Source organism: Microplitis mediator, chromosome 7 (genome assembly GCF_029852145.1).
Source record: "Microplitis mediator isolate UGA2020A chromosome 7, iyMicMedi2.1, whole genome shotgun sequence".
Lineage (NCBI taxonomy): Eukaryota > Metazoa > Arthropoda > Insecta > Hymenoptera > Braconidae > Microplitis > Microplitis mediator.
In genome coordinates this window covers 2004207-2247999 of record NC_079975.1, presented here as the reverse complement: position 1 = coordinate 2247999, position 243793 = coordinate 2004207, and the positions used below count along the sequence as shown (strand labels likewise).

General features: G+C 32.6%; 23 protein-coding genes and 5 long non-coding RNA genes across 55 annotated transcripts in view; 15 read left to right on the top strand and 13 right to left on the bottom strand.

Annotated features, from left to right (window-relative positions):
- The first annotated feature begins 373 nt into the window (after positions 1-373).
- Positions 374-3305, top strand: LOC130671836 (gustatory receptor for sugar taste 43a-like). Its single transcript, XM_057475932.1, has 5 exons — positions 374-809; positions 1411-1844; positions 1919-2171; positions 2857-3015; positions 3079-3305. Exons 1-5 carry the CDS (start codon positions 510-512, stop codon positions 3133-3135), a joined length of 1203 nt encoding a protein of 400 aa, XP_057331915.1. The 5' UTR covers positions 374-509; the 3' UTR covers positions 3136-3305.
- A 146-nt stretch (positions 3306-3451) lies between these two features.
- LOC130671834 (putative gustatory receptor 28b) lies at positions 3452-7511 on the top strand. Of its 2 annotated transcripts, none has more exons than XM_057475930.1 (6): positions 3452-3825; positions 4773-5218; positions 5289-5541; positions 5618-5767; positions 5831-7144; positions 7250-7511. In XM_057475930.1, the coding sequence occupies exons 1-5, from the start codon at positions 3526-3528 to the stop codon at positions 5894-5896; spliced, it is 1215 nt and encodes a 404-aa protein (XP_057331913.1). In that variant the 5' UTR covers positions 3452-3525; the 3' UTR covers positions 5897-7144; positions 7250-7511. The 2 variants fall into 2 exon arrangements, with proteins under 2 accessions (XP_057331913.1, XP_057331912.1); XM_057475929.1 differs by having other exon boundaries at positions 5609-5767.
- Positions 7476-10461, bottom strand: LOC130671855 (uncharacterized). Its single transcript, XR_008990598.1, has 3 exons — positions 8775-10461; positions 7697-7813; positions 7476-7611 (listed from the first exon to the last, which is right to left on the bottom strand). It is a non-coding gene; the product is annotated as an uncharacterized LOC130671855 (long non-coding RNA).
- Positions 10462-11006: 545 nt separating this feature from the next.
- Positions 11007-15007, top strand: LOC130671854 (uncharacterized). The gene is made up of 2 exons (XR_008990597.1): positions 11007-11404; positions 14443-15007. It is a non-coding gene; the product is annotated as an uncharacterized LOC130671854 (long non-coding RNA).
- Positions 15008-19268: 4261 nt separating this feature from the next.
- LOC130671840 (arginine kinase) lies at positions 19269-20520 on the top strand. Its single transcript, XM_057475937.1, has 3 exons — positions 19269-19626; positions 19706-20080; positions 20151-20520. The coding sequence occupies exons 1-3, from the start codon at positions 19282-19284 to the stop codon at positions 20496-20498; spliced, it is 1068 nt and encodes a 355-aa protein (XP_057331920.1). The 5' UTR covers positions 19269-19281; the 3' UTR covers positions 20499-20520.
- Positions 20521-21075: 555 nt separating this feature from the next.
- LOC130671853 (uncharacterized) lies at positions 21076-25093 on the bottom strand. The gene is made up of 2 exons (XR_008990596.1): positions 24124-25093; positions 21076-21671 (listed from the first exon to the last, which is right to left on the bottom strand). It is a non-coding gene; the product is annotated as an uncharacterized LOC130671853 (long non-coding RNA).
- Positions 25094-25998: 905 nt separating this feature from the next.
- On the top strand, positions 25999-30607 carry LOC130671851 (ras-related protein Rap-2a). 3 transcript variants are annotated; one of them, XM_057475954.1, is made up of 2 exons: positions 25999-26133; positions 26279-30607. In XM_057475954.1, exon 2 carries the CDS (start codon positions 27100-27102, stop codon positions 27643-27645), a length of 546 nt encoding a protein of 181 aa, XP_057331937.1. In that variant the 5' UTR covers positions 25999-26133; positions 26279-27099; the 3' UTR covers positions 27646-30607. The 3 variants fall into 3 exon arrangements, with proteins under 3 accessions (XP_057331937.1, XP_057331936.1, XP_057331938.1); XM_057475953.1 differs by having other exon boundaries at positions 26056-26199; XM_057475955.1 differs by lacking the exon at positions 25999-26133 and having other exon boundaries at positions 26163-26891; positions 27060-30607.
- A 1105-nt stretch (positions 30608-31712) lies between these two features.
- Positions 31713-34935, bottom strand: LOC130671827 (uncharacterized). Its single transcript, XM_057475918.1, has 2 exons — positions 34858-34935; positions 31713-34655 (listed from the first exon to the last, which is right to left on the bottom strand). Exon 2 carries the CDS (start codon positions 34641-34643, stop codon positions 31830-31832), a length of 2814 nt encoding a protein of 937 aa, XP_057331901.1. The 5' UTR covers positions 34644-34655; positions 34858-34935; the 3' UTR covers positions 31713-31829.
- An 81-nt stretch (positions 34936-35016) lies between these two features.
- Positions 35017-38932, top strand: LOC130671842 (DDB1- and CUL4-associated factor 7). 2 transcript variants are annotated; one of them, XM_057475940.1, is made up of 4 exons: positions 35019-35090; positions 35150-35233; positions 35493-35781; positions 37943-38932. In XM_057475940.1, the coding sequence occupies exons 3-4, from the start codon at positions 35529-35531 to the stop codon at positions 38728-38730; spliced, it is 1041 nt and encodes a 346-aa protein (XP_057331923.1). In that variant the 5' UTR covers positions 35019-35090; positions 35150-35233; positions 35493-35528; the 3' UTR covers positions 38731-38932. The 2 variants fall into 2 exon arrangements, with proteins under 2 accessions (XP_057331922.1, XP_057331923.1); XM_057475939.1 differs by having other exon boundaries at positions 35017-35233.
- A 139-nt stretch (positions 38933-39071) lies between these two features.
- On the bottom strand, positions 39072-43888 carry LOC130671843 (transmembrane protein 205). The gene is made up of 4 exons (XM_057475942.1): positions 43333-43888; positions 41379-41572; positions 39720-39883; positions 39072-39623 (listed from the first exon to the last, which is right to left on the bottom strand). Exons 1-4 carry the CDS (start codon positions 43701-43703, stop codon positions 39333-39335), a joined length of 1020 nt encoding a protein of 339 aa, XP_057331925.1. The 5' UTR covers positions 43704-43888; the 3' UTR covers positions 39072-39332.
- Positions 43889-46033: 2145 nt separating this feature from the next.
- LOC130671825 (cullin-associated NEDD8-dissociated protein 1) lies at positions 46034-50831 on the bottom strand. The gene is made up of 6 exons (XM_057475915.1): positions 50671-50831; positions 50333-50502; positions 47283-50253; positions 46950-47193; positions 46726-46872; positions 46034-46300 (listed from the first exon to the last, which is right to left on the bottom strand). Exons 1-6 carry the CDS (start codon positions 50710-50712, stop codon positions 46167-46169), a joined length of 3708 nt encoding a protein of 1235 aa, XP_057331898.1. The 5' UTR covers positions 50713-50831; the 3' UTR covers positions 46034-46166.
- Positions 50832-51879: 1048 nt separating this feature from the next.
- LOC130672220 (histone demethylase UTY) lies at positions 51880-78249 on the top strand. Of its 4 annotated transcripts, none has more exons than XM_057476636.1 (10): positions 51880-52150; positions 52402-52664; positions 52743-52851; positions 65403-65581; positions 67133-67261; positions 68609-68792; positions 68872-69087; positions 69163-69318; positions 69423-72063; positions 72782-78249. In XM_057476636.1, the coding sequence occupies exons 1-10, from the start codon at positions 52077-52079 to the stop codon at positions 72998-73000; spliced, it is 4170 nt and encodes a 1389-aa protein (XP_057332619.1). In that variant the 5' UTR covers positions 51880-52076; the 3' UTR covers positions 73001-78249. The 4 variants fall into 4 exon arrangements, with proteins under 4 accessions (XP_057332619.1, XP_057332620.1, XP_057332618.1 ...); XM_057476637.1 differs by having other exon boundaries at positions 51883-52150; positions 69166-69318; positions 69420-72063; XM_057476635.1 differs by having other exon boundaries at positions 51884-52150; positions 69420-72063.
- On the bottom strand, positions 61861-65408 carry LOC130672223 (uncharacterized). Of its 2 annotated transcripts, none has more exons than XR_008990659.1 (5): positions 65269-65408; positions 63653-63786; positions 63398-63584; positions 62276-62608; positions 61861-62177 (listed from the first exon to the last, which is right to left on the bottom strand). It is a non-coding gene; the product is annotated as an uncharacterized LOC130672223 (long non-coding RNA). The 2 variants fall into 2 exon arrangements; XR_008990660.1 differs by having other exon boundaries at positions 62276-62579.
- A 131-nt stretch (positions 78250-78380) lies between the features above and the next one.
- On the bottom strand, positions 78381-87050 carry LOC130672222 (adenylyl cyclase 78C). Of its 6 annotated transcripts, none has more exons than XM_057476640.1 (13): positions 86946-87050; positions 86055-86369; positions 85700-85947; positions 85475-85632; positions 85226-85415; positions 84820-85004; positions 84509-84707; positions 83610-83768; positions 82940-83169; positions 82733-82869; positions 80687-82114; positions 80378-80615; positions 78381-79698 (listed from the first exon to the last, which is right to left on the bottom strand). In XM_057476640.1, exons 2-13 carry the CDS (start codon positions 86120-86122, stop codon positions 78997-78999), a joined length of 3942 nt encoding a protein of 1313 aa, XP_057332623.1. In that variant the 5' UTR covers positions 86123-86369; positions 86946-87050; the 3' UTR covers positions 78381-78996. The 6 variants fall into 6 exon arrangements, with proteins under 6 accessions (XP_057332623.1, XP_057332628.1, XP_057332627.1 ...); XM_057476645.1 differs by having other exon boundaries at positions 86064-86112; positions 86933-86977; XM_057476644.1 differs by having other exon boundaries at positions 86064-86112; positions 86946-86972.
- A 1204-nt stretch (positions 87051-88254) lies between these two features.
- On the bottom strand, positions 88255-93714 carry LOC130671138 (tudor domain-containing protein 7A-like). Of its 3 annotated transcripts, none has more exons than XM_057474857.1 (4): positions 93441-93710; positions 92894-92989; positions 89436-92808; positions 88255-89178 (listed from the first exon to the last, which is right to left on the bottom strand). In XM_057474857.1, exons 3-4 carry the CDS (start codon positions 92755-92757, stop codon positions 88976-88978), a joined length of 3525 nt encoding a protein of 1174 aa, XP_057330840.1. In that variant the 5' UTR covers positions 92758-92808; positions 92894-92989; positions 93441-93710; the 3' UTR covers positions 88255-88975. The 3 variants fall into 3 exon arrangements, with proteins under 3 accessions (XP_057330840.1, XP_057330841.1, XP_057330842.1); XM_057474858.1 differs by having other exon boundaries at positions 93513-93710; XM_057474859.1 differs by lacking the exon at positions 88255-89178 and having other exon boundaries at positions 89562-89730; positions 89793-92808; positions 93441-93714.
- Positions 93715-96924: 3210 nt separating this feature from the next.
- LOC130670770 (serrate RNA effector molecule homolog) lies at positions 96925-104604 on the top strand. 2 transcript variants are annotated; one of them, XM_057474271.1, is made up of 8 exons: positions 96925-97058; positions 97150-97432; positions 97522-97851; positions 98827-99021; positions 100271-100337; positions 100731-103240; positions 103315-103455; positions 104061-104604. In XM_057474271.1, the coding sequence occupies exons 2-8, from the start codon at positions 97281-97283 to the stop codon at positions 104140-104142; spliced, it is 3477 nt and encodes a 1158-aa protein (XP_057330254.1). In that variant the 5' UTR covers positions 96925-97058; positions 97150-97280; the 3' UTR covers positions 104143-104604. The 2 variants fall into 2 exon arrangements, with proteins under 2 accessions (XP_057330254.1, XP_057330255.1); XM_057474272.1 differs by having other exon boundaries at positions 103969-104604.
- A 735-nt stretch (positions 104605-105339) lies between these two features.
- Positions 105340-110806, top strand: LOC130670771 (putative uncharacterized protein DDB_G0289263). The gene is made up of 4 exons (XM_057474273.1): positions 105340-105498; positions 105572-105913; positions 108112-108455; positions 109349-110806. The coding sequence occupies exons 2-4, from the start codon at positions 105595-105597 to the stop codon at positions 110591-110593; spliced, it is 1908 nt and encodes a 635-aa protein (XP_057330256.1). The 5' UTR covers positions 105340-105498; positions 105572-105594; the 3' UTR covers positions 110594-110806.
- Positions 110807-119784: 8978 nt separating this feature from the next.
- Positions 119785-130329, bottom strand: LOC130672142 (protein argonaute-2). 5 transcript variants are annotated; one of them, XM_057476481.1, is made up of 10 exons: positions 130190-130329; positions 129942-130014; positions 128186-128431; positions 126688-126804; positions 123252-123389; positions 122223-123181; positions 121875-122138; positions 121294-121612; positions 120335-121220; positions 119785-119915 (listed from the first exon to the last, which is right to left on the bottom strand). In XM_057476481.1, the coding sequence occupies exons 4-10, from the start codon at positions 126797-126799 to the stop codon at positions 119807-119809; spliced, it is 2787 nt and encodes a 928-aa protein (XP_057332464.1). In that variant the 5' UTR covers positions 126800-126804; positions 128186-128431; positions 129942-130014; positions 130190-130329; the 3' UTR covers positions 119785-119806. The 5 variants fall into 5 exon arrangements, with proteins under 5 accessions (XP_057332464.1, XP_057332463.1, XP_057332465.1 ...); XM_057476480.1 differs by lacking the exon at positions 130190-130329 and having other exon boundaries at positions 129942-130089; XM_057476482.1 differs by lacking the exons at positions 129942-130014; positions 130190-130329 and adding an exon at positions 129511-129651.
- Positions 125030-127210, top strand: LOC130672144 (39S ribosomal protein L53, mitochondrial). Its single transcript, XM_057476488.1, has 3 exons — positions 125030-125175; positions 126844-126956; positions 127035-127210. Exons 1-3 carry the CDS (start codon positions 125030-125032, stop codon positions 127208-127210), a joined length of 435 nt encoding a protein of 144 aa, XP_057332471.1.
- Positions 127278-127563, top strand: LOC130672145 (uncharacterized). Its single transcript, XM_057476489.1, has one exon. The coding sequence runs from the start codon at positions 127278-127280 to the stop codon at positions 127455-127457; it is 180 nt and encodes a 59-aa protein (XP_057332472.1). The 3' UTR covers positions 127458-127563.
- A 1280-nt stretch (positions 130330-131609) lies between the features above and the next one.
- LOC130672143 (proteasomal ubiquitin receptor ADRM1) lies at positions 131610-134420 on the bottom strand. Of its 2 annotated transcripts, none has more exons than XM_057476485.1 (5): positions 134281-134420; positions 133907-134144; positions 133721-133837; positions 132821-133300; positions 131610-132243 (listed from the first exon to the last, which is right to left on the bottom strand). In XM_057476485.1, the coding sequence occupies exons 2-5, from the start codon at positions 134105-134107 to the stop codon at positions 131833-131835; spliced, it is 1209 nt and encodes a 402-aa protein (XP_057332468.1). In that variant the 5' UTR covers positions 134108-134144; positions 134281-134420; the 3' UTR covers positions 131610-131832. The 2 variants fall into 2 exon arrangements, with proteins under 2 accessions (XP_057332468.1, XP_057332470.1); XM_057476487.1 differs by having other exon boundaries at positions 131610-132075; positions 134281-134404.
- Positions 134421-134513: 93 nt separating this feature from the next.
- Positions 134514-171912, top strand: LOC130672146 (uncharacterized). Its single transcript, XR_008990642.1, has 3 exons — positions 134514-134652; positions 135869-136031; positions 171665-171912. It is a non-coding gene; the product is annotated as an uncharacterized LOC130672146 (long non-coding RNA).
- Positions 171913-175804: 3892 nt separating this feature from the next.
- LOC130670744 (uncharacterized) lies at positions 175805-193076 on the top strand. The gene is made up of 5 exons (XM_057474218.1): positions 175805-177533; positions 184810-185411; positions 185495-190347; positions 190434-190869; positions 191937-193076. Exons 2-5 carry the CDS (start codon positions 184827-184829, stop codon positions 192465-192467), a joined length of 6405 nt encoding a protein of 2134 aa, XP_057330201.1. The 5' UTR covers positions 175805-177533; positions 184810-184826; the 3' UTR covers positions 192468-193076.
- A 5337-nt stretch (positions 193077-198413) lies between these two features.
- LOC130671176 (F-box only protein 5-A-like) lies at positions 198414-217943 on the top strand. Its single transcript, XM_057474905.1, has 2 exons — positions 198414-200424; positions 214871-217943. The coding sequence occupies exons 1-2, from the start codon at positions 199081-199083 to the stop codon at positions 215123-215125; spliced, it is 1599 nt and encodes a 532-aa protein (XP_057330888.1). The 5' UTR covers positions 198414-199080; the 3' UTR covers positions 215126-217943.
- A 581-nt stretch (positions 217944-218524) lies between these two features.
- Positions 218525-220398, bottom strand: LOC130671718 (threonylcarbamoyladenosine tRNA methylthiotransferase). Its single transcript, XM_057475778.1, has 2 exons — positions 219835-220398; positions 218525-219767 (listed from the first exon to the last, which is right to left on the bottom strand). Exons 1-2 carry the CDS (start codon positions 220242-220244, stop codon positions 218540-218542), a joined length of 1638 nt encoding a protein of 545 aa, XP_057331761.1. The 5' UTR covers positions 220245-220398; the 3' UTR covers positions 218525-218539.
- Positions 220399-221595: 1197 nt separating this feature from the next.
- On the bottom strand, positions 221596-236195 carry LOC130670697 (sphingomyelin phosphodiesterase). Of its 5 annotated transcripts, none has more exons than XM_057474122.1 (8): positions 235967-236195; positions 227457-227569; positions 227164-227378; positions 226782-227078; positions 223618-224924; positions 223355-223540; positions 221830-221895; positions 221596-221751 (listed from the first exon to the last, which is right to left on the bottom strand). In XM_057474122.1, the coding sequence occupies exons 2-7, from the start codon at positions 227533-227535 to the stop codon at positions 221865-221867; spliced, it is 2115 nt and encodes a 704-aa protein (XP_057330105.1). In that variant the 5' UTR covers positions 227536-227569; positions 235967-236195; the 3' UTR covers positions 221596-221751; positions 221830-221864. The 5 variants fall into 5 exon arrangements, with proteins under 5 accessions (XP_057330105.1, XP_057330106.1, XP_057330102.1 ...); XM_057474123.1 differs by having other exon boundaries at positions 221834-221895; XM_057474119.1 differs by lacking the exon at positions 221830-221895.
- Positions 236196-236306: 111 nt separating this feature from the next.
- On the top strand, positions 236307-239399 carry LOC130670698 (COP9 signalosome complex subunit 6). 2 transcript variants are annotated; one of them, XM_057474124.1, is made up of 6 exons: positions 236307-236749; positions 236818-237101; positions 237172-237337; positions 238754-238947; positions 239020-239149; positions 239230-239399. In XM_057474124.1, exons 1-6 carry the CDS (start codon positions 236467-236469, stop codon positions 239298-239300), a joined length of 1128 nt encoding a protein of 375 aa, XP_057330107.1. In that variant the 5' UTR covers positions 236307-236466; the 3' UTR covers positions 239301-239399. The 2 variants fall into 2 exon arrangements, with proteins under 2 accessions (XP_057330107.1, XP_057330108.1); XM_057474125.1 differs by having other exon boundaries at positions 236308-236749; positions 239020-239399.
- The window catches only part of LOC130670696 (uncharacterized), an 8422-nt gene continuing 3755 nt past the window's right edge, over positions 239127-243793 (bottom strand). The window contains exons 7-13 of one of the 2 annotated variants that reach the window (XM_057474116.1): positions 243018-243783; positions 242392-242593; positions 241616-241803; positions 241263-241555; positions 240822-241154; positions 240352-240534; positions 239127-240286 (exon numbers count right to left, since the gene is read on the bottom strand). In XM_057474116.1, the coding sequence (XP_057330099.1) occupies positions 240128-240286; positions 240352-240534; positions 240822-241154; positions 241263-241555; positions 241616-241803; positions 242392-242593; positions 243018-243783 (2124 nt within the window). In that variant the 3' untranslated portion in view covers positions 239127-240127. The remainder of the gene's footprint in view (positions 240287-240351; positions 240535-240821; positions 241155-241262; positions 241556-241615; positions 241804-242391; positions 242594-243017; positions 243784-243793) is intronic. The other variant, XM_057474117.1, reaches the window with a different exon arrangement.

Below are 243793 nucleotides of genomic sequence, written 5' to 3'. Positions count from 1 at the left end.
ACAACCAAAACTGTGTAACTATAAAATATAAGTTTGTAAATTTAAAGAGAGTAATAAATATTTTATAAAAATTTTATTATTATAGTTTACAGACTCTGTAGACTCAATTTATTATGAAGATCAAAACAGCTTCAAATGAAAACATTTGATTATAAATTCCATACAATAATAATATTACTAAAGGAGCTATAAATAAAGCTCAATAATAATTTATCTGCTAAGAATTAAAAATAAAAGGCTATTTCATTAATGAATATATGCAGATATTTGTATCTATATATATGTATATAGATACGAACATGAAATATCGAACGACAATTATTCACTGTTCACTCGGGCTCGCACTAATGAATGAGTTAATGTTATAGCCTACTCCAGTTATATATAGACTAGAAGTGAAAAATAAGAAAAAAAATGTATAAAAGCATGAGTATTAAATAAAATGTAACAGTCATGCAATTGCATTGCTCGTCGTGAGTTTAAAAGTGCGTGTCTAGTCCAACAGTGTAATGTTTGAAACAATAAATAAACCGAGCAATTTAACTGAGGCATTATTACCTATTTTAATATGCAATTGGGCGTTCGGTCACCAAATGATACAATGTAACCAAAATAATTTTGTGGTGCTACAGAAATTTTTTTACTTTGCTTTCATAATAAGTATTTATATAATTACTTGGGGTTTGTCGATAGTATTTTCGGTGACTGCAGATAAGGCCACTTATCAGGAAAATATATACTGGATTGTTATTGGAGTGAACGCTTTGATATTTTGTATAAATATTATTTTGGGTTTGATTTTTCGAAATGTGAGAATTTTTTTTAATTTTCAATCAAACAAAGAAGGGGAACAGTGTGAAATAGTGACCGAGCTCCATTTGATGACCGGGTATCAAAATACCCTTGAAAATGGAAAAATTGGGGAATTTTGATTTTTGAAAAATTTAAAATATAATTAGTTATTTTTCATGTGATGAAGTTACAAATTTTTCGATTTTTTAAGGCATTCCCTTGTGGAAATCTTTCTCTGAAAAAGTGGAAATTATTATTACAAATTGAAACTAAAAGTTTTGAGAAATGATAAATTATTATCGAGTCAAAAAAATTATATAAAATCATGAGGTCAAGTATTTAGTCAAATTTTTTAGAAAAAGTTTGAAATTTTTTAGCAGAAACTTTTCTTGCTAATAAAAGAAGTTTTTCAGAGTTAATAAGAAAAATCTACGAAAATTAGGAATATTTTTGTTATATGAAACAAATTTTTCAAAAAAACAACTTTTTTGTTGCCATGAAAATTTTCTGCGTTTTCTGCTAAAGTTTCGGTACCCGGCCATCAAATGGAACTGGGTCAATATTTGGCACTGCTACTCTGTCATTTATTATTCAATACATTAATTTACTATTTGACAGAAAGCACGGATGATTCATATAAGATGCATGAAAGCCGATAAAAAACTTGAAGATTTAGGAGTTCCGGTAAACAACCAGCGGTCTTTTAGTTATTCGCTGATCACGACAGTAATTTGGGTAGTCACTGCAATTTTACTTAATCTTATGACAATTCTGTGGAATTGGGACATAGAAGATATAGTTGTCGATAACATTATCGTGTGCACTTTTCATCATCCAATATATATGAATTATTTGATCGATTTGACTTTTTGTCTGTTGGTACACAACATGGGTATGAGATTCAGGAAAATTAACAAGGCACTTTTGAAGTTCACGGTGCTACAGAGTAATGACTTAATATTGACTAAAAATAATAAGCTAATATTAGACAATCGTTCTGGTGTCTGTAATCAAACTCCATCACGTCTCAGTCATAGTCTTCACATACTCAAGTAAATTTGTTAAGTACTTTGTGTTATTAATTGAAAAAATTATCACATCATTAAAATTTTAAATTATTCTTCAGAAATATTCACTTAGAACTGACAACTTTGTGTGAAAAAATAACTAACATATTTGGAGTTCAAATAATAATGACCACGGTTTCGTCATTTACGTTAATTACTTCTGTCCTATATGACTTGTATTTGACAGTTAAGGATCCGAGACTTGAAAATAATGAAAAAATGTATGAAGGTTCCGTACTTTTGAGTTGGGTTGTAGTCAACATTATTAATTTTCAATTCATTAATTTTATTTCTGCTCAAACTGTGCAAGAGGTATACATATTTATATAAATATATGAGGATCCATATAAAAAACCGACTGATTATTGTTTAGTCAAAAATTAGCGTAATGGAAAATGTTTAGAAAGCGACCGGGAATTTCGAAATTTTCGTTTAAATATTAATATTGAAGCTTTATATTTTTTTATCATCGGATTACATAAGCATATGAATGCAAATATATGTACCGCCGAGGTCATATTCCGTTTCAGGGATAATTTAATTTTAAAATAAATTGTTTAATTTTATTGTTTTAGATCGCTGGTAATTTTTTTTCGCGAAAAAAAGTCGCAATTAAGTAAAGGCCCAATGATTGTATCGAAAAGTCACATATGAAAATATCCACCCTAGTGGAAATTTTTCGGAACTTTCTCTGAAAAACTCAGTTCTAAAGACTTTTTCAGAGTTTTTCAGAAAAAAGTCCGAAAAATTTCCACCAGGGTCATGCTCGGAAAATTTCAAAATTTTTAATATAAAAAACTTTAAAAAATTCCTATTTTAAAATGAAATTCTCTGAAGACACTTTAGTCTCCATGCAATATATTTTCTTTATGAGAAGAAAATTCTAAGAGTTCCAAAATTTTTGAGCGACGTCTAGAAAATTCATGTCGATTTTTTTGGATCACCTCGAAAGGTATAATTTAATTTAAAAATTAATAATAAAAATTTCTATTTCAAGTGGGATCGAACGAACAAAATAATTCACAAATTAGAATCGGAATCTCAGGATACCGAACTCTGTTCCACGATTCAAAAATTTGCGTTACAAATGTTGCAAAACCCATTGAAGTTTTCGCCATGCGGATTTATTGATCTCGGGTACCCGTTTGTTCGAGAAGTAAGTAAATTAATAAACATTAACATTTTTTTTTCTTTGAAATAATTATAAATATTTTTATAGTTTGCTGGAACAATAACGACATATCTGATTATATTAATCCAGATGCCGCCAAACTAGTAGAATGTAATCTAGTTTAAAATCATAATATAATCGTCACAAGTACACTGAAAATATATCATACATATCATTATTTGTTATTATTATTACAATCACTATTAAATATCTTAGTTTAATTAAAAAAATAAATAATTAATACGTTTATATATAGCGACAATAATCCACTGGGTACGTTTTTTAATAAATTATATTTATTCCGTATGGACATCAGATAACTTATCAGTTATCAATTATCATGACCGCTAATGTATTAACCACCTCAGTTACTAAGTATTTAATTAAAGTGAAAAAGTAATACATGATAGCTAGAGAATTAAATAAAATATAACAGAGTCCATTTGTTAATCAAGTGTACAGGTTCAGACACTTCACTTCAATCAGTACTCCGTCATGTTCAAATTAACGTACAAGCCGAAAAATTTAATCGAGTCGTTGCTACCCATTTTGGTCTTCAACTGGATCTTTGGGCATCAACTACTCCAATATCCTATAAAAGATTTTGAATTTTTCCAAACGTTTTTCTACTCTATACTAATTGTTACTTTTTTTTACTCTGCTTTGGGCTATACTATGTGGTATTGCTACAAGTTACCTTGGTTTAGTTATCAAGAAAATATATTTTTTATCACTGTTATTGTTAACATTCTGATATTATGTGTTAACTTTGTTCTCGGTTGGATTTTCAAAAACGTAAGTATGTTTTTATATGACTGATAAAAAAAAAGTCGTTTCATTGCAATGATATTTGAAAAGTATTCATTGAAGTTAGTAGGCAATAAACAATTTTTGGTTTTTTTTCCAACAAATCGTGGATATTTTTGGTGTGAATATTAAGATTCGTGGAGAATTTTTACGTGGATATTTAGTCCTGTCAGCCAACGAATCAATCACAAAAATAAAAAATATGCATATGTAAAAAATTAAAAAAAGTATACCCGGGTCACAAATAAAACTTGGTTCAAGATCGCTTCACCTTATTTTCTTTTGAAGTTATCGATTTGCCGATGATTTTTCGATAAGATCTCGACTTTTTCAACTTAGATTAAATTTTTTTAAACTTTTTGAACTTTTTTCATATTAGTTTCAACTTATTTCAACTTATTCGTATTTTTTGATCTTAGTATGATCTTATTCGTCTTTACTTCGAGCACGATAGTCATTCGCCATACTTTTGTCTTAATATATAAAAATTATTTTACCTTAGCTTTGACTTTTTCGCCTTATAATTCAAGTCGAATAAGTCTAAACCAAGTCAATTTCGACTTGATTTAAAATTTTTCGTCTTAAATCGTGACTAAGTAAGCTAGTTAAGTCTAAACCAAGGCGAAAAGTCAATGTATTTCATATCTCCGTAAAAAAAAGTCGAGTTTGTCTTGTGAAAAACGGCTCAAAATTTCAACTATGTAAACCAAGTCTAAATAAAGTATTATTTTTGACCCGGGTAGTGCAATTTTTAAAACAATTTTTTTTTTATAACTTATCGGTTTGCGAAAAAATAAAAAAATTATAAAACGTCGGCTAACTCCGGTATCATAAAGTTTTACCGCGTGAAAAAAAAAATATATTTTAAAAATATTTAGAGTTGTGTCATTCCGTACCTGTATAGTAATTTAATTAATTATGTTTGAATTAAAAAGCGATCAAGGATCATCAGCATGAGATGCTTGAGAGTCGATGAAAAACTGAGAGATTTAGGAATGACGATCAACAATCAACAGGCCTACAATTATTCCGCAAAGCTGACTATTTTTTGGATAATGAGTGTTTTTATACTCAATTTTATTTCTACTTTATGGAGTCATGACCGTTGGCATTATCTACAAAACCTTGCTGTGGTTTCTACGGTTCAACATGCGATTCACGCTAATTCTTTAGTTGACTTGAGCTTTTGTTCACTAATAAGACACATGGAACTTAGATTTAAAAATATAAACTCGGCACTTTTGAAGTTTCAAATTATACCTTTCGAAGTTTTATCAATGTCAACCAATCAGTTTAATCAGAACGAAAAAATTGTCGGCAATCGTGCAATTTTGTCGAGAAATACATTGAAAAATTTTAATTATGTTCTCCCGATTCTCAAGTAAATTATCACATACTTTTGTTTTAAAATCACAATAATATTATTTTATATGTATATGGATTACTTTCAGAAACAGTCACCTAGAATTGACTTCGCTATGTGGTGAAATAACACAAATATTTGGACTTCAACTAATAATGACGATAAGTTCATCATTTATTTTAATAACTACTATGCTCTACAATCTATACCTATTAATATTAAATACAGAATTTACAAACACAGACAAAATATATAGAGTCATGATTTTCGTAAGTTGGGTCATAAACAACGGGTTGAAAATTATATTCATCAATCATACTTGTTCCAAAACTATAAGTCAGGTATTAATCCCCTTATATATTTATTCGCACTTCAAATAAATAAAGTAAAAAAATTTTTATGAAAAAGTGGAAACAGGCTGGAAAAATAATTCATGAATGTGAAATAAAATCACAAGATGCTGACTTCTGTCGACAAATTCAACAGTTCTCAATTCAAATCTTGCAAAATCCTCTTTATTTTTCACCCTGCGGGTTAATAAGTCTCGGCTACACGTTAATGCGAGATGTAAGTATTCAAAAAAATTATTTTGCTGGATTTTTTTATTTAAAAATAATTATTCATTTACAGTTGTCTGGGTCAATAACAACTTACCTCGTTATTTTGATCCAAATGAGTAATTCGGATCAACATTAGAGTTAAATTTTTTTTAATAAATAGTAAAATCTTGACTTGCCTCGAGTTACAAGTCGCATTGAGTGAAGAAATTTATTTACTTGGCTCGAAAATATAGGGGAAGGGGGGGACAAAAAGGGGTAGGGTAGGCAAAACGGGGTACCCCCAAAATTTGATAAAAAAAAATTTTATATTTTAAATGATTTTTAAACATTCCAAAATCACTTCTGTAAATATAATTAAGCGTTACTTTGAATTTTTTTCGGTAAACTTTTTCAAAAATCAATTGTCAGTAGAAAAATATTAATGACGTTTGTTTTTTGATTAAAACTATTAAAAATTTTTTTTCTTCTTTTGTCTCCAATAAACATGTAAAATATAATTTTTCTTCATGTAAATTACTTACAAAAAAATTCAACTTAATCAAATTCGTTTAAAATCCAGAAATTTTTTTTTTTACCTTTTTTAGGGAGTACCCCACTTTGCCCGCGGAAATGAAAAATTTTTTTTTTCAACGGTAACTGAAAATTTCTTCTATTTACTTTGAGTATCATTAAAAAAAAAAAGATTTAGCGTATTTGAGTCCTCAAAAACTTGGTATTTCCTTAAGTACCCCCTTTTATTCCTCCCTCCCCTATCATCTTCTAAATCTTCTAAGAGTCGTATTTTCTTGAGCTGTCGAAATTTGTCGTCAGTTAAAGAAATACTTCTATCAGTGCATCGGTAAAAGAAATTATGTCTTGAAAAAAAATATATGCATATTTAAATATTTTTTTAAATTAAAATAATGACTCCACTGTTATTTAGCTCATCTCTGTAATTTACTTTTGTAAAAAAAACCCGTTATATATACATATATATATAAGTAATGTAATATACCGTCTTTATAAAAAGTAAGCAATAAAAAACTCTATTTAGTTTGATGGATTTGGATATATTTTTATTGGATTAGCCGTGCAAGTCCGATGGAACGTTAAATCGTCGATCGAGTACTCGTGAATTAGGAAACTACAATAGGGAAAGAATTGATGGGGTCAGAAGGGGCGACGATCCGTGAAGTTGGCCTCCGTAATCTCATTCTTTTTCACTTAACGATAGATGCGAGAGAAAGGAAAAAAACTATCGAAGCTTCAAGTAATCCTGAGGGAATCGGGAAATGCTGTTTTCGATACTAGGGACAGTCCAGATCCAGATGCCCCACTGATATAGATGATCATCATCACTTGAGTTTAAATCAATGAATTATAAACTATTTAATTGCTTTGATGTGTAAGTAGCAGACAACTTTATAATTTTATTTAACTGGTCGGAAATAAATTAAATTTTATATATTACATTTATAATAATTATAATAATACTTTTTTATGCTTCTAGTACGTGATTGAGGTACGCGATGTAGCAAATTGCCAGCCGAAGAATCTCAATCTTGGAAAGCTTTTTGTCGGGCGGCAAAGTCGGTAGTAATTTTCTCAGTTCAGCAAACGCAAGATTGAACGCTTCCACTCTCACTCTTTCCCTAATCAAATAATTTCTCTTAATGAGTGTCTGTTTATTTAGAATACGAATTATTATTATTATTATTTTTGAATTGTTACCGAGTTGCGTGGGCGGTTCGATATTTTTGAGTGGCTCGTCTTCGCCGTCGGCGTTCCTCTCGTGAAAGTGTACCCAGTGATCCCGTTGAATTAATTCCATTAGATCCACTATGACTTACGTTCATTGAATTTTCTCTTTCTCTGAAAAAATTTATTCTTTACACCAAAAAAAAATAAAATTAACCACGATCAGTTACAATTTATCTTGATGTCTTAATTTACACACCTGCGGGTACGAGACTGAACACTCAAATTGCAACACGTCGTTATTGGATGCAATGCTTCACGCTCCATTTTATTATTATAATTATTATAAATATTATTATTATTCATTAATTTTAATCTGGAAAATTTTATGTACATAAATATTTTGTTTGTGTTTATATTTATCTACGAAAAAGGGCTACAAGTTATTTGATTATCACACTGTCAATATTTTACCCCTTTGATTTCTTTCCCATAAGAATTGCCAAGTATTTGAACAAATAGTCGAATTGTGGGATTTTCAAATAATTATTTATAAAACTACAGACACATTTAGAAAAAATTTACTTTTAAAAAAACAATATTTTCTTAAGGAGTAAATCAATTAAAATTATTGCAGTATTTTTATATATAATTTGGAGAATAATTTAATTGATAGAAGAAAATCGAAATTTACACAGGAAAAAAAATTTTTTGCTTCTAGAAAATTTTTATTGCCAATTTATGATGCGAAAAATTTCTAGGGACAAGTGAAAATTTTTTTGAAGTGAATCAAAATTTTTTTTGATAAAAATCCTTTTTTTTATGAACCTGAAGTTAGCAGAGAATTAAAAATTTTTGAATTTTTTTTTTAACAATTTAATTTATAAAAAAAAAAAAATATGCACATGTAGAAAATTAAAAAAACTGCAGGTGCAATTTTTCAAAATATATTTTTTTTTTAAATTTATCATTTTTAAAAAACTCAAAAAATTATTAGACGTCGGCTAACTTCCGTATTTATCAAAAAAAGCGCAAATCTCATGCTGAGCAAAATTTCTTCGGTTAAGAAAATGATTTTGAATAAAATCTTCAAATTTTTCCACTAAAAATATATGAGATTTAAAATTTTCAATAGCATAATTTCTTGTCAGAAGAAAATACAGTATTTCTAAAAGTCATTTTTTCTCTCAGTGAACTAGAGAAGTAGTAAATCATAAAATCATGAGTTATGCAGGATCATTAAAAATTTATTTAAATCCCAGATATCAGTGGGGTAAAATATTTTGTCAATTTTTATGTTAAAACAGCCATTTAAATGGATTCGATTCCATACTTACTATAATATTCCATTTAATAGTTCCACCGGTGACGATATTTTTTATTTACGACACTTTTTATCCCACTGTTTCCAACGATACTTTTAATAATAAACTACCCCGAGATATTTATATTATTTACTTTAATAAATAATTTAATTAAACTAGCACTTGGTCACGGAAAAAAATAATTGCAATTAAAAAATATATGTATTAATTTCAAAAATAAATGAATCCACAAATTTGTAAAATAGGATTAAATTACACTAAGACTTTGTGTAAATTACTTGTCAAGTAGACAAGACAACGGGCATAAGATATCTGATAAGATTTAGATCTGGTCCATGGGACAACGCAGTGCGCGGTTGTTAAGGGTAAATTCCACCCTCAAAACAAGCCACACCCTCGAATTCAAGTATTTGTCGAGACCACCAATTGAGATTCAACCCGCGTGATTACCGACAACACGCCTACTATTTTTGCCTATGCCGCCATTTAGACTTTAATTTTTATAAAAAAAAATCATTCCAATCAATCAAATTTTTCCAATCGATTCTCCGCCTGATAATTGAAATAAAGAGGGAAAAAAAATATTCAAAAATTTCTGGTCGCTTGCTAATTTCTGCTACTGGTCAACTCTGTCGGGCTTAGAAATTTGTTTATTTTGAGGGTAAAAAAGTTAATAAGTATTTAAGTATTTTAAAAAATTTTAAACAAATCGATAGAAAGTGTGTTTGAGTATGTCTGGGTACACAGAAACAGAGCACGAGTTTTGCAGATGTGTCTCTTGCACCTGATCCTCGGAGAAAATCCATACTGTCTCGACTCCTCCCATCTTTGCAGTTTCATTTTTTACTGAGTCCTCTTTATTCTTAACCGTCTTTATATTTTCGACAGTTTTTAATTCATCTGAGGATATTTATATTTAAAATAAGTATATGCAGTAGTAGACTGTAATATTTGAAGTAAATAAGAGCAGTGACAAATTGATCTGCGGGAAAGTCACGTGTCGGCACGCGTCTTAGACATGACAATGCATTGACACCTTCCCTAAAAAACAAACATAAAACAACCCTATCATCATTGTCAGCCACCAGATTACACTCTTGGGAGTTTTAAATTTCTTATTGTTGATTAAAATTATACCTTTCGCCACTTGCTGTATTTTTACATCACGTGTCTGACAAATTGGTCACAAAAATTTTTAAAATAACAATTAAGTCATTTCATTATTTATAAAAAAAAAATATCATTGGGACGAAAAAAAAAATGATAAATATCGATAATGAAATTTTTTTTAAAAATATTAATTCCTGACAGCAATTGGAGTTTCAACGTAATTTTAATTTACATTTGGAGACAGCAAATTTACTGCAAAAAATTATGAGGTAGACGTAAATTTGCTCTTTAAATTTAGAGGTAACTTTTGTCGGTTCAGCAGATCATTGAAATGTTTAGTCTTATCATCACACTAGATAATTTATCGATAATTTAAGCGCGACCCCTAATAGCAATTTTGATCGCAAGGGGGAGGAAATCTGCAACAGAAATAAGATGTCAAGTTGGCTGCAAAAACTTGATCGTGCAAATAGTTGACGATAATTTGTTAGTAAAATTTTGATATTCGTTTTTAGATTAGTTGCAATCAAATTGACGACAACTTCAGCCTTCGTAACTGTTGACAACAAGTTGTTACAATCTACTGCTGCGACTTGTAGTCAACTTTCTGTTAAAATTGAAGGCAACTTTCCATCAACTTTTGCCACCAAGTTTCTCAGAAATTTGTCATCCAGTTGTCAACTTTTGGAAACGCTAATTTTTGCGTTCAACGGCGACAAATTGCCGTCAACTTGGCGGCTATTAGGGCAGTCTACACAATGCATCCTGCAGCTGCTCCAATATCTACGAGAGATTTTATTTATCCACTACTGATAACTTTACTAGTAATTAATATAAAAATATGACAATATAAATTCTCAATTATTAATAAAAAATTTAATTAATAAATTTTATAAATAAAAAACTAAAGTAAAATTAATTAATTAATTGAAGACAGTCAATTAAATAAAAATCAATTTATAATTAAAATAATTAATTATGATAAATTTCTAATTATTAAAATAATTTTGAAAAATTTATTAATAGTTTAGATTTAAAATAGAATGAAGTAAAAAAAATTGCAAGAAAAAAAAATTAATTGAAATATATATGAAGCAGCATTAGCTTCAGTAGATATAACTCGGCAGCTATGAAAATCGATAGCGTTTATTATTTTATCATGAATCGCTTACTATCCTCAATCAATTTCCTCGGCTCTATATATAAGTACACATATATAAAATTAAAAAATAAAGAGTAGTGACGACATGATAGGAGCGTTATTACATTCGCGGTTTCACACACGAGGCTGATCGATCGCTTGGCTGTATCCCTCGATTATTTTCTCGCTTCTAAATAATAATCATAACTGCAATACAAATACACATTTAGTAGTCTCATAAATTAATATAGTGTTTTTTAACCTTGCCAAAGATATAATTTAATTTTATAAATAAAATAAAATAAACAAAACCCGAAAAAAAATTATATAACATGAGGACGCGAATCACAAGACACTTAAATAAAATAAAATTAATTTTAGCGACAATGAGGTTTGTATTATTTATTACTAAGTAATTTATATTTATCCTCCATAAATTTTTTTTAACAATAAATAATAATTCAAAAAGTTAACCGATCATCCGTTCAAATTTTTAAATATCAAAATATTTTTTTTTTTATTTTTATAAATTTAAAACACCTGGTAGCTTTTTATATTTTTCAGACTAGGTTGAAGGCCTTTGGCACTTGCCAAGGTCTCAAAATAAAGACTTTGACGTTACGTTGTGTAGGCGTTTTTATATAAGACTAAATTTGTTTCATAATTACGGAAATACTTTGGTAACAATTACCATTACCTTGATAATTATTAACCGTTTTATTTATTTTAAATAATTTTATTTAATCAAATCTACACACTCTAAAAAAATGATTGTAAATGTACACGGAGAAAAAAATATTGTAAATTTTACTAAAAAATATGAGAATTATTTCTAAATTTGGATAGTAGTCTTGAAACGCTTATGATTTATTTGAAAAATTCATAAACAGATTAATGTATTTTACAAGTCGTTTAGTAAATTTTACTATCCCAGTTTAGTAAATTTTACTATCCCATTTAGTAAATTTTACTATCCCGTTTAGTAAATTTTACTATCCCGTTTAGTAAATTTTACTATACACAGAAAAAAAGAATTTCATGGCGCAAGAAATATTTTGTATTATGAATTGAAGACAAAAATTTTTCTTGGCTCAAGAATTTTTTTCTTGCCTAAAAAATTTTTTTCTTGTTCCAAGAAAATTTTTTCTTACCCCAAGATAAGTTTTATTTTCACTTTATAATACAAAAAATTTCTTGGGTCAAGTAAAAATTTTTTTAGAACAAGAAAAAATTTTTTGCGCCAAGAAATCCCTTTTTTCTGTGTATTAGAATGGAAAAAAATCAAATAAAATTTTGAATAGTTTTTCAACTTTTTATTATTATTATTATTATTATTATTATTATTATTATTATTATTATTATTATTATTATTATTATTATTATTATTATTTCTATCATCTGTATTGGTGTTGGTGTGGATTTTTGTTTTTTAAAAAATCACTTGATTCAACCGAGATTCGAACCCTGATCTCCCGCGCGCGAGTCCTTTCCAATGTTTTTTCTTTTTTTAAAAAAGTTAATTTGCCTTATTTTTTTTTTTTTTACATGTATTTAATACATGTATTACAATAAAAGAAAAATATCTTGTTTAATTAGCTGCAAATTACTTAAGAAATAGCGATTATTTGTATCTATGAAATATATGCGGGTTGTTGGGCTCTTTGAGAGCAGCTGACAATCCTTGAAATCGTGTTGTCCTTTCCAATGTCTGACGGCCCGATGTGTCCTTTGAACAAAGGTTTCAGAACCTGTAATACTTCTTTGCATATGATATCCCCACCAACTTTTAATTTTATCTATACATAATAGTAGAATTTACTACACAGATAGTAAAAAAATATAACCGTGTTAGCAAAAAATACACTGCGTATAGTAATTTTTAATATTTTGTATAGTAACAAATCCTATATTGTATTAGAAAATTTACTTTCTTAAATTTGTATTTTTTAATTGTACTTGATAGTAAAATTTACTATACAAATAGTAAAAAATATAATCGTCTTAGCAAAAAATACATTACGTATAGTAATTTTTTATATCTTATTATGTAATTATTACTAACTAGTAAATTTTACTAAACGTTTAGTAATAATTACAATACAGAATGTATTTTTTCATATCTGTTAGTAAATTTTACTATACTATTGTAATTTTTACTATACTTTTTTCTCCGTGTAGCAAAAGTACGAAAAATTTTTAATTACATATAAAAAAATTAAGTAATTAAAATAAACAAAATAAAAAAAATGCATGTACTGAATTTTGAATTCTCTAAACATGAATTTTTTTATTTTTATTTTATAAACATTTTAATTTATTATTTTAAAAGTTTAAAAAATTTTCAGATGTCCGCCAACTTACGATTATGAAGTTTGCCGACGTCTAGTAATTTTTTTATTTTTTTTAAACCGATAAATTATAAAAAAAAAAAATATTTTAAAAAATTGCACGTATAACTTTTTTATTTTTCTACATGCGCATTTTTTACTTTTATTTTTTTTCGTAATTGATTTTAAAAAAAAAAAATTAGAAAATTTTTAATTGTCTACTGACTTCAAAATCATCGTCAACTTTACTGTCATAGAAAAAAAAAAAACGAGAAAATCCAGGCAGAGTAAGTGTTAAAATTTGCGGTGTTAAAATAACACCACCGATGTAAATATACTTTACCGGTGTTAAAAAAATTTCCCAGTGTTAAAATATTTTACTGTGTGAATATTTTTACTTACTCTATCACTGTACAGTATTTTTATTAATTAATTACATTATTAATTAAATTTTTATATGTAATAAATTTTTTTTTCTAATTTCTATACGTAGAATTTTTTTTTACACCGATTTAACACCGCCTACACCAGTGCGATTTCATTTTAACACCGCTCTTTTTACAATGTAGTCAACAACTCAAACAAATATAGTTGTATATATATATATATACACACATATATAACAATTATTAATACATATATTATTGATTTAACTCATGTGACCCTCATTTTCCCACGGACCCGTTTGGATGTGAGATCAAGTTTGCCGAGCACAGAATATGTACATATATATATTAATAATACATATGTAGCATTTGTGAGAATAGACCTAGAAATAAAGTATATAGATAGAGGGTTGGCAAGCAGCTGCGCAAAGTAACAGGCCAAGTGATGCTGAGAAAAGGGTAGTGGGTAGTGGGTGGTGGAAAATTGTGTGGGACGATTGCTGCATGACCTAGAGCAACCGCGCATAACAGCTGATTTCGTAACATTCATACTTGGATTCTCCTCCCTACACATGTAGAAATCCTATGCCTTACATATATATATAGTATGATAAGTACATATGTATTATTTGTTGTCTCCGAGGCTTAATGCAATTAAACAATTTTGAAATCAGCTTACAGCAGCCAGATATATTTATTTATTTATATATTTATAGGCCTTGAACGTGTGAAATCCGATGAGAGCTTAGACATTGCATTGCAGTACAGTAGTTTGTTCAGGAAATTAGACATTATTGGTAATAATAATAATAATAATGAGTAATGCGGTGACAATAATAATGAACCGGAAATTTACGAACACTAAATTCAATGAGCGGTTCTGTTTAAGTGGGAGTTGAAGGCCAACGATTACGATGAAAGAAGGGCTGGAGAGTATAAATATGTGTTGGTATTTTTATATATATATATATATGATTGGGTGGTGTGAGTACTATGTATAGCCCCAGTAGGAATCGGTACTCGGCGGGGCGCAAGAATAAGCCATAGGTAGAGAGGGAGGGGGAGGGGGAGGTTTTGAGTAGAAGAGTGTAGAAGAGAGCCGAGAGTCCGAGTAGTCGAAGCTAAACTCAGAGAACGCATTTCGTTGCGATCCGTGTACCTAGTCGAACACATATATATTTTAATTATTTATAAATATAACATAACTTAAAAAGTTTCTATTCTCTTCTGCATCTCTGCATCTAAGCTTTTGTTCTGTATCTTTTTCATTAAGCTGCAAGGGTGAGTTTTATTTGTCTCTTTTTTATTTTTAAATTTCCACCTTTTGTTCTAGTTTAGCTTAATTACTTTTTTTTCGACCATTTTGCCTGGTTTTATTTTTGCAAAATCAAGTGCGCACTTTTCTAAGGCTGACGTGTTTTGTTTAACGGTTTTTTTTTATCATGTATATTTAATATTTGAAATCGATAGTCTACATCGCGTATGTAAATTTGTCTTTTGTTAATTAGATTAATTAGATGTAATAAATTTAAAAATAGTAGTATATCTTCGGTGGGTGCAGTCGTTACATAACTCGTCCAGTGGTGCTCTCTACCCCTTTGCTGAAAAAATTTAAAAAAAACTTTCTCTGGTTATTTTTGATGCTCACTCGAAAATAGACTAGATTTATAGGAATCGTTTAAACTGACGAGCAGACTAATAAATTTAAGTTTAGGTCAGTAAATCAATTGTGTATAGATGTTTATATATAGATGATGATAAAATATTTGGTTGCGATATATAATCAGATAAATTTGATCGCTCAACAAAGATATCTTGGTATGTTATTGACAATAGTGTCATATTTATTTTATAATAATAATAATAATTGCAGAAAAAAAATATTTTTATATGAGACTAAAGTTTGCCATGAGAGTGAATGTAGCAGACATAATTTTTTTAATTTTAAATAAATAAATTAATTAATTACAATAATGAAATTTTAAAAAATGCGCACTGATTTTTCATTTGTCTACATGCGCATTTTTTTTTATTTTTTTTCTACTTACATTTTATTTATTATTTCGAAATTTTAAAAAACTGTCAATTACATTCACACTCACAAATCCGCCGACATCTGATAATTTTTGGAATTTTTAGAAACGATGAATTGTAAAAAAAAAAAATATTTAAAAAAATGCACTTATAGATTTTTAAATTTTCTACATGTGCATTTTTTTAGTTTTTTTATTTTGTAATTTATTTGGTGAAAAAAAAAATCCGTAAATTTTTATTAATTGTCTGTTGACTAATGATCCAGAAATTAGCAGACAATTAAAAATTTTCAAATTTTTTTTCAACATATTAATTATAAAAAAAAACAAAAATCTAAAAAAATGCACATGTAGAAAATTTAATAAACTATAGGTGCAATTTTTTCAAAAATTTTTTTTATTATTATTTATCATTATAAAAAAAAATCAAAAATAATAAAACGTCGGCTAACTTCAGTATCGTGTTGATTATGCGTGTGAATGTAGCAGATAGACAAATTTAAAATTATCAATAAATAGAGTAAATAATTAATAAATAAAAATTTTTAAAAAATGCGCATTTAAAAAAATTTCAAACTAATACGTGCATTTTTTCGAAATTTTATTTTTTAAATTATTTACTCTATTAATTTATAATTTAAAATTTGTCTATCCGCTACATTCACACTCATTGTTAACTTCCATATCATATTTTAATTCTTAAGCCGTCCAATTATTATTATTAATTATAGACGATATAAAAAATTTTCTAAAATGATAAAATCAAAAAATTTTTACTGTATAATACAAGACAATTTAAAATGAGCACACATTATACGCCTGGTAATTTAAAACGGAAATTAATCATTTATGCGCGTCAAGTATGTACATGAGCATGAATAAGCTGAGAGTTTGTCATAGCAATTTCGGTGATCATCTCTTTACAACATAACTCCAGTGCAAACACATTTTGCCGGGTAGATTGCAATCATAAATTTTTTTTGCTCAACTCGCTAAATATTTCACATAAAATCCTCAAGTTTCGCAGATTAGATAGCAAAATTTTATGATCCTGCTAATTATTTTATGAGAAAAAGTCATTTTATCAATTTACGTAATTTAGTGATATAATTCAACTGTATATTTAAGTGAGTTACTTTACTTTGTAAGACGAAATGTTTTAAATGTAATAAAATACCAGTAGCGGAAGAGAGTACCAGTACCAGACCCTGGTACTCTATTCTCGTCACAAAGAGTCAAGTCCATCACAACCCCGGGAATCATTAGTCTCACACTCGAGACAAGTATGTAGCAGATACATGTGTAGCAGATTTTATTTTCCTAAAATAAATATTCAAGCAAACTACTATACGTCACTCCCATCTTGACGTTTACCCTCGAGCTCAACTCTGCATAAATATTTTACACGGTCTTGGGTTTCCTTTAAAATGACAATGCGCCCAAGAAACTTTTTCATATCGATATCAACATGAAATTCGATTTTAAAAATATAAATAAATCGTCCTTGGCGTGCATGTGTACTTAATATAGTATCTATCGGTTATTTAGTCGATATAAGAATGTAAAGACGAATGCAATTTAAATTGAAACACTCATGACATTTTTCACGGTCACGTTTTCCCAAGTCTTTAATATTCCTCAGCAATTAATTTATTGATTTTTATTATTTATATATTATATATGACATTAAGCGTTTAACTTGTAGTTTATCAAACATCTTTGTGCCTTATTAGAGATGATCAGAGATCTAATCTTATCAATCGTTATCACAGTCGTCAAAGTGAAATAACGAGATGATAAAAATAATTAAAAAATTGTATGTACAGTTTAGTTATATATTTAAAAAAATATATATGACAGGAATGCGCAAGCGTGACAGGTAGGCAGGGTAAAATTATTTTCACGGGTAAGGATGCGTCGTTCTATCGACCGTTACGTGACTCGGTGCAGGTATACTCGTGGTAGTCGGGTAGCTTAGTCATAGTCATATATATCAATATACAGCTCGATTTTCCGGCTCATTTTACCCCGGATTCCTTAAAGTTTGGATTAGACTCCGGTTCGGTCTCTGTCTCGGGTTTCCCAGCCACAAAGGATCCAGTTGCCCGGCAGTAGAGCCTTAAATCCAGGCAGCACATCAGCGCCACTTGCTGGATTACCATCACGGACATGGAGAGCAACAGACAGAGGGTGGTTTTGTGACCAGGCTGCGTGCCCCACCCTACTTGTACACTAGTATAGTACTAGAGCTAGAGAATCGTACGCCCGTTCATATTTGAATCGAGACTTTACGTGGGACTAGGATTTAAATATTGTGCTGCTAGATCTAGATCTAGACCTAGACCGTACCGGGGATAGACTTTTATTGCCGTACCAAGATAATTATCGAGTCCCAGTTCGATCAGTATTTTTCCTTCGTGATTTTATTATAATTACCCTGTTTTATATTGACATTTTATTACCGTACTTGTACTTGTGGAAATTATTTATAAAAAATACCACGCCCGCAAGTCGACGAGGATTTTTTAGACATATTTACAATTGTATTAAGATAATTTTACACTACGTAACTTTGAAAGTATATATTTGATTACGTATATATGAGACATTTTTTTAAAAAAATAATAATAATCTTTATCTCTGTTGGGATCTTTTGTACTTTGGTGAAGGATTTATTGTAAAAGTGTAGTGGTCTGATACGGGCTATTGGTTGCATTGTAGTGTACAGTTTATAATACACACATATATATTATATATAATATAATGTACAATAAAATAAAACGCCGCGACTCTTAAACGCACCGCACCCTCTTTACGCATTTGTACTTTTGTATTTTCTACTTTACTTGTATTAAAATTAACGCATATTAATATTTAATATTTATTATTACTTATTAATATAAATATATATATATTTAAAATCTTATAACAATTTCACTCAGTGCATTTTATTACGGTGTGACCACGGTGGGACCACTTGACAAACGTCAAGTATTTTTCTATTTAAATTTTTTAACAATCGACTTTTTTGTAATTTTAAATAAAACAAATATAAATTTAATTAAAATAAGTATAGATATTAATTGTGCACGTGAGTGGGAATTTTGAATTATTTTTTTTTATCAATCATGGGTGGATGCACGTCCAAGGATACAGCTCCGGCTGACGAGTACGTATCACTAGCGCACCCTTTTTTTATTTTAAATTCAAAAAATACATTTTTTTATCATATATTTAATATAAATTACATGCATGATGATGGGCCACTTTATTTTATTACTATATATATTTATCTTGTCATCGGGTATTAAGATTTAATGCCGGCTAATAAAAGATATGTGAGCGAATGCCATAAAATAAAAGACGGCCGCTGGTGGGGACAGTTGACTGTCGACATAAAAGTGCAGAGTGTACTTATATATATATAAAAATTCCATATATTTAGTACAATTTCTGGTATTGAAATTAATTATGAGCCGTAAAGTACAACAAGTACCTTGTAATTGCAGCAAAAAAAACGAGATGGTTGACCAGGCAGTATTGGACAAGTTGGAAGCTGGGTTCAACAAGCTCGCTGCATCTGACAGCAAGTCTCTGTTGAAGAAGTACCTCACCAAGGAAGTATTCGACGCCCTGAAGACCAAGAAAACCGGGTTCGGGTCGACTTTGCTGGATGTAATACAGTCCGGAGTCGAGAACCTGGACTCTGGTGTCGGGATCTACGCCCCAGACGCCGAATCCTACACTTTGTTCGGCGACCTCTTTGACCCCATCATCGACGACTACCACGGCGGATTCAAAAAGACTGACAAGCATCCACCAAAAGACTTCGGCGACGCTGATACTCTTGGAAACCTCGACCCGACTGTGAGTATTTTTACCCCAACCTTGACATTTGTTTTGTGTAAAAAATATCTGGTGGTTATTGAGTAAATTTATTGTCAAGGGTGAATACATCGTGTCAACTCGCGTAAGATGCGGTCGTTCTCTCGACGGCTACCCCTTCAACCCCTGCTTGACAGAGGCTCAGTACAAAGAGATGGAAGAGAAAGTCTCCAGCACCTTGGGCGGACTCGAGGGCGAACTCAAGGGAACTTTCTACCCGTTGACTGGAATGAGCAAAGACGTCCAGCAAAAGCTCATCGACGATCACTTCCTCTTCAAAGAGGGTGACCGGTTCCTCCAGGCTGCTAACGCCTGCCGATTCTGGCCAACAGGTCGCGGTATTTTCCACAACGACGCTAAAACTTTCCTCGTTTGGTGCAACGAAGAAGATCACTTGCGTATCATTTCAATGCAGATGGGTGGTGATCTTGGACAGGTAATTTTGTCATTCAAATTTAATTTTATTTACAAATAAAATAATAATATTTATTTAATTATTTGTTCAGGTCTACCGTCGTCTCGTAACAGCAGTAAACGACATTGAAAAACGATTGCCTTTCTCTCACAATGAACGTTTCGGTTTCTTGACATTCTGTCCAACGAATCTTGGAACAACAGTCCGCGCTTCAGTTCACATCAAGCTCCCGAAATTGGCCGCCAACAAGGCCAAGCTCGAAGAAGTCGCATCTAAATTCAATCTACAAGTACGTGGTACCCGCGGAGAGCACACCGAAGCCGAGGGTGGAATTTACGACATCTCAAACAAACGTCGTCTTGGTCTCACTGAATACCAGGCAGTCAAAGAAATGCACGACGGTATCGCCGAGCTCATTAAGATCGAGAAAGAGCTCTAAACCGCTTAATTAATATTTAATTTTTAAAAATAAAATAAACATTTTATTTATTCTTTTGTCTGAACACGCGAACACGCGGTCCAGTATTACCCCCATAAAAAATAATCAAACTACAATACCCATAATGGTCCCCTAGTGCAGTACGTACGATTAACTGTACAAATTAATTGCGTTATTTGTCAGTCAAATTAATATTAATAGCGACTGATTAATTAATCAATTTTAAATGTTTTAATTAAATAAATAAAAGTCGTTGATTAACACTAATTATTATTTGATTCAGGGAAAGTTTTCAAACCGGGTTTATTTTTAATCCGCGTTTTAATTATTACTGCTGGTATATCTATATATTATTGATATATATATATATAGATATACTATCGATAGTAATTTAAATCCGGATTAAATTAAACCCGGTGTGAAAAACTGACCCTCGGTGTTACAAATAGTTACCAAGCTTAGAAAAATTATAATTATTTAAAATGCTTACGCACAGTTTATTTAATTAGAAAATTTATTTATATTTAAATTATATGATTATTTTTAAATTATACGATATCTGTTAATGCAAGTCTAGTGTGCAGCTAAATATTTTAATTAATAAGTAACCGACGTTAAGCTTAAAAACTGATAAGTAAAATAAAAATAATTATTTTTTATTTTATACTGCACTTTATGCCGTTTATAATTAAAACTTAAAAAATCTATTTAGTTGCAGCAGTTAAATAAATAAATAAATAAACAAGCAGTTGTTCAAATCGCCATTGATGTTGATGTTAACTAGTCGCTTGCATTAGTAATTAATAACTAGCGGTGTTACTCTGTTATCTTGATAATCAAAAATAAGTAAAATAGAAGTGAAATATTATAATTTTTCTTCACTTGACTGGATAAAATAACAACACGAACACACATGAGTACCTTCTGCTAACGATAATTTAAAATATAAATCAAATAATTTAAAGTTTTAAAACAAACATCGATGTACTGAATGCTAAATTAAGAACAGAAATAAAAATTACACCTGATTAAAAAAATATATATATATTGTATATGTACATGTACTAGTTTTATTTTTATCAATGATTTATTCCCCCATTTATTAAGTAACGTCAACAGCTGTACGGAATACTGACTCTAGTTGATAAATCATACTCGGCATTAGCCAGCCATCTGGAAATTTTTATTTTAGTTATAAATTTTTATTTAATGTAATTTTTATTATTATGTATGCGGGAAACACGAATCATTAATGGCTATATATTTAAATTTGCAATATGTAACCATATGTAGTCATATATTGCTAATTTCTATGTATGACAATGTATGGCTATCGTCATATTGAACATATATTGCCACTTCCCATATATGATGATTAGGGTGAGCCAAAAAAACCAACCTATTGAATTTATGTCTTAAAAAGGACCTATATATCGAGAAAAAAATTCTCCCATTGGGCAAAATTTTTTGCTCAATTTTAAAAGGTGGCGGTAGCCATTTGAAATTTCCCATTTAAATACTATGCAGAAAAATTTTTTTTGATTAAAAATATTATAACTTTTAAACCATGTGAGACAAAAATTCGGCTCTAGAATATTCTTGTAGGGCATTAAATTTCTTAAAAGAAAGTCCTGGGAGTCGAATTTGTAAACTTGATATTTCGTATACTAACAGGCTACCAAAGTCTAGAGTAAACAGAATCATACAAATTTAAGGCTTGAATTGGATTTTCCAAATACTTTTCTTTTGCTGTGATCGATAACAAAATATTATTGGTTACAACGTGGATATTGTTGGTGATTTCATTGCACTACATGTAGAACAAATTTTCTCGTAGTATTGATATTTTTAATAATAAAGCCTTAAATTTGTATGATTCTGTTTACTCTAGACTTGGATGGCCTGTAAGTATACGAAATATCAAGTTTACAAATTCGACTCCCAGGACTTTTTTTAAAGAAATTTAATGCCATACAAGAATATTCTAGAGCCGAATTTTTATCTCACACGGTTCAAAAATTATAATATTTTTAATCAAAAAAAATTTTTTTGCATGTTATTTAAATGGGAAATTTCAAATGGCTACCGCCACCTTTTAAGATTGAGCTAAAAATTTTGCCCAATGGGAGAATTTTTTTCTCGATATATAGGTCCTTTTTAAGACGTAAATTCGATAGGTTGGTTTTTTTGGCTCACCCTAATGATGATATATAGCCGTGTATTGTCATATGCGGTCATATATTGCCAATTCTTATATGTAATGATATATATTAAGGTGGGTTGAAAAAAAACTTTTTTTTTGTTTTTCTTAGCATGGGGGTATAATTTGTACCTTACAAAAAACAAAAAATTTTTCAAAAAAAAAAAAAATTTTTTATTCAACATTTTGAGGTGGCCCACTCGTTTTTCAAATAAATAATTGATGAAACGGGATAGTTCCAACAAAAAAAATTTTTTTTTGTCCAAAATCGTGGAAAACATCTAATAATTGTCGAATGTGATTATTTTTTACTTCGCTTTCATTTTAATTCAAAAGAAAATGCTTTTCATTTTTGAATTTTTGACTTAAATTACAAAAATAATAGGAAAAAAATTTTTTAAACTCCTGACTTTCAATAAGCTTTCAAGGGGACACCCTACAGATTCTAGAACACCATGTAATTTTTTTCGTTGGGGCTACCCCGTTTGATCAATTACTTATTTCAAAAACGATTGGGCCACCTCAAAATGTTGAGTAAAAAAATTTTTTTTTTATAGGGTACAAATTCTACCCCCATGCTAAGAAAAACAAAAAAAAAGTTTTTTTTTAACCCACCCTAATAGTCATATATGTCATATATTGCGAACTTCAATATATGACAATGCATGACTATAATCATATAGACCATATAGTGCTGATTTCCATACATGGTCATATATGGGTCATATATTGCCAATTCCTATATATAATGATATATATATATATATATAGCCGTATATTGTCATATGCGGTCATAAATTGCTAATTTTCAAATATGACAGTATATGGTCGTATATAAGGAGTGTGAATGTAGCAGATAGACAAATTTTGAATAATTAATAAATAGAATAAATAATTAATAAAATAAAATTTTTTAAAAATGCGCATTAAAAAAATTTTGAAATTAATAATTTGCATTTTTTATAAATATTATTTTTTTAATTATTTACTCGATTTATTTATAATTTTAAATTTGATGTCTGCTACATTCACAATCATCACATATAGTCATATATAACCATGTATAGAATTTTTCAATAACTATATATATCCATATAAGGCTATATATGTTTTGACAAAATCATATAGTCATATATGGCCATTTATAAAATCTCTTGAAAATTGTATATGACCGTATGTGATCCTGAAGTTAACAGACAATTAAAAACTTACGGAATTTTTTTTCTCACAAATTAATTGCAGAAATAAAAATATGCACATATAGAAAATTAAGAAAACTATAAGTGCAATTTTTTAAAATATTTTTTTTTTCAATTTATCGTTTTGAAAAAATTTCAAAAATTATTAGATATTTGCTGACTTCAGTATCACCCGTATATGGTCATATATGATTCGTATTTCCCGGGATATATAAATAATTTGTACCTTTTTTCCTCATCAGTTAGAAACTTCGAGTATCCTTTTTTCTTTCTATATTTACTGGTAACTTCTCTTATCAAGTAAACAATTCGTCTTTTTAAAAATTGCAGTCTATTTTTCCAAGACGACTCCAAGTACTCGGACTCCATTATTCTCTCGGAGAAAGTTACAAATGAAAATTCATCACTGACCGACTGCATTATTATTTATCTATATTGTTTTATTATCATTTATGCATTTTTTTTTTTAATCAAATGTATTTTTAATTACATTAATGAGATTCACTGCACAGTAACAATATCTATATATATTTGTTTATTTTAAATATTTAATAACATTCGCGCTATCGAATTCCAATGAAAAAAAAAACTGATAAATTATAATCGGTTACCTTTGACCCATTCACTTAATTAGATTATTAATTAAACGTTAATTACTTTGAACGTTTATTAAACTAATGTTCAATTATTATCATAAATATATTTATTATATAAATATTTAGTGTTGTATATACGAGTGACTGGATAAATATGACAGCGAGTAGTTTATAAAACAAAAAAAAAATTAATTATATGAAATTATCACATATTTGTGGTATTTAGTATAAATGAAAAGATTAAGCAACCAACCCAGGGATTGTGACATTCTAAGTATAGTTTTTGAATAATAAGTAACCAAGTTAATAATAAGTGATGGGGATATCAAGGAATCTATTTGTATTTCAAAGATAAGATTATAATTCATTAGTGTGTATTGTTATTGTACTATTTACAAGTGATAATGATAAGTTAATGTCTTCCGAATAGCGAAAAAATATCTGTCATGTGACAGAAATTTAAATTTCGCGCGGGAAATTTCTTTACCAGCTGTCAGTTAGGGTTCGAAGCTGAGGAACCTGACAGAAGTTTGAACGAGAGCGCGGGAAATTCAAAATCTGAAAAGTGGGAACAGAACCAATGAGCGACCTGGATGTGGATTCGAGATTGGAGATGACACTCAATGCGACAGAATCAAGTAATTTATTAATTATTATTTGCGCGGTAAATTTAAATACTTAAAAATAAATTATTAAAAATTGGAGACAAATTAAAAATCAGTCAAAATAAAATGGCGGCTGAATATGATAGAAAAAATTTTAAATATTAAAAAAAAACACGCGAGTGTTTGAACAAACCTTGGCGGGGAAATAATATGCAGAAGGGTGTCCTAACACACTTGGAGATTTGAATTAAATTGCTCCAAGTGTATTCCAGCTAAAAAACGTCACTTAACTGCTATTTCCTTACCAGACGATGCCAGATGATTTTGCTCAGGAACTAGGAAGGTATCAGCATCTGCCATCAGCAACACTTTACACTAGCACTGAACACTCAACACTTAACGACACCACAGACACTTTGTATAATTTAAATTTAACAAACACTGCACATTTTAATTAAACAATAACTACGAGCAATAACTTTTATGGATAATTACACGACGCCACTGCAATACTGTCTCAGTTTAAACACAGAGAAAGATCTAGACTACTACTGCCATTGTCGATGATACTGACTGCTGCTATTGGACCGTCAGTTGATACAAACCAATCGATTTTACGACTCATTTTCCCTCCCCCACTTTAGCAACAATTTTAACGATTACAGCGACGCGCAGCAGTGACGCGCAGTAGCGCCAACTTGGCGCGAAATTTCAAAATTGAAATTTAATAAATTTATTTGTGAGTGCATTCGGAAATGCTCCAGCTCTAGAAACGCGTTGTCATATAGCGAGAGAGCATTTCCGAACGCATACCGAAGAACTGACAGGAGTTTGAACAGAGGGCGGGAGATTCAAATCCTGAAAAATGGGAACCAATGAACGAGCTGGAGGATTTTGATTCGAGATGACATTCAATGGACGACAGAATGAAATGAAGTTTAGAAGCCGAGCTGGCCTTAAGTTTAGTCGCCTGCTTTGCTTGAGCTCATGCTAAGTATTGGAGTGGAGTATGGCAGTGATTGCAAGTTCATATAGGTATATATTTATACATATGTATATATGTGTGTGTGTGTAGTTGAGTTCCATCCTGTGTGGCTGGTTGTGAGTAGTTGGTTTTAAAACTGTGTACATTATAGACATTTTGACCTGACGTTTATTATATTTTTGTTTTTTATTCTAGAGGTAGCTGGTGATGATAAATTTTGAGTAATAAGTAAATACATATAAATATATATCTAGTAAAGTCGGACTGGTCCTGAGTGGTCCAATTGTGGGCACAAAAGTCTTTGTATAATAGAGCGATAAAGGGAGAGAGAAAGAGAGAGTGAATAGAAGGAGAGGCCGAGGGAGATGATGATGTTGAAAATACATGCGTGAAAAATTGAAAGGAAGTGCGATAAAATGGCGTCAACATCATGCAACACGTCATGAAGATCGTGGAGGAAGTGAAGGGGGAAAAAGTGTGGACACGAAATAAAAGACGATAAATAAATATAATTATATTATAGGGATAATTGAGGGCTCGCTGTGTGACTGAGTGTCCAATAGGAGCGGCGTCGCTGCCAGACAGACATTTTTTAAAATACCACCATCTACTTGTTTCAAGTGTCACGATCATGTCTTGATCAACTTGTGCACCAGTGCGGCTCCTTATTTTCTTGTTTTATTTTTTATTTTATTTTTATTATTTGACATTGTCATCGGTCTAGATATTTTTATATCACTGGAACCTCGGTATCGTCACAGTGCTGATGCTGACATTGGAGGACTTTTTTATTGGCACCAGTTCCAAGGTACCAATAAATAAACGATAACAATTACGTTTGACTTGTGTCCTCGGTTTTTTTAAATTTCATTGACGTAAACTTTTATCACCAGCTACAGTTTCATTTTTTTTTACTTTATCGATATCTGCTACTACTACTACTACTACTATTATTATTTTTTTATTACTGTTACAGCTACATGATAGTTAAAGTAATAACACATAAACTTTAAATAATGCGTGAATTCAAAGTCGTGGTACTTGGTTCGGGTGGGGTGGGCAAAAGTGCTCTCACCGTGCAATTTGTATCCGGATGTTTTATGGAAAAATATGACCCGACAATCGAAGACTTTTATAGAAAAGAAATCGAAGTCGACAACTCCCCGTGTGTGCTCGAGATCCTGGACACCGCGGGAACGGAGCAGTTCGCGAGTATGCGGGACCTGTACATAAAAAACGGGCAGGGATTTGTGGTGGTCTACAGCCTGACGAACCACCAGACTTTCCAGGACATAAAGGCCATGAAGGAGCTGATCACGCGGGTGAAGGGGACCGAGCGGGTACCGGTGCTGCTGGTCGCCAACAAACTCGACCTCGAGCACCAGCGGGAGGTCGACACCGCCGAGGGAAATGCCCTCGCTGAACTCTGGGGATGTCCCTTCGTCGAGGCTTCTGCTAAAAACCGGACCAACGTCAACGAAGTGTTCGCTGAAATAGTAAGAGAGATGAACTTTAGTCCGGAAAAGGAAAAAAAAAGCTATTGCTGTTGCAGTGTCCTTTAATACTTAATCAAAAGCCTGTAATTATGGCCAGACTGATGATACTTTTAACTGCAAGGCTACCGTGGAGATGATTATGGTTATTAATTAATTTATAATTACTTATTAACGATTAATATTACAGTAACAGTAACGATAATTAATTTTATTTTACACTTATCGGCCGTAAAAAAACTTTTTCTCTCGCTGACAGGAAGTGCGCTGTGAAAAAAAATTTAAAAAACCAACAAAATTTATTATTATTCCTATTATTTTTATTTGAATTTTATTTTAAATATTAACTTGTAACTTTGAATGTTTATCGTTGACGACGAGGTTCGCCCGGGAGATAAAATTTAATTTTTTTATTCGACTAGATAAATTTAAATTTATAAAGTAAAATAAAGTGGAAACTGAGCCACTTGCTGAATATTTTAATAATTAAAATTATAGTATTACATGTAATTATCCCTGTAAATTTATTATTATAAGTGCTGATTTAAAACAAATGATAGTGAAAAAAATAATAATTAATTAACATGAGGGTTTAATGTTTATGAAGACGAGGACAGCTTATGATAATCAAGGACCAATGCACAGAACTTTTCAATTTAACCAACTGATAAACCGTAATTTCGTACGCGTGATAATTACATATATTTTTTTTTAAATATGCGGAAGTGGACTAAATTTGTTTTCGTTTTAATTTTGTTTCGCTCAAACGACTTTCGTTTTTAAATTTATTTAAATTTAAAAAACTTGTTTGCGAATTAAAAATACTTTTTTTATCTTCAATTAATTAATTCGTATTTATTTTTCATTAACTTGTAACACTTTTGTTTAAAAAGTATTAAATATTTTTCAATGAATTTTTTTGTGAATTTGTAATAATTCCTACTCCACAATGGATACGCCGACGAATTATATTATTATTATAATAATAATAAATATATATATTATACATATTTATAAATAAGGTGCTGATTAGATAATGAAGCAAGCTGGAGAAGCTACAGGCGATGAAGGATTTAGAGCTTTGTGTAAAAAGATTAACAACAAATAATATTAATATTATTATTATTAAATGTATGACGGACTTTTTATTACTTGACGTGTAAATAAGTGCTCTATTAAAAAAAAATACTGTTGTCCTTGTATGTTATCGAATCTTTTAGAGGAAACTTTTTTTATAACTTAAGATTGCGAATAAATTTATTATTTTATTTTTACCACGTAAACGTCAACAGTCAATGGATTTTTGTCCACTTGTATCTCTGTTTAGAATTAAGGACTAAGGAGTTAATTTTATTACCGATTATTAATTACAATAAAAAATATATATATGCATTTATATATATATATTGGATATTAAATAATAAATAGTATGCACCGAAATGGAGTCTGTACACAGAAAAAAAAAGGATTTCTTGAGGCAAGAAATTTTTGAATTATGAATTAAAAACAGAAATTGTTCTTAGGACTTAAAAAAAATTTTTGATACAAGAAATTTTTTGTTAACCCAGAAAATTTCTTGTAGTAAAAAAATTTGTCTAGTCCTAAGAAAATTTTTACTTCCATTCTTAATGCGAAAAATTTTCTTGGGGCGAGAAAAAAATTTGTCTACTTCTAAGAAAATTTTTGGCTTCAATTCTTGATGCAAAAAATTTATTAGGACAAAAAAAAATTTACTTGGGGCGAGAAAAAAATTTCTTGTATAAAAAAAAATTTGTCTACTCCTAAGAAAATTTTTGGTTTCAATTCTTGATGCAATAAATTTCTTGGAACGAAAAAAAATTCTCTTAGGGCGAGGAAAAAATTTCTTGAATCAAAAAAATTTGTCTACTCAATAAAATTTTTAATTCTCTTGGGGAGAGAAAAAATTTCTTGCATTAAAAAAAATTTGTCTACTCCTGAGAAAATTTTTGGTTTTAATTCTTGATGCAAAAAATTTTCTTGGAGGAGTAAAAATTTTTTGCACCAAGAAATTATTTTTTTGTGTAGTTTTGTAATACAAAATTATCAATGATAATTTAATTAATTGTTCTTAATGTTTATACGATTGTTTTAAGATTTGATAATAATAATAATAATAATATTTAATAAATAATGAACATTATGTCTTATTATTATTATCATTATTAATATTATTTAAAATAAAAATAATACATAAGGAACAGATATTAAATTATCTGTGTGCCTCTTGCATGTTGTATAAAACTGTACTTGTAAAGTCAATGAGTCATCGTTATAAAGTCCACATAATCTACGTTTCATGAACACTATGAAAAAAAAATAAGTAAACTAAATAATAAATAATAAACAATAAAAATTAAAAGGGAAAAGTAGTTCGTGTTATAGAAATTAAAATTTTTATAAATAACTTTTAATTGTATGTAAAAAAATCAATAACTTAAAAAAAATGTATGAGCTAAAGGAAGTATACAATATCCGCTTAATAATAAATTTTTTATTTGTTTTAATATCAACAAAAAAAAATGCACATTTTACAGACTTCTAGGATACTCAGCAATGAAAAAAAAAAATAAAAAAAAAATAGAAATAATAATAATTAAAAAAAAAATATATAAATAAGGGTATAGCAGTATGGGGATTTATATATTTCTACAATGAACTCATTAGATTTAAATAATCTGATTACCATTAATTTATATTATTAAATTCGAAAGGTAAAATAAAAAAAAAAATTTAATAATATTTTTCTAGCGACACCGCGAATTAATTGCGTGCAACAAATAGACGGAGTAAGTTTATGAAAAAAAAAAAATTAAATAAAATTATACTAGCATATCACGCGGTCGATGTTTATAATAATTAGTGATCAGGATTTTCCTACCTGCCAATTTTTAAATATATAAATATATATATCGACAACCAGTCGATAGTATGTGTGAATGTATTTGATACTTGTAACAAAATTGCGACTAATTGGAACAAACAAAGTTTAATAAAATGGAAATTAAGTTTATTGTGTTAACAATTATAATTATTTTTATTATTGTCATTGAAAATTAAATTAAAGAAAAATGCGACAACACCACGATTTGAATGTACATCGGCCTTTTTAGTGCTACCTGCGTATGGTATTGATGATTACGAAATATGTTATATTTTTTACAATGTGAAAAATAATTGTAAATATTATAATAGCATCAAGTTATATATGTAATAAAAAACCATTGATAATAACAATATAATTGCGCGATTATTTTTTTTTTAATTGTACTCACTCGCTGATTAATTTAATTCATTTAAATCCTTGCATAGAAATTTATTCAGTCATATTATTATTATTATTAATCATTACTATTAATTGTCTATTTTCTTTTTTTAATTGCGATACTAAAATATCAATTATTAAATCTTTAATTTTACTTTAATTAATAAGTAGATATCAATTAAATTTTATGATTATCAATTTATTTTCTTATACATCTTCTTATATATGTATATAATTTTGTAAAAGTAAATGCACATTTACATTAACAATTCTTCATTATTATCAATCAGCGAAATATTTTTTTTATCAGACTAATTTTATATAAATTTTTTTTCATACTTCTATTAAATTTTTCAGAATTTAATTTCTGTTACTAAAGTCCGTAAAAAATTATTTATTATTATTGTTATCAAATATTTTTCCGGTCTTATCAATTATATATATGTTGTATAGTTCTGTAGATTATAAAATTTAAAACTTGAAAAAAATTTGATTCAATTTTAAATTTCCCGCAATTTTTCAAATTTTGAATTCACTGATTTCTTGATTAAAATTTTTGTTATAAAGAATTAAATTTTTGAAAAATAGTAATTACACTTTTTAATGTAATTTCAAAAGTTGATCAGCCGAAATATTTATTTCCACATCTAAAAATTTAATTTTCTTTACTACACAGTAAATAATTTGAGCCGAGTTAAAAAAGCGATTACTGCAATCTGTCAGTAAACTTTATCTCTGAATATTCCAAAAACTTGTATAGGATTCACTGTAAAAAAATGTAGAATTAGATAAAAAAAAAAAAAAAGTAAAAATAGAAAGTATATTTTATGATAGTGACTCACGAGTCCACGAGTAGAATTAAAAATATATAACGGAGTCAGGATTTAAAATCAGTTAACGCATAATTACCATAATGATTCATTTATTTAATAAAAAAAATATATAAATTACTTATATTAAAATTTTTAAATTATTTTTCATCAGTATCAGGAGAATGCAAAGTATGGAGTTCATTTATCCCCTTGATAATGAGACTGGATATTTGGATTTCAAAGCGCAGGCAATTGTCGATGAACTCCTGAGCCAGCTGGAGCTTCATCAAGTCCATTGAAACCTCTCGGTCTTTGATATCAACGTTTATTTGTAGGCAATTGTTGCCAAAGCTTTCAAGACACTCAGCAATCTGTAGAATGGACTCGAAATTTTCTTCATCAGTCGGACGGTCCAAAGACTCAACAAGCTGCTGGTAAATCTCCTGGTATCCCGTATCTTTGAGGCTGCATGCCAGACTCTTGATGTTGTCTCTCAGACAATTTAAAATTCTTCCGTACTCCCACTCTTTGTCTTTAATCCGCATGATTAATTTTATGAACTTGGCAAGAGATCTAATTAAGCAGCCGAAAGTCTTTGGCTGCACGGCCCCCGGCAGCTCTAGAGAATAAGACCAAGCTCGTGATGTTAAGTCTACAAAATCTATCACCGCATCAATGACGTCCACTTCCTCTAGCTGGGGATCAAAGAAGTCGGGATGAATTACTGATGTTTCGGTGGCGATTCGAATAAACTCTTCCTCGGTGGTGGTCAAGATTAAGTGGAATTTGAAGTCTATCCAGAGCGACCTGATGTCGAGGTTCGGTGCTTCCGTGTCTTCGAAGACGCGTGCGATCGCCAGGGCGACCCGTCTCCCGTAGTCGCGAATTATGTCAGTGATGTCTGGGGGCTCAGAGTAACTCAGCAGTTCTTTGAAATAAATTTGATCGATTGGCAAAATAATTTTAATTACTTCATCTTTTGCTTTGAACTCGGGCTTCTCCAGCCGGTCTCTATTGTTCTCTATCAGCGTCCTGACGATTTTAATTATCAAGTCCAGTATTTCATTGCTGTCGCACTTTGAAATCTGTTTGTTTCTCCTCATAAGTTTCATTCTCGCCGCCAGGGCCACCAGCAGCCCGCCGAGATTCAGCTTTTCTGTGAACGAGAAAATTATTTTGTGAATGCAAACCATTATTGTCCTGATAGTCTCCACTGGAGTCGTTGTGTCTTCAATGAGAGGAACGAAAAGGACATTGGTGAGCTCGTCGGCAGTGAAAACGTCGTTGTCAATAAGCGTCTGGAGGAAATTAAAAAATTTAATAGACTTGAAGTCAGTTCTCTTGAGTCCGATGTTCTCCAGCAGGACACTCAGCACCAGCTTTGTGTTTTTTTCGTCCAAAATGCCCATTATCGGGGACAAAAGCAGCAAATCTTCGGCCGGGATCATCACGTTGGGGAACTCAGAACTCCCGATACTCATTTTAATTACCGTCATAAGAAATTTTCGCGGGTTTTTCATTATAAAAAATAGAAGAATACGCAATTTCATGGGGTCTTTGAAGTTCGTGTTGCAGGTAATGAAGCCATTGAACATTTCCTCAGTATTTACAGACTCGAGAATATTTTTCGCGTCGTGTTTCAAAATGTATTCAACAGCAACTTCATAGACTTCCGTGATCTCCAGTTTGAGCAGGACTTTGGTCGCCAGATTGTACACTCGCTGCTTGTGATCTTCGTTAGATTTGCTTGCAATTAAGTCCGTAAGATACTCAAGAAGATTTAGGAAGTCGTCTTTGTCGAATAATTCAAAATGAGGCTTCACTCGTTGGAAAATATAAGGATCCCACTTCTGGTACTGGCTCGTAAGCTGCCTCAGACATTCCTTCTTGCCCTCATCAACTCCGCGGCAAAGTTCCTCGAGGCTCAGGTCGCTCGGCTGCTTGGGCTTCGAAGCCAAATGTTCAAGACACTTGACCAGATCATCATCGAGTTTCAGCTGCTCGGACTTTTTCAAGGCTTCCATTAAATTGTAACAGTCGGCGCCGACTGACTGCTGCAGAGATTTCGATGGATCTTCGGGTGAGTCCAACTCAGCCCACTCGAGATAAGTGTCGATGTCTACTTCCTGCAGAATTGCTGATATCATTGACAGCAACTCCGCGTTAAAGTCACCCAGATGACGTTCGACAGCCTCCAGTTCAGGTTTCACGACAAACTCACGTCCAAAAGTTATCTTGTAGAGTTTTTCTTTGTCCACTTCCGGTACCAGGTCCTTCTGCTGGTACTCCAAGCACTCGAGGATCAACTTTGCGACGTCTTTTATAATAAATCCAAGTCGTTCTTTTTTCTTTTTTGTGTCATCATCCAGGCGCAGGAGTTTGTGTCCTCGTATTATGGAGACAAGTTCCTGGAACTGGACAGCAAATTTATTTAAACTCATGTCTAGTTCCGATGATTGAAGACTTTTGTTTTTCATGAGTAATAATTTTTTGTACGCGTTTAAAATAAAATGGAATATAAATTTCTTAGCGCATTCAAAGCTCATGATATTCAGGCATCTGGGAACTGTCTCCATTATCTCCACACACAATTCCAGCGGACAGTAGAGTATCAGTTCTGTTAAAAGTAACTCGTAATTAAATTTATAAGTTATAGTGATCAGCAAATAGGGAGACAGTGCCGGGCACATGTCCACTAGATGTCCGCTGATGATGTCCTCGGCCATTTGATCCTGGCAATTAAAATTGGTGTTAAAAATAAGGTATTGCAGGGCTTTCACGCACTTGTCATCTGTCTCAGAAGCATCTCCAATTGTTACTCCGCAATTATGAAAAGTTCTTGACAGCTCAGTCAGCAAATCATCAATCTGATCAGCACTTTCTTGAGTGATATTTGATGACAGACTTTTCAGTTCATACTCGTTGTTTTTTCTCATCAACAAGCCTTGAATTTTTTCGTAGAACTGATCCATGTTTTTATAAATCTGTGATTTTAAATACAGAAAATTTTAAATTTAAATATTAAGTAAATGACCCAATTACTGACACTTTTATTTACTGACAAAAAAAAATCTACCCGTTGATTTTACCAGCTGTCAAAAATTAGCAGGCATCCAATTTTTGTAAAAATAAAATTGTAATAAACTCAGTGCCAATAATTGAAACTTTTATTTTTAAAATACTTACAAATAATTGACTTTATTTTTGTTATTGAGGTTTGGTACCAAGTTCAAGACCCATGGACCGGTGTTGAATTAAAAAATTAAAATAACAATGACAAGTTGAATTATCACGTGACAGTTCCCGATTATCGTGACATCTAGAAGACAATTATTGAGTTTATTATAAAAATAAAGAAAATGGAGTAGACGCTTGCTTGTAAATTGGAGATCATATGTTCCTGTGTTACTTACAAAGCGGTTAGTTTTGATTTTATAAATAAATAAATACATAATAAATATATTTATAGATTATGTAGTAATTTTTTAGTGCAATAAATTTATCCTGTTTGAATAAAATTTTATTGAACAAATAAATAAACCAGGAGTTTGTTGTTTTATCGGTGAGTATTTTAACCTGAGTGTGAATTTAACTGACAATTATAAATTTTTAAATTTTTGAATAAATAAATAAAATCTAAGTGATGAAAATTTGAAGAGTTGCATTCAAATAATTTAAAAATTAGCGCGCGCATTTTTTAAAATTCCATTACTTTGATTAATTTATTTATTTATTCAAAATTTACAAGTTGTCTCATCTGCTACACGCACTCATTTTAACCTGGGTAATTTTAAAATAATGAATGAATTTTTGACTTGCAGACAATCTATTTAATTAAATAAACAGAGCAATTAATAATGGCGTTACACAACGTGCCGCCTAAGAGGAAAGAAATATATAAATATGAAGCACCATGGCCTTTGTACAGCATGAACTGGTCTGTGAGACCTGACAAGAGATTTCGGTTAGCGCTGGGTAGTTTTGTTGAAGAATACAACAATAAAGTTCAAATAGTGTCTCTTGATGAAGAAACATCCGAGTTTACTGCCAAGAGTACTTTTGATCATCCGTATCCTACTACTAAAATCATGTGGATCCCTGATAGCAAAGGTATTGATTGGTAATAAATAATTAGCCCTTTAAATTTATGAGTGTAAATGTAGCAGACATAACAAGGATTCGCACTTGTCTCTGTTACACTCAAGTCCACGAAGGGGGTTCACTGCGTTTTGGTCCCAAAACATTTCATCCCCGACAATTCATCCCCGCGACGATTCATGACAATGACAACTTACACTTAGACAAATAATACCCGATAATTTACCTGTTGGACAATTGATACTTCAATAAAAATATTAAATACAATAAACCAGCTATAAATATTGTTAATTATGAATGATCCTGAAGTTAGCCGACGATTTTATTTTAGACAGTAAATTATAAAAAAAAAAAAATTTGAAAAAATTGCACCTGTAGTTTTTTGAATTTTCTACATGTGCATTTTTCGATTTTTTTTTTTTTTGAAATTTAAATGTTCAAAATAAAATCCAAAAATTTTTAATTGTCTGCTAACTTCAGGGTCGTAATTATGAACATTTTATCAATATATTTTTAATACACACTTTCTCATAACCACATCATTTAGCACCATAGTACGTAATCGATCGTTAATAATTATATACTTTATATTAATAATAAAATATTATCTCTTAATTACTTATTAACATTAATTTTTAGCGATCAATATAGTTAACTAATTAGTATCACAATTGCCTAAGATACTTATACAAAACAACTGAATATACAAGACAACATAATATCCAGAAGTCGCGATACTTGACTACATTTAAATGATCTTTTAAATAATATCGTTATTATTATTGTAATTATTATTATTATTATTATTATTATTATTATTATTGTTGTTTCAATTAAATCATTGGGTTACTAAACTCAAAGTTACATAATATTCGGTTGATGGAAAAAAGTATAGATAATTTTTTTCATGGATTTGATGTGCTTGATAATAGTACAAATATTGATTATAATAAAAAATGATTAGAAATAATTATCAATATAAGGTAGATTGTCATGGTTAAGATGTCATAAGATGAACAGTCGTCGGGATGATTTATCTCGGGGATTAATTGTCCGAGGATGATTAGTCGTGCGGATAATGTGTCGGGGATGAAATGTTTTGGGACTAAAACGCGTGACACCCACGAAGGGTACAATCTTTGTTGCACTTGTGCAGTAAATGGAAACTTTGGCCGAGTTTTTCTCTTAAACAAACGAATATTATCAAATAATTGAAGCGCACTTGGCTAGATTAGACAGTAGTGCACCGATGTACAGTCTGTATTTTGTCTTTAGAGATTTTATTTACGAAAAAAAACTCAGCCAAAAATATTTGATAACCCTTGATAAGACAATTTTTAAATTCAATATAAAAAAATAAAACTTAAATTGATAAAATAAAAAAAAACTGCATGTACTGATTTTAAAATTTTCTAAAAGTCTATTTTTGAATTTTTTTTTAAAAACAATTTTTATTATTAATTTAAAATTTTAAAAGTTGTCAGATGTCCGCCGACTTTACTGTAATTTAAATTTTAGACACAGAATAAGTTGGAGCCAAAGTTCTTACATGTCACAGTATAAATAATTTTTTATGTCGCCTGCATTGCAATTGCGAGTTTAAATTCCTGGTCTTTTGGCCGAAAGAAGCCAATGAGATTTAGCAGATGGAAACTGAACAGTTTTTTCTCTGAGAAAAAATTCATTAGTTTCTGCCGACTAATTTAGTTACTGGTTTTATTTAATCTCGACTTCAGACTTCGGGTGATGTCAGCTATTATTTTAAATTAATAATTAGTACTATTGAGAGATTGTTTAAAAATAAATTGTTTTTGTAGTCACTAAAAAATAACAAACTAATAAGTAGTCGATAAAAAGTAAGCAGTGATAAGAAATTATTAATACTTGAGATTTATAAATTAAAAATAGTATGAAACCAAACTATTGACAGCATAATTATTTTTAATTGACATCAATAAAATCATAATTTATCAAGACGTTAAAATTTATGACAAAGTAATAAAAAAGTCTAGTTAAATTATTTTTTATTGATAGTTATTTTATCAATAACTTTGTTAGGTTCTTAAAATACCAGGATTTTAAAAAATTTCCAAAGTAAAATACTTGAAGTTCCTCTTATCTTACTTATTAATTAATAATAAATAATTACTACAACTGTTTTAATTTTTTTTAGGATTATTCCCTGACTTGCTAGCAACCTCAGGAGACTATTTGCGTGTCTGGCGAGCAGCTGAACCAGAAACACGACTCGAGTGCGTGCTAAATAACAATAAAAACTCGGATTTCTGTGCCCCATTGACGTCATTCGACTGGAATGAAGTCGATCCAAATTTAATAGGAACATCGAGTATCGACACGACTTGCACGATCTGGGGCCTGGAAACCGGACAAGTATTAGGTCGAGTCAATATGGTAACCGGTCACGTCAAAACCCAGCTGATTGCTCACGACAAAGAGGTCTACGACATCGCGTTCAGTCGCGCAGGCGGCGGCCGCGACATGTTCGCATCAGTGGGCGCTGACGGATCCGTCAGGATGTTCGACCTCCGGCATCTCGAGCACTCGACGATTATCTACGAGGACCCCCAGCACACGCCCCTGCTGAGACTCGCCTGGAACAAACAAGACCCCAATTATCTGGCCACTGTCGCCATGGACGCCTGCGAGGTCATAATCCTCGACGTCCGGGTTCCTTGTACCCCAGTTGCTCGGCTTAACAATCACCGGGCCAGCGTCAATGGCATCGCCTGGGCGCCTCACTCGTCCTGTCACATCTGCACAGCCGGAGATGATCACCAAGCTCTCATCTGGGACATCCAGCAGATGCCTCGCGCTATCGAGGACCCGATTCTCGCCTACACCGCCGCGGAAGGGGAAGTAAATCAGATCCAATGGGGCGCAACTCAGCCAGATTGGATCGCGATTTGCTACAACAAAGCCGCCGAAATCTTGCGTGTATAATTTTATCAAGACCTTATGTTATCTCTTACACTTATCATTAGTCATCATCACTAGTTATCATTTATCATCATTTTATTTAATAATTGCTAGCCTTAAGTTTATATTTATTAGACACTAATAATTACCACCTAATTATAATAATAATAATAATAATAAATAATTATAATTCGACGGGGTAATAAAATTATCAGTATACGTAAAGTTTATAAATCTGTATATACGTTTTTTATTATAAAATAACAAAGTGTTTTTTTGAATTATCTGTCATGTATAATGAAAAAAAATATTAAAAATGTATCCGAGATACTTGGTAGTTATAATTATATATAATATCAGTATTTTACTTGTATATGCATCGACCTATCAATAAAATTTATTAGAAAAAAAAAGAAATTTTTAAAATACTAATTACTATCAGTAATTGACTTATAACATTAGTCTATAAGTATGACATTGATTTATATCATTTAAAATAATTGATAGTTAATTGATTTTAGACGATAGCAGACCAGTGTCCTAAATAAGCTAGTCAGTCAAATCAATAAATTAGTCATATAAAATAAATCTATTTAATTAAATAATAATAATAATTATTATTAATACTAAATTAGAGCGCAGAATTTATTCGATAAATAGCAGAGATGAATGACAGAGCAGGCCATGGTGATGATGTTGCCCATAGCGATGCAGCCATGGGTTTTACGGAATGCGCGATGGATTATCAAATAATGCGGGCAGTCTTTCAATGCCCCCATGCTCTGGTATCCAGTCTCGGATCCAACTCCGGCTGCCTGCTCGATTCCTTTTTTTTCGGCGATCAAACGCAGAAGCGGAGGTGTGAAGTACAGGCGGATTAACAACTCGAGTATTAATGCCACTGACATTCCGGATACCTGTAAATTTAAATTGTTTAATTAATTGTATTAATAGATTATATTAATTGTTGAGTAAATAATTGATTTTGTATTTGAATGTTTATTGAAACTTACTTGGGTGGCTATTTCTGTATCCCACGTATGGAACGGATGGTGTTTAACGAAGATAACGAGTGTTATAAAGCTTAAACAAGCGTTTATCGTAAAATAACGAGGAAAGAGAACACGCTGTACGTCATTGAATGTATGCCTTGGTAATGCGAAGTACAGTGAAAGACCTGTTTTTAAAATAATTATTATTTTTAAGTATCTCATTATTTTATTGCTGTATAAATAATTACTGACGGATTGTTTGTAATTGTAATTATATAATAAATCGACTAAAAATAGTCGTGAGTTTAAAATAAAGTTAACAGGAAATCAATTAATTATTAATGTGGGTGAAATTTATGACATTAATTTAATCGTGTTCTGGAATAAATTTTAATTTTAATTTATAATTTTGACATTTTCACTACAACTTATATTTTTATTTTATTTAATAAATTAATGGGGAATTAATTGGATTTTAGTAATTCACTAGTCGATAAATTGGAAGATTTTCAACCGAGACCGGGATTCGAACCCGAGTACCTCAAGTTCCAGACCTGCGTCTTTTGTACTTCGCCATTCAACGTCAATTTTTGTCACAATTAATTTTTTTTATGTTTTAGCTCTTAGAAAATTCAAGTTATTGAATAACAAATAAGTAAATTATGTTTTTAAAATAATTATTACTTTTAAATATCTCATTATTTTACTGCTTTACAAATAATTACTGACGAATTGTTTGTAATTGTAATTATATAATAAATCAACTAAAAATAGTCGGGAGTTTAAATATAAAGTTAACAGGAAATCAATTAATTATTAATGTGGGTGAAATTTATGACATAAATTTAATCGTGTTCTGGAATAAATTTTAGTTTTAATTTATAATTTTGACATTTTCACTACAACTTATATTTTTATTTTATTTAATAAATTAATGGGGATTTAATTGGATTTTAGTAATTCACTAGTCGATAAATTGGAAGATTTTCAACCGAGGCCGGGATTCGAACCCGAGTACCTCAAGTACCAGACCTGCGTCTTTTGTACTTCGCCATTCAACGTCAATTTTTGTCACAGATGATTTTTTTTATCGTCTAGCTCTTGGAAAATTTAAGTTATAGACTAAAAATAAGTAAATGACGTTTTTAAAATAATTATCACTTTTAAATATCTGATTATTTTACTGCTTTACAAATAATTACTGACGGATTATTTATAATTATGATTAAATAATTGATCAACTAAAAATAGTTGTAAGTAAAAAAATAAATTTAAAAGGGAATTATTTAATCAGTAATTATTACTGTGGGTAAAATTTATGAACAATAAATTTTTTTTAATGACCTGAAGTAAATTTTAATTTTAATTTTAATTTCTAATTTCGACATTTTAATTTTCCCTACGACTTGTAATTTTTTTTTATTATTATCAACATAAATTTATTTTATTTATTAAATTAATGGAAAATTAATTGGATTCTATTAATTCATTATTCGAAAAGCCGGCAGAATTTCAACCGAGGCCGGGATTCGAACCCGAGTACTCCCAGTATCAGACCTGCGTCTTTTATACTTCGCCGTACGTAAGTTTTTATTTCATATGATTTTTTTTTATCTTTCAGCTCTCAGAAAATTTAAGTTACAGACTAAAAATAAGCAAATAAATAAATACTAAAATTACCTGATACAAAAGTCATCCAAATTTGAGCTCCAAAATGGAGAATAAAAGACGTAAGATAAATAAATGATGTCACTTTCGAGTGGGAACTATTCGAAATTTGTGTTTTGCTGGCAGATGGATTGATAATTGATAAAATATAGAGGACAACTGCAACCATAATTACGTGAGCCGGCTGAGATGTTGCGAACATTATTCTGTAATAAAAAACAAATATACAATTAATTAAGCAATTAATTGATTATCGTAATTGTTATTAAATTAAATTATATAAGGAATTTAACAGGAAACAGCATGTGGTATTTGTTTGCAATAATAAGTTATGAGAAATAAGAATGAGTTATTGAATAAAATAAAAATATGACGACAAAGTTGAATTAACAAGCGTTAAATAGATTGTTCATATTTGTTCAATTGCTAAAAATATTTTTATTGTAAAATAATAATTTGCATATCTGTTTGATTTATTGAACGGATTAAGATAAAGTATATATTTAAAGCTTATCAAAATCTAAGCAAATATTCATAAGTACTCATTATTAAGTAATTAAATTATTTTTGGGATGGGCTGTTGTTAAAAATAATTATTATCTCTACTCTGTAAATTTATTTTGCTTAAACCTTGAGCTGTAGATCAATAGACCAGATATCGCTAGACTAAATTGAGGATAATAAATCATCAATTAGACATGTCGTTAATCATTTAAACGTTAATTCATTTTTAATAACTAGTTTTAATTTGCCGTCACGTGTCATGTAGGGAGGGCACGTGATGGACAAATTTTTGGATGTAATTACTGTGCGTGAACAAGAGTAACAAAGGATACGTATTTTTGAGAGGATAATGAGTGTAATTAAATGAAATTGTAGGTACAGTTGATGGAATAATTGCGGCGGAGTTTAGAATTCAAAAATAAAAACCAAAATAATCCATCGAATTTTTACGATGCGTGTAATTGATAACAGGATAAATTATCATACGTGATGGCTATCGTGCAAAAGTTCACAAACTGCATGATAGTTATAAAGAAAAAAAAATTAACAGTATAATTTTTCGCGGCAAAAATTATTTTAATTGATATAAATTTTTTTTGAGGAAAAATTATCAGTAAATTAAAGACTAATTGGCTTTAGGTAATTTTTGTCAGAATGATTAATGTTTTATTTTTTATATAAATTTATTTACGTGAGATAAGAAGCGAAAATTTTATTTACTCAATAAAATTATTTTTTTTTAAAGAGATTTATTTTCTCAGTGTGATATTTTAACTGATTAAATTTATGTGAAATCATCTGTCCATTTATATTATTTCAGATAATTTTATAATTTTTTTTTTTTACTAACAAAATTTCGATTTTACACAAAAAAAACAATAATTTATTGGCACAATAAAATTTATGAGTGTGAGTGTAGCAGGCGCCAGACAAATTTTAAATTATTAATATATAAAGTAAATAATTAATAAAGCAAAAATTCACATTTAAAAAATTTTTAAATCAATAAGTGCATTTTTTATAAATATTATTTTTTAAATTTGTCTAATGTCTGCTACATTTACACTCATGAAAATTTTTCTAAGGCTTGAAAAAATTTACTGACTCAAGAAAATTTTTTCCGCCAAGAAATTTTTTTTTTCTGAGTACAATTTACGACATAATTGCGTTCGATTGCCCTATTGCCAATCAGATATAAACAAAAAAAAAAAGAAAAAATAACAAGAATGTGTAATTTGATCGTGACTATGCGGCTTAATGCGAGTAAAAAGTCTTATTCTTAAATTTTACATGACAGAACAGAATCCAACGGTTTCACTGCACATTTAATTATATAAACTTGAGTAACGACATGCTCTAATTTAAATGATAAATTGTCGGCGAACCTTGACTAAGAAACAAGTTTACTTTATTGTTAAGTCATGCATAAATTAACTAAAATTTTAATTCAAACAGAACTTACTTGAACAGCGGCGACTTCTCATTGATGTTGCAGTAGTAGCTGATGATCCTGCACACATTTCTGAAGCTACTGACCGTTTTTCCCAGGACATCAGTAGGACCATCCGAGCCCCCTTGAAAAATCTCACGATCTTTCTGCATTATGTCCTCGTACTTTTTAATAAATTTGTCTTTAGCTTTAAAAGTTTTTCTCTGAGCTTGAAACGGACACTGCATTATACCTTCCGACTTCGTCGAAAAAATTTCTGCGGCAATTACAGGCTCCATTGGACTGTCCTCAAAGGTACCTACTAACTGACTGTCTTCGACCTTTTCCGAAATAAACTCTTCAGCATTTTCCACTCCTTCGCCGGTGCACGTGCGAATACACATGATTCTAATGGATGCTCACTTCCTAAACTTCCTTCCGGTCTCAAAGGTAATTTTTTTAAAATTATTACGACACTTAACAGTTTGTCTTGAGTAAGTCTAGGAGATCAGTTACGTTCAACATGTGACTGTAAACTGGTACGTAGACTTGGAAGAGGGTCGTATTTATAGCCGCTGCTCGATTGCCAGTACCTATACACTCTGTATAAATTTTATTGCTGGTATATGTATATTTATATATATATATACATATATTTAGGAAGGGGAATAACTTGCTAGTGAACACGGATTAACGTTTTGCTCAATCTCATTACGAGTGGGAGACATACGCAGGTAGACCCAGTAATTAAGACCCAATAGAACCAAGGGATGGCTGGCTAATGTCCTCAGTAATTACTTTTGTTCATTAGAAAAGATAAATAAATTTTATGTTTCAAAATTGACAGCCGAACTTATCTTGATAGATGTCAATTTTGTTTATCTATTGTATTGTGCCGCCCAAATTTTCTAAGGTTTTTTTTAATTAATACTTATAAATGTCAGATTGTATAAGAGATAGTTCGTTAATTGTTTTATTGAAAATTATGAAATATGATAAATGTAATTAGACGTCAAGTGTATTTATAAATTTGTAGCGGGATAAAATTAAAAAAAAACATAGTTTACTAAAATAGAATGAAATGTTGAATTTTTGATTTAAATGAACCAACAGGTATTCCTAATATAATCCCGAGTTTATATATATATAGATATATATATTAATGAATCTGAAACCAGTTTAAGTCCTTGATTTTTGGTACATGCCCACTGCAGTAGGTCTACTGCAATAAAAAAAAATGAAAAAGAAATTTCTGAGAAATTGCATTTATCCTGTAAATCATAACTTTTATATCGAGTATAATAATTCGATAAATAATCGAATGAAAAAATTCAATGACGAATAATTTCTGTTTAATTTTAGATTATCATAATATTTTATTTTTGATAATTAAAATAATTAGTTACTGATAAATTTACGATCATCAAACCACGTCACTGATCAAAGAAAGCGTACGTGAAAATATAAGAATCGTTTATTTAGATTGAAAACTGACGTAGATAATTTAAAATAACGCCTGGCTACCGTCAGCTCACGCTTTTGTTATTTGTCTTATAATTAATATAATTAAATATTAAAGATAACATACTTAATAAATTGTTTTTTTTTTTAGTTAATTAAACAATTGGAGAGTGGGTCGCATCGCTGTAAATATTGTTTATGATAAATGTCATGCAAATTGGGGTAATAGCTGACATTGATATAAAATTGATGGGAAACTCGCGAGCTGATTTGAATATCATTCGAATGTGAGACTTAGCTCTGGGCATTTATCGCCGTAAAATTACTCAGAAGTGCGTACGTGACTATCCTTACGTTCTTTTCACTGTGCCAGTATAAACTAATACATACATCTAAATATATATATATATTTATGTATACTGAGGACGCAGACCATTGGCGCGATGCTCATAAAAAGTATGCTTATAACATTTATCATTGAAAAAATTATCTCCGGCTGTAACAATTGTATTTAAGTTTAATTTATTTCATATGACGCACATTCATTGTCTATATCAACAGCCAATAACTTATTTTTTTTAAATATTTGCACTACTTTTATGTTAATTCTCATATAAGTCATTATGTTCTACGGGCCCGAGTCTATTGGATTTATTGACTCAAAAATTAATGGGTATTTTGGTTCGCGGTATTGGAGGACGACAGGTCAATACTTACAAGGACTTCTAAATATTTTATTTGCAGTAACATTCAGAGGAGAGATTCCCCGGCTGAGTTTCTAACAGACAAATTTTGATGAGTCCTTGATAAGTCTCGTGTCTTTGTCAGTTTTTTGCTTTTGCTGAACGAGTATCTCATTGGGAAAATGAAAAAAAAATACTCGGGGTTAAAATAACCCAGACATAATTTTGTGATATCGACCGGAAAATATATCGGTCACGTAATGAAATTTATTGAGACTTTTTTTTATTTATTTATGTATGAGTATTTTTGGTTCGGGTTATTTTGGTAATGGACATTAGGAAAATAAACCGAGGATTTATCTATTGTTGCACTGATTGTTAAATAAAAAAATATATGATGAATTAATTATTACTTTTTAATTATATATTCTGTAGGGAATATAAAATTTTTAGATACACTGTTTACATTAAAAAAAAAATATATTTTTAAATTATAGTAATTTTTAAATTTAAGATTTTTTTTTAATCTTCAACTTTTAATTATAATGATAAAGAAATTTTTTTAGTATAAAAAAAAACGGATTGAAAAAAGTAAGAGAAACTGTAAGTAAATTTTCAGTAGGCGTTGAAATTCGCGAGCTGATTCGAGGTTTTAGAAAAATGTTTTTTTTTTTTTTTGTTTTTTTGTTTTTTAAATATATTATCACCCAGATGAGGTCTGACTTAACTCAGATCCATTGTATTGGCTTCATTAACGTTATTACCTGAACAGTCTTTCTGGATTGCGTCAAATGATGCTCGTAATTCTGGTGTACATTTAATTACATTCATGAAATCACTCAACGCTGGATTTTTATCTGTAATAATAATTTATACAGATAAGTAATAAAAAATATAAGAGAAGGAAGGAGGGGGGGGGGCTCTAATACGTTATTTTTTTATGATTTTCAAAGTGAATACAAAAAATTTTCAGTCGTTAAAAAAAGTTTTAATTTTTTGCGGGTAAAATTACCCCCCAAAAAGGGTGAAAAATTTCTGGAAATTTTCTTACAAGTAATTTACTTAAAGAAAAATTACATTTCATATAATTATCAGATGTAAAGAAAAAAAAATTTGAATAGTTTTTATCATAAAACAAAATTTTTTGAAAACATTAAAAAGAAAAAAGTCAAAATAATACTCAATAAAAAACCAACTTTTTTTATATAATTTTTGGGGTACCCCCCTCCCCTATGTCCATATATATATTTATAAGTGTTTTGAATAAAAAAAAGAAATTTACCAGCATCAGGAATTGTCCAAAGTGCCGCAACAGCTCTCAATGCAGATCGTTTCAGCTCATCTTGTTTTTCGTACTCCTGTTTTACTGAATTAGCTTTCACCTTCATTGTACATGTATTTTTTAATGGTTCAACTAGCCTATCTAATCCTGCATATTAAATAATAATAATTACTTGCATATTTATATTTATGATTAATAAATAAAATTTAAAAATAAATAATTACGTTGTAGTACAGCAGTAGGACAGAGTTGCGCCAGTCGTGCAACCATGAGATAAGTCAACATCTTAATGTCATAGTGATCTCTCAATCCGGTTTCGACGTGTTGAAGGAACTCAAAAATATCAAGTCTCTCAAGACAGGAATCTAATAGCGTGTACATGCACTCAAATGCGGCTTTCCTTAAATCTAGTCCATCGTCAACTGTGTGTTTAAATGGGCCCATTTCAACTTCTCTAATCAACTCTTTCTGCAAAATAAACATAACATTTTAAACTCCACTGATCTATAATTATTATTATATATATATATATATATTTATTTACAACTAATAGTTACCTTTGTTTTTGTTTCCGCGTAAAGCTTAGGAAGTACAGAGTCCAGTAGGTCTCGAATTAGCATCGGTTTGTTGTGTGCCGCCGAATTGAACGCAACGAGAGCAACTCGTCTGACATTTAGATCAGAGTCTTCAAGAGCAACAAGGAAACTGCCCATGCATTGTTTGAGCATCGCGTCAATCTGCTGAGGCTGATCGGAAATCGTGAATTTAACAGCAGTGACAGTCGTCGTTCTCATCAACGGAGACGGTGACTTCAATGACTCTTGAAGTCTTGGTAGCAGAGTTGTAGGGTCGATGAGCGTTAGTTTACCCAAACACTCAGCGACGACATTTCTCGTTCCCTCTTCAGTGCACTTGCAGTGTCGGTACAGCAACTGCCAGATCGAGGGTACGAAGTTCTGTAGATTTGACACTCCGGATGGGCTGCCGGACTGGCATGTTATTATTTCTTTCAGCGAATGAAGTACGAGGTACTGTCGCTTAGGCTGGGCTTCGATTTCTTCAAGAATGAACGGTAAATATTCTGGTAAATTACCAACAGCAATATTACCCAGTGTATAACTGGCAGCAGATTTGACTTCTTCGGATAGTGATGAGAATGAATGGAGAATTACGTGTTTCAATGGCGTAATACTGCTTAGATCAACGTGTTTACCGATCTCGCCAATAACGAGAAGCGCGAAAATATGCTGGGCATCATTTTGTGGATGCTGTACATTTTTAATAAATTGTTCGACTACTCCGTGAGCTTCCTGCTGCCACGTTATTGTCAGTGCAGCTGCGCACTTAGCTAATGAATGGTAGGCCTGTTTATGTAACACTGATTTATTAACTGGTTCAATTAGCATCGACAAGAGTTCTTGGTATCCAACTCCTGGTATATCGGCTTGCACAAGTGCTTGGAAAAATTCCAGCATCGCTGACAGCGCTGCTCCCTGTAGCAGCGGTGACTTAACCAGGACCAGAATTTCAGGAAGAATACTGTCGGTGATATGAGTGAGTGCTACTGGATGAAGTTTTGCTATTGTCGTTAGTAAAGTGAGAGTCAGCTGGGCAATATGAAGATCCGATTCATTCAGCAGAGCTGTCAGCTCTGTTGTCACTTTGTCCAGTAAATCGGTATTCAAACTTGACGAGTAACTGCGTACAAGAGTATCCAGAAGAGTGAGTGAACATAATTTCAATGCACGCTGGTTTTTGCGCAGAAAAGAACCGAGGATTGGAATCGCTTCTTCCATTATTGGCTCCAGATCAACGCGGAGAGGCGATGCCGCGATACAAGTCAGGGCTTTGACGGTTGTCAGTCGCGTTATTTCATTGCGAAGACGGTCAAGGAAAATTGGTAGACAAACGGGCAACTGATCGTTCAAAGTATCACTCAAGTGTGCTATTATTTGACCCATGCAGGCGATAGCGCGTTCCTTTACTTCTTGATCAATGTCAGCTGTCTTCAATCTCGCAAGTGTGCTGCGGTAAATTTCAGCAGACAGCGACGTAAACTCGGGATTTATTGGTCTATTGTGTGGTCTTATAACCTGGACAAGCTGTTGGAGTACCAAAAGTGCCTCAGCAGTTATTTTATAAAAAGGATCACTGACTGCGGCAATAATTGGTGGCGCCAGTACTGTCATGTACGCGTGAAATGCTTCTGGTTGATGAGTTATCAGCAGAGTGTGGACAAATGCAAGTGCGTCTATTTTCATATTTGACGATGAGTTTTTATCACCAAGAGAATATTGAATTCCGGGTATCAATGCTGGAATGTGATTAGTCAATGCACCAGGAAGGACAACAACAAGTTCTTTGAGCAGCGAGAAGCAATCCTGACGGGTTTTAATGCTTTTCTCTTTCATTTGACGGTGAATTGCTTTGACTATAAGCGGTACCTGCTGTTGCAAAAGAGAAATTGGATATTCTTCGTCTTCCATTGAATCGGGATCCATAGCAACACTTGATGTTGGTTTGGTTTGTCTCAGCAGAGCGATGTAGGCATGGAAAATATCAGACTTAACATTTTCTTCACGTTCTTTAAATCTCGCGATAATTGCCGGCGACACGTGTTTATATAATTCCGACAACAATTCACGTCTGCTTGAAACGACGGCTTCGAGACACTTGGCAGCAGCACGACGTACTTTCCAACTCATGTCATCGTCGTCCGAGTACTCATCCTCGCCGTCTTCTTCCCCGTCCTCTTCGGTTTCCATGATAATCCCCTCGCCGTCAGACTCATCGTTAACGTCATCGTCGTAATTGTAGTTGGGATCATAAGTGAGATACGTCAGACATATCTCGATTATTTTATTTATATGAGGAGTTATTTCTTTGGGGCAACGATAGACGAAGGACTCGAAAGCCTGGAGACAGTACTCCCTCAGCTCGTCGTCGTCTTCATTGCTGTACTGAACAATCAGCGGCATCACTCGTTCGATTTGTTCGCCGAACCTGTGTCCAGCTTGACGGCAAATCGACGCGATACATTGAATGTACGTGCGAATAACATTCTTTACTTTTTGCGAAGTCAATCCCTCGAGCAAGTGGTCCAGCAGTTTTTTGTACAGGAAACTGTTGCTGGAAGTTAGCAAATGACTCAAGGCAACGATCGTTCGTTTCCTCACAGCCTGCCGTGGAGATGACAGCTGCGGCAGCAGAGCATTTAAAATTGTCGGGTGGAAAGTCACCAGAAGTGAACCGAATCGCGACAATAAATCAGCAACGATATCCAAAGCCTCTAATTGAACTGAAACATCCTCTTGTTTCTCGATTGCGCTGCTGAGTTTACCAGTAATGCGCTTGCAGACGTTCTCTGCAAGATCGTTCGACCCGACAGGCAACTCTGATATCACTGTTTTCAAACCGATACTCGAAATATCTCGGAGTTGTTCCTTGTCGGATATCATGTTGCTGCAAAGAGCGTCGACAATTGTCTCTACTTGATATTCTTTTACTTTATTTACCAAAGGCCCCAAGCTAGAAAAATAAAACATACGGAAATTTATTTAAAAATTATTTACCACTGGGTAAAATACTGAGTAATTAAATAAACTACCATTTTACTGCCAAGTTTTGTACTTCTCCATTTTTATCTTCGAGTAATCGAAGCAGCATCTTAACGACTTTCCTCTCAGAGTCATCATCTAGCTTGATGTTATCTTTCTGTAACTCTGTCATCAAATCATTTGTCGCCATGAATCTAAAATCTTTGTCGCTGGAAGTCATCTATTGGATATAGAAAATTAAAAATAAATAAATGGAAACGTAATTTTGTAAAATGTAGAGGTTATGCCATAAAAATCTTTACAACCGAAATTGATAAATCATCGAACAAAAGAATGTCGAGATATATGTGAATATTTATTTAATTTAATTAAAATAAATAATAAATACCTTCTCCAGCAGATTTGCTATTTGATACGAAACACTAGCCATGATTTAATTATTTTAATTATCTTATTATCAGTTATTTGTTAAAAGTTTATCGTGATTGACCGGTTTTCCAAACTCTTTCCAAACTAATTCTCAACAACTCTTGCAGTCTCGGTTTTCAATGGAGTTTATTTTTTTTTTCAACTTGACTACCAACCACCAAAACACCACATTAAATATATCCAGGATCCAGTGCATCCAGACACACTTGTACCAACTAACAACCGCGAATTTTAAAAATTCCGGGATACTGAAGTCGGCTGACGGCCGATAATTTTTGGAATTCAAAACAATAGATCAGAAAAAAAAGTATTTTAAAAAATTACACTTAGAGATTTTTTTATTTTCTACATGTGCATTTTTTTAGTTTTTTTTTTTTTTCAATTGACTTGTCGAAAAAAAATTCAAAAGTTGCTAATTGTTTGTTAACTTCAGGACCACTAATATTTTTGGAATTTGGAATTTATTCAAAACGATAAAAAAAAAAAATTCAAAAAAATGAACTTATAGTTTTTTAAATTTTCTACATGTGTATTTTTTTTTTTTTTTTTAATTGAATTGTTGAAAAAAAATCCGAAAATTGTTTATTGTCAACTAAAACTTCAACATCATAAAATATGAGTGAGTGTAGCAGATATGAGACAATAATTTATAAATTCAAAATAAATATACAAATTAATTCAAATAACAAAATTTAAAAAAATGCACGTACTGATTGTTCTGTTCTCTAAATATGTATTTTTGAATTTTGATTCCCTTTACACTATTTATTTATTCAAAAATTTAAAAAATTCCCACCTGTCAATTCACTCATCCATAAAATTCAAACTTTTCGATTCCCATTTCCAAGAAACGTCAAATTTTAAATATGACAGATGATTGGCCGTCAAGAAAAACACGGCTTTTAATTGGCCAAGACTAATTTTACCACCAGAACAAATCCTAGATGTCGTCTCGATCGTTCGTCTATACTTTCTCCAGCCGGTGGCGCCCCCTGGGAGTCAGAGTGTCGTTGGGCAGGAAAATATACAAGCGGAGTAAAAATAAAATATGAGAAAGATAAAGAGGGGGGAAAAGAGAAAATCAGTGTATGTAATGCACCGAGAGTAGTATATTGTAATTGTATATATGTATATTTATACATATGTGTATTTTAAAATGATTTTATTGTAAAAATAATAAATCAGTGGAGTTTTTATAAATTTATAGTAAATTATTTTAATGGTTTATTTTTATAATATTTTGGTTTTTTTGTGCAATATTTATGTTGAAAAAAATAATGATAATAATGATATTGTAAACACTGTTATTTATTTTATACTTTCATTATTTTTTGGTTACTAATTGTTTATGTGTTGTGAATAATTATGAAAATGGCTCAAGAAATAATAGATATTAATCTAACTCACCAAGAATTACAAATTCTATCAGAGTTAGACAGGTAATTTATTTTAAATACTTGCTAGCATACATCATATTTGCATGGGTAAAAAAAAAAAAAAAACTTTACTCCTTTACTTTTTTTATTTTGGTCCACTTTTCCCGTCTAACCTCCTGACCCCTTTTCCCACCCAACAATTGGCCGTTTTATTTTTTTTAACACAAAATCTACAAGACTCCTATTGTTTATTATTAATTATTATTGTTAATTAGTTAATTAATTAATTTATTAATAATTGGCATTAATTTCAGCCGGCAGTTTGGTCTTTTGAAGTTGAACCTACCGGAGCATGCTAAGAAAAAAGCACTGGTTGTTAAAGCTATTAAATATCTGGAGAAGATGCTGATACAGGCCCAAGCTGAGAAAACTAAAAAACGCAGGAGGAAATTAGACAGCCTCGAAGATGACAATTTTCAAGATAAATTCGAGGATGAGGATAAAGGGATCAGTATAGATCCCAAAACTTATTGCAAGTTGGGACACTTTCATTTGCTGCTGGAAGATTACAGCAAAGGTAATTTTTAATGATTTTTTAATTATTTATTTAATTAATTAATGAATCAATTGATGGTAATATTGTTTTTAATTGCAGCGATGTCGGCGTATCAGAAGTTTTTTAATTTAAAAATTGATTATTGGAAGGACGCGTGTTTTCTTTTTGGCCAAGGACTTTGTTATTATCATTTTAATGCCTACCAATGGTGAGTCCTTTCTTTTGAACATTTATTTAATTTTTTAACAGTTCTTTGAGTGTAAGTTTATACAATTCAAGTGCGTCCGTATTAAATGTTCCCTAATAGCCACTTTAGCTTGAAATTGACAATAATTTGACAATTGGAGTTACCGAAATTTGCTGACAATTTAACAACAAAAGTTATAAAGAAAAATTTGCGGTTCAATTTTCCTCAATTTAGAAGTAACTTTTGTTATTAGAAAAAATTCTAATAAAAGTTTCCTTCAGTTTTTCGTCAAATGTCCATCAACTTTGGGCTTTTCCGTTTTTGACGACAATTTTTGTACAACTTTAAAGTGAATTTGCATTCTAATTCGGGCAATAAATTTTCGGCAAATTGTATAGCAAGTTGTATACAAATTGTCGCCAAAAATGGAAAAGCCCGAAGTTGACGGAGATTTGACGAAAAATTCAAGGAAACTTTTGTAAAGTAAACTTTGTTATTAGGGTAACTAATTGTTACTTGTGACAATTGTATGTCAGTGATATTTAAAAAGTATCATAAGTCAGGTAATTGCCAATTAATTTATCAGGTTTCAAATAATTTTTTAAATTTAAATTTAAATTTTAATTTTTTTCTTTAATTTATTGAATTATAAAATATATGATTTTTTTCCGCCAAAATTAAAATTCTCAGTTCCATAAAAATACATTTTTTTAGTATAAATGTTTTGACTCAATAACAAATCACTAAAAAAATATAAGTAAAATTGATGGTAATTTTTAAAAATTATAATTTTACTCCGAAACTGATGTGCAAAAAAACACCAAGTGATAGAAAGTTGTGTTGATGCCGATAAGAAAGACAACTTTCCAACTACGAGTAAATAACAAAAATTTTCAAAATTAAAATAACATATATTTTTGGTCAAGAACTCAACCGCTAGATGTCGGCAGTTTCGGAGATGTTGATTCTGGCCTGGCGTACGTGCAAAATAGTCGCCGCTGCATGGCCGCATGACAACCAAAGTAATCGAATGAATGACCTGACAATCGATTTACTCGACGGAAATATTACGCGACCGTAATAGAAAAGCAATTAGACTCATAAAGATAACCCCCTTTTCTAAGAATTTAATCACCCGATAACTAAAACAATTACTCTATTTTTATTAATCATGAGTACATTTAATTCTAAAAAAAGACTGCAGTAATTTTAAAAAACTCCAGTCAATGATCTTTGGGTTTTTAAATTATTCATTCTTTCTTTAGCCTCGGCTTCTCATTCTCATTCTGTTTCATATGTTTTAGCTCCTGGTCCCTCGTATTTTTTCATTCTTTTTATATATATATTTATACAGCGAACTGATGTACGTAAATAGAATTAAAAATCACCGCTGAAAGATTTAAACAAACCATTGAATATTTAAAAAAATTGGCGCGCTAAATATGTTGCAAGCATGTCATTAAAATCAGTAATAATGATTAAATAATTGCATAATAGCGTGTGAAAGAGACTAAACAAACGGAAGGGATGAGAAAAGGAAGCATTTACTGTGGATCTTTCGCCATGACTCGAGCGTGGTAGGTCACGTACACGGCGTTCGTGCCGAGGGAGCGCGAGCGAGAGGGCTAAAGAGTAAGCGAGTGAACCTTAGCCCCGATCGATCCTCTTGCAAACTCTCTTGGGTTTAATTCTAACTTTCGAGTCGAGATCTTTTTGCGACACCCTACGATCATTCTGACCTAAAATATCTCGCTTCAGAAAATCCACCCGCCGAACCATAAAAAATTACATGGCAACAAAAAAATTTACATTTTTACTCCAATACTCAAGTCTTCTATTCAGCGCAATCACTTATCGCGAACTCAGATGAATTGAACGTCAGCATCTGATGTTACTCAACTGAAAAAAATAGTAATAGTAATAATAATAATAATAATAATAATGAAGTCGACGTAATGTCGAGCGCTGTAATACGTCATCGCATAAGAGTGTTTTGTGACCTACATTTGCCGATCAATATTCTTTGACCTACATTAAGTTTTTTTTATTACACACATGTTTATTGTATTATTAATAACACACATGTGTCATTACATCTATAAAAAATCGGTCTGTCAGTTGACCCTGCGGGCCAGCCCCAAAACTTCCCGCTGTTTTCGAGCTCGCTGAGCTCGAAAACATTATTGTGAATATATTTTCGAGCTCTTCGAGCTCGCAAATACTTTTGTATGCCATTGTTTTGTAAAAAACCATTTTTTAGCATTTCTTTCTTCCACGATATCTCGCGAACGAATCAACCGATTTTGATGGTTGAGGTGGCAATCGACGCGTTTTATCAAGTTCTAAAGCTGGTCGAATTTTGAAATTGATTTACTCAGCCGTTTTTGAGAAATTTCAAAAAAACCAAGGAAAAATTTTTTTTTGAATTCTTTCGTCAACGGTTTCTCTTGAACGAATGAACCGATTTTGATGGTTGAGGTGGCATTCGACGCGGCTTATAGAGTTTTAGAGCTGATTAGATTTTGGAATCAATCCATCGAGCAAATTGGAAGTTATCCAAATAAAACATTTTTGAAAAAATTTTATTTTTGAAATATCTCTGAACGCACCCTACCGATTAAGTTCAAATTTCTACGGCCTCAAGACATTAACAAGCCGCGTCGAATGACACCTCAACGATCAAAATCGGTTCATCCGTTCAAGAGTTATGAATATTTACATACATACATACGTACGTACATACGTACGTACGTACGTACGTACGTACGTACGTACGTACACACATACATACACTCGGACATCATCGTGAAATTAGTCAGGATAGCTTCCTAGGACCTCGAAACGTCGACATCTAATGGAAATTCGATTTTCGTAAATCGGACCGAAACCAATAACTTCCCGAATTTTTGAAAATTTACAATTTTCTTAGCGGGAAGTTAAAAAATTTAACGCAGACGCAACTAGAACAGTCGGCTGTTACTTTCGATTATTCAATTTCACTTTCTTTTGGAGCGAATTTATTTAGAAAGTGATTAGCAGATTAAATTCCAAAGCGCGAGATACTTTTTAAATGATTATCTAAAGATATATATATTATACATATATATGTACATATATTGTTTGTCGAGGTCATGGTCAGTCGGTGTGCGGAAATTGAGAGTCAATAAACTCTATACTATCCCGACCTTTATACGCCTTTATTCAATGTTACATGTCTTCTCGTATATTTAAATTCTGGTGAATTTGTCTGGGCAGCTTCGGAGTACCCGCTGTCCCGTCTATCGAGTTAGCGGTTGTAATTAAATCGTAATTACAATTGCAATTACGCTACATGATGTAATAGAGTTACAGTACAAAGAGAAGTTGATAATTGTGCGGTCGTTGTAAATTGTTTGATAAAATTATATCAGAGGTTGCTGTCACCTGGATCCATTTACTCCACCTTGGAATGAGAGTGTGGGGGTTTCGTTGGCATAAAGTGTGTGCCTGTATCCGCGAATTTTCTCTAGTGTGACGTCACTGCATAGCGGATAAGTTTAAGATACGTATAGTAGAGTTGAAGGTAACGTGGGCGATCCCGAGAGTACGACATGACATATAACCAGTCGTAGTCATCATTACGTGACGTCACTTAAGCGTCCCGACGCACGTCGCGGTAAGATAACTAAATGCAAGTAAGAGAGACTGTGATATGAGGAAAAGGAAGGAGACAACAACATTATGCGATGAGAATACGAGGAGTCGAGAGCTGAGTCTGCACTGTAGTGCGGTGCTGTGCTCTGTCGTGTATACGTATTGCGGGTTCAATGACCTGACGTTCAGAGTTCAATACACCGCGTAGTCGTGATGCCTATACACTGTACACTTATACAGAATGCTCATGTTTACACTTGTTCGTGTCTCTCCTCTCCTCTCTTCTCTATCTCCATCATCACCGTCGTCATCATCATCATTTCCACGTCCATGGCAAGTATACTTTGCACTTGTTCAGGGTTTCATTTTCATTAGCCGGGTAGTTTCACCACTAGAACGTGTCTTTCATTTTATTAATAAACTTCTATTTATATATATACCAACTAAAGAATTTATCACATACATATGTATATACATATCCATATATGTGAGTATATTGTTGTCCTGTTTCGTAAGAATGTAGAGGGATTTAAATGTCTCTGTGGTCGGCGGTTTGCTGCGCAACAGAACCACCACCACCAGAAAGATGTACATGGATTCAACATCTAGATGCTGTACTGCTCCGAAATTAGTCAGCACCTAAAAAGACTATTGATCAAGTAAAAGTCAATGACTTGGATGATCAATGCTGCGCTTCGGCTTTTACTTATCAGCAATGCAAGCTGGCGGGAGGATTTAAATATAAAATACTGTGTGACCAGAACAAAGCGCGTTATGTTTAATTAGCAAACTGGAGCCGCTAATTAACAATAATGCCTGTAAATTAACTGTTAAAGTAAATAGGTGTGGGGTACGGTCTGAATCATAGGAACAAGACAATGGAAATGAGTAAAGTTATACGTTATGAGTATAGTAGTTATTTGAGTTGTTGTTTTAGTGTAAATTCCGTGAGTTCTCGTGACAACGACCGTCGACGATGCATCGGGCGGTGGCTTGCGATACGACGGTTAGGTGTAACAAGACAGGATGGTAAATAGCGTATGAGCCCATACCAGTACAGTAGGTGTGTTAGTGACAGCAAGAGGAAGGAAGACAACATCGCCACGGCTAGAAACAAGGGCATTGCGCATGCGTGTTTTTCTATCTCTACATATGCCGCTGGCTGAAAACTGTATGGAGTAAATGCGGACGGTGGATGTGCATTGCATTTAATTGTACGTCATACGTGCTCTGTACCCACACATATCCGAGCTCTACTGTCCCTTTTACTCATACATGTGTAGTCATACATATAATATGTCATCTATTATATTCTATCGCCGAACAAAACTCTAGACAAAATTTTATCCGACGTGCTGGGCATAGGCCGCAGTTCTCTTTTGCTTCCACTGGTCGCACCCGTTCCGTCTACTCGTTTCGTCTCGTCTCCTATCCCTATCGCTCCGTTCTGCTGAGTTCCCCTCTTCCTTCTTCACCTCTGCTCTTCCTCCTTCTTCATCACTTCCACTAAACTCTACACCATTCTACTACTATACTTCTACTACTACTACTACTACTACTACTACTACTACATCTACTGCTACTATAACTAAACTCCGATCCACGGGTTCTTGGTTCGGTTCAGTATTATGGTACTACTCCTTACCCCACCGTTTTTCCGCCACCCCCTCTCATACTACTGGCAACACTGGCGTCCTGCGCGGTGTCCTGGTGCTCAACTGTGCTCTGGCTCTGTGTTGAACGCCAGCTCACGCGTCAGCGGCCGCCAGTCGCGCGAGATTCTTTAAAGACTCGGGTCTCTCGCTCTCTCACTGCCATTAGTTTATAAATAAAATTTATTTATCAATTTACGTACGTAAATTTACTGTTAATTACTATCACTATCATACAAATAATAATAATAATAATTAATAATAATAATTATTTATAAATAAATAAAACCGATAATACTTGTGTTCATTTACTGCCGTGATTTAAATCAAGTTTGACACATTTTTATACTCAACATAACAGTATATGCATATACATATATAAATATATATGAAATAAAAAAAATCCTTGGATTTTAATTGTTGATGTGCTGCATAAATAAATTACACATTTTAAAATAACTCATTTCCTGATAAGTCTGTGTTTATTATTAATGCGCGGGTTGTCAAAACAAACTCACTTGCGCAGATTATTTATCGTAATTATAAATTATTTAAATTAAATATCCAATCATATCGGAGTTTACTTGAGTAAATAAAAAAAATTTTAATAAATAAAATAACCAGTGCGCTGCCGTATGTAAAATAAATAATCTTAATTCAGAGCGATTACGTTTTATCTTATTTAAGTTTTTAAGAGCTTCACCTTGAAGCCGGAGCACAGCAGCAGTGCAGTGTAATCAAGTGTGATATTACCACTAGTGGATGGTCATCTAAACGTGCTGTATGTTTATATACACGGTATATTTATTATTTATATATATATGTATGAATATAATAGTAGAGAAACGAGTGTTACACAAGAGCTAAGACTGCTGGCTACACTCGATAGGGTTGAGATTTAAATTCCAATCACCAGTCGTATCGCTGAGACATTTAAATGGTGAGTCTCATCTTTTTATTGTCATTATTATTACATAATTACCTTGGAGTTGAGTAACGGCTTTAAATAGTAATTGTTGTTGTTATTGTATGTAATTATAATAATTATTTACATGTTTTTTTTTTTACAAACTCTGAATGATAATTTAGATCGTGTGCTAAATGGAACGTCCATGAGGAACATCGGTAATTAATTAATTAACAAAATGGCGGTAATTGATGATAATGAACCGTAAAAATTTTTAAGAACGCGAATTCCCCTCGAGTGAAATTCACTCCAAAGGAAAACTCTTTTATTTTCATACTAAAACTCTGGTTCGGAAGTCTCTCCCCTGAAAAAAAACACAATTCTTAATTACTCCGTATGCGGAGTAATTTTTTTTTAAACTCCAGACTTGCAGTAAACGGAGGGAATTGAAATTTAAATAAAATCTACACTTACTCCGAATGAACTCCGGATTTTTTGGTGATTTAAAGTATGGATTTAAATGTGTGCGTTGTTGCTGATAGTAATAAAACATGTATCGTGATGTAGTGGCCTACACGATGATGGAGAAACCGTTACGGCATATATCGCAGTGGGTCAATGCAACAAGTCGCGCGAATACGTCGTGATAGGCTCACGACATGACTAATTGCACTGGGGTATGCGTGCCCGCCTTTGTGGATTCGACTTGATAAATAAATGAATGACAAATGTGGAAATACACATAGACATACATTTATGTCTATCCACATTCATATGTGAAACATCGATACCGATAGATAATTACGCATATGTAATAATGGCTGACAAGTTGTACTACTGCATGGCAGTAGGATTTGTTCAAAGGAACTCCTCTGGATCTGAGAAACTGGCGGATAATGACGGTATGACGATAGTACTTGAGTTGTACTGACAAGAGTTTGCCACCGCGATACCACGAGCGAGTAAGCAGCTGAGAAACGAGGTCACGTGTGCGCAATACCAACCCAGCCACGTTTATGTCAGGATTTAACTAAACTAAACACTAATTGCACATAAATATACAACAGATAGGTCAGCTAGTGGTAACGCAATGCAATCTTATTTGTATTTAAAATTCATGCTGTCCTTATATATAAATATCACATGTGTACTTAATGTATACGTGCGTGCATGTATACTTTTTTTGGGCCATTCAATAGCTAACCTGGGAAACTTCCTGTATATTTAACAAAACAAGTACATAAAGAGTACTTGAGTCGAGGATATCGATGCACAAAAGGCTCATGGTGCTTCTGCTTTTGCTTCTGCTTCTGTTTCTGGTTGGTTGGTTCACCTTTTATTCCCGCATAGCCTCAAGCTTTTTATTACGTACGTTTTTTATTTTTCCTTGCCCTTGTCTAGGACGAGGCGCTGTCGCCAGGGGCGAGCCTCGACGTGCCCAGAATTAAATCCAATGGGAGAGCTGGTTGGTGTAAAAAACCTGTTCGCGAGATCAAATTCTCATCTCGTTCACTCTCGAAAATAATAATCGTTTCTGTCGGTTCTATTCCCTTGTGTTTTGCAAAGCTGATATCGTGCATTCGAGTGTTTACATACGTACTGGTTATCAGTTACAGTTACGTATCGTCCCGTATCCTATCGCTTTTTTGATACACAAGATAAGATACTGATGACATGTACACTCTTTCATGTATTTAAAACATCTGTTTTGTGTTGATCCACAAAAGTCTAGACTCTTGAGACCCAAATTAATGATGAGCGAGATAAGTCTTGAGAAAAGGAACAAGAAAATTAAATTTATGATTTAATTAATCAACGGCCACGGGGACTGGAGGAGATTAAAGCTCTGTTCTGTACTGACAGTTTGTTCAAACAAAAGTTTAAGAGAAAGTATTGGAGCGGATTTCAGTATCGGTATTTTGTGGGTCCATAGTTAGTGACTGTGACCCTGAAAGTTCAACAGCCCTCTATGCAGCAACGTCACAACCTTCTCCTCTTCTATCTTCTCCTCATCCTCGATACGACTCTCAGCTCTCGACTAAACTCTTGGCTTTGTGTGTTCCTTGCGGTGAACCCGCAAGTTCGCTCAGCCAGCTCTAGCGAGTTTGTCGGTGGGCCAAAATTCAATCCTATATACTCACACACTACCAAATTATTCACTCACACTACACATTGTATACTTTAATCGCCGAGACCTTCGTCTCGTTCTTTGTAATATGTAATTTTTTTTTTGTTTTTTTTTTTTTTTTTTCATTATCATTTATTATTATTATTTTTTCAGATTATTTTATTTATGGCCTACATGGCCACCCGACAGACCGCCGAATTTAAATTCGATGCATTTTCATACGTGCGTGAGTCAAGCACGCGTTTCACCGGAAACTCACGCTATTGTTGCATTTTGTTTCTTTCCGGTCTTTAATGTCCTCACGCTCTACCATCTTCTAATTAACTCCGAAAAAATTTTTGAAATTTTTTTATTCACAAAAAAATTAAATGCTGAAAAAATAAACGCAGTTTTTTTTATTCAACAAAACTTGGACAGTCGTACGTACAGTTGTTAGAACTGCAATAACCACGTAAATTGTTTAGTCGGGGGTGCAACTGCTATTATTGATCAGTATCATATAGCGAGGGTTCACTATGTACATTTATATGTATGTATATATATAGAAAGAGGAGCTAACGCGTGTCAGGTTTACATGCCGAGTACGGTCGCATGTTACAACTTTGCTGGTACGTTTAATTATTTACTAATAAAATCACGAGTATATTTTTTATATATTTTAATTATTAACAACTGTCCCATCCTACAAAAGTCGCGGCACAACGCGAGCCCGTAAAAAAAAATTATTTAAATATAAATTTCACTTGAGACGGAGTAGAGTTCAGAGTCTAGTCGAGGCAGAGTAAAATAACATACGGGGCTATTGGGTATTGAAAGTTTTAACCAATGAAAAATTTACCCCACGCAATTCAGAGCCTCAGACGACGAATCCATCAGCAATAGAAACCTACAGCATTAGACCGAACAATTGAACGACCCTATTGCTCTTTGAAAGTTTCATGTGTGCACGTGACGCATAGCCGTGTATTTACTTGCTGTATATATTTTATATTCTATTATATACTTTAATGCTGCGTCCATGAAAGATCTACAAGGGAAGAATATAAAATAAAAAAGTAAAAAAAATGTTTTTTGTCCAGACCCCAAATTGTACGGAGCACTAAGCTCGTATTTGTTCGTACTCACATCTCAAATTGACGAATAATCTTGATAGTTTTATTTTTTATCCTCTTCAATAAACACATTTTACTTTTTGAAACACTCTTATCTTGTTTAAAGTATTTTTCAGTCTATTTAAACTCCAAGACAATAAATGTAATGCTTTTCTTTACGTACATCTTTCATTGAATGAGTATTATTTTTTTTTGTTGAAGTACAAGACATTTAAATGAATGAATTTTTTAGCGGATGTAAAAGCGCATGTTTCAAGAGAACCGAAAGCCACAGGAAATTCGGGAGAGCATACCAGGTGTCTTGATCTCTCCTATATCTATATACACTTTATTATTATTATTTTATCTTTTTATTTCCGGATGTCGGCGTACACAAAGCTGGGGCCATGTTTGTTGAAAAAATATAATAATTTAGTAACATACTGAGGAAGATAATTTTAAAAGAGTCTTAAGGGCATTCTCAGACAGTACCCGCCACTTTTTTAAAATATTTAATGGCAACTGTAGTTGTATTTAAATTTTATTAATTAATTGTAAAAAAAAATGAAGCGTTAATTGATAAAAGAACAAATTTCCCGAGACAGATTTTTAAAAAATGACGGAATTGTTATCAATAAGGAGTAGAACGAAATTTGGTAAATAAATTTCAGTAAAATCTTCATGATTCGAATTTGTAAATTTTTTAGGCTCAAATTTCTTTACCAAATTTCGTTTTACTCCAAATTTTGAGTAATTTTTTTTAAATCAGTTATGACAGTTCTGCTTCATTGAAAAATTTTTAAAAGTGGGGGGGAGGGGTGTATCTAAGAATGGCCTCAATGACTTTCAAGTATCAAAACACTAGTATAATTTTATTAATTATAATTTTGAAAAAAACTACTTATGATTTTTATCAATAAGAAGTAGAACTTTAGTAAATAAATTTGGCTCCAAATTAACCAACTCTAAGTAATTTATTTTCAAATCTACATCTCAGCGACAATTGTAACTGTAGTCCAGTTTCCAATCAATGCTTTAATTTTTTTTAAATTAATTGACAAAATTTGAGTACGGTTATGACAGTTCGTTCATTGAATTTTTTCCACTGTGGGCGGGGGAAGGGGTGCCTGAGAATGCCCTTATTAAGTATTTTTACCTGTCGGTTCACCGGAACGACGATTGATTTGTTAAGGAGTTGCTGCGTATGATAATAATAATAATAATAATGTATGTAAAAAAAAATAAAAAGGAATATATTGCAGTTTGTGCTATAGGTTGTAGATGTATCATATAGTCCAGCTGGCAAACAGCTGCCCACATCCTGTCTTACACCCAATGTCTTGCTTGAAATAAAAATATATATATATATTTATATGTATACCTTGCCTATACGAGACCTCATTCGACTTACTCTCTTATATATTCTCTTTCTTGGCAATGGTAAAAAAAATAAAAGTTGAGAAAAAGAGTGGCGCTGCAGGAACTAAGACGATGGTGGACAGGCAGGTGCAATGGGCACGCGACCACTACCAACGCGTGCGCAAGCTCGTCAAAAAAAAAAGAAAATGTTCTTTATTATTGTTTTTTATTTTTTATGTTTTATTTCACATTGAATTTGCACATGAGCGAGTCTATTGAAGCTCATACAGGTGCAAAAACACATACGTTTGTTTAATTTTTAAATATTATTTTAAATAATTATGCCAATGGATTTTAATCCGTTGGGTTTTCCACAAAAAAACACCTGCGCAATTATCAAGAGACATCTGTCATTACACGATTATTATAATTTACATATATTTATGTAATTACTTTCAATGGGATATATGTTTTATGATGGAAATAGTAATAGAAATAGAAATAGTAATGATAATAACAACAATACTTGTTATAATAATAATGATAATGATAATGATAAATGTTCAGTATTATGCCGATATTGTTTTATGATTACAAAAAATAGCTGAAGGACTTGTTTATGAAAGAGAAACGGAAGAGAATGGCGATTTCTTGTCCACGACAATGCAACAAGCGTTACGAAAGTACTGCAACAGTTGTGATGGCGTAATATTTTCCCGTTGGCTTTTTCTTTATACATTTATATATATATATATATATATATATATATATATATAACTCTTTCTACTGAGCATCAGAAAAATTTAAACATTAAATAAAAGTAGACAATTGATGGAAATATTTTTATTTTTGTGATGCTGGAAGTTGCCGACATTTGAAAATTTTTTTGTTTCTAATTAACAAGTTAATTGTCATTAGAAAATTTTTGGAAAAATAGACACAGTAAAATTTTTGAAAATTCTTGAAATGCATTTTTTAAATTTTGACTGCCAGTATTTATTTTGTTTGCTATCGAAAGTAAATAAATTTTTTCAGCATCATATACTTATTCATATTTTGTCACTGAAGTTAGCCGACATCAAATAATTTTTGGATTTTTTTCTATATGATAAATTATAAAAAACATTTTGAAAAATTGCACCTAAAGTTTTTTTAATTTTCTACATGTGCATTTTTAGTTTTTTTGTGATTTATTTGTTGACAAAAATCCAAAAATTGTTAATTGTCTGCTTTTAAGATTAACGAGTGTGAATTTATGACAGAAATTGTTTTAATTTCGGAATAAATAATTAAAATGTAAGAAGAATGAAAATTGAAAAATGCATACTTAGATAATTGAAAAACCAGTACGCGCATTTTTTAAAATTTCATTACTTATTTATTTTAAATTTCTTATCTGTTACATTCACAATTCTCAGGATTATGGTGAAAAAAAAAATTTAGCTGTCAAATTGGGTTGTAGTAAAATTCTAATGAATGAAAAGGGTTTAAAAATATATATACATAGTTAATGAATGCATTGAGATTGGGATAAAATAAAAACAGGAAAAGAACACTCGCATTCACATATATATATACATTTCATTAACACCGAGTTCTCCCCTACGTTATCTCTCGTCATTACTGTATATCAGTTTATGTATATTCATAATTTTTAAAATCTTTTACCTTTGAGATCACTCATGCGATTACTTAATTGTTGTATTTAAAATTTAAAAGGGCGCACTTGTAATACCTGCATATATTACCATATTATTTTACTTGAATTAATAAATATATATATATAATTTTGTTTATTCCAGGGCTGTGAAATCGCTGCAGAAGGTTTTATGGGTGGATCCAAGTTTTCCGCGTGCCTGTGAAGTTCATGTTCGGCTCGGTCTTTCGCACAAGGTCCTCTCCGATTTTGATGCTTCACTCAAACACCTGACACTTGCACTTATTGATGCTAGTACACCAGCATCATACACCAAACTTGAAAGTACGTATATTTAATTATATATTTATGTGTAAATTTAAATTCATATATTTTTTTTACACTTAAAAATTTTTCTTGGAATTTAACACAAATTACTTGAAATTATTAACAAGTTCAAATTGCCGGGAAATATGAAATATAAATAAACTTATTTTTTAAACTCAAAGTGATAAATGTCATAAAAAATTTTAATCACAAGAGTTTTATTTAAATAATTTTTTTTTTATTGTCTACAAGTCGATTAATTTTCAAACCCATATAATTTAAATTTAAAATTATTTTTGTAATTAATTTTTAAATTTGAAAAATTTCATATAAAATATTTGATTAACTTAAAATTTTCAAAAACTAATCAGTTTAAAAAAAAAAAAGTCTATTTTTTATTTTTTTTTTTATTTAAAATCCAATTAAAATTTTAATTTCACACAAATAAATTTTTAAATAGTCACGTTTTTTAAATAAAAATTACGCTGTAATTTTTTTTCGTTCATGAAAAAATTCAGTCGTGTAAAATTAAAAAATTTTATTAATTTTCCGTGACAATTATCTTCGAAAACCAATAAAATTTTGAACAGAATGCTCACATATTTATTTACAATAAATAACCATCTACTCCAATCGCGAGCAATCGATTGTCACAATATAGAGCACGCGAAACCGATTGATAATAAAAATAAAAATAATATCGATTAATATTACAAGGGGTTGTCTTGACTCTTTTACTTTCTGTTCTTTCGTAAACTTGACCCGGTTTATCTTATAAATATACTGCAATGACAACAATAATTATTTACATATATATTTTAAATATTTATAAAATCAACGCTACCGCATACTTATATATTAGGTTTCATTTAATCTAATAATCGCAAACATGCAATGAAAATAAATATGAGTAAAAGTATGATAAAGATAGAGACAAGTTAAAACGAGATGAAAAGAGGAAGCATTTATAGTTCGGTACGAGTACCGGTTTTTCGAGAGTTCGAAGACCCCAAGTATTTTTCTTTTCACGTGTACATTCGGTCATATGTTTCTACATGTGACATTGCATTTTAAATATTTTATTTATTTTACTAATTTATTTTTTTTTTTTTACATGACACTGAAAGTAATCGACATCTGTCAATTTCGGATTTTTAATTATCTAGTTAATTGTCATTATAAAATTTTTTAAAAAATATACACAAGAAAATTTAAATGATACTAAAGTTAGCAGTCGTCTAATAATTTTTGGATTTTTTTTTCGACGATAAAACTTAAAAAAAAAAATATTTGAAAAAATTGCACCTGTAGTTTTTTAAATTTTCTACATGTGCATATTTTTATATTATTTTTTTGCAATTGATTTATTGAAAAATGAAAATTCAAAAATTTTTAAATGTCTGCTAATTTCAGGATCATAAATTTAAAAATTTTTCCCACGCATTTTTAAAAATTTTTGCCTGTCAGTATTTACTTCATTTATTGAAAATAATTAATTTTTCTAATGACTTTTACTGTCAGCATAATTTATTAACATATATTAATTATTATATATTTTTTTAATTGCAGTCAGATTCCATATTGCCCACTTGTACGAAGTACAAAGTAAATATCGGCTGGCCAAGGAGCATTACGAAATTTTGCTTAAAGAAAGGGCTCTATCACTTAATCTAAGATCGGATATTTGTCGGCAATTAGGTAATTATTATTATTAATTAATTAATTTATTGTTAATAAAATTTGGGGGATGATGGGTAAGCAATAATATATAAATGTTTAATCAAGTATACTTTGGGTTGTCGTCAACTTGAAGGTTGAACGGGTGTAGAGCTTGGCAGACACGTATATTGATTTATTCCAAGGGTCGAAGAGTAAGCGCGGGGAAAGCGGGCGGTTGCGTCGGGGATGAAACAGGGAAAGAGATTTCTGGATACCGAATAAAAGATAGAGTGAGATCGAGCTGTAAGCCACTGGGGGCACTCATGGTGGGGGTAATTGTAGGCGGGTTTTTTAAATTTTTAAATTAATAACCCTTATGATAAAAATTATTTGTCTCGCCCGCAGTAGAAGATAAAATTTATATTTATATTTTTATTGTTATATGGATACTTTTTATCATACATTTGTACAAATATTTACATGCATAATGAGTTGAAAAAATTATCATGAGTCGGACGCTCATTTTTGATTCACCCTTTTATATATTTTAGTCTCGTAGTTGGTTTATTTTGTCGTTTCCCATAATTTAACAGGCAAATAAAATATTTAAGCTGAATGTTGTTGGACTACGTGATGCTATGAGCAGCCCCAATGGCGGTCTCATACCCGCACAGCCGAATAGGAAACCTAGGTCTATAAACCTTCCCCAAAGATTGTCAATGGGAAAAAAGAGGGGACTGTAAGCCAGGTGTTAGTATGCCAGGCTGCCAGCTAGCCTAGTTCATACCATAGATACTTGTAGCACGTCAAGTCATCATAATATATATATACATGCATGCAAATATATATTTAATAATAAAAGTGAAAAAAATAATAAATTATTTTTATTACAAAATAATTATATTTATTTAAATAAAATTAGTAATTAAATTTAATAAGCTTTTAATATTTACTGGCAGAATAATATCAAGTTGAGTCGGTCGAGTGAAGGACTTAAGGATTAAGTGAGTGAAGGATACGAAAAGTACAATAGGTAGTGAGAGTTAAGAATTGTTTAAATTTTATTAGTGAACGGGGTCTACGCCAATGGTAACTGAGGGTTGTAATTTGAGACAAAATTTTGGGGGGAGAAAAGTATAAGACGAAGTAAAGACCAAGATGAGGATTTAACGAAAGATAAATTGGTGGGGCAAAGTGGCTATTGAAAATCGTATACCTGCGAAATTTCTATTCAGGATCTCAGTTATCTAGTTTCTAGCATCCTAGCAGTTACTCAGACAATTTGTCTCGGGTTCCCAGTAATCGGCTCTACTAATAATTTAATTTACTTTATTTTATTTTGTGTCCGGTTAAATTAACTCTTGAAAATTTTGTGGATTATTTAAGGATGGATGTACCATGTGGTTGACAGTTCTATCCTCGGTGTGCCCAAGCAGCATAAGCATGTGTTTGCAATCCAGCTTCTGCAGAGATCAATTGAGGCAGAGCCCAAAAGTGGACAGAGCCTTTATCTGCTGGGTCGCTGTCTAGCAGCTGCTAACAAAATTCACGAAGCCTTCGTTGCTTACAGGTATTTTTAAATAAATAATTAATTAATTACTTGCTTAGGAATCAAATTCACTTATTTATTTATTTTTTTATTTTACCAGAAATTCTGTCGAGAAAACTGAAGGTAATGCAGACACGTGGTGCAGCATAGGTGTACTCTATCAGCAGCAGAACCAGCCTATGGATGCACTCCAAGCTTACATATGTGCAGTACAATTGGACAAAACGCACTCAGCAGCTTGGACTAATCTTGGAATTTTATATGAGTCTGTTAGTCAACCAAAAGACGCGCTCGCTTGCTATCTCAACGCTTCGAGGTAATTACCTGATAAACGAAACTATTTAATTGAATATCTGTCCGTAAATATGTGACTAATTATTTATTATTTCAGAAGTAATAGTAATTTATCAAGTCCTTCGACGGCATTAGTCGGACTGGGTGGTGTTAAATCCGGGGGAAACGTTCCTATGAATCCATCTTTACATCAGCGCATAAATTTTCTCCAGAGTCATCTCAGTCAAGCCCCGATGCCATCAGTTGCAGCCAAGTAAGCAGCAATATAATTTTATTACGCAATATTTTACGACAATTGTAAAAATATAAAATTTTAACTTCACGGGACCTTTTTTTTTCTTTTGTTCCATAAAGAAGACGAGCATTGCCGTCAATTGAAGAAGCATGGAATTTACCAATAAGCGCCGAGATGTCTAGTAGACAACAGCAGCAGCCTGCGAGCCAGGCAGGTTATAAATACAGTGCGACGACACCTACAGGACCCCCACCCCCTTATCCTCAAGGTCAAGGACCAAACATTGTCACTACAAAAAGATTTAAAGCCGGCGATGAGCCAATAGCCGTTCCGCCTCAACAGCAGCAGCAGCAACAACAGCAGCAGCAACAACAACAGCCGCAGCAGCAACAACAGCGACCACCCCCATTTTACCTGACAACTCAACAGCTTCAAATGCTGCAATTCTTCCAACAGAATCAGGGAAATCTGACCCAACAGCAGCAGGGCGTATTGCAGCAACTGCAAGTGCAGTACCGGCTTATGCAGCAGCACCAGCAGCAAATTAGATCACAGCAGCAGCAAGCCGCTCAGAGGGGATTAAGACCCGGGCAACCCGGATATCCGACAGGTTATACAAATATCAGAGAAGGACAGCAGCCCCAGCAGCAGCAGCCACAGCCAGGTGTCATTAAGAACTATGGAATGTCACAACAGCAACCGCAGGGTGGAACTGTCGCTCTGCAAACCGGATTTTCGGATTCAAATGTTACCTACAATACCGCCGCTACCGGGAACACCCAACAGAGCCCGGGTATGCCGTACAAATCAGCAGCTGACTCGAGTTATTCACAGCGTAATCCTGGTCAGTACAATCACTATCAGTCGAATCAATACGGGACTCAAGGTTACACTCAGATAACTTCAACGACGGGAAATAGTTATCCCGAAAGTAGTTCTGCGGGTGGTAATAAAGATATGAATGTAATTGATCAAGAGCTACATGCTTTGTTATCACAAAAAGATCTTGCGACAACCCTGGCCGAAGACCTGCTCAAGCACTTTGGCTCCGAGGATTTGGATGTCAAGGAGGACAGTCCGTCCATTATGAACAATGGGACTCTGAGCTCGGGCCCGTTCTCCCCCTCGAATTTGGAGACCAATGAAAGAATAAAGGAAGTTAAGGTCGAGAAGGTGGACACGGACTGTGAAATAAATTCGGTTGCTGAAAGTGTTAAGTGCGAGGCAACATCTAGTACCAATAATAGTAATAATAATAATAATAATAATAATAGTAATAATATTAATGTTAATAATAGAATCGACTCAATTCGTAGCAACAGTAGTAATAGTAGCAATAGTGAGCCAGTTTTGAAACTCGAGAGTCTGAGGGAATCTCCGGTCGATCCGGAATTCTCCATAGAAATGGACGCGAAGAGTATTATCGAAGCTTGCAAGGGTCAGGGTTTAAAGGGCGTGCCAAATTGCTCAATACTATCAGACCGTTCGCCACCACCGTCACCACCCGATCCTCCGGCCCAGAGACTCACCAGAGAACAGCTTTTGCCCCCAACTCCAAGTGTATATTTAGAAAATAAAAAGGATGCGTTTAGTCCCCAGCTCCAAGAGTTTTGTCTTAAGCATCCGATTGCTGTGATTCGTGGCTTGGCGGCTGCACTTAAGCTTGATCTCGGTCTCTTTTCGACAAAGACACTAGTCGAGGCAAATCCCGACCACGGAATCGAAGTGAGGACCCAGATGCAGCAGACCAGTGACGAAAATTGGGACCCCATCATGTCGCGGAAAGTCTGGGGCTGCATAAGCCACCGCAGTCATACGACGATAGCCAAGTACGCGCAGTATCAAGCTTCTAGTTTCCAAGAAAGTCTCAAGGAAGAGCGCGAAAAATCACAGGGTATACATACTGCTAATTTGTCAGACTCGGATTCGAAAGACAGCACTGGAGTGGTTAAAAAAAAAAAGAACTCCTATGGATTGGCTGGACGACCGGGTTCCAAGATGCTGCGGTTCGGTACAAACGTTGATCTGTCCGACGAGAGGAAGTGGAAGACGCAGTTGCAGGAGCTGATGAAATTGCCGGCATTCGCTAGAGTCGTCTCTGCTGGGAACATGCTCAGTCATGTTGGACACGTGATTCTTGGTATGAATACGGTCCAGCTGTACATGAAAGTTCCTGGCAGCCGGACACCCGGTCATCAAGAGAACAATAATTTCTGTTCGATAAATATAAACATTGGACCGGGTGACTGCGAGTGGTTTGCAGTTCCTGACGCTTACTGGGGAGTCATTCACAATCTCTGCGAGCGTAACAACATAAATTATCTCCATGGTAGCTGGTGGCCGTCGCTCGAAGACTTGTACGATGAAAATATACCAGTATACAGATTTTTGCAACGACCTGGTGACTTGGTCTGGGTCAATGCGGGATGTGTGCACTGGGTCCAGGCTGTTGGCTGGTGTAACAACATCGCCTGGAACGTGGGACCACTGACGGCACGACAGTATCAGCTGGCTATCGAACGCTACGAATGGAACAAACTCCAGTCATTCAAGTCTATTGTTCCTATGGTACATTTGTCGTGGAATTTAGCAAGGAATATTAAAGTATCTGATCCACGTTTGTTCGAGCTTATTAAAAATTGTTTGCTACGAACAATGAGACACTGTTGTATTATATTAGAATTCGTTAAGAACAAAGGCGTTGAAGTGAGATTTCATGGCAGGGGAAAGAACGAAGCGTCTCATTATTGCGGCCAGTGTGAGGTGAGTTATCATCAATTGTTATTATATTAATTGTTAACTTTATCAATTAGTTTATAAATGGCGGGAAATTTTAATTTTTTAAATAATTTTAAATTTTACTTTTGTTTTTTCTTACAAATTTTTAATTAAAAAATTTATTGATTCTGTTTAAAATAAAGTAAAACTGTCATAATTTTAAAAATTTATTTTTACAAAATTTAGCTGTCAGATTACATTTTTCATTTATTATTATTAATTAAAAAATTTGCCATGATATCTTTTAATTAATAGACAATTATTATCAGACCTTAATTTAATTTTTTCAATTAATTTAGAAATGGCGGGAATTTTTAATTTTTTAAATAATTTTAAATTCTACTTTGTTTTTTCTTACAAATTTTTAATTAAAAAATTTATTGATTCTGTTTAAAATAAAGTAAAACTGTCATAATTTTTAAAATTTAAAAATTTATTTTTACAAAATTTAGCTGTCAGATGACATTTTTTATTCATTATTATTAATTGAAAAATTTGCCATAATATCTTTTAAGTAATAGAAAATTATTATCAGACCTTAGTTTAATTTTTTCAATTAATTTAGAAATGGCGGGAATTTAAAATTTAAAAAATTTTAAATTCTACTTTTCTTGTTTTTTCGTAAAAATTTATATTTTATCATTACTAAGATGATCATTTTACCCCATGATAATATTTAATAATAAATTAAATTATGTTACAGATTGAAGTCTTTAATATTTTATTCATAAGAGAACAAGAAAAACGTCACGTAGTTCATTGTATGGATTGCGCCCGCAAACAATCCCCGTCACTCGAAGGATTCGTGTGCCTCGAGGAGTACAGAATGCGTGATTTGATGGACGTGTACAACGGATTTACACTTCACACGACTTCAATTTCATCCGCGATCGCGGCGCCACAGCCCACCCAGACCTCTTGAGGATTCTTCACCGAGCACAGATATTTCGATTACTTTTAACCACTGCAGTAGGCAAGCTACTTTACGACTTAAATGTCTGTCTGTCTGGCCAAAATTCAAGATATATATATTTATATATATACATAACTATAACAGTAATAAGTAAGTCAACAAAAGTAATAAGCCTCGTCCACGTACCTGAGAGTTACTTTGTGAAAAATGAAGAAAGATAGAACTCGTATGGTGAGAGAGCGTGGAACCTTACGTGTAGTTGCTTTATTTTATTTTATTTTACTATAAATACAAGTTAGTTAGAACTATTTGTACAAATAATTAGCCTAATTATCCGATAAATAAGTACCAAGCATCAATTTATATAAAAAAGAATCGCCTTTAAATAATATTAATATTAATATTATTATTATTACTATTGATAATATTATTTTTAAATATTAAAATTTAATCGGCGTGTTCTTATTGATATCAGTTTATAAAATAAATTATAAAGACCCGCATACAGCAGTAAACACAAAGAAATTTATCGTTAGTGTAAAAGTGATGAACGCTTTGCCACGTTAATTATTTCTATTATTAATTATATTGACCGATTTTATTTAAATTACGATTATTACAATTACGACTACGACTATGACTGTGACTACACTGCCAATTATTATTTTTAATCATTTTTTTTTTATACTAAATTGCGCGGCGAGGGATAAAATAAGACGATTTCAGACGAGGGTCAAATTGACATCTGAATTATAGATCGAATTTTATTCCGCGCCACGGAATATATTTTTTATATTTCCTGCATTGATACTGAGAGTTTTAATGTCTGGAGTCAGTCGGAGTCGGCTAATTTTTAATAGGCGCGGCAAAAAATTTTGTATTCAAAATTTGAGATTTTAATAATTTCACTAGAAAAATCATGAATTTTTATAAATTTTTTTTTTTAACTCTTTTATTTTTTAATTTTTAAACACAGAATTGCCATCTAATGGCGCAATTGGCTGACATCCATAAGATGGCAATTTTGAGGCTGATTTTTTACTATCGATTAGGCACCAAAATGTTGACAAATTAATCAGAAATGTCATAAAAAAAATATCTGCTTAAAAAACTTGACATAAACGGCAAAAATTTAATAACAAATAATTGATGTCATCTAAACGACGTCAATTGAGATGACTTTCTAAGGCGGGAAAAAAAACACAAATTTTCTATTTACAAAAAATTTGGCTTTGAGACAAAATTGTGGTCTTTTTAAAAATTTTTTTTAACATCTCAAAGTTGTCTGCTATTTGGGAATGACATATTTAGAGGTTTACAACAAAAAGATGCGATTTCTTAAAAATGAAAGTCAGTAATTAATTTCGCGGGAAAATAATCAGTTCGATTGACAAAACACTCAAATTCGCAATTTCAATGCAGTTGATATGAATTATATTTATTATCAATGATCGAGGATCTTTTAAAAAAAAAAAAAAACCGCAATACTGCATGCAAATCTGCTCAAGGAGAAGCTCGAGGGAGTCTTTTTAACGGGTGACAAAAAATAATAATAACAATTTTTATAATAAATAAATAAGTAACAATTAAATTTTTTTTTGCCTAAATCTCTTGACTCTTTTTTTATAAATAAAATAAACTGTAAATTTTCTCTAGGACAATTTTAATTAAATAAATTGATACCTATTTTCTTAGGACGCGTCTCTCGCAAAACTTGATATTTTATAATATAAATAATAATAATAATAACGGTACTTTAGTATCTCGATTAATGAATTAATTAAATTAACGAATGAAAATAAATGAATTTAAAACGTTGATAAGAAGATAAATGCGCGCAACTGATAAAATGTGTATGTAATTTTTAAAATCAGTGGAATATAGTTTTATTTACAATTTATTTAAGATAATTATTAATGAGTAATAATAATAATTAAAAAAAAATATCACGGGATTTTAATATGAAATGTTGCACGCAATAATGATCTCAGTTCAATAAAAAATAAATCGGCAGCAACTTTCAAATTTATTCTGCCAATTATTTATAAATGGATTGTAAAAAATAAATAATAATAATAATAATAATAACAATAATTATGATAAATTTTATAATTTGTTTAGTTGTATTGTATTGTATTGTATTTAATTGATCAATTGACAAATGATAATTTAGGATTTTGAAATAACGCGGGAGCGTTTTTTGTGAAGGAAAAAAAATAGGAAATGATTAATTGAAATTTGTAATTTTTTTTTTTTTATAAAATTTTTCTTGGTATCGTTTTTATTTTTATTTAAACTATTTTTATTATTATTATTAATTATTACTACACTATTGTGACAATTGCTACTATTTTTGTAAAACAATACTGTAGTATACTGTAAAAAATTTGCGGAGTAAATTCGGAGCGGATGAATGGAAATTTTTTTATTAATTCCTCTTGGAGTAAAATTTACTCCGAAGGGGAGTTTATTTTAATATTAAAACTCCGAATCGGATGGAAAAAAATCTGGAGAACTCCGAAATCACTCATTTAAAAAAAAACTCCTATTTACTCCGTAGTCGGAGGTTTTTTTTAAACTCCGTAACTCAAAGTGACGGAAAAAATTCAAATTTAAATTAAATTCAAATAAATTTGAAATTATTCACCTAAAAAAATCAACTCCTATTTACTCCATTTTCGGAGTTTTTTTTTTAAACTCCGTAACTTAGAGTGACAAAATGAAATTTGATTTAAATTAAATCTAGAGAACTCCGAAATCACTCTTTTGAAAAAAAAACTCCTATTTACTCCGTAGTCGGAGTTTTTTTTAAACTCCGAAACTCAAAGTGACGGAAAGAATTAGAATTTAAATTAAATTCAAATAAATTTGAAATTATTCACCTAAAAAAATCAACTCCTATTTACTCCATTTTCGGAGTTTTTTTTTAAACTCCGTAACTTAGAGTGACAAAATGAAATTTGATTTAAATTAAATCCAGAGAACTCCGAAATCACTTCGCTGAAAAAATAAACTTCTATTTACTCTGTAGTCGGAGTTTTTTTTTAAACTCCGTAACTTTGAGTGACGGAGTAAACTTAAATTTAAATGAAATCAAGAAAACTCCAAAATTCCTCCGCTAAAAATCTTCTATTTACTCCGTATTTGGAGTTTTTTTTATACTCTCTAACTCCGAGTGACGGAATGAATTTGAATTTAAATTAAATCTGAATTCATTTCCGATTTTTTTACAGTATACGGCAATTTAACGCAAGATATTTATAACTAAATGATGTTTTTATATATTTAAATAATAACTGTAATGGATACTTTGTGAAAAAAAAAAAAAACATATTTTTGAGACAAAACAATAGGCCAATGATTGTAAACATTTAAATTTAAAATTTTAAGTAGTAAGTGTTTTACGAAAATGAACAAAAGATTAAATATTTTCGCGGGTAAATTGTGTGGGCGATCGAGTTTACTGAAGAACAAAGTAAATTAATTAATAAAATTTAAAAAAATAAGTAGTAATAATAATGATCACCTAGAATTGAAATTAACAAAAAAATTTCGCAGAGGCACAAATAAGCGAATAAATAAAAATAATAAAAAATGATAGATATTTTTTTTATCATGAAATTACGGAAACTAATAAGTAATAATTAATAACAAAATTATATTTTCGATTTAATTCACATTTATACGGATAAAAATATAGTGAAACTGTAGTTTGATTAATAGACTCTGATAACATTTAACAGACAAAAATAATAATAATAATAATAATAAAAGTAATAATAATAATGATACGATATATGATATAAATTTGTATTGACAAACATGTGAAACAAATAATATTCACTGCCAAATTGTGATAAATGTGTTTTGTCCAACAAAACATTGAAGAAAAAATAGTTTTTGAATATTGACGTCTTCAGTAGAAAATTTACAAATTTTATTTTTTGGAAGCGATCAGAAGTAATTTTTTGACGCATAAAAAAAAATGTATTGAGTGACAAGGGATGAAAATACGACCAGACAAAAATGAGGTCAAAGCTGGCCCGTAGTTTAATTTTTGAATTTTATTTATTAAAAAATTTTTATTACAGAAAATTAAAGAGCCAGAGTCAAATTTTTCCTCAATATTTTTTTTCATTTGACTCGGAATTTTTTAAGGCATAGAAAATTAAAATAGAAAAATTGAAAGTTTTTCCCGAGTATAATTCGCCTTCGGGAATTGTCGTTAATTTTCGGCTTTTAATGTTAATGTGAACCAATGACATGAGATTAGACTACTTTTCAGAGTGGGGGTAAAAACCGACACTCTAGTGGAGGAATTTGGTACTCAGCGTTAACTGGAGCCGAAGGCGAAGGCTACCACTCTCTTAAATTTGAAATAGTGAAAATTATGACTATTCACTGTTTACTAGTGAAAAGTATGTCACTAATTCAAATAGCGGTATAATTTTCACTGGCAATCAGTGAATATTGTCACGTGATTTTCACTAATTCATTAGAGATCACGTAGAGTATTTTTTTGTAATAAAATTACCCATAGGAAATAAAAGTTTTAAATATTTCAACTGTCAGATGTCAGAATTTACAACATTTAGATAATTTTATTTATAATAATAAATTTTGGCGCCAAAAAATTTAAATTCAATTTTTTAAAAAATAAATTGGTAATTTTTCTACTGAAGACGTTAACATCTTGATTATTATTTTTGTACTCTTACTTGCACTGCGCTCTTTTTTGATATCACAAATAATAACTTATCAGTTATCGTAAAAAAAATTAATTTTTTCTGTACTGAGAGAAATAACCGCTAACGTTTATTATCGTCACCATAAGTTAGATCACTGTCAGGCGCTTGAGTTTTTTTTATTTAATTAACCATTTGTTATTAATAGGATAAATAAAAACACATGTACAGTGCCTTGATCACAAGAAGAAATAAACAAAACAAAAAAAATAAAACATAAATAGCGCCTTCGAACGACTAGAAAAAGTTAAAAATAAAAATAAAATACCTGCTGGTTTTTTCACTTTTAAATACTTGCAATTAACGACAACCTACAGCAATTTATTATTATTATTACAATTTATAAATAAAGAAAAATATTAGGTAGATTATATATTATTATAGTATAATTGTATAACTCTGTACAGCCCATAATAAGATATAAGATAAAGATTTAAAACGTAATCGCGAAATTATTGTTTATCTTAATCTATCATTATCACTATTCTTATTAAAAACTATTGATAATTATTATTTTCTATCTTAATTATTTTATTTTAATTAATTGATGTTTATTATTTTTTAAATTACAGCCGAATTCCATTAACGCGGACAGTTAGTCTACGGGGGAGCGGAAATTTCCTGAAAATTCCGACTTATCGAATGCCCCTTCTTTAGAATGTAAACTACACGCATGCGCACATCACATGCGTATTGGGGGTCAAAATCGAGGGGAAATTCCGAGATAATGGATCGACTGTACAGTGAAATTCCATTAACGCGGATAGTTAGTCTACGGGGGAGCGGAAATTTCCTAAAAATTCCGACTTATCGAATGCCCCCTCTTTAGAATGTAAACTACACGCATGCGCTTACATCACATACGTAGTGGGGGTCAAAATTGAGAGGAAATTCCGAGATAACGGACTTCGACTGTAGTCAAATTCCATTTACTCGGACATTTAGTCTATGGAGTAGCGAAAATTTCCTGGAATTTTCGGGTTAACCGATGCCCCTTCTCCCTTAAAAAGTAGACTACGCATGCGCTCTTACATCGACATGCTGCATATATTAATATATACATATGTATAGCATCGGGTGGGATAGAGCTGGTAGGGGTCAAGATTGAGGGGAAGTTCCGAGTTAATGGAATCCGACAAAATGGACTTCGACTGTGAAAAATTTCAATAATTTTTATTACAGTCATTTATTTTTGTTTCCATCAGAATGATTATTATTAATTTTTTTAGTTGTTTGTTTATTTTTTGATTGTGCTGACGTTCAGCTGATGGTCATTTGCTTCCTGCGAGCTTGAACTACTCCGTAGACAACAGCAGCGAGACTTCTGCACATGCTTCTATTCCTGGAGACGATGTCCGATTGCTGAGTGTCTTTACCCAGGACGAAGTAAGTCTCCATGGTTCCCTTGCCCTTGACTTCAATCATTCCGCGTTTTTGGGTATGGTAACCACGCGTCTCCAGGATCTTGGCCATGTCCTTGGGCACCTGGATCTTGCCCATCACTCCGGTGGAGTCCATTCGCGAGGCTTCGTTTACAGTATTGCCCCAAATGTCGTAAACTGGCTTACGTGCACCGATGACACCACCGACAAGTGGCCCGAAGCTGATGCCCACTCGCAGGTCAAAGTTGTTGAACGAGTGGATGTTGACATCTTCAAGACGTTGCCGCATGGCCACGGCGTAGTCTACCAGCTTGCAGAGGTGGTCCATTTCGTCCTTAGTTGGGTCCAGTGTGCTGGGGTTTAATCCTGATGCCGCCATATAGGTCGCACCGACTGTTTTTATTTTCTCAATGCAGTGGAATGGCGCTTCGTCTAGTAATTCATCGAAGTCTGCTATTATTTCATTTAGTAATCTTATGCATTCCATTCCTTTGTTTACGTCTTCGGAATAGAATTCTGTGAAATTCGGTACACTGGCAAACATCACGCCAACTTTATCTCGTGACTGTGAGTACAATTCCTTAAAATAAATAATTTTAAATTTGATTAATTTTTATTTCAGAAAAATTAAAAAAGTATAGAAATTTCATAAAATTAAATCATACTTTGTAACATTTTTACATGTTCATAAGTCTCCAGTATATTCTTGTTCAAAATAAAATTTTTTACAAGAATATTGGAAAAAATATGTCATAGTCAGTCTTTGAACGACAAAATCATAAAATTTCATTTTACCATAAGGTAAAAGATCTACCCGACCACTCCATGTATTGATATACAAATATATGAGTGATCGGGTACTGGATCTCTTACCATTCCTGCACTGAAAGTTTAAATTCCTGCCCTGTTTAGAGGGAAGAAACTCGTTTTTTTCTCTTATAAAAACTAGCGCATGCGCCATTTTTCCCACAATCAGAGACAAAAGTTTAAATTTTCAGTTACGGCATGTTGAGAAATTCTCCCTGGAAGAGAAAGACACAACTTGAAAGAAAACCACGAAATTTTCCGCTTACTAACCACCTAGATAAATATTTATCATCTCGTTTTTATCTGAACATGTCTCTGATCTGGTGAAAAATCTCATCCACCCCACGGAGGAAAGCAGGATGTCCCAGTCCGTGTTTGCCACCACCTTCTGCTCAATTACACCCACGGATTAGAATATCCTACTCCCCTCCCTCTAGTGTAATATTCCATACCTCAGGTGGATGCTCAGCAGTCAGAAAATGATTGGCCACATGGTCAGGCAGAATATTCTTCAATAACTGCATGTTATTGTGCTTGGACTCAATCATATCACCGAGCTCTCTCTCTGCTTGCTGCTTCCACAAGAAATCCAGCCGCGAAGTGACTTCGACCTGTCTGCCATGATACGTTACCACGACCAGAAAGACTATCAGGAAAATTAGCATCTGTGCTGACAGCGGCATGGCAGTTCTAGATTAAAAAATACTCAAATGTTATCAATAAGCAATAGTTTTTTTTTCTGATAAACAGTAAAAACTTACTCATTAGGGTCGTCGTCAGTCATTAGAAATAATTCTTGATACCCCACGAGAATCAATCCCGCGTACATAAAAACTATTATCGAGGCTAATGCCGTCTTAACGAGGTAATATAATTTAAGAGCTGAAGCTAAGGCCATTAAACAGAGGATCCAAGTAAACACGATGTACTCCGACCGGAAACACGTCTTGTCTAATTTAAATATTGACGACTCGGTTGAATTTAAATTATCATTGCTAACAAATAATATTTTTCGAGACTTGTAATTATTCATATCCCGCTTTGATGGCTTCAATTTTCTTCCGTGTCTTTTTCCGACAAAATGTCTGTGATTATTTGATCTCATCTTCATATCATTGCTGTCATTAGAACCCTTGATAGACTGACTTTTAGATGACTCGGTAAATTTCTCACGGTTTTTATCATCGAGCGCGACTTTTAAAAAGCTAAAAATAAGTTTATCAAATCCTGGAATATTTTTAGTCGCTTCTAAAATGCTGTTGCTGCTGCTACCATTGAACTTGTCATCGGAATTAGCAGACACAAATTTATCCATAACGGGCAGTGGCTCTGAAGGATAAAAATTTGTTGCCGGGCATCCCAGTACGCCGATTATTGAAGTGAAAGCCATAAGACTGATTAAAATACAAATAAATATAGTCCGGTGCAATTTATTGTGCGTCAATGTCGACGATGCGTTTTGTAGAACGTCGGGTAAATTTTTGAACTCTTCGGCCATCACGAGAATCGAGCAGACGATAAGTACGGCGGTGGTGAAGAAAAGAGAAGCGAGAAGAATAATACAGTCAGGTACAATAATCGCTTGGCAAATGGCGATAAAAAGCCAGATGACGAAGCAACAAATCATGTTTGATCTAAACATGTCTTCTCTTAATTGGCCGAACTTCGTTTCCAGACTCTCGTCATTGTAACGGAGTGTCCAGGCATTGATATTCGCCAGCCTCATTCTCTTATTGCTCGCGGTTTCAAATCCCCCGCCTGCTGCCGATTTTTTATCGCCCATTGTTCCCTGCTCGTCTTCTTCGTCTTCGAGATACTCGGCCTCGAGATTGGTCACGGAGTTTGCGCTGTTCAAATTCTCGAACGGAATTTCCGGGATCCATTCAACGCCAATTTCATCCTCGTCTTTGCAGTTCGCCATGTTGTCTTTGCTGCTGCTGTGATTGTTTGAGAGCAGAGCGTTAGCAATCTTGAAACTCTTCTTGGATCTGTTGCCAGTTTCGTCTTCGGTCCATATCTTTGGACGCGATGACTGCCTTCGTTTTGAACGCAGTGGCTCTGTTTGTTTTATTAAATAAGTTACGACATTACGATCCTTTAAATAATTGTCGCGATCAACTCCATTTCCTGGTTCTACTTCGTAGACGTCATTCAGACAGTTTAATGTTTCTGCTGATATGTGAACTCGACTGTAACCAAATAAATAAATCATGGAAATTACCAAGTGAGAATTTTATTACTCGAAATTACTGCCTATTAAAAATATATTGATTTACAAATTTTATAATAGACAACGGCACCGCTAAATGTCAAAGCCATTATTGCGCACCTCGAATGCAAAGAGGTCAGGTTCTGAACTTCGACCAGAAAGAGACTGAACTTCGGAACGCCCCCACTACTGATTATTTTAAATCTGCGCGTGTGCAGACAAGAGTGGGAGAATATTTAGTGCATAGAGCACTCAGAGTAGGGGTCAAAACCGAAAACCGGAAGTATTCTCTTGCTAAGACAATTTTATAATCGTAAAATAAAATAAAAGGCAGCCCTGTGATAATTTCGTGTTCTTTTGTTGAGTTATGGAAAACTAATTTTATGAATTACGACGTAAATTTTTATGAAATTAAATTATCACGTCTCACTCGGAAGTCACTAGATGACTAAGCCGCCAAATTTATTGAAAACTACTGAACTCTAAAATTTTGAGGCTGATTCCGAGCGGAGATTTCGGTAAATGGGAAGACAATTAGCAGCCAAGTTGGCTATTAGGACAAATTTATCATTAAAATAAATAAAACTGTAATTAATACCCAGGTATTCCACCGCTTTCTAAATGATTCGCTAAAGTAACATCATAACTCCAGACATCGAACTGCCATTTCCTCAGCCCTAGGACTCCACAAAGTACCGAGCCACTATGGATGCCAATTCTCATATTTAAATCCACCTGGAAAAAATTTTCATCAATAATCGAATAAACTTGACCTGAAATAAACAATAATAATGATAATAATAACTTTAGTAGTGTAACGAATATCACGAATAGCTTTGATCATATGAAGACCCATTTCAACGCAACAATGCGCATGGTCAGTCCTCGCAACAGGAAGTCCTGATATGCAGTAATAACAATCCCCAAGTAATTTAATCCTCAGACAATGATTTTCGGCAGAAAGTCTGTCGAAACGGGCAAATAAATCGTTGAGGACCTTGACCAATTCTTGGGCGCTGCACTGACTTGCCAGTGCTTTAAAAAAATATAAATAAATATTAATGAAGGAAAAAATTATTTAAGATATATACTTGATATAATATGAAAAATATCATGTCTTAAGTAAATGTACTATTATTTCGTAACAGTAAGTGTGTACATATATAACTACTGTCATTATATTTAGACTAATGTCGAAAATTTGGAACAGTCTTTTAAGATATATTAATCACGAAAATATATAGATATATATAGATATATAATTAATGGTATTGTGTGTAAACAGAGCACACTTGCAGTTTCTATTTATAAAATTAATATTTACATTATAATTATTGTCAGTACCTTCTGTACATATATATTACAAATATATAAATATACTTACACAAGTTAAAAAATTAAATAAACAAAAAATTAATTTTAAAAATTAATTAATTATTTTATAAAAATAAATATATGAACTTTTATAATTTTACCAGTAAATCCTTTAATGTCAGCAAATAAAATGCTGACATTTTCATAACGATGAAGATAAATTCTGTGAAATTGATTTGGAGTAAAGGAAAATGTTCCACCGCTGGCTGTTTCGCGGGCAATATCTCGTATCATTTCTTTTGCTACAAAATCTGGAAGAACTAAAATTTAAAAAATATTAATAATAATAATACACCGTAAATAATTTTTTGAGTGAATGCAGAGGGTACCCGTCAACTCGCCACGTGTCTGTTTATTTTTTTAATCCTCACAGTGAAATTTATCCCGAAGGGAAGTTTATTTTAATGGCGAAACCGATCCGGAGTAAACGCGGATTCAAATAAAATTTAGTTCCCTCCAAAATCAATTCTGAAAAAAAACTCCCCATGCGGGATTTTTTTAAAACTCCGGAACTCCGAGTTCACTCCCGATTTTTTACAGTCTAATAATTAGCGATAATTAAAAATGAATAATATTTAATAATATATAATATAGAGTTTAAAAGGCAATAGAATATTGAAATTTAAAAATCGATTTATGGACATAAATACACCACAGGGTCATCGAGACTTCTATATACAACAAAACCAATCGACTGTGAATCCACAAGGTGATTCTTTTGACATCCGGTGAGGCGCATCTTACGGGCCACCGGTTACGAGTTATAGTCTCGTGTCTCTTATCTTCATCACACATTTTATATATGTGCCCTACAGTTTTATATTTACGTGCCACTGATACTCCAACAAAACCAATAATAAAAAATAATTATTAAAGGACTGTGTCAACAAGTAATTGAGTAAAAACCAAAACCACAGAAGACGACCGCAGTACGATCATAAAAAATTAAAAAACATTTAGAAAAACCAGTGGCGTCAGACTATTAGATAATATCGAGTACCTGAAAGCAAAAGTTTTTCTTGGCGATTATTTTCATTCTGCGTTCTTTGGCGGGTCTCCATGGACCTGTGGGTCTCCAAGAATGCCTGACGTTGTCCGCGGTCCGTCAAGTACTTGGTGTACATTCCAGCGAGATTTACCGCAAAGTACAGCAGGACATTTGTCGTAAGCATTCTAATTACGCATACGACGTCTTTAAGCTGCAGCCAGAGTCAGAGCCAGAACGAGAACCAGAACGTAATTTATATTTTTAAAATTAATAGTAATAGTAATAATAATAATTTAAGTCAGCGAGTTATTGAACAAGCTTACGTAATTAGAATTGTAAAAAAGCGTCGTTATAATCATTGTCATGTGGCTGATTGCAGTACCAGAGCCCGCGAGGACGCACCATCTCAGCGGAAGCGGGAGCATCGCATACGGCGCATAAACAACAAACAATATGTACCACATTATGCGCTGCTGCGATGAAAAATTTAATCCAGCTGCTATGAAACCTATAATTCAACAGTAAAAAAATATTTATTGTATACATTAACTCGAGCTGGCTAATCATCTCCACGATATTTAAATGTTTCAATACCAACTACAATATTTATAGAACATACTATAGTGAGTATGAGTGCTTATATATATATTGTACCGGAGGAAAATATAAATACAGAGAATTTCATTAACGAACTTTAAATTTTTCAAGTACGAATAACATTACGAATACCTTGGATATTTATAAGCAGCCAAGTGCATATAGATGCCCAGTAGAGATAATTCGGTGAGAACCACCGCCACAGACCCACCACACAGACAATAATATTTGCGAGCATACAACATGATACCCAAGACAGCGTCTGAATTAAGCTGCTGCTGCGTTCATTTCTTCTCCACAGCCACAGGGAAATAATCGCGATCTACGGGGATCATTATTAATTGATTGATTAATTAATTATGTAATTAATTACTGAAGTACCTTGAGACCGAGATCGACGACATTCAGCATCATCAGAGACTTCTGACGCTGGCGACACGAGTACTGGAAGTAAGACTTCTCTAAACTCGGGCTGTGGAACGCATTCGTCAAGGACGGGCAGAAAATCCCTTTGTACATCCGCCCGCGTTTGAAAACGTCTGTAAAATAATTTGAATTAAAATACCACCTGCTAGTGATTTTTTTGACAGATAAATAAATAGCCACTTTGTTGACAGGGCGGATCTTCGGGCTTATCAGGCTCTTCAACGGCGACAGCTTCCGGTGGTGTCACGACAAGAGTTATCTCATCTTTGTCACTCACTCCCTTGGGTTCTTCTTCTTCCAGGTCCTCGTCCTCTTCCCGCGGCGGCGGACCCACGCCCCAGGCCGCGAGTCCTTCTCTCCCGAGCCGCTCGGACGTCAGCTTCTTCACCGCCTTGATCCATAACTGTTTCCTCGGCGAAATACCCAACCTTTTTCGGCAGTCAAACAAAAATAAAAAATTTTGCTGTCAGTTAAAATGACTCAGTTAAAATGTCTTTGGCGGGAAAACTAATGGTTTCTAATTAAATAATATTACTTAACATACTCGTCGATGCCTGGTACGTCGGGTTCCAGCATCATGGTCCAAGTCTGTTCTGTAATCATTATCTCTCGATGATGATAATTTCACCCCGGGTCCCTTTTATGGTATTTCCTCTATTGTGAACTTCACGTAGCCATTTAAAATATAGCTAACGCGGTTCATCACTACCCTGCATGCTTGTCTGCGTGTATCATTGGTGGTAAGGATGGAGATTTAAACAGGCAACACTGATAATACAGTGATTAAATACAAACAGGGATTGATATTGATATTGATATATGTAGAGATGCCTAATATAATTTATGTCACCTGCAACGCAAAAATTTTGTTTGGCTTGTGGCACTTTGTTTATATTTAAATTTTCGAAATTCACATCTTCACCCTTTAGTATTATTATTTAAAATTTATTTAAAAATCCTTGTGAATCAGTTACCCGAACAAACATATCACCAAAACATCATTCAAAACCACTAAAGTTGCGCGGGAGGAAGCAACAAGTAGTTTGTCATTCAAAACATTTAAATCAGCAAAATAAAATAAAATAAAATTCTATAGTAAACGAATGTAAAAAAATAAAAAAAATAGAAATTAATGGAGTAAAATAAATATAAAAAGCCACTACTTAAGCCATACAAGCCTTTTTAGAGTTACATTTTCTTGATATTCCTTAATAATTGCAGTAGATTCCAATCAGCCGTATTAGTTGCGCCAGATCTTTAACACGCGATGCTATAATTGTTACTATAATTATATTAATAATTAGTTGTGTTATGATGGATGATTAGTTGTAATTAGTTAGTTAATTAAATGAGAATAAGTGATGTATTTTTGATAAACAAGTCTAATAGGGAAGCAGGCATACAATTACTTGCCTCACGCTTTTACCTTTTTAGACCGATTGACTCTCGTCAACTGGTAAACTCGACGTTTGAAAGCCACTGACCGCCCGTCTTGTCGTTATCCGTTGACGTCACTTAAATATAACAGCATGCTTTCATCCCCTCTTGGTAATTATTGTTTTTTAAATTATTACAGGTAAACATTGTGGTTTTACCTTTATGATCATTTATTTTAAGACATTATTACTCTTTATATATATATATGGATGTATAGATTTATTAATGAAAAATTTTGTCAGATTTCTGATCAGATCGACCGAATTTTGGTGGTAGGAAATGTGATTTTTTTTATAAGATTTTTAATTTAATATTCTGATATTTTGAAAGTTTGAATAAATTCAAATTTCGCGCGGAAAGAATAATTTTTTTTTTTAATTTTGGATTATTGTGTAAATTTTTATAGAGATTCTGTGGAGACGAATTGGAAGAAAATTGAGGAAGTTTTTTAATTTTTACATAGAAGGTAATTACAAAAATTGACATTTATTTTTTTGAATTTTAACTCGTGTAAAAATGGGGAATTTTTGAAAAATAGTAAAAAGTAGCGGGATTGAAATTTTTGGTGAATTTAAAAATCCAGTAGACCGAAAATGAATAAACTTTTTAAAAAATTATATAATAAATTCAAATTTCGCGCCAAAAGAAAATTATTATTTTTTCGTTTAATTCCGGAATTATTGTTGAAATTTTTATATTGAAATTTTGTAGAGACGAAATGAGGAAATTTTTTACTTCTTATCAAGAATGAAATTATAAAAATGACATTTAATTTTTTTGAATTTTAACTCGTGTAAAAATGGGAAATTTTCGAAAAATAGTAAAAAGTAGCGGGATTGAAATTTTTGGTGAATTTAAAAATCCAGTAGACCGATAATTGATAAACTTTTTAAAAAAACTTTTTAAATGAAATTATAAAATTGACATTTAATTGTAATAAATTGAGATTAAAATTTTTGAAAAATTTCAAAATCCACTAGACGGATTAATAAACTATTTAAAAATTTCAAATAAATTTTTATATAATTTCAAGTATACACATCACGTAAAAAAAAAAAATTATAGTTACACTAGTGATTTTTTTTTAATGATCAAATAAAATTGTCCCCCAATCGGTCTCCTTACCCACTAAATTAATTTATTTTTTATCACCCCACTGCTCAAGTATTAAAAAAAAAAAATCACTACTAAAAATATTCCCACAAATCAATTAAAAATATCAATCAAACAGCTGTCATACAAGACTTATTTTACCACCACTTACCACTTATTCTAACAAACAAATAATTAATCAGTAATTATGTGAACGACTTTTATTTTTCCACTCATTACATTGAGATAACTATTAAAAAAATACATTTTAATAAATCTTACATTAAAACTTTAAATATCATTAATATTTTCGCTTAAGCGAATGGATCACGTGCTTTCATAGATTCAAATTCTATGCACGTTTTTCATATATTTTCTAATAATACTGTATTCTTCATTATCGATGACGTACACAGTACGTCCTTCATCATTATACGGCAATGAATTCATATAACAATTGGATGCTATGAATTTTTTTTTTTAAAATACAACTCAAATGAAGAATAAAATATAATTTTTTTAAACGCATGTACGCCCGTAACAAATTGGACCCAAAGAAAAAAATAAACTTGTATGTAATAACAAATATAAAATAATGATAATAATAATAATAATAGCGTCAATAAACACAGCCTGAGGTGCTACTAGAACCCTCATATTGCTTAAAAGTTACGTTAAACTTAAATACGGCACATAAATTGTAGGCCGGATATATAATTTATATTATATTATATATTGCTTGGAAGCTTCTTATAAATATATATTAATTATTACTATTAATGTTTAATAGAGTTAATATTTACTGGTTAATCTCGATAATAAATAAAAGTTTGTTAGTTCACATGAGTAATATTTAAATAATGAAATAATAAATTAAAATAGAAAAAAAAAATAATAATTATAATTATAATGCATTTTTACCCAGACTTATTTATCAAAACTCATAACTTCCTCGAGAATATTTTTATCAGTACTGCCAGAAGTATCTACGAGGTCAAGACAAATTATTTGCTTCGTTTGAGACGATTTGTCATCTTCGATTTTTCTTACTATTGATACGAAATCTTTGTCAGCTACCAGTTCTTTAAATTTGCTGTCGTGATGAGCTTTCCAGTCAAATCTTTCCGAGCCTGGATAAAATTTAAATTGCAATTAATATAAATTTTTAAATTTCATAAATTTGAAAGAGAAAAGTAAAATGGGCTCCCTAAAAAAAAAAAGTCAGAATTTTCTCTGAATTTTTTTTGTTCCCCAGGAAATATTTGCTGTCAATATGACCCAGGAACAAAAAAATAATTTTTTTAAATAATTTTGAGCGGCCCGATTTACCCCTCTTGTAATTTGGATGCCCATTTTACCCCTGGCTCTAGAAAAAAAAAATAATTACCGTAGAGTTTAGCTTTTATTCCTTGATAAGAAATAGTCATAAATTCATCTGCCAGCGGCTTCAAGTTGGTGTTGGGGACACTGTGCATAACTCCGGAGTCGCAGAGGTAAACAATAGTCGAGAAGCTGTCAAAAGGTCCAACGATTGAAGCGCGATACCATTTCTGACTGACATTAGCAGCGCAAAGATTTCCCGCAGCATAAAAGTCATCAGGTTGAGCAAAATTTGAATTGTCCTCGCAATACAACTGAAGTTTTTTCTCCATTATCGCCAGTGGCTCAGTCCCGTCGTATGGCTGCACAACAAAGTGATTCGGTCCAGCTACTGTTTGTGTCACGTGTACGTCAAAATACTTACCGACATCGGGTATTTTCGGCTGCCCAAGTAACTCGAGGCCGTTTCTTGAAATACTTGATCGCGAGTTTTTCCTTTCAAGTCTCTTTTTCAGATTATTATTCTTGTCGTCACCTTCCGTTTTGTCATTCGGTCGCATCACCAGCGAATTGTTTATAGAAATCAGTAAATTATCGGATTCGTTTCTCTTGAACAATTCGACGACCGCCAGTGGCGATGACTCTTTCGCTTCCTTGATAACTTTGCAGAAAAGTTTAGCACTAGGCGGTGCCATTTCGACCAGAGGCTCCAGGAATTTCTTGTCATTCAGGACACTGGTCCTGGTGTTGTGAAGCTGAATTTTGCATGTTTGGACCGGATACTTTTCAATAGCAGCCGCGATCAATTTCAAATTGTTGTCATGCGGGGCTGGAATCATTGTAGTTTTCAGAAGCTCCGACGCATTCACTATCATCTTCTTGCCAACGTCAATGAGCATCACGCTCAGCTGATTGTTCTGTACCGGTTGGATCACTTTCACTCGGACCCACTGGCCGTCCGGTAAATGGATCAAGTAGACCGACTCCCTGTTCACTGCGTTCCAGCTCACGGTAGCTCTCTTCAGTGTCTCCTCGTTGATACTATCGCCGGTCAACTTGTCTATCAGAGCCACTAAAATTTTATGAGAGTCGTCATTTATCTGAATGTAACCACCAGCTTCGTCAACATGCGACAAGTAAACTTCCAGTACTTCTCCCTCAATAGTCAACTGGGGACTGGCGACAAAACTCGTCAGCTTTTCCAGGATCAAATCATTGACATTGATATCGTCGGCGGTGCTTGTGTCATAAAACACTCCGTTAATCACCAAACCCATATCGTTTTTCTCTCGGCTCAATACTTGGACGTAACATGATAAGTTAGTGAGTAATTTCTCACCAATTTTATTTATCGTCTCGTAATTCGATAGCTCCTCGTATCCGGCGATGCTGAATCTCACAGCTTGCGGTGGTAATTCGTAGAAACTCTTATCTAGAGCACACAAGTCATTAAAACTTACGCTCTCCATGTCTCCGGTATCAATGAAAAATATATCGGCGCAGTTTATTTCGTTGTCGAGGTATTCGACGAATACTCGGTGCCAGGAGTCGTCTTTTTTTAATGCGTAATATCTGTTTATTTTTATCGATGGAGGCTTCGGACGCACTTTAGAATAAAATCCGTCAAGTTTTTCTGACATCGCATCTCTCTTGCTGCAGAACTCGTCTTCGAGGATTATCCCGTAGACTTCCTCGGTGGTGACTAAATTGGTGACGTAAACTGGCCAGAGATCTTCTTGCGGCAGAATTAATTCCGGCATTTTGGGCTCGAAATTGTCCGCTGCCGGGTCGTAGGGCAGTAAAATAATCTCGTCACCAGCCGCCTTTTCGCAGACTAATTTATTTGAACATTCATTGATGATTGTGTCCCAATTTTTAGGAAGCGCTTCGTTGTACTTTTCCTTGTAATAAAATGGAAGTTTGTGTTTGAAAATCCCGCTCTTGTGATCTTCACTGTCAACAATGGCAATAACCCGCTGCTTTATTAATTCTTTGTCATAAGTAATTGGCAAACCCACAGAAGTCTCATAATGTTGTTTCAAATCAGCAAGAGCTTGCTCAGCAGCCGCTATTTCAGCTTCTTTTTGTGTTTTGGCGTCATAAGGATAGCTGCTGAATTTGACTCCGCCGATTTTTATTTGGCACAAAATTGTTTTTTGATTGTGTTTACCGTTTTGTGTAATAAAATACTCTGGTCTAGGAAGATGTAGCTTTTCCACCAACTCAACAAGATCGTCTCTGAGGTCGTTATTTTTCTTGGGTGTGTCAGGCGGTGTCAGCTGCTTCGGACTGATGGCAAACTCATTACTAGGCTGGCGTAAAACTAACGGAGGTGTTTTGACTCCAACCGTTGGTGCAAATGTGACCCGCTTATCAGCACTGGTTGGGCTGTCAGCCGCAGATGGTTTCGGATACTCAGGCACAATGGGCACGGCAGTTGAAAACGCCAGAGGATTCCTCAGACGCTCACTCAGAGGCTTCAACGGAGGAACGTGGTCGCTGTACATCGTGCCATTGGTCTTACTGCTGCTGTTATTTAGACCAGAGTAATTAGATGACGGAGACAATTGCTTTTGTTTTACGGGCCCACTAGGAGAGACGGGAGATTTACGATCTGCTGGTGGTATCAGCGGCGGTATTTGTGTTCCCTGCATAGAACGATTGTCACCAAATGAATTTTGTCTCGTTACCGCTGATGCTGAAGCAAAGTTCTGCGGCTGACTGTGTTTGCCTAAAGAAATGTTGCTCAGTGTACCAGGTCTAGAATTAATTGACGATGACGAGGCTGCTGATGAAAACGAAGAATTTTGTTGGAAGCCATTAACTCTACTTGGCTGCTGAAAGACTCTGTCTGCTTCCGGTCTCTCAGACTTTCTCTGACTGCTACCGTTGCTGTTGCCATTAAAATTACTGGAACTTGTAGAGACAGACATCAGCGGCCTTATAGTATTTTCTTGCCTCGGGGCCCAATTTCTACTCGAGTCATTGGATAAGGAGGCAGACCTGTGCAGCGATTGGGTCCGTCCAGTTCCAGCGAACGAGTTAGATCGGGGAGAGAACCTATTTGTTGACGCAGACCTTTTGTAAGAGTTTGTGTTCTTTGGCCGTCTAGTTGGTCTTACTCTCGGTGTCTTCTGCTTGCTGACCAAGTCAGCGATGTGCCTGTTGCTGGCAGTTGCAACAGCTTGCGCGAAGAACGTTCCGTTTTTCGATACTATTCTTATATTTGGTACTGCCTTTAAAAACTCGTGGACAGTCAAGTACCCGTACTTTCTAAATGGAATGTAATCGCCTTCCATGGCTTTGTAATCTCTATTGACATTGTCAATTGCTACTCCTTCCTTAGAAGCGAGTAACAATGATCTGACAGTCCTACCGACGTCCTCCATCGTGATTGGCTGCACCAATTACGTGGAAGAATTTATTCCTCTTCGAAAAATCTATTTAAAGTAAAAAGAAAAAAAAATTATCATCATTATTATTAAATAATTACAATAATAATAAAAATAGTAACAGTACACTGACCTCGAAGAAATAACCGGCTTATTTAAATATGCCGCCGCCAATTCAAACACAAAAGATTTATCAGCAGTGAGAAAGTAAAACGCCAATGATATCAATCTGCAAGACAAAAGAATGATCATAATTATATTTTTTAAAATTCATTTTTTTTTAATATTTTCTACCCCGATACCCGGGTGTGTAAAATTTTTATCACAAAATAATTTAATAAGCATCAAAAAAAAAAAAAAAAAAGAAACAATAAAATAAAAGATAAATAAAAAAAAAATACCGCGACATTTTTAACAATTCGATTATGTAAAAAAAAAAAAGCTAGTGATAGCACTGGTATAGTCGCACTATAAATTCTTTAACCGAACGGCAATTAAATGAAAGTAATTAATCCCACGCTGTCGGCAACTTTTTAAATTTAAATAAAATGATTAAAAAAAAATGTACAAGTGAAAAATTAGTCATAAGGTAGCAACTAAAAAATTGAATACCATATGGTAATAAAATAATTAAATGATAAAACGCAGTAATGAAAGTGGAACAAAGAGATGGTACTTACAGCTAGCAGTGAAATAAAAGTTTGATGGTTGGTTTTTTTTTGTATAGAAACAAGTTTATCAGATTCACTTACTGATCTGCACATCCAGAGTGTAAGATGGGCAAGGCAGGACTGGACTGGCATGGACTGAAGTTGAATTACCGTACACACCAGCACCAGCACTAGCACCAGCACCAGTGGTCAGGACAACACCAATACAAGTTTACACGTACATGCAATCTACACTTACGCACTAGATACTAGCTCTTGTATGTGTTCATGTGTTGAAACTCTCGCACTGATACTGGAATCTGTTTTTACCAGCCAGCAAAAGTAGTGGTGGTGGTGAGGTAAGTGGTGGTGGTGCCGGTTGGTGATGATGTAGAAAGAAGTGGAAACTAGGAACTAGAAAACACAAGCAAACCTCAAGTTTAATATAAATATATATGACAAATACATGGCAGCAGGTAGCAAGCCAATGAAATAACTCGATTGACAACTCATGACCTATCATCATTAAGTATACAATGGAAAAAAATTATACAGAGATTTGAGTTGGTGGTGCCCTCACTCGCTGTCGCTATCATCCGCGCATTCCGGTTACACATTAATCCCGTTGCGTCGTGGAATTCGTCAACGAAAGTAAAACATATATATAATATAGATATATAAATATATGTGTGGATTTTAATTATGTATTTAGTAATGCGTGCTACATATATATGACATTCCGCACATTATGAGCATGACATATAATACGATGACTTTATTTTTACAGTTCATTGAATTGGATAATTTTTGAATTTTATTTTTTATTATAATGGATTTTATTTTTTATTTCAGTGGGAGGTAGATGTCATTGACAAGGAACTAATTGAGAGTTGTTTTGATTGTAATTTATTATTTCTTTCGTAGAAATTAGAGGAAATATGATAAGTTTATTTTTAAAAACAAATTTGACGCGGGTAAAAAAATTTAATGAGTATTCACTTTCTGGGCATAATTTTAGATAATTTTTTAGTAAAATTCGTGTTCGAATCGAATCGAATAATTCGTCAACTTTCGAATTATCCGAAAGTTTTCGATTACTCGACCAGAATCGAGAAAATTCTGATCAGCTGTCAATTATTCAATTTTTAATTAATAGCAAAAATTTGAATTATTGAAAAAAATCCTACAATATTTCTTCGCTCAAAAGAAAATTTGAAATTACTCGTAAGTTTTAAAAAAGTTTGAGAATTCATGAATATTTCGAAAAGTTGAATTACGAATAATCGATTCGAAATGAGTGTGAATGTAGCAGACATCAGACAAATTTAAAATTACAAATAAATAGAGTAAATAATGCATGCATTTGATTATTTAATTTTTTTATATATAATTAAAAAATTTGTGTACACAGAAAAAAAGATCTCTTGGCGCAAGAATTTTTTTGTTATAAATTGAAAACAAAAATTTTCTTAGGACAAGAAAAAATTTCTTGGTTCAAAAAATTTTTTCTTGCTCTAAAAAAATTTATCCTCGCTCCGAGAAATTTAAAATTTTCAATTTATAATTCGAAAAATTTCTTGAGGCAAGTAAAAATTTTTTTAGGACAAATAAAAATTTCTTGCACTAAGAAATCCTTTTTTTTCTGTGTATGTCTGCTACATTTACACTCATAAAAAACTTATTAAAAACGCTTGACAACTGACGTCTCAGTTAACAGCTGATTAAATTTAAATTTAAAAAATAAATTATAATGTCTAACACATGTATTACAGTGTAAGTAAACAGGGTTTGTGTTTAATAAAAAAATTTTATTCTTCTCAGAAGGACCAGAGATTTTATTTTGACAATAGAGGACCGTTCGAGTATTTTTAAAAATATTTCCCGAGAAAAGTAATTGAAAAAAATTTGTAATTTATGACCATACAGATAACAGCTAAAGGTATTAAAAAAAAAATTTTATTTTATTTTATTTATTTAAGTTTAAAAGGAAAGTGCTTGGAAATAAAATATTGAAAGTAGATTTAGAGTTTAAGACTTTCGGCCTTGGGTTCAGTGAAAATTGTACTTGAGTTATAAATGGTCTGGGCCTACTTAAATTTTTTTTCGTCTATACTTATGATAAACTAAATAAGACACGGGTTTAGTATGCAGACTGTTTATTTACAACCGTTACCCAGCTATAAAAACATACTTAGACACTTTTACAAATAAAAATATAAATAAAAGTTTTTCTATGGCAGCTTTATTTGTAAATGGTATTAATTTTATTATCAATGATCTGTATCAGGATAATTTTCAAATACGAGCAGAAACAAAGCGAGCATTGTCCCCAGTAAAATAAAATTAATTTCTTTCCTGCGTAATTAAATACACTGTATTTAATTACTTATTTTAGCTGGTAGGTAATTTAGGGTAGAAATGAACGAGGGTACAAAGTCATGCAATGTGAATTTATTGCTTTAAGTAGATGTTTTAATTAAGAAATAATTTATTTAATTACGAGGGCGGGAAATTTGAAAATATTATTTTAGGTTTTTTGTAATATTTTTAAAAAGACCGAAATTATGGAATTAATTGGCTCTGATTAAAAACTCTGAATCTGATTCAAATTTAATCATTACGCTGTAGGCGTTACTGCGCAAGATTTGAATATCACAATTAATCCCGCGCGATTTGAATTTAATTTATTAAATACTCATGGAAAAACTCATACTAGTACAATAGACATTTCTATATGTAATGAAAGATCTGGTCACTCAAATAAGTTTTTAAAGCAACTTTAGAATTTTGAATCTTTCAAGGTCGTGAATTATGAGCTCTTGGGAAAACAGTCTGGGAAAACTCGCATGGGTAAGCTCCTTATTTTTTAGAACTAAAATATTGTGAATATAATGGGATTGTTATATGGGAAAACTCAACTTCCTAAGCTGGGAAATAGTTAAGCTGATTAGACCTCCATAAAACTGGGACACACAGGAAAAAAAAACCCTTGACCATGTGGATAACAACTCAGCTACAGAGTAGACATCAGCTGGTCAAGAAGAAACTCGACTCTGCCGGAAGTCAGTGACACCAGATCATAGAAATTTTCTTCTCAACATCCGTCAAATTCAAATAGATGGCGCGCAAAATTCAAAATCTACTTATGCGCAAGCGTTACCGCCATTTTAAAAAAGGCGGCAATTCAAATATTTTTAATTTACTTTTTACAGTAATAATTTACATTCTCTCCTTATTTTGTGTAAATAACAAAATTTAAAATTTTTTAACTTTTTACACTTGAAACTCTACAAAAAATGGCTGACAGTGTCGCATGTCTACGAAATAATTTTAACAAGGCCAATTAAAATGATTTAATTAATTAGCATAATATTTAATCGCGAAATTAATTACTCAGTCACAATTTGATTTTTTATCGACAAAATAATTTAAATTTGAATGATTTATCAGCCGAGTAATTAAAGTAGTAATTAGGTCCAGGGTGGGGAAAATTTAATGAGAATCCTACTGCGCATGTTCAAAATGGTGACGTTACCGCTAGTTACAGAGCTCGAGAGCAAAGGTACAGGATAATACCAAGCAAACTTAAGTAAACTGTAGATACTTCCGTCTGGAATTTGGTTGTCGATGACCGTGTGCTTGAAAAAAGTAAAAATTCACAAAAATCAGGGATAAATATCAAGTATTTACTGTGTATTGATAATAATATTAATTAATTTGTGACAATTGTGCGTAACAGGTTCAGGGTTCACACAAATCTTGGATACTCTGGAGTAACAACCTCTGATTCCAGTGAACTGTCGTTTGTATTCCCGGTAATTTGGGCTATTGGTTGGTACTTGGAGTAAAAAAAATAAAATAAATAAAAATATGGGTGATTCTGATGATGAATATGATAGAAAACGTCGAGATAAGTTCAGAGGTGAGAGACCAGAGTCTTATTCACGAGGTGATGGTCGTCGAGATGATAGGCGTGGTGGTGGCGGCGGTGGCGGAGGCGGACGTGATGAATGGGTCGAAAGGTAACATTTACATAATTTGTTATCATATATTTTATTATCTATTACTTTTTATTTATATATATTTATAAATAATTTATTTAATTGCTCAGAGAATGGTCGAGTCGATCAAGAGCGCGACAAGAGTACCGGGATTACCGGGGAGGTGGTGGCGGGAGCGGGAACAGAGACCGTTACAGTCCGGCCCGGTCACAAGACATCTCGTCAGGGCCGCCATTGAAACGTATGCGTGGTGATTGGGATGACAGACCATCCTCGAGATACGCGCACTCTGATTACTATGGGATTGGAAGTGGCGGCGGTGGTGATCGAGGTAACTCATGGGCACCTCCTTCAGATCATTATTTGTCCCATCATGGGAATCATCACTACGGAGGCGGTGGTGGTGGTGATCGGCACAGTAATAATAACAGCAATAACAGGTTTGTTTATTTTTATTTAATTATTCAATTAACTCTCCCATCAACCGGAATTACGTACGCGATTTCCTAGATCTTTTGATAGATAAATCAATTGATTACTTGTAGTTTCTGCATGATGATTTAAATTAAGATGACATTTTTAAGGATACTTATGATGCGGGAGGGTGGTCCGTACTATGGTACTTTTGAATTTTATTTGAACTGTTGATTTAAATAAAATAAATTCACGGGAAATGAACAGTAAATTAAAATTTAATCATTTAATTTTGGTCATTAATTAGACGATTGTCCCTTTATTGGGACTTCGTCAACTTGATCACATAAACTATCGTCTATTAAATGTTCTTGAGATGCGCCGTAATGTTTAATGATATAATAATTAACGAGTGAGAATGTAGCAGACATAAGAAAAATTTAAAATTATAAGTAAATAGAGTAAATAATTAAAAAAATAAAATTTATAAAAAATGCACTTAGTAATTTTTAAATTTTTCAAATATGCATTTTTTTTTAATTAATTTTATTAATTATTTACTCTATTTATTCATAATTTTAAATTTGTCAATGTCTGCTACATTCACACTCATTGATAATTAGCATTTTAATATTTTTAATTACAAAAAAAAAAATAAATAACAATTTAATAGAATAAAGATCAACTCTCAGCTGTTAATTTAAATATTAACGTAGATCAAGATGAAAGTTTTAATTTCCCGTAAAATAATTTTTAAATTCAAAATAGAAGTTTTTTGTTCCCAATATCTAAAAGTGCGCAGCATAAAATTTAAAAGAATGGTCACTTTACTGATAAACTGAATTGTAGATAAAATAAAAGACCTAGTACCCGATCACTTCATGTATTTGTATATCTATATTTTATCAAATCTAGTAAATATAGATGTAGAAATACATGAGTGATCGGGTACTAGGTCTCTTACCTTAGAATAATTTATTATTATTATTCAAAATTTTCAGTCGTGAAGTAGCGGGAAATTTCAGTAATTCAAATATTGAAACCCAGCCACCGATGATGACATTCAAGGCATTCCTTGTTACCCAAGAAGACACAATAACTGATGAGGAAGCTATCAAACGTTACAATGAATACAAACTTGAGTTCCGACGTCAGCAGTTGAACGAATTTTTCGTAGCCCACAAAGACGAGGAATGGTAAGCAATCAGTAATTAATTTCCTATTAATTAGTCCTACTCATAGTAATAATGCTCAAGCTAAAGCCACTTAATAATTAACCGTTTAATTAAAACGCGTACCTGTACATTGAGCACTTACTTAATGTGACATTGAATTTAAAAAAAAACAACATAAAATTTAATTCAATGCATCAGGAAGGATTGAATTAAATTTATATGTGATTTAATACAGTAGTAATTGTGTTCTGTTGTGAATTTAAAAAAATGAGTACGTAAATACGTAAAGATAATTAATTATTTGAAGGATTGATATTTAGATATATGTATATAGTTAATGTTAAATTTAGATATTGATTTGACAAAGTATTATCACAGAAGCTGATTTATTTCGATGATCCCCACAGTGTGTGCGACCACAGCAGAGTGTGCCTGTGTACATCAAGCTCCTATTGTTTCATCTCAACTTATTTGCGCGGCACAGCCAACATGTATATATATATGTTGTCAATAACGCACGAAAAATAAATATAAATAATAATATATACATATTAAAAATATATTTTTAAGTAGCGATGGCTGCTAAAGAAACAGAGGATAAATAATTATAATAATGATAAAGGTGATGATGATGATGATGGTTGTTAGCTTAGGCCGCTGTTAGGATTAATCATCACCGCGGAATTCATATCAGAGGAATTATTTGTTGCTATCACCAATTATCCGTTAATTTGCGAGCTGGGCGCGCAAAGCCCAAATAAATCCGCTCGCTTTCGGTACCGCGATTTTAAAACCGTTATTAGTTTGTTAGGGAAATCAAATATATATTTATATATATGTGTATTTGCATGTATATATATGTATATATTGATTTTTATAAAATATATGTGCTTATGCACATGTGCACACACTTAACAGGTGAGGTACTTAAATTTACCATCCCGTGTTTATTATTATTATTAATTAATTAATTAATTTGAAAGATTATTGATAATTAACAATAATTTAATTATTGATAATTAATTTAATTTTTTTAAATTTACCAGCGTGATTTTTTTTTTTTAACTTTTTTTTACCTGGATAAAATTAATTGTTTTCTCAGAACATTGCTCACTGCAATTAGAGATTTTGAATTTAAAAATAATTTTGCTGATAAAATAACTTGGATATTTTTAAAATTAAATAAGAAAAAATTTTTTATGAGATTTTACTAATGTTATTTGTTTTTGTTTTTCTATCTTTGACTTTGGTAAAAAAAAAAAAAAATCAGGTTCAAGATTAAGTACCATCCTGAGGAATCGATCAAACGTAAGGAAGAACAAATATCTGCTCTAAAGGTAATTTTTAAAATTATTTTTTTGCGGTGCAGGTGACATAAGAGCGTGAATTTTTTTTTGTTAGTTCTGATCTTTTTTTCTAAAAGTATAAAAAAAATTGAATTTTTTCAATGCGCCCTTTGCTTACAAATGTCATGCTGCTGAATTTAGGCGACTAGTCGGATATTTTTCTCAGTAGATATTAATTTTGAATATTTTCTATTGCGCCGGCACTAGAACCATAAGGGCGCATTGAAAAAATTTAAAATTTGTATTTTTATTAAACTTCTAGAGGAAAAATACATCGATTAGTTTTAGAATAAAAATTCTTTTACGCCCTTATGTCATTTGCAATTCGATTTTATTAGATAATTTGTGAGAAAAAATTTATAAAATATGATAAAATTTACATAGAAACGCGTGGAAGTATTTTTGGAGCTGCTAAACTCGGGTGAAATTGATAAAGTATCAATAGATGTTGATCAATCGACACCTTTGCTACGACTACTGGACACGGTTGTGATAAAACTGGAAGGCGGGACTGAAGAAGACTTGAAAATTCTCGATGATGCAGTACCTGCTAGTACCAGTACGACTACCGCGTCGACTGCGGTTACTAAAGAAGTGTCCAAGGAACCTGAAAAAGATAAAGACAAAGACAAAGAGAAGGAGAAGGATAAGGATAAGGACAAGGATAAAGAGAAGGAAGAGTCAGCTGAAGTAAAAAAACCTGAAGAAGAGACAGGCGAAGACAAACCAACGGAAGAGTCTGCGGAGACTGTGACGGTGAAAGATACTGAGGAAAATGACAATGGGGATAATAATAAAAACGAGGAGGAGGATAATGACGAGGAAGATGAGGATGATAAGCAGAAAACTGCAGAGCTGAGTGTCCCCGAAGAAAAAGTTGTTGCGCCGCCGAAAGAAAAAAGTAAGAAAAGTAAAAAGAGCAAAAAGTCGAAAAAAGAAACCGTAGCGGCCGGTGATCTTGAGGATAAAGACAATGAGAAGAGTAAGGGAAGCAGTGAAAAGTTTGATGAACAGGATGGTAAGTCGTTGAAAGTTGAAAAAATGGTTGAAGATGAAGAAGCTGCTGATAATAATAATCAGGAAGATGAAAATATGGAAAGTGCTCCTGCTGCCGCTGGTGAAGCTGCTCCGAGTACGAACAGTAAAAAGCGGAAACGCACAAACAGCAATTCCAGCAGCTCGAGTAATGAAGATGTTCCTGACAATCGCAGTACTACGAGCAACAAAAGTTCTGGTTCGAGTAACAGCAGCAGCAGCAGCAGTTCATCGCAATCTTCTCCTGATAATAATAATGAAGAGAATGAGGACGAGAATGAGAATCAACATGAAAATGAGAATGAGAATGAGAATGAAGACGAAGAACATGAGAAAATGGAGACCGACAACGTCAATGATAAAGAGAAATCAGAAGCTGGTGAAAAGTCTGAAGCATCTGGCGAACCAGCGGAAAAGAAGACCGATGACAAGACAGAGGAAGATGATAAGGAAAAAAAGAATGAAGAAGAGTCGAGTAAAAACCAAGTGGAAGCTGTTATTGATCTAGTGGAAACTGGGGAAGATGATAAAGACTCCGTAGCACCGGCAAAATCACCGCGCGCGTTACATAAAACGAGCAGTATATTTTTACGCAACTTAGCACCGACAATTACTAAAGCTGAGGTGGAAGCGATGTGCAAACGGTTCCCGGGATTTTTACGGGTCGCCATCGCAGATCCGCAACCCGAGCGTCGGTGGTTCCGTCGCGGGTGGGTGTCCTTTGAACGTCAAGTGAACATAAAAGAAATTTGCTGGAGTTTGAATAACATCAGGCTGCGAGAATGCGAGCTTGGAGCGATCGTAAATCGGGATTTGCTGCGTAGAATCCGGACCGTCAATGGCATCACCGCACACAAACAGGTCGTAAGATTCGATATCAAATTGACAGCCAAAATAATTCATAATTTAGATACCAAAATAGGTTTGTGGGTTGACGTCAGCACTGCCACGGCTTCTAACAACAAAGACACTGCAGAAGAGCCTCCCGCGACTGACAACAAAGATCCAAATGTACAAAAAATAAATAACGACAACATCGTAACGGAAGTTATGCCTCTGGAGTTTGGATTCTCATCCAAAAATCCAATTTTGAAAAACATAACCGACTATTTGATCGAAGAGGCTTCTGCTGAAGAGGAAGAGCTGCTGGGACGTGGAAATGTTGATGGAGGCACTGGTAGCAGCGGCGAACAGCAGGAAGAGGGCCAGCTGGACGGCACCAATGACAATAGCGATGAAGGTCCAATTGACAGGGATCCAGTTTTGACAAAAGTTCTTGACAGACTTATTTTGTATCTGCGTATCGTTCATTCAGTCGATTATTACAACCACTGCGAGTATCCCAACGAAGACGAGATGCCAAACAGATGCGGTATCATGCACGTCCGCGGGCCACCGCCGCAAAATGCTAAAGTTTCTTTCACAGAACTGCAAGAGTACTGTCGTAATTTCGAGAGCAAGATGACGACATTCTTAGCTCCTGCGTCGGGATCAAACCCGGGAATGCCGGAGGACGAGTTCCAGAAACTCGGGGCTAAAAACGCCGACGCTGAGGTAGAGAAATTTGTCCAAGCGAATACTCAAGAGTTGGCTAAAGACAAGTGGCTGTGTCCGTTGAGTGGGAAGAAGTTCAAGGGGCCTGACTTTATACGCAAGCATATATTTAATAAACACGCAGAGAAAGTCGCTGAAGTAAAAGCCGAAGCTGAGTACTTCAATAATTATTTGAAAGACCCCAAGAGGCCGATGCTGCCAGAACATCCCGGCAATAAAACGCCTGCTCCGTCTTCGAACGCTGCAGGTGGACCTAGAGAAGGACTACTCAGAGATAACTATCCACCTTTTGGAACTATGGCAGGGTTAGTATTTTTAAATTATTATTTAATTGTATAGTTTAAATTATTTATTGACTTTTTTATATTTTGTAAAACAGATTCGGAGGATACGGGGGCGGTAACTTTGGAAGCGGTCGCGGTATTTTTGGAAGCTCAGGAGGTGGATATGGAGGCGGGTTCGGAGGTGGTTTTGGTGGCGGAATGTCGCGGCCAAATCGCGGTGGATTTAATCGTGGACGGTAAGTTTTATTTTTATTTAATAAAACTTTTTTTGTTGATCAGTAGTACTGCAATTATAATTAATAGATTAACCCCTTGGAATCGCGGTTAATTTAAAAATTTTATACAAGACAGAATATATTTTTTTGAAAAATATTTTCGCGTTGATAGCAAACTTTATACTGTAAAAAATCAGGAGTGATTACGTATTTCAACTGCGCATTAATTCCAGTTCGGAGTCTCAGAAAAAATCACTCCACATATGGAGTAAATGGGGAGTTTTTACACCGGAGTGAACTGGATTTTATTTAAATCCGCATTCACTCCGATTCGAAGTTTAAATATTAAAATAAATTTCTTTAAGGAGCGAATTTTACTCCAAGAGGATTAAATAAATTTGTAGTCATTCTCCGCATTTACTCCAGATTTAATCAGAAAATTTTTTACAGTAGATTTAATAAAATGAAAAAAATAATTTAATAAAAATTAGCGTGACATATTCTTACCCATTCGTACAATAAAAATGATTGCAGGGCTGCACCAGCAGATATGGGGTCAAGACCAATAGTTAGTTACAATGACTTGGACACGTTAGACTTCGATATATTTTAATTGTATGTTGCAGCAGTGGCAACAATCCGGATTTTCGCCCGGTTATTCACTATCGGGATCTCGACGCACCAAGGGAGCCTGATGAGTTCTTGTAAATTTAATTAACAAAAAAAGTAATAATAAATAATAATAATAATAATAATAATAATAATAATAATAATAATAATAATAATAATAATAATAATAAGTACAATGCCGACAATATTTTATGTTGACAAGACATGACATCAAGACGAAAATTGAGAAGATGCCTAGTGAAACTTGCGCATAGATATTAATTATTAAATATAAATATGACTTATTTATAATTTAAGTAATTGATAATTATTGTAATAAATAATTAATTGATTTTAGTAATTTGATAAAAAATATTAAATGATTGTAACATCATTTCACTATTAAATTACAATATTGTAATTTAAGATTTCCGCTGTAATTTGTAATTTAAAAAAATGATACAAGTGTATAAATAATAATTAATTTCAAACTGCCTGTCTATACGCGATGATGTAATTACTTGCAGTAAAAATTTTCAAAATGATTAATAAATAATTTTTCACATATTTTAGTTTTTTTATTGCAATAAATTAACATTAAAATTTAGATCGCATTTTTAAAAATTTTAATTTTTCAAAGCTACCGGAAATTTTGATTTTTTTTAATTTTCAAATCAAATTAAATATAAAATTTTTTTTTCAAGTACAAGAGACTTTAAAATTTTTGTCTTTTAAAAAAATCTTTAATTTGTTTTTAAAAATTTTGAGTAATCAGGTGACTGCTCTTCAGTCACAAAAATTTTTAATTAATTCAAAAAAATATTAATTTCTTTAATTAAAATTTAATGTCGCCTATAAATCTAAAGCTTTTGTAATAAAGTAAATAAAATAATATTTAAATTTAGATTTAGATCGCATTTTTAAAAAATTATAATTTTTCAAAGCTACCGGAAATTTTGATTTTTTTAAATTTTCAAATCAAATTAAATATAAATTTTTTTTTCAAGTACAAGAGACTCAAATTTTTATTTTCGTTTTTTAAAAAAATCTATAATTTGTTTTTAAAAATTTTGAGTAATCAGGTGACTGCTCTTCAGTCACAAAAATTTTTAATTAATTCAAAAAAATATTAATTTATTTAATTAAAATTTAATGTCGACTATAAATCTAAAGCTTTTGTAATAAAATAAATAAAATAATATTTTTTTACCGACACACCTAAAAATTGCGCGTAAACTTGTTGCTCACACCCCCAAGTATTCTCTTGGCATGCGCGCGTTAAACAATCGATTGTATGAACAAACCAAATAAAAACCCCAATATAATGTCATTCGGTGTGCAATGTTCTCTTGAGCTTAACGTTTGTGTACCGCACAAAAATACTGTAGTTTAAAAGTAAAACGCAAATTATCAGTTGATTACAAATACTATCAACTAATCACTCAATAATATCCAGTAAGTACACCCCTATTTTTTTTAAATATTTTCCTCAAGCAAATTTGATTTAATTACCATACATATTTTTCAGGCTTGTTTTTAAAAATTTAAAAAATGTTTAAAATACTGTCAGTTAACTTGCGGTCGAGTAAATTTATTTTACTTTTAGTAATAACTATTGCGTCGTTTAAATCAATCCCCGCAACGTCAAATCTTTATAATAATGACCATAGTCACGGGGAATCCTCATTAATAAATAATAATAACGCCGCTTCCGTGCGTCATAATAATTTAAATTTACTTAATAATAAAAATAATAATAATGATATCAATAGAAAACAAAGATCTGTTAATACAAATCTTCATAATTATTATAATCAACAACGAAGTCCATTAGATTATATCGTTAATCCAACAACAAATGAAAATTACGGTAAGAATAATTCATAATTTTATGACAGTAAAGTTAGCAGACATTTGAAATTAAAATAAATTTTTTAAAATTGATAAATAATAAAAAAAATATATTTATAAAAAAATACACATGTAGAAAATTTAATAAACTCTACGTGTAATTTTTCAAAATATTTTTAAAAATATTTTTTTGTTAAAAAAAATCAAAATGTTGTTAAATGTCTGCTAACTTTATTGTCATCATAATTTTTCATTTAGAAAATTTGATGAGTGTGAATGTAGAAGACAGACAAATTTAAAATTATAAATAAATAGAGTAAACAATTTAAAAAACGAAATTTAAAAAAAATGCGCATTTTAAAAATTTAAAAATTAAGAAGTGCATTTTTTATAATTATTTACTTTACTTATTTATAATTTTGAATTTGTCTGATGTCTGCTACACCCACACTTATAAAATTGTGATACTGAAGTTAGCCGACGTCCAATAATTTATGGATTTTCTTAAAAACAGTAAATTCGAAACAATAAGAAATTTCAAAAAATTGCACCTATAGTTTTTTAAATTTTCTATATGTGAATATTTTTGGTTTTTATTTTTTTAAATTTAATTGTTGAAAAAAAATTCGAAAATTGTCGACTGTCTGCTAACTTCAGGATCATGTAAAATTTCACTTATTTTTTTTATAAATCATTTGAAAAAAAAACATTTTTATTATTATTATCTGGGTAAAAATAAATGATCCTGAAGTTAGCAGACATTTAAAAATTTTTGAAGTTTCGTATTTCAACAAATCAATTGCAAAAAAATAAAATAAAAATATACACATGTAGAAAATTTAAAAAACTACAAGTGCAATTTTTTCAAAAATTTTTTTTTTATGTTTTATCGTCTAATAAAAAAATCCAAAAATTATTAGACGTCTGCTAACTTCAGTGTCATTAAAATTTATGGAGTTAGCAGACAATTAGTAATTTTCGGATTTTTTTTCAACAAATCAATTGTAAAAAAAACAAAAACCACAAAAATGCACATGTAGAAAATTTAAAAAACTACAAGTGCAATTTTTTCAAAAATTTTTTTTTTATGTTTTATCGTCTAATAAAAAAATCCAAAAATTATTAGACGTCTGCTAACTTCAGTGTCATTAAAAATAATAATAATAATAATTTTTTATTTATTTTTTTATGTCATTGAAAAAAAAAATAGTAAAATTTTATTTCATACTTTTATTTTATGAGAATGAATGATAGCAGTATAGAAATAAATGCTCAGTCAATATAATAAATAAGGGCGTAACTTAATTAAATTCCAGAGATTCTTGGAGAAATATTTTATCGTTTATGAATGAACGTTCAGTAGATTGATATTGCAAGTATTTAAATTCCCACTACTTTTTATATGGTGCATTTATAAATATGTAAACTATTTATTCAAATATTTACGAGTCTAGTATTTTATAAAAAAAATTAGTACTGTACTGAGTACTTGTATTTCTATGGATTTTATTTCAATGCAGACTTTTTTTAAAATATTTAAATAGTAAATAGAATTTATATACTTCCATATGTTGTAATTTTGTTGGAGTATTGATCACTTGGTAACTTAAAAATTTTATTGATTGTTTTTTTTATTACAAATAATTTTAAATAAAATTTAAATAAATTAAAACCGCGAGTTCTGGATCATATATTTTTTTATCAAATTTTTATCACTCATGATTTTATTGATTTTTTTTTTTTTTTTTCAAAAATTTGTCTTCATATTAAAATATTTTTATGTCTCATACATAAGTTAGGGTGAAAATTATTTTATATATAAAAATTTCTCAACTTTACCTTAAAAAATTTTAAATAAAAACCCGCGAAAAATTTGAATCCACAAAATAATTTTTGGAGGCCAGTAAAAATTATAAAATAAATTGATACTTTTATTATTTTGAAATTAAAATATTTTGGGGTAACTTTAAAAATTATCACCCTAATAAATATGTACTTACATATATTTACATATTGACAATAAATTATCAATTAATTATACAGATAATAAACAGTTACTAAAGATTATAAAAAATATTGATGATTTACGGCGTGTTAATGTCAAGGATAATAAAAATGATATGTTAGCAATGAAACTGTCAAATTATCTTGAAAATACGGGGTATAGTAGTAGTAATAATAACTTACTGTCATTTTTGTTGCTGATGATGACACTAGCTGAACAAAAAAACCAACAGCACGAGCATATTCCATTATATATTGATGATTCTACTGACAACGACAACGATAACGACGATGATGGTGATGATGATGATGATGATAATGATGACAAGGATTACGAACGCTTGGCTGAAATAATAAATAACAACAAATTGAGCAAAGCGTCAATGGAGAAAATTAGAGAGAACCAAGACATGTACTACCGGAAACGCCGGAGTTCACTTGAGAATAATTTTGTTCTTAATAATAAATATAATGCAGTAAAGAGGAATTACCCTGGTGTAGAAAATTTACGCTCTACGATGAATCTCTCGCCGGGTTGGGCCTCACTCCGGAATAAAGTAAATAAAATTTTTTTTTTTATTATTCTGAGAAAAAACTAAAAAAAAAAATTAACTGTTGATGTAAAAAATTAATTCATTGAAAATTTTCAATTAAATTTAATTTTTGACTGAAGATATTGGAAATTTTTAATCAAATTTAATTTTTGACTGAAGATATTGGAAATTTTCAATTAAATTTCATTTTTGACTGAAGATATTGGAAATTTTCAATTAAATTTAATTTTTGACTGAAGATATTGGAAATTTTTAATCAAATTTAATTTTTGACTGAAGATATTGGAAATTTTCAATTAAATTTCATTTTTGACTGAAGATATCGGAAATTTTCAATTAAATTTAATTTTTGACTGAAGATATCGGAAATTTTCAATTAAATTTCATTTTTGACTGAAGATATTGGAAATTTTCAATTAAATTTCATTTTTGACTGAAGATATCGGAAATTTTTAATTAAATTTAATTTTTGACTGAAGATATTGGAAATTTTCAATTAAATTTAATTTTTGACTGAAGATATCGGAAATTTTCAATTAAATTTAATTTTTGACTGAAGATATTGAAACTTTTCAATTAAATTTCATTTTTGACTGAAGATATTGAAAATTTTCAATTAAATTTCATTTTTGACTGAAGATATTAGAAATTTTTAATTAAATTTAATTTTTGACAAGATATTGAAAATTTTCAATTAAATTTCATTTTTGACTGAAGATATTAGAAATTTTTAATTAAATTTAATTTTTGACTAAAGAATTAGCAATTTTATAAAAAAAAAAATTATTTACTAAAAAAAATTGTTATTTCTTCTGTAACAAAAAATTTACTGGTTCAAGAATAGATTTTTTTTATAAAAGTAATTTGTGTAAAAAAATTATTTATTTATTTTACAGAAATCTGGATCGCAAGATGACTTGGATATTTTATTTGGTCTCCATAAAGATGATAAAAATAAAAATTTATCAGACAAAACTAATATGGAGGCTAACAAAAATAATGATAAGAAACCGGTCAAAAATATACTCAATATGAATTCAATAAATCCTACTGTTGAAACTCACAATAATAATAATAATGTCAACCCGACGGTAAAAGCCAAAGCTAAACCTAATGATTTGACTAAAGAGCAAGTTCATATATCAAGCAAACAAAAGAAAAATATTGACTGGTCACAATATTTCGGCATCGACAAAAGAATGAGGAAGCCAACTTGGTCATTTGGTGACAAACCGGGATTCGATCAGAAGGAAGATGATGAATGGCTTCTCCAGCATTACTACCAGACCATGGCGGACTATTTGAATGATCATCCTCATTTGTCTAGTGTAAATAGTAACGACAATGACAATTACGATGTAAATAATTACAAGATGATGAAGCGCAATAATGAAAACAAAATTGACAACATCGTTAAATACTCAAGAGAACCCGCGGGTACGGACCAGATTTACCCGAACGAAGATGAGGATTCGCAAAAAGTTAAAGACAAAATACTGAGCCAACTTGCTGCTGCGTATTCCTTAGAAAAAATGCGCAAGGCTTTGGACGAGTTGAAGCACAACATAAAAATAAACCAGCAGCAGAGCCCGGGAGAGACTTTCGACAGGGAGTACAGCACAAAAGACAGCAGGGACAAGAAAAATTACTATACTAAAGTAAATAATTACGATAATTTTAAGAGCCACCCGTATTTATTCCATGAAAACAAAAAATCTGAGTGTCCTAGCGCTGAGTTGGAGATACTGAAGCAACATTGTATGCCGGTGAACAATTTCATTGGGGGACAGATGCTGTTCTTGCCGTGCATAAGGCACCAGGTGTGCAAGATGTGCAGCGACAATATCAAGGAAGAGAAGAAATGTATAAACTTCTTTGCAATTGAGGCCGCGAGGATTTGCGATAACATTGAGGAAGATGATGACAGCGATGATGTAGTCGCGGCCCGCGAGTCTTGCAAAAAAATCGCAGTTTCCGTCACTCAAATTCAAATCCCTCCGCGAATAGTACAAGAAACAAAGCTCTGTTACAAAATAATAGCACACGGTGATTATAATTCTTGTTTGGATGATTATCATCCCGAACATCACAATTATTTTAATAATAACAATAATAATAATTATTATCCCTACAAAATGTAATGAAGGAGAAAAATTATAAATGTTGAACTTCAACAGCCTAAGAATATATATATATTTATCAGATTAATATAATATGGACCACCGGAAATTAAAATTATTATTATTATATATATGTATGTAAAGTATATATATATGTCCAATGTTTATTGTTATGTATTCTGTAAAACAATAAAAGCTATCCTCAAAAATAAACTGACATGCATATCATTGAGTTGATATAAATTTTTATTTATGTGGAAAAAATTTTTGAAACCATTCGAAGTATAGTTTTAACTCTGAAATGGCGGGGGCGCCATTTTGTCGCTCCAGATTCTCTATGCACAATCGGCATAACATTTCTCTGCCGGAAATATGTCTGTCTCTAAAGTATTTCTACCCAGAACTTTCCTCAAGTTAAACTCTACTATCGAAAATAATCAGTAACTCAGAAAACTCATTAGTTAATATGGAAATGCCGCCATTTTGACCTCTGGCATTTGCACACCTCGATCGCGAAGCGTAGCCAAATATTTACAATTTATTTTTTTGAATTTTCCCGCTGGAAATGAGACCGTCAACTTCATTCCTAGAAAAAGTTGTCATTTATCCTTCAGAATAAAATTTTGTGAGAAAAATTTACTAGACCTAAAATATTTTGAAGTCTATTTTTGGTGTAAACCCCTAATTTTTTAAATATTTTGAAAATTTGAAAAGAAGCGCGTAATTAAATAGAAGAAATTTTGTTAGAACAATGAAATAAAATCCAATATGATCAAAGTTGAGGCTTTTTGAAAATTTCTTACAAGAAGTTTTGGTCATTTCTTCACGCTGGGAAGAAAATGTCACCGTTTGGCACGTGCGTAATTTTACAGACGTGTAGGGATTAAAATTTATCAAGATCAGGAAATAAAAAAAAAGATAAATGAATTTCAAAAATAAAAAATAAAGACAGGTCTTATATTTAGGTGATTATTGAAGAAATCAAATAAGAAATAATTTTCATATGCAAGTATATGATATATTTGACTTATGCATTCATACAATTGTCTTAATAATTAATTAATAACATTTTACCCGGCTTAAAATTAATTAATTTGTCGAATGGTATTCCAATATATAATTAATTTAAAAATTCATCATTTTTTTACAATTACTTTCAGTGTGCGACCAGAAGGAAAAATGATTAATTTTTCTTTTCAATATTCAAATTCAAAATTACTATTAATCATTAATTATAGATGATAATTTATCAATTAGTCATTAATTTAAAAACCATTTCACTCCATTTGATAAATTTAATTTTATTTTATTTACTTAAATTCTATTTACTACTGGATTATTTAAATAAAATATGATCGCATGTACTTTCTTAATTAATCAACATATGATTAGGAATATCAGAAGAGTACATTATCACCAGAGTACTTAATCCTCATTGTTTTTAGAATTTATTTTAAAAATTATTCCCTGGTATATTTTATTATTTTTTTCCCTAGATGCTGATTTAGGTCATTGCTGTATGCCGAAGTGTCAGGCACTGGTCTAAAAATTACTTCGCAAAAGTTAAAAAAAAAAAAAACAAACAAACAATTGTCGTCGATTTATATTTAACTTTTAAAATACACAATTATTTTCGCAATGCTTAAGATTTTTTATAACAGTACTCATTAAAAAATAATAATAATATTGAAGCACTCTGTAATTATTGTCAAAGAAGAGTGCCCCTAATTATTGTCATCTATCGACGACTACAGGAAGTGCTTAATTTAATAATAATAAAATAAATACACTTAGCAGTTAAAACAAAATTAAGTTTAACAAAAGTAACATAGGGTAGAAGTTGCCATTTGGGGCAGCTCCATTTTTGGACATTTTATTATTCATTTTAATTAATGAAAAGTGTGAAATAAAATTTGAATTTTGATGCTGGGATAAAAGTATATTTTCAAGTTTCCAAAAGTGGCCTAAAACGGTACCTCTACCCTGTAAAAAAAAATTATCGAACGTACTTACACGCTTATTTTATACAATTATGCCTCCACATTCCCGATTAATTAATTAATTAACTTATGGTTTTTTATAATAATATAATTTGCAAGATAAGACGTCAAGCCTGTGACTTCTGACTGCGTGTAATTTTTGCAATGACTCATAACTTCTATCAACCTGCAAAAAAACAGAGTTTCAATGTCTGGTTAGCAGAATAGTCTATTAGCTGGTTCAAGTTCCAGTTAATTGAATTTATTTTGGTAATTGGTCTTAAATTGATTGTTCTTATTTTTGTAGGCCAAACATTCCAACTCTGAGCAGGTTTAGTTTAAATCCAGGTAAGTTTGGAAAATATATTGTGTGGCGGGATGAAACAAGATTTGAATTTCTGGGTGGTGGCAGCGCTAGCCTTCGGCTTAAGTTCTCCCGCGTTTAAAATCTATTTGTTTTGTTAACTGTCAGAACAATTACAGCATTACTTTATATTACCGGCATTGAAATTACGAGTTTTAGTGTCCGTTGGCCGATTGGCGGTTAGTTTTAAACCAATAAAATTAAGCGGGTAAAATAATTTCCTTCTTTAGGCAGAAATCGTCATTTGAATTAACAAAATTCTAGTAAATTGAATTCGCATACGTGGTATTGCTCTAAAATTATCTCATTTTGACTTTCCGACATTTAAACTCAAAATTTAAATGCAGGTATTTATAAAAAACGTATTGTTTGGCGGGAAAAACGAGATTTGAATTTCTGGGTGGTGGCAGCGCTAGCCTTCGGCTTAAGTTCTCCCGCGTTTAAAATCTATTTGTTTTGTTAATTTTCAGAACAATTACAGCATTACTTTATATTACCGGCATTGAAATTACGAGTTTTAGTGTCCGTTGGCCGATTGGCGGTTAGTTTTAAACCAATAAAATTAAGCGGGTAAAATAATTTCCTTCTTTAGACAGAAATCGTCATTTTAATTAACAAAATTCCAGTAAATTGAATTCGCATATGTGGTATTGCTCTAAAATTACCTCATTTCGACTTTCCGACATGTAAACTCAAAATTTAAATGCAGGTATTTATAAAAAACGTATTGTTTGGCGGGAAAAACGAGATTTGAAATTTTATGATGGCAGCCGTAGCCTTCGGCTCCAGTAAACCTCTCCCTCGTTAAAAATCGTCTTGTTCCATCCACTGCCACCCAATAGACTACAGTTAATTAATTACTATTTTGCGCAGTACCATTACAAGTTCAATTACCTGTTTATTTAAAATACAATTGTTTTTCTAAATAAAAATTATATTTAAATCTAATTATTACTCTAACTCTATTGTTATTTATTTTCTTTTTAAAATCACGTTGTTGCTACCGCTAAAAATTGGTGTTCCCAACTTCAATGCATTCAATTTAATAACTCGTCTATTTAAATTTAAATTATTTTCTTAAAGCTGCTCTGAGATTTACACATTTATTTTATAAATTTATGATACTCATATTTATTAGATCGACACAGATGCACATTTTTTTTTTTCGTCCCTTCAATTTCCCGGACAATTTTTTCAAGCGAATTAATAATTTATTTATTTATATTTTTAAAATTTAATTACAAATCAAAAATAGAAAAAAAAAAAAGTCACACACGCTTTTACAAATTGCTTGCATAAATTTATATACTTAATTACCGTGTAACATCGTGACAATGTTAATTTAAACTATTATTTTAATTAATTAATTAATTAGTTATAAATATAAATTATTTATCTTATAATAATTTTTTTTTTTTAGGAAATTATTTATTATTTTTATGCAGGCAACTTACACAATAATTATTATCTTATGTATTATTTATCGTGCCAATTGTACACAGTTTTTTTTTGTTATTTTTTTTTTGAGTCATTGGTAATCTAGACTGATTAATTAATTAATCTACTCTATGTGATTTATTATGGATTATTTTTAAACCCATAGACATTCTCTTGATAATTATAATCCAAAAGTACACAGTATTAATATTAATATTAATAATAATAATAACTTTTTGTTGATTTAAAACTCGTCTTTAGTAATCACAGTGCACAAAGGGTCACAATTAATATTTAAAAATAATTTATATGAAAAAAAAATACACTTAAAAATTAAGTTGGCTCTCAATTATTATTTATGAGTGTGAGTGTAGCAGACGAGACATTTTTTGAATTTTGAATAAATAAATAAATGAATGGAATAATGAAATTAAAAAAAAATGCGCGTAAAGATTTTTCATTGATCTAAATGCGCATTTTTTTATTTTCATTTATTTATTCAAAAATTTTTTTAATTCTGTCAGTTACATTCACTCTCATTATTATTGTGATCCAAAAGATAACAGACAATTAAAAATTTTCGGTTTTTTTTTATACCAAATAAATTACAGAAATAAAAAAATTCACGTGTAGAAAATTTAAAAAACTAGAGGTGCAGTTTTGAAAAAAATTTTTTTTTTACGATTTACTGTTTTAATAAAAAATTCAAAAATTATTTGACGTCGGCTGACTTCAGTTTTATCAATAAATGGAAAAAAAAAAATTTCAAAAATTTGCACCTAGTTTTTTAAATCTTCTACATGTGTATTTTTTTAGTTTTTCTTTTTTTTAAAATTAAACTGTGGAAAAAAATTCGAAAATTGTTAATTGTCTGCTAATAAGAATCATTATTATTTTTGTCGATTGTAATAAAATTCAAATTTCGAGTCCATTCCCGGCTAAAAGTTTCACTTAATTATTTACAGTTTTTCTAAATCTATAAGCAATAAGACGAATTTTCTGTACATTATTTTAAATATTTATTTTTTTATCATGCGCATAAATTTTATTTATTTAAATTTCTGTCTTTTTTTATTTTATTTTAAATAAATTTATCGATTGCGGATTTTTATTTTTTGTGGCAATAAATTTTCAGAAAATCAGATTTATTAGAATTAAAATATCGATTTGTTGTTATTTAAATATATAATTGGTTTTTGTTCTTTTTTTATTTTACTTTATACGCGATCTGACAGCTCGAAGGCGCGTGATATTTTGAATTATTTATGAATGAATAACTTTAGTATCAATCATTTATCACTTATACTAGTAAAGTATAATAAAATGTAAGTAGATGAGATGTTTTTATATTTTTTTAGTGTTTTTTGCTCCCGTACTTAAACTAATTAACATTAAAACTATAATAAATATTACATATTATTATATAAATCCATAGAGTTCGCTTAAGTGAGATACTTTCTGTAAATGGCGACTTGATTTAAAAATTATCGATTTCCCGGTATTGTATTTTTGTAAACTGGAATTTTTAATAAATTTATTTTAATACTGAATAAAAAATAATAATAAACAAAATTAATATTTATTATTTTTATGTAATTTTACGAAAGATAAAATAAAATTTATTGCTTCTCTATAATAGGATTGAAAATATATATTTTGTTTAAATTATTGAGCGATTTAATATAAATAAAAATAAAAATAAAACAATTTTAAAAATTCCAGGCAATCAAATCACGCAAATTATAAAGTAATACAAGCGTCTATATAATAAACATGTGCGTCTAATTATTTTATAATCAACTATTTATATATTGACATTATTTGTGGGTAATTTTTGGAAAAAAAACTCATATGATCATATATGAATACCCAGATTGTATCAGATATGCATGGCCGTATATGATTACTCAGGTTTTCAAAATGTATATGGTCGTATATGATGATACATGTATACAGACATGCTCATATATAATCATATATGATCAGATTGAAATTCATATATAACAATGCATGGTCATACACAATGTCAGATCTGATCATATATACTCATGTCTTAAGTTTAAGTTCATATCTGGTACCATGTGATCAGATTCAAATTCATATATGATCATATAGAACTTCACGTATGATCGTGTATACTTGACATAATATATGATCATGCTTGATCAGATTAACTCATGTATAGTCATATATATGACCATATCTGATAATATATGAGATTAGACATAATAATACATGACAATATCTATGATCATGCCTGACCAGGTTAAATTCATGCATGGTCATATATGAATTCATATATGATCATATATCAACATATATGACATTAGACATGATCGAACATGACATAATATATGATCATTTCTGACCAGGTTAAAATTAAGACATAGTCATACATAACTTCATATCTGATCATATGTGAGATTAGACATCATCATACATATACATGGCATAATATATGATCATGCCTGACCAGGTTAAATTCATGCATGGTCATATATGAATTCATATATGATCATATATGACATTAGACATGATCGAACATGACATAATATATGATCATTTCTGACCAGGTTAAAATTAAGACATGGTCGTACATAACTTCATATCTGATCATATGTGAGATTAGACATCATCATACATATACATGGCATAATATATGATCATGCCTAACCAGGTTAAATTCATGCATGGTCATATATGAATTCATATATGATCATATATCAACATATATGACATTAGACATGATCGAACATGACATAATATATGATCATTTCTGACCAGGTTAAAATTAAGACATGGTCGTACATAACTTCATATCTGATCATATGTGAGATTAGACATCATCAAACATATACATGGCATAATATATGATCATGCCTAACCAGGTTAAATTCATGCATGGTCATATATGAATTCATATATGATCATATATCAACATATATGACATTAGACATGATCGAACATGACATAATATATGATCATTTCTGACCAGGTTAAAATTAAGACATGGTCGTACATAACTTCATATCTGATCATATGTGAGATTAGACATCATCAAACATATACATGGCATAATATATGATCATGCCTAACCAGGTTAAATTCATGCATGGTCATATATGAATTCATATATGATCATATATCAACATATATGACATTAGACATAATCGAACATGACATAATATATGATCATTTCTGACCAGGTTAAAATTAAGACATGGTCATACATAACTTCATATCTGATCATATATGAACATATGAGATTATACATCATCACACATGACATAATATATGACCATGTCTGATCAGGTTAAATTCATGCATGGTCATATATGACTTCATATTTAGTCATATATAACACTATATATGACATTAGACATGATCATGGCATAAAATATGATTATGCCTAATCAGATCAAAATTAGGACATGGTTATTTATGACTTTATCTGATCATATAATATATATGATAGATATGATCAATCACGATCATCCATGACGTAGTATATGACCATGTCTTATCAGGTTAAAATTCATGCATACCTGATATCACATATGAACATATATGATCATATTAAAATGTGTTTTTCCCGAAAATTAATAGTTAAGGAACAAATAAAATTCAAGTTATAAATATTCTAAACGTTCCTATTGAAATATTATATAAATATAATATATGAATAATAAGTGTAATTGCTTGTTACTTAAAATTAATGAACGCAATGAGCTTTTATTAATAATTAATTAATATATTTTCTTTATATTTATCATTAGTTTGAATTTATGTATTTCGAAATTAACTTTATGATTATCATTGATTTATTTTTAAAAGGGTACTAGTTAACTGTAGTTTCATTAATTTATTAATTATTTTTTTTTTGCATTGATAGGGCGTTTTTTTTTTTATTCCTTTTTAATTGTCAAAAGACGTCGACCCAGATCTAATGCCGCGCTTATTGTAAATTGATAATTATAAATTTAATCATAACAAATGGATCTTAAATTTTCTTAAAAACTAACGTGGATCTCATTTAAATAAATTGGATTATTTCATTAAATTATTACTTAACCCTACTAACTTTTAAAATTATATCAATCATATTAATTGTAATGATAATAATCATGATTAATTATAAATAATTCAGTATCATTTAAATTACTTCCCGACTTTCCTCCACTTAAGATTTTTTTTTTTTTAATCATATCATTTTAATTATTTTTTCTTGGTCATTTCAGCTAAGCGTATCGCTTTTCACTCATTTAAAGCCTAGTTTTAAATATTAGACATTAGATTTGGACTGACGAATGAAATTTTATTTATTGGATTTTTTTAAACCTTTTACTCTTTTTTTTTCTTTTTTCTTTATAGATTTTTTAACATAACATATAAAAGATAGCAGCAATGTTTATATATTTTTAATTAGTCATATTCACACCGAGAAATAAACGATTCTCGTCAACGTTCTTTAAGTCTAATTATTTTGGCTCTGATATTATTATTTATATAACAATGACATTGTTAAGATTTTTAATTATTTATTTATAATTTTTTTTTTTATTCAACAAACTCACAAGTTTCAAGTGACCAATTTAACGTTTCTTTAATTGATTTGTTTTTTTTTATTAATTAATTGCATGATTGATTTTATTTTTATAAATTGATAATTAAATTTTAAAAAAAGTTTAAAAAAAATATTTCACCCAAAACAATTTACGGTTGATCCACAACAGCCATACAAAAAAAACTATATACAAAAAGATAAATCCTTTTTCAAATGGCGGTTACGCTTATTGATTTAATTACGCGTTATATATAATAATACAAGACTTTTAATTAAAACTCATATTAAATCCTTATATAAATATATAAGGAATGAAAAAGGCAAAAATAAGCGTAATGATTACGTCTGATATCAAACGCTACCTTAATATTCAAAGGTACTGTTGATGCGACAATCAGACGACACATAAATATATATAGTGTACTAGTATATATATTTATAACATATATGTATAGTAGAGAATAAAAGATTTATAAATCTATAGATCGTAAATAAAAAAAATCTTAACTACGATCTTATCTTAATTTTACACATGATTAACTAAAGCACCCGTCAGTCATAATTTTCCATCACTACTCGAATTATTAATAAAAAGAAACTTAAATTGGCCTCTCAAGCTCGATTGTTTGATAATTCAAATAGCCGTACTTATATATTATATAATAATATATATATTTATACCAATTATTTATCTTGTTTTAGTTATATTTTAATCCTCTTAATGATTCTCTCGACAAGTCTCGGCGAATTGACGAAAAGACTTTCGCGATATGACTTTTTTTGTGAGTGCTTTGTAGTGCAAAGGCAACTTGAAACACTGCGTTCAATTTGACACACATAGTAGTTATTATTATAATTATAATTATTGTTATTTTTATTTTTTTATTAATTTACGCGAAATACATGACTCGTTTAGTGTCGGCGTGTACTGTTATGGCGCGAGCCATTGCGCCGGGTGTCCTGTCTTCACTACAACCTGATTGATGTGAACCTTCGCCACTGCAATTAAAAAAAAAAAAAACGTTAATTATTCATTTTAATTGCAATATTTAATTTAGGGAGTGCAAATTTTTTTACTATTCATCTTAAGAGGCCGTTCGTTCTTATGGGGGAGGGGGTGTCGCTTACTGTGACGAGGGGGTCGGGAGTCGAATGATTTTTTAAATTTTTCTCGCGGTTTCTTATAATTCTATTTTTTTGTTACGATAGAAAGTTATTTGTTTCATATTTGTAAATATATAAATATTTTTATCATTGTGGAAGGGGGGGGGGTAAAAATAAAATTTTGCGTGACTTATTTTATGAATGGCAGAAATTTTTTTTTGTACCCCGTGGAATTAATTAAAAAAAAAATTAATAGCAATTAATTAAAACATTGTCGCACATCTCTAATTCAATTATCAAATTGTAAATTTTACCTGTCGTGTTCTTTTTCAACAAGATGATACCTAGCACGGAATGCAACCAAGTGGGCGTAATAAGCTGGAGCTGGTATACTAACGGATCTCGTACACCTGACATACGTGTGACACAATTGATAAGTCAGACACTGCAATTCGTCACTCTCGAACTGATTGTCATCCCACAAGACGTGATAGTGGGAGGGTCTAGATGTTCCTTGGATACCTTGATGACTGCAGAGGTAAAAATCGAACTCTGTTGGATGCACAATACTGACATCAACAGTCGTACCCGCTGGTATGTTTCCACTTTTCCCGCTCTGTTCCTTTTTGTCCGCGCAGAAGAGTCTTGTGTGATGTCGTTTCTGCACGACGATGAATGTGATACCAGGTCTGTATTCTAGTTCCAGTTTCAAACAGGCCTCGCGGATCGCCGTGAGCTCGTGCTGAAGGACATGGAGGAACTGGCCCTCAGACACACCGTCGCGGTAGAGAATTATTCTGTGGGGTTTGTAACCTCCTGTGCTCTTGTAGAACATGATCAGCAGCTCGCGGACCATTGAACTGAGCTCCTGGATTATTTCCTGTCTGTGCTGCTGGACTCGTACTGTTGCTGCGTAACGAGACGGATGAGCGTCGACGCTGCCGACAACTGCTGCAATACTTGGCTTCTTATTGTCACCGGCCGGAGGATGAGTTACGTCTGCGCCGAGGAATATCACGGGCTCGTTGAAGACTTTGGGTCTTATACTTGGTACCAGGATGCTATTGATACCTCCGAGTTTGACGTTTATTTTTAGACACAAGTTTGATAAGGTCTGTGGTGACGTTTTGTTGACATTCTTTGCTTGAACACATTGAGTCGCCATACCTAGCAGTGTGTCACCCACGCGCTTTACTTCAGCTAAAGAATAAATAAATAATTAATTGATGAATACTATAAATAAAATGTGATTAGTTTCAAAAATTTTATCTACCATAGACAGGCGTCTTGCCAGGCAGGACAACGCAGACGAGTTGCAGAGCTTGGAAGGTAGACTTCAGATAGCGGAACATGGGTTCAACTTGGTCTGGTCCAGTTGCGTATTTGCAGAAACACGGCTGCCCAATGATCGGCATACCAGCGTCGTTACTTATTTTCTGTAGCTGAGAAGTGAAAGATCTCAAGGCGTCTTCTCGAACTGTTCGCTGCGGAGCGAAGCAAGCAATTGCCCACACTCTTATTTCGACTCCTGTGTAAAATTGTTTGCCTCGCATGTCCCATACTCCGGCATTTGGCAGCGCCTGCTGCTTCGTCTGTTATAATTCAATAAAAAAAAAAAATTATTAATAATAATAAGTGATAGTAGAAAGTAAAATGATAATAAAATGAACTTAGGTAGCATAAGTTTGATCAACTCTAGCGAGACCTTTGACTAAACTGACGGCACCAAACTCGAATTTTTTATCATTATTTTCTCCAGTAAGTCTGAACTGTCAATGTTTAATTTTTTAAAGTACTTTTAACCAAACACTGATAATTCATCCTCACGTGTCTCGCGTCGCTCATGTCTCTTACCTGTCCACTGAGGGAACTTACGCGTCCACCGTACTGTAGTTTTGGCGGAGGCAATACGCGACCGCGTACTTCGACCATGTTATTAGAAATAGACAAACCAAATTCTTGAACATAAGAATCATTATTGAAGTCCGCACGGCGGACGAGGTTGTTTATTTCACGTTCACGGTCTGGCGCCGAGCGAGCTGTTGCTTTTATCATCGTCGATGTCTGCATGTCTGTGAGTTTCTTGATACAACGCTGGCCGGCGACAATATTGCAGACCTGGAAATTAAAAAAAATTTATAATTTATTGCAATCACCAGGACATGGAAAGAAGAAAAAAAAATGATATAGAATAGGACCAACCTCGAGGGGGAGATAGGTGTGTTTGTGCTCTTGACCGACTTGAAGGCACGGCAGATGGGGGTATCGTAATTTCATTTTATATTTGTCCAAAAAATATTTAGCTACTGTGCATTCAACCGTCTGTCCATTTTCCAGCTGCAGAGGGAATGACTGCATTTGTGCGGGCTTACGGGTGACATTACAAACACGATACTTTCGTCGCATTGTACCGCAGTGGGTAATTTCTATTTTCAGGCCTTTTATTTCTTTGGTAAACTTAACACGCTGGGAATCAGTAAGTGGTTTTCTTTGTTCATTAACATCCCTGATGTCCAAGACTTCACACATGAACTCGATCACCGGCTGAGCTTTGTAGAAGGCAGTGGCTGACACGTCGATGTTGAGCATCATCTTCCACTGAGACGGTCTCACGGACTGGTGGAAACCGAACCAGACTTCTCTACCTCCACCCAGTGGATGGTAATATCCGTCTGGAGTGCTGAAGAACGATCTGCCCACGGGGGTGTAGGTCATAGAGGGCAAGTGTCTCATGACGACATCCAGCGCGAGGATCGCGTCGTACGGGATCTGTCGTGTTCGCCCTTCAAGAGCTTCCTCGAGAGCGTACAGCGATACCTGGGCCAGCCATTTTATTGATACTCGAAATACGCGGTCTTTGCCCTCACCCGGCAGTATCACTTCCAGCTCTAGTTTGTCGTTGCCAATCGGCAGTGGGTCTCGTGTATACAAATTGTTCCTCCCGTCGAACACAGGCTTCAGAGTTCCGAATATTTTAGTGTAAGCGTGGACCATCGTCTCTATTATTTCCCGGTTAACTTTCCGCGGGCATTTATCCGGCTGGATGTTTATGTCGTAGTGATGGACGTATCCCCTTGGCATGCTTATTTGAAAATGGTTCGCCTTCAGCCCGATCGACCTTCCCTCCCGTCCGATGTTTGGCCGGCGAGGACATGAGAATACTGAAAATAAATAAACATATATTTATTTACTACCAATGATATTTTATATTTACTACTCTGATATATTTACCTGGTAAATCTGGGGGCTGAGGAGGTGTGTGTGTCTGCTGTGACGGAACAATTCCCAAGGAACTGGAGGCAGCAACACTACTGCTAGCAGCTCCAGCAGCTCCTACCGCTGTGCTGGTTGTCGGCCCAGGTGGGGGAGCTAAACATTTCATTCAAATTTCATTTTTAAATTATTTTACCGCCAAAATTTAAAAGATCATTTTTTACTATCGTCTTAAAATAAATTTTGTTATCGAAACAGTAGGAATTCTGTTTCAAAACTGACATATGATGCAGACATTTAATTCCTTTTACAACTCATTCAAATTATTAATCACTCATTTAAATTCCAATAAAATTTCCCCCTCCATAACTCATTTTTTTTCCTTTAACTTAAAACTCGATTAAATTGTTATTGTAATTAGTGACTTATCTCCGTATTATCTGTCATATAAATATTTAAATATTCAAATACTTAAAATTATTGTAATTATTATTAATGAGTTGTAAATTACAACTAATTATAGACAACAATAATAATTGGAAACAGATCAGTAATTCAAAGATGTTGTAATCCATGTTTATTGGAAAATGTCTACAGTACATGTATATATATCTACATACATATATATAAATGTATGTATCATAGATCGGCCGCGTGTAACAAACTGAAAGATTAGTCAACGATTAATCCAATACACACATGAGTATTTCCCAATGAATAAATATATAACTAAAATATTAAACGTGTAAATGTATCAGCATATATATATATAAAAAATATGTAGTAAAAAAAAATGAGTATTAATATGTATGCCTGTTGAACGGGAGTTCACGTCGGGTCATTCCCGTGTAAAATTCTAATTATCCCTCGGTTCTAAGGTTGGCCCTATTTCCATCAGAGCCACGCTCATATATAAACTCATTCATTCATATATATATATATATATGTATATATATTATATATATGATGTAGTGAATAATGTTTCGCATGTAAATATTACATCACATCATTACGGGAAAATAAATAACGAAAGGAGGGAAATATTTAAATCCAAATGTTCGAAACTTGTGGCTGTGATGAACAAAGGGCTGGAAAATGGTTCGAGCTGGAGTGAATTTCTAGGCTCGGCTAGACAACTTTGTGCACTTCCCCTACTTGCTATTGTTTTATTTAAAATAAGTAGTGTAAGATTATTACCAAGTACATTAAGTTTAAATAACAAAAAAGTAACTTACGTTGGCCTACGGGATACATATTTAATATTTAAATACGAATGGTTTTTATTTAATTACTAATAAATAAGTAAAAAATTTAACAGAAAAGCCCACTGATGTACAACACCACTTGCCCACAACACACACTGCAAACCAAGAGCATTAAGAGCACCGAGAGTGAGACGAGGCCAGAATTACGATGCTACCAACTATAGAACGTAAATTCAAATTTTCAGCACCAGGAGCTCGGTGACAGTCAGTCGACACGAGAAATAACCAACTGCAGGCCCCGGTGCTGGAATCTGACTCACTATTGGTCAAATTACGACCAATTGAATTTATCACCGTTTAATTCCCAGCTGCTTGGAAGATCAAAGAGCGCGCGCTTACCGACCAATGGCCGGGTTTTTAAATGAATTGTAGAAAAAAAAAAATTTCAAGTGGCAGCACTTGTTCCTACCTTCAGTTTTTCCAGGTTCTATCATTATTATCAAAGTCGTAGAAGATGGATTATTAAAATAAAATAATTTATATTGGAGCACAAATTAATAAAAGTAATTAACGATAACTAATTAAGGGAAAATGTCGATCCCTTTTACGGGAAGACTGTCACGGTCTGCTGGACTACTGGGTGCTATTGGAAAACAGGTTAAATTGTTGAATTTACAACCGACTAAAAAAATCACTGTACAGTTTGATCCGTTTTACGAAAAAGTAAAACCTATAAGGTTAGATTTGCCATTATTATTATTATTATTATATTTTATCAATTTGAATATTTGAATTGTTATTATTATTATTTCCTACTATTTATATTTTTTTAATGATTTTTAAATGCTACCAACATCAGAACCCGTAAGCTCGAGCTTAAAAATTATTTAGTCAATAATGCGCGCACGCGCTTTTACTTTTATTAAGAAAATTTATCAGTATTAAGCTCACTTGTAAGCTGGTATATTTATAGAAAAAAACCTACATAATGTTACGATCAATTGCTTTTATTTAACTGCGTTTCTGCTGATTAATTAATAACAGTACGTATTCCTATTGGTTTATTATTTTAAATTATTTGTTAAAACTGTTTGAGCACAAGCGGATTTTTATTTACAAGTTTACGAAATTTTAAATGCGAGTTTGTGTAAAAAAAATGACTAATTTATTATTTACTGATTTAAGAAGTTAATTTTGGAATTTTTATCAAGAATTAGTCGGTGAAAATTTTTATTTTATTTATTTGTGGTCTGCCATGACAGCAGTCAGCAGACAACGAAATTTTAAATTTTAAATGTTCCCATTGTGAGCAGACGTACGAAAAATTTTTAATTATATACAAAAAAGTTAAATAATTAGAATAATAAAATATAAAAAAATGCATGTACTGATTTTCAAATTGTCTAGATGTGGATTTTTTTTTTAAATTTATTGTTTAAAAAGTTTTAAAAATTGTCAGATGTCCGCCAACTTTACTGTCATTTTCCATTAATTTTTTAAAACTCTTCTAAAAAAATGAATTTTTATTTACAAGTTTCCAAAATTTTAAATTCGAGTTTGTGTAAAAAAAAATATTACTCACTAATTATTTATTAATTTTGGAATTTTTATCAAAAATTAAGTGGCTAAAATTTTTATTTAATTTATTTGTGATCTGTCATGACAGCACTCAGCAGAAAACTGGAAATTTTCCCATTTATTTTTTAAAACTTTTCTAAAAAAACGATTTTTATTTACAAGTTTTCGAAATTCACAATTCGAGTTTTCGTAAAAAAAAATATATGACTCACTAACTATTTATTGATTTTTATTTAATTTATTGGTGATCTGTCATGACAGCAGTCAGCAGACAGCTGGAAATTTTTATTTTTAAATATCGCGGGTTATTTAAATTTGGAGCCGTGATAATAAACATAAATTTTCTTATGACCCTGAAGTTAGCAGACAATTAAAAATTTTTGGGTTTTTTTTTTTAACAATTAAATTCGAAGAAAAAAAAAACGAAAAATATGCACATGTAGAAAATTTAAAAAACTACAGGTGCAATTTTTTCAAATTTTTTTTTTTTTGTAAATTTACCGCCTCAAAAAAATCCAAAAATTATTAGACGTCGGCTAACTTCAGTATCATAATTTTCTTGTGAAATTTGTAGTTAATTTAAAAAATAATGAGTATTGAGTCGAGAAAATAAAAATTTTACTGGATAATTATGATACAAGTGGGATAAATAATAAATTCCAAGTGCTCACCACTGCATTGGCCGCATCCGTAGGCTTTTCCCAGCATAGTAACGGCGGTAGTTATTCTGAGTGTGCTTAAATCCGGCAACGGAATGGGCATTTGTTGCTCCAATTGTGCCATTTTGTCTGAAAATATATAAATAATATAAAATATGTGTTGTTTAGGGACTTCCTGTTTCAAGTTTCAACTCCAAAAGTCTTGAAGACAAACTTGACGTGTGTGCTGAAGACTAACATAGTCTGCGATAGATCCGAGCCAACGGTTACTTGTGAGCTGGGTAAGTTTATATATTTATTTATTAAATTACTTATTTTATTTTGCTTTGTTTATTTATTTTTGGTTTTTTACTTGTCAGTTAACGGAGAAAAGGTCCTGTTCAAGTGCGAAAATTTAGATACATTGGATTTATTAACTCTGTACAACAAACATATTACTCCGCTAGCACCTCCGGAGGAGATTGAGACAAAGGGAATTATTAAAAAGAAGAAGTCTAGGAAAACTAGAAAACGACGACCCTTACACAGAAGATAAATTTATCTTACAACCGCTCGATTTTGTTTATTTACTTTTTTTAAAATAATTATTTTAGTTTTCGAAAATGGGAAGAACGAAATATTATAGCCTTGAACTGATAGACACTTTGTACGAGCACGTGCCAGCGTTCACTGACATCTTTGACGAGGAGACCTGGTACATTTTCGTCAGCTGTTTTGTCGCCGGTACTTTTGTCATCGTATTCATTCTCTCAAGATTCATAACAATTAACCCGGTCGATTGATCATACAAATAAAAATTAAATAATTGTCTTGATGTTTGATATTTTGAATAATACTGAGTGTGAAAACTGGAGATCCATGAATAATAATTATTTGAATACTACATTAGTCTGGTGTTTAAATTTCATAAAAACCCAAAACATTACACACTAAGATAAGTACGTCAGCGTGTCGCTAAAGTTACATTTCCGTTTCATTCAGCTCGAGCCTCAAAGCCAACACCGAGCCCTGAAGTGGCTGACGTGTTTCTTTATATTTTTTATTTCCTTTATTATTTTCATCCTGTTGGGCAGGTTCAGGTGGGAGAGGAAAGAAAGTCGAATGGAAGGTGAAACCTTGGAAGAGTAGATATAACTACAACTAAGAGTGAACAAGAATAATGAAACGACTTGTACAGTATCAGATCATACATCCAAAAATTCATCTTTGTCCAGCCTGAGGTTTTTTTATTTATTCGACTCTCAAAAATAAGTCTGGCTCTTTGTCTATATATTTTTTAAAAAGTATATCCGGTGTCACTGCAACAAAAACCCTCTGGTACCACTCCGAGTATTTAAATTTAAAATGTAATTAAATAAAAATAATACGTCGAGTTGATGGAGCCTTGAATTTATACAGCATCGACTACCGTACACTCGTTATTTAATAGGCATTTAAATTCGTATTTTAATTAGACAGCAAATAATCTGCCAATAAATATAATTTTATTTATTTATTTTTTTTTCATTACCTTGGAGACCTTGAACTCGGCAGGTTTTAAATTAATTCGTTCGGGTAAATGAACTAGTAGAGTTCTAGACGAACAAATGTAATTTTTTTTCATCAGCGAGATCAGTAGAACGACAACCTCTGGCTAGTTGTTACGTTACATCTTACAATGAGGAGTTGGTTGGAGTTGTCGTTGAGAACCTCGGGCGTCGCGTTCCTCTACTTGTGCAATAATCGGGAAACCACGGTGACACTCTTACTCCAAACTCTATGTACATACATAAATATATTTAAATGTATAAGTGTATTTAGTGGTATAGATGTATGTTGGTAAATCCCACAGGGAAAATATTTAAAACGGACATGCGCGAGCCGGCCGAAAGCGTGGACGAGGATAGACCCGCATTGCCATCCTTTTGTTGTCAATAGTAATTCAAAAATCACTTTGTTATTTATCTGAATTTTTAATTTTAATAATTATTCTTTTGTTAATTAACATAAATATATAGATTGTTTTTTTAAATGGTAAAGATACATATTAATTATTTTTTAAATGATGAGATGTACTCACTTTTGTAAACAATGATAATATTAATAATAATGATTATTATTATTTTGTTGTAATAGTGAGTAAGAGTTAAAAGTACGAGCCTCGGCACCGCGAAAGTTGCGAGACAACTAAAAACACGAAACGACTTACACAAGGACCCGCCAATATTGGAATACGCATTTCAAGGTCATCTTTATCAGACTTATCCAGACAGGTTTAATTTCATGCCCCCCTTTTTTTAAAATTACCGCACCAGTAACTTTGTTGCACCACACGATAAATTCAAAATAAAATTTACTTAAATAACTTGCGATACTGAAGTCACCCGGCTAATAATTTTTGAATTTTTTTTTAAAACACTAAATCATTTTTAAAAAATCCTGAAGTTAGCCGACAATTAAAAATTTTCGGATTTTTTTTTTTCAACAAATAAATTACAAAAAAAAAAAATCTAAAAATTTGCACATGTAGAAAATTTAAAAAACTATATGTGAAATTTTTTCTTTTTATTATTTATCGTTTTAAATAAATTTCAAAAATTATTAGACGTCAGCTAACTTCAGTATCATAAAAAAAAATATTTAAAAAAATTGCACCCACAGTTTTTAAAATTTTCTACATGTGTATTTTTATTTTTGTAGTTAATTCAGTGAAAAAAAAATCAAAAAATTTTGTCTTAACTTCTGGTAATAAAAATTAACTTTACTTTAATTTGTACTTCGTCCCAATACTTGATTAGCATAAAAAAATTACCGTAAATTTTAAAAATAAATTAAAATTAAAAAAAAAATAGTCACCTGTTTCAGTTGGAATGAATCATAAACTGAAATGTAAAGCCGAGTGATTGGAGTAATTGGCCGTTAAAAAAAAACGAGGATTAATATTAAAATAAAAAATAAAATCAAGTGTCAAGGTTGCCATTTTACATAGAGCTCATTGGTGTGCATAGTGATACGCGCTTTATTTAACTGTACACAGCACACGATACACGATACGTTATTTTTATAAAATCTCCCTCTTTAGTCCTGTCTATTCTGATCTATTAAATTATACTACACTAGTTCCTTTAAATCGTGACGATAATAATAATGATAACAGTCCATTTGCGCGTTAATTTATCCTAGGGACTTCTGTCACACCAACGACTACGGAGTAAAATAAATAAATAAATTTAAATAATTAGTGTCTAAATAAATATAGTAATTAGTATATTTAATTTAAAATTTACCGATTGCTCTACTTGAGAAGAAATCACCTGATTAACGTCATTGCGCGGTGGCAGGTAATGATGACAAGACAATCTATTGAATAAAGTTAAAATATATAATAACAAATAAATGAAATAAACCCGAGATTTTATTGCGGTGAGTTTAGGACGGGCGGTAATTGTGAAAGCAGCAGGAGAGAATGGAGAAGTAAACTGTTTGCTGGTCTTTACTTGCTCGACACAACATAACACAACACAAGACTACTCACGTATACGCCGTAATAATTTTTTTAGCGGAATTCGCGGAGTATTCATCGGTCACCACTTGCGAGGGAGTCCCCCACTACTTGTTCGATTCAAACATCACTGCGCAAGCGCCATTTTACAATGACGTCTTCGTCAAGGGCACTGACTCCTGGCCTCTATCTCCGACTAATCACCCGCCACAGCTTTTTATTGTCATCATCATCATGATCATCATCATCAGCAGCAGCAGCAGTTACTTTGTTCTGTTAAATGTCTTCTTGTTCCTGTGATTTTTAAATCTTAGTCCTGATGTTGATGGATGCTGATACTGATGCTAATTAAATATCATGGGTTTTAATGATTCAAAAATAATTTTATTTTATTGATAGTAATTATTATTTATATTTCAGCCACCCGCGCAAATACGCCACTGGATGATATCACTCATGACCAGCCAATAAAATATTCCCGCGAATTAACTACACATCTGGCACACACGCACACACGATCCTACAGATTATTTTATTTTATTTTAAATATTTAAAAGTTTGTTTTTATCTTTCAATTACTTATGTAATGGAGTAACAATTAGTGGAACGTACGGAGACCTGGAGACTTTAGTTTTGTATATTTTTTAGTGCGCTGCTGATGATAACACGACGAAACGTGTGTGGGATATGATGCATAGATTCGCGGTAATACGGTCTATCGATTATAATTTTCCGCCTATCGCGAGCATGTGCGTCGTAAACAAACTTCTGTAACTGGCCGGCAGCTTCCCGCGGTTGGATCGCTTCCGCGAGACGCGTGCGCGAGATTTGAAATTTTTAAACTGATAAAAAAAAATCGAGGCAATTATTTATGTTCAAGTATAGAGATAAATTTTTTGTTTGTTTATTTATTGTTTTGTTGTGAACTGGGAGATTAATGAACGAGTTACAGGAGTCAGTGAACGACACTTGTTTCAATGACCAGTGCATCAAGATGCGCATGTCTAGTTCAAGGTCACCAATGTCCTAGAAATTTCAAGTTCATGAGTGCATTCTAGAATCAATACCTTTGTTTACATCCAATGTGGCGATTTTTTTCCGGTTCATTGAGACAGCTCTACATTATTTTTAAATTAAAATTGCATTGCTCTGAAAAAAAATCATCTTTTTTGCTTATAAATATTTATCATTATAAAAGAACTTATGCTAATTAATGATAAGTAACAAGAGTGTGAATTCTTCTCAAAAATTTATTAATAAAATTAAAATTAAGTTTGATTAAAATTACGTCATTCATTAATTTGTCGATCACTGGAGCCGTAAAAATTAAATGCAAGAAATTCTAGAGCTAAGAAAATTTTTTAAGTTAAAATATTTATTTAAATATAATTATTAATTAATATAATTAATGTCCTTAAGTAAATAAAGATAAAGATAAAATAAAATATGAAGATTGATATTTAGTTATTTTGTTTATTTTTATTAATTACTGACTTATATGACAATGAATTGAGAATTTAAATGATGAAATAAAATGAAAGCGCATAAAGATTAACATTTATCTAACAACCAATTTTTCAATATATTTATATTATATATATATTTAGTTGGTGTATTGAAAAAGTGAAAATAAAAATTACAATATATATGTGTATCATAATAATAATATATGTAATTTAATCCAACGCCATTTCATCGTCCTTACTGTCATCCTTCTTAGCGGGAGTTTTTGAGGTGTCCTTGGCCGAGTCGTCTTCTGGCTGATTCGAGGAGGCGGTGGAAGCCGAACTCTGGTCTTGGTCTTTCTTGGCTTCTGTTTCTAGGGCGGTAACGAACTCCTCGAGGTTGCCGGTGGCTGCGGCGTTGACTGCGTCCGGACCCAGGCCAAATTGACGTACCATTGGAGCGCCCTGGCCCGACTGCAAAGCAGACCAGAACATTGATAGCGCCTGGGAGAACTGGGGGGACGACAGCGTAGTACACAGACTGTCCCCGGATGGCAAGTGCTTGCTCATTGTTCGCTCCAGGCTTTCCGATGACGTTATCGCCGCCGGGATGGAATTCGTCAGCTCAATCTCTACACCCGTCTGCCGAACAATAAGCTCTGCTGTAGCCGACCGCGAACAACAGATTATACCAGCAGGACTACCGCCGTTTTTTTTTCCCCACAGTGCCTCTGACAGCCACGTTAAGTTAACAATACCACCCACTAATACAAATAATACTCCCATAGACATCATAGCTATATATTTATCGCGATACTCTACAAATACTGTCAATAGTTTTGTTGTCTGAGTAGTCCTCGTCTTGGTTGATAATTATTATTATTTTTAAAATTGAACCGCGTGAAATTTAGCCCCGTTCAATTTATTAATTCAATTTACTGATAAAAATGATTAATTAAATAAATGAAATAACGTGCAAAGTGACACAGATTACAATTACTGTCAGATAACTAGACTAGAGAATATTACGATTGTTAATCTTATCAGAGTCTACTCAAGGTTTCATAGAAAACGATTCAATATTTTTAATAACGCGGCAGTCGCACTTAAACTATTGGAGTTTGTCGGTTTAAAAATTTACCGGAGACTTTTAGCAATAAATTGCCGCCAATAGATTTTTTAACAGACAAACTTGGGAGTAATTAGTGTTGTATATTACCTGGTTCGCTGAAGGAGGCATCGGGAAATTCCACAGGTGACCCTGGAGATCAAAGAGATGGGAATCGTCCATGAGAGTGGGAGTTCTTCCCAAGAGATTAGTTGAGGCTGAAGACGGGGCTTTGGTCCCTGAACTTTTACCACCGGAGCTGGATCTGGGTGTCTCGCTGGGAGTCACGGTGGTGGGTGCTGGAGTCTGTGATGCCGGAGGTCTCGTGGCGCTGGTAGTAACCGGAGTTGACGGGGTCGTGGTGCTGGTTCGCGAGTTATGTGGCCGCTCTCTCATTCCCAGTAAATTTCCTAAGCCCATTTGCCCGACACCGCCGAAGAGTTGCATCAGTTGCTGCTGGGACATGTTGTTCAGTAGATTCTGCAAGTCTCCCTCCCGGGTGATATCAGAGCTACGATGGGGTGTTGGCGGGTTATTCAAATATTCATTTATTTTTCTACAATGTTCTTCATCCTTTTCTCCTTTGACATCCTTTAAATTAATAAATAAATTTATTCTTTATATAAATAAAGTAAAAGACCCAGTGCCCGATCAGGGAACGAGTACCCGATCGCTCATATATTTGTATCTCTCTATTTACTAAAAATAAATGGAGTGATCGAGTAATGATCCTGAAGTTACCAGACAATTAGTAATTTTCGGATTTTTTTTCCAATAAATAAATTCCAAGAAAACGAAAATTAAAAATATGCACGTGTAGAAAATTTAAAAAACTACAGGTGCAATATTTTCCAACTATTTTTTTTTCTATAATTTATTAAAAAAAAAAAATCAAAAAATTATTAGGCGTTGGCTAACTTCAGTATCATGATCGAGTACTAGTTCCCTGATCGGGCACTAGGTCTTTCATCTTAAATAATTAAACCAAAGTATTTTAAAACTTTTACGTACTTGAAGCCAGAAGAAAAACTTTTTGTTCGACAATTTAAATTTCAAGAGGTAAACGCGCCCAGTTTTACACTCAGGCACGTGTTTAAATTCACAGTCATCAGGAAAAATAATTAAGTCCTAGAGAGAAAAAAAAAAAATTGAAATTCATGGAGAAAAAAAAAATGAAAAAAGAAAATTATAGGTTACGTCTTCGATGGCTCCGGATGCTCTGTCTTTCCAGCAGAAGTGCATAAGAGCATCGTCGCTTTGATAAACGTACAGCAGGCCTTTCCTGGAGTCCGGGTAGACTGTTTTCCCCTTTATGGTCATTTTCCCTGCTTTTAATTCGACTAGATTTTTGCTGGGACCGCGGGCGGTGTTATTGCTGAACAGAGCACCACTAGCCATTTTCTTTATATTTTTATCCGTGGATTATTTATTAGCTCTGTAAAAATATAACTTTTAAAATTAATTTTTTGAAATTCAAATAAAATTAAATGTCAGCGGATGAATAAATGAAATTTAAATTTAATTAAATTAAATTTAATTAATTATAAGTAAAATAAAATGAATGGTCTTACCACTGCGTCTCCTGTTTTCTGCCAATGACAATGCACAAATAACATGGCGGCCTGTGATCTTTGTTTCGGCGAAATTAGGGACAGTCTCCATCTAGCGACCGAACTGTCACTACTCGGCATCCATCTTTGGATACAACAGAATTTTTATTATCTACCAAAACTACAAGTTGCTCTCGAGATCTACAATCTCGACACATATATTTAATATTCTTTGATATAAATATAAATATATATGACGATACTTAGTTTTGAACTCGGTATGAATTAAAAACAATCATCTAAATTACTCGTGTGCTTTTTTTAATTATTTCAAATATTTAAATCAAGTTTGACTCCAAGCTCAGGAAGTTCTTATGCGTCGTACTCTAACTGGTATTTATTTTTTTTATTCAAATTTATTTTTTCAAATATAAGGAAAATCAAGTGTTCCACTGATAGTTTCCATATATTTCATGATACTGAAGTTAGTAGACGTCTACTAATTTTTGGATTTTTTTTTAGACGATAAGCCATAAAAAGAAAAATATTTGAAAAAATTGCACCTTTAGTTTTTAAAATTTTCTCCATGTGCATATTTTTAGTTTTTGTTTTTTTGTAATTCATTTGGTGAAAAAAAAAAACCGAAAATTACTAATTGTCTGCTAACTTCAGGATCATTATATTTCAATGAGTGAATGTAGCAGACATCAAACAAATTTAAAATTAATAAATAGAGTAAATAATTAATGAAATAAAATTTTTAAAAAATGCACATTTAAAAAATTAAAAAATTAATAAGGGCATTTTTTTAAAATTATTTCCTCGATTTATTTATAATTTTAAATTTGTTTGATGTCTGCTACACATGATCCAGAAGATGAGTCTGAATGTAGCAGACGTCAGATGAATTTAAAATTATAAATAAGCTGAGTAAATAATTAAAAAAATAAAATTAAAAAAAAAATGCACTGATAGTTTTTTAAATTTTCTACATGTTCGTTTTTTTAAAATTATTTACTCAGTTTATTTATAATTTTAAATTCATCTGTCGTCTGCTACATTCAAACTCATTCCAGAAGTTAACAGACAATCCGAAATTTTCGGATTTTTGTTTTACCAGAGAATTACAAAAAAAAAAAAACTAAAAAAATGCACATGTAGAAAATTTAAAAAACTATAGGTGCAATTTTTTCAAACATTGTTTTTTTAATGATTTATTAGTTAAAAAAAAACCAAAAAATTATCAGATTTCGGCCAACTTCCGTTTCATCTGCTACACACACTCATTATATTTTATTATTAAAATTATTTAAAAATATAATTAGCGGGTAAATTTTGAATGTTTCAAAACGTGATTTTATTTTAACGCAAATTGATATAAAAATCTTTTAAAATTCAAATAAAATAATTAACATTTACTGTAACCCATAGTAATTCTACAAAAATTCTATTAAAAAAAAAAAAATTATAACATTTTTTTAGTTTCTAAAAAAAATTTTTAAATAAAAAATGTCGGCTAAACCCATCAGTGTCCAGCCAATAAAAAATTTATATTTTCGTACATAAAAAATTTCTCAAAGCCTGGTAATTTTATTTGAATAATTTAAAGGGTGAGTCCATCGCGATGTACGTCAGTAATCATTGGATCTGTCGATATCAAATTAATCTGTGTCGAGTTGGACGTGATCAAGAAGTCATCGCATCCCCAATGCAACGATCGCTAGAGAGAAAGCTGCGATCCCCGAAGCTGAAAATTCATCAAAATTTATGACGTAAGTCTTCAATTAAATGCATGAATGATTTAAAATAGTAGCAATTGCTGCTTATTTAATTTAATTAAATTTAAAAATCAATGAACGGCATTTTCGTTGCTGATAACCGAGCCAGATATTTCCGGCAGCTATATATAAATTTACGTTTGCACGTAGATTATATTTTACTGGCGAACGCGGTACTTTTTCACCTAAAGCTATATCGGCTATAAAAGGGCTCGGGTATAAAAGCTGGTTATAGCTTCAATATGCAGTAAAACCCTTCATGCCCTGCACAATGCTCTATGTGTCTTATGACCCTTATAATTCTCCATACATATATACATCATATACATATATATTTTATGCGCACACGTTTATTTTAAATCTATATAATTTAAACTTTGTCGCATACGTTATCGGTATCCCAGATAATTTTATCCTTGCGTGCGCAATTCATATTTATATATCCAAATATATATCGGGATGTCGTCGATGAAGGCTACTTTTGTCCTTGCAAAAAAATTTAATAACATTTAAATATAATGGGAGTTAAAACCTGATGTTTTTAGGATTTTCTTACCAGGATTTATAAACAATACGAATTACTTAGCATCCGTTGAATATCTAATGGCATCAGCGACTGCTTTCCTGTATATATTTAATACAATACTCCGAGCTTATGGGTAAATATGTGGGTAACTCGATGGTTTGCGTTTTAAATATAAATTTAAATCTCTCATTTACTCCCACATCTTGACAATAATTGTTGTAATAACAACAATAACGACAACAATAACTACAGTGAATACTTATAGGGATCTGTCCTCTTATGTAGACGTAATGGACGTTATTTTGCGGAGTCACAGCTCTTGATGATGCTGGTGACTGCTAGATAACAGTCAGCGTAGGCTGGCAATATTGCTGACTTTATGTGTTTATTTTTTTTTTTTCACGTTTAGTGCCCTCGCCAATGAATAAGTCTTACATATTTATATATACATGTGAATACAATAAATATGATTGAGCAAGTTAAATGAAATCTGGTATCTAATCGGCGTATTCTCATGCAAAGTTTAATATACGTGGAAGTGCTTCGCTTTTATCATTTCCCTGCAGTTTCCATTCATACTCAGTCAACTTTATCGTTTCCTTTTATAATTATTTGCTTGTATTAAATGACTATTTTTAAAATAATTATTTATAATAACAGATAAATTTAGTTTTGAAACGAGGTTCATTTTTATTGAATCGTCACTTCTCGGAAAAAAAAATATTGATAGAAAAGTTGGGAAGAAAGAGTCGGTAACAAATAAAAGGCACGGAAGCCTTTCCAATTGAAGCTGAGTGCTTCCCAATAATAGAGGAAATGAAAATATATATATATATATTTGTACATACATGTAGAGTAAAAAGACATGCGTACAATCACTTGCACTGAATATACTTTCTGTGTAAACATAAAATTTATAAACCAATGGAAAATATGTGGGATCTAATCAACTAAATAACTTTGTATATATTTATATTATTATTGTTTCGTCGAATCAATTATTTAAATGTAAGAGCATGTTGTTTGAAGTGAGCTGACGATGATGATAAATTCAAATGCGCGTGATAGTATTTGTGAATAATTATTTAGTGAAAGACTAAACTTTCTAGCAGAGGTGAATATTAAAAAATAGTCGTTAAATTATATACAATGCATAGATGGTAGTATAGTGATATTACGTACATACTTTAGTGCGGGGTAATTTAGACAGTCTTTTTCACCTAGAAGTCAAAATATTAAAAATGCTGGAGATTAGGGTGATCCAGAAAATAACAAATTTTTTTTTTTATCGGAAACAGGTTCAAAAGTTTCATTTAGGTAAAAATTCATGCTCAAAAACAATAGTCTTCTGATCGATTTTAAAAGCTTGACATTAAAATAAAAATAACTAGAAAACAATGCGGAATTCGAAAAAACTTTATTCAAAATAACTTCTAGGGAATAAAATTGTCTACAAAAAAGGTCCAATGATATTTTGTAATAGGTCTGATAGTTTCGCCGGAAAAGTAAGAAAATCTCAAAATTTAATATGAATTCGACTTCAACCTCAAATAACTTTTCAGCAAATAGATTTATCAAAAAATGATAAGAATCTTTTTTTGTAGAGCATTCAATTCCCTATAAAAATATGCCTGCTAATTATTCCTATGACGCATCGTTAGCTACTTATAAAAATCAGAAGACGTAAAAAAAATTTTTTCCATGTTATTCTTATGGAAAATATAAAAGTGCGATGAGGAACCTCTTAATGTTAATATTAAGAGCTCTAATTTTCACAGGGGTCTTTTTTATCTAAATTAAACTTTTAAACCTGTTTCCGAGAAAAAAAAAAAATTTTTTATTTTTTGGATTACCCTACTGGAGATCCTAAAATCAAATCTTTCTTTATCGCTTACGCTATCATGGTTTTAAACATAAATATATACACACATATATGTACATATACATATATGTGTGTATAACGATATAAATTTATTCTATTGCGTTATTATTCCAAGTACTTGACTTTTATTCATTTTATTTTTATTTCTAAAGTTTTATATTTCAAAAGAATGTATTGTATACATATATGTGTATATATATATGCACTCTGCGCTGTAAAATCTAAAAGAGTAAGTGGTATTACAGTTTTTTAGTATAGAATTTATTTTCGATTTTCCGTACGCAGGATTTTACTAAAAGGTAAATTGAAACGCTCGAATAATCGTACAAAGTCTTTAAATTTTTTTACTTTTTTATGTTAACGTCAAAAAGCTAAACTTTTACTTAACGTCAAAAGCTTTACTTGTACTCTGTACTCTTTGGCTCACTATAAAAAAAAAAAATGAAGGCAAAATTCCGGTAGATAAGAGAGAAAGAGGTCGCCCTTAATTCAGAACAGAGGTGACTGTCGGGTGGAAATTAAATCGATATAACAAACCACCGTGAAATTCGTGGATTACAATTCACAACTCATACCATCCTGCAGCATCACCATCAGCTTGTCATTTATATTTTATCGTTTTAACATTTTATGACGTTTTGATATCATACCTCTATTCTATTTATATCTTTGTCATTTTAATTTCGTATAGAGGGAGAAAAATGATTTACACTTTAGCTACTCTACATATATATAAATATACTATATATCAAATATTTTAATGCATATTAAAAAGTATGATTTTTAAATCATAATCAAATTCATGAGGTCCAAAAATACATACATCGTTTCCAACCACAATCGCTTTTCATCAAACATTTATCTATATCTACTTGGATAAATGCTCTATATTCCTATATATACATAGGATTATATTTATAGCTCTGTATAATATATATGTTGATGCTTATCAGCTTTTGCGCGTTCATCAATACAGAATACTTAATCATCGCTGCCTAATCTTCAATTCAAAATTATCCTAGCAGTCAAAGTACTCACTAAATTCCATAGACATGTATATATATATATATTTATATTTATATATATGTATAACATGAATTCCACGAGAATCTGTATACAGACGCCACACAGAGATATAAACGTACACCATCAAGTATCACAGAGTCTGCGCAAAACTTGAGCTTTTCTCGGAAATAATAAAACGAACTCCTAAACTCTGGTCTCCTGGTTATTTCCCGCCAATTGCTTATCACCAGCTCGAGGCCTGCGAATTCCCGAGCTAATACCTGATACTTACATCAAATTTTTGTAACACACCCCTAGAGCACAATCTTTTTGCTGACAAATAAGAAAATACCCGAGGACAAAATATCGAGTTTGTTGATTGAAAAATTTTCTTCAACGATGGCATTGATAATTATATTTAAATACTTTGTCGGTGATTATAAATCCTTGGCAAGGATACTCATATAATAATAATGATAATAAGGTGTGTCAGTAGTAAAGATGTCCCGAGTGGTCAGACAAGGTCGTCCTTGCGCTCCTGTTAAATTGCCGCGAGTTTTCCCTCGTTCTGGCAGCTGCTGGAGGTTCCTCTGGCGTTCATCCCCGAGTAACTCGAGGTGGCAACACTTTAACCCCTACTCACTATAATAACAATAACAATAGTATCATCCGGAGTAGTCCACGTCCACTCCGACGGTCTTCTGACCGCCGGATATCAAAGCCCCGGATTTTCGGGCAAATTGCAGTTTTTATATCCAAAAGCGGGTCATACCTGTACCCCTGTGGACACCTGTCCTAGGCGGGGCGGGAGGGTTCCCCAGGTGAGTGGGTCCTGCTATATGTCATCTCCTCGCCCCATGGACTATATATCCTACCAACTCATGTATACAATGTATGTCATGTTACTGTAGTTCTGTATACACACAGCATTTGGTTTGTGCTGGGGTTGCTTAAATGGAATAGGGAAGTCGAATCTAGCTGGTACGGTTTGGTAATCCACCAAAACTAAAAATCCAGCACATGCACACACACGTACCCACATACACACACACGTCCTTCTAAACTTAGTTTCTGGGAATCCTGTACTGTGTATTCTCTGCGGCAAGCTTGCAATAAAACGACGATCTTCCTCACTTACTGCTCGCTCCATCCACATTTCCCAAACTTTTTCTTCCCAGCTTAAATTTTATCATCGGATTTTTATGAAGAAATAAATAATGGATTTTTTTAAGTATTTTAGGAAGCGATTTTTCGAAAAAAAAAAAATAGACGGCTTGAGGCTGAGTAATTCTATAAGAAAATTTAAGAAGATTAATAATGTGTTGGTATCATCGTCATCAACACCTGTAGTGAGGAGGTGGAATACACATAGGTGAACTTTATCAGCAGCTCTTAGGAAAGTATGAAGGCGTGTGCACTCCGACAGCAACCCTCTTATCCTCAGCAGATAGCAGTGATGTACATCGGAATCTACACCCCCTCAAAAATGTATGTATGTATGGACTACAGAATAGACAGCACAGGCGGTCATGTTTTCCTCTTCCTTGTCAGCAGAGACTTGCTGAAACTTTGATGATCCTTATTCTGGTTTTGAGTTCCATCACCAACTAAACGGTACGTGGCAATTAAATGCGGGCGAGTAAGAAATATGGCAACATGTTGTGTTGATTTAAGCCAGGATCATGCTGACTATCCAGCTATACTACAATGTATCGTTGCGCGTGGGCGAATGTCCCGGATAAATAGCGGATGGGGTTGCTGGTGGGTTGTTTGTTATCGAGCTTTAAAGGGGTTACTGCTCAGCGTATTTCCGGGTACAAGTGTGATTGGACGCTGGGGACTTGGCAGAAGACCCTCGATTTCCTATTGTACCAGGAGATGACGATGGACTGGAGCTTAACTGACACCGTTTCTGAATCTGCGCGGCACGGGGTTGCCTCGGAATTATATTCTGCGGGTTTGCGGACCAGATTATATATAGCCTTGGTTATGGATTATGTATATGCAGACACACGTGGAATAAAGCTTTCAATGAGGTCGAGTAGATGTCTATATATATATGCATGAATAGTATGCAGAAAAAAAAAAGTTTGAGGAAAAGAGTGAAAAGTGCGAGACTTGAGAAAAGAAGACATCGTGATAGGAGGCTAGAATAAGCAAGAGCTTTTTCCACCCTTATTTTTTTTCTAGTGCTATGCTGCGTGCACTTTATTGAAGATATCTTTATAATTTTTTAATTGGACTCGAATTATTTTAATAGGCTTTGAAAAAAATTAATTAAATGATTAATTGGAAAAAAAACTAATGGAAGCCTCTTTTGTAACAATGAAAGGATGAAAGATTTATGGGAAAGAGTAGAGAAAAATTTTCAGGTGAATAATTTCTGGAAAGCAAATAATGGTGTTGTGCTTAAAATAAGTGTTGTTTGGAAGAAATATGAATTATTTGTGAGGAAAATCGATTGATACAATGATATATATTTTAAATCGGGTAGATAAAACGGAAAATATTGTTATGCAAATTAGGAAGGAAAATGTAAATGGCGCTGGAATTATTTCTATAGTTTCTGAGCGCCTAGTCGCGAGGAAAATTCATCCTTCGGGCGTTTAATTTTTCTCATTTTCTCGATCCAGCATCCGCAGAGTCCACATAGACACCACTCATCTACGCTACTATCACAGCTGTACTATCCGTGTCTGTCTGTCTATATATATATATATATACATATGTATTTGTCGAGTGGTACATTTAATACCAGCACAGCTAGCACGCGATAAGTATATAGTGTACTATTAGGGGCTACAGCTGGCACAGCTTCTGTCTGCCTGCTCGCTCGTCCACTGTCTGACATTTTAGATTTCCAAGCAACAAGTTTTCCCGGGTCACACTAAATTTCAGTGGGGATAGTCGGGAATGAGGGTAGTCGGGAAATCGGCGAGTATGCTTCTCTGCGTTGTGTTTTCCCGTTAAAAAGACGCCTCAATTTTCCGTGGAATTTCTCATTTTCACTGAAAAAAAAATTTCAAAAAAATTTACACAAATTATTATCACAAAAAAAAAAATTTCTGATAAACCTCTCGGTACTACATCATACTAATCATCAATAGACTCAATTAATATCTTATTTCCGTACATATATTTTTTCCGCGAATTGATAAAATGAAATTGTCTGTAATTTTTATGGATATAAAAATTTGCTATCGTACACAGAAAAGAAGGATTTTTTGGGACAAGAAAAAATTTGCATTATGAAATGAAAACGAAAATTTTCTTAGGACAAAAAATTTTTTCTTGCCCCAAAAATTTTTTTCTTGACTCAAGAAAATTTTTTCTTGCCCCAAAAAAATTTACGCTTTCAATTCATAATGCGAAAAATTTCTTAGGACAAGTAAAAATTTTCTTGGCGTGAGTAAAAGTTTTTTGCGCCAAGAAATCCTTTTTTTCTGTGTACTTTTTACTACTGACAGCAGATAGTATTATATTTAGAGAAACGTCTGAATGATGATGATAATATTATTAATTCTTACGAGGAATTCATATGTAAACGGTATGCATGAAATAATTTAAAGCAACCGACATTAAATTTCACGGAAGCACAAAGGCATCACACAGTCATCAGAAAGTAGCAGCAGCAGCAGCAGAAAGATGTTGGTGATGGCATGAAGCAGCCGCGGGATTTATGACCGAGCATACTCATGTCTCATACACACTCCACACATGTGTGCACGTGTATATATGCGCACACGGACACTGGGTGTAGGGTTAAGTCGGAGGAAGGAAGAACGAGGACGAGGAATTCTCGGAGGGCGGTTTGGAATCGTCAATAACCAGCTGGATGATGAAGAAAGGAGTAAACAAGTAAAAGAAAAAGAAGAGGAGAGCGATATCATGGCATATATGATGTAGAAGAAGAAAAACTAAGACTTCCAAGACTTACTAACCGTTCTTGCAGAGCCAAGAGAGTTTCTCGCTTCTGCTGCTGCTGATCGCCGTGCCCGAGGATCAAAGCCGCCGCGTTATTTCCAAGAACATTTCCTGATGGACTTCCCACTCGGTTTCTGCACTTTGGGTAAATAATCGACCTCTAACAAAGGCCTTCAGTCAACTTATATGTCTACATGTTTATATATATTACATAATATATGTTTTTTTCAATTTCTATCAAATCGGTTGCAATTTATCAATAGAATCCCGCAAATTATCTCACTGATATTTAAATTTATCGGGTCTAAAACAATGTACGTATATTTGGAACAATCGAATGAAAGACCCGAAGATATAAAAAGGGCATCAGTTAAGGGCGTGTGCTGACGACAAGTAATCGATACTCAATGATATTGAATGAAACCACACCCAGAAAAAAATCTAAACATGACATAAATTCGGCAGTGCGAATGTTGGTTAGAAATTTTCTTGGTAAAATAAATGTAAGATAAAATAATAAATATGTGCAATTAAAAAGGTAAATAAATTTAAAAAGTAATTTCAGGTGTAAGAAGTTTTAACGACCAGAAAGCTGCTGATAGGTTGTTTTTCAGAGGTTTTCATACAGTTTTAACTTTGCGCATCGTATATTGTATTCCTGCAGTACTAAGTTACGATGAAGCACACGAGTTTCGTTTAATTTCACAAGACCCTATAAAGGTTATATACCTTATACCTTATACCTTATATTTTATACCTAGTGGTATAACAACCCAGTCCGGTAACTGGCGTTGGAAAATATACGCCCTCGTAAAGCAGAAAGAGTATAAAGGTAAAGGAGCTGAGAGTTAGTACTGCAGGGGTGGAAGAGAAGTGCGCTGTGTGTGGAACAAGAGTACTGAAGGGTGTTCTACTCCGATCCTTGTCTATATCTATATTTTTTACTGCCACTACAACCATGATACCACTGTATAAAATCGTGAGAGAAAAGTTTCCAGCAAAGAAAAAAATATAAAAAATAAAAGGCATGAGAATGAGAGAGATAAAAACCGAGCCTGAGACTAAACAAAGGGAAGAGTGATCCAGAAATGGATGACGCGTGTGGGTGGTGGGTTGAGGGCTCGGAAAAAAATAAACCAGAGGAAGAAAAAACTGACAGCACAATGCTCGAGCAGATCCTAGGGGCGTTTGAGAGAAAAACGTCCGGAGTGCGGTTGCGAACTGATGAAAATCCATACGGAGCTTTGGGAAATTTTGAAATTTCAAAAATTTCGAGGAAAGTTTTTCATTGTGATTTAGTGTGACTATTTTGGGAAAGTTTGATTTAAAAATTTTTAAGTCTAACGAGGGAACTGATAATTTTTTTACTACGGAAAAAAAGAAGACAAAAGCTTTTAAAGCTCTGAGAAATAGAGGAATAGGATGAGAGCGCGAAAGGGGTGCGCAGAGTATATATGTATCTTTAATCTTTATAATCAAGCTCCGGTTCAAGTCCTTACAACCCCTTTTTTGTTGAAACTTTCTCAACTCTCTCCCCTATATACTTACAATCTACAATAAATATATATACTCTGAGTTGAGTAAGAGTTGGCTGTATGTATTATCATTCGCTCATCTCTTAGCGCGCAGACTCAAGATATCCCGGGGGATCGTATCTCCTGGAACAATTGTTACCTACTCTTGTACTCTTCCGTTTTGGCTGGTTGCTTTACTTTGCTTTTATATATATCTTACGCTCTTACATTTTCTCGTACTATCCCTTGGGATTTTCCAAACAATAATATTTTCACTTCAAACACACCATTATTGTCATCTAGAACAAAAAAGGTTTCATGTATAAGTACAAAGAATAAAAAAATTAGTGAATATCACGGAAAAAGAAACGGAGCTAAAAATTTTGTACTGATCATTATCCTACATTATTTTCGAGGGACTTTTACAGAAAAATAATGAAAAATACTGGAGGAAAAAAATTTATTCGATCCTAGAACATTCACAGAAACATGTGCCTGGACATGTAGATGTCATGTCGATGACCATGGGTCTGTTATCAGTCAATTTTTTTCATTTTGTCGAATGATTATCATCCTCCATTATTTTCGAGGCCCTTTTAATGTAAAATAATAGGAAAAAAATTTATTCAATCCTAGAACATTCCCAGAAACACGTGCCTGGACATGTAGATGTCATGCACAGAAAAAACAGATATCTTGAGTCAAGAAAATATTTTTGAAGACAAACGTTTTCAGGAACCAAGTCAAGATTTTCTTGAGCCAAGAGAATTCGTCTTGGTTGGAGAAGATTTCTACTTTATCTGAGAAAATTTAGGTCTCCAAAAAATTTTCTTGAATCAAGAATATTTATTTTCAGTCGAGAATTTTTTTTTTTGTGTGTGTCGATGACCATCTTCTCTGTGGGTCTATCGGTCAATCTTTTTCATTTTGCCGAATGATTGTCATCCTCGATTGTTTTCGAGGCCCTTTTAATGTAAAATAATGGAAAATACTGGAGGAAAAAAATTTATTCAATCCTAGAACATTCACAGAAACATGTGTCTGGAATGTGTCTGGCAACTTCTCTGTGTGCTGCTCGAATTTTCTTTTTTTATTCTGTCTACTGATTATTATTCCACATTATTTTAGAAACCCTTCACCGTCAAATAATGGATAACTAGAATCCATGTTTGGCGCGCAAGTGTGCGTCTGTCGTATTTCATACATATATTCAAATATCAAGTGTTCGGAAAAGAGGCTCCACATACATTTCATCTCCTTTCCATAGGATAGAAATCAAAGCAAACCCGCCATTGATACATTAGATCAGTTTTTCCTTCTGATATTTATTAATAAATTTCCACTAAGCTCTAGTTTTTTCCAAATTAATCAGACCTAAAACAGATATGAAATTCTCCGACCCAAGTAGTTTATTCGCCCACACTCGTGGTAGTTTTCGCTTATTTTTTTCCGTGTATATAATTGAAAGGCCCGATGAAAAATGAAATTGTCTGATAAAGATATATAATTTTATTTTCTTTATTGCAAACAATAAATCAGAAGGTCAATCGTGGGAGTAAAAAATGTTAGGATATCAGTTAAAAATATAAAAGCTCGGGAAAAATGTAACAGCGAAGGAAGTGAACATCCTTGAAATGTCAAAAGGTCGTTCCTGTTTCTGGTGCACGAGCAACCCCTGTAATGTATAAGCAGCACTGGCAGCAGCAGCATTCTCTCGAGGGTTGAAGAAGGCGGCAGGTCGCTTGGCAACGCGAGGGTGAGTGAGGGATAGTGTGTGCTTATTCAAGCTCTCACGTCCTTTCCACCGAGTTTTCATGCGCTTCGGATATATCACATGCGGATTACTCTAGCCCAGTTTCCTGACTGCAAACTACATATATATACATATATATACATATATAAATACTATTGACAGGTTAACATACGTCTCAATCGACAAAATAACCGTTTAAATAATTTATATGTATCACAATTCAACTCGATCAATAAAACATTACGTAACACGCATATGTAATTGACAGGTGCTCTTTACGTATAATAAAAAATAATTAATGCTGTGGTCATGTTTATATTTCAATACAGATCGAAGCTCGATTGTCACCGCGTAATTTCTGACTTAATTTACGATCTATCAGCAGCAAATAGAAGGTTATCATCAAGAGATGCGGCTTATTAAACGTTATTTTCGACTGCATACATGATTTACCGCGTTGAAAAGATGATAGAGTGTGCCCTGTACATCATTTATATACATATATGTCTATATGTAATAAGTCCGTTATCTACAGCGTAAGATCACGGCAATAAATCTGGGGTTTCGGCTGTAATATGATGCGTAGCAGCTTGCGAACTCATTGCTGATGGGTTGCCTGCTGCCGGTGATATGGCCTTGATTGCCAATTACCCGATTACCACACGCCGGCACTCCCAAAATTACCGCAAACCTTCTCCTGGAGTATCAAGATGACCAGTTTTTCGAGAGAAAGAAATGACTGCATACTACACGGTGATTCCGCGTACAGCCAGAAATTTTTTGGCGCACCTTGCTTTCTCGCCGGAAGCTCTACTCCATCACTCTGCTCTGGGTTGTTCAGGACCAGACTGCTTTTAGTACGGGGATAATAAGAACGAGAAGATCAAGACGAAGATGAAGACCAATACCGAGACCAAGACGAATAAGAAGTAGAAGAAGAAGAGCAAGAAAAAGGACGACAAGAAGAGGGGAAGGGATGTGGTCTGGCCCGGTCTGGGCACATTTGCTCCCGTACCCATACCGGCGGCAGATGGTCGGCAGATGTCCAACCATCTCCTCCACTCTACTCTTGATTGCTTGTAGTCTTCGTGAAAGGTGCTTGGCTTCTTCTTCTTCGTCTTTGTCTTTGTCTTTATCATCTCTGTCTTATTCTTCTCACCACTTCCAAGCCTTATACTCACTACATACAATATAACATCACTCGATTCTTGTTTCTCTTGCTCATTTCGTTACAAACGCATCAAGAACAAACCAAGACGGTCGTTGAACCAACAGTCACCAAACAAAATATTATTTCCTCGGCGATTCCCTAGAGTAATTAACAACAAGTCCATTCATTTTTCATGATTATCAGTGGACTCGGTATCAATGAGCTTCCTGGAGGTATGGCGACTCGAGCTAATGGATTTTTCCTCACAACCCATTATGCCAAGGTCGCTTTATGTATTACACTCAGCTCCTCTAGCTCCACTTGGCTCTCTACCCGGCAGCTCTTGTGCTCTGGCTTGTTTGCCCGCATATTCCGAAGGTATACGCAGTGATTATAGGCGTCTCACTGGCGACTGGCGACTTGGCGGCGTCTAACATAACATGAATACCTTCTCTAGACAGACGTCGTTGACGCAGTTCACAGGGTCGCACCTAACGAATAGATTAAATGAAGACTGAGGAGACCCACCACCACCGAATAGTTTCTTCCTACACATCCACCCATACAATCACACATTTATATATGTATATATATGTATATATATGATACATACTGTAGTTATAGAGTAGAGTACAGTACCTCCACTCTGACTTGATATTGAGCAGCAGTTGTAGTCTTGAGGCTGATGGTTTATTTTTAGAATGCTGCTGTCGCCCGACGACGCCATCTTGCGTATTATACCCCGCTGTGAACCATTAAGGTCCACGTTATACTACACATACATCCATATATGTGTACTTACATACATACACACGTGCAGTAGCCACGCTGGACCCTGGACAATAAAAATACGAGTTGAAAAAAAATGTACATAGCAAGTCGACACACTTTTTTTTAACCCTCCGATGATGGCGACATGAGAAAATAGCTGAGGAGATGCCACTGCCAGTAGACGACGATACGCAATTTCCGGCTGTTGGTTTTACTTGAGATAACGTAACACTTGCTGAATAAGACACACTTGGATCATTTATATATATATGTGAATGTATGTAATAGAAGAGTGTAAGCAAAGAGGAAGAACCAGAACCCAGAATCCAGAATACCGCTTACTGGAGGATCGATGGAGCACCATCACTATGATTATGTACATACAGGTAACGAGTATGAGAATACAAGTTTTTAGTACACATAGATCGTAACAATATGCGTATGAATAGCAATAATAATAAAACACCTGCTGTATATTTTTAACTTCCGGCATTCCCGATTGCAACGAGTATTTTTTTTTGACTAGTAATTCCTTTATATTTTATTTAACATTGCGGTTATTCCGAGACCTGATGCATGCGATCACTATGTGGTGATATTTATTATATATATGTATACTTTTATTAACAAATTAGTATATTATTTTTACCATAAAAAAATTCCTCGAAACCGCTCACAGATTTATGTGCCGTAAAAAATTATGGTTACATTTAAAATGCCTTAAAATTTAAGTAAAAAAATTATTTTCGTTAATTTTCCAAGAAATTACGGCCCAAGGCATGACTCGAAATTCTCTCGAAAAAGTGACGAAATAACTCGGCTGACAATTTACAGCCTTCGATATATATATAGACTGCTACAATAGCGAGTTATACCTGAAAAAAATCCTCAACAATAGAGATTCGAGTAGGTCTACATCTAGTAGGATCCGGGGTCTAGGGACTGGGTCCAGCAGACGACTAGACACTAGACAGAAGCAGCTGCACACCCCAAAGAGGATTACAAGGATAATAAATGTTTGTTGAAAATTCTAAGCCTTGGAACTTTTCTTTTATCTTCTGACCTGCTGTCAGGTATTTTCCGAGATTTCCTCATCCAGTTCTCCGGAGTTTCTCGGAACCAACGTGACGTTTAGTCGTTTCCATCACATGTATGCTGAATTATTCCCCAGCATATCACCCCATCATCATCATTATCTTGCATTGGCATTATCTGTGATATAGATCCTCCAAATGCCTGATGGACTGAATGTATGTCGTCAATGTGAAACGTACTTGTGTATAGTCCATATTGCTGTGCTGTACCGTACAGCCAGTCATCCAGCATTACATAGCATAGCACACAATTCAAGGCAAGTGGGCATTAAGAGAGTATAGTACAGGTTGAGAGATTATTCAACGTAGTATTAGTATCTGTCCCCACTTACTCTTAACTTGGCAACTCTTATTTAAAACCCGTCCCTGAACGAGTAAAGCTGAAAGCTGTACTGAGTATCAGAGCCGAGTTGAGAGCCTGCATGCCGAGTTGTGATCTCGCTGTGACTTGGGTAAAAAGAGATACACAGTATATGTATGTACATATATATATATATACAGGCCATATGTATATGTGGATGTGAAATTATGAGTGTGTATGAGACTCGTACGATATAACACTCTGGCACAGAGCAGACGCTCGGCGCCACGAGGAATCCCCACGTACGCACACACACACACACACACACACACATCTACCTTGATATATTGGCTCGTCACACCGAGTAGACGGCGGCGGCTGAAGTGAAAAGGACAGATAGAGAGAGGGAGAGACAGAAAAAGAGGGAGAGACAGGGAGAGACAGAGAGAGAAGAAAGCAGATAGAAGGGCCAAGTGGCTATTCATCGGAGGAAATATCATCGAGAGTGAGACAAAGACTGCCCGAGGAGTGCGAGAAGATAAAACGATAAGCGAAACCCACACAAGTAAAAAATATAATGATAATAACAATGATAAGTGAGCGAGTATAGTCTACATGGGCTCGGAACCACACCAGCATGGCATCGTATCAGCTTGCGTAAGCTGGTGTAGTGTAGCGTAGGATCAAGAGAAACGCCTCTACTCTATACTACTTCACTCCGGTCGACTCTGATCGGTCCTCCATTCCGTTACCGAGCAGTTTAAGACCACCATCTCCACACTCTCGCGCACATTGAGATGTGTACATGCACGTCTTGGTGCCTGTGGTGGTTGTTCCTTCTATCCTCGTCTTTTTATTACGCCCCGATGGACCGGAGACCCCAGAGACCCGGCGCCACCATGGAATCCCCTACTGTCTTCCAATTGAGGTTGTTCACTCAGCCTCGGCTTATTCAGACCAACTACGTGGTATCATCTCCGCTACATCACCAGCCAGCGCTACCACGCTCACCAACAACCTCGGGCTCTGTATAATACATATATACATATTACACATATAACCTACTCATCGCAAATGAGATCCCCAGTTCCTAGAATAATTCCTCAATTAATACTCGATCCACAGCCCGTCTATCATTATCGTTTTTTTTTATACGCAGGTAGGTATTGTTTTTTAAAAATAAAAAAAGTAAAATAGTATAATGTTATCTGGAGAGACAGGCATTAACGTTAATTGTGAATGGAGCCGGTATATTTTGATTTAATATAATTAAACGACTAGGTGGGCGAGCGAGTGTGGGGAGAAAATGCCGAGAAAACATGGAGTATAAATAAATAATAAATATACATGCGTATATATGTGAGTACATACTCACACGCGACACCGGATTGCGAGCAAGTTGTGAAGTAAGCCTAACAAACTCGTTATAACCCTGTCCTGGCTGGCAGTCTGCTGCACAAGCATGGCAGATTGTCTATTTGTGTGTCCCGGGAGAAGCTAAAATAGTACGGGCGATTCTACAGCTAAGCCTACTCCATACTGTGGGACAAGAAATAATCGAGAGGGCTTCCCCAAACCCAAGACAGGCATCACAGCAACAAAACCGCTGAACCGGCATCATGCCAGAGACCAGAGACCAGCTCTACACTACAGTATAAAGTGTTATTATTATTATGGTCCATCTCTGTCAGCTTCTGATGTCTTCAATGTCTTCTCTCCCTGTCAGTACCCACCATCTTCTTGAATCCCTTATTATTATTATTAGTCGACTGCCTTATTCGACCTCGTCTCAGCACCGCGCGGTATCGCGGCCTCCAACTACGACCTTCCCTCACTACACGCAAAGACTTGGGGCTTCTCGTCTTAAATATATGTATATGTATAAATAATTTTGTTTCCTTCTTTCTTTTTTACAACTCTCTCCGTTTAATTTAAGGGGGATAGCCACTGTGAAATTTCAAAAAAAAACTTTTTTTTTTTTTTTTTTATTAAATCAAAGTTTATATGTTCAAAAATATGTATCTAGAGTTTTATATGAAAATTCCGAATATTTTTCAAGTTATAGTAATTTTTGTGACAGCGCGTCAACTGACCGCTGCATCGACTAAAAACTTTAAACGCGTTTTTCTCGAAACTATTTTTTTTGAACTGGTGGCATCTGTAATTTGCATAAATATCAACCGATTCGCAACTTTTTTTTTTGCCGTATTCGTCTATTCAGTAGCTAAAGTTGCACGTAAGGGATTTCGAAAATTTTGATTTTTAAGATTTTTTAGGGCTGTTTGAATCCAAAAAAATGAGAAAAAATAACGAAAAAATTTTTAATATGTCGCCATTTTTTTTCAAATCAAAATTTTCAAAATCCCCTATGTGCAACGATAACCACATGCATACAGATTACAACGCCGTTTGGTTTTTTTGTTTCTGATAATCCGTTTTTGAGTTAGAGATGACACCGTGGTGGGGGAAATTTTTTTGTTGCTCCACAAAAATGCTTATAACTTTGTAACAACATGATATTTTTTAATGAAAATTTAGGAGAATTATCTTCAATGTATACTTTATAAAACAAAAAAAACCCGATCCCCAAATTCCTTTATTATTCCAGTCAAAAAAATTCCCGAAAATCACCTATTTTTTCGATCCTCAGTGGCTATCCCCCTTAACTCCACATACTTATTACATATACCGATCATGCAAAAAAAGCTGCACTGTGCGGCTATTTCTGACGCTTGGTCTCTTGGCCATTGCTGCTGATGCTGACAAAGTGATTCTGTGCACTCTTACTTTAGTTAAGTACACGCTGGCAACCACGCACTGATGATTAAATTGCGACTCTTATTCAGAGCATCTGAGTCCATAGACCGTAACGCGGTGTCCAAGTAGGTGGACCCTGCAAATAAAATGCTTTTTAATAACTCGGACACTTAACTCGTGCTTTCACAAAATGTACTTAACACACTAATAAATGACATTTGCAATAAAGACTAAAATAAAATTAACAGCCGGCAGTTTCAATTATTCTGCGCTGTATTATAAATAAATTTAAAATTTTTAGTGACAGTACAAGTTATCTATGTACTGATTAATTGCACAAAAATAGCTGTCTACATATATATTTTAATATGTATGATATATTAGTTGATGCATGGCTGGCGTATAGAAGGAATTCCTCGTCGTCGGCTCGGTCGTTATCGTTTGCTGTCTATTCATTCGGTGTAGTTGTTTGCCAGCAAACTTAAGTGTGTATACTGTACATATATATAAATATATATGTCAGTATGAGTCTATATATTACGCACATGTACATCGATGTGAATATGAGCATGTGATATTGCGTGGGTTGATTTACTTCGCTCTTTCAACGCACGTCTATAGACAAAAGTACACGAGAGCAAGTAAGAAAGTACATATTGGAGTAGTAGTAGCAGTAGTAGTAGTAGTAGTAGTAGTAGTAGTAGTAGTACAGTAGTGGGCTATGGTAGGAGTCTCTTGGCGTCAGTTTGTCGGAGCTCCCTGATCCCTCTCTTCCTTATTTCCATTCCTTAACACACGCACACTCTTATAATTATTATTGTATATAATAACACATGTACTAAATCTACATATATATACGTTCTTGTATTTGCCGTCATATCAGCGCAATGCCAGCTTGACTTGGCTCTTGATGAGTTGTCCTCTTTATCTTTAAATTTCTCTCATTCGCGCATATTTTAATGACCGCTGGTTTAATCCTAGTCCAGAGAGATTCGCTCATACAAATTTATGCCTTCTTTTATTATTATTATTATTATTATTATTATTATTATTATTATTCCTATTCTTATTTATATTCTCCGTGATGTAATAATAGTCCACGGCAACATACCAAGACGTAAGATTTTTTTTTAAACGTCAATCTTACTTTAGCTGTACAATTATTTCATTGATTTTATTTACTTTTACTTTGTACATTAAAGCGCACAAGACAAGTGGAAAAAAATATGGTTGTGAGTGTAGACTGCCTTGAAGGGTCGCTCGAGAGAGTTAGTTATATTATAATAATAATAATAACAATAATAATAATATATTCATACATGTTTCCATTGGCAAACTGTTGCGGATTCACGCGTCAAGTTTATTGCGCAAATGTATATGTATACATGTAAAATATGTGTATTTATATATAAATTAATGTTGTACGTTAAATATATACATACACATGTCTCCCACGCAATCCAATTACGCGAGCGTGTTGGAGAAAATAAATCTATTTAGTGTCGGAATGTCTTGAAGACTTATTTGTACATATATATATAGGTCTATATAAACTACTATATATATATATATATATATATGTGTGTATATATTTTAGTGGAATGTCAAACACCAGACCACTTGTGGGTTATGAATTTAATAACACGTTCACGGAGTGTGAGTAGCACAGAGCATGCTCTAATTAGTAATGCGATCAATGCTTCGGTGGTCGATAGTAACTAATTACGCGGTAATTACTCGCTGGATATGTCTATGCATGTAAGTGGATATTGAGAAAAATGGTAATTTAATATGTGTGTAATATATCGGAGACGGGCGTGGTGTTCGAGGTTGATGATCAAAGTGACCAACAGGTTTAGTATCGTCTGTATATCTTGAGACGGAAAAAATACGTGATTTCCGGATGAATAAATAAAAGCTGCATCACCATCAGCGAGGGAGTAGGCAACATGGTTCAGATGTGTGTATACGGACTATATGCTGTACAGTGTACCGGTACATTGACCTACCTTTGAACGTATTCACGCGTGAGTGAGTCGCTCCTGCGTCTGTTGACTGTGTACACCATCACCGTCGCCATCATATTATATTATAACTATTACTACGTCTACGTCTACATCTACATCTACAACTACAATTAGTGACGTGTATGTGTATGACAGATGGGAGAGAATGGGGGAGGAAGGCGTCCACCGTAAAAGGATTCCCGATCGTGCATACAATTTATTGTAGACTCGTCGCTTTGCCGGCTATCACCGTCATCATCATGATCATCATCACGGATGGACGGCTACTGTCTATACTAAAACCTATTTAAGTGGACGGCAATAAAATTATTTTTTATTGGACGCTGAAATAATGAAGCTGAGCTCGAGGGAAATTTAACTCTAACTATAGAGGATTCCGGGTCGGAAAATTTTGAGTTAATGGAAAAATTTTAATTACTTTTGGGAAAATAATTTTTTATTGTGGATTTAATTTATTTGAATTGTGGGCGTACTAGTTTGTATAGATTTATTTTTTGTGGGTTTATATATTTTTAAATAAAATTTTTTAAAGTTGGATTTTGTCTCGGTTCGTCCTGTGATGAAATAATTTTCTAACGGAACTGGCTAGAGAAATTTAAAAAAAGTTTAAAAATTGGGGAAGGAGGTCAATAAAAGGTCGATTAGATTGAAGACATGAAATTTTTCTAATCGAAATTTGTCTTTGGACAGAAAAATTGAACGTGACTTTTTTATTACTCCGGTGGATCCGAGGTGTAAGGGAATAAATAAGTCACGAGGCCATACGTTTTGTATAACAGGTGAATATGCCGTGATTCGAGGCAATTACGAGGGTATTATTGGTAAGTTATTATTATATTAAGCATATTTGTAACCGTCAGTGTCACGCTATTGTACGAAAAAAAAAATTCATTGGTGTAAGACATATTTTGTCTTATAAAATAACAACAAAAATTTTCTTAGGACTAGAAAAATTTTTCTCACCCCAAGATTTTTTTTTTCAATTCATAAAGCAAAAATTTCTTGAAGCGGCTAAAATATTTTTTTCTGTGCATGTACTCGTTGCATCTCATGTTTTAATTTTTATATTATTAATTTCGAATTGTTGATCAGATCTTACCCGGGTCAAAAAAAAAATTCGAATTTAAGTCTCGAAGTTCTCAATGAGATTTTTGAGCACCGATAATTTTAACACCTACACCGCTTGGACTTACCCCGGTGATTTTTTACAGTGTATAGAAAGTTATCTTAGTTTAGTCCTCAAAGTATTAGTTACGACCAATTTTACCCCTTTGAGGACTAAACTGGATTAACATAATCTGGATTAGAGCCTCAAAATACTCAAAACATACAGGAATAATTTTTTCTGCATTTAAACCCACGGCCAGCAACTCAAATCTAGAAATATTACAAAGATTTCAAAACAAAACAATTAGAAACATTGTTAATGCCCCCTGGTATGTATCCAACGCAATAATAAGTAGAGACCTGAGCATTCCGACTATCAAGGAAGAAATTATGAGACTGAGCGTGAAATACGAAGGCAGACTAGAAAACCATCCAAATCCCATGGCATCAGAACTACTAAACAAAGAGACAACTAGAAGACTAAAACGGTTCAAAACAATTGATCTAAAAAATCGTTTTCAATAATAGTGGACATTGTCCTAAATACCCGTCATGTACACAGAATCACAAAAATTATTTATTGTTATCATATAACAGATTGTAATTTAAATATATAATAAAAAAAAACAAATTTTAACCTCGGTCTCATCCGACGTATTCTCTCCCTCCCCTTTCTATCTAAAATTTTTCAAAATCCGAACTATAACTTTTCATTCGTTGAGGATTTTGAGTACTAAAGTAGTGTTACTTTCTAGGCGGCAAAGAAACATCAAAGGAATTGAAGCTTTTGAGGACTGAACTAGAATTTGTTTTTTGACTCAGGTACTGCAAAAAAAAATTTTAACCAAAATTTTATAGATGACAGTTCGTTTAGTACACGATTTTCAGTAGATAAAAATAAGCCAACCAGAATTGTCCGAACGGAACAAATGACTAGTTTCGGTTCTCGTGGTGAGTTGCAATTTGCAATTCTAGGTACAATTAGATACTAGGTTTATCGGCTACTGTAATCTTAGTTCTGCAAACACATAAATGTGTCTATAGTCCGCAAAGACGAGGAATCAACAGATGTCAGTGCTGACGGGCACATCACCCACACGACAATTCGGTGATTTACTGAATAGAATGAATTCTACTGAAATGTTGACGAATCATCATATCATAATGTCAAGAATATAAAATATATATACACATATATACTCAAATTCTCGATTATATATCACCGAGCTGTAGATTATGTATTCAAATGCGCCACTACGTACAAGGAAATGCGCTATTACAAACTCACGTAAATTGTAAAAACATACATACAAATATATATACATATATATATATAACTAAACGGCCTTGTTGATGCTGCACTATCATATGAATGAACGTCAAGGTAAATAGGTAGAGGTGGTTACAGGGGATTACATGTTAAGAAAACATGATAAATTTTTTTTTTTTTCAATCGTCACTCCTGATATAAACTACTTGCTATAGTTTATATATTTATGATATGATATGTCAACTGTAATAAAATGACTAAAGAAAATAATTTATCAAGTCTAATTACGTCAACTAAAGCAAGATAATTTTTTAAAGCATCAAGTGGTCGCTGATAATGATAATGTTGATAAAGTAATATCTGTAATTTTTAAAAATAAATTAAACATTACCAGGTATAATAGATACATATATGTAAATAAAATGCGGTATGCGATGAGTGTGGAATAATCGCGTGCGAATAAGAGAGTTCCAAGAAAGTTGTAGGTAATAACCGACGCCTCTTTCCTCTCTCGCGTTTTAACGTTAAACGGGAATCGCATTTATCCTCTCCGGCAATTAAATTTATAGAGGCAGAAATACATCGCGGGTACATATATATATAATATGCATAATAGTTCACTATGCTGTGCTGATGTGTGTAAAGATTATGGTGTTTCCTTTTAATAAAAATACCATAGACTGCAACAAATATGGGCGCATCGTAATAATTTATAAATATAGAGTAATTATTTCAAACGTTAATTATTTCCGTACTGTTAATTAATTTTTTGTAAAAATAAATAGGGGAGGGTGGGGCAGAGCGGCCCCCCTAAGCCAATTATTACTTTTTGTGGCTTTCAACCATAAGATCACTTTACTTTTGTCCTATTTCGAACAAATTTATGGACATTTTGCCAAAAATCTGAAAAAAAAAAATTTTTTTTTGTGGGGCAGAGCGGCCCCCCTCCAAAAAATGATAAAAAAATTGTTTTTTTCTTTTTTTTTTAAATTGTTTTCATCATTAAGAATGTATTTCTTTCTCTTGACAACTATTTTTGGTTTTATATTACTCGAAAAAAATTTTTTAAGGTGTAATAAATCGTTCACTCTCGATTACCTTAATTACTAATTGTTATTTAATAAAAAAAAAAAAATCAATTCTATAGTTTTACTTTATTTCAAAAATTTATCAACTAAAAAAAAAAATTTTATTTTTACAAATTTTTAGTGACCAAATTTGCCTCTTACATCGAGACACGGCCGAAAAATATGAAAAAATAATTTTTTCGGAAGTTTCGGCTGGTCCATTTTGCCCCAGGTGTTATGCGTAGGGCTAGAAATGTGGAATTATAATAATTTTTTTTAATTTGACGATAAAAATATAAAAAAATCACTTTTTCGAAATTTTGGGCTTGTTCATTTTGCCCCAAATGTCATGCGTAGGGGTAAAAATGCGCAAACATACCGGATTTGTAGTAATTAGTCGAAAAAAAAAAATTTTTTTTTTATTAAAATTTCAGGGGGGGCCGCTCTGCCCCACCCTCTTCTACGTCTATTGACAGGAATTCGATAAGTTTTTACAATAGAATGTTTACAAACTGCACATGTGTGACGTATGTCACCTACGCAATTGCAAGTTTTCATACTTTTGTTGTTCGGTTGACATCAGCCGGTGATGATGTTGCTGGGATGCAACGTTGATGCAATGGGAGTTATCTCTGTCGTACTTATGAGACTCTATTACGTTATAAACTGCAATGTGCAGTGATGATGCATGCATGCAATATCTATATAGATATAACACTAGGGACTCAACAGAGGAAGCGCATGCGTAAGACATGAATAATGTGTACGCCACTTGCATAACTTGCCGTATCAGGTCACGTGATATGTCAGTTCCACTGACAAGAGCAAGACCAAGACCAAAACCAAGACCAAGACCAAGACTAAGACCAAGTCTAGATATGACATGACAAAGAAGATCAACCTGTTGTTGTACATTCATCATATTTTTTTTTGTTTCATTATAAATTTATATGAAGATGTGGTTGTATGTCCAGGTTTGTATTTTTTGGCGACAGTTGATCCTCGAATAAGAAGAGGGAGAGTTTGTTGGTTAGTTGGACGGCGATAAAAAAATTAGGCAGACACACGGACACATGGACACTTCAGGAATGAGACCTGATGGTAAATATAAGCATGGAAAGGCGAGTTTGTTACATAAATTCGGGGAATTGTGGTGGGTTGGAAAGTACAAAAGAATAAAGGGACTGAGAAAAGGGTAAAGAACCAGAAGAAGAAGAAGACGATGAAGTTGAAGGATAATATGGGGAGAGTCATAGCAAGTGAGTTTGAGAGAACCAGCAAAAGAAAAAGTTTTTAAAAAATAAAATAAAGATCGTTGGCCTCGAGGAGGTTGAGCTCCAGCACGACGCCTCCCTGCTGCTGTTCCTGCTGCTGAGTCTCGTTCGCCCAAGCTGTTATTTGCTGATTTCTTAGAAATAATCAAACATGGCGAGTGACATAAAAAACAGAGTAATAAATGTACAGATGTTATACAATTAAATGAAAATAAATATCGCGAGATTAAATATGGAGATTTTTTGGTAAATAAAAGGAAATTAACGAGACCTACTGTTACTCTCTAGGTAATAGACCACGTACATATACATCCGCATTCGTGATTCATGTGTCGTGATGTACGTCACCACTATCATTCATCGTAGTCACAGTCACAGTTAGTGTACTTACTCATCTCAATTGAGCAATAATTATTATCATCTCTGTCGCTGCTCAAATATAACGAATTGTAGTCGAGGAAATAAAACATATGTACATACCTACATACCTATATATATAGGGGAAGGGGGGGCAAAACGGGATACTTAACGAAAAATTTAGTTTTTAGGAACATACATATCGTAAATTGGCTTCATTTTGATTCTATTTGAAATAAATATATCGAATTTTAGACTGCCATCAGAAAAACAATTTTTATTTTCTGCGGGCAAAATGGGATACCCCAAAAAAAAGTAAATTTTTTTTTTTTTTTTTTCAAGTGAATAAAATTGATGTAATAATGTCTTTCTAAATTTATGTAAGTAATAAAATTTACTCTCAACATATTTTTAAAGAAGTTTTTCCTTGTTATTTCTTTTCAAAATTTGAAATTGGCGCCAATATTATACTTTTCGCAAAAAATATAAAAATGTTTTTTTTTAGCTTTTAATAGTGTAAAATGATACTAGATGTCATTTTTGACCATTTTCGAAAGTTTTTCGAGAAAAAAAAATTTTGACGAAATTTTGAGAGTATCCCATTTTGCCGGCCTATCCCGTTTTGCCCCTCCTTCCCCTATATGTCCCGTGATATTCCTCGGGCAATGGAATAATAAAAGTTTAAAAATATTTCACATACATTTTAAACGCTGCTGTATATAAACCAAAAATTCATCATTTCTTAGCAAATGAATACTCTATTATTAAATGAGTTAATGGATGACACAGTTTTAAACTTTTACTCAAATCGATACGAGATTATCAGAGTATTTGTCTATATTTATTCGCGTATGCTGTCAGATATTTGTTCGAGTTGCATGTTATCGCGCAGTACACAATTAAATATTGAACAATCGGGACGAGCAAATTATTTCGCTGCGAATAGCCAAAGTGCCGATTAATGGGGAAATACTTTTATATATATACTATATATATATGTATATATCTGAGTAATAATATATTAAGACAGGAATTGTTTGGACTCGTGCCATGGCGGACATTATTTACTATATATTATAAACAAATTACAGAGAGTGAAGATGATGCTTTTGAATTCCACGCGAGTTTTCGCGGAAAAAAAATTTTTAACATTCACTCGCATCTATATATATATATGAAATGTATAATAAACATATTTATACATTCTTGATTATTTTATTTGTCATCGTTCTGTAAATATTTGTTTCAAGGTAAAATCTACTTAGCACTTCCCATTTCGGCTGCAGAAAAACAAATATATATATGTATATATATATATATGTTTATAAATTTTTTAAATTCTATTATTTAACGAATTTATATTTTTTATGATTTTTAAAAAATGTCAGTCTATTAATTTTTGGATATTTAAATTTTTGAAACATTGGGGTAGAAAAAAAATTGAAGAACTGAACAAGAGCTAGAAGTCTTATTGTATATATATATGTATATATATATATGTTTATAAATTTTTTAAATTCTATTATTTAACGACTTTATATTTTTTATGATTTTTAAAAAATGTCAGTCTACTAATTTTTGGATATTTAAATTTTTGAACATTGGGGTAGAAAAAAAATTGAAGAACTGAACAAGAGCTAGAAGTCTTATTGTATATATATATGTATATATATATATATACAATATATATATGTATATATATATATGTTTATAAATTTTTTAAATTCTATTATTTAACGAATTTATATTTTTTATGATTTTTAAAAAATGTCAGTCTATTAATTTTTGGATATTTAAATTTTTGAAACATTGGGGTAGAAAAAAAATTGAAGAACTGAACAAGAGCTAGAAGTCTTATTGTATATATATATGTATATATATATATGTTTATAAATTTTTTAAATTCTATTATTTAACGACTTTATATTTTTTATGATTTTTAAAAAATGTCAGTCTACTAATTTTTGGATATTTAAATTTTTGAACATTGGGGTAGAAAAAAAATTGAAGAACTGAACAAGAGCTAGAAGTCTTATTGTATATATATATGTATATATATATATATACAATATATATATGTATATATATATATGTTTATAAATTTTTTAAATTCTATTATTTAACGAATTTATATTTTTTATGATTTTTAAAAAATGTCAGTCTATTAATTTTTGGATATTTAAATTTTTGAAACATTGGGGTAGAAAAAAAATTGAAGAACTGAGCAAGAGCTAGAAGTCTTATTGTGTCTTATTCATTAATTTAATTTGAACGAGTCGACATAACACAACCTTGCAACACAACCTCCCACGCGCTGTCTTATTCTCTTTTGGTTCGCAACGCGCTGTCGTGATGGTTCTACTGCATACATATATGTATGAGTATATATATGTACATGTGTGTATGTACATGCGTGTATATTTATGTGTATACGTTACTTGAATCGTTGTCGCGAGCTCTTTGACCAACGGCAACGAGAACCGTTTTCCCAGTTCGTAGAATCCCGCGGCGTTTCCGCGAACTTGAGAATGATTGTGAATTACCGCGGTTGCATCCTCAATATATAATACTATTTTCCGCGAATACTCAGCACACGTAATAGTAATAATAATAACGCTTATAAATTTCATCATTCGTATGTATATATATTTTTATAAATACATAGGGGAGTAGAGGGGGAGAGGCAAAACGGGATACTTACGGAAATCTTTTTTTTTTTTTAATTATATTCAAAGTAAATAGAAAAAATTTTTCATTTTTGCGGGCAAAATGGCCACTAGGGTGGCCCGAAAATACGCTTTTTTTGAATTTTCATTACTAATACCAAAAATATTTTTTTTTGTACAAAAAAAAAATTTTTCGGAAAACAAAAAAAATTTCAGGTTTTCTGTATTTATTTTTTTACCCTGAAAAAGTAATAATATCTTAAAAAATTTCATTTCTTAGAGCAAAATTGCAATTATCTGAGTAACCATCAACTTTACGTAATTTTATTATAGGACCTTTTTTGTAGAGAATAAAATTTCCGATCAAAATGTGTTGGAAAAAAAATTTTAAACAACTTCTTTAGCGGGATTTGGCGAGCCTAAAATATCAACCTAAAATTTTTTTTTGATTTCCAAAAAATTTTTTTTTGTACGAGGAAAAATAGTTTTGGTATTAATAATGAAAATTCAAAAAAAGCGATTTTCGGCCCACCCTAATGGCCACCCTCTATAAAAAAAACGAGTGAAAAAAAAATTTTTTTTGGATATTAAATAAACTATTGGATCCAGAGGAAAAAAAAATTTTTTACAAAATTTTGGGGGTACTCCGTTTTGCCCCCCGTCCCCTATGTATATATATTATGTGTACATTTATGTTCATCTAATTAAATTAAATTTTCGTAGATTAATTTAATCTTCACCTTGATGTTAATCAGCGATAATATGTCAATAAACTCTGAGTGTAATCTCTGAGAGTAAGATTAATATGATGAGATATGAAATTAGTGTTGGTGGTGTCGAGAAATCTCAAGACTTTGATCCATCGTGTGACACGAGATAAAAATAAAAAAATGATAAATAAATAAATTAAAAGGCGAAAGAAAAAAAAACTAGGCAGTGGCACAGCCGTTGACGATCTCTCGTTGGGATGGCATCTCTCCGCTCTCATCTTTATTCGCATGAGTGCTGATGGGGATAAAAAGAGGCGAGAAATAAATAAAAGTATGGAAGAGAGGAGATAAAAACAAAGCGGGGGATATTGGGACGGTAAAAAATAATAATAAATAGCGCGCGATCTCCGAACAAAATATATATTAAAATAAATAATAATAAGCTGAGGACGAGACGGATCATCGGCGTCTTGCTGGATGATACTACACTATATATTTAATTTTACTCGAGTAGGATTGGACACGCTCTGATAATAATCGTTGACGCAATAAAGAAACTACCAGCAGCAGATGATTGTAGTAGACCGTTATAATTAACTTTCATCGTGGAGACGTATCGACGAGCACAACCTTTTCTCATTACATGATTGATGATCAACTTTTTAAAAACACACACTCAAAAAAAAAAAACATAATTGGATTTTTGTATGTGTTTCAAATTTTACTCATCGCCAGCTCCCCCTTCCTCGGTATTAATTCATCCCAGTTTTTTACGACCCCATAGCAATGAAATGAAAACGCGATTCATGAGAAGAGAATCTTCGCGAGTAGTGGGATTCCAAACAAAAAAAAAGTAAACAAGTTGGGTGGCTAATAAAGTATGAAGATAAAAACCAGAGTACAGTGGAAATGAATCGGAACAAGAACAAAAAAACGAGTAAGAGCAAGAGCAAGAATGATGTATAGATTGGCTGATGGACCAGCAGCTCAAAGGCCGTGTGTCAATATGTGTCAGAATAAAAGAATGAGTATGGACCAGTGGTGGACTACTACTCGATGACGCGCCTTTTAAGTCCACATTCTCTGGATCCGGGCTACTCTCGAGAGACCCCTTATTCAATATATATATACATATATATATATATGCCATTGACTATACTCCTGTATTGTGACGTACATCAGCAACCTGCTGCTACGGCTATTGTGCGTCATTGTCAGTTACATTGCTCATCTATATATATGTAATACTTGTACATGAATAATCCGAAATGCTACCATACTCACGTTCAACGGAAGAAGGACAACTATTGAAAAAGTTGCACGCGGAATATAAAGTAATTCGCCATCTCTAACAGCTAACCATCATTCCGATTGTCGCTGTGGATGAGATGATGAAGCAAGAACCCTTGAATGGAAACTACATACACTTACTCACATATATATGTATAAATGTATGTATATGTGATAGTATAAACCTTTAAGGTCCCTTTTAAGAGTCGATCATCGTTCATCACACGCTTGATGATGCTTGATTAAATTCAAGAATGAGACACAATAAATATATATATATATTAGGGTGGGCCAAAAAAAACTTAAAATTTTTTTTTTTTTAGCTACTACGAAAATATTGTTTAAGATGACGAAAAAAAAATCCTGGTAAAGTTTCAGCCCTTAATATCAATATTAAGAGGTCGCTCATTGTGATTTTTGATTTCCCATTTAAATAACATGGAAAAAAAAATTTTTTTTAGTTTGGAATTTTCTACCTCGGCAATGGCTCATTGTACGAATAAGCCCAGCATATATTTTTGTAGGGAATTTAACGCTCTACAAAAAAAGTTTCTTATCATTTTTGGATAAATCCATCTATTCAAAAGTTATTGGAGCTCGAAGCCAAGTTAGAATAAATTTCGAGATCTTTTTACTTCTTCGGCGAAACTATTGGACTTATCATAAAATGTTATAAAAACTTTTTTGTAGACAATTTTATTTCCTACAAATCATTGTTGATAAATTTTTTTGAAATTTTGCATTGTTTTCTAGTTATTTCTATTTTAATGCCAAGCTCTTAAAATCGATCAGAACACTATTTTTATAGGAGCTTGGAATTAAAAAGGAAATAACTAGAAAACAATGCAGAATTTGAAAAAATTTATCAACAATAATTTGTAGGAAATAAAATTGTCTACAAAAAAGCTTTATGACATTTTATGATAAGTCCGATAGTTTCGCCGAAGAAGTAAAAAGATCTCGAAATTTATTCTAACTTGGCTTCGAGCTCCAATAACTTTTGAACAGATGGATTTAACCAAAAATGATAAGAAACTTTTTTTGTAGAGCGTTAAATTCCCTACAAAAATATATGCTGCGCTTATTCGTACAATGAGCCATTGCCGAGGTAGAAAATTCCAAACTGAAAAAAATTTTTTTTTCCATGTTATTTAAATGGGAAATCAAAAATCACAATGAGCGACCTCTTAATATTAATATTAAGGGCTGAAACTTTACCAGAATTTTTTTTTTCGTCATCTTGAACAATATTTTCGTAGTAGCTAAAAAAAAAAAAATTAAAAGTTTTTTTTGGCCCACCCTAATATATATATATTAGGGTGGCGCAAAAAAACCGACTATTTTTTTTTTTTCAATCTCGCATGAAAATTTGTTGGTTTACGATGTTTTAAGAAGCCTCTCCACAAATCAGCTCGATAAAAAATTTTTAAGAGGTCGCTCACGAATTTTGAAAATATCGAAAATGATCGAAAGTAGGATTTTTATTAAAAAAATTTTTTTTTTCTCGTGGCAGCAATAGTTTATATTTGTAAAATCATGACTATGCTGAAAATTTCAGCCCAAAATTTAAATATTTAAACGGCGCTCAAGAATTTCGAATATTAACTGATAATATGTAATTAATAGTTTGAATTAGTTTTTATAACTCAATTGTAGTCATTTCACTTAAATATAACTTTTGCATACCCAAAAATATACAGAACAGTCTTAAACAATGAAATTCGGTCAGTTTTGAATAAGCGAAAAAACCTACAAATTGAATTAAAAAATAAAAAAGTATGTAAATAACTTATTATTTCTATTTCTCGGGTTATATTTCCATTCATTGTCATGCAAATTGATGGTGAAAAAATCGAGAAGCTTTATTATTAATATTTAAGGGTCGCTCAAAAACGTCCAAGAGACTGCGCTCGGAAACATTCAAAATTCTTGAGCGCCGTTTAAATATTTAAATTTTGGGCTGAAATTTTCAGCATAGTCATGATTTTACAAATATAAACTATTGCTGCCACGAGAAAAAAAAAATTTTTTTAATAAAAATCCTACTTTCGATCATTTTCGATATTTTCAAAATTCGTGAGCGACCTCTTAAAAATTTTTTATCGAGCTGATTTGTGGAGAGGCTTCTTAAAACATCGTAAACCAACAAATTTTCATGCGAGATTGAAAAAAAAAAAATAGTCGGTTTTTTTGCGCCACCCTAATATATATATATATATAGAGATTTTTTTGGACGGTGAATATAATTTATCAGATGAATGGAAGATATACTAACTTATTTTCACATGTAATTTCTTTATCAGAATATCCTGTTGATTAAATCTAGTAATCTAATGAATTCGTCGAAAAATAAACGATAATACAAATTTAATGGATTTATGATAAAGTAGAATTTTAAAAATCTAGTTTTAGAAAGTATGTATATGTACATATTTTCAATTATGTGTATATCTAGTTCTAGGAATATTAATCACAGTATCATGTGATATGCAATAAAATAATTATAGAAAACGAAAACAAGAGATATGATAGTGAGTCAGTCGTATTTTAATAAAAAAAAAGATTTTCTTCGCGATATAATACACTGACGGATAACATCTTTTCGTCTACAGACAACCAGTGATTTTAACTGATACGATGCGTTTCCCAACAATTTGCGGCGCTTTTGTCCTAAGCTCGGTATCATCGATTCGACATGGACGAAGAAATGGAAAACTATGTGCCAACCTGAAGCAAAACTATGAACAAAAGGATCTCCCGACGCACCAAGTCCTCCATTAACTTCATAATCCTATTCATTATATATATACTTAACAATATATATAGATATAGAAATCTTCCTTGTCCAGACTATTGTTTTAATTTCGAATAAAAGAGATTTCTCCCGAGATCGTATTCAAATTCCACAAATTATATAATGTACACTGTAAAAAGAGCGGTGTTAAAAATGGACTCGTTTTAACTCCGCTAGGTGTAAAAACGAAATTACACCGGTGTAGGAGAAGTAATACACCGGTGTTAAAAATACCGGTGTGAAAGCGGAGTGATACCGGTGTAAAAGCGGGGTAATGCCGGTGTAAAAGCGGAGTAATACCGGTGTAAAAGCGGAGTAATGCCGGTGTAAAAGCGGGGTAAATTGCGTCCGCTTGGAGTATTAACTTTAAAGATTACAAAACACAAAAAATGTCAGTTCTTTATGAAAATTAATAATAAATATAATTTATTAACAAGTACACGGAAAGAAAATTATGGAAAGTTTTGCTATGCATTATGGGAATGGTTCCCATAATGGTATGGGAACAGTACCTATACTACTATAGGGATGGTTCCCAAATATTATGGGAACCATCCCCATAATAGTATGAGAATAGTTCCCATACCATTATGGGAATGGTTCCCATATTGGTATAGGAACTATTCCTATAATATTATGGGAACTATTCCCATAATGTTATGGGAACCATCCCTATAATATCATTAAATTTTTTTTTTGCACAATAGTGTAGAAATTTCCAAAAATTTGAATTTTCTTGAATGTTTTGTGCTGACAAAAAATTCTTGTTAAAAATTTTAATGTTTTTTTGCCAAATACGATTTTTTTTTTCAATGTTTGAATTTTTGTTTTTATGTTTAAAAATATTTCTGTGTATTGTAGAAGTGATTACTGCACTTCTTTAAATTAATTTTTTCATGATAATATGAGAACCATTCCCATAATATTATAGGAATGGTTCCTATAATAGTATGGGAACTATTCCCATAATATTATGGGAATGATTCCCATAATGGTATAGGAACCATTCCAATTGCATTTTGGGAATCATTCCCATAATATTATGGGAATAGTTCCCATACTATTATAGGAACCATTCCCATAATATTATGGAAATGGTTCCTATAATATTATAGAAAGTATTCCTATAAATTATAGAAACCATTCCTATAGTGTTATGGGTATCATTCCCATAATTATAGGAACTATTCCTATAATTATGGGAAACATTCCTATAATTATAGGAACCGCTCCCACAATTTATGGTCGTAATTTCTATGATGGTATAGGAACAAATTTCACAAAATTATGGGAACCGCTGCCATAATTTTCTCTCCGTGTATAGTGATCGAGTAAGTAAAAATATTCACAAAGTAAAATATTTCAACACTGGTAAAAAATATCTACACCAGTGGCGGCGTTATTTTAACACCGGTACAGAATATTTACACCGGAGGCGGCGTTATTTTCACACCGCTTTCGGGGGTAAATTTAACACCGATAATTATAACACCTACACCGCTTAGACTTACCCCGGTGATTTTTTACAGTGTACTTAACAATATATATAAATATAAAAATCTTCCTTGTCCAGACTATTGTTTTAATTTCGAGAAAAAAAATTTCTCTCGAGATCGTATTCAAATTTCACAAATTATATAATATAGCCCTGCATAATAATAATAATTATTAATTTATACTTAATGACAATGGCATACATATATATTGTGCGGTCAATTAATATGTAAACCTAATTATCAAAATGTCCAGCATCAGCGCGCAAGTGCTCTCTGCATTGAATATAGAGTTACTTACATACATTATATATATGTATATATCTATCATTTATAGTTTCCGCACATATATATAATATATAAATGTATGTAAATTATACCCGAGTATACTGTGATGTAAAGTATATCAAATATGTAAACCCAGAGATAAATTAACAAACTTTCGGTTCACTGTCACGATGAGTAACGCAAAAGTATCAATAATAGATGACACACATAGATTTAATAATATTTATGTTGGCATCTATATATAAAGCGGAGAAAACCCACTATAGAATATAAATATATTAAATATTGATAATCAAGTGCCAGGTACACCTGCTAGAGATAAAATAAATTTATAATATTTAAATAGGCACATATTCAAATTAGTATGACTCAAAGTTTATGACGATGGCAATCTTACACTTAATAAAAAAAATTAGTGCGGATGTATGTATAGGATATAAAACACGAACATGCGTAATATGAATAGAAGTCTGTCAGGACTCTACAGTCAGAGGAGACTTGTCTTGATGTATCGTCGATCGTGTCATGTCAGCAATGAATCTACTATACCAGAATCACGTGAGTTGTTTTATTACGTCACGGCTTTCATTGATGACTTGGCGATCTCGCGGCGACCCTACACTGCTTCATATATTTATATATATATATATATATGTTATTGTATATAGTGTAGCACACGCGTCTACTGTACGATTACTCGATGTAATATGAAAACATGAAATGTACGTGCGCATAAATATAACGACTAGTTTATGAAATGACAGGAAACAATAATTGTTTTATTTTTTTATTTGATTGGAATTTAAAAAAAAAAACAAATCGTTTAATTTAACGGCAAACATTAAAATTTTTTTTTTGAATTTTTATTTATAAAATTAAAGTGAAATAAAGAAGATTTTTTTATAACAAAAATAATTGTAAAAAATTTGTTTATGTTGGCGAGTGTGTCGTTATATAAAACGCACGCAAATATACCATCATATATATTATAGAGAGTATGTATGTATATATATATATATAGACGTAAAATATATTTCGCAATTTTAGATAATACGCGAAGAGCATCGGGGACACCGCGTAAAAGTTATGATTATAATTTAACATATATTTTATTTTTACATATTTATTTTATAAGTTTTTATTAAAATTTATCTCAAGAGTATTATTAATTATTTGATATTATAAAAAGTTTTAGTAAATAAGCACGAGAGTCAAGGCCTGCTATTATATATTTACGTCTATAATCTACATATATATGTACATATGTGGTAATGATAAATTTTAATTAAAATATTCCGTAAAACGCAACAGGTGAACTAAACGATTATGAGACTGATGCTGAGTATTTAAAACGCGTCTTGCGTAACTTGTACACTTTATTTAATGTTTACATACATACATTAAATATATACAGCATCCTAATACACTCCAGACTTGTTGGCGATTCGACTACGTAACCAAAGCCATTATTAACCATCGGCGATAAACTACTTCGGAGTGTATCGACACCGAGACTTAATATAATCCTTCAAAAATTTACTGACACTAAAATCACTGTGATTTCTAATTTATTTATGATTTTTAATTATCTCCATTTCGTAATACGTATTATAAACATATGACAAATTTATTGTTTAGTTATTTATTCAAAATAACCACAAACAAGTTGTGTTATTACTTTATTGTCTGTACAAAATAAATAAGAGGCAAATGGTTAATTTTATGTCCAACAGGTAGTGTGTTGTCAATAAAATAATATATATATATATATATCTATATCTATATATAATAATAGTATATAGTTGTTTACCTCAGTCAGAAGTTGTCTATTATTATTATTATTATTATAATTGTGGAAATAAATAATAATAAAAAGCGCGGAAACGTCAAGAATAATAATCTCATTCATGCACATGATGATTTAAATTTTAAATGACATATATTTATTTTTATTTAAATTAACAATATGTTGTAATTAATAATGAGAAACTGTAAAAAATTTTCGGAGTGAACGCGTATTAAATCGGAAGTGAATGCACAGTAAAAAATATTGTGTTAAAAACGGTCTGTGTTAAAATTTTTGTGTTGATTATTTTGTGTTAAATCAACACAATTCTTTGTGTTGTTTTAAAATTTTAAATCGATTTACTCTTCAACACTTTAAAAGTGTTACTTAGTATAAAAATCGATATTATTAACATTTATTAAGTGTTACTTTAAAATCAACACAAAAAAAGTGTTGAAATTTTAACACAAATAGTCTGTGTTGAAAAATAACACAAATATTGTGTGGACCGTTTTTAACACACAGATTGTGTTGATTTTAACACAATATTTTTTACTGTGTGCGGAGTGAAATTCGCTACGGAGAGAAGTTTATTTTGAAATTAATTCCGTATCGAGTGGATGTGAATTTAAATAAAATCCACCCCCTCAAAATCACTCTATTGAAAAAAAAAACTCCCTATTGACTCCGTATGCGAAACGATTTTTTATTTCAAAACTGAGCTTGAAATAAAGTCCGTGCTTACTCCTGATTTTTTGCAGCGTAATAATAAATAATAAAAATAATTAAAAATTTTAAATGTTTGATATGTTGATGTACAGAGTCTCGGGTGAGAAGGAAATGAAAATAAACAGGAAAGAAGATAATGGGAGAGGTGTAACTGGGGAAAGGCCTCGACCGTTGATCATCGCCGGTGATGATCTTACACGTTTGTATTGGCAATAACAGCAGCCAGCATCAGCAAGAACATGATCAGTATACAGGCAAGAAGCCTGAGGCCTGAATAAAGGTAAGCTTGCTTGACACATGCAAACCAGTTTAAGTTGAACGGGCAGTTCCGGAGTCTACATGCGCCATCAGACAACTTATTTCTATTATACACATATGCAACAGCAATAACGAGAATGCAGTAGAAATAAGAGTTTATTCCTAGAATTAATGTGTCACACATCTAATGTCCACATATGTATGTATACTACATATATGCATATATGTTGGTAGCATCTGGGAATGAAATAACATTTTTTAGCTGAAATAATTTTCTTCTCGCCGGATATCCCTGAAGAACACACCTCAACTTGTTACACTCGCTCGGAAATTGTATATAATTGTATATATTTAATATCTATATATGAACAGAACCAAACGGCTGCTAGTCGAGGAGTTATTTGCGTGAGTTGGATTCTCGCCAGTACAGAGATCACTTTTATGTGCAGTTGCACCAGCACCAGTACCAGCTTAAAATTTTCACCCAATAACAAATCAACTTGATCATCATCAACTCACATTAATATATCGCGTTACAAATGCCATAAGGGCGTACCAATAAATTTTTTTCGGGAATCGACGTAGTTATGCCTGAAACGGGTAGAAATGCAAAAAAAAATTTTTGGGAAACGACGTATTTTTACTTTAAATGCATAGAAATGATGAAAATTTTTTTTTTCAAGTTTGAAATTAACTTTGATCACTTTATTTGTGATTGAGAGTGATCATTTTGAATAAAAGTATTCCAAAAAATTTTGATCAAAGTTAATTTCAAATTTAAAAAAATTTTTTTATCATTTCTCTGCATTTAAAGTAAAAATACGTCGTTTTCCGAAAAAAATTTTTTTGTACGCCCTTATGGCCCCCGGTAGGTACCCTGGGTGCCATAAGGGCGTACCAAAATTTTTTTTTTGCATTTCTGCCCGTTTCAGGCATAACTACGTCGATTCCCGGAAAAAAATTTTTTATACGCCCTTATGCCTTTTCAAGGGTATTTTTTTCGGGATACGCCTTTATGGCATCAGTAACGCGATATATATTTGTATTTTTACAATGATTCCGAGTTTTTAAATTAACTTACTGGCTTTAATTTATCTGAGCCAGTAATCGGATATACCAGAATTTAACAAACCCATCGCAATAACTCGATGACAATCAGTTGATCAGCTTACTATCGCATGTAATGTACCGCTGAAACCTTTCGACCCGGTGATGCTCATTGGACCTTAATCGCTTACGCGTCACTGATCGCATGTCTGATCATCCATACATATTTACATACATATATATTGTGTTAATGCCACTATGTATGTACATAGTAAATAGTAGAGTAGGTATAGAGTAAATTTATCCATTATTATTAAATCCAAAGGTGTCATTCCTATAAATATTATTTAAATTTAACAGAATTATTTTAACAGCACAAATGAACGCCTTCTCGGCTGCCCACGTATATAATAACTATACGGTCACGGGACTGGGAATGATTATTTATTGACTACTCCCTCGAACGCCGGATTATTATTTGCTTTGCCTACTCCGATGAGAATAAGAAAGTCTGCCGTATATTTATATATACACTACGGAAAATAATGTAGACGTCGTAGCTGTGTCGTAGTAATCAGTGTTAGTGTCAGTGATAGTCACGTTGGGCGACAGGAAAAGTGAATGGTTACTCTCGGTACGGGTACACACCGACGCAACGGCATTCATTTCTACCAGTAGCGCGATTAATTTGTACGTGTAGTAGGATTACGTCTCTCCCTCGTTTTCTCCTTCCCGTTCATCTTGTGTTCGTTAAATATATTCACACATACACATGTACGTGTGTACTCGAGCCAATGTAACCCGGCACGATGGTGTGTGTCGCAAAATAAGCAACACTGATGCAGATATGCACCGAGCAATTCCGCAACTTAAAGCGCTTCGTGTTTGCACTATTGTGTAGACTCAAACGAGGCGAACACCACTGAGGCTGTCGTTCTCTACTTTTTTGTACTATCATACATATATATATATATATATATATATATCTTGCTGCAGATATATCACTTTCAATGGCCGCGAGCGTTTGCCCTCAAGTCCATTTAAAGTAATATTTATGGCTTTAACCGGACGATGATCGTGAATCGTGACTCACCAACGCGCGTGGAATTCCATCCTGCGGTCAGTGTTGATATTTTATTAATTTTATTGTCACAACTCAAATCACATATACATTTAATGCAATACATAATACTTAATTTTTTAAAAATAATATATATATATTTCTTATACAATACATCGGAGTCCAGGTGTAATTTAGGGTTTGAAAATTTTAACCTGTTCATTCATTTGCCCGAGCATTAAATCCAGTTGACCCAACTCTCATAACCACCTTTACTGCCACTAACATTTGTTATTACATATATATGTACACATACGACGCTGTACAGGAACCAAACTGGCTTCTCTCCCTAGTCATCGTAGCCCTATACTAGTTCTGCTCCGTTTCAACACAACAACAATAACAACAACATAAAAGGTGGTGGTCCCTTATTCCAAGAATAATAATAATAATAATGACAATACCAAGTATGTGGACATCAGTTCCGGGGTTCTTCACTTCACATGCCTGTGGAGGCATGACCGACTAGAATTAACCATAATAATAATAATAATAAGACAATACACGTTATCTACCTGGAGCATATCACCAGATAGCAGTCCGTGAGTTACCGAATCACCGCCAATACCCACTTCAACTAGACACATTCATTGTGTACCCGTTTTTACTGCAGTGCCAGGACAATCTAGACGCCAGCAAGAGGAAGTGAGGACAAAACTATTATGTGTACATACATTTATACATATATATGTATATGGAGAAGGAGAATAAGCAAACAAGGAAAATAGCGAATGGAGTAGAGCTCGTCGTTGACAACTCCTACCTCAACTAATCCCCTTGGTTAAATCTTTTATCTCTATTTCTGTTTCTATCTCCATCTTTGTCTCGGGTCTTCCAATCCCCACTATCAGCGCAACGTCAACCAGTACAGCCAGCAGGTCATGCTTGCTGTGGTTGTACGTGATGTAAAAAATACAAGTAAAGGCATCTTATTACACTCATACACATATATATATATATATATGCATGTACATATATATTCTTGTACTCTTTCACCAGTCTGGGTTGCTCGCCTTGCCGTTACTCGCTCGGCCTCCTGGTCCCTGGTCCCTGCCTCACCTTCAGCACCTCTTTCACCCTACATACTCCCAACAACTACATACTCCTATTATATCTGGTTCAACCTCGCATCGCATCGCACAATATAATCCACATACATTTATAATATAAGCAATGGTAGTTATGTCTTATTACAGACTCGTATCACACCAACACGCTCATGTCAGTCTTGGCCGCAGCCTCAGTACAGACAAAACGAGTAGAAGAGTGAGCATTCACTAAGTGAAGGACAGAGACAGACAACAAGAGAGTTAGTAGTCGGAGCCTGTTTGCGTTCGATACACGGAATCACCTCGTGGTTCTCGGAACGCGGCAGACTGTCGCCAGTCACGCCAGACGGCGCATCGCTCGCGCGCAACATCGTCGTTGATCCTCGTCAGCGGCACCCGGCACATCATCAGGCTCTCGGGCTTTCACAGTCGGCTACTCGTTCCTTCCTATGCTCTACTACGTCAGTGTATACATATATAGTATTAGTGTTAGTACTATATATATATACCCAACCAGTCGGCATGTGAATGTCTCAGTACACCAACACCCGTCCTCACCACTACCAGGAGAAAAACTTACTCTGAGCTGAGTAAAACTTACTATAGGTATACTACGCAACACAGTACAGACGGAAACCCACACACACACACACGAAAGAGTCAGAGTAGAGCTACACAACTCCGCTACGGTCTCGCTCTACTCGTAGAGCGGCTTACCCAGACCCGCCGAGGCAGAGGGAAGGAGAGACAACTCCTGAAGAGGAACCGAGACGGACAGCAAGAAGCAATGAGCGGTGGGGAAGCAAAGAGTCGACTGCGCGCTCACCCACGACCCACAGACACCCCGTGCATACAGTCTGGCTGCCAGCAGCAGCAGCAACAACATCTCGCCCGTCGTCGCGCACGACTATTACGCAATCATAACAATACAACGCGCCACGATGCGCTAATATTTTTTTTCATTTGCTGTCAGCTTTTTTTTTTTTTACAAACTATTTTTCGACATGTGCAAGTGCGAGTGATTTACTTTGGAGTACGTTACGTAAAAGTTATCAACAAAGATAACACTTGACTTTTTTAAAACTCGTCAACGTCTAAGTCTACGTCTACGTCTACGACTATATCCACATCTGTGCAGCGGGACGATTGTTTGAATTTGAAATAGTAATCGGGTGTTTTTTAAAAAATAACTTGCATAAGTAAACGCGTGGTAATGACTCTCAAGGTTGCCGCTAACGGAATTCGGGCGCCTTCGCAGAAATGACGCATGAGTGTAAACAATCGTTGAGTGGCGCGATTCTCTGCCGCTGACGTCACGTGCGAGCGATCTCCGGGATACCCACCCGCTCTCGACCTCTCTTTATACTTTTATTATTATTAATATCACTTTTTACACATTTACTACTTTACAAATATATATACAACTACATATATATACATATATAAATTTATCTCCAATTAAATTGTCAAGCAGATGATCCTGCGAATTTACCACCAAGATAAATCGCTTGGAGTTCGTGGAAATGTGAAGGGAAAATATTTGAATTCTTCCGAGTTTCGAGTACTCAAGTGCAACTACAGTTAACTATCTCTAAGTCATAGATAACAATTACTCTTCCGGAAACCCAGGTAGCAAAGCAACAAGGGATTAGGGAAAATTAGTGTCCGGAAAATGTATACCTGGAAAACAAAATATTCAATGAAAAATATATTTTCAGACAATTAAAAGGAAGTAACAAGTGTACAGAACAGAGTTTAGTGTAGGCCTCTAGCCTTGGTTTGAGTTGTTACTCGTTACTGTTACTACAACCACGACGACGACGGCTGTTTAAGTAAAAGTGTGCAAAGCAATTAGGCGCCAGTGACGTCAAGGCTAGACACTCCAAGTCACATGAAAAGTGTTTAGTTCTGCTCCCAGTGCTAAAGTGTGCGGTTTGTATGAAACCTTATTTTTATTTAAAGTATACTCGGCTGCTGCTGGCCGCGTGCATCAAATTTAATATCGCGTGGGAGTTAAATTATTTTTGTATTTTACTGTCAGTAAAAAAGCTGAGTTTTGTTTAATCGAGTCGGGATTCCTGATAAATTATCAAGAAAATCCGAATCTGAGTCTGAGTTTGGGTCTAAATCTGATACCAAGAATTGGAGTAACTGAGGTCTGGACCCCAACTGACCATTTAACCCGCCAGTGTACACTAAGTGTGTACAGGCAATGACTAACTGCGCGTCAAGTGTGTGGATTGTAAAAGGTATCGAGGCAACTCGGCAGCGCACACTCTCATCATCATCATCATCATCCTTGTCAACGTCGCCGTCAGTTTCATTGCCACTTTATTGCTGCAGCGATAGTGGTAGTAGTGTTGTCTGTGATTATAAAAACCGTGGTGGTATAAGTGGGAGCAATTGTGGCCACCGGACTGCTGGTGGTGGACTACTGGTCTACACGAGGACGAGATTTGCATAGCAAACAGATTGACATAGCACTGGGTAAGTTTACTTGATATAATAATCACCCAGACTAAGCCTATAGCATGCCAGAGTAATACGTAAGCTGTCTTATACTGTACACATTTTTATTACAGCTGATGAATCAACTATTTGATATTTTACATTAAAAAATAAGTTGTCATAAGAAAAAGTTGGAGACTATTTATCAAAGCAGTTTTTTTATATAAAACGCTTTTATATTTTAGAGTAAACAAATAAAACCAGGCGTGAGTAAGAAATTGATACGCTGGCGTACTGGCGTACCAGCGGACGATTGTAGAATGGGGGAATCCCCTTTACTTAATTATTATTATTATTGCTGGTAGTGTCGTGGATGCGATAGGATTAGAGTGGACGCGACGTGGTTGTTATGGAAGTACAGTATGGAGTATTGCAATGGACTAGTACACAAACCGATACGATACGATACGACTGCGACTACGACATAGTATAGTACAGAGAACAGAGGGAATGGGAAATGAGCTAGATGGTATTACGTGATACGGCTGTGTGCGTCAACTGAAAGTAGTCTGGCGACATGGAGTGCATAACTGTTTGTGCAGGATACCCGGATTGACCAGTAGGTATGTTTTATTGTGCATGTGTAGGATTTATCCCATTATGTTTGATGGTATGGACTGCAGGTCGAATGTTTAATCGGACGGATGCTGTTAAGGCTGGTATGGACCAGGCTGCTGCCGTGTCATGTCATGGCATAGATGTAGAAGGTGGAATATGACTAGAGAGTGTAGGACATGAGGACTAGACAGAGCTCCCCGAGACGGTGGATATAATACTACATGACTATAAGAGAAGAGAGTTGCCCGATTCGTTGTGATGGGATGGGATCATGGGATTCGATATATAATGCGAGAGAGCCCTGGTTGCGCAGATGGAGTAACAAGTGAGCGGCAAAGCGGTGTTGCCATGACGACAGGTGAACCATGAGCCCCCGCGGCTACTCTTCTTATCCCTGTTGGTTGGATTGGGACAAACTGCCGTTGCCGTTGCTTCCTTTCCTCTTTACTTTATCGTCATCATCATCAGCGATGTGTGTGTGTGTCAGAATGTATGACTGGTGTCCCTGTTGCGTAGTATGGGTACCGCGGTATTGCTCTGTAGTGCAATACTTAAATAAAAGTATTGTGGTGTTGAGCTGGAGCTGAACCTACACAAAAACTCACTCGTAGACCTGGCGATGCTGTGACGTCGACCTCAACACACCCCACACTCCTACTCGAGAAGTCCTCTGCCCACTCTTTTTTGTCTCTCCCGTTCCCTCTTACCCGTACCGCTGGACTACTCCACTTAGTTTACTCTTTCATTCTCCTCTACTTCTCTACTCCTCTTGTATCCTATCCAGGGTCCACGGATATTCTCGAGTTAACTTAACGTTTCTTACCCACGATAAATAAATAAAAATGAGAGAGAGTAAAATACGTTGGTGTCTCTTTTAAGCTCTGCTCTCTGGACTTGGTATTTTTTTTATCGTCTTTATTGTTAGCCTGAGCCAAAGTGTACCTTCGACCGAGCGAATCAGCGGCTACGAGTTTTCTCCGGTACGGATTCCACTGATTTATTTTTACGCCAACAGATTAAATTAGTTGTCTGTCATGCCTGGATAGATGTCCGTATTTTATTTTTAGACGATTGAAAAAATAGTTAAATTAACTCACGGAATTCCCTCATCGAAAATTCCTAAACTGCGATAAGATATTTAAATAAAATATATATGTATATATATATATATACAAATGCAATGAAAAAATGAACCGCAGATAAAATTGTTAAAATTTTTCCATTCTATGAAAAGTAATAACACAGTCACTTATTTATTCCCCGGCAGAAACTGACAGCGCATTCACGCGATTCAAATGTCACCTTTGACTGACCTGAATCATAATCTCATCCTATCCACTACTCTCACATATAAATTTTAAATCGGCGACATTGTTCAAGCGTATCCATCTGTCACCCATTCACTGAGCGCAATTCTAAGCGTAAGTGAATAACCCACCGGTAGGATCACCGCGACATCCACGATATCTATATACAATAATAATAATAATAAAAAACAAATTTTTACCATAAACTTCGGTCGATTACCATAACAATAATATGTATAACCAGTATACCATATACATAAATATTTCAAATTCACCCTTCTCCCTCTATGACCCAGAAATTAACCGAAAAAATTTATCGTTGCTTTCTCGAAAAAAAAATACATACATATGTTTAAATAAAAAAAACATATATGTACGCGTGTTCGGGAATTTCGACACCGTTACTTCTTTATATATAAAAAAAAAATATATTAAATTGTGTGTACGTCCCTCTGAAATTTGCCTACTTTCACCTCCATACTCTGACCTAATTCTTTCATTTAAAACACGTGGAATTTGTGAAAAGATTTTCTCGTGTCATGAAAGAGAAATCATCATATTTTATATACATATATATCTTATCTACGCAACAACAAAAATAAGAGCCATATCAAAATTCTGTATTGGACTTAAAAAATAAAGTTATTACGTACAACTAAAAATATATTACGAATTTATAAATAAATACGAAGTCTAATTGATACGCAGAAATAAACAAGATAAATTTAAAAAATAAATAAAATTCCCGCGAACGCTGTAGGGTTTCGTAGACGAGGTGCGTGACCTGGTCATTCGCCTCGCGCTCCGCTAATAAATTTTAGCATCCGATTGTTGCAAAAAAATTACTATCAGAACTAGACACATATGTGTATATATGTATATATTCATATATACACATGTATGTCGTCTATATAAGTAACATCGGTATCTAATGATCGGCGACTTTGTCTCCCACCGGAACCCAACCCGGGAACTCGCGTTATCGCGGGTCGAGTAACTGACGTACAGAAAGTACTTTGAGTAATTTAACATACGGTAATGTTTATGTTAGCAAACAGCTCGTTGTGTTGACGATACGATGATGTGGGAGACTATATATATGTAGAATGAATAATATATGAGGAAAGCAAAGCTGTATGTAGTCTGGTAGCTGTTGAGCTGCAGAGTAGAATACAAGAGGATAGGAGCGAGATAACCGAGTGGGGGAATCCCCAGTGACGGTTCTTGTGTGTAGAATTAAATGGTAGCTGAGTCCTCATGTGTGACTCACTTTCCAGCAACTTGCTACTGCACTACTCGTATCGCCATCGCCTCGGGATTCTCCCTACTAGTTTTATTTATTTATATTATTATATTTATAGGCAATAATAAATATATTTATTATTAAACGGATGACTTTTACTAAAAATATCTTTTCATTGACATTAAATTCAAATTTAAATATAAATACGCGGTAAATAATTCTTATTATCTGATAAAACGCGGGTATTTTATTTAAAAGTCATGAGCTTGAATTATTTTGAAATTTTTTTTTTTTTTTATTTTACCACGGTATTGTTTATTTTTAAAATATAGAACAGACAGAATTAATATTGAGTGGATAATTTAAATATAACTGTTGTGTTATTTTATCATCGGTGACGCAGTATTAGAAAAATATAAACAACAACAATAATAATAATAATGCGGTGAAAAAAAAATTAATTTTGAAAAAAAATATTTTCTTGAGTAGTAAATAAATAAAAAGTTTTATATTTTCATTTCATATCTCATTTGATAGAAGAAAATCGAAATTTATTTGCAGTACTCCAAAAAAGATCAGGATTTTGCGAACTGAGCTCCGATTTCTTCGATTAAGAAAATTATTTTTAATTAAATATTCAAATTTTTTCATTAAAAATATATTAGATTTTTAATTTCTAGTATCGTAATTTCTTGTAAGAAGAAAATAAAATATTTTTTTTTTCATTAATTTTTCTTTTTGATTTTTGATTTCTTTTTCAAACAATAAATTATAAAAAAAAAAATATTTTAGAAAATTGCACCTGTAGTATTTTAAATTTTCTACATGTGCATTTTTTTAGTTTTTTTTTTTGTAATTGATTTTGAAAATAAAATCCGAAAATTTAAAACTGTCTGTGAGATTCAAGATCACAGTTAGCCTGTCTAATAATTTTTTGATTTTTTTTCAAAGCAGTAAATTATAAAAAAAAAAATATTTGAAAAAATTGCACTTATAGTTTTTTAAATTTTCTACATGTGCAATTTTTTTTTTTTTTTTTTTTGTAATTCATTCGATGAAAAAAAATCCAAAAATGTTTAATTGTCTGTTAACTTCTGGATCATAATTAAATGATACTGATGTCTAATAATTTTTTGATTTTTTTTCAAAGCAGTAAATTATAAAAAAAAAAATATTTGAAAAAATTGCACTTATAGTTTTTTAAATTTTCTACATGTGCAATTTTTTTTTTTTTTTTTTTTGTAATTTATTCAGTGAAAAAAAAATCTAAAAATTTTTAATTGTTAACTTCTGGATCTTTTTTCTTCCAGCGTAATAATAAAAAAAATAAGACAGAAAGTAATAAAAGGTAAACTTGGTTATTAAATCTTATCATTTTGAACGACTATATATATACAAATATATATAGTATATATTTTCAATCGACGTATCAAGTCGCTGATTCATTTAAAAATAAATTGTTTAATACCATGGTATGAATGTAAAAAAAAAAAACAGATAAATTGTAATCAATGATGATTTTCATATTTATATATATTATTTATTTTTATGGAGATACAATTTAATAGTCTTTGTTATCATGCAGTATCATTACATCAATATATATTTATATAGTCATTTTCTATATAAATATATTTTTTTTGTTTTTTTTTTAGAGTGACTTTTACTACACAAATTGACACGTGTACAGGCATGCGATGATGTTATGAATTAGTATGCATACTCAATGTTAATGTATGCGTTGTTAATCGGCTTATTGACAGAGTAGTCACCTTCTATTTGAATTATTTTACACGGTGTTTAATTACTATTTTATTTATTTTATTTTACTTAAAGCAATTATTGGCAATGATGTGCTATATGTTATATGTTAATTAACATATTAATAATCAGACGGAAAAGTACATAGATATGAATTATCAAGCGATTGGCATCATCGTATAAGAGTGCGTCAATCGTACCAGGTCAAAAGAGATTTATTTAGTAATATAATAATATTGTTGTTATTTTTTTTTAATTCTGATAATAGAGTTGAGAGAGATGATAAATTATAGAAAAAAATATTTTTATTTTAAATGAGGAATGTGGCAGATATGAGACAATTTATAAATTTTCAGTAAATTAATTAGTTAATTAATTAAAATTAATAAATTATCAGATACATTCAGTAGACAGTTGGCAATTATCGGATTTTTTTTTCAGCGAATCAGTTACAAAAAAAAAATAAAAAAAATGCACATGTAGAAAATTTAAAAAACTACAGGTGTAATTTTTTCAAATATTTTTTTTTTTATAATTGGCGGGTTTAAAACAAATTAAAAAATTATTAGCTGTCAGTTAACTTCAGTATCTTATTTTTATCCGCAAGTTAAACAGTTGATAATTTTCAGATTTTTTTTCAAAAAATAAATGAAAAAAAAAATGCACATGTAGAAAATTTAAAAAACTACAGGTGTAATTTTTTGAAATATTTTTTTTTTTTATAATTGGCGGGTTTAAAACAAATTCAAAAATTATTAGACGTCAGTTAACTTCAGCATCATAATTTTATCCGCAAGTTAAACAGTTGATAATTTTCAAATTTTTTTTCAAAAAATCAATGAAAAAAAACGCACATGTAGAAAATTAAAAAAACTACAGGTGTAATTTTTTCAAATATTTTTTTTTTTATAATTTATGGTTTTAAAAAAAATTCAAAAATTATTAGCTGTCAGTTAACTTCAGCATCATATCTTTATTCGAAGTTAAACAGTTGATAATTTTCAAATTTTTTTACAAGAAATTAATGAAAAACAAACGCACATGTAGAAAATTAAAAAAACTACAGGTGTAATTTTTTCAAATTTTTTTTTTTTTTTATAATTGGCGGTTTTAAAACGAATTCAAAAATTATTAGCTGTCAGTTAACTTCGATATTATATTTTTATGATCCGCAAGTTAAACAGTTGATAATTTTCAGATTTAAAAAAAAAAATTAATGAAAAAAAAAATGCACATGTAGAAAATTAAAAAAACTACAGGTGTAATTTTTTCAAATATTTTTTTTTTATAATTGGCGGTTTTAAAACGAATTCAAAAATTATTAAATGTCGGCTGACTCGAGTATCATATTTTTAAATATTGTATGGATTTAAGTAATTGACAGTGAAAAGTATTAATATATATGAATATATATGTACATATATGAGCAAAAGTAGAGAATGGAGTGTGGTGATGTATAATATATTTAAAGTAAAGTTATTATATCGTTTCATATAGAGGAGTATTTTAGAGTTTAACGGTTCGTTAATTATTGATGATAATTAATTCGGATTTAATATTCTCTCGAGGGAGAATGAGGATAAGTGAAGAATATAAGTTTTAAATGATTCGTATTTAAAGACAAACGATTACAATTAATACTATAACAACGTATGTATATATATGACAGCGACAACGATTTGAACTTATGAACTCTGACGCTTCCGGTTTCGCAATCACTCACCCTGAATCCATTATATTAATGAAAGAATAATTTAATTGTCGTGATTTTACGTCGAGTTATTTTTTTAACTTATCGATTTATTTATTTTTAATCGATTTTCTTTTTTTTTCAATTAAATTATTTCAATAATTAGAAAGCGCTTTTATCATAATTAATATCTGAAATTTTATAATGATAATTAATCTCATAAATTACTAATAATTTTCACTTCACTTCGCCCAGAATCGATTTCATTTTTTTTCTGAGTTTTCAAATTTGCATTTAGTAGTTTCCGTAAAAAAATCAAAATTGTGGGCGAACTAGTACAGATATGTGAAAAATGTATGAGGGCACTTTTGTAGCTGAGGAAATTCTCTAAAAAAAATGTCTCATTACATTTTTTCATAAATGCAATTATTTTGACGTAATTGCAATTTAAAGTAAAAAAATTAATTTATCCATACGATCTTGAAATTAATTTCTTATTTATTTTCTCTGTAACTTTGAAACTATCAGAGTTACGTCAATAAGCGATCTAAAGTTTTTTATAGCAAATTAAATTTGCTACAACTTTTTTTGAAAACTTTTTTTTATAAAATCTATAATTTGGCCACAAATTTCATTTGAAAATAAATTCCGCTCTTTTTTTACAATTTTCTAAATAATTTGTTGTTTTTGTTACAGAGACTCAAGCAGTGGCAATGACAGACCCCCAGTTAGCGAACAACACTAGTTGTAATAACAATAACAAAACAAACCCAAGTACAAATAACAATAACAATAATCATAGCAACAATAACAATAACCACAACAACAACAACGATGGAGAGCCAAAGTACTTGCATAAAAAGTTTAAAAAGATGGCGACTGTCGAGGTGTCGTCACCGCTGGAAATCAAGAAAGAATCAGCAAAAACTATCGTGCATCAGACTGAGTCCTCTGAGGTCACCCGACGAGGTCCATCCAATGACGTCACCAAAAACATTAATAATAATAATAATAATAGTAGTAGTAGCAACAAAGAGTCTTCCAAGGCCAAGGAGTCTTCCGAGAGCGGCGGCGAGCCCGTCGAGACTAAAAAAACGGGATACGTCTGTCCTTACTGCAAACTTTCTTGTTCGAAACCAAGTGTCCTGCAAAAGCACATAAGAGCCCACACCAATGAGCGGCCATATCCCTGTTTACTTTGCGGGTTTGCTTTTAAGACAAAGTCCAATTTATATAAACACCGGAGGTCAAGAGCTCACAGCGCTAAGGCCGAGGGTACTGCCGATCAAGCTGGGAAGGTAAGTCATCATTTATATATTTATATATATATATATATACAACCATTTATTTATATTTGCAATCATTTTGTATCTATTCAAAGGTATCAGAAGATTCGGACATAAGTTTGTCGGACAGTGCAAGCAATGGAACGGGAACGCCACCGCCTCCGCCTTCGTCGGTGGTATCATCTTCCAATCAACTCGAACATAACACGAAAACCGTTAAAACTGGCAAGATATACAAGCCAAAGTTTCATACGGCTCTCGAGTCTGTAAATAACGAGACAGGAAGTTTATCTGTTTCATCGGTTCCCGCTACCGCGACCTCAACTTCGTCCTCTTCGTTGCCCAATGGAACTTCTCTGTCTCCAGTGACTACGTCAATAATAAAACCCAATCCTGAACAATTACAAGAGCATATTGACAAGATAATTACCGACAACCAGGCGATTGTCGAAGCAGTAGACCCGCGGCTCCATAAATTAATGCATCGGCAGCAGCCGCAGGTGGCAAAATCCGCCGAGCAGCCGCTCAATTTGTCTTCCTCAACTGAAGAGACTCTGTCACTGTCTCGCAAGCGCTGCCACAGCGAGGGCTTCGTCCAGGACAAAAGTCTCAAGCCAGGAAATCAACCAATAAACCAGGGATCGATTATCAAAGACTTGCTGTTGAAAAATCGCGCCAGCGCTAATGACGATTTTGTGTGCACGACCTGCAAAATATCTTACACGAGTGCCGACAACCTCGAAGCACACAGACGTTACTATTGCAAAGGATCTTCGTCGTCGTCGTCGCTGTCGCCGTCGTCCTCGGCCTCGCCCTCGCCGAGTCCGAAGCGGGAGTTCCAGTTGGACTTAGAGAAGCGAGACGAACTGGATAGCGGGAGTAAATCAGCGGAGTATTACACCAGCGTCAAACCTCTTCCTTCACCAGGTCCTCTATTGGGCAACACACGGCTCGTCGACGCTTACGCTCCGCCAATAAAAAAGCACAGACTCACTGACCTGAGTATGCCTCCAACGAGTCTAAGATCACTCGAGGAATTATCAAAGTACCCGCGGCCCAATTCTCTGCAGATGTTCGGCGGACAAGTAAGAATACTAGACAATACTGGGGAAACAAAGACAATGAGGATCGAACCCAGACAAACAAATTCACCAACAACCGATGATAGTATGAGTAATCACAATAGCGGTAAATCAACCGGCGGATCTTCATCTGAAACCTCTTCAATAGTCGTGCGGTCTAGTTTACACTCGGGTGGGACGATGGTTCATAAACCACCGGGTGGAAGCTGCTCCAGTGGTGGTAATTCAGTGAGCAGCAGCACCACCACCAATTGTTCATTGTCGAATTCCATATCGATTGCGGCAAATGCTCCTAAAATGCTGGCACCAATCATACCAAACATATCAACCCCAAATATTGCACCGACAATGACGTGCTACGGTAATTATTTAGAGCCACGATTAAATCCGCTGACGATAACTGCCTACAATCCGCTTACTCTTCCGCAGTCTGGTATAACGAGCATTTTACACGGTGGTAAAATAATCCCGTATGTACCGGGAATGCCGGGTCCTCATACGCTAATGGGTACGTCGGCTGACATATCACAGCCATCACCGACCGACTACAAAATAGTACCGGGTATTCCTGGACTTGAAATGATACCCGGATCCCAGCCACTGGACCTGGCGAGTTCTGCTAAAGGTTTGCCGCCTTATGTACCTGGTATTCCTGGACCGATGATACCAACTGAGCATGACCAGATGAAGCCTCTTACTTTCGGACCACTTGACCTGGCGAAAGACACCAAAGTCCTCGGAAGTTTCAAGCACCCGAACAATGGATCCGTGTTGTCGCCTAAAGTAATAAATCAATCTGTAAAATTCGATGACAAATATCGCAGACTTTCTTCTTCAAATCTTACAGAGCTTAAAAATAATAATAATCCTGATTCGGATACCGATCGCCATATCCTCAAAAATTCAAAGTACAAACTCGAGCCAAGTTCACGTAAAGACAATTGTTGTTATGACAACAAGAATTTTAAAACTGACAATATTAATAGTTACAGCAATGGCACCTTTGAGAGAACTTCGCCGAAGCTGAATGAGAGCCGCAAGCGGCCCGCGAGTTGGGGTGACGCAGACAACTCGATGATGATGACAAATGACAGAGTCAGTCCGTCAGTAAAATACGACTCGCTGGAAAATGGAAGGACTAAGATGTCACCGGAAACAGTCACTGCTACTGTTGCTGCTACTGCTGGTAATTTATTTTTAAATGGATCTCGACCACGTGCTGAAAGTGTACCGCCGGTGATAATAATGGACCTGGACACCGCGAGTATCCAACAAGAGCAACGCAAGTCTTCGCCAGAGTTGATAGTTAGTCTAGACAGCAGTAAGTCATCATCGTCATCGGAATTGACACAAGAGACGTCGACTAAATTTCTCCGGCCCTCATCTTTGCCGCTCAAACCCGGGACATTTACACCAAAGAGACATCACGGGATAACACCGACTCTTAATACACTACCGCTGATAAGTCCGGAAACTCCGCGACCCAGGAAATCTTATGGTCAGTTGTATCTAAACGGACACGCCTATACATATCTTGGTCTCAAGTGCTCGACCCGGGCGTATTACTGTACAGTAAATCGACCCCAGCCGATGTACGTTCTCCAGCGTCAGACTCTCTCGATGTATTCGAACTGGAAAATATTCAACCAACCTCCTCAGGACCTGGAGCTCGACCACTACGACTCGCGGAACCGCCCGTCGAATTATACCACCGCGGGTAAAAAACACGAGGCGATTCTCACCCACTCCTCCCAGCGACCCGCGGCTCGGCTGAACTCTGACAGCTCGGGTGGCCAGGAGACAGACGGCAACAGCCAAAAGTTGACGAGGAGAATAAAAATATTCGACGGTGGATTCGAGAGCAACGAGGACTACACGTACGTGAGAGGGCGAGGGAGGGGCAGATATGTGTGCGAAGAATGCGGAATACGATGCAAGAAACCGTCGATGCTTAAAAAACATATCAGAACTCACACAGACGTCAGACCTTACACCTGTAAATACTGTGCGTTTAGTTTTAAAACAAAGGGTAATTTAACAAAACACATGAAGTCGAAAGCGCACTACAAAAAGTGCCGGGAGCTTGGTATTGACCCAGTGCCGACGACCGTTTGCGATGAGAACATCGACAAGGAAGCTATCGCGAGACTGGTTGCGGGTGGGGGTGAAAATCCCGAAGAGTCGTCAGACGAAGAGGAGGAGACGGACGCCGATGAAAGTGAGGAGTCTGGGAGCGAAGAACATGAGGCTGCTCAAAGTCTGCTGAGTTTGTCTCAGCTGAACCAAAGTCAAAGTAACAACAAAAATAACACTGGCAGCAGCAGTAGAGTCCAACTGCCTCCGGGTCTGCTACCTGCCAGTCGACCTACGACTTACCCCTACACTTTAACAACTTTACTGTCAACGACAACTTCAACCACCACTACGACGACTGCAACCGCGAGTTTATCAGCATCTACTACCAGCACTTCAACAGCGACGGTTATTCAAAGTGAATCCTGTAATCGATACTACTTTCCGTCAAGCAGATCCCTGCAAGATAATTCCCGGGACAGCGTAATACGATCCACCAAAGTAGAACAACAAGACACCTCCGATGACGTACCACCAGAACACAGCGCTCCGGTAAACGGAGAGGGAATTATTGAGGACCAGACGACGCGTAATATCGGAGCTTCTCAGCCGATGGATCTGAGTACCACGAAAGTGACACCCGGGTTTGATGGCTGCGTTGTAAAAAGATCATCGTCGGTGGACATTCTCACGCCCGTGTCTGAGCCAATTCTCATGCAAACCATTGTCCAGACTATGGAAAGGCTTCCCCCGCAAGGCAGAGAATGGAAACCCGACGCAGAGGGTCACATGCTCCAAGCCTATTTGACTGAAAGACACGTCATGGACAGTAAGATTAAGCAACAGTACCGGGTCGGAGGAGCTTCCAAGCATGAAAACAACAAAAAACAAATTGTTTTTTCGAATAAACTAGAGAACTGCTTTGTCAGCAACTCACGTAACAGCAACTTGTTCTCAAACTCAACGCCTACGGTAACTTACACTGATCCCAGTCGGATGCATCATCATCTTCAGCAGCAGCAATTGATTGTTGGGACCAAGAAAGAAGACCCAGTTAAGGTTGAAGTAAAAACCAGCGAGCGGAGGCCTTTTGATATCGATTCACTTCACTATCCTCTCACTAACCCGAGGGATAATCAGCAGCAGGACATTCTGAGGCTGTCCGCGCGAGCTAATCAAGACTATTCTCCCTTGATGCCGACTAGACTAAATTACCCGCCGGAGATTAACACCCGTGAGCTAATTGCTCACGAGCAAATTAAAAATAACAGTGAGACCAGAGAAAATGGTGTTGCTAGTCATGAGAGACAAGACTTTACCCCGTCACCTGCCAGAGAACCGACAACACCATCGAGGTACGAGAGACCTCCGAGCGCTGCTGCTGCTTTACCAGAGTTCAAGGTACCCTGCTCTGAGTTGAAGCCGATTATCAACCAGGACCGGGAACAAATTGACACTAAACCGGGTATTGAGTACAGGGTAGCGATGGAACCATCAAAGATCCTGATTCCCGAGGTTAATTTGGCGAGACAGGGCCACGTGGTTGCCGACGCGCGAAATAATTCTGATAGAGTTGCGGTTGATGTCAAAATAAATATTGACAGTTTGAATAAACAGGCAGTTGGCGGGTGTGCTGTCAATGTCGTCGACAGTATCAAGCAGCAGCAGCACAACGTCGCCAGGAAAATGGTCGTCGGGGGTCCAGGATTCAGGTCTACGTCTCCATCACGCGGAAACGGCAAACCCATGGCTGAATTTCTGCCACCGTCCAGTATTGCGCCGAACTACGTGAGGTAAAAATCAATTTTTTTAATTAGTAAATTATTTTTAATAATTAAAATTTGAATCATTAATTAATATTTTATATTTGGTATCACAGTATAGGAGAAGACGGCCGCAGCACATGCGGGATTTGCAACAAAGTCTTCAACAAGCCAAGCCAACTAAAACTTCACATCAACATCCACTACTTCGAGCGGCCGTTCAGGTGCGAGAGTTGCGCGGTCTCGTTTCGCACAAAGGGCCACTTGACGAAACACGAACGATCGGTTTCGCACCACAACAAGGTCAGCATGACCTCGACATTTGGCGCTGCAACGACGACCAATCCGCGGCCATTCAAGTGCACCGACTGTAAAATAGCCTTCCGTATACACGGACATCTTGCCAAACATTTGAGAAGCAAAATGCACATAATGAAACTCGAGTGCATTGGGAAATTACCATTTGGCACTTATGCCGAAATGGAAAGATCGGGAGTTAATTTAAATGATATTGACACCACTGATTGTGACAACAGTCTCGCTAGTCTTCAGGTAAATTTATCACTCACTAATTTTAATCATCTGAAAATTAACAGACTATCAAACATTCTCGGATTTTTTTTTTATTAAATGAATTACAGAAATAAAAAAAATAAAAAAATGCACATGTAGAAAATTAAAAAAACTAGAGGTGCAATTTTTTCAAATATTTTTTTTTTAATTTACTGTCTTGAAAAAAAATCCAAAAATTATTAGACATCAGCATCATTTAATTATGATCTAGAAGTTAACAGACAATTAAAAATTTTTGGATTTTTTTTTCATCAAATGAATTACAGAAAAAAAAAAAAATATAAAAGAATGCACATGTAGAAAATTTAAAAAACTATAGGTGCAATTTTTTCAAATATTTTTTTTTTAATTTACTGTCTTGAAAAAAAAATCCAAAAATTATTAGACATCAGTATCATTTAATTATGATCCAGAAGTTAACAGACATTTAAAAATTTTTGGATTTTTTTTTTACCAAATGAATTACAGAAATAAAAAAAATAAAAAAATGCACATGTAGATAATTAAAAAAACTACAGGTGCAATTTTTTCAAATATTTTTTTTCTTAATTTACTGTCTTGAAAAAAAAAATCCAAAAATTATTAGACATCAGTATCATTTAAATGATACTGGAGTTAACAGACGTCTAATAATTTTTTGATTTTTTTTTTAGACGACAAAACATAAAAAAAAAATATTTAAAAAAATTGCACCTGTAGTTTTTTAAATTTTCTACATATGTATATTTTTTTTTTTATTTTTTTGCAATTGATTTGTTGAAATACGAAAATTCAAAAATTTTTAAACGTCTGTTAACTTCAGGATCATATCATTTAATTATGATCCAGAAGTTAACAGACAATTAAAAATTTTCGGATTTTTTTTTTACCAAATGAATTACAAAAATAAAAAAAATAAAAAATTGCACATGTAGAAAATTAAAAAATCTACAAGTGCAATTTTTTCAAATATTTTTTTTTTTAGTTAAAAAATGATTAGACGTCGGCTAACTTCAGTATCATATTTTAATTACCCGTTAATTAATTATTGTATTTAATTATTTTAGATGCTGGCTAAAAAATTGTACGATCAGGATCCGAGTAAAATAGGCCAGTGGGATGCGGAAATGATACCAGCGTACCATCAAGCAACGACGAGTGGAGGGGAAACTTCATCTGATGAAGGAGAACCCATTCATCCATTACCGGCAACGACAGCCGCAACAACGACCTCATCTCCGTCATCATTCACAACTTCACCGACTGTTGATATATCATCGGTGTCGCGAGCATATCATCACTTGCCTAATTTAGTTGTTAATGACCATAACAATAAATCACCCGTCGAATCTCACGTGCCAAATTCACGATTTGACGATAATAACTTATCTTCTTCCTCTTCGTCGTCTTCTTCTTCTTTGCCGTACAAGTGCCAAATGTGCGCTGCGTCATACAGGACCGGTGGTGAACTACAGGTCCACTGTTTTGTCGAGCACAATGTTGACAATAGAAATCACGATTCCGGTAAAGAAAACACTCATATTAAAATAAGTAACGAGGATACGAGTAATGTACATGATAAAAATGACGACACATAGTGCCAAATTTACGCTCACAAGCGGCCATACGAAATCTTTATTTTTTAAATTTTCATTGCTGATATTTATCACAACAAATATCTCTGCCGGTCGATAAATCACAGGATCATTAATCGCTTATTTATAATTTTATTTAAATCAATTTGTAATTAATAGGGATGTGGAAATTCAAAATATTCGATTCGAATTTCCAACCGGATAATTTGAATTTTTTTGGAAAGTTTTGAATCAGAGAACTAACTCAAAATTTATTTTGAACAAAATTATGATATAGAAAATATAAATCAGGCACGAATTTATGAGATAGTTACTTTTGGTTACAGAAAAAAATTAAATGTGTGAAAGCTGATCAAAGTTTTCGCATATGATTCAAAATTTTAATAAAATAATTTGAATTTTTGAAAAATTTTCGGAGTATGTAAGAAATTGATTTATTTACAAAATCGAATCTGTCAAAAATTGGTAATTATTTATCACATTGAGTTAAAAATTCAAAGCAAATATTTGAATTTAAATTAAAATTCAAAAATTTACTTTAATTAAAACTAATTGTTGAAAAAATTCAAATTAAATACTTGAAGGCTGATCTAAAATTTCACATACGATTCAAAATTCTAATAAAATAATTTGAATTTTTGAAAAATTTTCGGAGTATGTAAGAATTTGATTTAATCAAAAAATTGTAACTGTTAAAAATTGGTAATTACTTATCACATTCAGTTAAAAATTCAAAGCAAATATTTGAATTTAAATTAAAATTCAAAAATGTAAATTAATTATAACTCTAATTGTTGAAAAAATTCAAATTAAATATTTGAAAGCTGATCTAAATTTTCACATACGATTCAAAATTCTACTAAAAAAATTTGAATTTTTGAAAAATTTTCGGAGTATGTAAGAATTTGATTTGTTTCAAAAATTGTAACTGTCAAAAATTGGTAATAATTTATCACATCGAGTTGAAAATTCAAACCAAATATTTGAACATGAATTAAAATTTAAATTAATTATAATTCTAATTGTTGAAAAAATTCAAAATAAATATTTTAAGGCTGATCTAAATTTTCACATACGATTCAAAATTCTAATAAAAAAATTTGAATTTTTGAAAAATTTTGATTTATTTCAAAAATTGTAACTGTCAAAAATTGGTAATAATTTATCTCATTGATTTGAAAATTCGAACCAAATATTTGAATTTAAATTAAAATTCAAAAATTTAAATTACGTTGAAATTAATGTGAAAAGTTTTTTTCCCTAATTCATGACGTCATTACAAAAAAATTAAAAATGACTTGCAAAAGTTGAAATTTAAAAATTCAAAATCCGAATTATTTTATAAAAACATCCCTATTAATTTACCACTAAAATTTTCACAAAATCACTCATAAAAATTACAAACTCTATCACAGTACATAATTATTTAAAATATTGACGCTATATTTTTAATTAATGCAATGAGCTAACATGTGATCTAGAGTTTTATAAAACAAAAAAAAATATTGTAATTTCAAGTATTGCATTAACATAAATGAACAAGTTTATATAAATATCTATATTTGTATATATGTATACTAAACCATTATTATTACTATAATTACTATTAACTTTTAATTAATTTATGTAACTCAGGAGTATGACTACAATTATAATCACAAATTAAAAACTATCAATAATTAATATCAACATACAGCCATCAGTAATAAAGATCTTAATATTATCAGATCTAGATGGGCCTAGTGAACGTTTGTAAATTTGTATAGTAGACTAATTACAACTCACAAATTTTAAAAAATCATCCATTAAAAAAAAATGGTTGGTTCAAATTAAAATAGTCGTAATTATAAGCGCGCTGTAAATATCTAATCAAGTAATCAGATAATGATTACAATAATTACTATCATCATTTATAATTAAAGTGTCTATTGAAAGTCCAATTAATACGAACGATATTATTTATTGAGCTACAAGATAAAAAATATGTAACGATAATTATCATTGTGCTCAAAATAATTACACACAATGTCTTTCCTAACGCATAATCACATTACTTCGATAATCATTAAACTCGTACCTACTAAATGTGCTTGAGAGTGAGATATAAATATATATATATACATATAAATATAAATATATAAAGTAGATTTAAAATAATAAATTTAACCGCACAATTATATACAACGAGGGATCATTAAGGGGGATAATTGTTGCCAAACGTATGAATGACGTAGTTTAGATCTTTATTAATTAAAAAAAAACAAATTAGTTATATTATTATTATTATTATTGATTATAAAATGTAGTATTTTATGTATGTAATGCCCGTCGTGCAACTTATTAATTAAAATGGTAATGAAAGTTGAGGCGTAAATGATTAAAAAAATATATATGTATACAAGCGTCCAATGCCGGGTCAACGTCTTTATTTTTTGATAATATAAAAATAAAACATATCAAAAATTAAATTATTATAGTTTTTATTATTTCAAGTTTGAGAATTTGAATTTTATTTTTGGGATATTACTCGTGTGAAAATTACAGGCTGCTTGCATGCGCTCTGACCCATGCGAGTAATTAATCTACCTGAAGATCGAAACATTTTTCGCGCAACGAAAATTAAAACTTTATGTAATTTGATTGCTGAAGGGGTAATTGGTGACACGACCGATGATCCGAGGACAATTCGCGTGCCAAATGCCAAAAGGGCTTATTACAGCAGTTAGATGGGGTTCCATGCCAAAAGGGCGTATAAAAAATTTTTTTTGCCATTCTTTTTAGAATCGCTCGGCTTTGGAAATTTTTTTTTTATTTTTAGGCTTAGAACATGTTTACAAAACGATTGGCACCAAAAACTAAAAAATTATACGCCCTTTTGGTTCTTCAAAGCCAAAAGGGCGTATAAAATTTATACGCCCTTTTGGCATTTGGCACGCGAATTGATCCGCGACAATTGATCCTTGCGACGATTGATCCGTCGATAAAATGCGTGTAACATGAAAAATTACGCCCTTTTTTCACTAATTTGTGTGAAAGTATATTTTTTATGTTACACGCACACAAAATTAGTGAAAAAAGGGCGTAATTTTTCATGTTACACGCATTTTATCGACGGATCAATCGTCGCAAGGATCAATTGTCGCGGATTAATTGTCGCGGATCAATTGTCCTCGGATCATTTGTTACGTAACCGGGGTAATTCGGGGTACTGCAATTTTCAGCCGATATACTGGCGCCTATGCGAAACATTTCAAAAATTTAAATCTAGATTTTTTAAATTTTATTTTGTTTTATTATTTTCGTTCTGCAAAAAACGTTACGATTTTCAGGTACATAGTAATTAAGGGTGTAAGTGGTATGACTGAAGTTAGCCGACGTCTTATAATTTTTTGACTTTTTTCAAAATGATAAATAATTTTAAAAATTGCACCTATAGTTTATTAAATTTTCTATGTGAATATTTTTAGTTTTTTTTTGTAATTGAATTGTTAAAAAAAATCTGAAAATTGTAAATCGTCTGTTAACTTCTGGATGTAAAGATGTGGGGTGTAGACGTTGAGGTTTGCTTCCAAAGTCAGTATTAGATAACTTGTACATAACACTCATGTATCAACTTTTAATCCTCGATCGTTTCCTGGCTAATTTTAAATATATATATTATTGTAATATCTATCTTTATATATATTTAGTAGCCTCGATATTGCTGCTATTTTTATGAACTATTTAAATTTTGTATAACTTACAAAATTTATAAAGGATTTAATATTTCAATAAATAACTCAGCAGCTCAATTCTACGGATTTTATTTATTATCGTTAATTAATTAATAAAAAAATTAGTAACAGGGTTGCAAAATTAAATTTTTTATAAATATATGGTCGACTTAATTAATAAATTATTGGGTATGAGATTTCTTATTTTTATTAATTTTGTGAATAAAAAAAAAGAAACTGATTTAAAAGATCAGATAAATTATTAATTAAAGTAAAAAAATCCAGTAACCGATCAGTGAACCAGTACTCGATTACTTCATGTATTTGAATATTTATATTTACTAAATTTTACTAGATATAGATATACAAATATATGAGTGATCGGGTACTAGGTCTATTACTTCGATTATAGAAATATTTGAATATCAATATCGATGTCTAGGGTCTTCCATTCATATTTTATTTATTTAAAAGAAAAAAAAACTAATTGGCTTTTGCCAATTTATATCAGACACCGGGACCGTAACTGAATTTTTTAAACATATACTCGGATTATAAATTTTTAAAATTGTATTTGATATTTAAATAAATTGAAGCTGCTAAGTAAAAAATCTATCTAGTTGTAAAAAAAAACTGATTACTAAAATGAATGTAATTTATTTATTGTAAATAAACAAATTGCTTAACGAAATATATTTATTTAAATCATTTAAATTTACTTTAATAAATATAATTATAATACACAGGTCGCAGTGGCCGCAAAATTGCACTGGAACTCAACGGGCATCGAATACGACAACTAAATAAATTTGTTAAGGATAAATAGTTATTTTTTTTTTAATTTGTTAATTAATTAATTAATTATAGAAAAGGATACGACGCTTTGTTCGTTTTTTATACATGATCCTGTATCCGCATTCTCGGCATCTGATGGAATCTTTTGGACGAATTTCATTATCGTGATGACATTCTGAAAATTTATAAATAAAATTAATAATTTTTAGGTCATACTTAAGTATAATTACTCAGTTTATTTAATTTAGACAAATTTAAATGAAAATTTTTTTTTTAAATTCAAAAATCGTAAATTTAAGAAGTGGAATTTTTTAAAATTCAAAAATAAAAATTTTATGATAGCGAAGGCAGCGGAAATGATGATCCTGAATCTAGCAGACAATTAAAAACTTTAGGATTTTATTTTGAACAATTGGATTTGAAGAAAAAAATAAACTGAAAAAATGCACATGTAGAAAATTAAAAAGACTATAAGTGCAATTTTTAAAAATATTTATTTTTTTAATAATTTATCATTTTTTTAAAAATCAAAAAATTATTAGACGTCGGCTAACTTCAGTATCATGCGGAAATGACACTTTTGTATTTTGAAACAAATTTTACAAAATAAATACTAAAGATTTTTCAAAATTCATAAATTTATATTTTAAATAATTTTTTTATAAAATATAAATAATTCTGACGTCATAATTCCAGCGATTAATTTTGACGTCAGTAAAAGATTTTAATATTTTTATAAACAAGAAAAAATTGTCGCTAAACTTAAAAACTTGCTCAAAATTCACCACAATTTTAAATTTAAAAATTTTATGATCCTGAAATTAGCAGACAATTCGTAATTTTCGGATTTTTTTTCACCAAATCAATTACAAAAAAACAAAAACTAAAAATATGCACACGTAGAAAATTTAAAAAACTAAAGGTGCAATTTTTTCAAATATTTTTTTTTCGGCTTATCGTCTAAAAAAAATCCAAAAATTGTTAGACGTCTGCTAACTTCAGTATCTTAAAATTTTGCATTAAAAATAAACAATAATTAACATTTAAAAATAAGTGTGTAAATATTTAGGTTATAAAAATAAAAATCCATAAAATAATTACCTCCGCAGACATAAATCATGGCCTGTTTAGGCGTCGAATCAGATTTACTTGACGTGTCCATTTCAAATAATAGACCAATTAATTTAATTACAAAAAACAAGTTAATTATCAATCAAATTACTAACAAATATTAAAAACAACGAGCACGCTTTCAGCAAACGTTTGTTGTATTTAAAATACTTGCCGTCAGCGGCAGCACCGCGCGGTGAAATTCAAAAATGCGCGGTAACAATGCGCAGTAAAAAGATCTGCGCAGTTGGTTTGTCGTGTCGCCTTAGCAACTGCTGCTGGCGGTATTTCATTTCCTCTTTGATTGGTTCTCTAAATTTCTCAGCATCCCCCACTAGGATGTAAACACTTTTGAAACCTTTTCCTTCGCCCTCTCTCTCTGCTCTCCACCGCTCTCTCCGTTCAAGAGCGAATTTAAAAAAAGAGGGGGAAAATATTAAACGAAACAGAGGGCGAGTGAGTGTGAGTGCGGTGGTTGCGGCGCGCTGTCTTATTTTTCTCTGTTCTCTGTCCGTTTTCTGTATTGGCCTGGTCTCGATTTGCCAGAGCATTCGGTACTCACCCTCGTAAGCGTCAGCTCGTGTTTAGTTTACGTTTCCATGACGTTTGTCATGTCGCGTCGGATTTTTATTTAAATTCAAATTCAAATTACCCCTAACCTTAATAATTATAAACAAAATGCCGCGTTTTATTTCAACCGTCACCGCTGGCTGTCACTTTTTCTGTTGTTAATTTTCGTATAATTTATATTGTGTGAAGTTGTTGTTATGTCAGTATCCAGTGTCAAAGGAACGTCGCATCACCACCAACATTTTACTGCAGGGTAACACAATAGGGGTGCCATGTTGTTTTCGCTAAAGAATCAGGGGTACGGGGCACGTATTTATATTTTTTGAAAATTCTGAAAATTATTTATCAGTACACGTGGTTACAGTGAGTGAAATAATTCCATATCTGGGACAGTGTAATATAAAAAAAAAAATATTTTTTTTTTAAAAATGAATGATTCTGTGGAAGATGTCGAGATGGCTGAGGTTGATATTAAATCAAGTGAGACACCGCATGGTACAATAAATTATAAGAATTATTTTAATAATAACAATAATAATATTAATATTAATAATAATAATAATAAAAACATAAATAATAATAACACTGGGGCAAGTTTGCATGGATCTTTTGATAGTATGGACAGCGGATACCTGTCATTTACGACATCTTCTGGAGCAACTGTCATAAAATCAACCGGGAGATCAAGACCGAGTGTAAAAAAATCCTACTGGCTAAGAAGCGACCAGTGGCAGTCGGAACGAAGAAAGTCATCAAAGTTCAACAGTTTGATAAATGGCTCCCGGGACTCGGTGCTGGAGTCCGAGGACTCGATTGATGATCACAACAACAGCATCGAGTCTAGCCATGGATCTATTTCTATGGATCGTAATCATTTTCGCGCGGATCTGCGTAACTATAGACTACGCACTCGCAATAGTGGGAGGTCCAGCAATCAATGGACCCACGCGGTGACTCCTGCAGCAGCGGTCTCTAAGGTAAATCAGCTTACGCCAATTACTCCTCTCTCGCCATGCACTGCCACGACGAGTTACATGGCCTGCGAACCCGTCGAGGATCTTGAAAAAATTTTGTCTGTACCCCAGAGCACGCCTTATATTTGCAATGATAAATTAACAGAATTGTCGACTCCAACCAGAACGTCGTCGTCGTTTTCGTCCCTGTCGGCCCAGCCTATGATAACTTTCTCTCCCAAGACGAGGAAAGTCAGCCCAGTGATAACTTCCGCGGAGAACAAAAAGTTCAGCAAACTTAAGATTGGCAACTTGAATAAAATCATCAAACACCAGCAGCCGATCCTCGCAGTCAAACCCAAGAAACTTGACTTCGATAAACGTTTCGGCTGCACGAACTGCAAGTTAACGACGACCAGGGCTGATTACACCGGGCGAGAAACCGTCGATATTTTAAGTCTTCTGGGAGAAAAAAGCAACCACTGGCGTGCGATAGCAAAAATTCTTTCGTTCCTGAGCCCTCAAGATCTCTGTTCCGTGAGTATGGTGTCCCATGTCTGGCGCAAAATTTGTCTGAATGACAACAGCGCGAACCGCAGACGTCTGCACCACGTGTACGTCAGACAAAACACTAAAGAAAATTTAGTTTTAATAAAAAGCAAATGTGAAATAACGAGTACTCCGAAGACTATTAATAAGTTGGTGAAGAGAAATTATCTGACGGACGTTCAAAATATGCAGGCCACTCCAGGACGACGAGCGCCACCTCAAAGTCCGCCCGTGTCGCCGAGCAAAATTAAATTTCACTCCTTTGTCAAGGTATTTATTTTTTTTTTTTTTATCATCATCATCATCATAAGTATGCATGAATGTGATAATTATTTATAAGATGATCTGCCGAGTTAATGAATGTTGATGATTAGGTTCAAGGAACCAGCGTGCGTGCTGCTGACGACGACGATACATAATATATAACAATAATAATAAAATTATTCTCAATGTATTAGCTTACCCTTAGCCATAGATCATATTCACTCCTCGCCACTCTCGTCTCTCCTGCCCATTCGCCTTATATTATATTATATATATACAAAGTATGTATAAGATTATTATTATCGTCGACGTCGGCTCGTATATCCTCCGGCTACAATCTCATCGGTTTGCAATAAGGACGGGAGAGACCGTTGATTTAATTATAATTGCTTTCAAACTTTACGTATCATTTCGTTGCAAACAAATATATTATTTTTTTCTCAGCTTTATATATATATGTATATGTATATATTGTCCGTCAAGCGTAATTATGCCCAGCCAATATAATAACATAGACAAGATAATTGCGTCATTATATATTAATAGAGTTTGCGTTTAAAAAAAAACCGCGAATTTTTGACATTGATCCGAGATCTATAAATCATGTCTGTGATTTTTGTTGTAGAAAATATACAAATTTAAATATATACTGAACTTTTGATAACGCGATAAGTTACCGGAAACAAATTGATCTGGTTTACATATGAAATTTTTTATCTGTTAATTTAAAAATTCAAATTTAAAATTTACCCGCCTTTGAAATGAGATATCAGTATTTTATTTTTTAATTTAATTTTGTTTATCTAACAGCGTAAAACGAGACCACCAACAATGTGATCGGTATCTGGTGATGCAGAACACGAGCTCACGTTGTCTCTTTAGTATTTAATGCGACATCATTAGTAAGATGGAATAGTACTGATTAACTAGAACCTTTGGTTTAATTTGTTTTTGGAGTAGGCACGGTTTATTTAATTGGAGCAAGAATGTAAGAAGGAAATGTGGATTCGTGTAATGACAAGTAGGAAACGGAAAGACGGACAATAATAAGCCAGGTGAATTCCGTTGACGCGATCGCTTCCTTTTCTTGGTAACGTGTGATGTCTTGGACGGTTTTGTGCCGGGTAATGTCGCGGGTCTGCATTAGACCCTCTTCCGGTCTAGACCACGAAGAGAAAATTTTCGTTGGCAAAAGGGGACAAGAAGCCAACGGAATGCCGGCCTGCCGAGCAGATAGCCGACGAGCAGGTGCACTTTGTAACCGTCTTCTTGTCCCCATAATTGTCTTTGAATTACGAATCAAGGATACGAGTATCGGCATTGCCTATACATATATTTTCATATATTCTGATATTTATTACACAGAAAAAAAAATTTCTCAGCTCAAGAAAAATTTTTAATTATGAATTGAATGAAAAAAAATTTCTTGAAGAATTTAAATTTTTTTCGCGCCAAGAAATCCTTTTTTAAAAAATTATTTAAATCTTTTCCATCTAAAATTTTAAACGTGAGTTTAATGTCATAGAAAAAAAATATCTGGCTTATGACTGATGACTATTTCCTTTCCTATTATCGTAAATCTACTCAATGACCACCTGGCCATCAGGTGTCGTCGTTACTTTCCTGTATCTTTCCAGGCGTAACCTTTTACGATCATCATCATGATAATTATATCACCAACTGTCTCGTTTATTTCTTTTTTTGTTTAACGTACCGACGTTCGACGTCTGCCGTTACAGTTTTCCGGTTAATTGATTTTTATAAATCACAACTCATCTTATAAAAAATATATATATATGTATTTAGAGGGATGATATGTTTTTTTGTATAAAAATCTTACGAGTTAATTCGCTTCGCGTTGTTATAAAATTACTCAAGTACAAATTAGTGATGAGAAGCTGGATCGCGTACTGTCCTACATATATCTCTCTATGCATTTGCAGTCTCCCGCAGCGAAATTTAAGTCGTGAATCGAATCGCGAGGGTCGACGAACACGTGTGGTCTTCCACGATAAATAACTACTACATTACATATTATATATACTACATATATCTACAATAAATATAACGCTTTTAATTTAACCATCACTTTATATATTTATATTATCATTATTGTTATTCAAATTTTAATTGTTTGACTGAAAATAATTCACTGAATTTCATTGAATAGCTTGATTTTAATATGAATGAGCTCACACTTGTGTGTACATTATATACATTTTGAATTATTAATCGATGATCAATGAATGGTACAATTAGACAATTGCTTGTGTATTTAAGTGTCGGTAAATAATTTTATTTAAAAAAAAATTTGAATTTTTTTTAAGGATATTCATTTTTTGATCTTTTGTCCAGCAATTTATTTTTTATTGACAGTTTTTTTTATTTTTCAGTAATTTTCATATTTATTAGACTGAAAGTTTTAATAAAAATTATTATTTTTTTTTTATATATTTATTTAAAGTCGCATTAACTTTTGGTCCTTAGCAACTACATTTATTATTTTTTTTATAGAGAATTTAGTAGATTGAAGTTAATTAGTATCTCCTTGATTGGGTCCAGATGTTTTACATTGTTGAGGATTTCTATAAGATTGGTTGGTAGTTTTAAGTTTTCCTTTATTATTCTCAGTTTAGGGATCTCGTTACAGTTTGGATATTGATGGGGATCAGATTTGCTGATATGTCCGTGAGAGAAAGCTGTATGACCTATTCGCAGTCTTGTAAACAGACATTGGTCAGTTCTTAATTTGAATTGTGGGGCAATTTCCCAAATATCTTTCCGGATTTTTACTGAGTTTCGTGTCTACTGCTGTCCAAATTGAGTTCCATTTTGAAAAATTATTGTTATTAATAAATTTGAATTTGTAAAAATTTTTTTTTGTTCAAATTTTAATAATTGATCTGATGATGACTAGAAATTACCAAAGGTACGAAAAAAAAATTATTAAATTTTTTTCAAATTTTTCTTCAGTAATTTCCATAATTATCAGGGCGAGAATTTTACTACCGATAATTAATTTTAATAAATTTGAATTTAGTAAATTATTTTTGTTCAAATTTTAATAATTGATCTGATGATGACTAGAAATTACCAATGGTACGAAAAAAAAATAATTAAATTTTTTTTTTATTTTTCTTCAGTAATTTCCATAATTATCAGGGCGAAAATTTTACTACCGATAATTAATTTCAATAAATTTAAATTTAATAAATTATTTTTGTTCAAATTTTAATAATTGATCTGATGATGACTAAATTTACCAAAGGTACGAAAAAAAAATTATTGAATTTTTTTCTTTAATTTTCTTCAGTAATTTTCATAATTATCAGGGCGAAAATTTTACTACCGATAATTAATTTCAATAAATTTAAATTTAATAAATTATTTTTGTTCAAATTTTAATAATTAATTTGATGATGACTAGAAATTACCAATGGTACGAAAAAAAAATGATTAAAATTTTTTTCTTTATTTTTCTTCAGTAATTGCCATAATTATCAAGGCGAAAATTTTACTACCGATAATTTATTTAAATAAATTTGAATTTACAAAAATTATTTTTGTTCAAATTTTAATAATTAATCTGATGATGACTAGAAATTACCAATGGTACGAAAAAAAAATTATTAAATTTTTTTTTTATTTTTCTTCAGTAATTTCCATAATTATCAGGGCGAAAATTTTACTACCGATAATTAATTTAAATAAATTTTAACTTACAAAAATTATTTTAGTTGAAAATTTAGTAATTAATCCGATGACGATCAGAAATTACCGAAAGTAAAAAAACAAAATTTTTAAATTGTCATAAAAAAAATAAAATATTTATTTTAAAAAAAAATTACAATAGTGAATATAAAACTGTAGGATTTTAGAAGTGTAGTAATTTTGTCGAGGCCATGTGTCCTGTTTTCAGGAGGGTGAATATACGGGGCATCGCATTCGAGTGAGAGCCCCAGAGAATTCAAAGGGAGCGAGGGAAAAAAGATATGGCGACAGGAATGCATGCCAGCTGCCCTTATATTATTATTTTATATACCCGGGACTTAACCATAGGATCCCGATACTCGAGTTAAGTTGTTGGTATTGGTATGAGTCGGGCTATGGGTTTTGTGTTGCCGGGTTCGCTTTTGAAAAGACCAAAGACAGACCACGCTCCACATCCAGGTTCCCACCAGATAGTACTATACGTAGAACATAATAAAATATTACACACGTACTGTGTACAGATATGAAAACAGGAATAGGTATATACAGAGCTAATGATTTGAAGGAGGATGAGAATGGCCAGAGGTAAAATAGTCGAATAAAAAAATACTCAAAACCAGGTCATTACGTGGAGTAGAAAAATTTTATAGCCACTGATAGCAGCTGGTGTTGTCTTTTCCTGGCCAGAGACAACTGATATTATTGTCTAATCGAACGAGATTTTGTGGAATTTATCGTTGAATTTAATGATAAAAAACAAAATTTTTTAATCTATAAACCAACACGTTGGCCCTAAAATGGATTGGATTATGCTAGAGTTATTTATTCAACTTGCGTTTGTGTGCATAAGGCAGCTCCAGGTGCACATTTACTCAAACTATTTCCTTTTGTACCTGGAATATATATAATAAAAATAATGATCTATTGTCAGTAAGTCGATTAATTTTAACTGACAATTTAAATTACTGAAACAAAATTAAATTTACTAAAAAAAATCTCTACTTTGAAGGATAAAATAAAAAAAGTAAAAAAATTTATCTGAGTCCTTGCAGCGAGATCTCTTGTTGCCATGTGCCATCGTTTCATTGAACCCCAAAACTTTATCGTAAAAAAATAAAATAAAAAAAAATCTAAAACAAAATCTCAGGATATAAATAAACGTAAAAGGACATGACTATTTGAATTATCAATAAATCTCGTAAATATCTCGTCCTAGATAAGTTCGGCAGTGTTTTGCTCCTTTGTCCTCGTCCTCATGCTGCTGCTGGCGCTGGTTAGTTTATATATTCGTTTTGATATTGAGAGGCCTCAGAGGAACCGACCGCGTGCTCACACGCCCGCCTTTTTTTGTTCCCTCTGCCCCTCTTACGCGGTATGATCTATCCCCGCAGTTCTCTCTCTTTCTCTCACATGTTGACTGATGACGCTTGAAGGAATCGAAGAGAACGCTACCACACTCTCTCACTGTTGCTATGCAGCGCCCGCAGCTCGCGGATCTCCCTCCCGGTTGCTTGGCATCATTATGTGGATTATTTGCCCGGGCCGAAAAAAGCGCGCGAGTGAACAACAACAACGGGCCACTTTAAGGGGGATAGCCACTGTGAGGATCGAAAAAATAGCTGATTTTCGGGAATTTTTTTGACTGGAATAATAAAGGAATTTGGGGATCGGGTTTTTTTCGTTTTCTAAAGTATACATTGAAGATGATTCTCCTAAATTTTCATTAAAAAATATCATGTTGTTACAAAGTTATAAGCATTTTTGTGGAGCAACAAAAAAATTTCCCCCACCACGGTGTCATCTCTAACTCAAAAACGGATTATCAGAAACAAAAAAACCAAACGGCGTTGGAATCTGTATGCATGTGATTATCGTTGCACATAGGGGATTTTGAAAATTTTGATTTGAAAAAAAATGCCGACATATTAAAAATTTTTTCGTTATTTTTTCTCATTTTTTTGGATTCAAACAGCCCTAAAAAATCTTAAAAATCAAAATTTTCAAAATACCCTACGTGCAACTTTAGCTACTGAATAGACGAATACGGCAAAAAAAAAAGTTGCGAATCGGTTGATATTTATGCAAATTACAGATGCCACCAGTTCAAAAAAAATAGTTTTGAGAAAAACGCGTTTAAAGTTTTTAGTCGATGCAGCGGTCAGTTGACGCGCTGTCACAAAAATGACTATAGCTTGAAAAATATTCGGAATTTTCATATAAAACTTTAGATACATATTTTTGAACATATACACTTTGATTTAATAAAAAAAAAAAAAATTTTTTTTTGAAATTTCACAGTGGCTATCCCCCTTAACGTCACCCAACACATAAATATATATAAATATATGTATGTTGCTATGTCAACCACAATAAAAGACGTCAATGTGTGTTTTCTTACCACGTGGTACCAAAATCCGTCCACATGACAGAAAGAGAAACAAACTGGGCCTTGGTGTGAATGTGTTGGGAATCGAACAACTTGTTCCGCTGTTCTCTATACGACACACTAAGCTTCTTCATACATACCAGTCTAGACCAGGATGACGCAATGTTGTTTACTTTAAACAAGTCTGCATGGCAACAGGTCCTCTGTCCTCTGTCCTCTACCTCTACCTCAGTATTCTTGCTCTGAGGATTTTGCCAGTTGACAACTCCCAGCAGATCGTCCATCCAGTTGCCAGTTGCCATCCGAAAGTTCCCTACAATACACTCCCATGAATAAAAGTCATTATTAATATCCGCGTTTGAAGCATCACATACCAAACTATTATTCATACGACACTAGAGTCGTTCCCGCGTCCCTTTTGCCAGCTCCCACCACACCAACGCGACTCACAATCTTTTATTTCTCCGTACTCTTTATCATCTCTGGTCCGCGTTGCTGCTTATAAGTCCTAGTCATGTTCTAAAACCCGCCTTTTTTTATTTTCATTTATTATTTTATTTAACACGTGCCACGTGGCTTCGCCTGTTCATTCACTTTCGCCATAGCAACAGGTCAGCTCGCGAGGAATTTATTGCTGATGATGACGCGGAGATGCTGAGCTCACGCTTAAATTATCTAATATAAAATGGGTATTGAATCGTTTTATTTTATCAATCCTAATTCAATAAAAGTCATTGATTTTTTTTTACCCAACGAAATTATGATCAAGTCTTAATTGAGCTTAAAATTGACCTAGTCAACATGCGCAGTAGGCGTGAAATGCCTTAGCGCCTACAACCCGAAGCCTACAATTCACTTTTAACTCATCAGAAAATTTTTATGCGGAAGAACAAGAAGAAGAACCACCAGCACCATCACCATCACCATCACAACTAATGCTGTTGACCTACCGGACGTCCTTGATAACGGAGCCGGACACACTCCGGTGCACTAACGGGCTAATAATCACCCACGACAACAATAAATTATTCTATTAACTTAATTCGAGTTATTTAGTAAATAACTGGGATTATTGTTGTTATTGGCAGCATGATAATGAACTACTGACTGTAATGGGGACGGGTGTTATCAGAGATAACAAACTTACGCCTCGATATTGCCACACTCGTTTCATTCATGCGGTTGTTGGTTCAGTAAAACTGTTTTACTGAGTACTTGTTTTACTGAATGAGATACAAATTCAAGGTCATGTTGCTATAAACGAGTGAGAGGGAAATCGCGCGGCAGAGAGATCAAGTTTTATTGAAGTTAAGGGATAACAGAATCCAGTTGCTGTAAATAATAACAGCACTAGTCAGATCCGCTAGTTTGCTTGGCTACATGTTGCTCTACATTGATAATGTCTCTACTTTTTTATTTGCGCGGTCTTTCCGGTCGCCCTTGAATAGATCGTGATAAATATTAATGCCTTGTCTTGGTCTAGGTCCAAATAACTAATCAGCTAAAATTCATTCACGTAGTGCGCAGTTTTTGACCGCGGTCTATTGTACTGTAGACGGATTATTTTAAATAATGACGGCTATTAGGTTTTTTTTTTTTATTTTGTGATATGGAGAGTGTGCTAATCCAGAGTATCCGTCGTAATATTACATGTGTTTGATGGGTAAATATAAACACAACAATAGCATCCGTTGACGGTAACGGTGATATGTGTGTAGGTGTGTGTATGAGTCAGTGGTAGCGGCGGGTATGAAAGGATATCCAATTTAAATATTAATAACCTAGAGAAAGAGATATTGGGTACTTGGAATTTCGCGGTATTATCCAGACTATTGCGAGATCGATATCGCGTTTGCTGTTTGACGTGCAAAAGAGTAATGGTCGGGTGTTGATGGTCAAATAACTGATTTAATGATTATAAATTTTTTTTAATTTTTTCCCGCGGTTTTTAAATTATCAGTCGTCATAATAAATTTTAATTAAGATAAAAATAAAAAGTCTCCAAAAATTTGAGCGCGACAAAATAATTTTTTTTAATTTTATAATAAATAATTTTTATTCCAATTTGTAGAAAAAAATTTTCATGCGCGTGATTTTGAATAGTGAGCATGTAAAGAAAAGAAAAAGTTTCAAATTATTCGGGCGCGACAAAGTAATTTTTCAAAATTTTATGATAAATGTAATTGAATTATTTTGGCGGGAAAATTTCAAATTTTTAAAATAAGTCAACTAATTTTTATTACAATTTGTAGAAAAAAATTTTCATGCGCGTGATTTTTAATAGTGAGCATGTAAAAAAAAGAAAAACTTCAAATAATTCAGGCGCGACAAAGTAATTTTTTTAAAATTTTATGATAGTAGTAATTAAATTATTTTGGCGGGAAAATTTCAAATTTAAAAAATAAGTCAACTAATTTTTATTCCAATTTATAGAAAAAAATTTTCATGCGCATGATTTTGAAAAGTGAGCATGTGAAAAAAAATAAAAAGTTTCCAAAAATTTGAGCGCGATAAAATAATTTTTCAAATTCCATACTAATAGTAACAAAATAATTTTGGCGGGAAAATTCAAAATTTAAAAAATAAGTCAATTTTTATTCCAATTCGCTCAAAAAAATTTTTATTCTGACTTGAAAATTTTCCTGCTAAATAAGTCATATATATAAATATGATAATTAAAAAAAAATATGACATATATAGGCATTATCTAAAGAAATGAGTATAATTTGTTGTTGCTACCCGCCTTTGCTGCATTGTATCGAATACTAAATAACTTTTATTATTTTTCCTCCGAACGCGCGCGACATTGAATAATTTATACTCACAACAATTTCTAATGTATAAGACTGGCAACATTTATGTATCATAAGGCATTAAGAGAAACAGTGTTTATAAAATCATTGCCAGTACTCAATACTTTCAAAAATAAATATATATACATATAAAATATATAATAACGCGACTGTAATTCGATAAGTTAATTTCTTAGTTGTGTCCTTGATGCAAATTTGTATACATATCTTATGTCATTACCCAAAAAACCAGACTAAATTTAAATAAATAAAAAAACTAATTATTTTTTTCCTCTGAACCAAGCGCGGGTTAATTTAATTTATAAAACTAGTTGTCAAAAACATAATTAACTACATATTTATATTAATATAAATTACAAAATGTACTTGCAATAACCGCGTACGGATAAACGCGAATTTCTCGCGCCAACAGCTTCCAGGAAAAGATAACTATGGACTTCCGGTCATACGTCGGTCATTCGGCGCCACAAGTTAATAAATAAATAATATAAATATACATACATCAGCTAGGTCATTGCGTACTTTAAGAAGCAATTTTTCACTCAAACAAACTTATTCGCGGCATACATATTTTGATAAATAAATTGCTGCTTACACTTCCGGTCTATAACATTTACGTAATTTTTATTGCGTGACAAAATTAAACCGTGCATTTTTTTATCCATGTGTGTCAAGTGTAATACAAGTTTACGGATTGGAGTGGGCGAATTATTGGTGATGCTTCAAGGCCAAACAAACCTAGAAGTCTAATGTCCAGCACAATAAAAAAATAAATCGTATGAGCAAGTGTGAGAACGGCCGATTTACCGTGGCCTCAACGGCGTCCTTGTCTTTGTTTATATGCCCGAAAAAAAAGATGTTAAATCAAGACCGGATTAATTGTAATCCTCGATGAGATTGCTGATGATTCTATTGGATTGAGCCAACAGTCTAGTGTAGGACAACTAAAACTGATGACTCTTAATCTGTGAAAAAATAGTTGAGACAGAGGAAGTGAAAAGAAGCGGATAATAAAAATCGAGTAAAACGCAGCAGTACACATATATGTTGTATGTTATATGTACAGTATGGTGTAGAATATAACAGCACGTGTTGGTGTATGTTGTTGCTGTGTCCTCGTCGGTTGCTAGGCGGTCCTTTCTCCGGCTGTTGGCGCGTTTTCGGTTTAGTTAACTCGCGGCAAAATTGCGAGAGAGACTTTAGTTGAGATGAGAAACTAACGAACGAAAGAACGTATAGTAACGATACGAGACATTACCTCGTGTGTCTGGTGATGATGTGCGAGTGACGAGGACGGATACCAAGAAGAACAGACGTGAGATTGAGAAGAGCAGAGGAAGGAAGAAGGCCGAGGGTGAGGATGCTGATGCTGATGGTGGGTCCAGACGATTGGCTGCCAGTCGAAACTCCACTCTATGTTATACACTACGCGTCCACGGCCCGATTAACGGACTCTAATTGCATAGCAACAGTGAGCTCGAGATAATGATATATCTGACGCACGCCTACCACCAACACTGGCCCACTTGAACACATCCCATTGGATATTTGGCGACTTCTCTGCTGATGCTGATGCTGATGCTGATGCTCACTCCTCACAACTCGTACCGCTGATGCATAGAAAGGTTACTTGTCTTCGGGGCTTGTGTTTTTTATTTACCAAAACCAAATTTTTTATTTCACCCAGACAACATTCATTTTATTTTTAAATTGCAAAACATTCGTTCAATATTTTTTTTTTTTTATAATTACAGTCTAAGTAATTTTATTTAAACCCGAGATTAAAGTGAATGTGTGAATTTATTTATGTTTATTAAACAGCAAGTCCCAAAAGAATATTTATATATATAAATATAAATATATCTAAAAATATTATCTTATCACAACTCCCTATTTTAAAGATTACATACTTAGAAATTTTAAACAAAGACGTATTATTTTATTTGGCTTGGAATAGGCCTGCGCATTGTCGAGATAAAAAAAAAAATAAAAAAAATTCCACTTCGTTTTTGACTACAACTTCCAACAGCATCTGCGGCGTCATCAGGAGATTGTACCCACAGAAAAATGTGACCCTCATATTATCCAACTTCACGTCCGCTTCAAATTTAAAATGTTTAAATTTCAAAGTCTCTATCTACTTAAACACATATATATATTTATATACACATACATTTGTATTAATAAATAGAACGAGTTTCCCAACTGGATATCAAGCCGCATTGGAGGCCTACGAAGTGAAGAATTTATTTATTTATTTATTTAATCATTTAAATTCCACAGCATTTTACTTCTTTAATAAATTAACTGTACCGCGGCTTCGAACTTCTCTGCTATGGCGCAATAAACCCAAACAAGTTGGACCCTTTTCTGTGGAAGTTATTAATAGTTTAAAAACTTCGGCTTTGACTTCGGTTTCACTTCTATTCATCTTGATATCTTCAACATCTTTAATAAATTAACGTACGGTAAAACTTCTCACGATTTTCTAAACAGTTTATCTATACCTGAAGCGAGCGAGCGAGCGATTTCTCTTTATCTCAGCTTACCTGAATTTAAGCCCCAAAAAGGTTCCCGGTCTAGGATTTTCGTGCTGCAGGAAAAGATAAAGAGATTTTTTCTATTGTTTTTTGTTTCGTTTTCCTCTGACTGTTTTTGAGACCGGGTTTTTTCTACGGTCACATCGTAAATTATTTGGCGTAAAGGTACACAGTAATAACGATAACGCACAATGCCAGAACAAGGTTTTGTATGCGTCAGGTTAGACAGAGGGTAAAATACGAGGCTCAATGTGCGTTTTAATGGCTGGGTAATGTACAATGTGTGTATGTATGTATGGATGGATAATAATAATATTTATTGATGTAAGTGTATGAGATAAGAGAGAGTGAAGTTGGGAGGAGACGAGTGTGGTTTTAACGCAGATGGTACTGATGTTCTGTCATAAAACTGGAGATGCGACAGTAAATTTTTTACTTTAAATAGTTATATATATATATATTTAGTTTATGATTAATAGTTTACCTGGAAAAGTTTTTTTGAAAAATTTTTTACGTTTGTTTTATAAATTACCGGTGTCTTGTTTTGAAACCCACGTGAAAAATTTAGTATTTGACTTAAATATTGAAATTTTTTAGATTAGGGAATTTTGTTGGTGCAGAAGTAAATATTTTTGAAAAAATACGAATCTTATGGGGAAATTTAGATTTTTTTGAATACAAATATATATATAGTCTACTTAAATTATTAAAATTTATGTAGAAAAATAAATTATGATGTTAAAAATTTAATTTTGACTTGAAAAATATTTTGTTTAAAATTTTGGCGCGTAAATAATTTAAATTTCAATTTTGAATTCAGTCATCGCGGTGGCGCGAAAATAATTTTTGAATTTTTTTCCGTATTTCTAATTTATGTAGCCCACTAATAATTTTTCAAAAGTAAGGTTTTTTGACATTTTGTTTCAAAAATTTTGAAATAAAATTTTTTAGATGAATACGAAAATCTCGAAATTTATGATCCTGAAGTTAGCAGACAATTAAAAATTTGTTTTCAACAAATTTAAAAAAAAAAAAATAAAAATATGCACGTATAGAAAATTTTAAAAACTATAGGTGCAATTTTTAAAAATATTTTTTCTTTCAAATTTATCATTTTAAAAAAAGATACAAAAATTAAGAGTCGGCTAGTTTCAGTATCATAAAAATTTTATTTTGATTTCGAAATTATTTCAAAATATTTTTGTGATTCAGTTCAATAGCTGACGTGTTTTTACTATTATTTACCTGCAATCTCTCCCTCATCTATCGACTCGAATTAAGATACAAACGGAAATTCGATATGTCTCTATCAATCTAATCAGTATTGAGTTACAAGATTCAAAAAATTATTCGACCCAACATTGTCACAGTCCACTTGCTCCTTTAAACTCACCGGTTAGCTAACGCAGTGGTCTATTTTACCACTTGAACGATTCTTGTAGAAAAAATTACCTAGAAGTAACTGATTTACGTATAATATGTAAATACGGTCAAGTAGCTCCGAAATGATTAATTTCAAAAATATTTTATTTCCTCGTCATGTTATTCTCCGAATGAATTTTTTTTGTGTTATTCCATCTGAGGACGTATTTAAGGGAATGATTGAATCGCTTAGTCGCTGTATAGTATTTAGTCGTGGAAGAATTCACACGACGTTCAACAAGAGAATGCTTAATTAAACTTTCGCCGACGTGATGAACTACTCGAGTGTAACAAGTGTTTAATGCATGTTATATAAAATAACTTGCTAACTTTTAATGTAATTGTTTTATTTTATTATTCCATTTTTTTATCGTTAAAATCTTTATGAAAAATTATCAATTATAAATATTAATTATTATTAATAAATAAATTAAAATTTTCTGGGTTCGGATGAAAGCCACAAAAAATTTGAAATTTTTTTCTACAATTTTCAGAATTCAAATTCATTTTTAAAAAGACGTAAAAATATTAATAACAACAAAAGAATATACCGGATTTGTTACCAAGCGGATTTCAGCGGGGGGTTAAAAAAAAATTCAAACTCATTTTCGAAAATTTTTTTCATGACAAACAGAAATTTTTCATACCATAAATGCGGGAAAAATAAAAATAAATACAATAGTTTCTCTATTGTTAAACTGCAGACTAGTCATCATTATTTTTTTTTTTACTCACTATTAAAATTTTTACCGATATGTTTTTTCTATAAGTTATCGAAATGCGATTACCGTCTCTTTATTTAAACCGTTACTGCAACCATTTATTCAAACCTTCAATGCAACGTCAATTCAAATTTTTTCCAGTAAACTTATGTTCAAATTTTTGTAAAAATTTCAAATCAATCATTAAGTATTTAAAAAAAAAATTACCTCAATATCAACTGATATTTTTCATAAATTCCCTTTATACTAAATCAATATCATTTATTGTATTAAAAAAAAATATGACCAATTTTTTAAGTTTCATATATCTCGGGATGAATTTCTTTATATTTATATCTCAATAAAAACAATAATATAAGTGAATGTGACATTCTAAATATATATACACATACATGATATAACGTAATAGCAGCGGTGATTTTAAAACTACCATTAAATATTATATATATATAAATATATCTCATATGACCAATGTAAATATTATGTATGTACTTTCATGTCCCATAAATAATTTCTCTTTAATATATTTAACTCTCACATACATCACACACACATACATACATATATCTCTCCTTCAAATTACTTATTGAACGCGTACGTAAAAATAAAACAAAAAATCCCGTACATAAATCCATACTCAAAATAAAATAAAAATAAACTAAAGTAAAGTATAACAGCAATTTGAAATAACAGTAATTTAATAAATAGAATTATTAGTGATGATGATGACGTCTTAAGTGTAATTACTTATTAAGAAGCCGGGATGCCAAGTGCTTACCATAAAACTCGGTTATGGACAATAAAATAATTTATGATACTTATTGCACATATTTATATATATGTTTTTATGTGTTTCAGGCGAGCCGAACTCTTGCACCAACGGAGCGTCTCTGCCGCTGCCCGAAATGTTCCTTCGCGAGTCATGTCGACGACAAGAGAAACGTCGGTACTTGCACACGTGAAGGCTGCAGTGCTGAATTTTGCACTCTTTGTTCTTCGACTCCGCACACTGGGCCCTGCAAAACTCCGCTGCTGGCCACGCCGACAAAACGGAAGAAGGCCCCGCTGATAGTCGGCTCCAAACAGAGCAAGCGGAATCTTCGTCGGCTGTAGGATTAAATAGTCGATTACTTTGTTTGTAATCAATCATCATGATCATGATCATCACCATCAGCAGCAACAATGCCGACTTTTGTTAATAATTTTATTAACAAGCTGGACTTGGATGCCGACTTTGATGTACCTGAAGATCGTAACGTTTTTCGCCCTACGGAAAAAAATTTGGGGAATAAAAAATCTACTGGATGACTAGATTTATAAAATGTATCAAGTAGATGCTAATATGTCAGCCGAAAATCTTGTCATCCCTTACCTCCGAAACTTATGATACTGAAGTTAGCTGACGTCTAATAATTTTTGGATTTTATTTTAGACGGTAAATTATAAAAAAAAAAAATTTGAAAAAATTGCACCTGTAGTTTTTTTAATTTTCTACAAGTGCATATTTTTAGATTTTTTTTTTTTTGTCATTAATTTGCTAAAAAAAAACTCAAAAAATTTTTAATTGTCTGCTAACTTCAGGATCATCGAAACTTCCTCTTAAGCAGTCAAATTTCATAAATTTTTTTCATTTTCGTCGTTCGAAAAACGTTCTGATCTTCAGGTACATGACTTTTAGACAGACTCAGATCCAGACTGCGGATCCGAGTTTTATGCGGCTCCGGTTATTTCAAACCTCGGCCAGACGAGTTTTTGTTGGCCCCTTGGTAATTTCGAGCAACCAGCAATTACCCCACCAGAAGATCAATAATTTTGTTTATTATTTTTCGTACTTTAAGTTTGTTGCTGCTGATATATTTAACTGTTAAATATTGCGGCCATTTTGTTTTTTATTTTGTTATTTATTAATTTTCCTTCGATCGCTAGTCTTTTGAGTTTAATACTTACAGGTATTTAATAACATGGAGGAAAATTATTATTTATTTAGCACTTACTGTGTGTTAAGCCATTTATTGTAACAATTGTCAATTATTGTGACCTCATTCAAAAAAGAAAAAAACATCCGTGCCATTTTAGCGCCATATTATAGTTAATTTTTTTTGCTACCGTCGTTTTTTTAATTCCCGTAAAGATGAAATATAAAAGACTGTTTGTAAATAATTGCGTGATGGTCAGACATATTTTGTATATCGGGTAAGATGGGTTGGATTTTAAATAAAATATAATCCAGGTAAATTTAACAGAAGATGTAGATAAAAATAAACGGTAATAAAGAAAAAAAGGGATACAGATTTTCGATTTACATTCTCTAAAGACGTGAGTGCAAGTTGTTTCTCGAGAACGTTTACGTCCTGGTGCTCTTGCTTTTTTATTTATTTTTATTAAACTCGCGCTTCGACCGTTGCTCTTACCCTACACGGTTCTGGACCGGGTCCCTTTTTCCGCCCAAAACAATGGCCGAGAGCAAAAAAAACGTCACCTGAGACTCGGCCAGAGACCGCCTTGGAAATAATGCCTCGGTTTATTTCTTGAGAATTTTTATATGGGGCTCGGCATGTTCACCTGAGAAAATATAAATTTATTTATTTATTCTCGAAAAAATTTATGATAAGAACTTTAATCGAATCGCTCAAAGCTCATTTAATCAAAATATGTAAAAAAAACATATCAAGTATTTTATCTAATAATTTAAAGACCAAATCATTCCGAGTGTTTTTTTTTTAAAGCATTTTTAGACTCCCCCACTTTTTAAAAATTTTCAATGACAGCTGTCACGACTGTATTCAATTTTATCAATTAATTTAAAAAAATTAAAGTTGTCATCAATTGGGAGTCAAACGAAATTTGGAGAATAAAATTTTCATGTCAATTTTATAAAATTTTTTAGGGTAAAATTTATTTACCAAATTTCGTTTTACTCCAAATTGATGATAATTGCAAGTAATTTTTTTTTTAATTAATTAATTAATGAAATTATCATCCGGTTGTGACAATTGAGTCATTGAAAGTTTTAGAAAATGGGGGGAGGGGGTGTCTAAGAATGCATTTAATTGTTAATTTTAAAAATAAGAAGACGGTGCTCAAAATGTGCGTCAAAATATTAAAGTTTTCTAAAAAAAAAAATTATAAAACGCACAATAAAAAATTAATATTATAATTAACTATAATTAAATATATAAATGGTAGTGATTTAATTTAATTAAATAATATTTATAAGTTTATATATATATATTTTAAGTGTAAATAAAAAAATTCTCCAAATCCGATGTAAATTTTACGAGTAGTTTTTAAGAAAAAAAAAGTATTTATGTGTAGATGGAATATTTTTATGTAATATAGACAACTGATATTCAAAGTGCCTATATATCTCTCTACCAACTATTGTTTCAATATAAAAAAAAATTTTAATAAATTGCTGACTAAATTTTGAATGAAAAAGTATTAAATATTTTTTTAAATTCTGATAAATATATAAATAAAAATTTGAAAAAGTGTCTTGTGAAATTTTAATAGAAAATTGCTCAGTAATTTTTATTTTCTCATTACGCGTTTGCTCAAATGTAATTTTTAAGTTTAAAAAAAGACGTAATTTTAAATTTTGCTCTCTAATTTTAAATTATATGAACTAATGTCGATTGTTTGTACTGTTGCTCTCTAATACTTTTTTTCTACTAATTGAAACGTAGTCAGGATTATTTGAATTGTAACGCAGAAATCCCGAGGGTCAATGAAATTATTTTAAAATATTTATTGTTAATTATTTTAAAAGTTATGCCAAATGTTTTAAAATTTATGTCAACTAAATGTTCTAAGTTATTCTGTTCTGTATTGTTTTGTATGTTCACTTTTAATTTAAAAAAAAAAATGAAATTTTAAACCTCGCGGTGTTTCTGTAATTTTCAATAAAAAAAAAACAAAAATTTTCTTTTAATTCTGTGTTTTCTTTCCAGTTTCCTCTGAAATTCATCAGCAAAATCCTGGACCTCATTTTTTTCTTCTCTAGATGAAAATTAAATTTTGCTGATCATGACGTTCTGGTGTTTATATTTTTTAGGGGTAATTTAACCCATCCTCTTTTTCACACTGAAATTAATTGATGGAACTGTTTTGTGGTCATGTAATAAATGATAATTTAAAAACAAGTTTTCTATGACGAATCAGAATTTTTGAATTCACGATCATTTATCAAAAATAATTAATTGTTTTTTTTTACTCATTAATTAAAATTTATTTTCAAATTTTCGATAAAATATGACAGTTAATTAGTCTACCGAATAATTTGACGTCAATTATTTTACATGTAAAATTTAAAAATTGAAAAATTTAATCCATCAGTACCCTGGTAAAAATTTTCCACTACCACAGGGTAATTTTTTTTTTTAATTAATTAAAAAAATTCCCTGACTTACCGATTTGTCAAGTCGGCGACTGGAAGCCTTGAAATTAATTTTTTTTGAAAGAAAACATTCAAAAATTATAAAAAAAAAAAATTTTATTAGAATTTTCAATAAATATAAATATTGACAATCAAAGAATAAAAATTCTCCACAAAACTCTTGCAAGTAACGCGAATAGAATTGCAATTATTGCAAAATTTCTATACATTGATGGGTACATAATATTTGGTGATACGGAGACAGATTCATTATTATTATTTAATGTCCTAAGTGATGATGCAGGCGGATCATCAACAAGTTGCGCCTTCATCGAATGTTTAGTCGCTTGAACAATTTTAACAGTGACCATTTTCCCCATAATTTCTTCTTTCATCGGCAGCAGAATTTGTTCATAAAATTTGTTGTGTCCCACAAAATGTTTTTTATCATGAGAAATTTCGGTTACCAGAACTCTCTGAACTTCCCCGACTTTGTGGCCGTAGGGTTCGTAGGATTGGAAAAAATCCGACAACTCCTTGGTCCTGCGTTTGACCAACTTGGTCGGGACCTTCGGCATCTTGGCAGCGGGAGTTCCAGGTCGCGGGAAAAATTGATTTATAAACAAACTGGGAAATTTGTTTTTAATACAAAGACTCATAGTTTCTGCAAAGTCTTTGTCAGTTTCAGTTGGAAATCCGCAAATGATGTCCGTGACGATGGTAACACCGGGTACTTTATCATTGAGGAAGTCGACGACCTGCTGGAACTCAGCTCTCGAGTACTCTCTCTTCATGTCCACGAGCACTTGGTCGCTACCCGACTGTACGGGAACATGGAGAAAACTGTAAACACGCGGGTGATTTAAAATCCTGCTTATTTCCTCAAGATGTTCAAGTATGTAAGGAGGATTAGTCATTCCCACCCGCATCATGCAGTCATCGGGTATGATCTCAATTATTTTCCACAGCAATTCCGGGAGATTGGTACCGATGTCTCTTCCATAGGCACCCGTATCTTCCGAAGTCAGCCATAACTCAACGACTCCTTCTTCGAAAGCCTGCTGAGCTCGCGCCACTATTTCTTCTGGTGGATAACTTCCCAGCTGTCCTCTTGCATGCTTGGTCTTGCAGTACGTGCACTGGTTCAGACACCCCGTGCTGATAGCGATGATTTCAATCAGCGGATTCCTTCTGACCTTAGGGAGAGACAGCGAAGCTCCGCCAATTTTTCTGCCCGCTTCTTTCTTCTGTCCCAAAAATCTCACGGTGTTGCCTTTCAGCGTTTCCTCTACTACTTCGACGACGCGGTCAATCTGCTGGACTCCAATCACACTGAGTCCTTTTAGGAACCCGGTCTTTGGCGCTCCTTGGGGTACGCAGCTGGTAGAAATAATAATAAAATAAATAAATAAAGAGAAGAAAAATAAAAAATGGGGATGGAACTTACCCAGCAACGACGACGTGCTTTCCATTTTTCTGTCCAGCTTCGATTTCATTTCTAAAATGATCCTCTGCTGGAGCCTTTACTGTGCAGGAGTTAAGCAGCCACAAGTCGGCTTTATCTTTTTCTTCGGTTAATTGGTACCCGAAAGCTGCGAGCTGACCAGCCATGTACTCGGTGTCCGAGCTGTTGTGAGTACACCCCCAGGTTTTTAAATAAATCGTCTGGGTACCGGGAATTATACTCGAGAGCACGGGAACCTCGGGCAGTTCTTCGTTCAATTTTTCAATGTCCTTTTTATTTTTAGATCTGATAGTTACTTTTTTTCTGGAGCTGTACCTCTCTTTGGGGGTTATATCTTGGGAGGAAATTAGATCCTCAATGTCCTCAATTATTTCTATGCACGGAGAAGACATTTTTTAATGTCTTTGTTTATTTTAGCGAAATGACACTGACACGTGGTCTTGAATTAATTTTTTAACTTGAGATAAAATAAAAATAGTAAATTAAATACTTATTGTATTTACTACGGTAATAATTGGCACATGTAATGCACAATAATAATAAATAAAATACCATTTTTAAACTGTGGGTAAAATGTAGAATTCATAGATGGCGCCAAAGAAAAATTTTTTGAATTCAAATCGCGGAGGTGGCGACACCTACCGGGTAATTTTGAGTGACGATGATTACTAGTTAATTGCTACTATTGCTACTGATAGTAATTAGTTTTAAAACTGAGAAATTTAGAATTCATAGATGGCGCCAAAGATAAATTTTTTGAATTTAAATTGTGGGAGGCAGTGACGTCTGCTGGATAATTTTGAATTACTAGTTAATTGTGATACTGGTAGTAATTAGTTTTAAAACTGAGTTATCTAATGTTATATATATGTATGAAATATATATATGAGATAAAGAAACGGTGAGTAATAACACAATTTTATAACAAATTTTTTTCATAGAATTTGAAATAGAAAATTAAAAATACTCGTGTCAAATTTTTGACAGGATAGAAAAAATAATTAAGAATTAATGCATTGCTAATTACTTTTTAAATTTTTAATTGAAATAATAATAATAATAATAATAATACTAAAAATAACAGATTTCAAATTTTTTGATACAAATAGAAAATAATTTTTAAAAATGGACAATGATTTTTACACTTCAGTACATGTTACTTAAAATAAATTTATATCAATATTTTATTTATAAATTTATAATTTAAAAAATGTCTGATGTATGATAAATTTACAGTAATTAATAATTTATATTAAAAATTAAATTTTAATGGCTAATAAAAAAAATTACAAAATGCTGACAGCCGACAACTGAATATTTTACTGTTTTTTTTTTAATTACTAAATTGTCATCATAAAAATTTCAAAAAAATATACGAAAAATTCTTCACTTAAATTTTTCGAAATCTTTACCTGTCAGTTTTTTTTTTTTTTTTTATTGAAAATAAATAAAAATTTTTAATGCCTGCTACTGTCAGCATCACAATAAAAATGCAATGCAATGATTGCAAAAAAAATTATCATATATTTATAAATTCCTATTTTCGAAATAAAAGACGCATAAATTTTACATATAATATATAAAATATTAATATTAAATATTACATTTAAAAAAAATTTATAAACTATAATAAATTTATGATCATATAAATAATCAACGTCTAATTTTTTATATACAAGTCAGCTGCGATTATATCGAGCATATTTTTCCCGCAATGACTGAGCCGATTTAAATATAAATCAATTAAATCATAGTCACAATTAAATAGGATTCAAAAGAACTCGATGATATAATTCGTCGCTTAATTACTTTATTTTTTTAAATCACAGCTAACCCAGGCCCAGTACGTACTTGGGTAAATTGTACGCGAATCGTGGGATCGCCATCACTACGGACATCCTAAAAATAAACAAAACAATTATCAGTAATTGTCATTAATAATAATAACAGTTATTAATTTTTATTGACGACACTTACGCACTTTATAGCCACAGAATCGTGTGCTTATAAATTCATTGTTTCATTTTCCACCACCAGTTAACACTGAACAGAAGAAACTTATCGGTATTTACAAAGCATATTCTTATATTTATATATATTTTATCAATTATCACTAATATATATACAGTATTAATTAAATCTCATTAAATAATTCTAGAAACTTTTTTTTTTCTCAATATTTTAATGTAAAAAAATACATTTCAAATATTTACATAACAATTTTTTACATACAAAAGTATCAGGCACTGAGGACTTACAGTCGAACTCCATTAGTTTTAACTGACCATTTTCCCCATAATTTCTTCTTTCATCGGCAGCAGAATTTGTTCATAAAATTTTTTGTGTCCCTCAAAATGTTTTTTATCATGAGAAATTTCGGTTACCAAAACTCTCTGAACTTCCCCGACTTTGTGACCGCAGGGTTCGTAGGATTGGAAGAAATCCGACAACTCCTTGGTCCTGCGTTTGACCAACTGGGTCGGGACCTTTGGCATCTTGGCAGCGGGAGTTCCAGGTCGCGGGAAAAATTGATTTATAAACAAACTGGGAAATTTGTTTTTAATACAAAGACTCATAGTTTCTGCAAAGTCTCTGTCAGTTTCAGTTGGAAATCCGCAAATAATTTCCGTGACGATGTCAACACCGGGTACTTTATTATTGAGAATAGACAATTAGTCTATCCCTGGCGGTTTTGAATCACCCTGGGAGTGGAATCACGGTGAATCCACGATGGTTACACGGTGGGTTTTTTTTCATTTTATCACCCTGATTCCACGATGGTTACACGGTGTACCCACCATGATTCCACGGTGATTACGCGGTGTACGTGGAATCACGGTGGGTACACCGTGTAACCATCGTGGATCCACCGTGATTCCACTCCCAGGGTGTTTCCAGGGTGATTCAAAACCGCCAGGGGTGGAAAGATTGGAACCTGACTGGTTGCTATTCTGCACCCGACTCAGTACCTTGCTGAAAGAAAATGCTCGATTGTGGTACATCACCACACTGATTACTGTGCAAAACCTGACTGAGTGATATGCGCACACGACTCAGTCAGGTTCCAATCGGGTTTCATTCAATTTTTCTGTAGACAGAGGGACGGAAATTTCTTTAAACTTCGAGTTAATGGATGTCCCTTCTCCCGGAAAAAATGAACTACACACATGTGTTATATACACACATACAATTGTATAACATCGGGTAAGAGACTGCGTAGCTCGTAGTGGGGGTCAAGATTGAGGGGAAGTTCCGCGACAATGGAGTTCGACTGTGTTTATAAAAGTAGATAACAGCTTAAACATTCTAGTGAGCAATTAGTAATACACAGAAAAAGTTATTGTTAGAGTAATTAAAGTTACGTACAATATTATTGTAGCAAAAAAATAAATGTTAGGAATAAGTGAAGCAACCGATATTTTTTTCCTATAATTAATCAAGACCGACTTCGTTAGTTTTAGTATTCCCATTGTAATTGTCCATCCACCAATTTTTTACGTACGATAATGCCAATCCGTTGTAGATCCATTCGCGCCAGCTGTTTCCGTTCGCCCCGTCGATTCTTGACTCCAGAGTTTGACACAGAGCTTTGCGGTCATGGCTCCTGCCGCTTCGTAAATCGCAGAGCATTCTCTTGCGACACTCGCTGTTGCAGACCGGTCGGACCGGGGAATTCTTGTAGTAATGTCTAGATAACAGCAGAAAAAATAAAATAATAAGTAGAAAATAGTCGTGTCATAATTTGATAAAATAAAAAAAATTTACTTGTAGTAGAGATCAAAGTTCGATGGCTCGTTGGTCATCTTATCAATCAAAGCGTCCCAATCTTTTGGTAGCAATGATGGCATCTGATAAGCCTGCCGAGCGCTGTACATCTTGTGCCAAATAGGATAGTCATAGAGATTAGCCTCCTTGAGGTTCATCACCCAGCTCTCGTGATCGACGACCATCCGCGTGGTCTTCGGATGATCGCCATCCACGTAATATATTCTGTACCCAGGATTCAAATCATAGTACGGCGACACAGAAGGTCCTACATAAGCGATACTCAGTGCGCGGCCTAGATCAGCCGTGTCGTAGAACAGCTGGAACTCATCATAGTGGGTGTGTCCGAAGAACTGAGCAGCTATCGTTGACTCGTACCGATTTATTATGTGGTAATAATTTCTTGACCATATTTTCAGACAGTCGGAGTGACCTGGGGGAATGTGTCCGATGATATGAACCTTCTCGCCGTTCATTTCCGCTCCCTGGAGCTCGTAGACCAGCCACTGGAGCTCACTGACCGGGTCGGTGCTGTTGAGAAGCAGCCACCAGTTCTTGTTGTTGCAGTAGTTCATGTTGACAGATAAAATTCTGAACCCTGGACGAACTAGGACCGAGTAAAAAGCTCCTCTGCGGACGGTGTGAGATACTCCTGCTGGTAGCCATCGTTTCCACTGTTTGTCGAGCTCATCGTACAGCCAACTGATGCCGTTTTCCTCGGGGGCGAACGGCGGCGGGAAACTATTGACTGGAGCAGACTCATGATTACCCAGCGCTGGAAAAATCGGCACTCCAGGAAAAGTTTCGGCCATCTGAGCAACAGTTTCTCGTAGAATCTTAAGATTTTCTTCGTGAGTCTGGTTCCAGACGTCATGCGGTGGTAAATCTCCGGTCCACAAAATGTAATCGATGTCCGCATGTGTGTCCTGTATGTGTTTCAACATGTGGTCAACAGTTCTCTTGGGAGTATCGCATTTTCTGTAGTCTCCCCATCGTCCGGCGGCATCGGCACCCGTAGTCGGCGCTCCGTTGGTAAGTCTGCAGCACAAGGGCTCATTGCAATTGGCATTAGAGCCTTCCTGGTAATAGGGATCGTAGTGTGTGTCTGAAATATGCAGAACTTTGAATGTCGGCGCTCCTTCTTTCGGTGGAATTGGCGGGTCGACTGGTGGTTTTTTTACTGGTGGAAAGGCAACTTCCCATTCATGAAGAGGATTGTAAGCGTCGTCACAAGCGTCGCCGATTACAAAACTGCAAATTTGGGTCGGCCCCATGTTGACTTGCTTGAGAACGTAAATAACTTCTCCCTAAAATAAAGACATTTATTTCAATTTGTGTCAATACTTCATATAATTGTTATATATTAAATATATATGATGATATGATGAAGCAATAACTGACTGCTATCAATATATAAACGGTCTTTTATATTTTAAGTACTACCTTCTGCGTCACCAAGTATATATATATATATATACTCGATTAAACTTCTATACGTGATTGGTGAAATCACTTGTTGACTATAATTTACAAGTAGAAAGTACCATGTACTCATTTTTACGCCTGTCTTTTTACGGAATTTTTTATTATTATTGTTATTATTTTTTATTTTTATATAATCAAAAATCGAGCAATCACTGACATAAATTTAAAAAAAAGCCCGGCAACTTAAACTCCTTTGCTTGTATAGTTTTCCAGTAAAAATTATTATCAAAACGGTCCCTGGTCAAAATGTCATCCGTAAAAAATATTATTTTGCCCTTCCATCAGTCAATTTATTAGAGGTGGGTAGTTCCGGGAACATTCCGGATTGAACCTGGAACGTTTCCGGAGCGAAAGGGAACTAGTTCCTGGAATCATATCCGTGGAACTATTTAACGTTTTTAATTCTCATGAAGGTTCAGTATTTAGAACGTAGACATACAAAATATTCTATTATACACAACATTATGCTATGCGACTCATGTGTTTAAGGCGCATTCAGGGCGAACTTCATTATTTTATACTAAATAGAGAATGAATTATGATGGTATTCAACTCAAAGTTTCATAAGAAATCATCAACCAAAAATTATTCTGCTGCTTTACTGTTTGTTGGTGATGACGGCAGTGGTGGACAAAAAAAAACTACACGGAAAGAAAATTATAGCAGCGGTTCCCATAATTTTGTGAAATTTTTTCCTATACCATCATAGGAATTACGACCATAAATTATGGGAGCGGTTCCTATAATTATAGGAATGTTTCCCATAATTATAGGAATAGTTCCTATAATTATGGGAATGATACCCATAACACTATAGGAATGGTTCCTATAATTATAGGAATGGTTCCTATAATTTATAGGAATACTTTCTATAATATTATGGGAATCATTCCTATAATTTATGAGAATGGTTCCTATAATTTATAGGAACAATTCCCATAAATTATAGGAACCATTCCCATAATATTATGGGAATGGTTCCTATAATAGTATGGGAACGGTTCCCATAATATTATGGGAACCATTCCCATATCATTATGGGAACCATTCCTATAATATTAAGGGAATGGTTCCCATATTATCATGAAAAAATTAATTTAAAGAAAAGTGTGGTAATCACTTCTACAATACACAGAAATATTATTAAACATAAAAACAAAAATTCAAACATTGAAAAAAAAATCGTATTTGTCAAAAAACATTAAAATTTTTAACAAGAATTTTTTGTCAGCACAAAACATTCAAGAAAATTCAAATTTTGGGAAATTTCTACACTATTGTGCAAAAAAAAAATTTAATCATATTATAGGGATGGTTCCCATAACATTATGGGAATAGTTCCCATAATATTATAGGAATAGTTCCTATACCAATATGGGAACCATTCCCATAATAGTATGGGAATGATTCCCATAATATATGGGAACCATCCCTATAGTAGTATAGGTACTGTTCCCATACCATTATGGGAACCATTCCCATAATGCATAGGAAAACTTCCCATAATTTTCTTTCCGTGTAGTGAGTATACTAAAGTGAATTTTAAGGAACGATCGGATACGTATCCGACAAAAGACATAGTTCATGGAACTATACAGGTCCGGAACTACCCACCTCTACAATTTATCAAATAAATTTTGTCCAGGGATCGATATAACAGTCGATCTATTAAGACTTACCCCGAAAAGTAGCGTGACGCCGTGACAAACACGTGAGCTTTGAATGTGCAGCGATACACAAAACTGGTAAATGCTTGTCATTATTTCTTGGTCAGTCTTTCCGCCTTTGATGTAGTGCTGAAGAAGACCAGCGCCTACTTTGCAAGCGGTACATGATACTTTTGACATTACCGATGTCTCAACCTCGACCATAACTTTCTGCAAGTCAAGCAGTTTCATGGCTTTGTCGACAAACAGAGACAGATGACCGCTTTGCTGGACATTCTCCATGTCCCAGAGCATTCTCGAGTAGTTCACCTAAAGTTTATTATTCTATCAGCTTACTTATTAAATAAACTACAGCAATCATGTTGTCAACAACAACAGCAATAGTAATACTGACCCTCGACAATTGCTCGGGAGTCATTCCATCAATGACAGTCTCTGCAGTTGGTGGCAAGTCTCTGACATTTCCACTGGAGTCTGGCAAAATGGGTATGAACTGATCACTGATTCTTTTTTTAGCTGAAAGCCATTCGTCTGCCAGCTGGGTCCAGTTCGTCTTCTCAATCTCTATTTGTCTTTTCGTCCGATCAAGACTCACATTTATGACGGCTCCTAAATTAGATCAAGTAAATTATGAATTTATAAATTACATTAGAGGTCTTGTTGTGTCTGTATTGTTTTTGTATTTACCTGAAGTATTGTCTAAAAATAATGCTAGGAACAGGAACAGCGGACAGTAGGTCAGTACTCTCCATCCTTGACTTATCATACTATTCTTTGGATGACTAATTACCTTAGATTACCTGAATAAAAAATTTAAGTTAATGTTTTTTGTAATGCGAACTGATAAAAATGTGTTTGTGTAGCAGGGACAGCACCGTTACTGATGAGAACTCATCGCGCATTACACATGGTTTAAATTTTTGACAGCACATTCACCTCGGGTCCTGTTACGTTTAGGTGGGTCAATGCCAAACCATTTGATAATGATAGACGACACCTTTTATCTAATCGTACTGTGTTACAAGTGTCGAGTTTACAAGCTGTTCAATATTCACTTGCTTTCCTATTAACTTAATAATGATAATAATCTCAGTAGGTGGAATACATTTGTAAGTAGAACAAAAAAAATATATATGAATACTTTGTAAAAAAAAATTTATGTTTATGAGTCATTTTGAAAAATTCTTCTGTGGTTACGGTCAAAATTATTTAATTCAAAAAAAAAAAAAAATAAATAATGAAATTGAATTTTATAAAATTTTTCATTTTTCGGAAGGAAAAAAATTGTAGTGGGGAAAATTGAGGGATTTTGAAAAAAAGTTAGAGGAAAAATTTTTATGAAATTTTATGGCTGATAAAAAGTGTCTGATTGGATAAATTGATAAATTCAAAATTTGAAAAGTTATGGGGATTTTTATGAGTGTGAATGTAGCAGACATCAGACAAATTTAAAATTATAAATAAATAGAGTAAATAATTAATAAAATAAAATTTTTAAAAAATTCACTTATTAATTTTAAAATTTTTTAAATGCGCATTTTTTAAAAATTTTATTTTTTTAATTATTTACTCTATTTATTTATAGTTTTAAATTTGTCTAATGTCTCCTACATTCACACTCATACATTTTTAACAAAATGATAAAAAAATAAATAATGAAATTGAATTTTATAAAATTTTGCATTTTTCGGAAGGAAAAAAAATTGTAGTGGGGAAAATTGAGGGATTTTGAAAAAAAGTTAGAGGAAAAATTTTTATGAAATTTTATGGCTGATAAAAAGTGTCTGATTGGATAAATTGATAAATTCAAATTTTGAAAAGTTATGGGGATTTTTATGAGTGTGAATGTAGCAGACATCAGACAAATTTAAAATTATAAATAAATAGAGTAAATAATTAATAAAATAAAATTTTTAAAAAATTCACTTATTAATTTTAAAATTTTTTAAATGCGCATTTTTTAAAAATTTTATTTTTTTAATTATTTACTCTATTTATTTATAGTTTTAAATTTGTCTAATGTCTCCTACATTCACACTCATACATTTTTAACAAAATGATAAAAAAATAAATAATGAAATTGAATTTTATAAAATTTTGCATTTTTCGGAAGGAAAAAAAATTGTAGTGGGGAAAATTGAGGGATTTTGAAAAAAAGTTAGAGGAAAAATTTTTATGAAATTTTATGGCTGATAAAAAGTGTCTGATTGGATAAATTGATAAATTCAAATTTTGAAAAGTTATGGGGATTTTTATGAGTGTGAATGTAGCAGACATCAGACAAATTTAAAATTATAAATAAATAGAGTAAATAATTAATAAAATAAAATTTTTAAAAAATTCACTTATTAATTTTAAAATTTTTTAAATGCGCATTTTTTAAAAATTTTATTTTTTTAATTATTTACTCTATTTATTTATAGTTTTAAATTTGTCTAATGTCTCCTACATTCACACTCATGCATTTTTAACAAAATTATGAAAAAATAAATATTTAAATTTTTGAAATTGCCGCTCTATTTTTTGTTACTTTTTTTGATAAAAATTAAATAAAAAAAGTATTTATATTTTTTTTTTTAGTAATAATTAAAAAAAATTACGACCGACTCAGTCCTAATTGGGCTGTAATGAGAAACTTTCTTCGAACGCGTAAAAAATTTCAAAAAGCGGGCGCGAAAATACGTAAGTAATATTCATATTTTATTAAAATGATTGATGCAAAAGAACTTTATCAGGACAGCAGTTGTTATTAATTAACAAACTAATCGCGCAATAATACTCGAGCATAATAAATCATACGATAATTAATACCATGAAATAAATTTCTACAATCATATATATACATATATAAATAATCAGCTAGCATGATAATCACAACATGTGTTATAGATCAGAAACTCCCATCAATCACAGCCGCCAATGACAGTGAAATTCACTCGCTATTTTTTAAACTCATACACTTCATAAAAATTTAAAAATTTAAAATGCCCGCGCAAAACTTTCACATTAGTGTTGCGAAAATTCAAATAATGTGTTAAGTATCTGCAATTTAGTTTCGAAATATTAAAACTATGACGAGTTTACATTACAATAATAAAAGTGTTTTAAATGTTGACAGTCCAGCAAGTGAGTAGGTCAGTGATGTACTCAAAAACCACTCATCGTTTTAAATTTTAAATTTAATTGTCGTTATTGGGACGCCACGGATGAGTGCAATCGGTATTTAGGTTGAGTAAAACTAACAAAAAAAAAAGAATGAAAAAAGTAAACTGTGTTACTTTTATTTAGTTAAATTTATTTTGATAGATGGGTTTGTAGTTTTGTTAAGGTGCTCGGTATTTTTATGACGGATAAAAAGAAATGAGGGAGTAAGAGGACAAGTTGAATACACTCAGAGAGTTGTCTTTGACCGTTATTCGACCCACCAAGTCGAACGGACTTAAGTCTCCACGTGCTATGGGTTTTCAAACAAAAAATTTTCAAGCCTGACTTTTTTTTAAAAATTACAAGTATGTAAAATTGTAGAGTAGAAAACATGTCCAGATGGTACTGAGTAAATGTAATGTAATTTCGCTTTCCATTTTTTGAATAATAAAATATCGGAGCTGTAATATTTATTGATAAAATTAATAATTGGAGGAGATAATGGTCGTTATCGCGAGCGATAGTTACTGGTCTTTTAATTTTTTATTTAAATAGATTGAAGATATGTAATGCTCAGTGAAAGCGAAATTTTTTTTCTTTTTTTATTTAAATATTTATAAACACGATCTAGAATATTAACGATTTAATTATTAGGTTTTTTTTTATTTTCACTTGCAAATCTTTGTTACAATTTTTTTTTATGATCTGTATTTAGTTAATTGGAGTAAGTAATTATAGTTAATGACAAATTGCTGTGTAAGTAACAATTTTAATTGTTAAAATATTTTACATTAATTCTCGAGTGCTTAATTATGCATTTAATTGGATTTGTAAAGTTTAATTTTTTTTTGGGTATAAAATAATTTGAAAAAAAGATTTTTCGAGGCACAAAATTTTTTCTTGTCCCATGAAATTCTTTACATTCTGAATTGCAGCAAAAAATTTGGGACGAAAAAAAAAATTTCTTGCGGGAAAAAAATTTTTTTTAATTTATAGTGCAGACTTTTATTTTCAATGAATATTTTATTCTTCTTAAAATAATATTTTGTTATGACTCATAATATTTTTGGAATGACTCATAAATGTTAAGATCAAAATTTGTTTTTTATCTTGAAGGAAAAGTAAACCAGTTTTGACTTTATTTTTATTTTAAGAACTCAGATACTCGGGTTTACCAAAGGCCATTTTTGACGTCATGGGGTCCAAATGTTGTCTTACTGTAAAACAAAATATGTTTTACTTCAGGGTATGTAGAATATCCTAATTTTATCCCAAAGTTATTGATCTCGAATAAAGACACGTTTTAAAAAAATTTTTAAAAACAAAAATCGAGTCAGTGAAAATAATTTTTTTACACAGAAAAAAATTTTTACTCGCCCCAAAAAATTCTACGTCTTTAATTTATAAGGCAAAATAGGGTGGAGGTACCACTTGTGGCCACTGCTCTATTTTTGGGCATTTAATCCTTTATTTTAATTAACGAAAAAGCGGAAAATATAATTTTCATTTTAATAGTGGGATAGAAGTAGGGGAGGGAGGGGCAAAAGGGGGTACTTAAGGAAATACCAAATTTTCGAGGACTCAAATACGCTAAATCTTTTTTTTTTTAATGATATTCAAAGTAAATAGAAGAAATTTTCAGTTACCGTTGAAAAAAAAAATTTTCATTTCTGCGGGCAAAGTGGGGTACCCCCTAAAAAGGTAAAAAAAAAAAAAATTCTGGATTTTAAACGAATTTGATTAAGTTGAATTTTTTTTTTAAGTAATTTACATGAAGAAAAATTATATTTTACATGTTTATTGGATACAAAAAAAGAAAAAAAATTTTCAATAGTTTTTATCATAAAACAAACGTCATTAATATTTTTCAACTGACAATTGATTTTTGAAAAAGTTTACAAAAAAAATTCAAAGTAACGCTTAATTATATTTACAGAAGTGATTTTTGAATGTTTAAAAATCATTTAAAATATAAAATTTTTTTTTATCAAATTTTGGGGCCACCCCGTTTTGCCTACCCTACCTCCTTTTGCCTCCCCCCCCCTTCCCCTATCTTTAGACATATTTAAAAAATTGATTATGTTATTAAGTCTTTTACAGATTATTTTATTTGAATTTTCCAAGTGTCCAAAACTGGCCCTAAAGTTTCTTACACCAAAAAATCATTTTTTTCTCTGTACTTAAACCACACCACGACAATTCCCAACAAATTACTAAGACATAAATGGTAAACTATTTGTCCGACGGATTGTTTTCTTATGATATCTAGTTTTCAGTTTGAACTTGTATCTAAACTTGTCTAGAAGATTCGATGATAAATATTCCAGCTTTCACTCAAAGTGATATTCGTAATAAAAAGTTACATGTATTTAAAAAAAACAAAATTATTTATACGCGATTAAAATAAAGCTTTAGTGATTAAAGAATTAATCAATGAGTTGCGTCGTTTAAAATATAATGAGTTATTACATTTTTATTAGTTAATCAAAAAAAAATATATATATATATATATATATATATACATACACTAATGATAAGATAACAAGTAACGTTTAATGACCAGTTGCACTGTCCGTGCTGAGTAAAAAGTTTTAGATAAATGCACGCATATTTTCTGCATTAGTAAGAATACAATAAAAATGCAAATGCAAATGCAGATACACGAAGAAAGAACAAGATATAAATATAAGAGAGTTGCTGATCTGACTTTAGATTATTTTATTAGTTGACTGACGTTACTTGAAGCAAACTACAGGATGCAGGATGCAGAAAGCAGTCAAAAATTCATATAACAATACAATGAGTTGTTTTAAAGAACCAGCCAGCCAGTGCAGGGTTTAAGTAATTTTTGAAAATATGTGTGCTACACACAGAAGATTGCTTCCTATGTCCTGTCCTGCTCATCAACTTTCTCTCAGCTCAACAAACCCGTGCAGTAACATCACCAACAGCAACGGTTCCTTATCCACCGTAAAGAAGGTATACAAACTATACAAGATTAACAGATTGTTCCGCAGTTATAATATACAATGAAAAATATATCATCATTTATAAGTCTTATTATCTTGATATGCATTTTTTTTTTTTTCAAACTATTAATCTCTTGGAATTTTATATTTATTTAATTAATTTCACTTTATTTTTTTTTATTTCCTTACTATCTTATATTTTAATTAAATATATATGTATATATATATATATATAAAATTGAAGCTTAAAAATTATTTAATAAACTAACGGTAATCCTGCGACAAAATAAATAATTATAAATTTATATTTGTAAGAAACCCGGTACCCAATCAGAGAACTGGTACCCGATTACTCATATATTTATATATTTATATCTACAAAATTTTACTAAATATAAATATACAAATACATGTAATCGAGTACTAGATCCCTGATTATATACCAGATATTTTACCGTACATTTAAATATTTACATACATATATATGTAATAGATATAAATGATCATGAATAATAGTAATAATTAGATATGTACTGAGGATAAATAATTTATAAGTGGAAATAAATTAAATAGTTTTACATATGTACTAAGAATTATTATTGTTGTGTACTTAGTAAATCCTTGTATGTTTTTTTGCTATTTAATATTTTATCCACAATCCAGTTTAGTATCGCACGGTAACGAACTATTTATTTATCAGCACCGCGTAATTGCTATTTATTTGTTAAAACAATGGCTTTGTATTTACCCGAATAACAGTAGTCTGTAATTAATTACCAGCACAATAAAAAGGTGACCTGATATCTATAAAAGATCACTCACACGTCCTTGAAATAAAACCAGACACTCCACTGTCCCGTTTACGGGTCTTTCTTATGAGTTTGTTACAATTATTATTATAATAATAATAATAATTTCACACCAAGGCAACGACCTAGAGATGGGAATAAATTAAACGAGTGACGTTTAAATAAAAACCCACTAAAAGTAACGCGATCTGGTCGCGTATTGACCAATGGACCCGCGATTTGCTTGAAGATCAGTAATGGTCGCAATGTGGTATCAGTTTGACATACTTTAATTTCTTATTCTCGCTCTCTCTTCCCGTGACGTTATTGCAAGGTAACTATCACTGATACAAATATACAGCCATAGTCGTGTCTTAAATTTTTACCATAAATAACAACAACAAAATATATATATTAGGGTGATTCAAAAAACAAACAAATTTTTTTTTTCCTTCCAAACAGGTTCAAAAGTTTCGTTTAGATAAAAAAAGACGCCTGTGAAAATTAGAGCTCTTAATATTAATATTAACGTTGTCCGCATTGCACTTTTCTATTTCCCATAAGAATAACATGGGAAAAATTTTTTTTATGTCTTCTGATTTTTATAAGTTGCTAACGATGCGTCATAGAAATAATTGGCAGGCATATTTTTGTAGGGAATTAAATGCTCTATAAAAAAAGATTCTTATCATTTTTTGCGGAATCTATTTGTTCAAAAGTTATTTGAGGTTGAAGTCGAATTCATATTAAATTTTGAGTTTTTCTTACTTTTCCGGCGAAACTATCAGAAAAAAGACGCCTGTGAAAATTAGAGCTCTTAATATTAACATTAAGAGGTACCTCATCGCACTTCAATTAACTGAAAATTTAATATAATTAATTTTAAGCAACAAAATTTAGATTATTTAAGAAAATTTTCAGCTAATTGCAAATAACATACGACTTAAGTGAAATATCGAAAATTTTTTCTGAGATAAGTTGTAGGAAATAAAATGCTCTACAAAAAATGTCCTCTAAAATTTTCGGATAAAGTTGATGGTTGCTTAAAAAAATTTAAAAAATGTGAAAATTTATCGTCAATCTAACTTCAACTTCGAATTACTTCTGAAGAAATAAAAATATCGAAAAATTGTAAGAGACCTTTTTTGTAGAGCGTCAAATTTCCCATAAGAATATGTCTTGAACATTCAAAAGTATCGGTCCCACCGAGAGCTACAAAATTCCAAAGCTTAAAAAATAAATTTTCCCATGTTATTTAAACGGGAAATAGAAAATCGCGATGCGGCAGTTGTTAATATTAATATTAAGAGCTCAAACTTTCACAGTATTTTTTTTTCGTCATTTCCAACAATATTTTCGATATAATGAAGAAAAAAATTAGTCGATTTTTTTGAGTCAGTCTAATATATATAAATAAATAAATAAACAATGAGTTAAATAGTCATACCACATACTTCAATTATCTATTTCACGTCTGGATTGTAACATAATAAAATTGACATTGACTCTATTCATCCAATTTTACAATTTACCGGAAGTTAACAGCAACACGCGACATTTATCTGATTACACAAATTTGTTTCAATTACACGAATTTATTTTAATAAATATATGAATAAACAACTGGCGTTTTTTTTACTATCTTTTTATTTATTTATTCGCTTAACTAAATCTATACCCCGTTCCTACAATAAGTAATTTTGCTATTAAATATTACAGTGAAATTATTTAAATTACCCAGCAGTAACTGGTTACTGTTTGAATTGCGCAATAAAGGCGGGGATAAGTGGGCATTAAATATAAATATAAAAATTTTTGAATTTGCAAAAATAAAGTGAGTGAGTGTACCAGGCATCAAACAAATTTAAAATTTTAAATAAATAGAGTAAATAATTTTAAAAAATGCACTTATTAATTTTTAAATTTTTGAAATGCGCGTTTTTTAAAAATTTACATTCCCGCGCATAAAATAAAATATTTATAAATTTTTAGTTTCTTTCCTGTGAACTTCACAACTGGGCCAAAAGTTTTACTTACAATATTTATATTGTTTTTCATATATCGTATATTAAGTATATGCATATATATGCACATACTTTGTAAGAAACTTTTACAGTTTAACGCGCAAGTTACTATTATTATTGCATTAGTAGAAGCGTGACGTCTTTACATAATTTATGTACAAGTACTCAAACATTTTTTTAAACAAACAAATATTTTCCTACAATCGTTATCAGTGTAATTATTTATTACTACTGAGGAAAAGACAATTAAGTAAATTTTAAAAAACACTTACAGTTAAAATTCGAATTTTTATGCCGCATGCGCTCGCTGTGTATCCTGAATTTTGTAACATGAAACCAGAGTATTATTTTTAAAAATAAATCACTAAATTTTCGCGGTTGTTTGAATTTATTTAATACACGTAAAGAATTAATAACAATTATTTACACTAGATATTTAAATTATTTACGCGCAACACTAGACCATGTGTCTTCTATTAGAGCTCAAAGCAAACTGACAATTTTTTCCCTCTTTATTTGTATTCATACTTTGGCGCTGGATTCGATTTCTGGATTTCTGATTTAAATTATTTCCCGCGCATGCGCAACTTTATTTCAAAGATGGCGCGCAACCCAAGACAAAAGAGAGATTATTTTTGATTCTAACCTAGACTTTGTACTTGTGGTAAATCGGCGAGAAAAATATGCAACGATAATTAATTTATTTATTACTTTGAAGTTTAAAAAATAATTATTTATATTTGTAGTTATATTTATATAAATACTTAGTAAAATGAGTGGTACGTCAAAGCAAGATGCGGGAGAGATGGAGGTTGACGAGAACGTCGTCTTGGACAACGGGTCCAGTTCCATGGAAGTCGTGAACCAGCCGGTTCCTGAAGCGGCACCGGTACCAGCAGGAGCCGGAAGTTCAAACTCTACAAGTAACTCAAGTCGTGTGATGGCATCCTCTGGAACTCTGGGGTCAGTATCTGTCAGTTTGCATCCCTTAGTTATCATGAACGTCAGTGAACACTGGACCAGGTTACGGGCACAGGAAGGAAGTGAACAATTAGGTAGGAATTTGTCATCATTTTTTTAAATTTATCTGGAAAATTATTGATGGTCTTGATGATGGTTTCAGTTTACGGAGCTTTGATTGGAAAACAGAAAGGAAGACACATAGAGATAATGAACTCATTCGAGCTGGTGTTCACGATGATTGGCACTGATGTTATTATTGACAGAGACTATTACAACACCAAGGAAGAACAGTTCAAGCAGGTGTTCAGCGACATGGACTTCCTGGGTTGGTATACCACTGGAGACATGCCCAATGACAGGGACATCAGTGTCCACAGGCAAATTTGCGGCATCAACGAGAGCCCTGTCCTGCTGAAACTCGACCCGAGACCTAAAAATCCGGATGTAAATTTTTATTTTTTATTTTGGCGACTGAGTTATTGGTGATTTTTCTTATAAATGATTATTTTTTTAGCAATTGTCTGTAGCGATGTACGAGTCTGTTATTGATCTTGTTGCTGGGGAAGCGACGATGCTTTTTGTACCTTTAACTTATACTTTGGCTACTGAAGAAGCTGAGAGAATTGGTGTCGATCATGTTGCGCGAATGTGCAGCAATGAACAAGGGGAAAGCTCTCTAGGTATTGAAAATAATTGACAGCTATTTCATTATTTTTTGAGTTTTAATATTTTTCAATTGGGGTGAAAAATTAATTATCTAAATTAGGATAAAAAAATCTATACATGATCCTGAAGATGATACTGAAGTCAGCCGACGTCTAATAATTTTTGGATTTTTTTTAAAATGATAAATTATAAAAAAAAAAATATTTCAAAAAATTGCACCTATAGTTTTTAAAATTTTCTACAAGTGCATATTTTTATTTTTTTTTGTAATTTATTTGTTGAAACAAAAATCCAAAAATTGTTAATTGTCTGCTAACTTCAAGATCATTCCTGAAGTTAGCAGGCGTTTGACAATTTTTGGATTTTTTTCCAAATCAGTCGCAAAAAAAAAAAAAAAAAAAAAAGTGCACATGTAGAAAATTTAAAAAACTATAAGTGCAATTTTTTAAATATTTCAATTTTTTTTGTAATTAAAAATTATTAGACGTCGGTTAACTTCCGTAATGAGTGTAAATGTAGCAGACATACGACAATTTTTTTAATTACATGTAAAAAAATTAAATAATAAAATTTTAACAAAATGCATGTGCTGAATTTTGAGTTTTCTAAACATGCATTTTTTTATTTTAATTTTATAAAAATTTCAAAAGTTTTAAAAATTGTCAGATGGCCGCTAACTTTACAATCATATTTCCTATCATAATTATTAGACTGGGCCAAAAAAATTGACTATTTTTTTTTTCTTAGCTATATCGAGAATATTATTCAGAATGACAAAAAAAAAATTTCATGATTGTTTGAGCCCTTAATTTTAATTTTAAGAGGTCTATCATCATTTAAGGTTGAATTTGAGTCAAAACGATTTCAATAACATGAATAACTTTCGAAGGAGTGAATTTAGCAAAAAATGTTAAGAGGCCTTTTTTGTAGAGCATTAAATTTCCTTCGAAAATCTGTCATGATTTTTTTTAGATATTTCTTGATTCGTCAGTTACAAAATTCAAAAGTAAAAATATTAAATCGAAAAAATATATCACTTTATTAAGCTTCATTAATCGGAAACGGCTTGTCTGACGAAAATTTTCAATCAAACCTTTTTTGTAGGGTATTTAATTTTACATAAGAATAAGTGGAAATGAATTTTTTTTACTCCAATGTTTTAGCAGTTCTGACGTAAAACATCAAATTATGAATTAAAATTAAAAATAGCGATGATAGACCTCTTAAAATTAATATTAAGGGCTCAAACTTTCATGAAATTTTTTTTTGTCATTCTGAATAATATTTTCGATATAGCTATGAAAAAAAAAAATAGTTAATTTTTTTGGCCCAGTCTAATAATTATACGCTATAGATATTTTATTATCACAGTAATTTCTGATATATTTTCTACTTAAATTTATTGATAATAAAAATATAAAAATTTTTAGTTGCTGAACATCTTATGGCGCAACACAGTGCCATAAAAATGTTATACTCACGTGTGAAACTGATCTTAACGTACCTCCGTGCTGTCGAGAAAGGAGAATTGCCACCGAACCATGAAATTTTGCGAGCTGCTAGATCTCTAGCTCATCACTTGCCAGTTTTGAATAGCGATAAATTCAAAGCTGACTTTTACAACGTAAGTACTAATTAATATCAGATATCAAATCATATTACAAATCTATAAGCCAATTAAAATATTTTCCTTCAGCAATGCAACGATTTTGGCTTGATGACTTATCTGGGAATGATCACCAAGGGCTGCAACGACATAAACCAGTTCGTAAACAAATTCAATATTTTATACGACCGGTCTGGAATGGGCCCAGGCCACATGAGACGTATGCGAAGTCTTTTTTTTTGAAAATCAGTTGATTGTTTAAGAACTTTAAATTATTTTTACTAACGCATCTAATTGTAGGAACAGGTACAAATCATAAGAGACGCACCCACTTGCTCGCTTTCTCTCAGGATAATAATGTTTTGTCGTAGATTTATTTACGTCCGTCAAAATTTAATAGGCTTATCATTTCTTATCTCTACTTATGCCCAAATATTATTTTCGAATAAAGGTTTCAGTTTTATAAATTATCCATCGACTTTTTTTATACATACAATATAAATTTATTAATACTCTAGGTATATACATCATAGGCTACAATATTTTATTTGATTTTACAGTTACTCGCACAATATTACCTATAATGGAAGACCATTTTTTAAAAACCATTTTATTCAGGCCACTAATTTTTTTTTTTATTCCACTTGATATTTTTTATTGAAACGAAATCTTAGTCTATTATTTTGTCTGATATTTATTAAAATAACGACTTTCATTATTTTTATTTTATTGTTTTCATTTACTTGGTTTATATTAACTGTATAAAATATATTGTAGATTATTGCCTGTTAAAAGAGTGACGTTCAAAAAAATAATCAGTCAATTTAATAATTAGATTATTATTAATATTATTATTAATTAATATTTTAATAATTCTAGATATTTATTATTAAATATTTTTGATATGCTCTGGTCGACCCTAGTAAATATTCAGTGAAGAATAAAATAAGACGATTTCAGACAAGTGTCAGGTTTACTGGAGCCGAAGGCGAGTGCTGCCACTGAATCTAAAATCGTCTTTTACTTGATTAAAAAAATTTTATGATAAATTGAGCCGTGAAAATAAATCCGTGCGTTTCTTGTAATCAAAAAGTATTACACTTTTTTTTTGTTAATCTATTAGACCAGAGAGCAAGTCAACGCATTGACTAAGTCTTTGATGATAGCTCAGGTTATTTTTAAATTGAGTACAAGTGAGCTAAGGGCTGGGCTTGTCAACGCCAATCAGTTCTTCAAAGAGACTGTTCCTGCCCTTGACTCTGTCCTCGAGGGTATGGACCGCGAACCTCAGCATCGCGGTCGACAAATCTCCTACTGTCCATCTTCTGTCAGTGAGGACTCTGCTGACGGTATCGAGCTGCGAAAAATAAATTAATAAATAGACGAACAAGTTCACTAGACTCTAGGATATTTGAAAATTACCTTTGACAGACTTTGATTACCGCAGGTGTAGTAAATTAGCCGCGGAACTCCAGCAAGCGACGCCGCAAGCCACTGGATCACCAGCTTCAGCTGCGGATCACCTTTGAGTCGGGAACCGCAGCCCCAGTTGCCCGTCGCCACTGGTAGGAGTCCTCCGTCTTGAGGACTGCTGTCACCTGGTATCTATTGAGCAGTTGGTGGAAATTAATTCTGATGTTCTTGGTAATTTTTTTAATTAAGCGGTAATTTTTAAATTTATAAACAGTTACGTACAGTAAAAAATTAATAATAATTGTTATGAGATGTGTGCATGTGTGAATATTGTGAGAGTTAAGATTTAGGTCAGACAGAATGAGAGACAGTATTAGTTGAGCGAGAAAAATTATTAGAAATATTAATTATTTATTTAATCAGCCAGTTCGAGAGACTTAGTATTATAATTATTATTTTTTTTTGTTATGTGTATTCACCAAATGATTTTTTCCTTCCGTATGTTTAGAAATAATTTTATTGTTTTTATCCTCAAAGTTTTCTTCCAAAGGAAGACGAGAGGCCGCTGCGTCTTCTTCGACGAGAGTTTCCAGTTCCACTGTGGAGGTAAATTTAATTGCCCATTTACTGTTTGCGTTTGATTCTATTTTCTTTGAAGACTCTTGTACTTCAAGGGCATCCAAAAATTTATTGTCTTCACCCGGCTCCTGATCCTGGTCCTGATCCTGGTCCTGGTTCTGGTCCTGGTCCTCATCTTCATCTTCATCTTCGACGTCTTGGTCCTCAGCCTGTTCGCTTATCGGCTCTGATACCTGCGTAGTCTCGTTTCTCATTTAACAATTTCTACTCACTGTCTCTCATTCCCTCGCCAAAAATTAATAAACCAAAAAATAAATGAGATTTTAATAAAAAATTCTTACCGACTGCTGCCGTTTGTTTCTCTGCCTCGCGAGCTCAAGACTGAGACTCCGCACAGCCAGAGCCAGTTTGTGCTTTTGCTGGACGTCATTAGGGCCAATAAGCAGCTGGGGTTCTCCTTCTTGGACAGGCACCCCAGCGAAGGATTCACTCAACGCTCGTCTCAGTAAAGAGCCCGCGAACTGGATCACTGCGCGGTCTCTTGCCTCCAGCTCGCGGTTTTCGTCCGACACGATCGGGTCGTCCAGCCATTTTGACAATTGCTCATACACTTCTTCCAACTCTGAGCAAAAATCTGTACCCAAATATTATTAATACCCACAATAATGATCAATAATAACAAAATTTCTATTACCAGAGCTATATTCCGTACTAAAACTGTATTTGCTACTGTTATTGGTGTCTTTTCTTTGTAAAACCGGCTGCTGAGTCTGTTTGAACTTCCCAAGCCATTTTTGTTCAGCTTCTAAAGAAGCTTTGAGAAAATCTTCATCAACAGTCTCGTCTCGTAAGACGAATCCTCTGGAGCCTCCTCTTCTTACTCTTTAAATAAATATCAGAAATAAATAATCCCGGATCGAAAAATTTCAGTCTAATTAAATTACATTTGTACTAATTGGTCTGTCTTTGAATTTTCATAAAAATTTTAAGCTGTTTTTGATCTAGAGACGATAAAAAACAGACTAGTAAAAATAGTAGGCAGTAAAATTCTGATTTTTGTCTGCAGGCGACCGAAACTAGACTAAAAAATGATTGAAAACGAGTCTCAAAATATAGTCGAACTCCATTAACTCGGGCACCTAGTCTATGGAGGAGCGGAAATTTATCGGAATTTCCGAGTTAACGGATGCCCCCTCCCTTTGAAAAGTCAATGATGACGCATGCGCACTGATATCTACACGAATGACACGAAGGTATAGCACTGGGTGGGAAAAATTGTTGGTCGTAGTGGGGGTCAAGATTGAGGGGAAGTTCCGAGTTAATGGAATTCGACTGCAGTATGAGCAAAACTCAAAAATTTCACGTGTTTATTAAATACGAATAAGAAGTAAAATTGAATAGAAATAAATTAAAATTTTTAATTGATTTAAAACAGATAAAATTTTTCTACCTGGGATAATAATAACTCACTTAATATCTTGATCGCCGACATGACTTCCAGAGATATTAATTCCAACAGCGTAACTGCTTTCTCCAGATGAATCTTCAGATGATCCGGTAGCAGTACTTTCGCGATTAAGTGCTTCTTTTAATCTTTGAGCAAACGTTCCTCTTCTTTCAGGTGTGTCTAATTGATTACTGTACTTGCGCGTTAATTTAAATTCTTCTTCATCTAAATAAACATTATTATTATTATTAGACCATTCATTTAAATATAAATGTTACAGCGTAATGTTGCTCTTTGATAACTAATTAAAGTTCTAAAATCCAGCTCTGATTACACAGATCCCGGTCACGGAAACTAATTACAGTCGAATTAGTTTTTTTCGTCGGGATTTTTTATTTACGATTTACTTTTGCTGAAGTTAACGCGCATACTGACCAATTTTTTTTTAAATACAAATATTCGTTCGTTCATAGAAACTTTCTGTTATCCTGCGCTCAATAAACCAGCGGTAAAATTACCGCGAAAATTAACCGCGTGAAAATAAATTTTTATAAATAGAGGAAAAATTTAATTTGATAATTTATACAAAAAAAAAATCATCACAACAAACTAGGAAATTATTTTACACGAGTAGTAAAATAAAACTTACCGTATTTACCAGCCGGATGTTCTTCATCCATAGAATCTTTAGCGCTATGGAAACTTTCAGTACTCTGACTATTGCAGCTCTCATACACAGACATTTGCCCAAGAGATTTTCGCGTTACCGGCAGCACTTCTCCACTAGATCCCAAAACAATGAACCTGCTTCGTGTGCTGACATTACTAAGACTCTTGTGATATCCCGAGATAAATTTATCCGGACTGAGAGACCTCTGAGTCGTGGATCTTCCATTAGGCCTAGGACGGACGTCGGTTGAATTTTCCATGCTGGCATTTTCAGACAAATTTCCATTAGCCCGATTGCTGTTATTATTATTGTGATGATTATTGTTGTTGATAACGACTTTGTCTTCAGCGGTTTCGATCTCCGGCGACGCGCTGCTGAAACTCTCCCCGATGGGAGACAGTCTGCGCGTGACTGGACAGCCATCAGCACAAGCAACATCCAGGCTGACTGTTTCCGTCGGGCTCGCTGGTAAATGTCTTTGACGGAAACCCAGCAGCGATTTATTCATTTCACGCAGAATATTGTCTTCCTCGAACTGTCTAAGTGGTAAATTTGAATAGTTTTCGGCGTCCATGCAGCAGATAGTTACGGGGTTCGGATTAGGGATGCTTTCAAATGTCGCCTTGTTCTGCTTTGGGTTATTTATTCTTGATACGTGTCTCGCACCTTCGACTATCAGTACTTCGTTGTCTTCTAAGGCCTCGACGGACAATATCACAGCAAGAATTTCGGGATGAGTTACTATCTGAATAAAT

Bases quoted from the DNA above. Each gene is read 5' to 3' on its own strand.
- LOC130671840 (XM_057475937.1), top strand. From the start codon at position 19,282: ATGGTTGACCAGGCAGTATTGGACAAGTTGGAAGCTGGGTTCAACAAG. The intron at 19,627-19,705 runs GTGAGTATTTTT...TTTATTGTCAAG, and splicing joins TTGGAAACCTCGACCCGACT to GGTGAATACATCGTGTCAAC. The intron at 20,081-20,150 runs GTAATTTTGTCA...TTATTTGTTCAG, and splicing joins TGGGTGGTGATCTTGGACAG to GTCTACCGTCGTCTCGTAAC.
- LOC130672145 (XM_057476489.1), top strand. From the start codon at position 127,278: ATGGGAAGAACGAAATATTATAGCCTTGAACTGATAGACACTTTGTAC.
- LOC130671827 (XM_057475918.1), bottom strand. From the start codon at position 34,643: ATGGATCAGTTCTACGAAAAAATTCAAGGCTTGTTGATGAGAAAAAAC.
- LOC130671843 (XM_057475942.1), bottom strand. From the start codon at position 43,703: ATGTGTATTCGCACGTGCACCGGCGAAGGAGTGGAAAATGCTGAAGAG. The intron at 41,573-43,332 runs GTAAGTTCTGTT...TTTTTATTACAG, and splicing joins GAGAAGTCGCCGCTGTTCAA to AATAATGTTCGCAACATCTC. The intron at 39,884-41,378 runs GTAATTTTAGTA...TTTTAAAAACAG, and splicing joins TTGGATGACTTTTGTATCAG to GTCTTTCACTGTACTTCGCA.
- LOC130672143 (XM_057476485.1), bottom strand. From the start codon at position 134,107: ATGGCTAGTGGTGCTCTGTTCAGCAATAACACCGCCCGCGGTCCCAGC. The intron at 133,301-133,720 runs GTACGTAAAAGT...ATTAATTTAAAG, and splicing joins AGTTTTTCTTCTGGCTTCAA to GATGTCAAAGGAGAAAAGGA. The intron at 132,244-132,820 runs GTAATATACAAC...ATTGTTCGGCAG, and splicing joins TGCCTCCTTCAGCGAACCAG to ACGGGTGTAGAGATTGAGCT.
- LOC130672220 (XM_057476635.1), top strand. From the start codon at position 52,077: ATGAAAATGGCTCAAGAAATAATAGATATTAATCTAACTCACCAAGAA. The intron at 52,852-65,402 runs GTGAGTCCTTTC...TGTTTATTCCAG, and splicing joins CATTTTAATGCCTACCAATG to GGCTGTGAAATCGCTGCAGA. The intron at 69,319-69,419 runs GTAAGCAGCAAT...TGTTCCATAAAG, and splicing joins ATGCCATCAGTTGCAGCCAA to AAGACGAGCATTGCCGTCAA.
- LOC130670744 (XM_057474218.1), top strand. From the start codon at position 184,827: ATGACAGACCCCCAGTTAGCGAACAACACTAGTTGTAATAACAATAAC. The intron at 185,412-185,494 runs GTAAGTCATCAT...ATCTATTCAAAG, and splicing joins CTGCCGATCAAGCTGGGAAG to GTATCAGAAGATTCGGACAT. The intron at 190,870-191,936 runs GTAAATTTATCA...TAATTATTTTAG, and splicing joins ACAGTCTCGCTAGTCTTCAG to ATGCTGGCTAAAAAATTGTA.
- LOC130672144 (XM_057476488.1), top strand. From the start codon at position 125,030: ATGTCGATCCCTTTTACGGGAAGACTGTCACGGTCTGCTGGACTACTG. The intron at 125,176-126,843 runs GTTAGATTTGCC...TGTGTTGTTTAG, and splicing joins GAAAAAGTAAAACCTATAAG to GGACTTCCTGTTTCAAGTTT. The intron at 126,957-127,034 runs GTAAGTTTATAT...TTTACTTGTCAG, and splicing joins AACGGTTACTTGTGAGCTGG to TTAACGGAGAAAAGGTCCTG.
- LOC130671834 (XM_057475929.1), top strand. From the start codon at position 3,526: ATGTTCAAATTAACGTACAAGCCGAAAAATTTAATCGAGTCGTTGCTA. The intron at 5,219-5,288 runs GTAAATTATCAC...GATTACTTTCAG, and splicing joins TATGTTCTCCCGATTCTCAA to AAACAGTCACCTAGAATTGA. The intron at 5,768-5,830 runs GTAAGTATTCAA...ATTCATTTACAG, and splicing joins GCTACACGTTAATGCGAGAT to TTGTCTGGGTCAATAACAAC.
- LOC130670770 (XM_057474271.1), top strand. From the start codon at position 97,281: ATGGGTGATTCTGATGATGAATATGATAGAAAACGTCGAGATAAGTTC. The intron at 97,433-97,521 runs GTAACATTTACA...TTAATTGCTCAG, and splicing joins CGTGATGAATGGGTCGAAAG to AGAATGGTCGAGTCGATCAA. The intron at 100,338-100,730 runs GTAATTTTTAAA...AAATTTACATAG, and splicing joins AACAAATATCTGCTCTAAAG to AAACGCGTGGAAGTATTTTT.
- LOC130670697 (XM_057474119.1), bottom strand. From the start codon at position 227,535: ATGATAAGTCAAGGATGGAGAGTACTGACCTACTGTCCGCTGTTCCTG. The intron at 224,925-226,781 runs GTAAGTCTTAAT...TCTTTATTTTAG, and splicing joins GCGTCACGCTACTTTTCGGG to GGAGAAGTTATTTACGTTCT. The intron at 223,541-223,617 runs GTAAATTTTTTT...GCTGTTATCTAG, and splicing joins AACTTTGATCTCTACTACAA to ACATTACTACAAGAATTCCC.
- LOC130670771 (XM_057474273.1), top strand. From the start codon at position 105,595: ATGTTTAAAATACTGTCAGTTAACTTGCGGTCGAGTAAATTTATTTTA. The intron at 105,914-108,111 runs GTAAGAATAATT...TGATGACACTAG, and splicing joins AACAACAAATGAAAATTACG to CTGAACAAAAAAACCAACAG. The intron at 108,456-109,348 runs GTAAATAAAATT...TTTATTTTACAG, and splicing joins GGGCCTCACTCCGGAATAAA to AAATCTGGATCGCAAGATGA.
- LOC130671176 (XM_057474905.1), top strand. From the start codon at position 199,081: ATGAATGATTCTGTGGAAGATGTCGAGATGGCTGAGGTTGATATTAAA. The intron at 200,425-214,870 runs GTATTTATTTTT...TATGTGTTTCAG, and splicing joins AATTTCACTCCTTTGTCAAG to GCGAGCCGAACTCTTGCACC.
- LOC130671718 (XM_057475778.1), bottom strand. From the start codon at position 220,244: ATGTCTTCTCCGTGCATAGAAATAATTGAGGACATTGAGGATCTAATT. The intron at 219,768-219,834 runs GTAAGTTCCATC...TATTTCTACCAG, and splicing joins AAGCACGTCGTCGTTGCTGG to CTGCGTACCCCAAGGAGCGC.
- LOC130671851 (XM_057475954.1), top strand. From the start codon at position 27,100: ATGCGTGAATTCAAAGTCGTGGTACTTGGTTCGGGTGGGGTGGGCAAA.
- LOC130671836 (XM_057475932.1), top strand. From the start codon at position 510: ATGTTTGAAACAATAAATAAACCGAGCAATTTAACTGAGGCATTATTA. The intron at 1,845-1,918 runs GTAAATTTGTTA...ATTATTCTTCAG, and splicing joins CATAGTCTTCACATACTCAA to AAATATTCACTTAGAACTGA. The intron at 3,016-3,078 runs GTAAGTAAATTA...ATATTTTTATAG, and splicing joins GGTACCCGTTTGTTCGAGAA to TTTGCTGGAACAATAACGAC.
- LOC130672142 (XM_057476481.1), bottom strand. From the start codon at position 126,799: ATGGCACAATTGGAGCAACAAATGCCCATTCCGTTGCCGGATTTAAGC. The intron at 123,390-126,687 runs GTGAGCACTTGG...TGAAATGTTTAG, and splicing joins CGGATGCGGCCAATGCAGTG to CTCCCCCACCTGGGCCGACA. The intron at 123,182-123,251 runs GTAAATATATCA...ATTTATTTTCAG, and splicing joins TCAGCCCCCAGATTTACCAG to TATTCTCATGTCCTCGCCGG.
- LOC130670698 (XM_057474124.1), top strand. From the start codon at position 236,467: ATGAGTGGTACGTCAAAGCAAGATGCGGGAGAGATGGAGGTTGACGAG. The intron at 236,750-236,817 runs GTAGGAATTTGT...TGATGGTTTCAG, and splicing joins GGAAGGAAGTGAACAATTAG to TTTACGGAGCTTTGATTGGA. The intron at 237,102-237,171 runs GTAAATTTTTAT...TTATTTTTTTAG, and splicing joins CGAGACCTAAAAATCCGGAT to CAATTGTCTGTAGCGATGTA.
- LOC130672222 (XM_057476640.1), bottom strand. From the start codon at position 86,122: ATGATTACAGAACAGACTTGGACCATGATGCTGGAACCCGACGTACCA. The intron at 83,170-83,609 runs GTAAAATTATAA...ATTTTTTTAAAG, and splicing joins TGACATTAAAGGATTTACTG to CACTGGCAAGTCAGTGCAGC. The intron at 80,616-80,686 runs GTAAGTTTTTAC...TTTTTAATCTAG, and splicing joins ACTGACGACGACCCTAATGA to AACTGCCATGCCGCTGTCAG.
- LOC130671138 (XM_057474857.1), bottom strand. From the start codon at position 92,757: ATGGAGGACGTCGGTAGGACTGTCAGATCATTGTTACTCGCTTCTAAG. The intron at 89,179-89,435 runs GTAATTATTTTT...AATTTTATCCAG, and splicing joins AATAAAAGCTAAACTCTACG to GCTCGGAAAGATTTGACTGG.
- LOC130671825 (XM_057475915.1), bottom strand. From the start codon at position 50,712: ATGGCTAGTGTTTCGTATCAAATAGCAAATCTGCTGGAGAAG. The intron at 47,194-47,282 runs GTAACTATTAGT...TTTATTTTGCAG, and splicing joins ACGCGGAAACAAAAACAAAG to AAAGAGTTGATTAGAGAAGT. The intron at 46,873-46,949 runs GTAATTATTTAT...TTTAATATGCAG, and splicing joins TCCTACTGCTGTACTACAAC to GATTAGATAGGCTAGTTGAA.
- LOC130671842 (XM_057475939.1), top strand. From the start codon at position 35,529: ATGGCGTTACACAACGTGCCGCCTAAGAGGAAAGAAATATATAAATAT. The intron at 35,782-37,942 runs GTATTGATTGGT...AATTTTTTTTAG, and splicing joins GTGGATCCCTGATAGCAAAG to GATTATTCCCTGACTTGCTA.